The sequence below is a fragment of the Bos mutus genome, chromosome 4, assembly GCF_027580195.1.
Source record: "Bos mutus isolate GX-2022 chromosome 4, NWIPB_WYAK_1.1, whole genome shotgun sequence".
In the NCBI taxonomy this organism is placed as follows: Eukaryota; Metazoa; Chordata; class Mammalia; order Artiodactyla; family Bovidae; genus Bos; species Bos mutus.
Genome location: NC_091620.1, coordinates 107,809,630 through 108,097,987, shown reverse-complemented (window position 1 = coordinate 108,097,987; position 288,358 = coordinate 107,809,630). Strand labels below are relative to the sequence as shown.

Here is a 288,358-nt window from a genome sequence, read left to right as displayed (position 1 = left end):
CTGAACATCACTGGGATCCCTTATATCGATGACATCATGCTAATCAAGTCAGATGAGCAGGCCAGCGCACTAGAACACTTGGTAAGAAACAAGCATTCTAGGGGATGCGAGATAAACACCCTGAAGACTTGGGGACTGGTCACATTGGTGTCTGAGTCTGTTTTCAGGAGAACATGAACTGCAACAGATTTTCTCATTAATTCTGAAGATCCTGAACTATTGATGTCATATTTAATGAGACTAAAAGAACATGCTACCTTTTCATTTGTCATTTTCTTATTGCTGATTTTGTGTTTGGAGCCAGTGAAATCCTAAAGCCTCCCTTCAGACTGCAGAATATAATACTGCATGAAACACGCTAAATGAATGAGCAGCCCATTTCTGTGAAATGGCTCCTTTTCCTTATTTTATATGATCCCTGTTACCCTATATCTGGCTTCCCTGGTAGCTCAGTTGGTAAAGAATCCGCCTGCAATGCAGGAGATCCTGGTTCGATTCCTGGGTCGGGAAGATCTGCTGGAGAAGGGACAGGCTACCCATTCCAGTATTCTTGGGCTTCTTTAATGGCTCAGCTGGCAAAGAATCTTCCTGCAGTGTGGGAGACCTGGGTTCGATCCCTGGGTCGGGAGGATCTCCTGGAGAAGGGAACAGCTACCCACGCCAGTGTTCTGGTCTGGAGAATTCCATGGATTGTGTCGTCCACGGGGTCCCAAAGAGTTGGACTGACTGAGCGGCTTTCACCTTCACCCTGTGTCTAGCCATTACCATGGACCAGTGAATCTGAACTACCTTCAGATCAAGTTCTTCTATCTACTTGTTTTTTTGGCTGCACTGGGTCTTTGTTGCTTTGCACAGGCTTTCTCTAGTTGCAGCAAGTGGGAGCTCCCTTCATTGTGGTGTGTGGGCTTCTCATCATGGTGGCTTCTCTTACTGTGGAACACAGGCTCTAGGCATACAGCTTCAGTAGTTGCCACAAATTGCAGCTTGTGGGATCTAGAGCATGGGCTCAGTTGTGGTGCATGGGTTAGTGGCTCCATGGCATGTGGGATCTTCCTGTACCAGTGATCGAAATTGTGTCCTCTGCACTGACAGGCGGATTCTTATCCACTGCACCACCAGGGAAATTCTCAACTTCTTTCTTAACCAATAAACTAGCTATCATGTCTTTTTGTTCCTGTATCATGATTCTGAATTAATGCTAAATTATTCTTAAACACTTAGCTCACTTGGAGCTTTCTATAGAGATATTTATAGAGACATCTTTTTGTGTAGACATTCAGAAATCAGATTGTCTTAGTTTACCAAATGTAATCCATTTTTGTCTAGGACTTGGAACTACTTTAATTTTGTTTTATTTGAGCTTGGTGTTTGTGATAGCCATGAAAATGCACTTTAAAGATCTCTAACTGTAGGGAGCTTAATTGACCAAGTGCCTTTGTTGCTGGACTCTGAAATTCATTCCTGCATTTGCATCAAGGCAAATTCCATGGACCTCTCACAGCCAGTGACTGATCAAAGCAAGGATACTAAGGCTGGTTTCTGGATGATCTGAGACTCCTGATGGCTAATTTTTGGTTTAAGGGTGGTGACAGTTCTCCAGAGAAACAGAATCAATAGGATGTGTACATATATGTGTGTGTGTGTGTATATGTATATATATAAAGAGAGAGAGAGAGAGAGGTGAGTGTGTGTGGGGGGGTGGTTTCCCCGGGCTTCAGTGGTGAAGAATCTGCCTGCCAAGCAGGAGACATGAGTTCGATCCCTAGGTAGGGAAGATCCCCCGGAGGAGGACATGACAATCCACTCCAGTATTCTTGCCTGGAGAACCCCATGGACAGAGGAGCTGGTGGGCTATAGTCCATGGGGTCACGAAGAGTAGGACAGGACTTAGTGACTAAACAACAACAACAATACAGAGAGAGATGTATACACACACACAAAATCCACACTCACAGGTAGTGTGTATATGTGTGTGGTGTGTGTATGTTTTGTAGCTGGAGTTTGGAGGCACTCTCTCTAGAACTTCTTCCTTGGAAGACTTCAGTCCTTTTTCTCTTATGGCCTTCAACTGATTGGATGAGGCTCACCCATATTATGGAGGATAAACTGCTTCACTCACAATCTATGATTTAAATGCTAATATTATCTTAAAAATATCTTCACCACAACATCTAGATGGATGTTTGATATAACATGTGGGTGACCAAATATCTAGCCAAGTGACATAAAGTAAATCACTAAAATACAGGCTTTACCTATATTTTCAACAAATAGGATGAGATGTTGATAGCATTTAACTAAAGGGTAAATTTCTGGATTTCAAACTGAACAATTTTCTCCTTCCACTAATGAAAGAAAATACAATTTAAATTTTTACTTCCTTTAAATGCATTCAGTGGAGACACAGGACTCTCAGGCTACAAAGCCTGCCCTAGAATTAGAAACTGGTCTACAATGTTATGATGATGGTGTACATACATATTTAAGTTTTAAAAGTACAGAAAGGAACAGAGAATAATAGTACACATGCTTTAATTGGTGCTGGGCTTCCTGACAGTAGGAAAAGAGAAGGTGAAAATCTATAGACATTTCAGTGCACAGGAGCTCTTTTTTTAGTATTTTCCAAGTTTCCAACAGAAAGACCTTTGGAGGAGCAAGAAATATAAAAACAAGTGAGGAAATAAAGTACAAATTTTTAAGAGAAATAACTTAGTCCATTTGAAAAGTGATCTTCCCTTTGATGTTACTGAGATTTCTTTGCTAATCTACATTCCAAATAACCAGAAGCAGAATGCCATTAAATTTCCAAAGTTCATTTGTGCCAGCCACCATTTGTTTGAGAGAGTTGATTAATATTTCTTTCTGAATGCTGAGTTGGGAAACTTCTTTATTTTTCAGTGGGGAAGTTGTACCAGATGGCTTGTGGGATATGAGTTCCCCGACCAGGGATTGAAACCAGGCCCAGGCAGTGAAAGCACTGAGTCTCAGATACTGAACTGCCAGGGGATTCCTGGGAAACGTGTATTACAATGACCTGATCAGCGATTTTCAAGTTAAAAAAATATATCTGATGCCTTCTCAGTCTAGGTTGACTCTGTCCGAATTGGGAGATAGAATAGGCAATTTGGAAACACCTTTCAGGAGATTCTGTTCAACTGAAAGTGCTGTCTTATGGAATAGTAAATAATTAATATTTAAATCTTACATTCCACATTTCTGTTTTTCAAGACCAGATTCCATGGACCTAGGGAAAATATAAAGCTAAATAGGTAAAGAGAATGATAGATCAATGTACTTGTCAAATTTGTCCAGCATAATTCAACTATTGTTTTAATTTGCAAAAAAGAAAAACAGACACACATTTATTACTCTGCTGTTCCTTGGCGAAGTGGCCTGGATGCTGATGATGATTATAATTATTATTATTATTTTGAGCAAGATAAGAAAGTGATCATGATCTTCTTGAGTTATAATGAAGGCCAATAATGAAGGTTGCTCAGTTGTGTCCGACTCTTTGCGACCCCATGGACTGTAGCCTACCAGGCTCCTCTGTCCATGGGATTTTCCAGGCAAGAATACTGGAATGGGTTGTCATTTCCTTCTCCAGGAGATTTTCCTGGCCCAGGGATTGAACCCGGGTCTCCCACAGTGTAGGCAAACACTTTACCATCTGAGCCACCAGGGAAGTCCCTCTTGAATTATACTATCATCTAAATTCCAAAGCTCTCACAAAATTGAGCACACAGAGCCTGTACTTGCATACTAGGAAAATGAAACATATTGCTGCTGGAAGCCACAGGCCAGGTCAAAAATAAATGTTTTATATCACATGGTAAAATAAAAGAGGGATTCTACCCCAAGACCACCTTGATAAAGACCCACAGTTATTGCAGCTGCAAGGGAGAGTCCAGTCAAGGCAGCTCAGAATAAACAGCAGCCTAAAAAGCAAATGTGTTAGCACATTATTTCAAACCCCGCCCCACCTCATAGCCATCTGCTCGCCAGAGATGGTCTAGAATTTCTTGAAAGGGAGAGATACACTAGCAGGGCTGCCGGTCCCCCTCCCCTACAGATCCCCAAAAAGGGAGGGGCAGCGGCATGGGCCAGACTGGGACTCTGGCCTTCTTAGGATGAACAAGGCATACAGACAGAGTCCTCAAATAATGCATAATTAGATTTATCTGTGGAAAATGGATTTTGTGAGATAAAATTGTTCTTACATTTTAACTTTGGCCCTAAAATGACAGAACTCAGATACCAAAGTTAGATGATACACCAAGATGTGTATTTTCAAGGTAAATGTCCAAGAACCAATTAGACAACTGACCTACAATAAAGATATAAAGAGTTGATAGCATGGAGCAGGGCTTGGCAACATTTTCCTGTAAAGAGCCAGATGGCTGTGCAAATATTTTAGGTTTGTGGGCTATATGGTCTCTGTTGCAACTATTCAACTCTGTTGCAACACAAAAGCAGCCAAAGCCAGTATTTAAACAAGTGAATGTGGCTGTGTTCCAATAAAACTTTATTTAAAAGTAAAAGACAGGCTGGATTCAGCCCACGAGCTGTAGTTTGTCCACTGCTGGCATTGAGGAAGAGAGGGTTTATGAAGAGGTTCTTTTGGTGACAATTCTCCCAAGCACCATGAGAATCTCATCCTGAGCCTGGGAGGTGGGGAGGAGGCTTCAGGAGGACTATGTGGAGTGCTTGATGCATCCCTTGACTGTATGGGGCATGTTGTTCTCAAGACTGGACATTAGATGCACTCTATACCATCGGTAGAACAAACATCCATAAGTACTTCTCACGTACCTGCCTAAGCTGGTCTGAGTTCAAAAGGATCACCTGGGAAGGTAAGAGGACTCCAACCGAGACTATTTCTCTTAGAGCAGAACAAAACCTGGAACAGTATGGGAAGTGGCCCCAGAGAAATTATTGTGACTTGACATTCTCATCTCTAAATTGAGACTGAAACAGAGGACGATTTTATGCCAAGAGTGAGCCAATAAGTTATGAAGCTGAAATTTCATGCAGTGGCAAAGGAAAAAACCTCCTCCAGTGGGGAAAAAAAAATTGAATGGGATTGTTGAGGCAAAAACAGACAGCATTTCTTATTTGTTTTACAAATATTTTATAACAGAAAACTTCAAAAGCACAGTCCAAAGAGAAGAGCAGAGTCTGATGACCTCTCAGGCCCTCATAATACAGCACTTGTTAACTCTGGTTCAATCTTGTTGCAGCTATAATGCCCATCTACTCTCTTTAATCCATCTCCGTATCCCATACACAGAATTACTTAGAAAAACATCCAATGTCTGTATTTCCTTTAAATTGAAATTAAGATCCAGAGGTTTGATTTGATTCAGGTCCATTTATTTGGTGAGACTGTCTCCGGGTTACAGTGAGCACTCCTATAGCGCTTCCAGGACAGTAATGTCTGCTTCTCTCTCAGCAATGTTAATATTGATCAGAATTTAGGACAGTTTGACTCATCTATTATAGTTCTTTATCAGCTTTTAAAAAAAATCAGTTTTAGCAACCATTGATGATTTCCCAGAGCCATAATTCTATTAGGGAAAATGACATTTTGAGTACCTCTCATTGGTTGTGCATTGGTTATATGTATACTTGCTAGAACAATGGGATCCCCTGGATTGGAGACTCATTAGTCTTTTCACAAGAGTCCTTTTTATTCCTTAGCTTTGGAATTTTGCTGTATTTTTGTTTGTTTGGAGGCCTATGAGCTTCTTAGCTATAGAAACAAAATTCACTTCTGCTCAATTGTCACCTACTTCATGAAAAGGAAGCCTGCTTCTCTAATCTACTTTGGTAAGATCTGCATACTTCTATAGGTATAACCTTCAGAGAACTGGTTGGTCCTCTGCTTTGAAAGATCCTTCAGTGCCAAGTACAGAGTACCTTCCCAGTCTGCCCGGTAAGATTACATGTTGTTGTTGAGAGGTTTTCACCTTTTTTGTGAAATGGTTTTGCAGATAATGTAATGTCTTGGTACCATAACCACTGTCTTTTGATTCTGAAAAATTTTCACATTTGAGAAGAAAGTAGACAATCTTCCTCAATCCGTGCCTTGGTTGTTAATTGAGGGAATGGTGGGTTTCTGTGCATCTGAATGAGTGCATTCACTGCTTCTCATTCCTTCCGTGTTGTTGAGTCATTAAGTCGTGTCCTGCTCTTCTGTGACCCCATGGGATGTAGCCCGCCAGGTTCCTCTGTCCATGGGATTTCCCAGGCAAGAATATTGGGGTGGGTTGCTGTTTCTTTCTCCAGGGGATCTTCCTGACCCAGGGATTGAATGCGTGTCTCTTGTGTCCCTTGCTTGGCAGGCAGATTCTATACCACTGAGCCATCTGGGAAGCCCAATTCCATCCGGCTCCTTCTTATTCTGCCCTCAGTGGTGGTGTCCAAACCACGGAAGATATTTGATAGTTTTCACATCTCTTTTTCATCACAATCTATGTGGGACTTACAACATGCTTACGAGGAAATATAAGTACTGTATGCACAGGGCCAAAAAACTAGAGGCTGTATCTATAAATTTGCCAACTTAAAGTATGGTGGGAGGAGAGGGTAGGACAAACAGAGAGTAGCAATGACATATATACAGTATCATGTGTGAAACAGGAGACTGGGGGAAACTGCTGTATAATAGAGGGAGTCCAGTTTGGTGCTCTGCGATGACCAAATGGATAAAATGGGTGGGGGCGGGGAAGAGGGAGACTGAAAAGGGAAGGGATAATTATGACTGATTCACAGAAGAGACCACCACAACACTGCAAAGCAATTATCCGCCAATAAAAAAAAATAAGTATACATCTTGGGTCTAAAAAATTAAGTGGTATTTTGTCCATATTCCTGGAGGGAGAAGGCCAAACTCTTAAATAATCTCAATGTCGTAAGCAAGTGGGCCTCCAATGGAAAATCCCAGGTAAAAAGACACTTTTTCTATGCTTCTACCACTTCTGAGTTGACCCAGAAAAGCAGGTGTGATGGGTATTGTGATTTTTTCATTGATTCCATATTCTATGTGTAAACAATTATTTCCAACTCGTCCCTTTAACCGAAGCAAAAGCTTTTGGACTTTTTTCTCCTTCCATACATCTCCACTCTGCCACAAGAAATTAATATCAGCTGTCTTTTCAAAACATTGATCAATTTTTCCTTTGTGAACAAGTCTGTTCATATTGTTACCTTTCCCAAGAAAGAAATAGGCAATTGGTTGCTTTGTACGATACATATGCTTATATTGTCCCCGAAAAGAATTTTCCAGTGACGAAGCATACTTTTCCATTAGTCTAGAATCTTGATCTAGTTGTTGGTTTTCCGGCCAGAATAAGAGGGAAGCTAGGAAATAAGGTTCTGGATACCGATACGACATTCCTGTTTGTTGTAAGAGTTCTCGAAGCTGATCTTTCAGTTTTTTAATTGGCTTCACTATTTTGGAGGTCGGTTTAATACAGTAGAGAATGATGTTGGCCAGGATGAAATTTTGCTTTTCCTTTATCAGGATTTTGACAGTGCATTGTTCAAAGAGAAAAGTATATTTGTCCATTATATCTTCCATGGTGTGTACAGCATCTTCTTGAGCTTTGATAAGATATTCCAAGAGTCCAGAAAACTTGTCTGCTTTTAAAACTTCCAGGCTTCTCCGATACAGCTCTACCTGAAGCGGTACACTAAGCTTTGAACCAAAATCTTTGTTCTGTAATTCTTCTGAGGGGCCGAATATATCTGCATACTTCTTAAAATACCCAGCCACCTTTCTCCGAGTTTTGGCCTCTTCATTTTGTTTAATGTTGTTCCTAGGTTTTAGAAGGACAAAGTATTCATCAAAAAAATCAAAGGACTTTTTCAAAGAAAATTTCAAATTGGTTAGGTAAGAAATAAAGTTCTTGAGGACTAATTTAAATTCATTGTTTGCTTCTCCAGGAATATCTTTACTTCCTGATATAAAATTGATCATATCTCTTTTAGACAGTTCATTTTTATTGTCAAAAAAAGGAATGAACTGGAGAATCTGGATTGTGTAGAGCCCAACTTCTATCTCCCCTAGATAGCCAGCTGTATTGTAAGTATCATACCGCCTTTTTGACTTCTGATAAAATCTTTCCTTACCTTCATACTCTCTATCCTCACTTTGCTGTTGAGATTCCTTGAATGCATTTGAGGCCTGTACTGCTAAATCCAAAAGGTCAGATAGCTCCCCAACAGAAATGCTCCTGTTTCTTTCATTATCGTCCATCCACCATCTTATTTTACTTTTGAAGACTTGACCCAGTGTATCTGAGATATACGAATTGTCAGGTTCTATCTTTTTTGCTTGATTTGCCCAGTGTAGAGCACTGTCAAAGTCCTTCTCTTTAATGTAGAAATGTCTTGTCAAGGCTTGGCAAATGAATGCATTTGGGTTGAACCGACGAATACCTCCACGTAATACATTTTTAACTGCCACGTTCCCTTCTTCTTTATGTAATGCTTCAATGAACGGGGAGAACAAAGTTCCCATTTCACCTTCATTTTCATTGCGCTGTCTTGTCAGCAGCAGTGTTTGCACATCTTCTAAAAATTTGCTTCTTCCTATTCCAGTATCATAGAACAAATTTTCTGTTAGCATGTCCAGCGTAATTTGACTCTTATCCAAGTCATAGCTTATCTTCAATTCTTCCAGTGAACGAATGGCAATCAAAGGGTGAATAATGCGTACTCCACAGTAGTTCCCACATTCTACCACCTCTGTTTTTATTAGAATTGTAGAGTAGGTGCCCATTTTGTCTTCAAATTTTTCTGTTCCCCAGAAAGCTTTCTTGCTTGTGATTCCTAGGAACTTTTCACACTGTGATAGTGAAATGGTGGTATCTGGCACATATGAGTTAAGAAGGGCCAGAAAGGAAAAAAGCTTTGCTTCCTTGGTGGAAATATTTTGTTCTTTCAGGATATTCCTGACCACATCTTCTATGTACTTTTTATTAAAGTTGGTTTTCATAATCATGAAGGAATAAAAATCTTGAAAGTTTTTATGTTGGTCTTCAATTTCTTTCAATTTAAGCTCAAAAGCTCTCTGTTCTTTGGGAGACAGTTGTTGTATTAGGGCAATACTGTCTGAGATCTTTGCACTTTTTTCAGGATTCTGTGATCTCCTGCAATTTAGAATGATCACTAGAGGTTTCTCATATCGAATATACCTATTAGCTACAGCTGTATGAATAGAAGCTTGCAGAAGATAGACATTATCCTGTTCTTCAAAATCATCAACAAGCAGTAATATAGGTAAGTATTCCTGATTATTTGTTGTCCCATAGGTTATTAAATTAGTCACTTGTTCTCCAATTTCAGAAAAATCCACTGTCTTGTTTTTTAGCACAGCACATCTGAATTTCTTCCTTAGTTCCCAGAGAATATGCATAGCCAACGTAGTCCCACCACAGCCTGGATGATGATACAGATGAATAATTTTGACACATGTCGACTTAGAAGAATCTGCCCCTCTTTGAATCATTTCTTCAAGTTTTTCATATTTATCCCTTTTCACAAAAGGGGAAGAATAGTTTTCAGAAGAAAAGTAGAAATTCCACCATGTTACTTTGCCTCCTCGATAAAAATCTTCCTCTTTCAATGCTTTGAATTCAAGTAATTTTTTTTTGTCCTTCTCTAATATTGTATCTTCACATTCATTTTCACAGAGAATTTCCAGAGCAGTCATGATATCTTCTTCTTTTTTCAGAAGGACAGTAGATGAACCGATAGATGGTAAAAATCTCTTGGAAGACTGAGTCACAGATTTTAGCTTAAGAATAGTTCCATTTATCTCTTCAAGACTTAAAGAAGAAACACATTGGTTTGATAATTCATCTTGCTGTGTTGTTAATCTTGCTTCAAGTAGATCTTTCCATCCCTGACATATGCGTGAATCTACACAAATACACAATATATTTTCCATTCCTTTGAGATCTTGGTAGAAAGCACAGAAAGTCTCAATGAGGGGGTCTCTTGGGTCATCAACGGAGGAGAGTAATAGAAATACCACCAAAAACTTCCCTCTTGGCATTATGTCTTCTTGGGTAAGAAATGAAATCAGTTTCCTGACTTCAGATGCTTTTTCTCTTTGCCAGGAACTTGCATCTAAGGGTTTATACTCTTCACTGTCAAGATCTAACCGGCCATTGCAGAAAATCCAGCTGAGTTGTTGATAAAGATTCAGACTAGTAATCTTCTCAGTTGTGGTTTTCCCCTCCACATACAAACTTGGGAAGTGAAGATTTACTACTCGGGTTTCTTTGTATGCTTTGACCACACCCTTGCTCACAGATTCAGGATCAAACTCCAACACAGCAAACCATTTAATTTCCTTTAGGAAATCTAAGTGTTTGATTTGTGTAGGGTGGCATTTATTTATTACAAGAATGTACCAGTCGTAGTATGAATTATCTAACAAATCCTGATTTCCTGTCAACAATTTAACAAGCTTTGGCCCCTCGCTCTCTTTTTTATTTGTTTTCACTCTGCATTTCTCTTCTGCCTCTTTCCTAGATTCTGCAAGTCTTTTCAAATCTAATTTAAATGCTTTGAAATCCATATTACTTTTCATGATGTCCTTAGAACTGGCCCCATCTCGCACAAAGACTGAGAAGTTTGGACTTTGTTTCCATATTGTGTTGCTGCAATTTTGCATTTTAATCTGGAAATAATCAACTTCACATTCAGAATATTTTGGAACAACATCCACTTCAATAACAAATCTGTCAGATAGAGTACTGTTTGGCAGTAAAACTTCTACAAATCTTGGCTCTCGAATGCAGTTCTTTGCTTTTTGGACCTGATGGTCTTCAAAATATTGGTGGATCATCAGATTGAAGTGGTCAATGAGGGCTTCCTTGGTGATGGTGGTAAATTCCACGCCAACAATTGTTCCATGAGGTTTGTCCTTGACTCCAAAATGAATGGTGCCATTGGTACGTGAGTTCATACAAGCAGAAGCAAATCGGAACACCTCATTGCTAAATTTCATTTTAGCATCCTCTTCCGTGCCTGTTTCTGTGTTTGTGAAGGCTTTGAATTCATGTATTGGATCAATGAGATTGAGTGGTCCTGTTTCAGGCTGTAGTTTAAAATTCAATTTGTAACGATATGGATCACTGAATTCATCAAAAGGGTATGCCATGCATGTCGGTTCTGTGGATGGCTGCTTTTTCTTTGTGTCATCTATTTCATCTTCCATGAACTCATTTTTCAGTGACTTAGAACCTTTAGTAACTGTACTCACCGTAGAGTCATTAACCTTATCTGATTTCTTTTTATTCTTTTGTTTTGAAGTCCCTCCATCTTTCTGCTGTGTTTTAGGAACACTTTTACTGCCTTTTCCGCTCTTACATGTCTGGAAAGGATCTCCAGAGGATGTCTCCAGCAACTCTTTGAAGAGCTGTTCTATTTGGATAGCTGGTCCAAATGTTATGCCCATAGCAACAAGGTGATCTTTAGTTAAGTACTTCAAGATTGCACCACTCACATCTTGTGCAGTCAAAATTGCTCTGTGTTTTTGTTCAATTTTATGACTTTCTAACCACTGATTTACATCCTCTTTTGTCCAGTCATCTGTATTTTCTGGTAAGTTAAGTTGTGCTGCCATTCTGATACCTATGTATAGAAAAAGAAAAATTATTTAGTATTTTATAAAGAAATTTAAAAAATAATCAGTTTTTCAATTGACAATATGTGTGTGTCCTAGAAAATTGAAAATGGTGCAAAAGGATATACATGCCCTCTAATGACCCTATTGAGAGGAAATTACCATTATCAGTTTCTTCTATATCCTTCCAGAGAAATACTACCAAATAGAAATGCGTGAGCACTTTTTTCCATTCAAATGGCAACATACCCACAATTGTCTTTGCCTTGCCTTATTCATTAACTGCATCTTGGGGATACATATATACATACACACACATATATGTGTGTGTGTGTGTATATATATATATATAGAGAGAGAGAGAGAGAGAAGTTTCATCCTCCTTAATGGTTATTTTCTATAATGCATGTTAGCTCTATTGTTTATAAATATTCAATTCTGCTGTAGGAAATAAGAGAAACAAAAAAGGCTATATAAAACTAAAGAGAGATGGACATGTAAAATGAGAAGTATTTATGAAGCAAGGTATAGAAGCAAGTAGTTTGTGAAACATGTTATAATAGACATAGATAAAGTAAATAGAGCTGCTGCTGCTGCTAAGTTGCTTTAGGCATGTCCGACTCTGTCCGACCCACAGACGGCAGCCCATGTGAGTGTTAAACATAGTTAGGAAGAGACTGAAGGGCCAAATAGGTATTAAATATTCATGAAGCACTCTTGAAGCACTTTATATGTTTAAAATTTTAATTGGGTCACCTACTGTTGACACCCATTCTGATCTTTTGTGTCCTGTAATTAAGAAACATAAACAAAATCCTGAGTGGCTTATCAGGCTGGTTGATGAGTTAGAGCTGCAGTCAGGCATACAGGCCCCTCTGCAGCTCTCTGATTGGTGCAAGTGGATGTCACTGACAAGATATCTTGTATTTGTTGATTTCCCTTGGAAAGACCTTAACTTTCATTCTCAAAACCACACAGTGGAGAATGCTGACACTGCAGAGAGGGAGAGAGAGGATATATGAACTTGTATAACTCAGGTCATAAGACCCTTCCACTCTTCTTATATTGTATCCCAAGTGTGTTACCCATCTCTTCCCCCCTGCTTTTTGTTGTGTATTTAATTGATTTAATAAAGATGTGCCTCAAACACCTTAGATTGATCTGTGAGCCATTCAGTTTCATGACTTCTGGGATAGCTTGCTGGGCAGTGAATTTAGAGGTTACTATTACATTCATGTAAATTTTCACATAATAGTTGGTAATAGCTGATTCCTGGGCAGTAGCAAATGGCATTACTATTAGGTGGCATTACTATTTGGTATACAAATGGCAAGCTGCTATTTGGAAAACCATTGGCAATCCGGGTCACAGAAATATAGCAATGGTTAGGGAAAAAAACAATTAGGCAATAGTAGTTAGCTTTAAGTACAACCCCAAAGGGCTCAAAAATGTGAGCTTTAAGTACAGCTTAAATAGTCAGCTTTAAGTACAATCCAAAAATGGCTCCAAAAATGTGAGCCATTCCTATAAAATCACTATGGGAGAATCAAATCAACAAAGAAGAAAAGCCTGGGGGATAGTGGAAAATAGACTATATAGGTACACTTCCATGAAATAATTAGTACACAGGCATATTGCCTACAAGAGGCAGATACAAACTCAGGTTAGTATTTACTTTCCCTTCCAGACATAAAGCTGCCAGACCAATGGCCCAAGGTTAAAGATATTATTCTCTGGTTAGCAATTCCTGTATTCGTATTAAGTGAATAAAAGATACACCTTATCTTTTGCTATATCAACACAAAAACTGGCAAAGATATGCACAATTGATGGAAATTCTTACAATATTATGACAACCAGAAACCACAGAGATGTAATGCCTTGTAAAAAAGGTTAATTAGGTGAAATTTCTTTCAGTAATTTGGCCTGCAGATACTGAGTAGCTCAAATTTAAAATAAGCTGGGGAAAGAGAGAAAGAGAAGAGGTGGGAAATTGTTTTAAGTGCACTAATTTTTAAAGTAAGCCCTTTTGTGGGACTATATCAAACTCAAAAACTATGCATCGAAGGACACAATGAATAGAATGAAAAAGTGACTTATGGAGTGGGAGAAAATATTTGTAAAGCATAGAGCTGATGAGGGGTTAATCTAGAATACGTTAAAAAAAATCTCCTACAACTCAACAACAACAAAACAAATAACCCAATTAAAAGTGAGCAAAAGACTGAAACATTTCTCCAAAGATGATATACAAATGACCAACAAGCACATGAAAAGATGTTCAACATCACTAATCATTCATTTCATTTCAGTTCAGTTCAGTCACTCAGTAATGAATCCCATGAATCGCAGCACGCCAGGCCTCTCTGTCCATCACCAACTCCTGGAGTTCACTCAAACTCATGTCCATTGAGTCAGTGATGCCATCCAACCATCTCATCCTCTGTCGTCCCTTTCTCCTCCTGCCCCCAATCCCTCCCAGCATCAGAGTCTTTGCCAATGAGTCAACTCTTCACGTGAGTTGGCCAAAGTACTGGAGTTTCAGCTTTAGCATCATTAGAGAAATACGAACCTAAAACACAATACTGTATCATTTGACATCTATTATGATGCTGCTGCTGCTGTTGCTAAGTTGCTTCAGTCGTGTCCGACTCTGTGCAACCCTATTATGATGACTACTATTAAAAACCTCCAGAAAATAACATGAATTAGTGAGGACAAGGTGGAGAAATTAAAGGAAACTTTGTGCACTACTGGTGGGAATATGAAAAGATGCAACCTATACAACCTACCTTAAGAGAATGGTGAAGGAAGTTCTCTAAACAGAAAGAAAATAATACGAGAAGGAACCTTGGTATATTAGGAAGGAGAAAAGAACATAGTAAGCAAAAAAGCTAGTAAATATAATAGACTTCTCTTTGGTTTTTAAAACTTATGTTTGATTTTTAAACCACTGTCTGATATGGTTCTAAATGTATTTAGTGAAAATATTTAAGATCATTATACATGACAGGGTTAGGGGATACGAAGATTTCTATGCTTCACTCAAACTGGGAAAAAAAACCCCACTATTGAACTATCATAAGTTATGTATACATAATGTAACATCTACAGAAACCAATAAAAAAGTTATATCAAGTTTCCGTCACACATACGAATTTGACAACTCAAATGAAATGGAACAATTCCTCAAAAAACAAACTTCTGTAGTCCATTTAATATGAAACAGATTATTTGAATGGTCCCATAACTTAAAAGAAAGCTAGATTTTTAATTTTAAAGATCTCCCTACAAAGAAAAATTTCCAGGTCTATATAGATTTACTGAAGAATTCTACCAAACATTTAAAGAATTAACACTGATTTTATATAATCTCTTCTAGAACACAGTAAAAGAGGGAATTCTCAATTCAGTTTGTGAAGCTGGTAGTACCCTACTAGCTAAGCCTCTGCAAACCCAGCCTTGAGGTGAGCTTCAGTAAACCAAGACTCCTGCCTCACCCTAGTAACAAGAAGGTTACCGGAGACCCCAGGCTCAAGGTAGTCTCCTGCAGAATCAGGTTCCTGCCTTACTCCAGGACTGGGCCTGCTCCTATGAACCTAGGCTCTCTGTTTGCCCAGGTGCTGGGCTGGGCTCTATGAACACAGACTCCAGACTGGTTCCTTTGGAGTCAGGCTCCTGGCCTGCCCCAATTCCAGACTGGCTCCTGAGGACCTAGGCACATGGCCAGCCCCAGTGTCAGGCTGCACCTCATGGACCCAACCTTCAGGCCAGTGTCAGCGGCCCCAGGCTATAGGCCAAATTCTCTTGCATCAGTCCATCACCAGGACTTCAGGGGCCAGGGTTACCCCATGGACCCAAATGCCAGCCCACCCTTATAAACCCAAGCACTAGTCTAGCCCAGCCACTGACCCGGGCACCAGGCCTGCCCACTTGAGGATGCCAGCATCAAGCTCATCTTCAGAATCTACCAGACAATTCACCTACAGTCTCTGGACAAGGTGACTGGAGAAGGCCTTTTCCTGCCTAAGCCCAATCTGTGAAGACTGGAAGAGGTGCTTACTTCTTCAAATGTGTAGACAATAATGCAAGGCCACAAGAATTAGGAATAATCAATGAAGCATGACACCATCAAAGGAAATTAATAAAGCTCCAATAAATGACCCTAAAGAAATGAAACTCAATGAACTACCTGATAAATACTTTCAAATAATCTTCATACAAAATCCTGTCAACTACAATAAAACACAGACAAACAAAATTAGTAAAACAATGAATGAACAAAATGAGAGGTTCAACAAAGAAACAGTGACCATTAAAAACAAACAGAAATCCTAGCATTGCAGAACACAATGATTAAATTGAAGAATTCAATAGAAAGCTTCAATAGCGGACTCATCCAAGCAAAAGAATCAGTGAACCTGTGAAGACAATACATTTGAAATTTTCCATTCAGAAGAGCAAAAAAAAAAAAAGAAAAAGAAAAAAGAATGATAAAGTGAAAAAAAAGCCTATGTGCATTATCGGATACCATCAAATGTAACAATCCATTCATTGTTGGAATCCAAAGAGAAGAGAGGAAGAAAAAGGCAGAAGGTTTATTTAATGAAATCATGGCTGATATGACCCAGCAATCCCACTGCTGGGCATACACACTGAGGAAACCAGAATTGAAATAGACATGTGTACCCCAATGTTCATTGCAGCACTGTTTACAATAAGCTAGGACATGGAAGCAACCTAGATGTCCACTGGCAGATGAATGGATAAGAAACTTGTGCTACATATACACAATGGAGTATTACTCAACTATAAAAAAGAACGCATTTGAGTCAGTTCTAATGAGGTGGATGGAACTGGAGCCTACTACACAGAGTGAAGTAAGACAGAAAGAAAAACACCAATACAGAATATTAACACATATATATGGAATTTAGAAAGATGGTAATGACAACCCTATATGCAAGACAGCAAAAGAGACACAGATGTAAAGAACAGACTTTTGGACTCTGTGGGACTCTGAGGGTGGGATGATTTGAGAAAATAGCATTGAAACATGTATATTACCATATGTGAAATAGATTGCCAGTCCAATTTCAATGCATGAAACAGGGCACTGAAAGCCAGAGCACTGGGACAACCCGGAGGGATGGAGTGGGGAGAGAGACATTAGGGGGGGTTTGAGAAGGGGGGACACGTGTACATCCATGGCTGATTCATGTCAATGTATGGCAAAAACCACCACAATATTGTAAAGTAATTAGCCTCCAATTAAAATTAAAAAAAAAAAAAAAAAAAGTCTGTGAACTTCCCAATTGTTTGTGGGGGTGGGGGGGAGGGGTAGAGATTTGGACATTGAAGTTCCTGAAGCTCATAGATTTCCCCAAGAGTTCTGATACAAAAAGATCTTCTCTAAAACACATAATAAGACTAAAATCAAAGACAAAGAATTTTAAATGCAGCAAGAGAAAAAAAATCCCACCTACATGGGAACTCACATAAGACTATCAACAGATTTCTCAGCAGAAATCTTACAGGCCAGTAGAGAGTGGGATGACATATTCAAAGTGCTAAAAGACAAGCGTTAACCATGAATACTTACGAAACTTTCAAGTTGTCCTTCAGAAATGAAGGAGAGATAAGGACTTTCCCAGACCAAAACAAACAAACTGTAGAGTTAGTCACCACTAAACCTATCTTACAAGAAATGCTAAAGGGAGGCCTTTGAGTTGTAACAAAAATACGCTGACAAATGAAAAGAATATGGAAGTATGACACTTACTGTAATGGTGAAAATATAGTCAAATCCAGAACATGCTAGTACTGTAATGGTGGCAGATAAATCACTTTTAACTCTGATGTAAAAGTAAAAGACAAAAGTACTAAGAAATAACTGTGAGTAAAATAATGTGTTTATGGATACAATATGAATAAAAGATGTAAACCGTGGCATTAATAACACAAAATGTGGAGGGAGAAGTTAAAGTGTAGAGTTTTTGTATGTGGGTGAAGTTGTTATAAACTTAAAATAGACTGTTATATCTATAGGATAAATAATGTAAAGCTTCATGATTACTACAAGTTAAAAACCTGTAGTAGATATACAAAGGGCTTCCCAGGTGGTACTAGTGGTAAAGAACCTGTCTGCCAATGCAGGAGACTTAAGAGACTTGGGTTTGGTCCCTGGGTCAGGAAGATCCCTTGGAGGAGGGCATGGCAACCCACTCCAGTACTCTTGCCTGGAGAATCCCAGGGATGGGGGAACCTGGCAGGCTACAGTCCATAGGGTTGCAGAGTTGGACATGACTGAAGCAACTTAGCACACAAGCATGCACAGATATACAAAACATAAAAAGAAAGGGGTCAAAGCATACCTCTACAAAAAGTCATCAAATCACACAGGAAGACAGCAAGAGAGGAAGGAAGGAAGAAACAAAGGAATTACAAAACAGCCAGAAAACAACAAACAGAACGGCAACAGCAAATCCTGTGTGCATGTGTGCACAGTCACTCAGTCGTGTCTGACTCTTTGCAACCCCATGGGCTGTAGACACTAGGCTCCTCTGTCCATGAGATATTCCAGGCAAGAATATTGGAGTAGGTTACCATTGCCTGCTCCAGGAGATCTTCCTGACCCTGGGATCAAATCCATGTCTCTTGCATCTCCTGGAGAGATTCTTTACCTCTTTACCTATCAATAATTACTTTTAAATATGAAAGAATTAAATTATCCAATCAAAAGATAGAGTGTGTCTGAATGGATTAAAAAAAAAATCAGATCTGACAGTGATATGCTATCTTTTCAAGAGACTCATTTTAGACTTAAGGACATACATGCAGTGAAAGTGAAGGGATAGAAAGACATATTCCAGGCAAATAGCAACGAGAAGAAGACAGGAGTTGTTACAATTAGACAAGATGGACTTTAAGTCAAAATAGTCAAAAGAGACAAAGAAAGTTACTATATAATGATAAAGCAGTCAATTCATCAAGATGATAATATATAATGCACCAAAATTTAGGTACTTCAGTGTACCTAAAAATAAAGCAAGTATTAGTAAAACTAAATGGGAGGAACAGACATATACAATAATAGTAGGTGACTTCAATATCCCAGTTTTAACAATGGATAGATCATTCAGACAAAATATCTATCAGGAAACAGCATACCTAAACAACACCATAGGTCAGATGGATCTAACAGACATATTCAGTACATTCCATCCAAGAGCAACAGCATACACATTCTTTCAACGTACACATGGAACATTTTCCAGGATAGATCTTACATTAGTTCACATGAGAAGTCTTAACAAATTTAAGAAGCTTGAAGTCCACATCAAGTGTCTTTTCTGACCACAATGAAATGAAACTAGAAATCAATAATAGAAGGAAAGTTGTATAATTCATAAATATGTGGAAGTTAAATAACATACTTCTGACCAACCATTTGGTCAAAGAATAAGTCAAAAGGGATATCAAAAAATATCTCAAGACAAATAAAAGTGGAAACACAACACACCAAAACTTATGAGATGCAGCACAAACAGTTCTAAGAGAATAGTTAATAGTGACAAAGGCCTACATTACGAAAGATCGCAAATAAGCAGCCCAATGTTATACCTCAAGGACAAACTCAACCTAAAGTTCACAGAAGGAATGAAATAATAAAATCAGAGAAGGAATAAGTGAAATAGAAACTAGAAGAACCATGGAAAAAGTCATATTTTCCCACTGCCAGACCTCTGGACTGGAAGGACTGATGTGGGGCTCAGAATCTCACTCCCATGAGAAAACCTGTGTAATATAATTATTCTCTTATCTGTGTGTCACCCACCTGGGGGGATAGGCTTTAGTTGTTATATCTTTAGTTGTAGAGGATCTTCTCTCGTAGGTTTCAGTGTTTTTCAATGACAGTTGTTCTGCAGATAGTTCTTCAGATGGTGATTTGGGTGTGTTCAGGAGGTGAGCTTAGGGTCCTTCTACTCCACTATATTCAAAAGAAGATCTTTGCGTCAATACCAAGTTTCTTAAAAGTAGTTTGTATCTCGAAGCAGCAGGGCATGAAGGAAATAACACTGCAAAGAGAAAAGAAGACCAGCCAAATCAGTGACGGAGCCATCAATCTTCTCTTGCTACTAAGAGCTATTGTTTTGTAACATAAACAAAATTGACAAACCTTGAGCTAGATTCAGAAACAAGTAGAGAAAACTCAAATATATAAAGTTACAAATGAAAGAGAGATGTTACAACTGATATCACAGAAATGCAGAGAATATTAAGAGACCACTGTGAACATTTATATGCCCCAAATTGGACAATGTAGAATAAACAAATAAATTCTTAGAAACATACAAACCATCAAGACTGAATCATGAATAAAGAATCTGAACAGACCAATGAGTAAGGAGTTTGAATTAGTAACTGAAACCTCCCAGACCAATAATGAGTAAGCAGTTTGGACTGGTAATTGAAACCTCACCAAAAAGGAAAAATCTCACACCTCATGGCTTCACCAGTGAATTCTGCCAAATATTTAAAGAAGAATTAATGTTAATTCTTCTTAAATTCTTCCAGAAAACAGAAAAGGAGGGAACAGTTATAAGTACGTTTTATGAGGCCAGCCTAATGATGATACCAAGGCCACTTAAGGACAATACAAGAAAAAGGAAATTACAGACCAATATCACTGATGAACATACATGTTAAGAATCATCAACAAAATACAAACAAATGTAACTCAACAGAACATTATAAGCATTATAAAGATCATATACCATAATCAAATGGGATTTATCTCTGGGATGGAAGAATGGTTCAAGATATGCAAATCAATAAATGCAACATACCACATTAAAAGAATGAAGGATAAAAACCATATGATCATCTCAATAGATCCAGAAAGAGTATTTGATGAAATTCTTTACTTGTACTATATGATAAAAATTCAACAAATTTGGTATAGAAGGGTTGGGGGTTATTACCTAAATGCAACAAAGGCCATATATGACAAGCGCATGGCTAACATCATACTCAGTAGTGAAAAACTGAATGCTTTTCCTCTAAGATCAAGACAAGAATTCCCACTCCCAGCACTTTCCTTCTATATAAAACTAAAAGTCCTAGCCAGAGCAATTAGCAGAAAAATAAATAAAGGCCTCCAAACAGGAAAAGGAAGCAGCAAAATTGTTTCTGTTTGCAAAGATATTATACACAGAAAACCTTGTGTGTGTGCTGAGTTGCTCAGCTGTGACTCTTTGAGACCCCATGGACTATAGGCCGCCAGAATCCTTTGTCTGTGGGGATTCTCCAAGCAAGAATAATGGAGTGGGTTGCCATGCTCTCCTCTAGGGGGCTTCCTAACCCAGTGATTGGACCCAGGTCTCCTGCATTGGAGACAGATTCTTTACCATCTAAGCCTCCAGGGAAGCCCATAAAACCTTCAGTTCAGTTCAGTCACTCAGTCATGTCCGACTCTTTGCGACCCCATGAATCGCAGCATGCCAGGCCTCCCTGTCCATCCCCAACTCCTGGAGTTCACTCAGACTCACATCCATCGAGTCAGTGATGGCGTCCAGCCATCTCATCCTCTGTCGTCCCCTTCTCCTCCTGCCCCCAATCCCTCCCAGCATCAGAGTCTTTTCCAATGAGTCAACTCTTCGCATGAGGTGGCCAAAGTACTGGAGCTTCAGCTTTAGCATCATTCCTTCCAAAGAACACTCAGGACTGATCTCCTTCAGAATGGACTGGTTGGATCTCCTTGCAGTCCAAGGGACTCTCAAGAGTCTTCTCCAACACCACAGTTCAAAAGCATCAATTCTTTGGTGCTCAGCTTTCTTCACAGTCCAACTCTCACATCCATACATGACCACTGGAAAAACCATAGCCTTGACTACACAGACCTTTGTTGGCAAAGTAATGTCTCTGCTTTTCAATATGCTGTCTAGGTTGGTCATAACTTTCCTTCCAAGGAGTAAGTAAAACCTTAGAAACTACCACCAAAAAAAAAGAGAAAGCCTTTAGAACAAACAAACAAAAAAAAACAAATTAGGAAAAGGTACAGGATACAAAATCAGTATTAAAAAGCTACATTTCTATACACTAACACTAACTATAAACTATCTGAAAAAAATTAAAATGAGCTCACTTACAGTAGCACAAAAATTACTCAGGGATACATTTAAATAAGGAGGTGAAAGATCCATACACTGAACACTGTGAAACACTGATGAAAGAAACTGAAGAAGACACAAATAAATGGAAAGGTATCCTGTGTTACGAATTAGAAGAATATTATTAAAATGTTTATACTACCCAAATCAATTAGAGATTCAATGCAATAGTTCTAAAATTTCCAATGAAATTTTTCACAAAAAAACAAAACAAAAAAAGCCTAAAATTCATATGGAACTACAAAAGACCCATGAAAAAGTGATCTTGAGTAGAAAACACAAATTGCTTAAAGACTTAACTCTAAGACCTGAAACCAAAAAACTATAGATGAAAATAGAGGAAAATCTTCTTGACATCAGTCTGAGCAACAAGCTTTGGATATGACCCCAAAAACACAAACAATAAAAGCGGACATAGACAAATGGGCTGCAAACTAAAAACTTCTGCACAGCAAAAGGAACAATGCACAGAATGAAAAGGCCCCTATGGAATGAGAGAAAATACTGGCAAACCCTATCTCTTCAGTTCAGTTCAGTCGCTCAGTCATGTCCAGGTCTTTGCGATTCCATGGACTGCAGCACTTCAGGCTTCCCTGTCCTTCACCAACTCCTGGAGTTTGCTCAAACTCATGTCCATTGAGTCGGTGATGTCATCCAACCATCTCATTCTCTGTCGCCCCCTTCTCCTCCAAAATACATAAGGAACTCAAACTACTCAATAGCAAGAAAACAAACAGTCTAATTTGAAAAATAAACTAAGAACCCAAACAGACATTTCTCAAACGAAGACACGCAAATGGCCAACAGATATAGGAAAAAAGTGTTTAACATCACTAATCATCAGGGAAATCAAAATCACAATGAGGTAACCCCGTCACACTTATTAGATGGCTATTATTCAAAACAAAACTGATAGCGAGAGCTGGTGAGGATGTGAAGAAAACACTTGTACATTGCTAGTGGCGATGTAAACTGGTACAGCCATTATGGAAAACAGTATGGAGATTCCTCAAAAAATTAAAAACAGAATTACTCTGTGATCCAGCAATCTCACTTCTGACTATATGTCAGAAAGAAATGAAATAAATATTTTGAAGGGACAGTTGCATGCCCACATGCACTGTAGCAAATAAACATATTTACAATAGCTATGAGAAAGAAGGAAATCCTTCTATTTGTGACAATATAGATGAAACTGAAGGACATTATGCTAAGCGAAATAAGACAGAAAGAGAAAGACAATTACTGTATGAGCTCACTTATATGTGGAATCTAAGAAAACAACCACTTCCCCTTCAAAGTTGAACTCAGACAACAGAGGTTACCAGGTGCTGGAGTGGGGAAGGGGATGGAAAAACTGAAAGTGAGGGGAAGGAAAACCATATTCTGCACAAATTGAAACAAGAAAAGCTGGAGTAGCAATACTTTTATCAGATAAAATATACTTTAAAAGAAAGACTATAACAAATGACAAGAAATAAAGAACAGTGCATAAAGATAAATCAATACAACAAGAAGAGGTAACAATTGAAAATATAGATACACCCAACATGAAAACAAAGTGTTAGTCGCTCAGTCATGTCTGACTCTTTGCGACTCCATGGACTGTAGCCTGCCATGGTCCTCTGTCCGTGGAATTCTCCAGGCAAGAATACTGGAGTGGGTAGCCATTCCCTTTTCCAGGGCATCTTCCTGACCCAAGGATCGAACCTGGGTCTCCTACATTGTAGGTGGATTCTTTACGCCTGAGTCACTAGGGAAGCCCAACATAGGAACGAACACCTAAATACATGCAGCAAATATTAACAAACATAAAGCAAGAAATTGAAACTAATACAACAGTATTATGGGACTTTGGCATTCCACTTATATCAGTGGACAGATTATCCAGACAGAATATCAATAAAGAAACACTGGCCTTAAACAATACACTAGATGGGAAAGGATCATAAATATGATCAAGTGGGATTTATCCCAGCAATGCAGGAATGGTTCAAAATCTGTAAATCAATCAATGTGAAAGATCATATTAACAAGTTGAATAATAAAAATGATCTGATCAACTCAAAAGATTCAATAAAAGTTTTTGACAATCCATTTATGATTAAAAAAACTCTCAATATAGCGGGTGTGGATGGAAGGTGTGCCGTGCTTAGTCGCTCAGTCGTGTCCGACTGTCTGCGACCCCGTGGACTGTAGCCCACCAGGCTGCTCTGTCCATGGAAATCTCTAGGCAAAAGTACTGGAGTGGGTTGCCATGCCCTCCTCCAGGGGATCTTCCCGACCCAGGGAACATATATCAACATAATAAGAACCATATATAACAAACCTACAGTCAACATCAAACTAGTGGTGAAAAGCTGAAAGCATTCCCTCTAAGATCAGGAATAAGACAAGGATGGCTACTCTTGCTACTTTTATTTAACATAGCATTGGAAATACTAGTGACGGCAATTAAACAAGAAAAAGAAATAAAAGTCATCCAAACTGGATATGAAGAAGTAAGACTGTCCTTGGAATTCTACCCACATAACACTATGTATAGAAGATAACATAACACTATGTATAGAAGATAACATAACACTATGTATAGAAGATAACATAACACTATGTATGCTGCTGCTGCTAAGTCACTTCAGTCGTGTCCAACTCTGTGTGACCCCATAGACGGCAGCCCATCAGGCTCCCCCGTCCCTGGGATTCTCCAGGCAAGAACACTGGAGTGGGTTGCCATTTCCTTCTCCAATGCAGGAAAGTGAGAAGTGAAAATGAAGTCGCTCAGTCGTGTCCGACTCTTAGCAACCCCATGGACTGCAGCCCACCAGGCTCCTCCGTCCATGGGATTTTCCAGGCAAGAGTGCTGGAGTGGGGTGCCATTGCTTTCTCCAATACTATGTATAGAAGAACCTAAAATGCCACCAAAAAAACTATTAGAACTAATAAATGAATTCAGTAAAATTGCAGGATGTAAAATTAATATACGGAAATCTGTTGTGTTTCTATATATTAACAACAGACTATCAGAAGAGAAATAAAACAATCGCATTTATACTTGCATCAAAAATAATAAATGGGTAGGAATAAATCTAAGGAGGTAAAAGACCTGTACTCTGGGAACCACGTGACACTGATCCAACAAAACGGATGGAGAGATAGAGCGTGTCCATGTGCTGGAAGAATTTGTTGTTAAAATGGCCATACGACCCAAGGCAATCGACAGATTCAATGCAATCCTTATCAAAATAGCAAAGGCATTTTTCACAGAGCTAGAACAAATAGTTCTAAAATTTGTATGGAACCATAAAAGACCCTGAAGTATTTTTCTCTAATATAGTAAGTAGGAAGAAGAAAACACAGACATTTGAATGTTTCCTACACCGAAATACATGATTTTCCCATTGCATATGCAGATGAAATTTGCAAAAATAATTTTTCAATTCTATATACTTTACTAAAACTGTCCCTAAAATTTGGTTCTGAGCTTTTTAGCAACTAGTATTTAAAAAAGGAACTTGTTAATTGATTGTTAGTTGATTGATCAAACACATATATATTTATCAGCTGTAGGGTTAACTTTAGGGCTGGTTCGTGTTTCTAAAGGAAAAGGGAATTGAAGAGTAGGGTTTTAATCAGAACTGTATTTCCCTCACCCTCTGGTACTACCTTGTTCCTTATTTTGGAGAAAATCAGACATGAACCCAAGATTTCTATCAGGAAAGAGGAAGGCTGTTATAATTTCAAGTAGTTTGTCTTCCTGTAGTCTGTCTACAACTCGAGCACTATTTCTGTCTCTGTTTATAATACATATCATCTGACACTAATATCTGAAGATTTATCAGGGAGTTTTATTTTCTGGCAACTCCTTAGAGTAGATTTGTAGAAAGTACATTTTTAAAATTTCATTATAGGTTCTTTTTGAAGATGCTGCTAACGCCATGGGGGAGTTAATCAATAAAAATACCTCTAAAGGAAAAGTGCCTTTAGTTTTCAACTGCATCTTTTATGGAATGTTGTGACTCCTTTTCAATTAATATAAAGCACACAGTGTCACAACAGTGAACAGTCTAGGCTAAAAAAAAATTAGGCTTAAAATATTATTTTTTGGAATACATTTCAATTTTCTAATTGAGAAGTAGATTCCTTCCTACTCAATAAAATGATGCTATAGATAGTAATAATACAGTTAATAAGCCCAATAGATATTGTACTCACCCAGATTTTTCTTGCAAAGTTCTTCTACATAAATGACAGGAAAAACATGTATTTCGGTGTAGGAGGCATTCAAATGTCTGTGTTTTCTTCTTACTGCTAGGTTACAGAAAAATACTTTTTTTTTCTAGTCAGGTTTTTTTGCACTTTTCTCCTCTGCTTCCACTTCAGTCTGAGCTCTAATTGGCTCAGAAATGGCAGTATTTCTCAGTATGGGTGTGCCGAAACTGGAAGGTGGGGAGAAGGAAGTCTGCAGATTTGATTTCAGTTTCGTTTCTTGAGATCTGCAGTTACTGTGACTTTTTTCTCTCTCTGAAAGGAGTCCTTCAGTAAACCATTACTCATCCACCTTTCTGGTGTGTGTGGTTAGAATTCAAAGGTTAAAATCTACTCTTTGCTTGAGACTTTTGAGGGCTGCCAAGAGCCCAGAGCTTGAGTAGGACTTTAAGCTGGCATTTCACTGGTTTTCTTGGGTGCACTATCCACCTGTCTCTGTTTTCCCAAAGAGAATGTAAAGGAGTGGCTTCCACGGCCTTTTTGGAGCTCCTAGGGACTTCCCAGGTGGTACTAGTGGTAAAGAACCCACCTACAAAGCAGGAGACAAGAGATGTGGTTAGATCCCTAAGCGGAGAAGATCCCTTGGAGGAGGAAATGGCAGCCCACTCCAGTATTCTTGCCTGGAGAAGCTCATGGACGGAAGAGCCTGGTCAGTTACAGTCCATGGGGTCGCAAAGAGCTGGACGTGAATAAGCGACTCAGCACGTTCATGTTCACATGAATGCCAAAGCCCTCCAGGTTAGTTCTGCAGAGCGGACCAGGGTAGGGCAGGGCCCCCAGTGGCCACCCTGCTGGGATTCATCTTTTCTAACGTCTGACTCAGTGACAGGCACAGAACTGCCTGAGAGTGGCAAAGATAGTTAGCCTTTAAAAAATTAAAAGCAAGTGGCACGGCTTTCTTGGAGGCTCAGTGGTAAAGAATCCACCTGTCAATGCAGGAGACACAGTTTTGACCCCTGGTCTGGGAAGATTCCCCACACTGCAGAGCAACTAAGCCCGTGAGCTACAACTACTGAGCCCACATTCTGCAACCGCTGAAGCCCGCGTGCCCCAGAGCCTGCGCTCCGCAACAAGAGAGGCCACCACAATGAGAAGCCGGAGAGCCTCAACTAGAGAGAGTAGCCCCGGCTCATGGTGACTAGAGAACAGGTGCACAGCAATGAAGACCCAGTGTAACTAAAGACAAATAAAAATTCTAAAAAGAAAAAAAAAAAATTAATAGCAAGTGTTAACATGTATTATGTGAACTCAATTAGCTCTTGGCTTCCACAGACTGGCTTCATATGTTTTTTAAGCATTTATTGGGCATAATGTATGTACGGACACTGTTGTGCTTTCTACCACTTATTTCCTCTTCACCACAATCCTCTGAGGTAGATGCTATTATTATTTCCATTTTACAGCCAAAGAAACTGAGGCACAAACTGTTACATAATCTCTCTCTCCCCTCTTGCCTCCCTCCTCCTTTCTCTCCAATATGTGCTACTGGTTTTGCTTCTCTAGAGAACCTTGCCTAACACAAAGAGGTTGCAAAAATTAACTGATGCTCTGCTCTCCATACTCAGTTTTATTCCCCTGGCTTGTCTCATTGCTCAGATTCCCTGTGAGGCCAGGTTTCAGTCTTCAGCAATCCTTCTCATCTATCCTGTGTCTCTCTCCGCATGCTGCCTCTCTGACTACCCAGACAGTGCTTCTCCAATTCTTTCTTAGACCGTTTCCCCCTTAAGGAGGAGGATTTCAAAATAGTTGTCCTCACCCTTGAAATTGTACTATTACAGATATACTGCATGAATGTATCTATATCTGTGCCCTATACATAAACAAGGGCATCAAAGGTCATCAGGGAACTGAAAATTCAAACAATGAAATACACACCTATTAGAATGGCTGAAATCCGCTAACACCACCAAAGGCTAGTGAGGATGTTAGAGCAATAGGAACTCTCGTTTATTGCTAGTGGGAATGCAAAATGGTGCAGCCATTTTGGAAGACAGCTTAATGGTCTCTTACAAAACTAAACCTTCCTTTACCATATGATCCAGCAATCACATTCCTTGGTATTTGCCCAGAGGAGTTGAAAACTTGTGTCTACAAAAACACCTGTACACAAAAGCTTATAGCAGCTTTGTGTATAAATGCCAAAGCTTGGAAGCAACCAAGATATCCTTTAGTATGGTGAATGGATAAATAAACTGGTACAACCAGACAATGGAATCTTCATTCAGTGCTGAAAAGAAGTGAGCTGTCAAGCAATAAAAAGATATGAAGGAAACTTAAATGCATATTACTTAGTGAAAGTAGTTAATCTGAACAGGCTACATACTATATGATTCCAACTATATTGTATTCTGGAAAAGGCAAAACTTTGGAGACAGCAAAAAGATCAGTGTTTGCCAGGAGTTTGGGAGGAGTGAGGAATAAATTGGTGGAGCATAGGGGATTTTTATGACAACTAAATTATTCTATATGACACTATAATGGTTGATATATGCCATTACATACGTATTTGCCAAAACCCATGGAAGATACAACAGCAAGACTGAACCATAAGCTGAACTACGGAGTGTGGGTGATGATGTGTTAATGTAAGTTCATCAATTGTAACAAATGGGCTACCCCGGTGAGGGATGTTGATAGTGGGGGAGGTTGTATTAATATATATGTGAGGGCAGAGGGTAGTTGGGAAATCTCTGTATCTTCTCAATTTTGCTATGAACCAAAAACTGCTCTAAAAATGTGGTCTATTTTAAAGAAAGGCCTGATTTTTTTAAATTTCTTTTTTTTTTTTTTTTGCTTCTAAGAAGCAGTTTTTACTCCTTGGAGGTAAGTTGAGAATGCATGACCTAGATGTGCATGTACTGTTTGCCTGGATTCCTCCTTACTTCACCCACCCTGTTGGTTCAGTCCTGCTATTGCATATGAATTTCTTGGGCCAACTGTTTCCTCAAGCAGTCCTGTAGAAAACGGAACCAGTTATGTCTGTCCACCTGAGGGGGTAGACTCTGCCAGTGAATTCTGATGTTTTCCAGCTCCTCCTCTTCTTCTGAGCTTTAAGATCTCAGTCTGGTTCTTCAACCATCAGCCCTATTCCTCTGAATAATTCTGGGATGTGACCTGTCTCACTGGTGGTCATGATCTATATTTGAGAGGAATTCTTTGCTATAGATTGAGGGAAGTTCCTTCTCCCTTCCAGGCCTTCTTTTAAACTCTGTTGGAGTGAGATTTTGTTATCTTTAAAAAATTATTTCAATAATTCAAAGACTGAGGATCCCTTTAAGAGTGTTCAAAGTTAAGCTCCCTGGATACTATCTGATCAGGGTTTCTCTTTTAACTCATTTGGGGTCCTTATGCACTAATAAAATTATTATAATTGAGCAAGCACAGAAAAATTGGTCATGATCTAGAAATGCTCTATAGAATAGCTCATGCTTTAATTCCATGCTCTTGTTTTTATATAAAATTTCTCTTAGGAACAAAACCTCCAAAAGTTTTACATTTGATCATGTTCCTCTTTCTCTCAGATGAAGGAAGTATTACAATACCAAGAAGCCTCTTAGCTCATGAGACAGGATTTTTGCAAGCATCCGGAATACATTACCCTTGTTGTCACTGATTCAGAGTAATTAGGACTGAGAGTCATTTGGGGGTGGGGAGTGTTTTTTGTTATTGTTTAAAAACTTTTAGGGCTTCCCTTGTGGCTCAGTTGGTAAAGAATCAGCCTGCAGTGCAGGAGACCTGGGTTCAATCCTTGGGTTGGGAAGATCCCCTGGAGAGGGGAACAGTTACTCACTCTAGTATTCTGGCCTGGAGAATTCCATGGACTAAGCAAGAGAGTTCCAGAAAAACATCTACTTCTGCTTTATTGACTATGCCAAAGCCTTTGATTGTGTGGGTCACAATAAACTGTGGAAAATTCTGAAAGAGATGGGAATACCAGACCACCTGACCTGCCTCTTGAGAAACCTATATGCAGGTCAGGAAGCAACAGTTAGAACTGGACATGAAACAACAGACTGGTTCTAAATAGGAAAAGGAGTATGTCAAGGCTGTATGTTGTCACACTGCTGATTTAACTTCTATGCAGAGTACATCATGAGAAACGCTGGGCTGGAAGAAGCACAAGCTGGAATCAAGATTGCTGGGAGAAATATCAATAACCTCAGATATGCAGATGACACCATCCTTATGGAAGAAAGTGAAGAGGAACTAAAAAGCCTCTTGATGAAAGTGAAAGAGGAGAGTGAAAAAGTTGGCTTAAAGCTCAACACTCAGAAAACTAAGATCATGGCATCTGGTCCCATCACTTCATGGGACATAGATGGGGCAACAGTGGAAACAGTGCCTGACTTTATTTTTTTGGGCTCCAAAATCACTGCAGATGGTGACTGTAGCCATGAAATTAAAAGATGCTTACTCCTTGGAAGGAAAGTTATGACCAACCTAGATAGCATATTCAAAAGCAGAGACATTACTTTGCCAACAAAGGTCCATCTAGTCAAAGCTATGGTTTTTCCTGTGGTCATGTATGGGTGTGAGAGTTGGATTGTGAAGAAAGCTGAGTGCTGAAGAATTGATGCTTTTGAACTGTGGTGTTGAGAAGACTCTTGAGAGTCCCTTGGACTGCAAGGAGATCCAACCAGTCCATTCTGAAGGAGATCAGCCCTGGGATTTCTTTGGAGGGAATGATGCTAAAGCTGAAGCTCCAGTACTTTGGCCACCTCATGTGAAGAGTTGACTCATTGGCAAAGACTCTGATGCTGGGAGGGATTGGGGGCAGGAGGAGAAGGGGACGACAGAGGATGAGATGGCTGGATGGCATCACCGACTCAATGGACGTGAGTTTGGGTGAACTCCGGGAGTTGGTGATGGACAGGGAGGCCTGGCGTGCTGCGATTCATGGGGTCACAAAGAGTCGGACACGACTGAGTGACTGAACTGAACTGAAAAACTTTTAAAAACATGTATTCATTTGTTCTTGGCCGTGCTGAGTCTTTGCTGCGGCGCGTGGGCTTTCTTAGTCCTGGTGTGCAGGTTTCTCACTGCGTGGCTTCTCTTGTTGCGGAGCACGGTCTCTAGGGCACGAGGGCCTAGCAGCTGTGTCTCGCCGGCTCTAGAGTGTGGGCTCAGTAGTTGCAGCGCACGGGCTTAGTTACCCCACGGCATGTGGAGTCTCCCTGGACCAGGGATCAAACCCGTGTTCCCTGCATTGGCAGGTAGATTCTTAACCACTGGACCACCAGGGAAGTCCTAGTATTTTTAAGACAGTAATATTTATGGTATATTTTTCTAATTAAAAGACTAATATGTGTCCAATTAAAAAATCAGAAACATCTAGGAAAAAAAAGATCTACTTGACTTCTATCCCTTGTTCACAGTTATTAACATTTTGGGTATACAAGCTCACTCTTTTATAATCTCTCAGCAAAATATTTGCCAACAGAAGCATGTCATAATATTTTGTTCTCCCACTCATCAAACTATAGCTTCTGTTTCCTCACATCATGAACTAGAGTTTCACAGCACAATTTCTTTGGAAAATTTTAAATACAAAGTCAACAGGACAGCATAATGAACACTGTATCCACACTCAGCTTCAGAGCGATTGACTTTCTGCTATTCTCCCTCTCTTTTTTTACATTCAGTTACTCTTATTTCAGCTATACTTGGTGAGTGAAGTCGCTCAGTCGTGTCCGACTCTTTGCGACCCCGTGGACTGTAGCCCACCAGGCTCCTCCGTCCATGGGATTCTCCAGGCAAGAATACTGGAGTGGGTTGCCATTTGCCCTGAGATAAAACTGGAGTGCACATATATTAAATGTAAAATTTTACCAAACCACCCCAATCTAGACACAGAACATTTCTGTCACTCCCTGTCCCTTCTCAGTCACTACTAACCCCCTCCAGAGGAAACCATTCTTAGGTGGCGCTAGTGGTAAAGAACCCTCTTGCCAATGCAGAAGATATAAGAGACATGGGTTTGATCCCTGGGTCGGGAAGATCCCCTGGAGGAGGGCATGGCAACCCACTCTAGTTCTCTTGCCTGGAGAGTCCCGTGGGCAGAGGAGCCTGGCAGGCTACAGTCCACAGGTCACAAAGAGTCAGACACTACTGAAGTGACTTGGCACACTCACACTCACACACACACACACACACACACACACACACACACACGGATTAGCTTAACCTTATCTGAGAATTGAAATACTAGAATCATATAGAATATACTCCTCTGTGACTGGCTTCTTTATTCAGTATAATGTCATTGAGATTGGTCTGAATGTTGCCTGCCTCCATAGCTTCTTTCTTTTTATTGTTGAATAGTATTCTGTTTTATTAACATGCCACATTTTGTTTATCCAATTTTCTTTTAATAGACATTTGAGCTATTTCCATTTTTGGCAGTCACACAGAAAGCTGCTATGACTATTTCTGCACAAGTCTTATGCAGACATGTATGTTCACTTCTCTTAGGTTAACAGCCCTGGCAAGGAATTGCTCGATCAAATATCAATAGCTGCGTGTTTAACTTTTTAAGAAACTATCAAGCCTTCATCCAAACTCGTACCAGAAGCAATACTCTTTAAGGCATGGTGAGTCTTCACATCAGATCCCTCTCTCAGTCAAAGTGAAATCAGGAACTGGTGTAATCTCACCCGGTAAGTTTAGGAATAAAGAAATAATGATACTCAGCATATCTGTATCAAGAGTCTGAGACTGCCAAATATCACAATTTTACCCTACCACATCTGTGAGTAAAAAGTGTTTTAGTTTAACTGGTACCCAAACTATATGTACCCAACTATATATAACTGCCTAATATGTTCTCACTGTCTTGCTGCTGCTGCTGCTGCTATTGCTAAGTCGCTTCAGTCGTGTCCGACACTGTGTGACCCCATAGATGGCAGCCCACCAGGCTCACCATCCCTGGGATTCTTCAGGCAAGAACACTGGAGTGGGTTGCCATTTCCTTCTCCAATGCGTGAAAGTGAAGTCGCTCAATCATGTCTGACTCTTTGCGACCCCATGGACTGCAGCCTACCAGGCTCCTATGTCCATGGGGTTTTCCAGGCAAGAGTACTGGAGTGGGGTGCCATCGCCTTCTCCATCTCACTGTCTTAGGAAGGGTCAAATGTGACACTCAATGTTTATATTTTTACAATAGCTACAAGAAGCATCATTTCAGAACTTATAAGATGAGCCAGAAAAGTCAATCTGCTTTATATATATTGAGTGGACAGATGGAAAGTTAATACAAGTAGTTGAAAGAACAAAATAAAATGACATTATGGATATTATGTCCTACCAGGCAGCTCTTGTTCCTTTGCACACCATGAATATCTTTTAAATAATAGGAGACCATGTGGATATTTCCTATTAACTCTTTATTTCTTACTAATTTCTTCTTTGTGGATGGACTTATAAATTGTGTGCTTGTGTGCCATGACTCATGTGAATGCCGCTTTCCATCTTTCTAAGACTGTAAGAACAAAATTAATCTTCCCATGGCTATTTATATCCAATGCATGTGTTCAGTCTTTTGGACACATGAGGCTCCTTGAAGAGTCGACCGCATTTAAGAACTGGCTTATATCCTATGAGCAATAGATAATCATTGTCAACTGTCCACTGGAAATGCCCGTTTTCCCACAGAGACTAGGTATGTTTGGACAACATACCTAGTTGTTGGAATAGAGACTGTTCCACATATTGTTTAAAATAAAAAAAAAGAAAAGATTGGTTAAACTCAGAGCGCACAGGTACACTTTATTTACTCAAGAGGCTTCCCTGGTGGCTCAGATGGTAAAGCATCTGCCTGCGATGCAGGAGACTCGGGTTCGATCCCTGGGTTGGGAAGATCCCCTGGAGAAGGAAATGGCAACCCACTCCAGTACTCTTGCCTGGAAAATTCCATGGACTGAGGAGCCTGGTAGGCTACAGTCCATGGGGTCGCAAAGAGTCGGACACGACTGAGCGACTTCACTTCACTCAGCTTTAAGCAGAGACCTCTGATGTCTCTTAAAAAATACCTCCCTGGCGGTCCGGTGGTTAGAACTCTGCACTTTCACTGGTGGGGTCTGGGTTCTATCCCTGGTCAGGGAGCTAAGATCTCCAAAGCTGCACGGTGCAGCCAAAAAAATTTTTTCTTCCCCTTTGTTCCATGTCTCTTTTTGGTAACTTAAAATACTATTCACATGATTTAAAATCCCACATTGGGTGTGCATTTCTTATCATAGTTATTTCCACACTAATATACCAGTTATTCCTTCAGAGTGATATCAAACTTACTGTAAGTTTTTGTCTAAGCCAGTCTGTGTTTATTTAGTCAAGTGTTTTGAGGAAATATTGAGAGTATTGTTAATGCTGGAAAATAGAATGATTGTTCGCTAAAGAATTTGCTGATCCAAATAGTCTGTATTTACCTATCCTTCAGAGGTATTGTGATGTGGTTTCACAGTGATTAGTAGAAGCCAACCATGTTTAAAGATATTCTGGCTCTTAGATAGCTCATGCATATTTGGTATTCAGGAATGATATTTATTTTCTCAAATAAAAATGAAAAAAAAAAACATTCAAATGGTTTGAAGAAACATTCTGGGGTATAATTTTTTTTTCAATTTATATTTAACTTAGGTATGAGTAATGAACTAAAAAAAAAAAAAAAAAAAAAAACTATTTATCCAGTTGTTCATTTCCTTGTTTCCAGTGTGATAATTAGTTTTCCAACTATTGGAAAAATATTGTTTCTACTTGAAATCATATAAACTGATGTACCTATAACATATCTAAATGTGAAGGTGAGTATTGGAAAAGGGGTAAACAATAGGGTTTGAGAAAACTAAGGTTAAATGTTTAGGAGAAGGAGATTGAAATAGACTATTAGTGAATAAAGGGCTTTAAACAAAGACTGAAATGGAGTGATACAGATAGTAACTTAAATTCAAGAAGGTCTTGGCAAACTTGGTAAAACACACCCATCTTAGATCAACAAAGCAATATCCATTTAGTGCTTAACAAAAATAAATTGCCTTCATGACTGAATAAACAAAATGTGGTATATTCATACAATGGAATTTATTTGACAATAAAGAAATGAAATCATGATAACGTAACATGGATGAACCTCGAAAACATTATGCAAAACGAAAGGAGCCATTTACAAATGAACATACATTGTGTGATTCCAGTTATATGAAATGTCCAAAATGGGCAAATCCATAGAGACAGAGAGTAGATTGGTGGTTGCCAAGGGCTAGAGGATAGGGGAAATGGTGACTGACTGCTAACGGGTACAGGATTTTTAAGGGTGTGATGAGAATGTTCTAAAACTGTGCACAACTCTATGGATATACCAAAAACCACTGACTTGTATAACTTAAAAATAATTTTATAGTATGTGAATGATCTCATTCTAATAAGAGCCTACTAAGTGCCAGATATGTATCAATAACTTATACTATTCAATTTAATCCTTACCAGATGCTTGCAAACAAAGTTTATTCTCACTTAACAAATGAGAAGACAGAGTTCTAACTCACCTGGGTCACTCGCTCAGTGGAGGACTGGCACTGCTGGGCTTGCATGCTAAGCCTGTCTTCTAAGGACAAGCCTTTTCCATTGGCTGTCCTGCTTCACCCTATTTCCAGAGTTTTCTACTTTAGATCCTCAGTGAGCTCAACTCAGGGGGTCTCTGCATTGTCCTCTGCTCTTTTAACTGCTCTGGCTGTTCCAGCCAGACAGACCTTACTCTGGAGATGCTCCTATCATTCTCCGCAGACCTGCCCTGCCCAGGCCTGAGGCACTATCTTCTCTTAGCCAGTGTCTCACAGTAAGCTCCTCTGGGTGCCCCCAAAGACTGTAAAGAAAAGTTCTAGGTTTTCTCTCCTGTTTGAGCCAATGATTATAGCATTTGCCTCTGGCCCAGAACACTACAAGAAACAGCCCATGAAGGATTTCCTGCTTACAGGCTATTACTTGCCCGGAGAACCGTGTATGCGCACACTGGCATGTGTACATGTGTGTGTAACGTGGGGATGGTGGGAGTGATCTTTTTTTTTTTTCGTCACCTAACAGGGAGACAGGCTCTTTCTTGCTTTCTCCTTCATTGTTTGAATTCTCCCAGGAATTCTATCCAGGGAGATGGGATAGAGTGACTGACATCTGTTCTTCCCAAGCCAGTTTTGTTTTGTTTTTTTAATTCTTTGAGTTATCTCAAAGCTTCCCCCATTATTCAAAAATGAAGACCCTTTATAACATCAACAAATTTCTCAACTGCCCACTCTTATGATGGGAGCTGAGAAGATACATACTGATTTGAAGCTACTGTATATTTGGTAATGCTTTCACATGAATTTTGCACTCTGTCAATTATATGAGCAACTTATATCACTGATCCATATTTGGTCTGGAGTGATATATTGTACTTAATTCAAGGTGACAATAATTTGAGCAAAAAGGTCTTACAGTGCTTTGATATAACTCCTTGGCCCATCACTGTCTTCAACCTTTTTTTCAGCGATGGTTTGTTAATGTTTATACAGAACTTTAGTCTAGTTCACTGTTCTGAGGCTTACAAAGTCTTTTCATGAACATTACCCGATCAGATTTACATTCTGGAGTGTTGGCATATTTTTTAAACATGAGAGAGCTTTATGTTTGGCAAGACCACACAGTGTAAGTAAAGGGGGTGGGGGGAGTTGTGATCAGGAAAACTATTTCATAATTGAATTATGTCTTCTCTCAGCTAATCTGTTTCACCGTTCATTGTGCGTATAGGGCAATCGGACCAGAACCAGTGTTGTCTTGTTTGTTGCTTGCTTTTGCTTTGCTTCTTCAAAAGAAATGCACTTGAAACACCCCTGTCTAAAGTGGGTCAAGGGGGAGCTGCTCCTGGAGCTGCGGAGAGAAATTACAGTTTACCTTCTTTATTCTGTTCTGGGAAAGTTTTGAATCCAGAGTTCTCTTTATGAGTACTTACTCTCAGGATCCATTGCCTAAAGTCTTTTATTTTTTCTCTTGGGGAGTGGTGAGCAGGAAGGATTAAACTAGCAGCTTCAGTGGTGAGAACCAGTGCCCACCCCCACCTTTAGGACACTGGGCCTCAGCAGCCTGAAGGTACTCATGCCTCCAGGAAAGGATGCTCCCAGGCTTGGCTGAGCCCAGCAGGCATATGCTTTGCTTTGATGTTCTTTCAGACTGAAACTACAAAGCTAGCTAGTATCATTTCCTAGGACTGTGTTTAACTACATTAAAATTATGTAATTCTTCTCATAGTCTTTATATAAGCTAATTGTAAAGGAAAGCCTTGAGTAAAATGTTGATTAAACTTTGGAGGTTTTCATCTTTAACCAGATGTAAACTTTTGATAGGGCTTCCCTGGCTCAACGGTAAAAAATCCAGGAGATTCGGGTTGATCCCTGGGTTGTGAAGATCCTCTGGAGAAGGAAACGGCAACCCACTCCAGCATTCTTGGCCTGGGAAATCCCATGGACAGAGGAGCCTGGGGAGTTACAGTCCATGGGGTCGCAAAAGAGTTGGACATGACTTAGCGACTAAACAACAGCAACAACAGAAATTTTGATACCATCTTGAGTTACATCGGACAGAATTTTGCATAGCTGCATGAGTCACAATTTTCTAAACAGTTTGGATCTTTGATCTAAATTTTACTTAGGTCTTCCAGCCTCATCTCCAGAGCCTTCCACCATCAGAAACATTCTGCACCTTGCTTGCTGGAAGGTTTCTTTTTTTTTTTTTTAAAAAACAGTGGCATCTGGTGATGTGTATATGAAAACAATGAGATTTCTCAATAGTTTTCGAATCATTTTGTTAGAAATGGCTTATGTACACTTCAAAGTATATTCATTTCCAAAGTTATGCTTTAGTTTTTAGAATTAGTTTTTAAAGATAGCTTTTAAAGAAAGTTGATGAAACAGATATCTCTAATTCTTAGAAACTTACCAGGGCTTATCTGAAAACTCCTCCTTTTCATATCAGCAACTTGAAATAGGTCTTGAAGAGATTCTTTGATCTCTCACTATTCGATGAGCTGCATTTTCTTGTGAATTTACAGGAGTTACATCCCAGAAGGCATCTATGAGGAAGCAGAGGTATCATAAAAGATCTGGTCATTGCCCAACTTTACCTGGGATATATTTGTTGAGAATCTATTACATTAAAAAATCACAGCAAAATTAAAATGCAATTGATTGGACTGTTACTAGAAACTGTTTGTGGGACAGATTTTCCCCTTAACTTTTTACTAGAAAATTTTTCAAGTGTAGAAAATTTAAAAGCACATGCTTTTTTTAAAAAATTAATTAATTTATTTTAAGAAGGCTAATTACTTTACAATATTGTGGTGGTTTTTGCCTTACATTGACATGAATCACACATACATGTGTCCCCATCCTGAACCCCTCTCCCACCTCCCTCCCCATCCCATCTCTTGGGGTCATCCCAGTGCACCAGCCCTGAGAACCCTGTCTCAGGCATCAAACCTGGACTGATGATCTATTTCACATATGATAATATACATGTTTCAATGCTATTCTCTCAAATCATCCCACCCTCGCCTTCTCCCACAGAGTCCAAAAGTCTGTTCTTTACATCTGTGTCTCTTTTGCTGTCTGGCATATAGGGTCATCGTTACCATCTTTCTAAATTCCATATATATGTGTTAATATACTGTATTGGTGTTTTTCTTTCTGACTTACTTCACTCTGTATAATAGGCTCCAGTTTTATCTACCTCATTAGAACTGATTCAAATGCATTCTTTTTAATAGCTGAGTAATATTCCATTGTGTATATATACTACAACTTTCTTATCCATTCGTTTGCCGATGGACATCTAGGTTGCTTCCATGTCCTGGCTATTGTAAACAGTGCTGCGATGAACTTTGGGGTACACGTGTCTCTTTCAATTCTGGTTTCCTCGGTGTGTATGCCCAGCAGTGGGATTGCTGGGTTGTATGGCAGTTCTGCATGGCATCTCTTTCTATATGTAAATACTTTTAATTAAATAAACATTCAAAATATGTTGCAGGCATACTTTCTCTTTCTCTTCTCCCACACCCTACATTCAGTGTGGAGCAAATGCTATAGGTCGCATCTTCAAAACAGGCATCTGATTACCAGCTACCGGTTCCATTCCTGGTCCAGGTCCCATCATCTCTCTCCTAAATTAAGCAGTGGCTCTCTCACGAGTTTCACTCTTGCTGTAATTGATCCCTTTGGGGACATCTAAAAATCTCAGCTAGAGTGACCCTTTCCAAATGTAAATAACGTACTAATATTCTGTTCAGTTCCTCCAGTGGCTTCCCATTTGACTTGCAGTGAACGCCGAGCTCCTTATTATGAACTTTATGTGTGTGTGTTAGTTGCTCAGTCGTGTCTGAGTCTTTGTGGCCTCACGGACTGTAGACCACCAGCTTCCTCTGTCCATGCTATTTCCCCGGCTAGAATATTGGAGTAAGGGATCTTCTTGACCCAGGGATTGAACCCATGTCTCTTGGGTTTCCTGCATTGGCAGGTAGATTCTTTACCACTATGCTGCATGGGAAGCCCAGGCCTCAGATGACCAGGCACCCTATTGCTGCTGCTGCTACTGCTACTGCTACTCACTTGAGTGGTGTCCGACTCTGTGCGACCCCATAGACAGCCTCCCACCAGGCTCCCCCCTCTGATATAACATCTTAGCTTTGTTTTTCTGTCTCTAAATCTGGTACAGCTCTCTGTTGCTCCTCACAGGTGGCATCTGCTCCTGCTTCCAGCACTTCACTTGTTTCCGCTCCCTGGAATATCCTTGGACACCAGTAGGGCTCACTCCTTCACTTCCTTCAGGTCATTATCAAACATCACCTTCTTACAGAGACACTGCTCTGGTAGCCTACTGAATACGATCCCATCTCCCGATGTCTCCTTTCCCTCATCTGGCTTTTAAAACAAGCTAGATCGGACTTATCACAATCCAGTATTCCATTCCATGTATTTTTACTTATTTACCTTTTTTGTTTTCTGTTCTCTCCATTATTCTGTGTCAAGAATTTTTGTGCGTTTTGTTCACTGTTTTCCAGTGCCTGGCATGTGGTAGCTTCTTAACAAAAATTTGTTGAACGAATAACATATTTTCTAAGAGTAGTTAAAAATAATGAATTTTTGAAAATCATTGAGTTAGCAATGTCTGGTCAAGGAATTTTTGCTCATTATACTTGGGCACTTATTTTACTTGGCTTGAATCCCAGACTGAAATCTGGGGAACTTTCTTTACTCTGCTGCCTGTTAGGCCAGACCTAACTCTAGCTTCAATCATCTGGTCACAAAAGAAGAAAAAAAAAAAGTTTTATCAAAAGGAAAAGAAAGTTAGTGTGTTTTCTCCCCCAGTCCTTCTAGGTACCCCAGTTCCATAATACCCCATAAAACTTTTCTGCTGTGTCACTCCCAGTCCTCAAATGAGGCCATTTCCCAAACCAGACTTCCCCCCGCACGGGTCCCTTTTTCTCCTCGGCCCTCAGGGTTGGCACCTCAGCACGTCTGCTATTTTCCCCTGCTGCCTCTGCTCGGGGAAGCTGATCTCCAGGGGAGGCACCTGGCTCTTTCCACAGACGTACTCTGTTAGGGTCTGATGCAATACCTTCTCTTAGCCCAGGTCTGCTTTCAGTAATTTAAACCATCTCCCCTCTCTCTGCATATCCTAAGGACTCAGAGGACAGACTCCAAATTTTCTCTTTTGATTTAGCCAGTGACTACAATATTCCAATAAGGCCCAACATTCTGGAAATGAAGTAGCACATCAAGAATTTCCCTCTGGAGCTCAGCCCAGTGCTCTGTGGCAACCTGGATGGGCTGGATGGGTGGGGTGGGTGGGAGCTCAAGATGGAGGAGACATGTGTACACTTATGGCTGATTCATGTTATATGGCAGAAACCAACACAACATTGTAAAGCAATTATCCTCCGATTAAAAATAAATTTAAAAAAAGAAAGAATTTCCTTGATTTCCTTGTGTAATCCGTCCCTTATTTTGACAGTTCTCTCTTTGGCTTCTAAGCCGCCAGTGGCTCCCTGGGTGTGGTGTCTAACATCGGGGATGCTGCAAAGGGAACTTTGTGCCATTTAACAGGCGACAGTTTTCTGTTTCATCTTTTTGTTCAGATTCAGCCTATAGATACCAGGGAAACAGAAATACTTTTCTCACATAAGGTCACTGACATTTAATGCTCAAGTATGGAGTCTTTTCTCCTGTTAAATGTAAACATCAACAATACCTGGTCTCAATCAAATATGCTAAACTCTTTAAAAATATCCGTGGACTGATTATAATTTCAAAAGTTTCTCAACTCCTCTCTCCCACATGACAGGAGTGGGGAAAAATAATGATTCTAACCTATTATATTCAGTAATGCTTTTAAAGTAGTTTATAGTTCATCAATTTTAAGACCATATGTATGCATGTGTACATATATAGTTGGAAATATATAAAGGTCAAAATGACTGGTGTGAACAAATTTTGAGAATGCCTTGACACACTCTTGGTTTCCTAGGGGCCCTCATCTTCCTGTTTTGAAATAATCATGAACACAAATCTTATTAATAGTAATCATTGACAAAGGAGCTACAGGATGCCATTCTCAAGTGACTCCTCCAGTTACCTCTCTTGAGGATTAAGAGGTACCAAATCAGCAGAGCTCTTCAGGATGAGAACTGGGGCTCACCCACCTTCATCTCAAGGGATTCTCTGTTGTTGTTAGTTGCTCAGTCGTGTCCTATCTTTGGGACCCCATCGACTGTAGCCCTCCAGGCTCCTCTGAACATGGAATTCTCCAGGCAAGAATACTGGAGTGGGTGCCATTCCCTTCTCCAGGGGATCTTTCTGACCCAGGGATTGAACCCGAGTCTCCTGCATCGCAGGTGGATTCTTTTCCACTGAGCCACCAGGGAAGACTAAGGTCCTCAGTAGCATCCCAGATATCATGCCCTGAGGAGTTGTTCTGCTTCACATGACTGAGAGCTGATTGGGGGAAAGACCATTCAGAATCCTGGCTGCTGCCCAGGAAGGCTACTCACACTGTCTTTTGATGGTCTGACAAACTGAAACCACACACAAGCCAAGCTCAGTTTTATTTTCCTAAGCATAAGTTTAAGTTTTCATTTTAATTTTTAAACCAAATTGCTGTATGAGATGGATGTGAAGGAAGCACTTAACCTAAAAAATAGCCTCTGGGGGATGTTATCTTTGATTAAATATTCTGTTGGACTTCTAATAACATCTTAAGTTCTGGAAGGCAGAATTGCACATGACCACAAATTCCTTTACAGTCTTTTATGTTAAACTTTCCAAAGGTCTTTGCATTGTTTCTGTATCATTTTTCCCCACTGCCCTACATGACCAGAAACCCGCTCACCACCTTAAGTACACTTAATGATCCATTTCTTTTTAGAAGAACATTTATAAAGATAGTCTTAGTTAAATATACCAATATAGAATTAAAACACTCATATTTCTACTTTCAATAGTTTTACAAGTAATGGCTTAGGTACAAACACATGTTTTTTTAATTAAAAACTACAGCTGGAGTTTATAAAAATAGCAGTTTCCTCATAAGCATAAAAAAATAAAAGTGTAATGATTGGGAAACTTACCAGCATTTTTCTGAAAACTTCTTCTTACATCAGAAACTTTAAATGGTTGATTTTAAATTTTGGCTTTCTTATTCTTCTTCTAATGGGAGGAGATACGTGGTTGTAAGAATCCTTTTTAAAAAATAAGGCTTTAACTTGTGAAGTTTACTTGTCTCCTGAAGCCCTGACCCTGTGCAGAAGCAGAGCGAGGAAGTAGAAATGCAAACAGTTTCAGTTTTGCTTCTGAACATATTTCTTTAGGTTTCTAAAATATTAAATGTATATAAATATATGTTGCTGCTGCTGCTGCTGCTAAGTCACTTCAGTTGTGTCCGACTCTGTGCGACCCCATGGACGGCTGCCCTTGACATTACAGAAAATCAACAAAGCTGAACCATTGCTGAGAAACTGTTCACCAGACAGAGTTTCAAGTCACCCAGAGTTAAGAAATCGAGGTGGGAAAAAAAAAAAAAAAAAACCTACAGAAAAAAAAAAAAAAAAATACTGGGAAAACACTGAAAGCTCAGAGTAATCCAAATGTCTGTTACAGGCTGAATTGTTTCCCCAGATTCATAGGTTGAAGCCCTAACCCTCCTTATCTCAGAATGTGACTGTATTTGCAGAGAAGGTCTTTAAAGAGTTAATTAAGCTAAAATGAGGTCATAGGGTGGATCCTAATTCAGATATGACTGGTGTCCTTATAAGAAGAGATTGGTGTTACATGCTCACACAAACACACACACACGCACACACGACATGACCCTGTGAAGACATAGGGAGAAGACAGCCATCTACAAGTCAGAGATAGAGGCCTTAAAAGAAACCAACTCTGACAAATCCCTGATCTTGGACTTTAAGCCTCTGTGAGCAAATACATTTCTGATTTTTAACTCATCTTATCTGTAGAAATTTGTTATGGCAGTCCCAGTAAACTAATACTTATGTACATTGGGTCATCATGAATTTCATTATTTTTTAAAAACTAGAACATTAGTTTTTAAAATTATGAATATAATTGAAGTTCATTTTCAAACTTAAGAAATACAGAATATAGAAAGAAGGGGAGGAACCATATTCAAACATATCTGAATGTAATCTTTGTTTTCCATTATACTTTTTTCTATCCATATATTTTAAAAATATAAATTTAATATTTGAGAAATTTTACCAGATAATCATGTACGGAAACATATAATTTCAAATAGGGAGTGAACAGTGAATCACATTTTATTTCCTGAATTATTCTGATATGAATATAAAAATTCAGAACCACTGGAATATGACAACTTTGGGGGTTGTGTATATAGTTTTTGTTCATTTGTTTGCATTTTAAAATTGGAGGAAAATTGCTTTGCAATGTTGCATTAGCTTCTGCTATTGCTTTTTAAAGAAACTGAAACTGCTACATCTGCTGGTAGAAGTGCTTTGTTTTGCTTTGAAGTTTTGAGATTGTTCAGGTATATCATGGTTCAAGGGCTTCCCAGCTGGCTCAGATGGTAAAGAATCTGCCTGCAGTATGGGGGAACCGGGTCAGTCCCTGGGTTGGGAAGATCCTCTGGAGACGGGCATGGCAATCCACTCTAGTATTATTGCCTGGAGAATCCCATGGACAGAGGAGCCTGGCAGGCCACAGTCCCTAAGGTCACAAAGAGTTGGACACAGCGACTAACACACACACATGGTGTTCATAGACTTATAAAGAATGCCACGAACTATATTTATTCTTACATGAAATCTACAAATTTGGGGAATGATAGTGGAAGTGGTGCCTCTTGCTATCTTCTGTAACACATTTGAATGTTTTCATCAATATTACCATCATCTGTTTAAATCTCCCAGTGTATTTTCTCAAAGTCTGTTTACTTAAAATTGTATGGAATGATATAATTAATAAACAATAAAATCTCAATAACACATACACCCCCACAACCTTGGTAAGCTTGTTAAGCAAAATTCTCTAAGGATATCATGAACATTTTTTCATTAGGTGAAGATCATTTTTATAGTTGTTTGAGCTATAATGTCTACTGATACTCCCAGGTGTTTTCCCAAACTGGCGGGCTATACTAAAACCCAAGTGAGTGTGGACTTTCAGAATGCACACGTTCCTGTGTTCCACAATATTCTAAAGATGAACAATCCACCCCAGTAGGACTCTTGCTACAGTTTTTGTTAAGTTCAGCATTATGTCCACAGTCTTTTGTTCTTTATTATACTTTGTCTCCCTCTCTGAATAAGTATAGTTTCCTAGATTCTCCACTTCCCATCTCCTGAAAATTCTGACCCCCTCATTCTCACCTGGTGACATCTCTTTCTACCTAATGGACAAAATTGAAGGCTTCAGGTGGGCTTTCTCATACACTTCATTCTCCAGATCCCTAAACCCACCTGTGCCCCATCTACCCCTTCTTTGTACCTAATGGTGCAGTTCTGAACCCAGACTCCACAATAATATCATCTGGAGTTTTCAGTAAAAGCAGAAAATGCCCAGGACTGCTTTTGGGCAACCATATATCTCTAGGGACAAGTACATTTTTAAAAGCTGCCTAAGCAGTTCTAATATATAGACAGGGCAAGAATGTCTGGAATAAAATGAAGTCTTCATCTTCCCCTTTCTTTCCCTGACCTTCTTTTTATTTCTTTTCCATTTTCAAACAGTTCAGTCCTTAAATCATTATACGTGCAGAGAAAAGTAGATGTCTATGGTGGGAGAGTGGGAAGTCAGGGCCTAGGAAGGCGGCTGACCTGGCAGGGTGGGGGTGCGGTCGAGGTGGGGCGGGTCAGAACCTGCATAGTGTGAAGGGAGTATCCATCTGTAGGAGTGACTCGGTGCTGGGAATCCGAGCCTGAGGGAGGTGTGGAGGTGTGGACTTTCAGGGGGCGGGGGCAGCTAGCACAGTGAGCAGAGTGTCTAAATGGAGGATTGATCTGGTGTGGGCTATTAGAGCCCGAGCAGAAAAGACAGTGTTCTTCTGGGAGAAGATGCTAAAATGAAGAGTGTCAAAAATTGCACTGAGGAAAGTTAAACAGGCAAGGAAGGCTTTATTCGAGAACTCATAGCTTAGTCAGTAAAGAATTAGCCTGCAATGCAGGAAACCAGGATTTGATTTCTGGTCAGGAAAATCCCTTGGAGAAGGAAGTGGCAACCCATTCCAGTGTTCTTGCTTGGGAAATCCCATGGACAGAGGAGTCCATGGGGTCACAAGAGTCAGACAAGACATACGAACTGAACCACCACTGTGGTAATAGAGGGGAGAGAAAGAGACCGAGTTCAGCTCTTCTGAAGTAAAACATGGGAAGGTTTTTAAACCCTGGAATGAACTAGTGAAAAAAGCTGGACCACTGTGTGGTAGGTTGGTCAATGGGGTGCCTGAAGCGCACTGTGTGGCTTAGTTTGCAAATGTTTTTCTCTGTGATTAGGCCCCTGGGATAGCTGGTTGACATGCATCCAAGTCAGGTTTCCACCTTCTCACAGATACTGGGAAACAGGGGTGCTATCTCCTTTGATGTTTACATTTCAAATACCTCGTTCCTTGGTGCTTGAGAAGGACAACCCTGGGTTATAAAACTGGAACCAGGCTGGGAGAATATTTGCATACATTTTAAAGGGGCAGAGAAATAATTTGCAACTACAAATTTTCTAAAGTAAATGCTTTAAGGGAAGGGAGGCCTTTAGTCAGGGACCTATAATCTAGAAGATACCTGTCCCAAGTTTAGTAAAGCTTGCACGCTCAGTTGCTAAGTTGTATCTGACTCTTTGTGACCCCGTGGACTGTAGCCCACCAGGCTGCTATGTCCATGGGATTTCCCAGGTAAGAATACTGGAGTGGGTTGCCATATCCTTCTCCAGGGGATCTTCCTGACCCAGGGATTGAACTCACATCTCCTGCATTGGCAGGAGGATTCTTTACTACTGAGCCACCTGGGAAGATTAGAAATCATTAAAGTTCATTTTGGTTAAGAGCCAGAGCTGAGTTGAGAGAGGAGGGCACTTCTTCTGGGCAGGAGATAGCAGCATTGAGATAGAAGATTGATTACACAGAGGGATTATTCAAATAAGAAAATATATAAGGAAGTGAAAGCCATATTTTTCACTATTGGAGAAGTGGGTTACAGACATGAGAAGAGAATAATTTGCAGTATGGAACTACAGTTGGAGATATCTGTGTGAATTCATGTTTTTAAAGTATATTTAGATATGGAAATAAATATAGCTGTGAATATATTATCATCTCTCTGACTGAGAGTGAGGAGAGACACCTCCATAGCAATAAGCACAACTAGCACTCAAATGGTGCCTTCTAATTGCCATTTTTCTCTCTAAAAACCAGGGCCCCTTGGAAAGATAGCAGATTCCAGAGATGGGACAGGGAAGGTATAAGATAAGCTTGAATTTTTTTTTTTTTTTGGTTCAGAAAGCAAGGAAGAGATCAAAGAAAGATACAGAAAGTACTAAAAGTTTAGTCAACTTGAATAGGTTCCTGATACTCAAATCTAGGACAACTGAAGGATCAAAATAAACAGTGTAGTAACAGATTATCCACTGAATAATCAGATAATTCACTGAATGATATAGAGAACCATGAGTTCAAATAGATATAAATAAGTAAATGAATAAGTGGAAAATTTGATGAGAAATAGTGTACTGACAGTTTCAATTTACCTTCCCACCAAATACTAATGACAATGAGAAAGACTAACTTTTCAGTGGAGAAGCCTGCAGGCCGTTTTGTTCAGTGGTATCTTCGAGTCCTCGAGGTGAATGACATCAATATGGGACAAATGAGAATGATGGACCCTAGTAGGACGGCGAGTACACAGCACCACTCCTGTGATATTCCTGCCAAGATGCATAACTTAAATCTACTAACCCTGAAACATCATGCAAATGTAAACTGATGGATGTTCTACAAAATAGCTGGCCTCTCATCTTGAAAATTGTCAAGGTCATAAATATGTAGAGGTTAAGGAAATGTTTCAGATTGGAGGAAATAAATGCAACTTATGCTGGGTCTTTTTGTTATAAAACACATTATTGAGATAATTGGTGAAACTTGAATGAAGTGTGAGGATTAAATAAAGGTAATCAACATCCAAGTAATCAACATCAGTGTCCACCCCAAGTTAGCCGTCCCGATTTGGATGGTTGTGTTGTGATTAGGTTTCCTTGTACTGTGGCTAGAATTTCCTTGTTTGTTGAAATTCACACTCAAGTATTGGAGGGTGATTCAATTTCTTACTCAAACTGCTCATTAAAAACTTTTGTCCTTGTACTTCCTATCAATCTGTAAGTTTTTGGTTGGTGGATTACAGGTTAGTAATTACTGAAAATAAAAAAGGAATCATACAATTACCACCTGTATAATATCACTCCTAACCATAATAAGAGAAAGAAGTAAAGTGACGTTCATTCTCTCCTTCATTCTCACGGACTTCAAATTAAAATTTCCCTCTTTAAATGGCATCTTTCTCAGCCGTACGCAAATAAGTTTAGGATTCCTGGATTTTCGCCAGAGATTCTACCACCCATAAAAATATTCACAGGAAACACTGCTTGGTTTTGTCTACTGGAACTGGATTGTTACATATACATGCACTCGGCATTCATCCACATTGATGTAGCTGGAGTTATTTTTCATTGCTATTTAATATCCTACTGAGTTACTTTGCTATATCTGACTTATCCATGCTTCTGTTGATGAATATTAGAGTGGCATAATGTAGTTTTGGACATTCTTGTGTGTGTCTTCTGATGCACATGAACAAGGGCTATTCTAGAAAATGTTGCCTGCAGGGGAATCTTGGTTGATGTACATGATCAACATTCTTAAATAATACTTAAATGTTTCCCGAAGTTGTAGCAGTTTACATTCCTATTGTTGTTTTAATCACGAAGTCATGTTTGACTCTTTTGTGACCTCCATGGACTATAGCCCACCAGGCTCCTTTCTAGGGATCTTCCTGACCCAGGGATCCAACTCTGGCTCCTACCTTGGAGTCAGATTCTTTACCACTGAGCCATTAGGGAAGCCCCACATTACTATAAGCAACAGATTAAGGGGTTTCCCTTAAACTCTACATCCGTGATAACGCTTGCTATTATGAGACTTTCTTTTATCATTCAAGTGGATGTGAAACTGCATCTTGCTGCAATTTTAATTTCCATTTGCCTCATTAGTAGTAGATTGAAAATCTTTTCATATGTTTAGTACTATTTATGCTTCCTCAGCTGTGAAATTCCTTTTTATTTAATTTGCATGTTTTAAAATCAGTTTGGTCATAATTTTTGTCGCTTGCTTTTGGATGTTTTAAGTCCTAATCCTTTATTTCCTGTGGGTATTGCAAATTTAATTCTAGCTCTTAGTTTCGATTCTCACTTACTTCGTGGTGTTAAACAGAAGCTCTTAATTTCAATGTGGTTAAATTCATGAGCTTTTTCCTGTGGTTTATGCTTTTTGTGTCTTATTTAGAACATCTTCCCTACTTTGAGATCATATTTTCTCATGTCATTCTGTAAATGCTTTCTAGTTTTGCCTTCTACTAGATATAAGGTAAGGGGCTCTAACCACATATAGACAAACCTCTAATCACATATAGACAAAGAAAAGGGTACACACTTATTCCATAAACTTAAAGTGTTAATAATGAATAGAAAGAGACAATTATGTAAGAATTAACATGTGGTATCTACTTTTAAAATTCAAAATGAGGGAAGAATGACTAAAAAAAAAAATCTGGACAATTTCATTAGCCTATGGAGTAACCCACCAAATGTGTCAGTAGGCAACCAAGAGAAAGGATGCAAAACAGCCACTTCCTATCATCTCAACGTCTTCATCCTCACCCCAACTAGAGAGCAGAAATACGGCAGAAAAATCAGATTTTCCTTCAGCGAAATATCTCCAGCAATCAAAAGTTGAAAAAGGAAAGAAATAAGTAAGACCAGTAGAGAGCATGACAGGCTGAAAAAAAGTGTGGTACTCGGAGGGCTTCCATTAAGTCTATCTTTTCACATTCAGTTCAGATCAGCAATTATAATGTATAGATTTCACCTCTTTTTCTCTCTTTGTCTGTGAAGAGAATGAAAACAGTTCCTGAAGAGACAAGTGAAAAAAATGGTACTTAAAAGATGAGCCAATTCTTTGGAAAAAATTTAAAAAGAGAAAGAAATGTATATAAACTCAGAATACAGTAACCATGGGACCTATCTCAAGGTAGATGGGAGGCTTGTGGTCTCTCTTGGAATCAATGTTTTGGGGCTTAACCTGACTAAGAGAATGATGCTAAGGTACCCTGTCCACATGGTGTCCATTACAGAGCATACTCCCTGATACAAGACCAAGTAAAATTAGATAACTTCAATCATCTTACATTAAATTATATTGCAGATGGCTCAATGATTTAAACATAATAAATTCAATAATACACTCTCAGAAAACATGACCAAGTTTTAAAAGTATTAAAGTGGGGAAAGGTATAGTAAAGGCCCTAAAAAACATACAGAGAAAAAGTTAATACATTTGAGTTGCATAAATATGTAATCACTTTGTAAAATATTTCATAAAGTAAGCCAAAAGAGCACCAATCAACCAGGAAAATTTTAACACTTATAATACTGTTAAAGAGCTAACGTTGTAATTTATAAAGAATCTGTACAAATCAGTATGGAAAAAACGAAGACTTCAATTTAAAAAAATAAGCAGGTTTTAAAGTCTATCCATGTCTCTACAAATAAGCCAATTCCATTCCTGCAGAGACTAACACACATTGTAAAGCAATTATACCCTAATTAAAAACAATAAGCAAAGGATATGAAGAGGATTTTCAAGAAAATAAAAGATGAATAAATACAGTATTTTCAACCTCACTCATAAAAAAAGTATTAAAAACTACAAAATATCATCTCATATCACGTTGCCAACATGAAAAATTTAATAATACCTGGTGTTGGGGATGATATGGGGAAATAAGCTAGCTCATAATACTAAAGATAGAAATGTAAATGAGAATAATCGAGAGAAATTCAGCAGTATCTATGAAAACTATAAACATTCAAAAACAAAAGAAAAGTTTGAAGACAAAACACAGGAGAATATGAAAGTAGGCAAAAATTTCTTAAGCAGGATATGAAAAGGGCTAATGATAAAGAAAAAACTGATAAATTAAACTATATATATTACATACATATTATAAAAATTAAGATTAAGCAACTGGAATGCTCATATACTGATTATGGGAGTGTAAATGTATATATCCACCTTGGAAAACTGTTGGATTTTGTCTACTCAACCCGAACATTCTAGGTACATCCAAGAAAGAAGAATGCATGTGTCCAGCAAAACACACGTACAAGAATGTTTGCAGCAGCTTTATTTATACGTGTCCACTATGCTGATAACATCTTGCCAATTGGACTCAGGGTGCAGGAAATACTCTGGATTCCTTAGTAAGAGAAACACATACCAGACAGCAAAGATACATGGTACAAATTCAGGGGTCTGTCACACAGATGAAGTTTTTAGGGATCTCATGGTCTGGGAAGGAAGAAAGAGCTCTGTAGGAGATGGTGCAAGCTGCTCTGCTTTTCAGCCCATGTGGCCTGGCAGAGCCCAAGATACTGGGGTGTCCTCTGTGGATGGAGTCTCTCAAAAGGCCTAATATTAGAGGCACGTTGCAGATTTTCCAGGATTCTTGTAACAGCAGGACTTTCTGGCGGAGAACTACTTATGTTTGAAAAAAAGGAAGCCCTAGAAGAGACTGAGTGCCTGACCACAGGATATCAAGTAACTGACTATGTGGCTGAGTTTCACAACACAAGCTACATGTGATCAGATTCGATGAGTCTTGAGGTCAAGCTGGGCAACACACAAATGCTAGACTGGCCCCTTCAGATCCCATCTCAGTAGGTCCAGAGGTCACACAAGCAACCACATAAAAGGTGTATCAGTCTCAGAACAGGACTAGAATTCCACATCATCTGTCTCAGTTGCACTGTTGCCTCTCCCTGAAATTATACTTATGATATCAAGGGAATTCCTCATGACTGATAGAGAGAAAAGCAGGAATTAAGGTTTGGTTCACAGATGAGTCAGCTCGGAATATCAGCGCTAACTGAAAATGGACTTTGCTGTGCTACAGCCACACTCAACAGTAACCTTGAGTGAAGGGAAATCTGTCCAGTGGGTCATTCTGTGGAGGGGAAATGATCTGAAGTATGGACATTTGTGGATCCTTTGAACAGTGGCAGGTGGTTTAGACAGCTGTTCAGGATTTTGAGGAAGAGGCATATGGACAAATCTTCGGGAGTGCTCACAAGCTGTGTGCACCCTTTCGTCTTCTGTTATGCCTAGACAGCACCCACTGAAGGGGGGGCAGTAGACAACCGCCCTGTCTGGCCAGATGGGCGACTCATCCTGTAGACGCTACTGCCTCTGTTCCCAACCACCTCAGTGCTTGCACAACAGCTCCTCAGACGAGCTGGCCATAACGGCTTTCGAGACTATTCAGGTATCAAATAGCAAGGACTCCCTCTCACAAAACTGGACCTAGTTCTTGTCCCTGCATGTTGACCTGACTGCCCGCAGCATGGGCCAGTGCTGAACCTTCAGTGTGACGCCATCCTTCAAGGGTACTAGCCAGGCACTAGTGGTAGGTTGATTATATCAGATCCCTTCCACCCTCTACCAGTTTCTTCTTACTGGGGTTGATACCCACTCTGTGTTGTGTTTGTCTTCCTTCCTAGAGCGTCTCTGGAATCCAGACCATCTGAGCGATTAGAGAATGTATGGTTTACTTGCATGGGATTTCACATGAAAATACATCACACTCAGCGGATCCATTTTATAGCAAATGAAGATTTATTGTCCTGGAAGGATCTGGTAAGTCCTGACTCAACAATATCTTAGCCTAGTGATCTTGGCCAAGTCATTCAATCTCTTTGTCTCAGTTTCTCCATCTCTTAAGATGAGGATGACAGGGATCCTGTTAAGATCATGTGAGATGAAACAATATGTGATAAAGCCTTTTAGATGCCATCTGGTGTAGCGTTAAGAAGGAATTCTGGATGTGCAGCTGTAGCTTTCAGGTATATCTTTAGAGAGAAGGGGTATTACTTGTTACAGGGTTTCCCATCTGGTAAGGGAAAGAAATGTGCCTCCAGCAGCAACTGTGGCCCTGAGACTCTGGGGTTGCTTCTAGTGTTTGGGAGCAGATTCCAGATGGAGGCAGCTTTTTGCTTTCTTTTCTCAGGCAACTTTCATGTATAGTAATCATTCCAAGCTGGTGTGTTCCTTTCATTTTTTTCCAAACACTTGGACCCTGTTCAGTTTGTGGTTTTTTTTTCCCCCCCAAAAGCACTATGTTGGAGGTTGTCTCTTTCTGGTATAAACTTTCCTAGAGATTCAAGACTTTTCAAGCTTGAAACTGATTGCCCAGGTCATAAGCCCATGAGAATCAGTGTTCCTAGTTGAAGTTCTGCTTAATCCAGGATGCACAGCAAGTGGGATTTCTGAGGGACCTGTCTTGTAAAGGGTAGAGTCTGTGAGCACCAGGGGTTTCTGAGTGACCTAAGAGTTGTGTTTCTCAGAGTCTGGAAGCTCTTTAAATATTCAAACATCGACCCATTTTTCTTGAGTTTTCCTTGAACATATTGAGCCAGAAAGTGTTTGGTTAGGTATGTACTTTGGGCTTCTCTGGTGGTTCAGAGGTTAAAAAAAATCTGCCTGGAAAGCGGGAGACACAGGAGACATGGGTTCAATCCCTGGGTCAGGAAGATCCCATGGAGGAGGAAATGGCAACCCATTCCTGTATTCTTGTTGGGGAAATCACATGGACAGAGGAGCCTGGCAGGCTACAGTCCATGGGGTCACAAAAGAGTTGAACACGACTTAGTGACTAAACAACAACAGCCACCAAAAGTACCAGCCATTTTAGCTTTAATATTCCGAAAAGTTCCATTTTCCTGTGTCAGACTTCAAAGGACAGTGCAGACTATTCAGAATTTAAAGCTAGATGGCATCAGGTCAAATCATTAAAAAAAATTACCCTGCTGTGGACTCAAGGATTTCTAGGAGTTGGATGGGAGAAGATAGAGAGGGTTTGGAGGAAAGCGCCTCCTGAGATAATCTCAGGAGGGAGAGTGAAGGACACAGGAAAGCTCCCTCCTACTCTCTGGGACAGTGTGAGTAGGGCTCAGGGCATGAGGGCTGATAGCCAGGAAAGAATAGGCTGTGGCCCCCTAAGGATCGTAATTTCAAGAGTTGTGAAGTGAGCAGGCAAAGAGTTCCACTGTGCCAGCACTGAGGTGACTTGGTAAAGTAAGAGGTGACGTTGGGGGATCAGTTTATATTGCCCACTCTTCAAGACCATTCCCTCCAGTGAGCTATGAGGAAATCCCACGGACCCTTCTCCAGCTAACCTAGAGTCACCCGTGCAAAGAGCAGGCCACAGGTAATCGCCCAGTCACAGTGCATAAGGCAGGGGCAGGATCAGTCTCTCTGGGAGGCTGGGCCTGCTCAGGGGACTGGGGGGACACTGTCTCATAAGCAGGAAGCCACCAGGAATCGAACTAAGACAACTAGCCCAGGACTCCATCAGCGACAACTTCATCACCAGGTGGGAGTCCGGACGCGGGTGGGATCAACTGAAAGTCTGCCAAAGTGCTAATGGTAAGCTGGTGAAGAAACAGATGGAGAGAATAAATTCACTTAAAAAATTCACAAACTGAGATTACAAAACAAACAAAGCAGCTAATGTCAAACAGACAACAAAATTAATTATAAATTCATTCCCCCCCAAATAATTAGACTTCTGATAAACATGTTTAGGGTTATCAAAGAGACATGAAGAGATATTATCCACAAATAAAATAAGAAACTATGAAAAATTTAGAAGTTAAATAAGAAAATATAGAGAAGAGTGAACTGAAAATCTTAGAAATTATACATATACACACACATATATATACATATAAATATATACATAAATATTATACATATATACTTTTGTTTTATGTGTATGTTGCATATATTATATACAATACATGTTATACATGTAATATATTACATATGTATATTCATCTTATATGTCTATATGCATATAGTCAATAAGAATGGTAAAATCTGATTATAGTAAAATAAGTTGTGTGTTGAAAGATACTTCTGAGGAATGTACCTACATTAAGCATAAAGAAAAAAATAAAAATATATGAAAGAACAATTAAAATATATAGTGAAGAGTTTGAGAGACTTCAACAAATGTCTGATGGCTGTTTCAAAAAAAGTGAAGAGAGAAAATAATATTTACTGTGATAATGACAGATAGTTTTCAGAACTGAAAAAAGCTTGAATTCTTTGATTTAAAAAAGAGAAAAATAACAAATAAAAACAAAAGAAATAAAAATAAATCTATAGCTAGGTATGGAGAAGGCAATGGCACCCCACTCCAGTACTCTTGCCTGGAGAATCCCAGGGACGGGGGAGCCTGGTGGGCGGCCGTCTATGGGGTGGCACAGAGTCGGACACGACTGAAGCGACTTAGCAGCAGCAGCAGTATAGCTAGGTATAGCATGTGTGCATGCATGCTCAGCTGCTTCTGTCTTGTCTCATCATTTCTTAAACATGGATTACTGATTTTGTTGTTGTTCAGTCACTAAGTCATGTCTCACTCTTTGTGACCCCATGGACTTCAGGATGCCAGGCTCCTCTCTTCCACTATTTCCCTGAGTTTGCTCAGATTCATTCCACCGAGTCCGTGATGCTATCTAACCATCTCATCCTCTGTTGTCCCCTTACCCTTTTGCCTTCAATCTTTCCCAGCATCAGTGTCTTTTCCAACGAGCTAGCTCTTCAGGTAGCCAAAAGTATTGGAGCTTCACTTTCAGCATCAGTCTTTCCAATATTCAGGGTTGATTTCCTTTAGGATTGACTGGTTTAAAGAGTCTAAACTGGATTAAAGAGTATAAACATTTTAAAATCTCCTAATGAATATTGGGAGATTTGCCCTCCAGAAAGATATTCTATTCATTTAGTGAAACCCAGAGGGCAAAATATAGTAGAATGATAAATACTCTAATTTAAAATCAGATTACTGTTCATAATGCATAGGTTTTATACTTTAACCTAACACTTCTAATTTGGAACCATAGGTGGCACTAACAGATCAAGGAATGGAGCCACTTTCAGAATCCCAGGTTGGAAAGGATTTGTATGGACATCTCAGCCACCCACAAGCTATAAACAATTCTAGAAAAATAATCCTTCCTGTTCTTAACTTACCTATAAATCAACTTGTTTGGACATTCTAACTTATAGTATTAACTGTCATATTTGAGACTGTGTAACAATGCAAGCCTCTTGGCATTTATCTTGTCTAGTCTGTGGACTAGGCCTCAGCATGCCATTTGCAAACTGTTCCTAAAAAGACCAATTGTCTCTGCAGAAGCTTTCATTCTTCTGTTACCATAGCTTTGTTTTCTCCAAAAAGAAAACATATAGTAAAGTGAAAGAAAGTCAAAGTATTAGTTGCTCTGTCATGTCTCTTTGTAAACCCCATGCACTGTAGACCACCAGGCTCCTTTGTTCATTGAATTCTCCAGGCAAGAATACTGGAGTGGGTTGCCATTTCCTTCTCCAGGGGATCTTCCCAACACAGGGATTGAACCCACGTCTTCTGCATTATAGGTGGATTCTTTACCACCTGAGCCACCCAGGAAGTCATAAACTGGGAAAAGAAATAGGCACCCAAGTCCAGGAAGCAAGGAAAAATGACTCTCCAATGTTGTCAAGAGTTCTGAGCTTCAGTCTCAAAGGATTGGATTATTATTGGAAACAGTTGCCTCCTAACCATGGTGTCTTCATTAAATATACAGAGCATGCTGCTGCTGCTAAGTCACTTCAGTCGTGTCCAACTCTGTGAGACCCCGTAGACAGCAGCCCACCAGGCTCCACCGTCTCTGGGATTCTCCAGGGAAGAACAGTAGAGTGGGTTGCCATTTCCTTCTCCAATACATGAAAGTGAAAATTGAAAGTGAAGTCGCTCAGTCCTGTCCGACTCTTAGTGACCCCATGGACTGCAGCCTACCAGGCTCCTCCATCCATGGGATTTTCCAGGCAAGAGTACTGGAGTGGGGAGCCATTGCCTTCTCCATACAAAGCATAGGTAATCCTATTCATTACAATTTGAAACCATGTATTGTATGTCTTTTAAAGTGCATATAATGGAATGGATGCCACAGGGGACACTCAGCAGAACTGGTTATCATGGGGGTGTGGTCTCTGAAGTTGCCACCACCTATGACAACTGATTTTTGTAGAATTTAAGGGATTGACTGTTTTGAAGCTTCAGAAAGCCTCTGCCATAAACCTAAAGTGGAATTCTGCTTCAGGGAAGAAACAATCTGCCGGTTTACGCCCATTGTGTGGCGAGCAAAAGAGCTGTCATCTCCCCTAGGAGTATATTCAAATGAGAAAGTTCTCAGACACAAACAAAAACCAAATGAATACTGTCAGCTATCCATATATGAGGGTTCTGCATCCTGAATCCAACCAATCATAGATTTAAAACACTAAAGAAAAAAATTCCAGAAAGTTCCCCAAAGCAAAACTTCAATTTGCCTTGCAGACAACTATTTACACAGCACTAACATTGCATTTACAACTATTTACAAACATTTATGTTTTGTTAGGTATTATAAGTCATCTAAAGAAGATTTACAGTATAGGGGAGGAACTGAGGTGGATGAACCTAAGCCTGGCATACACAGTGAAGTAAATCAGAAGGAGAAAAACAAATATCGTGTATTAACACATGTATATACAGTCGCAGAGTCGGACATGACTGAGCGATTGAACTGAACTGAACTGATACGGAATCAAGACTGCTAGGAGAAAAATCAATAACCTCGGATATGCAGATGACACCACCCTTATGGCAGAAAGTGATGAGGAACGAAAGAGCCTCTTGAACAAAGTGGAGTAAAAAAGCTGGTTTAAAACTCAACATTCAAAAAACGAAGAGCATGGCATCTGGTCCAATCACTTCATGGCAAATAGATGGGGAAACAATGGAAACAGTGACAGACTGTATTTTCTTTTTTATTTTATTTTTTAACTTTACAATATTGTATTGGTTTTGCCATATATCGACATGAATCTACCACAGGTATACACGTGTTCCTCATCCTGAACCCTCCTCCCTCCTCCCTCCCCATACCATCCCTCTGGGCCGTCCCAGTGCACCAGCCCCAAGCATCCAGTATCATGCATCAAACCTGGACTGGTGACTCGTTTCATGTATGATATTATACATGTTTCAATGCCATTCTCCAAAATCATCCCACCTTCTCCCTCTCCCACAGAGTCCAAAAGACTGTTCTATACATCTGTGTCTCTTTTGCTGTCTTGTATACAGGGTTATTGTTACCATCTTTCTAAATTCCATATATATGCATTATTATACTGTATTGGTGTTTTTCTATCTGGCTTACTTCACTCTGTATAATAGGCTCCAGTTTCATCCACCTCATTAGAACTAATTCAAATGTATTCTTTTTAATGGCTGAGTAATACTCCATTGTGTATATGTACCACAGCTTTCTTATCCATTCACCTGCTGATGGACATCTAGGTTGCTTCCATGTCCTGGCTATTATAAACAGTGCTGCGATGAATATTGGGGTACACGTGTCTCTTTCCCTTCTGGTTTCCTCAGTGTGTATGCCCAGCAGTGGGATTGCTGGATCATAAGGCAGTTCTATTTCCAGTTTTTTAAGGAATCTCCACACTGTTCTCCATAGTGGCTGTACTAGTTTGCATTCCCACCAACAATTGTAAGAGGGTTCCCTTTTCTCCACACCCTCTCCAGCATTTATTGCTTGTAGACTTTTGGATCGCAGCTATTCTGACTGGCGTGAAATGGTACCTCATTGTGGTTTTGATCTGCATTTCTCTGATAATGAGTGATGTTGAGCATCTTTTCATGTGTTTGTTAGCCATCTGGATGTCTTCTTAGGAGAAATGTCTATTTAGTTCTTTGGCCCATTTTTTGATTGGGTCATTTATTTTTCTGGAATTGAGCTGTAGGAGTTGCTTGTATATTTTTGAGATTAGTTGTCAGTTGCTTCATTTGCTATTATTTTCTCCCATTCTGAAGGCTGTCTTTTCACCTTGCTTATAGTTTCCTTTGTTGTGCAGAAGCTTTTAAGTTTAATTAGGTCCCATTTGTTTATTTTTGCTTTTATTTCCAATATTCTGGGAGGTGGGTCATAGAGGATCCTGCTGTGATATATGTTGGAGACTGTTTTGCCTATGTTCTCCTCTAGGAGTTCTCCTCTAGTTTCTGGTCTTACATTTAGATCTTTAATCCATTTTGAGTTTATTTTTGTGTATGGTGTTAGCAAGTGTTCTAGTTTCATTCTTTTACAAGTGGTTGACCAGTTTTCCCAGCACCACTTGTTAAAGAGATTGTCTTTTCTCCATTGTATATTCTTGCCTCCTTTGTCAAAGATAAGGTTTCCATAGGTGCATGGATTTATCTCTGGGCTTTCTATTTTGTTCCATTGAATGTTATACTTTAATTTAGTAATTTAACTGAATTAACTGTTACTGAATAGGTTACCATAATACCTATTTTAACATTGAACAAATCTAACCACCTATTGGACATTAATGTAAAATCCTGACATAGAATTTGATTTAAAACTTCTCAAAATAAATTCATTAAAGCAAGTTCCCTGTGAAAATATGTAAGAATGAAAGCTAGCATAATAGCAGGTGCAGTCTTTACATTTTATTAACCATAGAAGATACTTTTTTTAATGAGTCTAATAGAGACATTAACTGTGCAAAAGCTGATGAGATTTACAGTCTTAAATACAAGCACCAATACAGAAACATATGTGTCAGTTCAGTTCAGTTCAGTCGCTCAGTCGTGTCCGACTCTTTGTGACCCCATGAATAGCAGCACGCCAGGCCCCTCTGTCCATCACCAACTCTCGGAGTTCAACCAAACTCATGTCCACTGAGTCGGTGATGCCATCCAGCCATCTCATCCTCTGTCGTCCCCTTCTCCTCCTGCCCCCAATCCCTCCCAGCATCAGAGTCTTTTCCAATGAGTCAACTCTTCACTTGAAGTGGCCAAAGTACTGGAGTTTCAGCTTTAGCATCAGTCCTTCAAATGAACACCCAGGACTGATCTCCTTTAGGATGGACTGGTTGGATCTCCTTGCAGTCCAAGGGACTCACTCACTCTCAAGAGTCTTCTCTAACACCACAGCTCAAAAGCATCGATTCTTCTGCACTCAGCTTTCTTCACAGTCCAACTTTCATATCCATACATGACAACTGAAAAAACCATAGCCTTGACTAGATGGACCTTTGTTGGCAAAGTAATGTCTCTGCTTTTGAATATGCTATCTAGGTTGGTCATAACTTTCCTTCTAAGGAATAAGTGTCTTTTAATTTCATGGCTGCAATCACAATCTGCAGTGATTTTGGAGCCCAAAAAAATAAAGTATAACACTGTTTCCCCATCTATTTCCCATGAATTGATGGGACCAGATGCCATGATCTTAGTTTTCTGAATGGTGAGCTTTAAGCCAACTTTTTCACTCTCCTCTTTCACTTTCATCAAGAGGCTTTCTAGTTCCTCTTCACTTTCTGCTATAAGGGTGGTGTCATCTGCATATCTAAAAGTCCGTTAATTCTACACTTAAGAGGATAATTTCTTTATGTAAGCACAATCTCATTTATGAATTACCATGATAGGTAGTTTAGGATCCATCTACATTATGCTTATAACTGCGTGCTGCTGCTGCTAAGTCGCTTCAGTCGTGTCTGACTCTATGCGACCCCATGGACTGCAGCCTACCGGGTTCCTCTGTCCATGGGATTTTCCAGGCAAGAGTACTAAGACTGTATTTTCTTGGGCTCCAAAATCACTGCAGAGGGTGACTGAAGCCATGAAATTAAAAGACACCTGCTCCTTGCAAGAAAAGCTATGTCCAACCTAGATGGCATATGAAAAAGCAGAGACATTACTTTGCCAACAAAGGTCCATCTAGTCAAGGCTATGGTTTTTCCAGTGGTCATGTATGGATGTGAGAGTGGACCATAAAGAAAGCTGAGTGCTAAAGAATTGATGCTTTTGAACTGTAGTGTTGGAGAAGACTTTTGAGAGTCCCCTGGACTACAAGAGCTCAAACCAGTCAATTGTAAAGGAAATCAGTCCTGAATAATCACTGCAAGGACTGATGCTGAAGCTGAAGCCGCAATACTTTGGCCACCTGATGTGAAGAAGTGACTCATTGGAAAAGACCCTGATGCTGGGAAAGATTGAAGGCAGGAGGAGAAGGGGACGACAGAAGATGAGATGGTTGGATGGCATCACTGACTTGATGACATGAGCCTAAGCAAGCTCCGGGAGTTGGTGATGGAGAGGGAAGCCTGGCATGCTGCAGTCCATGGGGTCACAGAGTCGGACATGACTGAGTGACTGAACTGAACTGATATGGAACCTAGAAAAATGGTGCCGATGAACCTATTTGCAGGGCATGAATAGAGATATAGACGTAGAGACTGGGCTTGAGGACGCAGTGGGGGAAGGAGAGGGTGGGACGAACAGAGAGTAGCAGATACCTCGTGGGAAGCTGCTATGTTACACAGGGAGCCCAGCCTGGCGCTCTGTGACGACCTAGAGGGGTAGGAAGGGGGCGGGGTGAGAGGGAGGTTCAAGAGGGAAGGGATATATGTACCTGTAAAGCTGATTCATGTTGTTGTACAGCAGAAATGAACACGACATTGTAAAGCACTTATCCTCCAATTAAAAAAAAATTTAATGCAATTCTGTAAAGCAATAATCCTTCAATTAAAAAATAAATAAAAAATGTATAGGGGAATATTGTGTAGGCTATGCACAAAACACATTTTATATAAGTGACTTGAGCAAGTCTTTTAACTTTCTTAGTATTTGTTCTTTCATCTATAAAGCAGCCATGCTTTTTTCTAGCCCACAAGGTTCTTGGGAAGATCTATGTGGGTAATAGCTGTAAAAGTATTTGTAAACTTCAAGGTTAACATGATAATTCCATTAAGAAGTGTATCTGGTAAATGAGAAGAAAGGAGAGCATCACTGTTACATCCAAGTGCTGTGTCTTATTTCCGTGTACTCATTAGAAAGAAATCTCTGTTTTCTTACTGCCTTATGAAACTAAAACAAACACATTCATATATATTTGAACATGAACTTTAGAAGAATATATAAAAATGACATATAAGTTCACAGGGATGATAGAAGCATACAGAAGCAGAAAAATTACAAGTTTCTGAAAATCAGTTAAATCTTTAATAACATATAGTGAACTATATGCCATGCACTGTGCTATCAGACAATTTTATTAAACAGAGCTTTCTAGGGCGTGTGGTTTTGTAAAATTCAGGCATCACATGAACCTTCTTGGAGTGTATGTGTGCAGTTCACGTTAACTGAAATTGTCTTATTAATATGGAAGTTCTCAAATGTCAGAAAAACAAGGAAAATTGTTTTATTCATAAGGTTTTAATTTTTTTGCTTAAAAGAGTATCAGTAGGATATACTCTTTCAAAATAATAAGCAGGAGGAATATGATTCTCTTCCAAGTTAGAAGCAGGAATATAAAGTTAAAAATTTTAACAACAGCCATGATTATGTTTAGTAATAAGGAAAGAACTTTAGGCTGTTTTCTAAAGATTAATTTGTTAATTAGGTGAACATCTGGGTTGGTTCATCACTTCCCTTGATTAATTTATGAGATTTCATCCCCATTAACTGAAAAAGCAGTGAGTCATCCGATGTTACACACCAGTGACAGCAAAAGTTAATTGGATTCTAGATCCTTTCACATTTCTCCCTTTAGCAATTCCTTGTCGCTTTGAGTGGAACCACGCGCTCAGAGGGTCTGTGTGTTTTTGCGTGTGTGAGAGATACAAAAGTGAGAAGAATTACAAGTGATTGAAAAGTGAGTTTCAAAAAGATAAGAATATGTGCTTATATTTCCCTTGGTTGTGGCAAGAAAATCTGGAGGGATACACAGAAACAGCCAAACCAAAACCCAAAACCAAACACTAATAAAAAAAGTTTTCTTAATGCATACTGTTTATAGGATTTTGATTTGTGAATCATGGAAATGTATAATTACCTATTTAAGAAAAGGCTGTTTAATGTTATATTTAAAATTCATAACCAATAAGGACCTACTGTATAGCACAGGAATTCTGCTCAATGTTATGTGGCAACCTGGATGGGAGAGGAGTTTGGGGACAAATCGATACATGTATAGGTATGGCTGAGTCCCTTCACTGCTCACTTGGAACCATCACAACATTGTTAATCAGCTATTAAAAAATAAAAAATAAAAATGAAATAAGCTACAAGATATATTGTACATCACAGGGAATATAGCCAATATTTTATAACTATCAGTGGAATACAATCTTTAAAATTGTGAATCACTCTGTTGTACACCTAGAACTTACAATATTGTACATCCATTATACCTCAATAAAAAATTGTCATTTTGAAGCAAAAAAGAAAAAGGCTGTTTAAGACTGTCTATGTTTTAAAGTGTCCCAAAGTTTGATCTATGAACAGGAACACAGAGATGCAGCAGTAGCTTATTGTAGTTAGAATCTTGGTGTTGGAGAAGACTCTTGAGAGTCCCTTGGACTACAAGAGATCAAACCAGTCAATTGTAAAGGAAATCAGTCTTGAATATTCATTGGAAGGACGAATGTTCAAGCTGAAGCTCCAATACTTCAGCCACCTGATGAGAAGAACTGACTCATTGGAAAAGACCCTGATGCTGGGAAAGACTGAAGGCAGGGGGAGAAGGGAACAACGGAGGATGAGATGGTGGTTGGATGGCATCACCGACTCGATGGACATGAGCTTGAGCAAACTCTGGGAGATGCTGATGGACAGGGAGGCCTGGCGTGCTGCAGTCCATGGGGTCGCAAAGAGCCAGACTTGATTGAGTGACAGAACTGAATTCCAAGTGAGAAGAAACATGGTCTCAGGAAGGAAGAGCATTCAAGCTTGAGAAAGGAGGAGAGAGGCGGATGGACCTGGGGTGACTGGGTGGCTGGGAAAGCTGATCTGCTCTCTCCTAGCCCTACAATAAGACTGCAACCTTTCTTCAGCTCTGACAACTACAGATTGCATTTGGTTTAGAGGCCCCTCCTTAGACGTCGTCCTGTATATGCCACATGATCTCAGGGATATAAAACTATTCTCAGATGAAGGGGAATTCATCATACTAGTTATTAACCTCATTTCTTTTTTCACATTGCCTTTGTAAACTCTCATTTTTCTTTCATCCTGTTTTCTTTATCACCTTTATTTTGAGGGGTATATTTTATCGTTATATTATGCATTTATATGAGCTACCATAAATCCTTTCTGGAACTGGAGGGAGTAGGAATAAATGTGTGCATGACTAACCTGAGAAAATTCTAACAGGTTATTTTTCTGGGAGTGAAATTAGAAGTGTTTTCATATTTATTTTTTCCAGATTTATTGAGATATAATTGACATATAACATCGTGTACGTCTAAGGTGTGGTGATTTGGTACATGTATATATTGTAAAATAATTACCACAATAAGGTTAGTTAACAAACACATCCACCACCTCACATAATTACATTTTTTTCTTTTGTCATGAGAACGTTTCTGGTCTACTCTCTACAGGTGATTTTAATTGCTTTATGGTTAGCCTTCTGCATTTCCAAGTCTAGATACACTTTTAACAATGGGCATAGATTCCTTTTTTAATTACATAATACTTTTTTTAACCAAATGTAGAAGAAAATATTTGTGGTAGAACTGATGGACTTTTCTAGCAGAAAAATATATAAGGCTGGTAGAGAAAAAAGAGCAGGAAAGAATGAGTAAGTTGTAGGACTTAGTTTTCCTTTCACCATGTGCTTCTACAAAAATATAAGAGGTATAGTATAAATACAGTGGTTTATTCGAAATGCATTTTAAAAAGAAATGCTATTGTTTTTATTCTTCTTAAAATTTTTGTTTTTTATTGCAGTTAATTTACAATATTGTTAGTTTGAGGTGTACAACGAAGTGATTTTTTTTCAGTTTCTTTTCCCTTTTAGGTTATTACAAAATATTGAGTAGAGTTCCCTGTGCTATATAGTAGGTCCTTGTTGGTTATCTATTTTATATATAGTAGTATATATATGGAGAAGGCAATGGCACCCCACTACAGTACTCTTGCCTGGAAAATCCCATGGATGGAGGAGCCTGGTGGGCTGCAGTCCATGGGGTCGCTAAGAGTCGGACACGACTGAGCGACTTCATTTCCACTTTTCACTTTCATGCATTGGAGAAGGAAATGGCAACCCACTCCAGTGTTCTTGCCTGGAGAATCCCAGGGACGGGGGAACCTGGTGGGCTGCCGTCTATGGGATCGCACAGAGTCAGACCCGACTGAAGCGACTTAGTAGCAGCAGCAGCAGCAGCAGCAGAGTATATATGTTACTCCCAAACTCTTAATTTAGTCCTCCCCTCCCTTTCCTTTTAGGTAACCATAAGTTTGTTCTCTATGCCTGTAGGTCTATTTATGTTTTGTAAATTAGTTCATTTATATCATTTTTTTGATTCTATGTATAAGCAATATCGAATGATATTTGTCTTTCTCTGGCTTACTTCACTTAGAATGATAATCTCTAGGTTCATCCATGTTGCTGCAAATGACATTATTTCATTCTTTTTTCGTGGTCATCTAATATTCCATTGTATATAACTACTCCATCTTCTCTATCCATTCATCTGCTGATGGACATTCAGGTGCTTCTGTGTCTTGCCTATTGTATACGGTACTGCAATGAACATTGGGGTGCATGTATCTTTCAGAATTAGCATTTTCTCCAGATATAAGCCCAAGTGTGGTTATGCTGGGTCATACTGTAGCTCTATTTTTAGTTTTTTATGGAACCTCCATATTGTTCTTCATAATGGCTACAGCAATTTTCACTCCCACCAACAGCGTAGGAGTGTTCCTTTTTCTCCACATCCTCTCCAACATTTATTATTTATATATGTTTTAATGATGGCCATTCTGATCTTTGTGAGGTAATACTTCATCATAGTTTTGATTTGCAGGAAATGCTCTTCTTTTCTTTCTTTTGTATAAAATAATAGGCCATGAGACATAGCTTGAAGTCGGAAAATTTTGTCATAGTTCTTTTTTAATAGTTGGAAGGTGAATCACTGCATGGACTTCATGTCACTGATGTCATTTTAAATTCCCCAGTGCTGTATATTTAGACTGCTTCTGCCTTTATTTAGCCAGAATGAAATCCTAAAGAGTGGCACTGGCAGGTCAGAGTATCTGTAGCCAAAGTCAATGGATATAAACATTTGTCTTTCATCTTCAAGATCTACAAGGCTTGGATGACTGCTCCGACCCCACTCCCCAGGCCTCACTGTGCCCTGCAGCTATCTGTGCTGCTCTGCAGACCTGCTTCTCTCTGGGCCGCGACCACCTTTCCTAAGCAGGGTTTCTACAACAGAACTCTTGGTAGTTTTATCTGGTAACTTTTATCTAGCAGTCTTGCCTAGTGCTAACTGGTATCTGAATCAGTTGTTTCATTTGGGAGTTATAAAACGGTGTTTTTAAATTCTACCATTTGGTTTATGTTTTGTTTTTTTTTAATACAGCAATATACAAGGAGAATTCACAATGCAATAAAGTAAAAATTTCAAGCCTGAAAAGTAAATAGCCATGTGAGAGCAAGAGTCTTTTTTGGGTAGCTCTCCATGATGCACAGTGGGGAAAAGGGATCAAAAAAATCTAATTCTATAATGTGAATTTATGTAAGATTTTTACTCTACAAGACAAAGAATCAAGGCTATATACAAGCAAAAGCATAATAATTTATTTGAATCCACTGTTCCTTGAACAAAAGTAAAAATCAGACTTTAATAAGTCATTTCCTTCAGTGTTTTACAAGTCTTTTAAAAAACGCCATTGGTGACTGACAACCTAGGAGAAGGCACACTCTTGCTTTTGTGACAATCATCTTTATTATTCCATGGTACAAATAGCAAGAAGGAAATTTGGGAATGAAAATTTGAAAGTGTAGTAATTTAAAATTTAATAAAGCCTGCTTAAGATTTTACAAATAAAAGTTTCCACACTTGTAGGTTAGATATGATACTGTCGGTGCTGAGGAAAGGGAAAGTATAGATTAGAACTAATTGAGCTTTGTAGGAAACATGATACAAAAAAGGTAATTGGAAAGTCCCGTCCTTTTCTGTCTTCTGTCGGCACGATAAAGAATGTCCAGTGGGAACTCCTGCCCCACCACGCTCCTCTGCAGCACAGTGCATTGTGGGTATGCCGGAAAACCTGCAGTCAGACTCTTATAAATGCCTTTATTCTGTGTTAAAAGGACCAGCGAGTAAGAGGCATCTGGCTTGATTTCTCCACTGATTCCAGATGAATATACATTTCCACCGCTTTCCTCAAAACGTGCGTTCCTTATTTCGCTTAAATGCACTGCTTTGCCCGTGAATGCTTACCTAGTGAAGAGACATGCAAAATGTTCTACAGATTTCCAGGTCTACAGGTTGAAGAACCCTAAATTCGTTCATTCCCTTCTACAACTGCAAATAATGAGAGCTTTGAAGTAGTTCAAGAAAATTACATTTATAAGTCAATAAGTATAAAGAGTAAGCCATCACTCAATTCTGTAGATAATTTCTTTTTGAAACTAAAAGGTTGACTTACGTGAATGTCCTATGAGCAAGTTGGGTTTAAAGCAAACTGTGCCAAGAGTGTTTAATGAGGTCGACAGACAGCATTTAAATAAATGCAGCCATGAATTCAATAAACAAATGACCGAGTACTAGAATATGAACACAGGCCAACTTACCAATTTGTTAAACACCAGTTCAGTTAGGTGATAGACACGTGTAGTAATGAAAACAACACTGCTAGAATAATAGTCCAAGAGCCAAAGGAAAAGTATTTTGGCTGTGTTTCTATCTCAGAACCAACTGTCAAACAGAGGTAAAGAAAGCAGTAAATTACAGTTCTTTACTCCAAGCTGGGAATGCTGGAGATTCACTACCTGTAATACTGCATTATTCATGAAATGGATCTCTGAATTTAATTGGATCTAGAGAATAAAACCATAGATCATAAGGAAAGAAAAATGATTTATTCATTTCCTTTCCCTAAACATAGGGAATGTTTATTCTATTGAGGAATACTTGTTCTACTAAGGATTACTGATCTTCAGTTAAAACAAGCGAAGAGGAGCCCACTAAGCTATGAAACCTTTAAAAGACTATGTCTTATATTTAATCTCTATCCCTAGTACATAGTTAATGACCTGGAAATGTTTGTGGTTTGACTATAAAAAAATACAAGTGAAAAACAGTTTCTGATGAAATAAAAAAAATTCTACCTGCTTGTTTTTTAAAATTTAGAATAGGTAGCCACATCTGTATTCAAGGAAAACAACAGTTTAAAAAAAATGTTGGCTCCCCTTTAGGATGAGCTGGAAGAGAAAAAGAGGAGAAAATATTTAAAAGCGATACTAGAGAGGAGGGAGACAGCCTTACAGAGAAGGAGATAGAAAGAGAAGGCAGATTCAGAGAGGGAAGACATCTCAGGATGGAGGTCAAGACAAAGACACACAAAGGGAACGTCCTCAGAAGACGGGGAGGAATTAAAAAAAATAAATAAATAAAATAAAATCACTAAAAAGAAAAAAAAAAAAAAAAAGAAGACGGGGAGGAATGAGGTGAGAAGAGAAAGGCCAAGGAGACGGGGAGTGGGTGAAGAGGAAAAGTTAAAATTTTACATAACCTCCTTCTCCTTCGGCCTCTGTAACTCAGCTTGCCCCTTGCAAAGTCGAGATCAGTAGGTCACTTAGTCTCAGAAAGTGGGAACTTGAAATACTAGGAACTGGAGTTTATCTCACTCACCCTTGTCCTGCTCTTTGCAACGGCCCAGCTCCTGCAGACCTGCTTCATCAGGCCTGTCCAGGCAGGCATCCTCCTCCCCATCTTGGCTGCTGCTCCTGTGCACAAAACCCCTTCGTTTAAACCACCTATTAGCGGCTAGTGTTGCCCACTACAGTCTGTCTATAAAAACTCTGTAATCCCTTTGTTCAGGGCTCGGAGCTTAGAGTGTTACCTCCTCTGGGCCTGCTGGTGTGATAAACCTGAGTTCTCTAGCTCTCCAAGCCTGGTGCTTGGTTTCTCGAGTACTGGTTTCTGCAACATTGGAAGCACTGGGGCTGGGAGTGTGTGTGTGTGTGTGGGAGTCTTGAGTGCACTGCCCCTGCAAGGAGCATGTCCTCAACAGCAGTTAAATAGTCCTTGATGAGCTTGAAAAAGAGCTTTTCTGCTGTATTTTCAACCTTCAAAGTGTATTTCTGAAATAAAATTTTATACTCTCAAGAAATTCTAGCGATATTGTTCATGTCTGAAAGCAGTCTAATTTCAGAGGATGATTTTTTTTTAATTTGAGGAGTCATTTTTTTTTTCAGTGAATCATTTTATTTGGTGTTCTGATATGACAGCTGCCACACTCCACAGTTGAAAATCAATATTTATTTCATTATTTAGAGACTTAAAAGATAAATCTCAAGTCTTCCTTTGGTTTGTTTGCAGGCTAACTGTCAAAATATAGAATAAAGGACATATAGAAAAACAAATGAATTTAAATAGGGCAAAATTTTTGCTTGGAAACCATTTTAAAATTAGGAAGCAGATAAAATCTTAAAATTAGGAGGAAGATCATACTCTCAAAATTCTATATATTCCTTATTTTTAACAAAGAAAAATATCCCTTCATTTTCTATTCCAGACAGTAAAGAGGGTTAGGTATCATTTTAGAGAGGTTTTGTTTAACTGTCCTGGAATAACATTCCACTATGGTGTCCTACCGGAGAAGGCAATGGCACCCCACTCCAGTACTCTTGCCTGGAAAATTCCATGGACGGAGGAGCCTGGTGGGCTGCAGTCCATGGGGTCGCTAAGAGTCGGACATGACTGAGAGACTTCCCTTTCACTTTTCTCTTTCATGTGTTGGAGAAGGAAATGGCAACCTACTCCAGTGTTCTTGCCTGGAGAATCCCAGGGACGGGGGAGCCTGGTGGGCTGCCGTCTATGGGGTCACACAGAGTGGAACACGACTGAGGCGACTTAGCAGCAGCAGCAGCATGGTGTCCTGTAAGATTAATAACATAATGCTACAAAGCAATTTTCTTTTCTTTCCAAACTCGAAGCTCCCAGCTCTGTCAGGGTCTGCTCCTGGTCACCTGACTCCCTTTTCTCCAGGCTCCTTGAGACAAGAAGGATGCACTGATGGGGTCCTCTGAGGTGCACCTGTCACTTCTTCAGCCCTTAACTGAATGCACAGGCCCCCCGGGCTGGGTCTCCTCCCTGGAAGACCGTTTCCCAGGCATTCATCTGCTGCTGCTGCTGCTGCTGCTGCTAAGTCACGTCAGTCGTGTCCGACTCTGTGAGACACCATGGACAGCAGCCCGCCAGGCTCCCCCATCCCTGGGATTCTCCAGGCAAGAACACTGGAGTGGGTTGCCATTTCCTTCTCCAGTGCATGAAACTGAAGAGTGAAAGTGAAGTCACTCAGTTGTGTCCGACTCTTAGCGACCCCATGGTCTGCAGCTCACCAGGCTCCTCTGTCCATGGGATTTTCCAGGCAAGAGTACTGGAGTGGGGTCATCCACTGCTGGCTGCTATTTTTGGTATTTACCCAGAGGTGTGCACGAATTACTTTGCTAGAACTGTTTTCTTTTGCCAAAGGGGAAGTTCCTGTGTATGGTTATTGATGTTCTTTTCAAAGTCAATAAATGACAAATAAAGAAATGATGGACGATGATTCGTGGCAGTTATGCCTGAAGGCAGTTACAGCCCTCAAAAAAAGGAAGTTCATTTCATTATTCCAAAAGGCTGTTGGCATTAGTTTTTCCACCTATGGGAAGGGAAGGTGACTGCCTGGTGCCAGCCCCCAGGTTAACTGGATGAGCAGTTTCCGGGCTTTTCTTGGAGTGAGCCCAGTCCTTCACATGGTGGTTCCGTTCACTTGAGAGTAGACTGCTTTGAATCTGTGAGAGGTGGGCATTTGATGGGGACAGTGTTGGGCACATTTTGCAGGGTTTTTTTTTTTTCCCCTGGTCCTATTTGTAGTGATCCGCCTAACAATGTAGGAGATGCAAGAGACATGGGTTCGATCCCTGGGTCAGGAAGATCCCCTGGAGGGTGAAATGGTACCCCACTCCAGTATTCTTGCCTGGAAAATTCCATGGACAGAGGAGCCTGGTGGGCTACAGTCCACGGAGTCACAGAGTCGGACACGGCTGAGCGACTGAACATGAACACACCCTTTGTAGTGATACTGCCTCTAAAACCACTACGTGTGTGCTTAGTCGCTGAAGTCGTGTCTGACTCTCTGCGGCCCCCATGGACTGTATGTAGCCTGCAATTCTCTGTGCATGGGATTATCCAGGCAAGAATACTGGAGTGGGTTGCCATTTCCTCTTCTAAAAACCCTACAGCCACTGGAAAATCAGCAAGATAACCAAGATGGCTTGAGAACTGGCCTAACGACCTCTTTCTTCTCCAGAAGTGGATTCATTTGGGGAAATGTTAGATTCTAGAGCTCTGGGTCTGGTCCACTGGCCCAAGTACTTGGCCCCAGAAGATACTTGTATGTTTGCCTGTTTTATTTCTTAGAGCTATTTTCAGGTGGGACAGTGTGTCCACATGTACGGGAGCCATAATTTCTGTTTTTAATGTATTTTTTCTTCTGAACCTTTCAGTAAACTCTGGGGACAGCAGGGGCTGAATCCTGAGCCCTCTCAATGTAGCATCATCAAAAGCAAGTTCGTACTTACTCTGGATGATCTTGCTGTTGGGCAGGGATGTGCTGAATAACTTCATAAATTGTGCTGTGCAAATCTTGCCCTGGTACACCATCAGAGGCTGGAACAGATCTCGCTGGCATCTAGAAAAATAGGGCACATTAAAAAAATTGGCAGACTAGCAAATGGAATTTCCACTATGCTACACGGCTGGAAACAACTGGAAGAGGTGATGACGAGAGAATTGGAACTGTTTAACTTCCCTTCATGGCCTTGCCGGTGGCTCAGTGCTAAAGAATCCACCTGCCAATGCAGAAGATGTGAGTTTGATCCCTGGGTAGGGAGGATCCCCTGGAGGAGGGCATGGCAATGCATTCCAGTATTCTTGTCTGGGAAAACCCATAAACAGAGAAGCCTGATGGGCTACAGTCCATGGGGTGGCAAAAGAGTCGGATACGGCTTAGCGACTAAAGAATAACAACTTTCCTTCAATATCTGTTTCCTCCTTGCTAAAGTTCCTTGCACTTACCCTATGGTAGTTTGTGCAGTGGCACAGAAGAGGAATAGCTGGGCAAACTATCACTTTTTCCCTCCATTTAAGCAAAAAGCTGGCAGTACTGTAAAGGAAGTGTAATAGAAAGAAAAGAAAACAACAAAAGGGAAGATATCAGGATAGCTTAGAATTAAAGAGCATATATCACTATCCTTTATATTATACCTCAGTCTTAGCTTTTTGATACTAATTGAAAATCATGTGTGCAAAGGTGGTTTAGGAAAAAGAATAATGAATAGCCGGAAGCCCTTATCATGTGGCAAGTTAGTAAAGACAGTACCAAGAAATACAGAACATACAAGGGAAGATGGTTTGGTTTGAATGCAGTAATGGGCTTTAAAAGTAAAGACATAAAATGGAATACTGGATGCTTTTATACAATAAAATAAAACATACTATAAAAGCTTGTTAATTTAAAAAAATAAAGGCTTGGATGAATGTGGAAAGTATAATAGCATATGCTTGGTTAAGATCAACATGCATTTTATTATTGCAAGTGGCATTTTTGTTTCATTAACTCGTTTCTTATACTTGATGCTGTTATTCTTATAAATACTGCTTTCTTAGTCCTTAGCTAAAGTCTGGCTCCCCTCCTCGTCCCAACTCACCCTATGTTCATTGTACTTGTGGTCGCTTTCAGTCCTTTGTATTTATATAGTCCTACCTGTAGAGGACTCTGCACTATACAGATGATCTGAAGAGTCCTTTATTTCATCCCCATTTGACTTGCCAGATCACTTTGGAACGTCTTAGCTTCAGGTTTTTCTGGAAACTTCCTATTTCCATTCTACTTGTTACAGCTTTCACAACAGTCCTAGGCTATGTGATTCGATTCATACCATCAATTTTGTGTCTAGGGAACTTTGGTTCAGAGTCTGGACTTAAGATCAACTCTTGATTTTCTTTGGTATAGGGGTTTTCAGGGGCTATGAGAAAAGCAATCTACAGGACTCTCTGCTGTTGGGCGGTTAAGACTTTGCCTACCAATACAGTGAGTGCAGGTTCTATTCCTGGTGAGGGGCTAAGATCACACATGCCTCCTGGCCAAAAATCCAAAATGTAAAACAGAAGCAATATTGTAACAAATTCAATAAACACTTTAAAAATGGTCCACATCAAAAAAAAGTCTTTAAAAAATTTTTTAAAAAGCAATCTATATAGAAAATGACTAACTTACTTACCTAACCTAATACTAGAGCTGTTAGCAAGTAATAAATTTGTTCATTCCATGCCATTGCTTTCTGTACAACTCCCCAAAAGAAGTGCTAAATGGACAATGAAAGGTATAGCAAATAGACAGAGAAGGAGTATTCATCATTTCATGTATCACGAGAAACTAAAAGATGGATTCTGATTTTTGAAAACTCATAAAGTTAGTAATTCATTCCCCTTCTTAACTTCAGTTTTGAGATCTTGGTAATGTTATTATTATTCCTTTCTCAAAGCCATTGCACTCAGCTGCTAATCTTCACACGATTCTGGCTGCTTCTAACATGGATCCTTTTCCCCCTCCTTCTTGGGTTGTTCGTGTTGGTTTCTCACTTCTTCCCAAAGCACCTGGAACTGCCAATGAAAGCCTCCAGCTGATTCCTCAGGAGTTTTCATCTCTGAAGATGGGTATGGTTCCAAATCGAGTTATTCCACTTACGACAGATTCCCCGGTGGCTCAGATGGTAAAAAATCTGCTTGCAATGCCGGAGACCTGGGTTTGATCCCTGAGTTGGGAACATCCCCTGGAGAAGGGAATGGCTACCCACTCCAGTATTCCTGCCTGGAGAATCCCATGGACAGAGGAGCCTGGTGGGCTACAGTCCATGGGGTCACAAAGAGTTGGACATGCCTAGGTGGCTAACACTTTCACTTTTCTCGTATGTAATCAAGCATTCATTTCTTGGCCTTAGGTTCTTTAGAACTGTAGCATTTTGAGTAGAGATCCTCTCAATACAATCTTAAAACTGAGTAGTGGTTAATTGCAAGAATAAATTTAAAGTTTCTTACATAGAACTCACCCCTTTCCAATGCATCCCTAGGAATAAAATATAACTTCAAAATTCATTTCCCGGTCTTATCAGGCTTCAGTTTCCTGCTTCTCCATTTAAAAGACATGCCTGAGAGGGGTGCTTGCTGTCATGATGAGGAGCTGTCTCTGAAATAACTGATCCACCAAATTATTTATTTTTGTCTTTTTGGTTGTAGAAGTGAATGGTGAGCCTATCCTGCCTGAGATGGAACAGGACACACAGACTTTGCAATGCCGTTTTGCCCTTTACCAGTGATGACGTGGATGCTGGTGCTATGACTCACCCACAAGAGGATGAAATTCCATCATTCCCCTGCCATTACTCACTGGCATTTGAGAAATAAAGCCTGTGGCCAGGTAACTTGCTGGATGAACCTCAGAACCTTAGAATTCTCCGAACAAGTGAGACAACCAATCCCAAATGGCAAATAGTTTTTAAAAATGGAAATGAAAATGCCCAAGAGGCAAGTAGTTCATTTCAGGGGCCCCTTTCTTAGGTGAACTATCACAGGGGAATAAGGAAACAGGAAAGATCAATTGTATATAAATCTATAAAAATGTTAATGAGCCGATTAGCTCAGAGAAACATTCTATTTGTCTCTTAAACAAAATTGATTGCTTCAAAGACCTTGTCTGTGCAGACTGAAAAAAAAAGCTTCAACTGTATAAAAGTTCTCTTGCACCTTCAGAAAAAAATAAAAATATGTACCTGCATATTTTGGGTTTCTACACTACCTTTCTTCTGAAGAACATAAAGTACCTGTATAATCAATTGTCTCTGCAATGTCCTCAGGAGATATGAGGGGGAATTAAAGGGGAAACTAAATGACAGAGAGAGTCAGTGAAGAGACAGTCCACTTATCAAAGTGATGCAGAATGATTTAAACCAGGGTCTCTCCGTCCCTCTTTTATTCAATTCTTTTGACCTTCAACCGAGCTAATTCTCTCTCCACTGAGCTTACCAGGTAAAGAATGCTTATGAATTCGTGTAATTTCCTTATTTGTGTTAGCCTTTTTGATAGAGGCTTAGAAAGACACTTTAGCTCCCCAGATTCGGCACCGTCATTCCTTATAGAGTGAGTCAATACGGCTGAGGGTAGCGCAGCCATTGGACTGCAGCGCCCCCATGTTCAAAGGAAGGCTGCTTACACCTCTGCTGAAGCAGAATGCTACTGCTAGGATAAGCAGCCTCTAGAAAACCAACCCTGGCAACACCAGAAGCATCTGGAAAAGCAACAAATTCGTATATTCCAAAGTCATCCAGCGCATCCTCGTGGCCTGAAATGGAAAACAAATACTCCTTACAAACCAAATGCCTTGAACTGCGATCGTTATACTTTTTTTTTTTTTAAAGAAACCTTTATAAAGTGATCTTTATGGTTTGCTTCAAGTGGTATGTGTATAAAACCAATTTAACATTTCCCATTGACTCAATGGACATGAAGTTGAGCAAACTCTGGGAGAGAGTGAAGGACAGGGAAGCCTGGCTTGCTGCAGTCCATGGGGTTACAAAGAGCTGGACACGACTGAGTGACTGAACAACAACAACAATCCTCTACAGTCATGCTGCCACCAAGTAGTACTGGAAATCACTCCTTTTGAAGCTCAGAACTGAAACTGAATTGGGACAATTATTCTTAAAGTCTGATGTAGGAACAGTGGTGTATCATATATATTCAAGTAAACACATGTGGGCAGCCTTGCCCTTTGTAACTTTCAGTTACCGGAGACTTATAGCCACCAAGGCCTCAATCTGTCGATCACAGCAGCTCTTAATCCACCCATAATATTGCTGTATCCTGGTAGATCTAACAGAGTCCACCAGGACTAATAATAAAAAAATAAGCGACTAAGAGCTTCCCTTGTGGCTCAGCTGGTAAAGAATCCACCTGCAATGTGAGAGACCTGGGTTTGATCCCTGGGTTGGGAAGATCCCCTGGAGAAGAGAAAGGCTACCCACTCCAGTATTCTGGCCTGGAGAATGCCATGGACTGTATAGACCATAGGGTCACAAAGAGTTGAACGTGACTGAGCAACTTTCACTTCACTTCATGGCTGCCTATGCATACAATAGAATACACAAGTCCAGTATCACCTAAACTATCATCTGTACAATTGTAGGGTGGCTCTTCCAGATAGTCTCTGGGAGCTTTCAGAACTCCGACACTTTATTATTTGTGAGAAAGGACTAGATACGGGGAAGAAGACCCATGTTTACTAAGAATCCAGGCATTGTATTAGGCACTTATTACACTGTATTTAATTCTCAGAGCAATCCTGAGAGGGCGTTATGAGCTCTATTGTAGAGATGAGTTGAGGTCAGGAAAAATAATTTTCCCAAGGCGACACTGGGGAGAAGAGGCACATATGGGACAGAAATCCAGCTCCTTTGACTCTAAGGCCTGAGCAAAAACCCCACTGTTAACATAACAACTCAGGCGGGAGTCAGAAGTGATGGCAGTGAGGGGCACCCCTAGGGTCGGAGAAGCTGCAACCCGGGGGACCTCCCTTTCCTCTTCTCCCTGGACAGGAGCTGCCAGCACTGTGTCTGCTTTACAAACTGACACAGCGAGAGAACACTTGGGCAGTTCCAAAGTTGTAAGAGGATCAATGGAATATGGGTCAATGATGGTGGGCGAACGGTAGTCTCTCTGAGCCTGAGTTCTCTTGCCTGTAGAATGATGTTGAAAGTGTCTTTTGGGGCTTATCTTACAAATCTATGTGACCTACAGAAAACTAATACAAGGGATAGCACTTCGTGAAGTGAGGGCAGTCACCCTAGGAGGGGATGAATTCTGTTATCTCAATAGTACATTGTATAGAATAGTTAATATTAACAATATATATTAATAATGATAATACACAACCCCTCTCAGCCTGGCCATTACCTGAAAATGTTCGTGCTTTCCTGTATTCTGTTTCTGGCCTGAAAAGACAAATTGGTGTTTCTGTCAGTCTTAATCATTGAGGAGAAAGCATTCAAGAGAAAAATTATTTTCATAGAAACATATGCATTACCTGCCTTCTAGCTTTTGTTTTATAACTAAAAACCAAGAAAGAAAAAAACACAGTAAGATACTTTTTAGTATACATATAAACCATTCATATATATATTTAAAAATTTAACCTACCTTTGTAGGGTTGAAATTTTTTCCATAAGAAAAGAAGACACATGGATATAATCAAAAAGAGTGATATTCCAGTTATACTTGCTAAAGGGGACAATGATTTCCCTTTCTGTGCAAGCTTCTCTATTCCTAAATAAAAAGACAAGTATATTTTAATATTTTTATTAAAGATCAATAATAAATTATTATATAGCTTGGCTTTATGCTTTATTCTAAATGAAACAGTATTGCAAATGTATATATATTACACTACACACTCACACACACATATATACACACATACAGAGTCTGAGCAAGACCTAACAGAAGGAATACATTTATTTGAGAATACACACTAAACTTTCTAAGGATATTTATGATTGGAAATGTGGTGAGCTGTTCAGGATAATACCCTTGTGTTATACTAGATGTAGAAAATAGCTCATGTCATATTTTTCAATAGTGTTTGCTAGCATGTAAGTTGGATCTGTTTGAGCTCATTGTATGAACATCCCCAGATGCTAGGCTGCTCTCTCTCTCTCTTCCCATCTCACTCTTTTTAACACCATTCATGTATGTGGATTTTCTAGAGTGGTGGTGAGCAATGAAGTAATGAAGCAAGAGTAATGAAGCAAGAGGAGAGGTGTTAAGTTTAAATCATTACTAATTTTTGACCAATAAAGAGATTTTAATCTCTAAAATAAAATATGTGTGATTGTCAATAGAATATTTTAAATCCTACTTTCGACTACAATTTACTTTGGTTTGCAAGTCATTCCTTTTGTTAATATTCCTATATAAAATATAGTGCTAATAGCTAACACCTGTTGAGTGCTTACAATACATCAGGCTCCATTCTAAGAGTTCACGATACATATTAACCCCTGGATGTCACAACAATGCTATTAGGGCGGCCTCAGAGGGTAAAGAATCTGCCTGCAATGCAGGCAGACCCAGGTTTGCAGTGCAGACCTGGGTTCCATCCCTGGGTTGGGAAGATCCCCTGGGGGAGGGCATGGAAACCCATTCCAGTATTCTTGCCTGGAGAGTCCCCATGGACAGAGGAGCCTGGTGGGCTACAGACCATGGGGTCGCAAAGAATTGGACACGACTGAGTGACTAAGCACAGCACAGCACATTATTAGTATTATGCCCTCTTAGAGATGGGGAATCCGAGGCTTCCCTGGGGTCACTCAGGAAGTAAGTGGCAGAGTCCAGATGAGACCCCAGACTCTTGACACTCTGTGCTTCATTTTGATGCTGTTTTGACAATGTTTTGACAAAATTTACTATGTATGGCAAAGTTGACACTAGTTTCAGACTACAACATGCTTAGTCAGAGAGTTAATCTATGAAGTGGAAATTGTTGTGACCTTCAACAAAAGCAAGTAACAGATGTCTTCCATATTACATGTGAATCAGGTATTGATGTGGACTTGAATGGTGGTAGCTGCCCATCTCAGTCCAGTTGAATGTGGGGGTGACAGCCATGGGATGTCACTTCCCTTCTGCCATGGTGGAGAACAGCTTGGGCATCTGGGTGTGGTGAAGAACACGGTGGAGACTCAACTCTGCAATAAATATCCAGCCTGCATCCTGTCGACTTCTACCACAAAGACTTGGCTGAGGCCTCCAGCAGCCAAGATAAGAATGAAAACTTAATCTTTCCTTTCTTTTACTGTGGACCTATATATACTCTCTCAGCTTTTCTACCTACATCACTTGCACTTTTTAATCTTCCCTGAATCTTGTTATAATGTAGTGTATATCATATATGTTAAACTCCAGTTAAAAAGTCAGGGGAATCATGATATCTCCTTGAATTGCTCTTGTTGGAGAAGACTCTTGAGAGTCCCTTGGACTGCAAGGAGATCCAACCAGTCCATCCTAAAGGAGATCAGTCCTGGGTGTTCATTGGAAGGACTGATGCTGAAGCTGAAACTCCAATACTTTGGCCACCTGATGCGAAGAGTTGACTCATTTGGAAAAGACCCTGATGCTGGGAAAGATTGAAGGCAGGAGGAGAAGGGGATGACAGAGGATGAGATGGCTGGATGGCATCACCAACTCAATGGACATCGGTTTGGGTGAACTCCAGGAGTTGGTGATGGACAGGGAGGCCTGGCGTGCTGCGGTTCATGAGATCACAAAGAGTCAGACACAACTGAGCAACTGAACTGAACTGATATTCACTTTAAGTCCTTAAGAGTTTAAGCAAGTTGCTTTTCATCACCAAAATCTTTACTATTTTAGATGGTATGTTTATATGTTTCTGGTAGGTATCCAGAGAACTGTGTTCTTAAAATGTTCCTTTTTTTTTCTTTACATGTTTAAAAAATCTGTTTATTTGTTTAGGCTATGTTGGGTCTTTGTTGCTGTGTGAGGCTTTCTCTAGTTGCAGTGAGTGGAGGCTACGCTCCAGTTGTGGTGTGCAGGCTTCTCCTTGCAGTGGCTTCTCTGGTTGCAGAGCGTGGGCTCGACGGTGCAGGGCTTCAGTCGTTGTGGCACGTGGGCTCAGTAGCTGTGGCACACGGACTCTGGAGTGCGCAGGCTGCAGTGGTTGGGGTCTGTGGGCTTAGATGCGCTGAGGCGTGTGTGTTATTCCCACAGCAGGGATCAAACCTGTGTCTCCTGCCTTGGCAGGTGGATTCCCAACCACTGGACCACCAGAGAAGTCCTCAAAATGTTATTTTTATGGCATTACAATAGATATGTAATATTTACTGCTTTTAAACAGGTTGTAAATTAAACTTTTTTCAATTTTGGGTAGAAGAAATAAAATCAAGGTAGTATAAAATGAACTAGAATTGCAACTTATTGGTTTTGATCTAGACCAAAACATCACAAAGCTTATTAGAAATTTTTCTTCCTTTTCTCTCGGTTAATAATTTGTAGAAAAAGTTACACTCTCCCACTGTTAGAATGCTGGCCTTTTAGTTGGTAACTGTTGTAGCCTTTGGGTGATCACTGCTTGAGGTCTAGGCCTTTCTTCAGATACCATGCTCCTACTTCACAGGTTTGTTTTCTCTAAAGAGCTGGGCAGTGCTGAATGCGCTGCTTACCTCTAAGGGCCTGGATTTTCATAGCAGTAAAATGAGGAGGCTGGAGTGACTGGCTTTTAAGTTTTCTTGTTGCTTGGATATTATATGATTTGAGGCAGCCAAGAGGTTTTACATGAAGTTTACGCAAATAGGACACTATATGCAATGGTATGGAGAAGACTCTTGAGAGTCCCTTGGACTGCAAGGAGATCAAATCGGTCCATTCTAAAGGAAATCAATCCTGAATATTCACTGGAAGGACTGACGCTGAAGCTGAAGCTCCAATACTTTGGCCACCTCATTTGAAAAGACCCTGATGCTGGGAAAGATTGAAGGCAGGAGGAGAAGGGGACGACAGAGAATGAGATGGTTGGATGGCATTACAGACTCAATGGATGCAAGTTTGAGCAAACTCCAGGAGATGGTGAAGGACAGGGAAGCCTGGAGTGTTGCAGTCCATGGGGTTGCAAAGAGTTGGACATGACTGAGCGACTGAACAACAACAAGAACAACAATGCAGTGGTAAGCTAATAACTGAGTATCAAAAAAGCTATATGCGCATATCCACATACAAAAGTTATAAATTTTACTGATGTGAAGGATGTGTGGCCTAATTTAGAATTAATAATAAAGTATGCAATACTCTTTATTGCTAATTCCAGATATCTAACTGATTCTTATGGCTTGTTTTTGTTGATTTTTGCTGAACTTGTGTATTTTCAACCATATTTTGAAACAATTAGATTTCAAATAAATGCTTGGTTATTATCCAATTCAGCAAAGAAATAGTTTACATCAAAGATAAACAAGTGTAACTTCACCATGAATGTTGGTTGACATTTATGAAGATGAACCTGAAACAATGGTGACATTTGTTGGAACTTCATTTAACGGTAATTTGAATAACTGCTTTGTTAAACTGGATAATAGTTTTCGAATACTGGAAGAACTCAGATATTTTTTGGCCATATATAATGTAATGGCTATGGAAACAATGCACTTTCAAATTTTCTCTGTATTATCATTTCATCACTTAAGTGTAACAATCAACAATTTTTCCATCACTCTCATATATGGCAACAATCTTATTAATTGAATAATATCCCCTGAGTTCTGTAGTTGTTGTGTGCAATATTCATATTATTTCATTTAGGTCAAATTGTTTTTCTTTATTATTGTTAGGTTTTTGACTGCTTGTTCCATCAGTCACTGACAGGAATATGTTAAAATCTCCCACTCTGTGGATTTTTCTATTTCTCTTGTCAATTTTTGCTATTTATTAGATGTACTTGGATGCTATTCTAGTAGATGCATATAAATTCAGAATTTTTATATCTTCCTGCTGAACAGATCACTTCATTTTTATGAAATGTCCATTTTTAACCTGAAGTAATATTTCTTAAGAAATATATCTAATTCTTATCTAATTTCTTTGGTATTAGTGTGGCCACACCAGCTTTCTTTGGACCATTTGCATGGCTTTTTTGTTCACTCATTTACTTTCAGCATCCTTTATATAATTTATATCTCTTGTAAGTATTAAATAGTATTTTAATACCTAGCTTTACAATACTTGTCTTTTAGTTGGAATATTTAGTCCATTAATATATAATGTAATTATTAATATATTTTGGTTTCTAACTATAATCTGATTTTTTTCTACATATCCTACATTTTTGCTGTCTCCTTTTTTGTCTTAATTTGGTTTTATTAGGAGTTTATTTTATTCCTCTTTTCCTCTCTGTTTGTTATACACTTTTTGTCTCTTAGATTTTAGAGATGAAAAAATAATCTAACCAGAATTAATACTTTTAGGCAAAATATTCTATGACATAAATCACAGCAATATTTTCCTATATTAGTCTGCCAGGGCAAAAGAAATAAAAGCAAAAAAACACAGTGAGACCCAATAAAACTTGTAAGTTTTTGCACACTCAGCAAAGGAAACCATAAACAAAATAAAGAAGCAACTTAAGAACTGGGGAAAAATATTTGCAGATGATGCAACCAACAAAGACTTAATTCCAAAATATATAGACAGCTCATACAGCTCATTATCAAAAAACCAAAAAACTCAATCAAAATATGGACAAAAGACATAAATATTTCTTCAAAGAAGACATACAAATGGCCAACAGTCACATGAAAAGATGCTCAACATCACTGATTATTAGAGAAATGCAAATCAAAACAATGCAGTAATAACAACTTTCGTATTAAAGATGTTCAAGCTAAAATTCCAATATAGGTCTCAAATTTAATTTAGTAGTGCTGACTACAATTCTCTGCTCTTTCTACCACTTTTGCCTGACCATTATATGAGAAATAGAAATTCTTTAAATCATTGCACCCAAATCTACTTGGTTCTACCAACTGGAACTACAACAAATAAATCAGACCCTGCATGATGCCACATCGATTGTTTGATGAAGCTCTTACTTCTCCCCTGAGAAGTCTCTTCTTCAGATCCAGTATCTCCAGATGATATTCTTTATGTGACTGATTTTCACATTCTCTACCATTTCAGAAGTACAATTTTAGAAGCTCAACAAAGCTATTCAATTTTACTTCTCAAGTATAAATTCAGAAGGACCCGTACTCTGGTGTGGCTATCAATAAGACAGAGGCAAACAGAATGGTCTGAGACACCAGCAGTGATACAAAAGCAAAGTAACAGCAGAAAAAAATTGATAAGAAATGCTAAATAATAAAGTGGCATGATTTAAGATACAGCATATTACTTGGGCACCACTTTTAGCAAGTGAATTCTCTTATTTGTTCATTTTAGATCCAATTACTGAAATAAAAATTAGCCAATTTTCAGATATACACAATCAAATTTAGGTGCATTATATATGTATAAAACCAAATGTACATTTGTTTCCCATTTATTTGGTATGGGTATGTCATATCAGTAATAATGAAAATAATAAAAGGAATTAAAAGATGAAGAAACAGTTTCAGAGAAATGAAAATACACGTCATAGTCAGTCCTAGAACGGAGACTGGAGAAATACATTTTTTCCCTGATTGCAAAAAATTTAATGGTTTTAACAATTGGCAGGTAGGCTCAATATATTCACTTTTTCCTCTAACCTTTTCTAACACCAGGTTTGATGTACTCCAACTCTCTCACTTCTTGATAACCAGACTGCCTTCACTAAAATTCAATATCCCCTAGTCCCTAGAAATAAATTCAATGCTAATTTATTTGGGTCAACTGTTTACAATACACTTTACAATGAAAAATATTTTAATATAGTCTCAGCTGTTTTTCCCCTTCATCTTGAAAACATGCTAATAATTATTATTTCAGAGTGTTTCTCGTAATGCTGAAGTTACACTCTGGCATACACTGGCTCTGCCAGGCGCTCCTATGATTCTGATGCCTTGTAGTAGGTTCAACAACAAGGACTGGATGTTTAAATGAGATAAGACACATCTCCTCCCCTCTCCTGCATTTTTAAATTTTTGTCTCTTTTACTTTGTGTTTCCCGGAATGACAGAATTTGTACATTCTGTCCTAGAGGGGATCCAACGCATTCTCTTTAGCATTACTTCCTTATTTCTTCAGGCTCCTTCCTTATTGCCCTCTAGCCTCTCTCCCCTTTGGCTTCTGTTAGCCCTCCATCAGAAAGTATCCTGAGGTGACTAGCACCTGTCAGCTCTAAACCTTGGCCATGGCTAAGGCCAAGTATCCTCTCCCTGGAGACTGAAGAAGAGAGGCAATCCTTTTCTCAGAACTAATGATCTTCCCTGTTTAGGCCCCCTTCTCCTCTAGAGCACCCTGATTCTCTCAACACACTTCTCATACATGGAATCTAGAAAAACGGTACTGATGGACCTATCTGCAGGGCAGGAATAGAGACGCAGACGTAGAGAATGGCCGTGTGGGCACAGTGGGGGAGGAGAGGGCGGGACGAACTGAGAGCGTAGCACTGTGTCAGTCTATCTCTACGCTACCATGTGTAAAATGCACAGCTAGTGGGAAGCTGCTGTATAAAACAGGGAGCCCAGCCCAGTGCTCTGTGCTGACCTAAAGGGCTGGGGTGGGGGTGGGGTGGCTGGGAGGCTCAAGAGGGAGGGGTGTATATATATATATATATGTATGTATGTATGTATATATGCTTGTGAGTGATTTGTGTTGTTGTATGGCAGAAACCATACAATCCTAAAGAAAATCCAGTCCATCCTAAAGGAAATCAGTCCTGAATATTCACTGGAAGGACTGATGCTGAAGCTGAAACTCCAATATTTTGGCCACCTGATGCGAAGAAGTGACTCATTGGAAAAGATCCTGATGCTGGGAAAGGTTGAAGGCAGGAGAAGAAGGGGATGATGGAGGATGAGATGGTTGGATGGCGTCACCAACTCAATGGACGTGAGTGTGAGCAAGCTCTGGGAGTTGGTGGTGGATAGGGAAGCCTGGTGTGCTGCAGTCCATGGGGTCACAAAGAGTCAGACACAACTGAGTGACTGAAATGAACTGATGGCAGAAACCAACACCAATTGTAAAGCAATTATCCTCCAATTAAAAACAAAACAAAACAAAGCAAAACACTGCTTCTCTCTACCAGAATACACAAAACTTACCAGGTTCAGTATTTGACATTTACAAAATGAAAAATGCCAGATTTGTCCAGGATGAAATCAAGTGGCACAATTGCTGTGGCATCAGCTCCCAGGCGAGTGTGCTGAGGAGAGATGGATTTCTAGAACCCAGACTGCAACTAAGACGACAGGGGAATTCTGACCTCACTGCCACAGAGAACATACAGGAATCCCAAATGTGGTTCTGGACATTTGCAGCAGCTCCCCTCTTCCTTCTTTCAGAGAATTCTGTACTCTTTAGCACATAGCATGCCATTCTCCCCCTTATTTAAACACGATTGACTCATTTACTAAAGCCCTAGTGCAAATGCTATTTGCCCCCTCCTTAGGCAAACAAATAAAATGAAATAACATATTAAGTGCAAATATAGGCAAGAGGTGTGGTATCCATGGTATCGCAGCCCTGCTGTTTGAGAGACTGCACCTAAAACAAGACAGCCATATGCCACCAGTCAGCTTGTCTATTTCTAGATCAGAATGGAGTCCTGAGGTCGCTCCCATCCAGTCTGTAAGCTGATTATGGCCAGTGATTCATGTTCCTATGGCAATGAAGATGGCCTCCTGGAGGCATGCTATTTCCACACCCTACCACAGCCCCACCCGACAGACACAGTTGTTCTGTGATAGATGCTCAGGGGATGTCACCTAAGGCTCCAGGGTCTGGATGTAAGGGTTGCAGCTCATCTCAGTTGTTATCCTCCATGATCTAAAGTGAAATACATCTCCTGGAAATCTTAACCAGAGAAATTTCTAGGTAGTTAACAGAAATCAGTAAATTCATTTTCCTGCCTAGGAGTAGGGTCATTTTGCCATTCTCTTCTTTAGGAAAAGTTGTGCAATTAGAAATAGATACTAAAAAATTAGAGATTTTGCTGGATCACATACAAAAATATTTCTACTGTGGCTAAATCTCAAATTGTGGCCATGTGACTCTTGAGAACTCTAATAACTTGTACATTGGAATGTTGTCATGAAATGTGAACATTTGAATTCTGATTATAAACATTTTAATTTTATGTATATTGCATGTCACAATAGTGATTTAGACCCAGTTAAATTTTAAAGTAGGGATACTTGGATTCAAGAAAGTCTTTAATTATGGTAATAAAATCATTGTTCTTCCAAAATATGAATGCTAAGTTATTACTTTAATTGCTATTCTTTTCTTGAAAGTTACATACTAGGTATTACTTTTAGTTACAAATATTTCATTATTTCTCACTAATATGAAAGTACACATGTCTGGATAAACCAGAGTATCTATTTGTTTATAGCATAAAGTTAGTTAAGGTGATAAAATACATACTATCTTGTACAAATATGTGACATATCCTGTATATATGTGACGTATTTTTTAGACATTGATACTCTCAGTCAACGTCAAGGGAGACAGTTTACTCAGTGGTTTAAAAAAGGGGTTTTGAATTCAGATATTACTTTATCACTGACTAGCTGGGTGACTTTGCCTATTTCCCCTGTTTTCTTTAGGATATCTCTACTAAGATACAGAGAGGTCCATTGATAACTTAGATGTGAATCATAGTCCAAAGAGGGGGGAGGCACCATCTGGTTTAGTCTTAAACGGGCAGGAAAACATAGAGCTAATAGCCACATTCTCTAGTCTTCCTCTCCTGAACTGAAAGTCCCTATCAAATAATCAAAACCTTTGATTATTTCTAGTGCTTGTTGTTTTCTTTCCAAATTTATGACTACATAGTTATCTTTGACTCCTTCTTCCTTTGCCTCTCGTGTCTTATTGCTGAGTTTTTTTGATCGGCCACATTCTTTGCCTCATTACAAACAAAGATGTTCTGTTTCTTACAACTGCTGCTGCTGCTGCTAAGTCGCTTCAGTCGTGTCTGAAGCCCACCAGGCTCCCCCGTCCCTGGGATTCTCCAGGCAAGAACACTGGAGTGGGTTGCCATTTCCTTCTCCAATGCATGAAAGTGAGAAGTGAAAGTGAAGTCGCTCAGTCGTGTCCGACTCTTAGCGACCCCATGGACTGCAGCCCACCAGGCTCCTCCATCCGTGGGATTTTCCAGGCAAGAGTACTGGAGTGGGGTGCCATTGCCTTCTCCGGTTTCTTACAACTAGACTCTGGTTATGTCAAACGTAACTTGGTTTTAAAAATATCTCAAAGGCAGACATCTCACCATTCTAAATTATTTTGCATTTTCCACAGATATTAATATAGGTAGCTCATCAGAATGGATGGTCAGTAAGTGTTCAGCTGACAGTTACAAATGATGTCCAATGTTTTCATGTAGGTTGTTGTTGTTGATTCCCTAAGTCATGACCCACTCTTTTGCGGCCCCATGGATGTAGCCCGCCAGGCTCCTCTGTCCACGGGATTTCCCAGGCAAGAATACTAGAGTGGGTTGCCCTGTCCTTCTCCAGGGGATCTTCCTGACCCAGATCAAAACTGCAACTCCTGTTTAGCAGGTGGATTTGGACTCTTTACCACTGAGCCACCTGGTTTGTTTGTACCTTTAATTTGCATTGTAGAGATTCATTGATTTGGAAAAGTTTCTAAAAATCAAATACTTAAAACACATTAATACTACTCATTTTCTTTGCCATTTGCTACTGTTTAAGTTCTGTGGACATTTGGGGATTGGAAAACAGCTCTACAAACCACAAAGAGGTCATGAATGTTGACAGCACTGAATCACTCTGAAAAATAAGCACCTGCTCTTCTTATTTACAATAATAACAAATGTCTGCTCTCTGTACAGGTCAAACAGGTTTTTTAGATTTTGCAAAAGGTGATTATTTGATATTAAGACTGTAGCTGTCTTTGGACTTTGGTAAAAAGATCTGAATCAAATATTGGGGGATTCTGATACTATGATGATAGCTTGGCTGAATATTATGGAAAAAGTTTAGGTAGTAAGAAAGGTTTCAGTGCAGTACACACCTACATATCATAGACATGTTCTCACTTGCAGTGAGTATGAGGAACAAGTCTAAGACAACATCCAGATTGCCACAAAATTACATACTTAATTATGCTGTTTTTAAAAATTATGTTTCAGTTAACCATTGAGGTAAAAAGCTGGTTAAATATATTAAAAACTTGGTAAAATAGAAAGTAAAGTATGCTGGCTGTTTACTTACATGCCTGCCACCCCCCCGTATCAGGCTGTGAGCATCTTGTTAGCAGGAATTATTTTTTTCAGATGGCATTTACCCTAGTATTTGGTCCATAACAGGTGTCAAATAATGAAAGATTGATTGCCTGGTTTATATAACCCTAAACACCCTGGTGGCTCAGACGGTAAAGAATCTGTCTGCAGTGCAAGAGACCTGGGTTTGATCTCTGGGTCAAGAAGATCCCCTGGAGAAGGGAATGGCAACCCACTCCAGTATTCTTGCCTGGAGAATTCCATGGATAGAGGAGACTGGTGGACTACAGTTCATGGGGTCGCAAAGAGTCAGACGTGACAGAGAGACTAACACAAACACATATATGTTTTTGAGACCTATAAGGAAAATATGTTATTAACTACTGCCCAAATGAAGCATAATTCAGGCACTGCATTGTCCAATATGATAGTCACTAGATATATGTTAGCTACTAGAAATACTTAAATTAAAATTAATAGGGACAAAATAAAAGCTTCAGTTCTTCAGTGGCATAACCATATTTTAAGTGCTCAAAAGCCAAATGAGCTATGGGAACTTGAATAGGATTTGCATACTACTGTTGTGTAAAAATTGTATAAATCTTAATTATGTTGCATTGGCTCATAGTGCTTTCCAGGTCTACTATATCCTTCTACTTTTCTGTCTATTCATTCCATTAATTTTTGAGAGTTTGATATTGAAACTCCAACTAAAACTCTTAATTTATCTACTTTAAAATAACTGCAATATATAGAGAAACTATATGTAGCTTTGTTCTGTGTTTTCCAAGTCTCCTGTAAATTGCTTTTGTAATTTAAAAAAGAAAGAGGAAAAAAAGAAAAATATCCAAATGAGGCTAGGAAGTACTATATTATACTAGGAAGTACAATATAAAGAGAAACTATATGTAACTTTGTTCTGTGTTTTCCAAGTCTCCTGTAAATTGCTTTCGTAATTTAAAAAAGAAAGAGGAAAAAATAAAAAAAATCCAAATGAAGCTAGGAAGTACTTATATTGGATAGAGCAGATATCAAACATTTCCTTCAAAGCAAAAGTTCCACTGGATAGCACTCTTCTATGAAGCATTTTATTCATAAGAGTAAAAACAAAATCTTACCATGTTTGTATGTAAGTTCCAGTGTACACAGATGATTTTTGCAAATATGAATACCCTCGATTTTAGGGAGTCTTGGGAAGACCCCACCTACCATATATTTATCAATCTGTATATTTATAATAGTCTTACAACTCTTAATGGCTCATAATGGGTGTCTCGCTTGCGCTTGCTGGATATTCAGATCCCATTTATGAGCTGCCGGGTCCTGATCCGAAAGGTCTGAGGTATCTTAATGAAAATACATTATTAGATATCCCCATGTGATTCTGATGCACATGGCCTAAGGGTCAAGTACTGAAAATTCTAAGGATTATATTCTTGTTTTACTTATTAAAAAAAATACACATTGACTTTCTATGTAATGGGTCCTATCCTAGGCACCAGGGCTATAAAGACAAAGAAAGAGAAGGTACAAATGGAGAAGATATTTAGGAGGAGAAGGGGAAGGAAAAAGAGAAGAAGGAAAGAAAGAAGGAGGAAAGAGGAGAGAGGAGAATGGACTTGAGAGATAGGAAGAAAGGAAAATCGACAAACTTGATTGGATGTTGGGCCGGGCAATAAGCAAGAGAAAAGAGTCTGGGATGGCATTTAGCTTTCTGGCTAAGGTTGGTAGCTACTGCTGCTAAGTCGCTTCAGTTGTGTCTGACTCTGTGCGACCCCATAGACGGCAGCCCACCAGGCTCCCCCGTCCCTGGGATTTTCCAGGCAAGAACACTGGAGTGGGTTGCCATTTCCTTCTCCAATGCATGAAAGTGAAAAGTGAAAGTGAAGTTGCTCGGTCGTGTCCAACTCTTGCGACCCCATGGACTGCAGCCTACAAGGCTCCTCTGTCCATGGGATTTTCCAGGCAAGAGACCATTCATTTAAATAGGGAAACAGAAAGAACAGCAATTTGAGGGTAAAGAAGATGTTTCACTTTTGATATATTGGACCTGTATGCTGCCTCTGGCACGTCAAAGTGGAGACATTTAGAAGGTAATTGTGTATACAGTTTTAGAGCCTTACAAATTTTGGATGTACCAGTGTCACATGGAACTATGGGAGTGAATGAAATCATACTGTAGACAGAAGAGAAGGCTCAGAAAGCTGGGAATTTGGTGGACATAAGTATTTTAGGCAATGATTCTTAACTCTTTGGATTTATGACCGTTCTAAAAATTAGATGACTTCTAGAAAATGCCCAATTTCACAAGTTTACAAAATTCTGTCGTTTCCAAGGTATTGAGACCCCTGTTGCTAAATCTCACAGATTTCAGGTTTCAAATGGTGAAAGAAGAAGGGAAGCCCATGAAGGATGGTGAGAAGGAAACCAGATGGTAGGGAAACCGCATTTCTAATTCATGGAGGTGTGTTCATCTGACTTAATGCAACTGTATATATAAACTTTTATAAATGAGTAATCTGATTCTCTTTTATTCCTGTTTATAAAATCAGGAAAGCAAGAATGCACATTTAGAAGGATTGTACTGAATTCTCTCTTTTTTTTTTATAGCCCCTCAGAGCTAGCAACTGATTTCTCTCTCCACTCTTCTTTGGGTTTTTTTTCTTTGACTGTTAGAAACCATGGCTTAGTTAGCTCAAAAAAGAGTTTCCTAGAATATATGATACACACAATGATATTTTCTTCCACACAAGTATAAAATAGGAGCAGAGCAAGGCTAACAGGCATTTGGGTTTCATCGGATCCCTGCGTTTTACGTTCCACTTACCTACAGAAGTGATGATGACGGTGAAGTGAGTTTCATCTCGCCTTCCAGTTATGTTGTTGTAAGCACAGCACATATAGTCAGTTGTCTTCTGGGCTATTTTCTCGGATGCAACTTCCAAGCGAGGCCCATGCTTAATGACATATGTGGCATTGTTTGTCCTCTGGATCCAGGAGTAGGTGTTGGGAGGATAAGAGTCAGCAGAACAATCAAACAAGATGGCTTCTCCAATATCCACAGTGAACACTTCCCCTACTTTTAGTCCTCTATCAGAATTAACTCGAAGTCCATAAGGTCCATCTGCATTAATTGAAAAGAGAAATAAAGGGGTGACATAAATAATCACTACACAGTTATTGAGTTTGGGAGAGTTTAGCACCATTTTATTTTCATGAAAGTCTTCATGTTAAACTTGGGCAATTAGGTTCTCATTTAGACTCTCAAAGAGTCAGACACGACTGAGCGACTTCACTTCACTTCACTTTAGACTCCCAGTAACGATAAGGACCTAAAAGTGTTTTATTCTGATATCCATGGAAAAGGAAGTCATTTGAGATGTGATTGAACTTGTCTGAAACAGTGAAAGCCTTGAAACTTAGGATATAATTTTACAGACACTGTTATCATAATTGTGGTGCTAAGCTTTTGAGTCATGTATGCTGCTGCTGCTGCTGCTAAGTTGCTTCAGTCGTGTCTGACTCTGTGCGACCCCATAGACGGCGGCCCACCAGGCTCCCCTGTCCCTGGGATTCTCCAGGCAAGAACACTGGAGTGGCTTGCCATTTCCTTCTCCAATGCATGAAAGTGAAAAGTGAAAGTGAAGTCACTCAGTCATGTCCGACTCTTCGCGACCCCATGGTCTTCAGCCTACCAGGCTCCTCTGTCCATGGGATTTTCCAGGCAAGAGTACTGGAGTTGGGTGCCATTGCCTTCTCCATGAGTCATGTATAGATAAATCTATAAGCTTGTTAGACAAATTCCATTTTTCTGAAACTGCAGCTGTACTTAAAAGTAATTTTAAAATAGATTACGGCTACTACTTTCTCTTTGACAACTTTTCTGATTTTATCTATTTTTCTTCTAAGTGCTGGGACAGTTGATGCAAATATTTAAAAGTTACATAGTTTTACATGGAGCACAAATTTATGCAAAAAAGTACAGGAGTATTCCATATTTTCATGACATTTTAAGAGTTTAAAAAAACTTAAAAATTCCTCCCCACAAGCTAAGTTTAGATTCCATTTGGAAAAAAATACATCTTCATTATCATCAATAAACTACTTAATCATGGCTATCCCATGGTGTTTTTTCCTTACATAGCAATATTCCTGGAGCAGGTTGCTATTTCTATGGCACCAGATTATCTGCAGATTAAGACACATTTTCCATTGATTTCTTCAGAGAACAAATAAGAAAGATTAAAAAAAAACATTCCCCAGCTAGACAGGTTTTTCTCATTCAGTTATATCCTGACTTATATTCTAAAAACTTTAAGGTTTAGGTATTACTGTGCTCATAATTTAGCTGATCATGACCAGTATTTGTTGGCTATTTGCCATCTGAAAGCACTTTAAGTACTTATGCAGACAACCACATTTAATCTTTAAAGCAACTATATGAGGTAATTGTTACTCCCATTATAAGGTGAAGGAAGAGGTATTTAAAAAAGTAATTTTCCCATGGTCACAAAGCTATTAAATAGCAGACCTAGGATTCTAAAATATATGTATTTAGTTATTCATATTATCTCTCCAAAAAAACCTGCCAAGTTGTGTAACTTTCTTTTTCAAAACAGTGTCTGTTTTCCTAACTGTATTATTTGTTGTACAACAAATTATTGTCTAATTACATATTAATTCTGTACTCAGTTAATCAAGTAGTCAAAAAATACTTATTTGAGAGATACTAAGTGCTCCATAATATATTTAATATGTGAGTGATAAAAAATGTATAAGACACAGTTCCTACTCTCAAGGAATTTATAAACTGGATAAGGCTATTGATGGTTTGCCCAGAAATAACCTAATCTCAAACATGCTTATTTAAAAAAAAGGTAACACCTGTTCATCTCTCATTGTGTGGAATAATACAATGTGATGATCAGAGAGTAGGATATCTAGATTAAATTCTAACTTTTTCAACGATTAGCAAAATGTTCTTCAAAAGCCACTTAAGCTTTTAGGGTCTCACTTTCCTCACCTTTGCTATAAAAAGATTGACTAGATGACTGGTTGCCAGTCTTGCTATCTTTGAAACGCCATGATTCATGCCAGGCTTGTTACTTTGGATACTGGCAAGTCAACCTCAAATGTGCCGATTCCCAGAGTGGTTCTCCATTATATCAGCATTTTCCGACCAACCTACCAACTGGGGAGATTCCTAAGATACAACAGAAACTGAAGGTACATAGCAATAAATTATATTAACTGGAGGACATACACTTTACACATATCTGCTTCCTAAAGACACAGAGGCATCCGAAGGAAACCTATAGATTTATATTAATATATATACATGAGGTGATCCTGCTTTTAGAAAGCAAACATAGAAGTACCTTCAAATTCAAAGTAATCAGGAACTGGAGATGGAGGGTTCAAGTGCAGAGAAATGAATGCTCTGTTCCTGGGACTGTACTAGAGCTCATACTGTTTTCTCGTTTCATGCTGTGATACAGTCTCAGGGGAAAATCTCTGTTTTAGAATTGTGTGTTGCAAAACCACTGAATAGTTAGTTGTGTAATGGGGATGAAAAGTCGTTTTCATTCATTCAACCAAAATCAATACCGAGATGCTATTGCATGCATGATACTGTTCCAGGCACTGTGAGGAGAACTGAGGTGTTAGGTGCTGTATACATGGTTCCTGCTGCTATTATCTCAGCTCCAGTGCAGCAGCAGGGTCCCCCCCAAGTTGACAGCACTGATAGAACATTAGGGAAGCAAAGGTCACTGTCTGGTGGACACTGGTTATGGTTCACATCATAGGAAATCAATGAGAGGAATCAACAGAGGTTTGGAGTAGCAGAAGACCCCAGTCTGTCACAAAGACTGAAGCCTGAGAGCATTTCTGAGAGCAGAGCAAGGCAGGCTTGAAAAAGAGAAGTGTGGTCACTCACTACAAGTTTCTGTCTTTCTACTTGTTTTCAGGGTTTATAGAATATGAGTATAAAAACAAATTGAGAACACACATGATGATAAATATTGCTTTCAAAGTTTGCTGATATTACTCAAAACTTCTATGGGAACTTTCCCATTTGGAATCACTTTAGGACTGCTTCCCTGGTGGTTCATGTAGCAAAGAGTCCACCTGCAATGCAGGAGACCTGAGTTCAATCCTGGGATCGGGAAGATCCCTTGGAGAAGGGAATGGCAACCCTCTCCAGTATTCTTGCCTGGAGAATTCCATGGACAGAGGAGCCTGGCGGGTTACAGTTCATGGACACGACTGAACGACTAATACTTTCACTTTCTCACAACATAATGGCGTATTCTTAAAAGCAGTAATTCTTCCATTTTGGAGAATGGGTTTGATTTGCAGAGGAAGCCCACAGTAATTTAAAGTGAAGGCTGGTGAATAAGGTTGATTATCTAATTTAATAATTACTCTAGTTTCAAGTAAAACATGTTTCTAAATAAGGGAATCTGATTGTCATTCATCTTCCCTATACTAATTTTTATTTTGATTTTGCTACTTCCTCATTTATTGGATTTCATGATTAGCATAATCTTTTCTCTTCTGTCTGTCTTAATTATCTGCTATATCTGGCTCCTCAGAGTTAGCATCAACTATCTCAAACTTCATCAGTCCCCACACAAGCACCTCTTTCAGTTCTCGGAACCTAACACTTTGATGAATTTAAGTTCCTTGCTTCTGATATGATTCATTAGAATTCAGCATATTTTACCTGATTTTATAAGAAATACATTTGTTCAATGGAACAAAATAGAAAGCCCAGAGATAAATCCACGCACATATGGACACCTTATCTTTGACAAAGGAGGCAAGAATATACAATGGATTAAAGACAATCTCTTTAACAAGTGGTGCTGGGAAATCTGGTCAACCACTTGTAAAAGAATGAAACTAGAACACTTTCTAACACCATATACAAAAATAAACTCAAAATGGATTAAAGATCTCAACGTAAGACCAGAAACTATAAAACTCCTAGAGGAGAACATAGGCAAAACACTCTCTGACATACATCACAGCAGGATCCTCCATGACCCACCTCCCAGAATATTGGAAATAAAAGCAAAAATAAACAAATGGGACCTAATTAACCTTAAAAGCTTCTGCACATCAAAGGAAACTATTAGCAAGGTGAAAAGACAGCCTTCAGAATGGGAGAAAATCATAGCAAATGAAGCAACCGACAAACAACTAATCTCAAAAATATACAAGCAACTCCTCCAGCTCAACTCCAGAAAAATAAATGACCCAATCAAAAAATGGGCCAAAGATCTAAATAGACATTTCTCCAAAGAAGACATACAGATGGCTAACAAACACATGAAAAGATGCTCAACATCACTCATTATCAGAGAAATGCAAATCAAAACCACTATGAGATACCATTTCACACCAGTCAGAATGGCTGCGATCCAAAAGTCTACAAATAATAAATGCTGGAGAGGGTGTGGAGAAAAGGGAACCCTCTTACACTGTTGGTGGGAATGCAAACTAGTACAGCCACTATGGAGAACAGTGTGGAGATTCCTTAAAAAACTGGAAATAGAACTGCCGTATGATCCAGCAATCCCACTGCTGGGCATACACACTGAGGAAACCAGAAGGGAAGAGACACGTGTACCCCAATGTTCATCGCAGCACTGTTTATAATAGCCAGGACATGGAAGCAACCTAGATGTCCATCAGCAGATGAATGGATAAGAAAGCAGTGGTACATATACACAATGGAGTATTACTCAGCCATTAAAAAGAATACATTTGAATCAGTTCTAATGAGGTGGATGAAACTGGAGCCTATTATACAGAGTGAAGTAAGCCAGAAGGACAAACACCAATACAGTATACTAACGCATATATATGGAATTTAGAAAGATGGTAACGATAACCCTGTATACGAGACAGCAAAAGAGACACTGATGTATAGAACAGGCTTATGGACTCTGTGGGAGAGGGAGAGGGTGGGAAGATTTGGGAGAATGGCATTGAAACATGTGAAATGTCACGTATGAAACGAGATGCCAGTCCAGGTTCAATGCAAGATGCTGGATGCTTGGGACTGGTGCACTGGGACGACCCAGAGGGATGGTATGGGGACGGAGGAGGGAGGAGGGTTCAGGATGGATTTTCTTTTAAAAATAAATTAAAAAAAAAAAAAAAAAAGAAATACATTTCACTGCAGAAAATCCTAAAATTCCAGAGAGGCATGAAGATGAAAACTCATTTGTTTTCATCTCAGAGAACGAACATCCATATTTCAGGGTATGATATTTACGTCTTTTTCCTTTCTTTTTTAAAAAATTATTTATTTACTCTTTTTGGCCCCAGTGGGTCTTTGCTGCTGCACACAGGTTTTCTTTAGTTGTGATGAGTGGGAGCTACTCTCCAGCTGCGGTGCACAGGCTTCTCATTTCGGTGGCTTCTCTTGTAGCGGAGCTCGGGCTCAAGGGAGTGGGCTTCAGTAGTTGTGGCAAACGGGCTTAGTTGCTCCGTGGCATGTGGGATCTTCCTGGACCAGGGATCAAACCTGTGTCTCCTGCATTGGCAGACAGATTCTTAAGCAGGAAAGTCTTAAGTCTTCTTTCTTTACCCACCGTCTCTCTCTCTCACGCACACAGATGGACTGATCTATCTATCACATTCTACATACTGCTTACAATCTACTTTCTTCTGACTACTTGATGATGCTATTTCCTTCTTCATTACCACGTCAAGCTGACCATCATTTACTTTGAAATGCAGCTTAGCATATTATTCATGGCATGAGCAATCCAACTGAGGATATTTGGAGTGATTCAACCAGTGTGGCCTCTGACATTGAAGATGAAAACAGATGGATAGTTCTATTTTGACTGTGGTTCAGTTTCTTGCCCTTGGCAGAGAACTCTCAATAGAAATGAACCCTTTGCCTCAGGCATGGGTGTTTACTAAGTGACTTGTAAAATCATATATCATCTGTTCTGTTTAACAATTTATGGCTGGGTGGGAACAGAACCTAAATTTCCATCTTGATGCTGCTTGCCATCCTGTTCGGGAGCAGATGGTAAGTATTTACTGTGAATGACCCTTTTTTCTTTCGTATTTATCACTTAGAGCACTTCCCCATGAGCAGTGCCATATGTTGTACACAAAATGCAGTGGTTACTGGGTTATAATTTACAGCACAGATGGGCATGCACATTTCGTGAACTGCAAGTAGATACCTGCCTGTATTACTGGCTTGACACTGTATTCCACCGAGGCCAACACCAGGTTATGACATCATAACCTCAACGATACACTGTCACTCCTGACTTTGTTATACTTTTTTTTTTCTGCCAAAATAAAAAGCAATTCCTGTTTTTGTGAAGGAAATTGTCACAGAAACAGCACCTCAAGAAAACAGAAGAGGTGATTCATCCTGAAATTCTAAATTATGATGTGGGCCTCTACGGGGGAATACTGAAATATTACACTTACTACATTATTGAGGAACTTTTCTAAAGGTCAGAAAAAACAAACAAAAGCAAATGGAGGGCAGCGTGAGGGCCCTGTTGAGAGGAAGGGCCCAGCCGTGCGGCGCTGCTGAACGGCCGGAGCAGGCAAGGGGTGAGACCAGAGCTACTCCGGATGAGTCGGGGGCTGGTGGCTCTTTAGACGACATCAAAGGCTCCCCTAGAGGATGCAGAGGTATCCCCAAATAGATGAAGTCCTTTACTGGATGCTGGGTGTCTGAGTTGGGGGAGGAGCCTTGGGGATGTCCGTTTGGCCCTGACTTCAGAGAAGCCCCTGAGGAAGAATGAGAGAAAGAAACAGGATCCTGAGGGGTGACTGAGAGATGCCCCACTGGTTAAGGGGTCCGTTGTGATTTCTGCATAGATCTTAGAGGGTAGAACTGTGAAAAACCCACCAGAATCTTCAGGATGCTCGTATTATGACAGGTTACTTCCTCCTGCCTTGGCCAGGATTGCAGGGCCTCAAAGAGTAGCCCTTGGCAGCCAGATCTTCTGATCCAGCATCCCACAGGCTACCCTGACAGTTAACCAAAAATGGAGTGCCAGAAGAGTAAGCCCGTTACATTTTAAATCCACATATGTTGGAGCAGCCTCATACACACAGTCCTCTCATGAACATTTCACCATGTGGGTGGTGGAGGTTACTGTCTTCCGTTGCATTCAAGAGTGTTCCCCAGAAAGAGCTGGAGCTCCAGATGAGAACCTGGAGCCTCTTAGCTGGTCTCATTCCTGTGTGTCTCACCGTGTGAGCATCTTGTTCTGGTTGTAGGTTCTGTCACCAGCCCTGGTTTAGTCATCACTTCACGGGTAACAAACCACGTGCCCCTTCCTTCTGGTTGTGCTCGTCAATACAGATAGTTTTGTAAGCAGCAAGCTTGAGGTACGACAACTTACAGCAGTTTTTTGCATGAGGAAAAAGTCCCTTGCAATTTCTGACTGTTGGAAGAACTCGAAGAAGGCCAGAAAGGAGTAGGAGATGGCCCAGTTAGCTGGGGTCTATAAGATGATGCAGACAGGACACAAGATGGACAGGGATGATAACTGGGCCTCCAAGAACAATTTATGAAAACCGAATATACAAACTTAAAATAGAATGTGTACCTAAATACCCAGAAGCACCCCCTCTCTTTGTAAGATTTGTAACAAAAATTAATATGAATGGAGTTAATAGTTCTAATGGAGTGGTGGACCCAAGAGCCATATCAGTGTTAGCAAAATGGCAGAATTTTATAGCGTCAAAGTTCTCCTGCAAGAACTTCAGTGTCTAATGATGTCTAAAGAAAATATGAAACTCCCTCAGCTGCCTGAAGGACAGTGTTACAGCAATTAATCAAAAAGAAAACCACAGGCCCTCCCCTGCCCCCCATTCGATTTAAGCAGTCTTCATTTTCCACAGTAGTAAATTTTCTAGATACATCTTGCAGACTTCAAAGTACTGGAAAGAAAGCTCCCATTCAAAGGCAGTTTATCTTAAGATACTGTTCAGTTCAGTCACTCAGTCATGTCCAACTCTTTGTGACCCCATGGACTGCAGCATGCCAGGCCTCCCCATCCATCACCAACTCCCAGAGCTTACTCAAACTCATGTCCATCGAGTCAGTGATGCCATCGAACCATCTCATCCTCTGTCATCCCCTTCTCCTCCTGCCTTCAATCTTTCCCCAGCATCAGGGTCTTTTCCAACAAGTGAGTTCTTTGCATCAGATGGCCAAAGTATTGGAGTTTCAGCTTCAGCATCAATCCTTCCAATGAATATTCAGGACTGATTTCCTTTAGGATGGGCTGGTTGAATCTTCTTGCTGTCCATGGGACTCTCAAGAGTCTTCTCCAACACCACAGTTCAAAAGCATCAATTCTTTGGTGCTCAGCTTTCTTTATGGTCCATCTCTCACATCCATACATAATAACTGGAAAAACTGTAGCTTTGACTAGATCGATCTTTGTTGGCAAAGTAATGTCTCTGCTTTTGAATATTCTATCTAGGTTGGTCATAACTTTTCTTCCAAGGAACATCTTTTAATTTCATGGCTGCAATCACCATCTGCAGTAATTTTGGAGCCCCCCCCCCCCAAAAAAAAATAAAGTCTGTCACTGCTTCCATTGTTTCCCCATCTATTTGCCATGAAGTGATGGGACCAGATGCCACGATCTTAATTTTCTGAATGTTGAGTTTTAAGACAACTTTTTCACTCTCCTCTTTCACTGTCATCAAGAGGCTCTGTAGTTCCTCTTCCCTTTCTGCCATAAGGGTGGTGTCATCTGCATATCGGAGGTTATTGATATTTCTCCCAGAAATCTTGATTCCAGCTTGTGCTTCATCCAGGCCAACATTTCTCATGATGTACTCTGCATATAAGTTAAATAAGCAGGGTGACAATATACAGCCTTGACATACTCCTTTCCCGATTTGGAACCAGTCTGTTGTTCCATGTCCAGTTCTAACTGTTGCTTCCTGACCCACATGTAGGTTTCTCAAGAGGCAGGTCAGGTGGTCTGGTATTCCCATCTCTTTCAGAATTTTCCACAGTTTATTGTGATCCACACAGTCAAAGGCTTTGGCATAGTCAATAAAGCAGAAGTAGATGTTTTTCTGGAACTCTCTCACTTTTTCGATGATCCAGCGGATAGTGGCAATTTGATCTCTGGTTCCTCTGCCGTTTCTAAATCCAGCTTGAACATCTGGAAATTCATGGTTCACATACTGTCGAAGCCTAGCCTGAAGGATTTTGAGCATAACCTGGCTAGCCTGTGAAATAAGCGCAGATGTATGGTAGTTTGGACAACCTTTGGCCTCTGTTGAGTTTTTAATCTGTGCCAAGTATTGCCTTAGGGATACAAAGGTGAATAACACAGAACTCCTACTTTTTCCGGAGATGCTTATGAGTGGAAGGGGCTCATGGAAAGTGAGTTCTGGGGAGAGATGGGAATGGGGTGCTGAAGGTGTATAGCAAACCTCTTAGGGATGCTAAGGAGGTGAGACAAGATGGGGGGCAGGTGAGCCTTTCTGAAGAAGATGATATTGTGATGGTATAAATAGGTGAAGGAAGGAAAGTGAGAACAGTTTCCATTAAATGATAAAGATTATAAGCATGTTGATGCCATATCAGTAAGATAAATGACAGATCTTCACCCTATATATTTTATTTAATTCTTAAAGACCCAAACCAAAAGGAAAACAAAAAGAAACAAGAAAATATGGCTAACGTAGTGATTTTATGGAAAAAATAATGAACATGTGTTGTGTTTCTATATATTATATGATAGGTTGTTTTTCAGTCACTAAGTCTGACTGCAGCATGCCAGTCTCCTCTGTCCTTCACTATCTCCCAGCTGCTGCTGCTGCTGCTGCTGCTAAGTCACTTCAGTTGGGTCCGACTCTGTGCGACCCCATAGATGGCAGCCCACCAGGCTCCTCTGTCCCTGGGATTCTCCAGGCAAGAACACTGGAGTGGGTTGCCATTTCCTTCTCCAATGCATGAAAGTGAAAAGGGAAAGTGAAGTCACTCAGTTGTGTCCGACTCTTCATGACCCCATGGACTGTAGCCTACCAGGCTCGTCTGTCCATGGGATTTTCCAGGCAAGAGTACTGGAGTGGGCTGCCATTGCCTTCTCCGCTATCTCCCGGAGTTTGCTCAAATTCATATCCACTGAATCAGTGATGCTATCCAACCATCTCATCCTCTGCTGCTCCCTTCTCCTTTTGCCTTCAATCTTTCCAAGCAACAAGGTCTTTTCTAATGAGTTGGATCTTCGAGTCAGGTGGCCATGGTATTGGAGCTTCACCTCTAGCATCAGTCCTTCCAAGGAATATTCAGGGTTAATTTCCTTTAGGATTGACTAGTTTGATCTCCTTGTTGTGAAGAGACTCTCCAGAGTCTTCTCCAGGACCACAACTTGAAAGCATCAACTCTTCTGGGTCAGCCTTCTTTATGGTCCAACTCTCACATCCATACATGATTTACTAGAAAAACCATAGCTTTGACTATATGGACCTTTGTTGGAAAAGTGATGACTCTGCCTTTTAGTATGTTGTCTAGGTTTGTCATAGTTTTCCTTCCAAGAAGCAAGCATCTTTGGATTTCATGGCTGCAATCACTGTCTGAAATAATGTTGGAGCCCAAGGGAAAAAAAAAATTGTCACTGCTTCTACCTTTTCCCCTTCTATTTGCCATGACGTAATGGGACCAGATGCCGCTATCTTAGTTTTTTTTAATGTTGATTTTCAAGCCAGTTTTTTCACTTTCTGCTTTCACTCTAATCAAGAGGCTCTTTAGTACCTCTTCATTTTCTGCCTTTAGAGTGGTATAATCTGCATATCTGAGGTTGTTTGTATTTCTCCCAGCAATCTTGATTCCAGCTTGAGAGTCATCCAGCCTGGCATTTTGCATGATGTATACTGCATAGAAGTTAAATGAGCAGGGTGACAATATACAGCTTTGATGTATTCCTTTCCCAATTTTGAACCAGTCTGTTGTTACATGTCCAGTTCTAATTGCTGTTTCTTCACCCACATATAGGTTTCACAGAAGACAGGTAAGGTGGTCTGGTATTCCCATCTCTTCAAGAATTTTCCACAGGTTTTCCTGGGTTCTGCGCAGACCACTGACGCGCGGACCCGGAGGCGGAAGAAAAGAGCAACTCTTTCTAGGCTTTTCTAGGCCGCCAGCCTAGAAATATTTAAAAAAAAAAAAAAAAAAAAAGAATTTTCCACAGTTTGTTGTGATTCACACACTCAGAGGCTTTAGTATAGTCAATGAAGCAGAAGTAGATGTTTTTCAGGAATTCCCTTGCTTTCTCTGTGATTCAGCAAATGTTGGCAATTTGGTCTCTGGTTCCTCTGCCTTTTCTAAACCCAGCTTATACATCTGGAACTTCTCAGTTCATGTACTGCTGAAGCCTAGCCTGAAGGATTTTGAGCATAAACTGGCTAGCCTGTGAAATAAACACAGTTGTATGGTAATTTGAACAATCTTTGGCACTTCACTTCTTTGGAATTGGAATGAAAACTGACCTTTTCTAGTCCACTGGTTACTACTGAATTTTTCAAATTTGCTGACATATTGTGTGCAGAACTTTAATATCATCATCTTTTAGAATTTTAAACAACTCAGCTGGAATTCCATTACCTCAACTAACTTTGTTTGCAGTATTGCTGCCTAAGGTCCACTTGACTTCACATTCCAGGATGTCTGGATCTAGGTGAGTGACCACATTATCGTGGTTATCTGGGTCATTAAGACCTTTTTCATACAGTTCTTCTGTGTATTCTCACCACTTCTTCTTAATCTCTTCTGCTTCTGTTAGGTTCTTAACATTTCTGTCCTTTATCGTGCCCATCTTTGCATGATATATTCCCTTGGTACCTCTAGTTTTCTTGAAGAGATCTCTAGTCTTTCCTATTTTACTGTTTCTTTGCATTGTTCATTTAAGAAGGCCTTCTTATCTCTCCTTGCTATTCTCTGGAACTCTGCATTCAGTTGGGTATATCTTTTTTTTTTTTTTTTAATTGTATAAATTTTTTAATTTATTGCAGTTGGGTATATCTTTCCCTTTCTTCCTGGCCTTTTGCTTTGCTTCTTCCCTCAGCTATTTGTAAAGCTTCAGACAACCACTTTGTCTTCTTGCATTTCTTTTCTTTGGGATGGTCTTGGTCACTGCCTCCTGTATAATGTTATGAACCTCCATGCATGGTTCTTCAGGCACTCTATCTATCAGATCTAACCCCTTGAATCTATTAGTCACCTCCAGTGTATAATAATAAGGGACTTGATTTAGGTCATACTTGAATGGCCTATTGGTTTTCCCTACTTTCTTCAATTTAAGCCTCAATTTTGCAATAAAGAGCTCATATCTGAGCCACAGTCAGTTCCTGGTCTTGTTTTTGCTAACTGTATAGAGCTTCTCCATCTTCGGCTGCAAAGAATATAATCAATCTGATTTCAGTATTGACCATCTAGTGATGTCCACGCACAGAGTCATGTCTTCTGTTGTTGGAAGAGGGTGTTTGCTATGACTAGTGTGTTCTCTTGGAAAAATTCTTCTTAGCCTTTGTTCTGCTTCCTTTTGTACTCCAAGGTCAAACTTGTCTGTTACTTCAGGTATCTCTTGACTTCCTACTTTTGCATTGCTATCCCCTATGGTGAAAAGCACATCTTTTTTTGGTGCTAGTTCTAGATGTTGTAGGTCTTCATAGAACCATTAAACTCCAGCTTTTTTAGCATCAGTGGTTGGGGCATTGGATTACTTGGATTACATTTGATGACTTGAATTACTGTAATACTGAATGGTTTGCCTTGGAAACAAACCAAGGTCATTGTGTCATTTTTGAGATTGCACCCAAGTACTGCATTTCAGACTCTTTTGCTGACTATGAAGGCTACTCCATTTCTTCTAAGGGATTCTTGCCCGCAGTAGTAGATATAATGGTCATCTGAATTAAATTCACTCATTCCTGTCCATTTTAGTTCACTGATTCCTAAGATGTCTGTGCTCAATCCTGCCATCCCCAGCTTGACCACATCCAGTTTACCTTGATTCATGCACCTACCATTCCAGGTTCCTATGCAATATTGTTCTTTATAGCATTGGAGTTTACTTTCACCACCAGACACGTCCACAACTGAGTGTTGTTTCTGCTTTGGCCCAGCTGCTTCATTTTTTTCTGGAGTTATTAGTAATTGCCTTCCACTCTTTCCCTAATAGCATATTGGACACCTTCCAACCTGGGGAGCTCATCCCCAGGGTCATATCTTTTTGCCTTTTCATATTGTTCATAGGGTTCTCCCAACAAGAATGGCTGAATGGTTTCCCATTTCCTCCTCCATTGGACCACATTTTGTCAAAACTCTTCACTATGATCCATCCATCTTGGGTGGCCCTGCACAGCATGGCTCATAGGTTCAGTGAGTTATACATGCCCCTTTGCCATGACAAGGCTGTGAATTATGAAGGGGTATATGATAGGTAGTAAATTGCTTAGCACAAAGAAGACCATGATATTTGATTTTTTTAATCAAATCAAACCATGAGTGAATGAGTGAATAAATGAATGAATGAGTGAATAAGTGAAGGTCAAGAAGATGAGATGTTGACCCAGTGAAAATTTCTGCATTCGAATGCAAAAATAATCAAGAAGATGTTAACACTATTCACAATTACTACATAGTAAGAGTAAAAATAAAATCTTTCTTAAATCATCTAGTAATTCGTCCTCACAATGTATAAGTGGAACTCATGGCAAAATTTTCTAAACATTCTTCTTTCAACTACCCACCATTAGTCTTTACTCAAGACAGGCATTTCTCTGTGAGGTTTGCATAGATTATGTCTAAAAAGAATGCAAGGAAGAAAGTTCAGTCTATAAATAAAAGATATGTTCTATAAAATCTGAACTTATTCACATGGGGATATACTAATTCTTTCAAATAACACAGGAAAGGAAAGGAAATTTAGGAGTTTAAAGCCTTTATCAGTGATTATGGTTTTCCTTCCACTTAAATACTTTATACACTGTGTAACACCATTTTCTGTGATAATTATAAGATTAGGGCATGAACATGTACATGTTGAAAGAAAGATCTTATTCGATATTTTTACTATGTCAGATTAAACTATATAGCAAAACAAAAGTGTATTTCAAGATCATGCAAATGACATTTTTATGTATCTGTAATTGCTTATGAAATTTTCCCCAGAAATTTTTCATTTAAATTTATGGCTAAAGTTCAGAGATAGGTAAATAGATGGCAAGATAAAAAGGATTCATGTGAAGGAAATATTTTCATGTAGAAAAATGAAATGTGTTAAATAATGGTAATTTCTGGGGAAGAAAGTTCTTTCCAAAGTATTCTTTCAGTATTCTCTTTGAAGGTATCTTCTAAATTACCCAAGTTTCCCATGATTTCTTGATGTCATGTTGCCAATTACATCAGCGTAGTTTGGGCTCCAAATGAAAAAAAAAAGAGGAAAAGCAAAATAGCTAATATTATTGAGTTTTTCCTATGTGCCACTCACTGCCTTCTTTACACATAAAATCTCACATAATCCCCATTCCACTAGAGATACACTTTAGTCTTACACTGGGACAGTGTTGATAAGGAGAGGAGGAAACTGACGCATAGAGTAATGACAGCAGAACCAGAGGTTTAATGCAGGCAGTTTGAACTGACAGCTTAGACTCATAACACTGTGCTAAATGCTATACTCTCCAGAGGACACAGAACTTATTGGAGTCTGCGTCCAAACAAAATATGATCAGGTTTTCTTCAGTGGACAAAGAACGCTCCAACCCAATTTTCTGCTGTCTCTTAGTACACTGAGTGATTGTTTCTTTGTATTAATTTTTAGTTGATGATATCTGGCTGGTTTAATATCTTGTTTTCCATTTTGTACCTTTTCTATGTTAATGTAAATCATTTAGACTAAATAATAAGGAACATCCTAAATAATGTACGGATGTCTCCATATAGCCCTAGATTTGATTTCATTTGTCTCCTCCCATTTTCTTTCACTATGTTCAGGTAACTTGAATGCTTAGGTCTGTGCCCCCTGGAGTTGAATGGAAGTTTACATTTATGTCAGAATAACCTTATTCAGTCAAGAATATGACTACATGTACTAACAGATAGTGCCAAATCTAAATTTTTGACTCTAATTCAATGCTGGTCGTGCAGATAGTCACAGTTTATTCTTTGTAAGTCCATTTCTCTGTGTTTTAAGGCAGACAGAATATTTTCACACTGTTATCTGAATATAAGGCTATGTAAAACTACTATAAAAATATAGCTAAAAATTTAGCTATAAAAACAATGTCATTGTTTAACACAATATAACTAGTGATTGCAATAAATCTTATATAATTTGTTTGAAGAGTGGTGTTTTGGTTTTTTTTTTTGGTGAAGAACTGTAATTTCCTTCTTCCTTTATGCTCTTTAATAAACTGATAATTTCTCCTCTTTCTGCATGAAGGGACTGGCTCATCTTTGAGACACTGAATTCTGAACTAGGTTGGACTAGCAGATAATCCTCTTTGGGTTCCCCTACACTAATGCTGAATTATACAATGTATGAAGTTTTTTCTATTTCTATGTGAACAATACTTTTTTGGAAAAAATGCTGAGAGTCCCTTGGACTGCAAGGAGATCCAACCAGTCCATTCTGAAGGAGATCAGCCCTGGGATTTCTTTGGAAGGAATGATGCTAAAGCTGAAACGCCAGTACTTTGGCCACCTCATGCGAAGAGTTGACTCATTGGAAAAGACTCTGATGCTGGGAGGGATTGGGGGCAGGAGGAGAAGGGGATGACAGAGGATGAGATAGATGGCTGGATGGCATCACTGACTCGATGGATGTGAGTCTGAGTGAACTCCGGGAGTTGGTGATGGACAGGGAGGCCTGGCATGCTGCAATTCATAGGGTCGCAAAGAGTCGGACACGACTGAGCGACTGATCTGATCTGATCTAGATGTGTTTAATTACAGAATGTAGCTCAAAATTGGTGACTTTTTTCTCTGTATGATAGGTTTTTTTAATATAAATTTATTTATTTTAATTGGAGGCTATGATAGGTTAATAAAATACATCCTACCTCCCTTTTTTCCTTTCCTATATATATTCTTTCTATAATTGTATGACATTTGTGATCTATTTTGAAAACATGCTCTCTAAACAAACATTTCTTGATTTACTCTATGTTTGTGTATTTATTTATAAAATATTCTGTAAAATTTTTATAAAATATTTTATATTTTATATATTTATTATATATATTTATATATATTTATTATATATTATATTTATTTTATAAAATATTTTATAAATTTATTTATATTATATAAATAAATAAATTTATAAATTTATTTATATTATATAAATAAATAAATATAAAATATTTATTTATAAAATATTCTTTTAAAAAATTGGGAGTTTTGCTTAAAAAATAATTTTCCTCATTGTTTACCAAATGATGCCTAGTGTTCAAAGCTCCCTGCAATCTGACTCTGCTTTTCAAAGCTCTGCTTATGCTACTTAGCTTTTATGAAAGACCTGGATTAATACCTGTTTTAGCTGACTGAGAGAAGTCTGGAGAGGACTTTTGCTTTCTTGAGAAAAAGATGAAAAATAGCATTCAGAGTTTGTTTTTCAGGAACTGTTTTAGAGGTAGTGGGCTCCCCAGCAGCAAAAGTGGTGCCACCAAGCTCCTTCCCAGGGAACTACACTCAGCATCTCAGCATCAAGCCTCCATAGCTTTGAACTTTGCAGGGATCTGTGTTTTCTTTTGACTCACTTTTTGCAGGTCATAAGGTAATGCTTGTTTACTTTGCACCATTTTGATTCATACAAGGTTTCAAAGGAACATTCCATTTTCTGACAGAGGGGAGTGGGGAAGCTGTATCTATTCCTTGTTGTATCCTATACTCCAGTCAAACTGGACCATTTGCCAAATACTCTGCCCTCTGCCTAGTGTCTGTGTCTACTATCCCTAGTGCCTGAAATGTTTTTCAAAAAATTTGCCCTTGCCTCCTTCAAATCCATCGTTCAAGGTCCATCTCAAATGTTACTTCCTACAACAAGCCTTCTCTCCAGCTAGAAGTAATGTTTTCCTCCTCTGAATTCCCAAAGACGCATAATATTGTACTAATAATAGTAGCCAACAGTTATATACTGTTTACTATGGGCCTGTCACTGTGGGGCTTTCTTAGTGACTCAGATGGTAAAGAATCTGCCTGCAATGCAGGAGACCTGGGTTCGATCCCTGGGTGGGGGAGATCCCCTGGAGAAGGGAATGGCAACCCACTCCAGTATTTTTGCCTAGAGAATTCCATGGACAGAGCCACCTGGCAGGCTACAGTCCAAAGGGTAGCAAAGAGTCGGACACAACTGAGCAACTCACACTGAGTCACTGTTCTAAGCGAGTTACATACAGTAACAGATTTAATCCGAATAATAACAGTACCTACGAAGTAGGTACATTATCACCATTACATAGACGAGGAAACTAAGGCACAGAGAGCTAAGGCAGTAGGAGCAGGATTTGAACCCAGGCCTTCCGTTCCAGAGTTCTGTGCCTACGCTATGCTCCTTTGTGGGCACTCCTACAGTATCTATGACGTTCTCACACATTTCACTGTCACATTATCTCACTTCTGCTAAAATACTGGCTAGCTTCTAGTTTTAAGAATCAGCGTCCCACGTTCCTGCCTGTGCAGTGTTCCCATTCCCTCTGATTTCTGGGTGAATTTGGCCACTGGGGATTCCTGGCAGAAGATTAGAATGAGGGAGGAAAATGAGGCTGAAATATTTGTTCTCCTTGTTCCTTTCCTCATTCTGGCTGTTTCTTTCCACCAGAGGCCCCTGCTTTATGGAATTTTACTTTTCAAGGTTCCCAGTAACCTCTCCTTGCTCCTGTCCTTCTGGATCTAGGTGCAGAAACAGGTTTTATTGGTAACAGTCTGGGTTTTTCCTACATCCCATTTACATCTTTGTACTTAGTCCCTTTGATTATCCTAACCTGTCATTATCCTAACCTGTCATTTGTTCACTGTTGAAATTCAGATACAGCCAATAAACACATTAAAAGATTTTTTTAAAGAATCAATGGTTCCATTTTTCTTATCTTAATTTTGCTTAATGAAGCAGATCGTATTGTATACCTGTATCATACCACTGTATTACACTTCCCTGAAGTTGCTTTTCCGACCACATTTCTGGAGCTCAGTTTTATTGTTAAGCTTGATCTAGCAGAAAAAAAACCTACGTATGCTGGTGCTTTTCCCCAAAGAATCAATAACACACATTCTCAAGAAAGACTATCAATTTTCTATTGAAGAAAACAGAAGACAGATGTATTGATAACACAAACAGCCTCCACTTACTGGATGCCTGCTTGGTGTCAGTCACTGGCTACTTTTCAGACAGGATTTCATTTATTGTAGGGAAGTAGTTTTAACCATCTCCATTTTATAAATGAGGCCCAGAAAGGTCTAGGGACTTCTTAAGGTCACATATGTAGTGACGGAACCCATTGCCTACTTAGGTCTGTCTACCTCCTAAGCACTTAAACAATAGTCTTTAGGGCCTTTCTGAGCATTATGGAGATATGTTTGATGAGGGAGTAGATATATTTACCAGGCTTAATTCTATCCTTGTGGTTCAACCAACTGAACCCTCCACCCTCACGCCACAGGGTGAGAAGTTTTCCTTTGCCATGCCTTGTTTGTTTTGTTATACTGCTATTGTGGCCGTGCACTAAGTAAGCTACGACAGTAACCAATCAGATGGCTTCCCAATGTGATAAGCCATTGGTTCAACTTGGGGAGTTTTTGCACAAACCACTCCCTCTCTCCTGCACTCAGGGGACATATGGCAATGTCTAGAGACACTTTCAGTTGTCACAACTGGAGGGAAGGGTGCTACTGGTATGTAGCAGGTAGGGGCTAGGCAGCTGTTAGACATCCTATAATGCAAAGGACAAGTACCCACAACAAAGAGTTGTCCAGTCAAAACGTCATTAGGGTGAAGGCTGAGAAACCTTGCGAGAGGCTGAAAGCAGGATACAATGCTAGACATACTAGAGGTGGTGCTGCGGAGTAGAGGGGATGCGGGAAAGTAATACGATCAAGAGAGATCTTGCACGGGTTGATGATGATCATACGACATGAACTAAAAAGTCTGGTGAACTTAACTTTGTACATGAGATTAAAGTCACAATGATAACAATAGCAACTACAGCAACTGAAAAAAGAACCAAAGAAAAGTGAAACCTGAAATCATTACAGATTCGCTGGGAAGCTGAATAACTTGCTGCAGAATAATTATGTCTTCTCTGTGATACTCTCTGCACCCTGCCTCTAAAAATGGGGCTGAGAAAACGGGCAGAGAGACTAGCCAGACCCTGGGCCGTATTACCCACATATAACCTGGGAACATTCTTTCTCCCAGTGGTCAGCTCCAGAGCACATCCCTGTCCCATTTTATGATGAACAACTCTCCCTCCTTGTGGGTGAATAAATCAGTGCCTTCTGCATGGTTCTGGGTTCTTGAAATTGAGGTTTCTATGTTTCATTGGCAATAAGGTCACAGAATGCACTGAGTTAGAGAATATAGTCAAAAGACCAGTATCTCAACTGGATCTTCAATAAACTGGGTTGTGCAAGTAACTATACTTCATGACAAGACAGTGCCTAGGAAGTGTAACTGCAGCTAGCACTGCATTACAATAATGGTCAAAACCAAATGACATCTGGTATTGATGTTCTCTGTGACTACTCTGGTGAAAACTTTCCAGAAGAAAACTCAGTTGATCAGACATGTCTGACTTTTGTGACCCCAAAGACTGGGGCCCATCAACTCCTCAGTCCATAGAATTTTCCAGGCAAGAATACTGGAGTGGGTTGCCATTTCCTTCTCCAGGGGTATATAAATATATATACATTTTAAAAAACTTACAGTATATGGTAGGCATAATGATGTCGCTTTCCATCTTACTGACAGGGTTCTTCACCAGGCAACTGTAATTCCCAATGTCTTCTTTGGTCACTGGAGCAATATGAAGCCTGCTGTTTTGAAGAGAGAAGGAGTTGGTGGAGCTGGTGTGGACAGGCCTGCCATTCTTCAGCCACTGGTAAACCCGCCGGCTGCCCCCTTCCACGAGGCATGTCAGGGTCATGTTTCCCACGTACTCCACAGCCCCAGAGGAAGGCTGAATCTGCACCACTGGTTTTGTGACAGGATCTGCAACATCAGAACGAAAGAAATGATCTTTGTCACCCCAGGGTTATAATTAAAGTCTAGGAGATCTTTCACATGTTTTAAATCCTAGGAAAATGATTCCAAAATTTTGTACTTTTTAAATGTAGACAGCTCAGGAAGTAAAGAAGAGGATAAAAAAAGTCATTACAAATAGAAAATAATGATATAAAAATATCATTTATAGCAGAGATAACCAATTCTAGAACTTCATCTTCAAGAATTTTGTAATGAAAACCTTTAGTTTATAGATAATGCAGTTAGTGGTGAAGGACATCAGCTCCCTTATTTCCTGTTCATTGTGCTCCCCCGACACCATAAAGGTTTACTCTCACAGGCAAAGTTCACATGGTTATTCCCCTCTCTTGATTTGTCCTGCTATCCCAAGAGCGATTGGTTGGGATAGATGTAGTGAACACAAATTCCTATCCACTATCTGCAAAATACAAAGCTTAGACATACTATACTTTGGGAGTATCAAGTGAAAGTTTTAAAGAATCATATTTTCACCATTTACTTTTCCTCCTATGTAAGTAAGCTAATTATATGTTTTAATTGCTGTGCATTTGTATTGCAGCATTATTTCAGTCACTACCGTGTTAGTCTCTTTAACAAACCAAAGCCTATTATCAACTTTCCTTCTATGCAAAATTACAGGTCACACACAGAGAGTAAGATGATCAGTAAGTAACAGACAACTGGTTCCAGTGTTTAGCTTTGAATTCCTATCAGACTTTTAATTGGGGTTGATGCATCTTCTCAGGTAAATTTGTTTTGAGTCATGTTCACTTTCATTTTACACTGGCAAATGTGCATTAGAGTGTATGCAGATTCACTCCATCCACCCAGAGAAGACAGGAGAAAATGAAAGATAAAGGGAAAGGAGTTTGAAAAGTAAACTGCAGGAAAGCTGGGTAGCCCTGAAGGCTCCAGCCTTTCTCAAGATGGAGGAAATCAAGATGGCCACTCAATTTAACCCTTTATATTCCCTGGCAAGAGCAAATGGTTTGGAGTAGCTTTTGCTTACAGTATTATGATTTAAAAAGAAAGATTGTTTGGTATATTTATTAGGTAGAAACAGCTTTTGTTTCAAAAATGCCGGTGCATGGAAATGTTATATGTGATATGGAAAAAGTCAAATAGGTAACGTGTAAAGTCTTGTACGGGGAGAACCAATCATTAGAAAAGATATTGGTACTGTGATCATGCACTTGGATTTAACAGGGTCACGCAGACGTGGAAGTTTCCCAAGAAGATTTTTTTACACAGGTCCTGTGCATGTGTGCTAAGTCACTTCAGTCGTGCCCAAATATTTGTGATCCCATGGACTGTAGCCCGCCAGGGTCTTCTGTCCATGGGATTCTCCAGGCAAGAATACTGGAGTGGGTTGCCATTTCCTTCTCCAACACAGGTCCTAAACCCCTACTAAGACCTTTTGGTTGAAGGTGGAAAGGGCAAGATAGGAGTAGGTTACTAAGAGGTATAAACTAGCACTGTAAAATAAGTAAGCTACAAGGATATGTTGCACAGCACAGGGAATATAGCCGCTATTTTATAGTAACTGTAAACAGTATAATCTATAAAAATTTTGAATTATTATATTGTATACCATGAAACTAATATAACATTGTAAATCAGTCACTGATGTGGCTCAGTGGTAAAGAACCTGCCTGCAATGCAGGCGATGCGGGTTCAATCCCTGGGTTGGGATGATCCCTTGGAGAAGGAAATGGTAACCCAGTCCAGTATTCTTGCCTGGAGAATCCCAGGGACTGAGGAGTCTGGCAGGCTACAGTCCATGAGGTTGCAAAAGAGTAGGACATGACTTAGTGACTACAAAAACAAGTAAGAGGTACAAACTAATATGTATAAAACAAGTCAACTACAAGGATATATCATACAGCACAGCGAATATAGTCAATATTTTACAATAACTATAAGTGGAGTATAAGCTATAAAAATTCTGAATTATTATATTGTACACCTGAAACTAATATAATATTGTAAATCAACTATGCCTAAAAATTTTTTTCTATAAAGAACTTTTGGCTCCATTTTCCTCAACAAATCCAATTGTACTATACATTAACAAGGAATGGATGTTCTATTAAAAGTTTGGGGGGAAGAGATAGTATACTACCCAGGAGAATTTTATGAAACTGTAAAAAATGTCCTCCTTTTCTCTCCCAGAGTTCCTCTCTAGGCATCTGCTGCCACATCCTGTGTCTTTGTTCCCCTGCAATGTCTCCAGTTTCCACTCATTTACTGGGCACATATTTACTGAGTGCCTAAGAACGGCCAGCATCAGGGTTTAGGCAGCGGAAACAAAAGAGCAAACAATATAAAGCCTACTCCCATGGATCTTGTATTCTAGACCAGGAAGAGAGACAATAAAAGAAACAAAAATATGTACTATGTCCAGTGTTATGAAAAGAATAAAGCGGAACTCAAGGTAAACAGTAACTCTCTTTCTCACTCTCTCTCTCAGTTTGGGGGAATGAGGTTATACTTTACATAAGGTGGTCACGGAAGCCTTCACAGGTAAAGTGACACTCTGGCTGAGACCGTAAAGAAACAGGGGAGGGAACCAGGGCAGTATGCGAGACAAGAGTAATCTATGTACAGTGAGCAGCCAAGCGCACAGACACTGAGGTGTGAGAGGGTTTGGCTTGTTCCAGGAATGGCAAGGAGGCCAGAGTGGTGAGGGAAAGAGAGGTAGGAAGGCTTCAGAGGGGGACTGGGTATGTAAGGGAATCACACGGGCCTTGAGGGACGCTGTTGGCACTTTGGCTTTGATTGTGAGTGAGACAGGAAGCCACAGGAGGATTCTGAGCTGCAGGAGGCAGGGGTGGAAGCAGGGAGAGTGGGCACAGGCTGTTTGGAGAGTCCAGGCCAGAGCAGATGGCGGGCTTGAATAGGGCAGCAGTGGGTGCAGCGAGGATTGACTGACTCACCTCTGTCCATATTCTGAAGGTAAAGCTGAGAGGGCTAATTTGTGGACTGGATAAGGATGTGAGAGAAAGAGAGTCAAGGGTGATGGCAGAGTGCAACTGATGGAATGAAGTTTGCATTTGCCAAAACAGAGGAATATTGTTAGACAGGTTTGGGGGAAAAAATCAAAAGTTGTGCGTTGCATAGTATAGTATCTTTAAGGTACACTACTTACATATATCACTAAGGAAAATAAATGTCTGAAAGTTAGCTGAAGCCCACTCTCCCTTCAGGGACATTCCCAGCACCTTCTACTGTTCCTCAAGTGTGGTCACTGAGCAAGTCTCATCCTCTCCCAGTGTACCAAAATTAAAAAAAAAAAAAATGTATGTGACAAAAAATAGGGTTCTTCCCAGGGTGCATTCTGCTAATGAAAAATAAAATTTTCTCCATCTCATCACATCAGCAACTTTATACTTGATAGTTTCCAGGCAAACAAACAATAACTCCTACTTACTGCTTGATTACCTTTAGCTGGGCACTGTGCATACCCTTTCTACGTATGTTCTTATTTAATCCCCAGGAAGCCTCATGAGGTGGATAGTGCCATTCATGCCATGAGACACTGAGGCTTTGAGGGTCAATGTGCCCAAAGTTGCAGACCAGACCTAAAGCCCTGGTAGCCTAGTCTCCTAAGCTATTGCTTGCTGCCATGCTACTCAGCTGCCCATGTCGCTCACAGTGGACTTACCATCAACTGTGACTTGAATCTTCTGACTAGCTGACAGAGTTCCGTTTCCCTGGATGTTGACCTTCACAATGTAATTGCCTTCGTCGGTGAACTGCAGTGGGTTGATGAGCAGGGAGGCGTTGGGTGGCATCATGGTGAATTTGTGCTGGTATTCCAAGTCGGGAACCACAGACTTGTTCACGGAGCCCAGCAAGTACTTGGGCATCGTATGGGGTCTCTCAAAAAGCCATATGACCTGGATGTCTGATGCTGGAGTGTGGAATCCATAGTGCACGGGGAGATAGAGAGCCTGACCCCTGATGCCATGGACGGTGTGCGATGGCACAGCCACCTTCAGCCCCGAGCAAGCACCTGCTGTGAAGGAAAGGAAAGCTGTAAAGACCCTGAGCCACATTTCACAATCTAAAGGCACAAAAACAGAACCTGATCGGGCGATAGTCTTTTACAAAGAAGAGAGGCTTCTAGGTACTGACTCTTCTAGTACTGGTTACCTGTAGAGGTAAATATTTGTCTCTGAAATGAGCATTTTAAAAACTCCACCCAAAGACTGTGTGGATCGCTTGACCTCTTTAAATGCACGATGAAAGGAAAAGCAGAAGTTATTATCTCTGACTGTTAAAGAATAATGGGAAAAGGAGAACTGGGATAGATGATTAGTTCTGAAGTCCAATGGAAACCTTTAAAAAAATTGAAATTGCGACTGTATTAATGTCTGAGTCATATCATATCCTAATCAAGCTATGTGATTGAGGGGCTACTTCCTCTTGAGAATCTTCCCTCACAGTCTTCTGACGTGACTTGGTAGTCCTTAACTGGAAGTTTTTCCCTTTAGCCAAAGCCTTGCCAAATGCAAATATTCTAAGGACAATGGTAGCAAACCATTACCAGTTGTGATCGATTATTACTGCTTAGAAGCGGGGATCTGGTTTGTGCGTTTGAGCAACAGTAAGAGAAGGCAGTGGCACCCCACTCCAGTACTCTTGCCTGGAAAATCCCATGGACGGAGGAGCCTGGTGTGCTGCAGTCCATGGGGTCGCTAAGAGTCGGACACGACTGAGCGACTTCACTTTCACTTTTGACTTTCATGCATTGGAGAAGGAAATGGCAACCCACTCCAGTGTTCTTGCCTGGAGAATCCCAGGGACGGGGGAGCCTGGTGGGCTGCCGTCTATGGGGTCGCACAGAGTCAGACACGACTGAAGCGACTTAGCAGCAGCAGCAGCAGCAGCAAGAGACGGGAACTAATGGAGCAGAGTGGAGCCCGAGGAGCCTGGTGAGACAGGAGACCAGCAAGACAGCTGGGTCAGAACAGGAAGTGCCTTAGGGTCATGGCAAACACTTAGGCAATTTTACTGTGAGTGAGACGGGAATACAACCAGAGTTTTGTGAGCAGGAGGGGTAGGGGTTTTCTTCTTATTTTTTTTTTTTAAGGTGTACCCTAGCTGCTGTGAGAACAGACTGAAACAGGGGAAAGAGCAAGAGAAGGGAGCCCACTTAGAAGGTGCCTGCAATAAAGTAGGCAAGAGATGGTTGTGCTCTAGATAAGGGCAGTAGTAAAAGATACTGTGAGAAAAGACTGGGGGTGCTAACAACATTTGATGGCACGTTGGGAGTGGGATAAACAAAGATGAGTCAAGAATGATTCTAAGGTTGATGGTTTGATCAACTGGAAGAATAGAGCTGTCATTTATTAATAAGCAGCTAAGGAGACATTTTTGGAAGACATTTTGTCCTATGGACAGAAGGGCCTGGCGGGCTACAGTCCATAGGGCTGCAGAGTCACGACTGAAGCGACTTATCATGCATGGAGAGACATCTCACAATTTCAATTCCGTCTTCTACAAAGTTTTTATCTTCTTTCATTGCTTCTCCCTTTTTTACTCTACTAGTAAGGGGATCTTTAAGATTTATCTGATTCCTACTATGAAAAGCCATCAATATTAGGAAGGGAATGGTAGAAAGATCTGTTTGTACAATAATTTTCTTTGGAGAAACTGAAAGATGCTGGTTTGCCCCCGTGAGGAATAAAAATCCACCAACAGGAAATTTTCTTCTTTCCTTCCCAGGGTGAAGGTCAGAGCAAAGATTTCCATGGTTTTAGTTTTTGGATAGCTGTTAGTGAAGAGTGAGACCCTGCGGCCAGCAGGGAAGTCAGAGCAAAGAACTGAAGAGAAAAAGAACAAAGAGGAAGAATGCAAGAGGTTACAGGGAGAAGATACACAGTCGAAACCGACTATATGGACTGAAGACTAGGTGACTGTCTGGGAAAAATAAATATGTGTTTAACAGTCTCCTTGACTTCTGTGTATATTTGTGATTGACTTGTAATTTTTTTTTTCCTGACAATGGGTTGTATCTGCACATTTCAATGATTTGGTCCATTACAAAGGAGTTACAAAGGTATGAGCATTTACTTCTACTTTCTTTTCTGACAAGTACAAGACTGTTGCATTTGTAGTTGTTCTTAATTTGAATCATTAGAAAAAGAAGGAACTGGTTGCTGAGAGCTATAAAGAGGAGATACACTGGATTGCAGGAAAGGAAATCATAAGAGAAATAAATGAAGTTGAGAGAGTAAACCTAGGACTTAACACTAGTGATGTCTGAGATTTGTGAAGCAGCGATGGTGAGAAGGGAGTGAAGCTCTTGAAGCCAGAGATATAGAAAGACATTGGGCATCTGGGTGGGGGTCCTGCACAGGAAATTATTCCTCTTAGTACCTGGATATCTGCACCAAACAGCATGGATTTTCATGACTTTCATTGTAATTGGCGATAGGAAGTGCCTGACAAGTTCCTGGCAAGCAATAAATAAAAACTAGTTTACCCATTATTACTAACTTAAGATACGCAAAATGTAATTTTCACTGTATTTATTGTGTTGCTGTTTCTTTTCTTTTCGTTTTTTTTTTTTTTACTTCAGTGAATACAGAAATATTCCTGTGGGTTTCACAGTTCATTCTTGATCTTGGACTCCCCTGTCCACACAGTCTTAAATTAATCACTTGTAAACTGCCTAGAAATAAGAGCTTTTAGAAACCTATTCTCTAAGCTTTCAGAGAGATTTTTGAATTTGCTACTTTAATAAATTTAAAAGTCCACGGAAATTTGAGGTGTTGAAAACATACTTGGGATAAAATGGTGGTTAGTTAGATGACTTACCTTAGATAAGTCATTTTAATTCCCTGTGACTCAGTTTTCTTTTGTGTGAAGAGGGTTATATTAGATGAGGTCCAAGGCCTCTCTCTGCTCTATGTTTATGTTCTCAGCATCCTAAGGTGCCTTTCTCATGGTAGCAGCTACCCTACATTTGAAGGGGAAGGGCCCATATTTAAGTAAGAGAGGGCCCAAAGAATTCTGAAGTATTGAATCTCAGATTTAAGTCTACTTAATAAGTTGTCAATCCCTTTGTTTAGTCACTAAGTCATGTCAGACTCTTCGTGACTCCACGCACTGTTCCTGCCACACTCCTCTGTCCATGGGGTTTCCCAGGTAAGAATACTAGAGTGATTTGCCATTTCCTCCTCCAGGGGACATTCCTGCCCCAGGGATTGAACCCGCAACTCTTGCATTGGCAGGTGGGTTCTTTACCACTGAGTCACCAAAGGTATCTTTTAATAAAGTGGCAGTTCTGTGTTTTTTTGCCAAGGAATCATGGGGGATGATGGGAATCCACATCACTGCCTTGTGAACACACTGGAAAAAGCGGCATGGCTGCTGATAAAAAGCTTGCCTCTGACAGTGAGCAATTTGGTCACTGATTTATTGGTCTATTTAATACATTTCACACCTCAACTTAGAAACTGCTGGTAGACTGAGCTGTAGCTAGAGACGGCCTGAGTGCAATTCTGGCCAATCTGCTCTTAGCATTTGGGGAAGTCATTGCAGAAGCCCTTGTTTACTTTTTTTTTTTTTTTGAAAAGAGGAAGAACCTTTTTTAATCTACTTTTTTGTGTGGCTTGAGTTGAAAAAAGATTAACTGAGATTGTAATGTTCTGAAAATGACTGGGAAACACTTTATTACCATGGCATGACTGGAACAGAAACGTAGGTGGATCTTGACTCAGGAAGCTGAATCTTAAGCGGACTGGAAAGTCTATGACTAAAGTTACAGAAGTAAATTTTATTTATTAAAATACTGAATATGACACAAACATTACAGCCTAGGAAAATATGGAACTAGTAGAAAATGTTATATGGCATGTACAGTAATCATTAAGGGAGTGAACTGGTTCTTTGGTCTATTTTGGAAATAACAGACATCATGTAATAGTATCTTAAATAATACATTACCATCAATAATATCTCTGAATATATTCAATGCTTATCATACCAAATGATGTGAAGTCATGTCATTTAACTTTTTTCATGATATGAAATCATGAGTGCTTTTTCAAGTATATGTATGACAGTGAGAGAGAACGTAGCTGTTACAATTGCTGTTTGCTTAGATTGCCTACACCATTTTCATCAGATAAATTATAGGTAGAAAGTTATGAGTATCAGTGAGGGATGAAATTTTCTTTATAAACTTTTCATATCAGCCACTAAAATCTTTTTAATTTGCAGGAAATACAGGAGCCTATTGATATGATGCAATCCTCTCTTGTAATGAATGTTGCAGAATAAACAGATAATTGTATGCTTCTGCTCCCCTTTAGGAGCACGTACTCTTTAGCCATTGCTGAACGTCCCCCTGTAGATGTGATGAGCTTATGCTGTCCAAACAGTAGTTTACTGACTTAAAAAATTTAGCTTCATCCTCAGAAGTTTTCAATGGTTCTTTTCTCATCGTATAAGGAAACGTAAATGACTGAACTATGAATTTTAGAAAGTCAACCTCTGTAAGAACAAATAAACTTTTTGAAAATAAATGATATGAAAATTGATGAAATTTTAATTTGATATTCCAAACATTTGTACTTAAATGAACATTCAATTTTATTACTAGGTTAATACTTTTGAGTTCTAGAAAAGAAAACTCTTGATTTTTTATATTTGAGGCACTATACTGCTTTGAAGAACATTGATAATATCATTAATGATCTGACATACAAAATTATAGCAAAACTCTCCCCTTCAGAGATTCCCTTAAACTATAAAACAAAGGCATGATAAAGGAACGTCCAGTGTTAAAGAACATGACCTCATATTGTGAAATTATCTATAGTCCAGCAACAAAAGACTCCCTAGACCAGTTCACTGTATTGAACATAAACATCAGACTCCACAAAGTGACCTCTACTGTAGCTCAAAACAGTTGGCATTTACTTCCCCATTGCCAAGTCTGATATTAGCAAGCACAACACAGCTATTGTTGACTGTAAATAAACTCTTGTTATCTTTAGAGAAAATAGAAATTATGATGATGTACTTTGAATAGACTTTACAAACTACATTTGGGGCTTCAAATAGCTACAATTTTTTAAAAAGAAAAAACAAACTGATACTCAGTATTTCAAAATACAAAAAAATTTCCAAATTACCCAAGGTCTTTACAACTCACTACCAATGGAGATGAGTAAATTTGTGAAAGTCTTAAGGGATAATAACTGCTTTAGCTACTTATGGACATGCTATCTATTTCTCAAAATTATGTTTAATTTTAGTTTGGTAGAATCCTTCAAATGAATTGGCCCTCAGTGCTTTGTAAAGCCAGTTGCAAAAAATTACTTAGGAAATGACAGCAATCCTGTTGTAAAAAATTAAGCATGGACTGCCACAAAGGACACTTTTGAAGCCCAGAAAAATGCACAAAGATAAAAAGTCAGTTATGGTAATTGCTTACTTTTCCTAAAAATTCCTAAACATCTGTATAGGCTTGAATTTGACAACATAATGGAAAAAGAATCACAATTATGGGAAACTCATTTAAAAAATTAACAAACTGTACATTTCAAATATGTGGAATATGAACAACATTAGGTATAAATGTAAATAATCACAGGTACTATGAAAACTAAGCCATAAAGTACCAGTAACTGCGAGCTCTAAACACCGAAGAAGGTTAAAAACTTAAGTGGTTATTTAGCTAATTTGTTCTTAAAATTTAAGGAATAAAAGGTTTTTTGATTTACTATCTGTTGGATATGAACAAAACAAGGAACTGACTTGTTCTTTTAACTTGACTTTTAAAGCTGATATAGAAAGAACGGAAGAAGAATGTCTGGGGAAATTCTGACATAGAAACAGTGGACTCCTCTAAATTCTAATGATAAAGAGGAGAATGAGGGAGAAACAAAGTAGAGGGGAAAAATTAATTGAATTAACTATTGGACAAAGAGAAAGACTAAAGCTATTTTGGAGAAATAATACTTTTAAACACATTTCTCCCTATTGAGTACATTTTTTTTATCAGCTTGGAATCTAACTTTTTTCCCACATTTCATAAATTAGGTAAAAAACAGGTAGAGCTAACAGTTTGCCACAATATCTTTAATTAAAACAGCCACAAACTATGTTCATAAATTGCTCTAAGTTTCACAGTAAGTGGTAACAAATTCATGACCTATAAGAATATTTGCCAAAGTAGAATGCATTAAAGAGTGTTGGACCTATATATAAACTCTATAAAAAGAAGAAACACATTAAGTTTTTAGAATGTCTTAATATTCTTAATGAGTGCTATTGACAATAATTGTTGTCTTCAGAAAACAATAACCATCGATTGATTGAACTTCCTTTCCCCTAAATGATCCTGTTTCTTTGCTGGAACAAACTGTGTTATTGTTAAAAGGTTCTGTGCTGTCCTTCAATTATCTGAGTGAATCTACAACCAAGAGCAAATATTTACCTTATGCTCACAATTTTTAAAAAAAGTAGTTAAAACGCACTTTATGCAGTGCCTTACCTAAGAGAAGAAGGTATATTTTGCACCGAAGGACCCCAACCCTGCTGCTGAAGGGTTCCATGAATGCATCCTGTTCCATGCACGCAGTGCCCTGTTCCTGGTGGTAACGTGGTTCATGGACCAGCAGCTGCTGGTTTATTTGCCAGGGAAATTAGCAGTCAGGTAACAGACCCTAGCCTGCCTCTTGCTTCTGCGATTTGAATACAGAATGAATGTGTATACAAAGGACACAGGTACTGGGAACACCTGTTATGGGCTCTGCAAGAAGACAGGCTTGTGACTTTCAGAGCCATTTCTTAGCGATTTTCAGTAATCATCAGCATGTTTCATGAATTATTCTTAGTTGTTAATCATCACATGAAGGAAAACATCCTTTTGGGTGACTCTAATAAAAAGCAGTATGTTTTAATAACCAAGAGCATATTGTGAAATTTTCTGAAAAAACAGAAGCTAGTACCCTATCATGGAAAACGATGCTGCTATTTTGAAATTAAATTTTTTCTATGAAAATCACAGTATTTCATATATCTGCTAAAATAGTTATAAATCACCATGAAGTAATAGGTATAAAACACCAAGAAGTAATACATCTTTACATATGTATTTTTCTGTGTATATTTCCTGTTAGAAATGTCCACCATGGGTTTATTGAGTCTATGGATTCATGTTATTTTTAAAAGCAAACCACAGGTGTGTTTCCGAGTAACACTGAATCATGGACTGCACATAATTATAACAGATAATATCTGAGGCCACATTTTCACAGCTGAAGCACAGAGTAAGTGAACCAACAGCTCAGAGACCATCTTGCCTCTACAGTGGTGTCTGCGCTACGGATTTTCTGCCTGGCCGTTCACTGCCAGGCAGTGCACTTCTGCTTAATTTACCTAGCTATAACAACCCATATTTCATTTCAAGTCATCTACTGCAAGAAGTTTCCAGTCCAAGCCTCTACTATATAAAACAAAAATCTGCCTCAAATCATGCAAAATTCCTTGCATAAATCATTTTTGAAAAGTAAAGGCCCACTGAAGAAGTTTGATGATAAAATAGGCAAAAAAAGAATATTCCTCAATTGTAATTAAAGGTAAAAAAAAAAAAAAACACAAGTGATAGATATTTTGGAATTTAAGTTTGGAAACATTTTTTGGATTAGGGCTAACAGACCTGTGTGTGTGTTCATGCTTAGTCGCGCAGTCGTGTCTAACTCTGCAACACCATGGTCTGTAGCCTGCCAGGCTCCTCTGTCCATGGGATTCTCCAGGCCAGAATACTGGAGTGGTTTGCCGTTTCCTCTTACAGGGGATCTTCTTGACCCAGGATACCAAACTCTAGAGTCTTCCTGCATGCAGTCGGATTTTTCACAGTCTGAGCCACCAGGGAAACCCAGTTCAGACCTGCTCTTACTAGCAAAGTGACAGCTGGAAAACCCTGAGGCCTCTTCAGAGGTCACTTAATGATCTCTCCAAGCTTCAGAAGGAAAAAAAATTACCCCCAGGTAATTGTTACACCACAACTTTCTCTGTGCTATTTCTAAATCTTGTTTGTGCCATCTAGAGATTGCAGCACTTATCTCACTAACCTCAACTGATTTTCTTGCATGTTTATTTTCCCTCTGGGTCCTAGAACACAAAGACTGGTCTTATTCACTTATGGATCTAGCATAGTGATTAACTAGTATTTTTCTTAAGTTGTTCCCCCAGAAATAAACCCAAAAGTTCCTTAGTCCGTGTCTTCTGATTCCCACTTGGTGCTTGAGAAATGCCTACAAATATTAATATTGGATTTTACAGAACACAATATGGAAAGTAATATTGAAATTCTACAGATAGCAGATAGACTCCCCTTCACATCTTTTACAGAGAAGGCAATGGCACCCCACTCCAGTACTCTTGCCTGGAAAATCCCATGGATGGAGGACCCTGGTAGGCTGTAGTCCATGGGGTTACTAAGAGTCGGACATGACTGAGTGATTTCACTTTTCACTTTCATGCATTGGAGAAGGAAATGGCAACCCACTCCAGTGTTCTTGCCTGGAGAATCCCAGGGACGGGGGAGCCCAGTGGGCTGCCGTCTATGGGGTCGCACAGAGTTGAACACGACTGAAGCGACTTAGCAGCAGCAGTAGCAGTCACATCTTTTAAATCAATATCCATCTCAAATTGTGTTTTATTAAATAAGCTCTTTCTAGTGCTTTTCAAACCCAGTGCTGGTTCATGATGAACTTTTTTGGGTCCTAAGCAAAGTGAGAGAAATAAAGATGATGCAGTGAGTTTTTCCTAATGTTAAATTCACTCAATTTAAAGGACTGATTTTTATTCTGCATTTTTTTTTGGTTTCTTTTGTTATATTAAAATATCCTTTATTTTATGATACAGTGATAATAGATGTTACATACATAAACAAAATGTCAATATGACTTAGATGATCTTTTCATGTCAAGACACATATTAAAGGGCTTCTCAGGTGGCACAAGTGGTAAAGAACCTGCCTGCCAGTGCAGGAGACTTAAGAGACATGGGTTCTGTCCCTGGGCTGGGAAGGTCCCACGAAGGAGGGCATGGCAACCCACTCCAGTATTCTTGCCTGAAGAATCCCAAGGACAAAGGAGCCTGGCGGGTTACAGTCCAGAGGGTCACAGAGAGTAGGACACGACTGAAGTGACTTGGCATGCAAGCACATATTTAAAAATGACAATGACAGGCTCATCTTGGGAAAGTGCTGAGACAAAAATCATGACAGTGCGCCCTCTAGTGGCAGGTAGTACGAATAAAAATCTTAACCTGCTAGAGTAACTTCAGAATTCAGAATGTTTACACAGGAAGCCAAACAAGATAACGTTAAATATAACTTCAATTGTTTTCAGTTTTTAAGTGCTATCACAGATAGTTTAAAGTGTTTTATCGTTATAAGAAACTTCCCATCATCTACATCTCACATCTCACCTGTAACCCACAGAGGAGCTCTGTTCAGGAGCCTATGGATTTCAAACATCCACACTCATTATTCACTAGTAGCATAGGAATGCTTTGGAATGATAGGAAGAATTGGGAAGGAGAGGTGGTGACATGCCAATGCCAAGGCGAACAGAGAACAGTGGCTTGCCAGATGGCTCAATGGTAAAGAATCTGCCTGCCAATGCAAAAGAAGTAAGAGACAGAGGTTTGATCCCGGGGTCGGGGAATATCGCCTAGAGAAGGGAATTGCATCCCACTCTGGTATTTTTGCCTGGAGAATCTCATGGACAGAGGAGCTTGGCGGGCTACAGTCCATGGGATTGTAAGAGTGAGACATGACTGAGCATGCATGCACGCAAGAAGAACTGAGGAAAGAAAACCCTGTTCTAATTCGATAGATCTCAGGAAAGATCAGAGTTTACAGGGAAGAGGTGGCTGCTAGAGAAGGCCATCACAACCACCCATGCCTGTGCTAACTCCTACAGAGTTAGGTCTATAGTAACCCTGATCAATTCATATGGCCATTAAATGATTATCAGCAATGTCTTCCTTCCAGGGCCCCTCTCCAGGTCACTGCTTTACCTTCAGCAAGTGTCCTGTTTTTCTACTACTGCTTGCTCAGGAAATGTCTTTACATTTTGTTGGGGAGGCCACATCTTTCTGCTGCTTTGATATTTACAGGATGACTAGAAATTTATCCTGGTCCTAATCAAACCAGGATCGCCGCTTTTAAGCTTCAGAGGCTCCTTCTATTTGGGCCATCAGAAATAAGCCCTTATGGGGTGTGTGTGTGTGTGTGTGTCGCTCAGTCATGTCCGACTCTTTGCAAACCTGTGGACTGTAGCCCGCCAGGTTCCTCTGTCCATGGAGATTCTCCAGGCAAGAATACTGGAGTGGGTTGCCATTCCCTTCCCTAGAGGATCTTCCCAACCCAGCGATCCCAGGTCTCCCGCACTGCAGGCAGATTCTTTACTGTCTGAGCCACCAGGGAAGCCCTATCCTACTTTACAGCTAATGCGACTGCCCTGAATCAGATCTACTTACTTCTTAGCCTGGATATTCCAATCTACAAAAACAGGCCTGGCATTCCTTCACAAAGGGACTACTATCCTAAAAACTTTTGTCAAGATTTGCTGGGAGGCCATCCACACTTTCCACTAGTTTGTTCTGGCCTACCACTAATGACCCTCGGACAACTGTGTGAGCACTAATGCATTTATTTACTTTTGGATCTTTAGTCGCGGCATGCAAATTCTTAGTTGCAGCCTGAGGGATCTTGTTCCCTGACCAGGGATTGAATCTGGGTCCCCTGCATTGGGAATGTGGAGTCAGCCACCGGACCACCAGGGAAGTCCTCTAATAAGTTTTATATATGTAGTTTTGAAAAATGGAAATGAAATAACATGCTTCACCTTTTTAAAAAAGTGCGCTTTAGGGCTCTAGGTTTTTGTTTTTATTTTTTAGCTTAGGGAGTCAAAAAACCCATCATGTTTAGTTCAACTATTTTCTATAGTGTTAGGGTATGCTGAATTAGGGCATATATTTTATTTAGACAATAGCACTGATTTACTTTCCATGCTTCTACTATTATAGCTACAGTCTTTGAACTTTTATAGGCCTGGGTTGTCCATTTCCTTTTAGTTAAAAAGAAACATACTAAAATGTAGAGTATTAAGAGTTAAATAGAATTTTAATGCTTTCTTGCCTTTTCAGATCAAGCAGATACAGAAACCACTCTTTTCCCCAATTTGGCTGACAGGAAAAAACCAAATGAATGAAAAAAAAAAAAAGCTTCTCTTTGTCACCTGCAACCTTGTGTATGAGGGAAAAAATTCTGGGTCTGGATCTGGGTTCATTCTAAACAGTGTATTTTAAATTCTTCAGCTGGCTGCCTATAAAAATCACTGAAGGTCTCAAAGAACTCCCACAAAAATGGTAACAACAACCGTACCCTCCTTAGGTGAATCTGAACCAAGTTTGAGAACTACTGGACTTAGATCCCCTCCAATACATACTGTTTAACTAAATTGTAAACTCCTTAAGGATCACGATTGTATTTTATCAATCTGAAGTGCTCAGAATCGGGTTGACTAGTGCCCAGAAATCAACAAATGTTTAGTGAGTGAATTGGGTTTCATTTCATATGCTAATATGGCAAGCAGTTTCTCTTTCAGAGACTTCCAATCAATAAGAACTGTCTGGCAATTAAGATTATAACAGGTAATCCGCTATACTAAACTACACTAAGGTTGCCCAAAAGGCACTGGAATTTCTTCACGGGATTAGATGTAGTAGAGTCAGAAAAGCATATAGGTGAGCATATATTTCAAAAGGAACTGTCAGGCACAGTGATAAAACTATGCACAGGGTGTTTCTGTTGGAGTAGAAAACTGTGTAGAATTACGCCTGTAATCCTTCATAATTATGAAGTGCCTTACAATTTATAAATTGCATTCACTTACTTGTGTGGATAAGTGAGATACCACGTGTAAAGCTATTAGCAAGGTTTCTGACAGTAAGTTTCTGACAGGTAACAAGCTCTCAATACACGTGTGCTATCATTAATTGTTAGCTCTGGGTCACTTTTCCTTTTATTCTTATAATTGGAAAGTTCTTTCTTAAATTGAGCCCCCAAAGACTCCCCTATTGCTTTCCTCAATGTAACTAAACTGCTCTAAGTTGAAAAGAGGACATTAAAGTGACATGCCTACTTATTACTATTGTTATATTAATATTTTCTACCTTGATTTTCCTTAGATTACACAGGTGGTAAAATGATAAGTGGGGAATTAAACCCTTTGGTGTTAGTTTTCTGCTATGAATACCAAGACTGAGGAAGAAGAGCTCTAACCTGGACAGCCAGCACTGGACAACCTGGACCACACTTTTCCTCAGGCCAAGCCCAGCGCCACCTGGGGAATGCCAAGTTCTCTTGGAGCGTCCAGCCCCTTCGCGTCAGTCTGTCGTCCTTTCACTTCGCCCCGGACACCAGGTGGGGTTTCCTCCACCACATCCCTAGGGGTCCTCATGTCAGTCAGGTTTATATACTGTCTCCTCAGTATTTGTTCCTGGTCACCTAAGAATTAAGTTTTTGCCGCCTCCCCGAAGCAGAGTTACCGATACCTAGTACCTCTTTAAAGACCGGCGACTGCCTTGGTCTCTCAGAGCAACAAGTTTTGTGCATTTATCTGAAGCGTCAGCTGTTTTGCTTGCTGGGAAATGTAGTACCTGGACCGTTCTCTCGCCTCCATTGCAGGGGCGATGGCAGCCGGGGGACTACAATTCCCAGCATGCTAGGGGAAAGGAAGGGAAACCCAGGTCAGCAGTTCCACGTGACTACTCACTATGGCTTCCCTGTGTCGGGGCCAGCAGTTTGGTGGTTGTGAGTGATTTGTTAGTTCTTTGCTGCAGGATACCGCCTCACGAATTCGACATGCAAAAAATCAAATCTCTTATGACCCGGCAGGTAAGTTGCAGAGGCTGAAGCAAAGGTCTCCTTCATCTCTGCTGGGAGACGAGCCGAGATATTCTGTCCCTGGGCCGCAGGCAAGCAGATACCCAAGTTATAGGTGGTGGCAAGTGTCAGGGGCACTATAAATTCCAGGCACACCCTGGAAAATTCACCTGACCCGCGGGGTTCGGAGCCTTGTTCAGGTGGGACCCGGTGACCCAAGAACATTCCTTTAGATAAGACCAATGAGGGAGCCGGAGGCTGTCTTTGTCTCCCCCTCCCCGCTTTTGCCAGTTTTCCAGTGATCGCCTTAGCTATACTGCCGGGTTCCCTTTTCCCCCAAGCTGTCTGGTTGTCTGAGGGTGGCCTGGGTGAAAGTGAGGTCTCTGCAATAGAGATGACTAGAAAGAGTCGGGGGGCGGGGGGAAGCAGTAATTTGAAGGCAGAATTGATATTGATAGCTTTATGACTTTGGGCAAGTCCCTAAATCTAGTAGCATAAATTTCCTTATGTGAAATTGAGAATAATAATTATTTTTGTTCATCCTGTTTCACAGTTCTGTTATGAAAGTCATCAGTGTCTGTGAAATGATACTTTAAAAAAGTCATTGTCATGGCAAAATAATGATCTTTTATTTTTTGCCAGAATGTTAAATCTTGAATAAAAACTTTGGCTGTTTTCTGTCATAAATTATAGGGATATCCTAATAACGTGTCAGCTTCTTTCAAATCAGAAATGGCAGAAATCTACTTTTATATACTTATTGATTATGGTTTGGTTTTAGATACCTTTGTTTCAGCTCTAATATTTTACTATAATTGATCATTCTTTATTGTTTTTATATTAGAGAGGGTAATTTAGATTAGAATTTTAAATCAGTGTCATTTTGAGAACTTTGGAGAATGTGGAGGCAAAGCATTTAGTGAAAGATTCATTTGTGAATATTTTTGTTCATGGAAAAAAGACTACAAATTCCACATTAAATTCTTATTTGATAGTTTAGAATTTGAGAGACATCTGAGTGAATTACACATTGTAGGTCTCTGGTGAATAATACACAAATTCTATGTGATTATTTTCCTCTGTCAAATTATGTTGTTATTGTCATGAAGATAAAGTTTTAAAGTTCTGTGAATTATAGAATATTTAATTAAGTGGATAGTAAGATTTGACAGTTCGTTACATTTGTTGAGTCCTGGTCTTATGCTTCATAACACTTCTTTCTTGAGGATGGGTTTGAATCCTGGTCCATCCTGTAGCTGTGTGACCTTGAGCAACTTTACTTAACTGAAAAAAATTTTTTTTTAGTTTTTAATTGAGGGATAATTGATTTACAGAATTTTGTTGGTTTCTGCCAAACATCAACATGAATCAGCCATAGGTATACATATGTCTCCTCCCCCTTAAACCTCTCTCCCATCTCCCACTCCATCCCACCCCTCTAGGTTGATACAGAGCCCCTGTTTGAGTTCCCTAAGTCATACAGCAAATTCCCATTGGCTGTCTATTTTGCATATGATAATGTAAGTGTCCATGTTACTCTCTGCATACATCTCACCCTCCCCACCCCTGCCCGCTGTGTCCACAGGTCTGTTCCATGTCTTTGTCTCCATTGCTGCCCTGCAGATAATTTCATCAGTGCCATCTTTCTAGATCCCATATATATGTGTTAGTATACGGTATTTATCGTTCTCTTTCTGACTTACTTCACTGTATAATAGGCTCTAGGTTCACCCACCTCATTAGAACTGACTCAAACGCGTTCCTTTTTATGGCTGAGTCATATTCCATTGTGTATATGTACCACAGCTTCTTTATTCATTCATCTGTCAGTGGACATCTAGGTTGCTTCCACGTTCTATCTATTGTAAATAGTGCTGCAATGAACATTGGGGTACATGTGTCTTTTTCAATTTTGGTTTTCTCAGCGTAAATGCTTAGTAGTGGGATTGCTGGGTCATATGGTGGTTTTATTCCTAGTTTTTTAAGGAATCTCCATACTCTTTTCCATAGTGGCTATATCAATTTACATTCCCACCAGCAGTGTGAGAGGGTTCTTTTTTCTTCACACCCTCTCCAGCATTTATTATTTATAGACTTTTTGATGATGGCCATTCTGACTGGTGTGAGGTGATACCTCATTGTAGTTTTGATTTGCATTTCTCTAATAATGAGCGATGTTGAGCATCTTTTCATGTGTTTGTTAGCCATTTGGAGAAATATCTGTTTAGGTCTTTTTCCCACTTTTTGATTGGGTTTTTGTTTTTCTGGTATTGAGTTGTATGAGCTGCTTGTATATTTTAGAAATTACTCCTTTATCAGTTGTTTCATTTGCTATCATTTTGTCCCATTCTGAGGGTTGCCTTTTCACCTTGTTTATAGTTTCTTTTGCTGTGCAAAAGCCTTTGAATTTAACTGGGTCCAGCTTGTTTATTTTTGTTTTTATTTTCATTACTTCAGGAGGAGGGTCATAGAGGATCTTGCTTTGATCTATGTCATTGAGTGTTCTGCCTATGTTTTCCTCTAAGAGTTTTATAGTTTCTGGTCTTACACTTAGGTCTTTAATTCATTTTGTGTTTATCTTTTTGTATGGTGTTAGGAAGTGTTCTGATTTCATTCTTTTACACATAGCTGTCCAGTTTCCCCAGCTCCATTTCATGAAGAGGCTATCCTTGCCCCATTATTACCTTTTTTGAACATCTGTTTTCACATCTTTCTAACAGGAATGATTGCATGTATCACATGGGGCTTTCCTAGCAGTGTTTATATTAGATCAAAGTAAAGAGATAAAGGAGTTAACAGTTCCTAGGGCTAACAAAGAAATGCATAACCACAGAGATTATCTCAGTGGCTGCATTGATGGTGGAAAAGTGGGAAAACTGGAAGCTGGCCATTGCAGAAACTCAAGCAACTGTTGATTTCAGGCTAGCTTTGGTAGCCATTTGACTTTTAAAACAATATACACTTCTGTACATTATCCCACTGATGCCCCCAAACTGCCTCTGGCATGCTGAATTTGGACTTCTGTGCAGCAGCTAAGTTTGGTGCCGTCTCCTGTTGCTTGCTGGTGGTTCCGCGTAGTCAACATTGCCATCATTGTACTTTGGTTGGTTTGTTTTCTAACCCTGCTTTGTAAGAGTGAGTGAGAGAGAAAAAATACAGAAGCCCAGATAACCAGTGATAATAACCTTATGTCTCCCGAATGTAGTGAAATTGTTCTGAAAATGGTGACTCTTCAGCCTCAGTCATTTGTTTATCAGATTGAGCAGGTAAAATCTGTGCTTAGTTGGGATAAAAAAAAAAAAAAAAAGCTAAAGAACACATACAAAAAGTTGGAACTGTATTATATAGGAGGTGAGGTAAAATTAGGAGTTTCACACAGATTTTTAAGGTCATCCTAATTATATTTGTTTATGGCTTGACTTCCACATATTTGTGTGTGTTAGTTGCTCAGTCATGTCTGATGCTTTGCAGCTCCATGGACTGTAGCCCACCAGGCTCCTTTGTCCTTGGGATTCTCCAGGCAAGAATACTGGAGTGGTTTGTGATTCCTTTCAGTACAGGATCTTCCTGACTCAGGGATCAAACTTGGGTCTCCTGCATTGCAGGCAGATTCTTTACTGTCTGAACCATCAGAGAAGCCTCATATTTAATCATTATTCATACACTTTTTATGAATCTACGAGGTACGAAAGTAGGGTGCTGCCTAGCATTGGGAATTTTATTTATACTGTTTATTGTTAGGTTAAATATAGCAGTATTACAAATAAATACAAATAAAGATGTTTCTTTTTGGAGGGGCTAAAGAATATGCTGATAATATATTGCTGTTAATGTGAAGAGGTAGGAAATTAAGGTCTCTGACACTTTTTGGCATTTCAGCTCTCCAAGGATCTTGGTTTGGAGGAGAGTGTAGAGCAGCCTTTGTTAGCTCTCTCTCTTTACATGAGTTCCTTTGTTCTGCTTTCTCCATGATGCTGGCCTCTGTTCTTTCAGTTTGTTCAACATGTGCTTACCAAACTCTATGTACCAGGCACCATTCTAAGTGTGGGGAATGCAGCAGTAACAGAACAGACGTGTGAAGGCAGTCATGGTGATACACATTTCAGAGGAATAGAGGATAGAGAGTTCTGGGAGTTGTTGGCGATTTAGAGTCATGTATAACTTTTAGATGGGGCTTTCCAGGTGGCTCAGTGGTAAAGAATCCTCCTGCCAATGCAGGAGATGAGGGATGTAGGTTTGATCCCTGAGTCTGGAAGATCCCCTGCAGGAGGAAATGGCACCTTACTCCAATATTCTTGCCTGGGAAATCCCATGGACAGAGAAGCCACCAGGCTACAGTCCACGGGGTCGCAAAGAGTCGGACATGACTGAGCAACTGAGCGCACGCGGCACGTGCTTTTTAGATACGGTGGCCACAGAAGGCCTCTCTGAGAAGGTGACACTTGAGGTAAAACCTGAAGGAGGTGAGGGAGCGAGCTCTGGGGTTGTCTGGGAAGGAGAATTCTGGGTGGAAGGAAAAGCAGATGCAGAGGCCTTGAGGCAGGAGTGTCTTTGAAGGGCAGCAAGAGGCCAGTGTGGGAGGCGTGAAGTGAGTGACGAGAGAAATGGTAGGAGATGAGGTCAGAGAGTGAGGGCAGGAAGCCAGATCACATAGAGTCTCATCTCCATCTCATCTTCGCTACTTCTCTTCTCACTCATGGTAAGGCCAGGGCGGCCAGTAAGGATGCTAATACAGTAATGCAAGTGAGACAGGACGTGGGCCTGTCTCAGGATGCTAGCAGTGGAGGTGTTGAGAAAAGGTCAGATCGTGGGTATATTGTGAATGTGGAGTTGACAGAATTTCTTAATAGATCGGATTTGGGCTGTGAAAGAAAGAGAAACTTCAAGGGTGACTCCAAATGTTTTGGCCCCAGCAGCTGGAAGAATTGAATTGAGCTGGGTAAGACTGAGGGAGGAACAGATTGAAGGAAGGAAGCAAGATTTTAAACTTGTTCATTTGAAAGCCTCTTGGCTTTTGGAGGAAGAAAGTAGGCAGTTGGCTGAAAGAGCTTGAATTTTTGAGGCGAAATCCAGGGTATAGGTAAACATGCAGGAGTCACGAGTATAAGGAGGGTGTGTTTGCTGGCTAAGATCACCAATGGCATAAGTGTAGAAATAAAACAAGAGTCCACAGTTGGAGCTTTTGAGGACTCCGTGTTCTGAGCTCCGGGATTTAGGAAAGCAGATTGAGAAGGAGCAGTGAGGTGAGCAGCATCCCCCTGGAAGTGTTCTCCTGCATCCCAAGGAGCATCCCAAAGAGCGCCTCTCCTGTAGCAGATGCTCAGTACATATCTGTTGGATAAAGAGACCATCCCAACCAGTTAGGTCCAAGTAAAGAACCGAAAAGAAGAGGGAGTGATCAGCTGTATTAAATGCTGCACGTGGGCCATGGAGGGTGAGAATGGGAGTGCGCCTCTGCCCTGAGCAGCAGTAAGGTCACTGGTGACCTCACAGCAGTGCTGCGGTAAGGTGGTGAGGAGGAATGCCCGATGCGGGTGGGTTTGGGAGAAACCGAGGGCTTAGTGTAAACACTCTGAGTTTTGCCGAAACTTTTGCTTGAAAAGAGAAGGAATCACAAACCACATTACATGCTTCTTTTGACCATTGGGACCTACGTTGCTGGTCTCATCAATGGAAGCTGAAGATTCACGTAGACGAAACAGAAGTAAATCTGAAGTGTAATCTGATTCGGCAAAGAAAGTTGCAGAGGCAGGTATTATGTATGATGGATTTTGTATAGGGAAATTATGAAAACAAAAACCAGATACAAAAGAAAATCCAACAATGGCTAATGATTAGAGGGAAAGTTTCAATTTAATAAAGGCAGAGCGCTATAGTTATAGAACCTGAAGCTCCTATACTTTGGCCACCTGATGTGAAGAGCCGACTCGTTGGAAAAGACCCTGATGCTGGGAAAGATTGAAGGCAAAAAGGAGAAGACGGCAGCAGAGGATGAGATGGTTAGATAGCATCACCAACTCACTGGACATGATCTTGAGCAAACTCCGGGAGATAGTGGAGGACTGAGGAGTCTGGCGTGCGGCAGTCCATGGGGTCACAAAAAGTCAGACACGACTTAGCGATTGAACAGCAGCAGCAGCATAGCTATAACCATGACTTCCTGCTTTAAAGAGGTGCTTTAAAGAGGTGAAGATAAAATAAAAATGATGACTTCATATTTGTTAATAGAGATTTATAAAATTGCTAATCAGATCTATAATCCTAAAATACGGATGAGTGTCAGATATTATGCTTTGAGGCATTTACCTAACTCTTGGTTTCTGTCTTGATGAGATAAAAGCATTTCTCTGTGATGTTCAGAATAATGGTGAACACTTAAAGGGTGTTTACCATGTACCAGACTCTGTTTGTGGCCTCTTGTGTATGTTACCTCCTTTATCCCTTATAAGAGCCTCTGAGTTATTGTTACTGTCATTAGACTATGAGGATAGGCAGGTTGTTCAAGATGGCAGAAGCCATTCTTTGAATCCCTTGCTTCCTAACATGGATATAGGGTTTCCAGTTTTTATTACTTTTATTTTGTACGTTTGGTGGAAAATTGCCACATATTCATATTAGTAGCAAATTATTGTGTGATAACTAACTTGGAGGCAAGGTGTTTTTCTAGATGCTGGTATATACCACTTGTTTGCTTGTTTTAGACATTGGGTTCTTTCCTCATAACTCTGGGGAAAGAGAAAATGACACCTGATATATTCTTCCAAGAATTTCTATTAGGTTGGTTAAACAAATGGTTTGTTTAAAAAGCATGAACATTATATTTTAAAAAGATACTTTAGGATTGGTTGTGGTTTTGAATCAAATTATGAAGTTTTATTTATGTGTATATGAATGCATATAAGTGTGTGTATATAAAATGTATTTTGTTGTTCAGTTGCTAATTCGGGTCTGACTCCTAGAAATCCCATGCACTATAGCATGCGGGGCTCCTCTTTCCACCACTCTTTCCCTGAGTTTGCTTAAATTCATATCCATTGAGTCAGTGATGCTCTCTAACCATCTCATCCTCCGTCACCCCCTTTTCCTTTTGCATCAGGGTTATTTCATCTTTTCCAGCCTCACGGTTTTTTCCAGTGAGTCAGATGTTCGCATCACGTGGCCAAAGTGTTGGAGCTTCACCTTCAGCATCAGTCCTTCCAATGGGTGTTCAGGGTTGGTTTCCTTTAGGATGGACTGGTTTGATCTGCTTGCAGTCCAAGGGGTAATTCTGTAATCCAGCCTTGCCCTCTTCACCACTTTTGGTGCCATGCCCTTAATGATGACTATTGGTGAGAAACTGGGACAAGGAAGAAAACACACATGCACCAGTAGTTTCACACTTTAATTTTCTCACTCGTTGTAAGACTTTAAGCCTCAGTGTGTGCACGCATGCTCAGTCCTGGCTGACTCTTTGCGGCCCTATGGTCTGTAGCCCACCAGGTTCCTCTGTCCATGAAATTTTCCAAGCAAGAATACTGGAGTGGATTGTCATTTCCTACTCCAAGGGAATCTTCCCAACCCATGGATTGAACCCATGTCTCTTGCGTCTCCTGTATTGGCAGGCAGATTCTTTACTACTGTGCCACCTGGGAAGCCCTTAAGCTTCCATATGCTTTTCTTATTCCTGCAGATTTCCCTAGGAACTTCATTTTAAGGTCAGTTTCATGTTCTCATGGGAACGGGGTTTTAATTAGCTGGAGGTTGGAGCTTAACCGAGGCTCCAAAGAAGTTACTAATTGCTTTGGTGTTTACTCTGTTCTGAAATTGTGCTAGCCCTAGGCTAGAGAGGCAAACAGAACTTGGTCTTTCCCTTCTCCTGGGTCCAGAGAGAGAGGTGTGTTTACTATTTAAAACTTTGCTACTTTGGCAGAGGTGTGGGGAAATGTTAGCAGGGTTTCCAAAACATTAGCAATGATAGCAGTCACCTGGGTTGCTTGTTAAAATGCAATTCCTTGTCCTAATTCAGAAATACCTATTTATTAGATCTGTGGTGGGACTTAGGAAAAAACTTCCTAGGTGATGGAGCTGGTCCGTAGGTGATGCTGAGAAATAGTGTTTCTTTGAAACATATGATTTAGGAAAATTTCATAGAGGAGCTCTGAAAGTGGGGTGTTGGTTTGGTGGGGTGGAATGAGAGAGCGAGAAGGGTGCGGGGAGAGGAAGACGGGGAGAATGAGAGAGGACGAGAGAGGGAGAGAGTATGGATGGAGAAGAGAGAGAGAAGAGGGAGAGAAGGTGGGTGGAGGGGGGCATTTTCTGGGGAAAATGGAAGATTGGGGATGAAGCAGAGCACCTTGTCATAAAAAAATTATAGCTATGATTAGCAATATTTTATATTAGGGAAGATAAAATATACACCTCTATAATTTAAAGATGAGTAAGTTCTACTCTAAGTCTCAAATAAATGTGCCATATATTTTGGTTGCTATGGACACCAGAAGACCAGTATAGGATAGCTAAAGGACAAAAACTCAACAGCATAAATCTCTCCTTAAGTTCATGTACGGGCTGATTTTGCTTCCAGACTATTATTACAGGGATTTTAGGGGTCTGCTTTGAATAGCCTATGTTAAAAAGAGGCTTTAAAAGAAAATTTAAATTGCGCACTTCTTTCTGTCTTGATAACTTTCTTTGGTGCACAAATGAGCCTTTCAGAATCCCTGAATTCTTGAATCAGAATCCCTGAATGCAGAAAGTTGTTGTATAGTCACTCAGTCGCGTCCGACTCTTTGCTACGTCATCCATGAACCATAGCCCGCGAGGCTCCTCTGTCCATTGGATGCCCCAGGCAAGAATCCTGGAGTGGGTTGCCATTTCCTTCCCCAGGGGATCTTCCCGGCCCAGGGATCGAGCCTGGGTCTCCGGCTTGGCAGGCAGATTATTGATCACTGAGCCCCAAGGGAACCTGGAAGAGACAAAGCACCAAAGAGCTAAAGCAGTGAGACGTGAGGTTTAACTCTCAGTTATATAGTATGAATTGGGTACATTGATGAGAGTGATAAGGTAAATCCTAAGGATTACTTATGTATTAATTAAGCCTTTATCATTTAAAAATGTATCATTATTTAAAAATCTTTTTAGCTCAGTCATAATGCTGGGACCTTTTTGCCAAGGTCCAATTTGGCAAATGAATTTGGTCCTGACTCATAGATAAGTGCTTTTATGGAATGCTTTTGTCACCACGTTTCTTCTCTTTTGGTTGTTTTTGAATAATGGTTAACTCAGACTTCAGCCGTTAGGTATGAAGTTGCCATATAGTGATTTTATCTTGAATTTCCAAAAGTACATCTTTCCTTGATTTAATAATAGGACTGTATGTATTGTGACAGCTATTTTTAGAAACATATTCTATATATTGTACAACAGGAGCATGTCTTTTTAAAATGGTGATTTTTATTTCAGTAAGTATAGTCTAACTTAGGGTTGAGAAATATGAATGGAAAGTCTTTTGCTATCAGCTGATGGTCTCGGTGAAAGAAGGGGAAGGCTTTGCAGCTTATTTTTGACTCCTCCTGCAGTTCTCTTTATACAATAAAATGTTAAAAAGCAACTGTTCAAGGAGATAAACAAATCGCACATATCTGCACATCAAAATCATTAAACTTGGTGGTAATATAACAAGACAAGCAAAAAAGTATTTTCTCTCATGTTACAGTTCTGCAGCACAGTTGAAATTCTTCTCTTTTTTATCTTTTTTTCTTTTTTGAAGGGTCTGAAAAGTCCTCCAGAGAGCTTCAGTGATCTTGGTGCCATTGAGAGTCTCCGGGTCCCTGGAAAGGTATTGATCTACATGAGTGAGCGTGACTTTTTGCTTCCTGAAGAAAATAGTATTGCCTTCGGATACTAATTGATTCACAGAAGCTTTTCCCTCCCACAGGCATATGGTTGTTGTGATGAGCTGGGTAAAGTTTTATAATGCAATAGGCTTGGGGCTTGTTTTTGCTCTCATCCTCATTGGGATGCAGTATGATTCATTATTGTGAAGCAGAAAATGCGAAATTGATAAATTTAGAGTTGATTACTACATCAAATTCTTTGCCCGAAAGCAGTGATATATATATATATATGTATATAAATGAAACGTATTGATTCATCTGCTGTAATTCAGATAAATAAAATGAAATGATTTACTTTTTATGCTGTAACACTGAGCTCCAAATCATAGTAAATTATGTTTTCGTGATGAAGCAGAGATATTTGAATAAGTAGCTAAAGCATAGCTTATACTAAATTGTAGATATCTTGGATTTTAATCCCCTGATATTCATGTGAACTTGGCCATCTACAAATTTAATAGGTGTTATTTGAAAGCTAGCTGGCTCCCCCCCAGGAGGAGTATTAGCCATTGTTAAATAAACCAGTCCCTGCTGTGCCTCACTCTGGGGCCCCACTGCTTGGAGCTGCCTCGGTCTGCAGTAGCTCCGGCACAGATCAAAGCCAGTTTTGAATGTCTGCTCTTGTGGTTTTCAATTTGGGGATCATATCTGAAACTGTTTGTTTTCTGTGCCTGGCAGCTTAGTACAAGGGCTTGTTTCTCTTGACTGGCCGTCACAGGGCCCCTCATCACACCTCTGTGTCAGCTGCTTAGGAGGAGGATTTCCCACCTCTTTGAGGCACCTTACCCCCTAAAGTGAATTTTGTATTTACTGCTTAGCTTTTTTACTGCTTTTTTAATATTAGGTCAGATCCAAATATGATGAAATTCTGACCAACCCTTTTGCATGAAATGGCTCAGACAGAAGCCTTATAGAGGCATTTTGAACCGTTATACATAGTGTTATAAAAGACTGTTGGATGTGATAAAATTGGGAATTGAGAGATAACCATTAATCCTAATTGACAGGTCATTTTCTATTTCTTTGACTTAAAAAAAAGTGTATCAGGCATTATGAACATGCCTTGAATTAGATGGCATTAGATGTTTCAGAACCACAGTGAAACTGATGAGTGAGCCCCTTTAAAAAAAAATACAATAATGTATTGCATAGAATTTTCTGTTGTCTTTAAACCATGAGCTCATGATGTCTTTCCAGTAGTGGTAGGTAGTGAATTTATAATGATCTTATTTTACAGTCTTCTTACTGACTCCCAACTCTCTCCCTGTCAGTGATCAGCAGTGTATATTTTCTTATTAAAATTTTTTTTAAGAATTTTTATGTTTTACATTGGAGTATAAACTTCCCTGGTGGCTCAGATGGTAAAGCGTCTGCCTGCAATGCGGGAGACTTGAGTTTGATCCCTGGGTCGGGAAGATCCCCTGGAGAAGGAAATGGCAACCCACTCTAGTACTCTTGCCTGGAAAATTCCATGGACAGAGGAGCCTTGTAGGCTACAGTCCATGGGGTTGCAAAGAGTCGGACACGACTGAGCGACTTCACCCACTCACATAGTTGATTAGTGCACAGGGAACTCTACTCAATATTCTGTAATAACCTAATGGAAAAAGAATTTGAAAAAGAATAGATACATGTATATGTTTGGCAGTGTGTACTTTTGAGATGGTGGGCTCTGGGAGAACAGTCTGAAATCACAGGGTCAACAGGTGTAAATGATTCGAGTGATGGTTAAGCCTGGGGCAGTAGTCTGATAGACACACACTAAGAAGGCAATTTAGGTAAACTGTAGTATCTCTGCTTTAATTTAGCCTTTAGCCTAGAGAAACTTTTAAGCATTAATTCATTTAATAGCTTTCCCTTACTCAAGTATGGGTAGACCATTAAAAAGAAAAAAGCACCTTTTATCTCCAGGACTGGACCCATTTCTTTTGCCTATTCATGTCATCGTGTCTTTCTAAGTTATAACAGGGAATTGAGATTTCATTGGGGTTTTCAAGAAAGAAAGAAAGTTTAGCTTGGGTATGTTTTGTATAAAGGGAAAGCAGGAGGTGTTATTAAGACGGAGCATATGAAATGGCTGTGTTTTAGGTTAGAAATGGTTTAATATTGGCTGATTTCATATGGTTCAACGCAGAAAAAGGAGGGTAGTTAAGGAGAACTGAGGAAGGGCGCCAGGGGAGCTTGATAACCTAGAAAGTACTGTTGATTTTTTTTTTTTTTCTTTTGAGTACTATATAAATTCTGAATGGAAGAAACCTTAGAAATCATCTGGTACAGTTTCTGTATTTTATAGACAAGATGACACTGTATCCAATCTTTAGAGGAGATGCAAGTCAATAATAATCCATATACTGGAAATTTAGGATTTGGGTGGAGAAAATAGTATAGAAGGTAAAAAAGAAAAAAGGATTACTTTTCAGAATTTGCCATAGGAAAGGAAAACTTTGAGGTAGATTAAAAAAAACCAATACAATATTGTAAAGTATAATAATAATAAAAATCATAGCTGAAGTACTTCAGAGCCGAGGTCAGTGGTGCACACATGTTGCACATTAGAATTGCTAGTACCCAGGCCATTGTTGTTGCTTAGTCGCTCAGTCATGTCTGACTCCTGTGACTCCATGGACTGTAGCCCGCCAGCCTCCTCTGTCCATGGCATTCTCCAGGCAAGAATACTGGAATGGGTTGCAATTTCCTTCTCCAGGGGATCTTCCCAACCCAGGGATTGAACCTCTCCTGCGTTGCTGGTAGATTCTTTACCGCTGAGGTACCCCATTCTCATTACTGCGTGGGGGGTGGGGCTAGGCATCCGTAGTGTTTAATGATCCCCAGCCGAGTCCAGTGAGGAGCTGTGTTTGGGCACCATTGGCCAAGCTGCGCGTGCAATGTGGAGAAAGAGAGGGGGACCACAGAAACTGTTGTAGATAAAAATTTGGTAGTATTCCTGACAGTTTTTGTGGGGAAGAAAGTAGAATAAAGAGTTAGTAATGATCTAAAATTTTATTTTTGGGAAATGGATACTGTTTTTTTCAAATTAATGGGATTTTTTTGGTGTAGCAGATAAGGCTATAAGAAATTAATCTATACTGTATCTATTGACTGAATATTCATTTAAGGAAATATATACTGTTTGAATCATGTGAAAGATTTTTAGATAATTGGTTATAAGAATTCTGAAAAATTAAGACCAAAACTTATTATAGTATGTAATAATTGTAATAGCCACGTGTTTAGTAGTTACAGAAGTTATTAGGACTATTTGAAAGGACTTGCTGAATCATGGTTTAAAAATACCTGAACTTTATAAATCTACATCTAGGCTTTAGGTAAACTTCCCATCGGTTTGGTTCAGTCACTCAGTCGTGTCCGACTCTTTGCGACCCCATGAATCTCAGCACGCCAGGCCTCCCTGTCCATCACCAACTCCCAGAGTTCACTCAGACTCATGTCCATCGAGTCAGTGATGCCATCCAGCCATCTCATCCTCTGTCATCCCCTTCTCCTCCTGCCCCCAATCCCTCCCAGCATCAAAGTCTTTTCCAATGAGTCAAGTCTTCGCATGAGGCGGCCAGAGTACTGGAGTTTCAGCTTCAGCATCATTCCCTCCAAAGAAATCCCAGGGCTGATTTCCTTCAGAATGGACTGGTTGGAATAGTTACATGTCATAAACCTGAAAAAGAGAGCTAATACTAATATTATTTATGAATTTTTACTGAAATACTGCCTCCTTAACAATAAGGATTTTTGGGGGATGGGGTTAGTTTCATTTTTTTTCAGGCCTTGATCTTACTGACTCATGAATACAAATAGGATTCTGCTGCATCTACTCTTGCATCGTTGGTTTAGCTATGCCTTTGATTTTTTTCATTAAAGGAAAATATAGGGTGTGGAGCCAAAAGAAATCTGTTTCTGTCAAAACCTGAAAATATATTTGTCTAAATATAAGAAAATATTTTTTGTATGCCTAATTTAGTCCACAAATATTTATTGAGTACCTACCTATTCTGTGGCATTTCTACTATATAACATTCTGGGATTTCGGGTAGAGTGTATGCTAGCTTTTAGACTACCTCTGTGAAGTAAGAGAAATGGATTGACTGACTTCTTAGTATCCATGAAAAGACTCCTAAAATGACCCTAATTACAGAGCTTTATTTTCAGAACTTTACCAAGACATGAGGAAAGTGCTGGAATAAGAGCCAGGAGAGCTGGTTCAAGTATTGACTTAAACGTTTAGCTTATTATTAAAGGGAAGTCATTTTAATAGCTTTATACCTCAGCTTCCTCATCTGTGAAAATGTGATTAAACTAGAGCCCTTTTAGCACTGATGTTTTTTAGTATCTCTATTGTAATATTTGTAGGAGAGATATGACATAAAAATACAATCAAAAGAATAAACTGAGCAGTTTTTTTTTTTTTTTAAAGAAGATGAGTATATTACTGTCTGATATAGACAGAATTAGTTTTAACACTTTTGACTAGGAGACTTTTTTAGCTTTAGTGATTGGGATAAAAACTTTGAATTTATGATTATGTTTCATTTAAGACAGGTATCTTCTGCAGGTGGTTCCGAGAGGGATTGTGACTGTGGATCTGCAAAATTATTTAGAATTTTTCTTAGGCACTCATGGATAAAAATGTTTATCTGTGTTCTTTTTAATCATTAATGAAATTCTGCTTCTCTTGGCTTTAGATGCTTTGGGATTCTTAACCACTCTTTCTAGCAGATCATAAAAGATCTGGCAATGATTTATTGTGCTTTTGGCAATGATTCATTGACCCAGGCAGTTACTAAGTTATGAAGATGCAAAGAAGTACAAGACTCTGTTCCTACCTCAACCTGAGTAAAAGAGACAAGCAAAAATAGACAACGTGGGAGGATACAGTAGAGGTCTCTAGTAAGGATGCATAGTGGTAGCACAGCTAGGAAATGATGGGGGTAGGCAGATGTGGGTGCTGGGTCTTCTAGAGTTGGCGATGAATTTGTTTTTGAAGGATAACTAGTGTACAGATAGAGTTTTGAGTGGCAGTCCTGTGCCAGGATACTGATTAAAAAGATGATATGAGGTTTAGGAAATGAAGAAAAGTTAAAATTTGAGAGACATTTAAGAAACAGGATTTAGGACTGAGGATTTTATTGGCTGTCGAAGGTGAAGGAATTGGAAGGTCATTAGACACTGGGATTGAAGGTGCTATGATATCTTTTCTCAGAATAGGTAGAAATCTCAATTTAAAAGAAATTCTTGTAAAGAGAGGGTCTGATCAGGTGTTTGAAAACTAAAACCGGAAGCCCTAACCTAAGGCTTAGACACTGGACTTGTCTCTGTGCTTCAGTTTATGTGTCTTGTAGTCAGCTTTAGCTTGACAGGCATGTGGCAAATAGCTTGATAGTTTTCACTGAAGTTGAGACATTTTTAAAGATAGCTTTTAAAAATAGATGTATATTTGATGCCTCCCTCCAAAGCAGTTAGCTTTAATGGTTTCTTTATCATAGGAATAAACTTGGGGTAAAATAGCATAGCTATTGAATAAGAGAAATAAGTAAAAATATTTGGCAGCGTATCAAATATGAAAGTTTGGCTTGATCGTTTTGTGATTTTTATTACATGTTAATAATTCAGTGTATTTCTATGAATAAAATCAGTTTTTCTTCAATATATCTTTCTTTAAAGACAAATATGTGTACATTTGGGTTGTTACTTTGAGGAAAGAATTAAAATGCTACTTTAATAATAACCTTTTTATAAAAATCTATAAATCATGTTGCTAAAACCTTTCAAATTGTAGTGCTAATAATATTCCACTAGATGGCACTGACAGCCTGAAGAAAACAGAGTTGGCTTGAAAAGCTATGTTTTATTTAAAACACACAGAAGATGATAAACCAGCTGCTTTGATAGATTATTGTTGTTCTAATAATAATTTTAAGAAAATATGCCATTTTCCCAACGTAATCAGACATCTGTCAATTCATTATAAACTTACATTGGTAGATGTATAGTTTTAGGGTATTTGTGATCTTGAATCCTATTTCATTTGGAAACAGAAAATTTCAGTGATTTATGATTTTTATAATACTGACTGCATATTGAAAACTCTGTTTTTGTTCTTCCTTTAAGCTCTGTATAGTTTTTGATAATCCTGTTTTGTTCTCAATTAGAACTCTAATGTGATGTTAACTTTAGTAAGACTGTGATTTCTGTTTTTAGTATTTATTATAACAGAATAGCTTTTTGTTGTTGTTGTTGACTCATGAAAAATGCAAGCAGACAAATAAACCTTTTGTCCTGGCAAACCTAAATTCATGCTGTGTAAGAGCAAACTTTCTTTACTCCCTCACTTGTGCCCAATACAATGCATTCTATATTTATTCTGGTATAGAATGTGAACTATGGTCTGGTAAACTATGTACAGAAATGGAAGTTGGTTTGCATTTCTTTTTTTATTCTACTTTACATTTTTCTGCAGGATTTTGAAAGCTGACCTGTGAAATGAAGATTTTTGCATTCACCTTTTTATTTGAATAAAAACCTACTACCGAAGATGATAAGTTTCCAGGCTGTTCTGTGGGTTTAAAAATTAAATTACTTTTCAAAGAGAATATTGAACCGAATAATGTTAAGGAGAACTGTTAAGCTGTCATAACTAACTTTTTACACTTACAAAAGTGAATAGGATTGAAAGCCTGAGCCTGGGTTGATATTTTTAATTAGTGTGGTATTTTGGATAATCTGAAAGTAGTGATTCAATATAAAATTTGTAGTTTTTCTTTTCCCTCCTGGACTTGAATATGTCCTCCCCTTAAGAGGTGAACCCTTAAGCAGGAGATAGTTTTGTAAAGTTATAGCCTGGTTTCTTTGGAAACCATAGATATATTGGAAATGTTCTATAACACCTTTACACTTGAGGGCTCCAATTGTTTTATAGACTTGAATCCCCAGTTCTCATATGACCTTTTGTTGTAATGTTGAGAGGAAACATGGCTTGGCCAAAATCAAAGATGTTGACTTAAATTTCTATTCTGATTTTCTTTCTTTTTCAAAAAGTTACATTTGCAATATGCATTTTTATATGTATTAATACGTTCATGTAGCTTTATCCCAGAGATGATCAGAATAGAAGAACAGGCTAGGTAGTATATATTATATACAACCTTATGGTGTACTGTGACTGCTGGAAGAGACAGCCTCTAAAACTCTGAATGACTTCTGCATTATCTACCACTTTCCCAAAATATTCCTGCTTGGTGTATTATGTTAAGAAAATGTTGAATGTTTATGCTTGTTTTTGGATATAGCATCTGGCACCATGGTAATGTGTTAAGATATTTTTAGTAAAGGAAGAATGTGGTCCTAGTTTATATGAAAGTGTGTTGAATTTTAACAGCATCACGGTTGTTCCGTTTTCTTGGCTCTTGGTGTCCAGGTCGTCTCTCCCCCATGACATTTTCCTGCCCTGCGGAAAGTCATCCACTGTTACTTAACCTGTTGTATGCCTTCCCACTCTGCTGCTTTTACTTCTGCTTCGCTTTATTTTTTCACCCTTATTCCCCCAATCTCTAATATTTTAAATTTTACCGTTTCTCATGTTCTGTAAATGCCACCACTTCCATCAGATGGTAGCTTACAATCCCTTAATGCCCTTCATTTTGTTTGTATTTCCTTTTTGTTCTGCCTTGCATTGTCATTTGTTCATCTATTACTTCAGCAGCTATTTGAGCAAAGAGCCGTATTTTACTCATCTTTGTTTCTTTATGACCTAGCATAGAGGATTTTTACATAGTAGGACTTTAATTAAAAAAGTTCTAAAATGGGGATGTGTGACTTGACTGGGAAATAAGAGATAATGGAGCTTTGCTAGTCGGCAGGTTATTTCCTGATGATAATGTGGGAGAGAGGTTTGATTTGTTCTTTTTTGACATTTGTATTTTTGTTTCTATGTCCTTTACAATTAAGCTCATTAATTGTAGTTTTTCTCCGGCTTTAATTCTGGGGTGACATTTGTGTACTTATTTGAGGTGTAGTTGATTACCCACCCTTAGTAGGCAAGTTGTGACATGTTTGATGGATAGTTTGTAGTTGCTGATGAATTATTTTTGGATTTTCAAAGTTTGCAGAGCATTCCTACCACTATTATTAATATTAATAATATTAATATTAATAATAATGTTATATGTGTCATAAACTTTACTATAAAAATTCTCTAAAAAACTGTACTCTTAATAGCAGTCCATAAGACTAAAATACTTTATTACCAAACATAGTTAAGGCATCTAATCTTCTTGTAACTTTTAAGAACATTGCATAGTTTAATATTGGCTTGAGGAGTTTCATTTATTATTCTACTCCCCTGATTATACCTTTAAATTTGTTTTGTAGGGAATCTTTTGTTTGTTTATGTAAAGTTTTGCCGCATGCATATATATGCGGCAAAACTGGTTTGGCTTGCAAAACTGGTTCTGTTTTAGGTGAAGAATTAATACTTTTGTACATTTCCAATCCTAGGGAACCAGTTTACATAATGGTAAAATTATGGAGTGATTGTTTTAGGACTATACTGTCTAGCTGTTTTTTTTATTTTTCTACTTTATATGCATAAAATATTCCTACAATCATTTTACATTTATTGTTACTTCTATTTAGAAGAAAGAAGCCTTTCCTTAGGAGTTTGTGGATAATTTTGACTATCAAAACAAGAAGATACAGTCTCTTCCTTTCCCTTTGTTCTTATATTCCTTTTTTTTTTAAATACGATTCACTGTGTAAATTAGTTTTAGTTTGATCCATGATTTTTATCTACAGTGTGCCTTGGCACTTGGGAGCAAATGATGGAGAATAAAGAAAAGCCTCCATCCTCAAGAAGTGTGTAATCTGATGGAGCCGCCGGCACTGACAGCAATGAGACGTTTAGAGAGAGATTGGGTAGTGGCTGAGTCTTACAGACAGCAGTGCAGCGGGATTAAAGGGAACACGGTGATCATGCTTCCAGGCAGAACGGAGCGTGTTCTGACTGAGGTCAGACGTGTGTGTTCAAACAGGAGCCCCTGAAAGGAGAGGGTGTTTTATAGGGACATGGCGTCAGGCATTTGTTTTGGTTGAATTCTGCTTTGTGTGCTGTGTTTCTTTTTCTATCTTTCTTGATTTTTCTCTCTCCCTCACTTCCAGGTTACTTAGTCCAGTGTTTAAGTGTTGCATGTCACTTCTTTGAAATTCTTTTTAGTCTCTCTGCTCTCAGTGATATAATTGCTTAGTGTTCTACGAAGGAATGGCATTTGACCTTTTATATACATATATAGACTGTGCATTTTGTTTTTACACATATATCACCTTTGTGAAATGAGCATTTGTGAGATATTTATAAATCATGTTTTCCCTCTGACATTCTTAATAACTTTGGATATTTGTTTCACTGTCATTTGGAGTGTGTGTGTATGTCCTTTACAGGTGGAAAAAAAATAGGCATGAGGAGACTAAGTTGATATTAACTAAGGTTAATAGCCGAGTTGCAGCTAAAACCTGTGTCTTTCCCTTTGATTAGTCAGTAGGTAGTATATATAGGGAGAACCTCAGCATGGAGTTAATGCCATTTACACATTTGAGATGACAGTGCTCATTCACTGCAGTCTGTTTGAATTTCCAACTTGTTTCACATCTGATAGTTTTCATTCTTAGGCATTTTTGTAATCTTCAGTTTTTTTGGTGTTTGAATAGTCCCAAGTACATTTATTTGCCAGTGGTGCTGTGGAATTACTAGGGAGGCATACCCTCGCTCGGGCTTTATTCCTTCCCTCAGCTTGCGGTGTCTGAAGCTGGTATTTCAAATGCCTGCGCACCTTTAGGGAGGGAGAGTGCCAGGAATTTCTGATCTCTTTTTCTATTTCATGTCTCACTGTCAATTCAGATTTCCACTGTATTCAGGGAGGTGGCCTGTGGCTACGCTAACTAGTTGGAACCCTTCCGCAAATATTGTGGGTTTAACACAAGTCTGTTGGAACGCTTCTGTGCCGTTGTCCAAGGTGCTGCACAACTGAGTGTGCTGTAGATAAACCCCCACCGGAATACAGCTCCCACTGTTACCATGATGGATTTCTTACTGCACTCATTGTATCTAATCGCAGCAAAATCAGTGATGGCGGTCTCTTTAACCTGTTTATGTTTTTGGTTAGTATATTTTTATAAGTTGAGTTTTGGTACTGAAGAAGCATATTCTTTTTCATGCACTTTTAATTCGGCAGGTTTAGTTTTTATGATTTTACCTTCTGTTTTCAATTTATCAGAATTTTAAATGTAAACAGTTAACTATTAAATTTCAGGTTTATTGCTCTAATGCTTTCTTTTAGCTTGGATCTACTGAGAGGAAATAATTTTATAGTAATTGTATAAATTTAAGATATAAATTAAAATCCTAAAGATATATAAGCTAGGCTCTTCCTTTTTTTCTTTTCTACAAATGAAAACTATGCCCTGCAATAAAGTAATCTAGAGTGCCTCTACTTGGAAAGTTTGGTCCTCAAATTAACCATATAATTTTTGTATATTTAATTAGTGGTGATTCATTAAGAATTCTTGTTAAATATTATTTTGACTGTAAAATGATTTTAAATACTGATTTCTTTTTGTGTACTTAAATGTTTGAGATTAATTTGAATAAAGCCAAATAATTAAATTATATGTCTGTAATAATGTTTTGATTAATTACTGTGGCAGAAAGTGGGTATCTGTATTACTGAAATTTCCCAGTTAACTGAAGTTTTATCCGATTATGCAGTGAACCTACATAGGATAAGGATGCAAGGATAAGGACTTGTCTATTAAGCTCTTTTTGGTTGCATATCCACAGAAGCCCCATAATGTATCTTTAGAAAGCAAGCAGTTTGTCAGAGCTTTAGGTTCATAATCGGTTCATTAATTATAGTATCAGTACACTTTGAAGGAAGCCTCATGGGAGTACAGAAGTAACCTTGTGAGCCTTTTTTTTTTTTTTTTTTTTAGTATTTATTTGTTTTTGACTGTATTGGGTCTTAGTTGTGATACTCAGGATCTTTCATTGCGACCTGCAGGCTCTCTAGTTACAGCTCCTGGGCTCAGTTGCCCCACCCTTGGTATATGGGATCTTAGTTCTCCAACCAGGGATTGAACCTGAATCTCCTGCCTTGAAAGGCGGATTGTTAACCTCTGGACCACTAGGGAAGTCCCTTGTGAACCTTTTGTGGAACAAGTTTTTCTTAGCCAAGCAGTGAGATTTTCAGCAGAAAATCTGTTCAGGGTTCCAATACTGATTGTGACCCGAAAGTCACTGAAATGTTGTCCACTGGTTATCTGTGGTGGGACAGATTCTAGAGCATTGTTAGACGAAGAGAGGGCTTCCCTGGAGGCTCAGACAGTAAAGAATCTGCCTGCAGTGCGAAAGACCTGAGTTCAGTCCCCGGGTTGGGAAGATCCCCTGGAGAGGGGAATGGCTATCCACTCCAGTATTCTTGCCTGGAGAATTCCATGGGCAGAGGAGCCAGGTGGGGCTCCATGGGGAACCCCATGGATCCCTACAGTCCATGGGGTCGCAAAGAGTTGGACACGACTGAGCGACTAACACACTTGAGATGAAGAAACTGTGTGTATATATGATAGGTATTAGGTAGTCACTTTTTTTTCTTTTTGTTTAACATCTGAATTTTCTCAACTACTAGTTGATACACCAGGAATTGAAAATAAAATCTGAATCTTAGAACTGGCTAGTATTTTCCTCCAATAGATGGGTGATTTTTAGTGTTTGACTTTTTCCTAACTTTTCACAAACTTTCTTCTTGTTTTCTGTCAGTTTGTCTCCTTGGTCAGTGTTTCCCAGGAGATTGGTCAGGCTTAAGACAGATGATTATTTCTGTGCAGATAGAATTATAGCAACTACAAGTGCTATAATTTTTTTTTGTTTGTTTGTTTTCCCTTAAAGGAGGAATTCCGAGAACTTCGAGAACAGCCTAGTGACCCTCAAGCTGAACAAGAACTAATTAATAGTATTGAACAAGTGTATTTTTCTACAGATTCATTTGATATTGTTAAATATGAACTGGAGGTAAAAAAATTCATTAAAACCTATCTAAAGCCAGTTTTGTTCAGTGATTTAAATTTGTGAGTGAAATATGAATGGTTTTTAGGGTCATTGTATTTATTTTTGATACTAGGACCTATCTGTGATAACCACATTGTGATTAAATGAACTTTCAGCATTGTTTAAAGATGAGATTATTTTTTTAAATGTAAGGTTAATTTTTGTATTTTTCATTTTTAACTCTCAGCACACAATTATGTTAGTGTACTGCCTCTATCTTATTTTACGTTGGCTAAATATGTTTAGGAAAGCTCTGAGACTTTTAATCATGAAAGTGTATTTACATCATTATTTAGTTGTGAAAAATACCCCTGTGCCATAATGTTTATAACTTTGGCATTTTAAATTTATAAGAATTAAAAAAAGTCAGAATAGTAAAATTTGGGTTTTAGATGAAACCAAATGCTGTATGCATACATGCTTCATATGTAGTACCTAGAGCTAGTACCCAGCTTATTCGGAAATTTCGTCATCATTTGACTGAGACTGGAGGTCTAACCTGGTATTTTCCCATCTTCACCATGGCATGCATTTTTGTTAGTTCCCATATTGCCCTCTGGGTTTCCCTGGTGGCTCAGATGGTAAAGAATCTGCCTGGAATGCGGGAGACCTGGGTTTGATCACTGGGTCAGAAAGATCCCCTGGAGAAGGGAATGGTAACCCACTCCAGTATTCTGGCCTGGAGAATCCCATGGACAGAGGAGCCTGGCGGGCTGCAGTCCATGGAGTTGCAAAGAGTCAGACACAGCTGAGCGACTACACTTTCACTTTCATACTGTCCTCCGGAGTATGTATAATCTGTGTCTTCAAATAACCATCACTATCGCACTACACGTGTAGGCGTTAATTTCCATTCGTATTTCAGAGGGGAAGTAGGTTTTGAGTTCTGTCGTGGACGACTAGGGAGATACCAGTGGCTGGTAGACTGGGGAATTAGGGTTAGGAACTTTCTCACATTTTCCTGTTACAGGTATTGGAAGCAGAGTTTCCCAGCTTAGGGGCCAGGAGTCCCCACAGGAGTGGGATTTCCAGGAGGTTGGAGGTGGCGGCAGTGGAGATAGCAGAGGGAGGGTGGAGCTTGAACCCCAGAGGGTTAGTACCAGATATACAGGCTGGTGTCTGGGGTCTAGTGCGGAGGTTGGAAGGACAGGAGGTGTGAGGTGTGACACTTTTGTATGTGCAGATTGTAATCCCTTACTTAGGTGTGCAGGGAAGTGAAACTAAACAATTGATTTTTTTCACTCTTTGTTTATGGATTTTTCCTTTTAGAAGCTCCCTCCTGTTCTCAATTTGCAAGAATTAGAGGAGTACAGAGACAAATTGAAACAACAGCAAGCTGCAGTAAGTAAAAGACACATTTCTGACAAAACTGTAAAGGAAACAACAGAGCAGTGTAATGTTTACAGGTTTTATGGTTTCAGTAATACACTAACATTTTAAACAAATCTTATTATTTGACATGCCTTTGACTCAAATGATACATTTATATGTATTCAAATTTACTATTCAGTTCCCCTCATATTACTTTGATAGATTTGCTTCTAGAACTTGGTGTTCTTTCTCTGGAATCCTAAACATGATGAAAGAATTTTGAATTTATTTTTTTCAAATTACTAAGTACCTGCTTAGATTGCTCCTTGTCACATGGTGTGTGACTTTCCTATCCATAGTTTTTTTTTTCCTAACCCACAGTTTTATGATAGAATGTTCTTATATCAGAGTAAAGGCTCCCACTTCTAGTTGAAAGGTCCAAAGAGAATACAGGGTTAAGATTCAGAAAGTCTGAACTGCTGTCACTATTAATCGTGTGACATTGGGCAAGTCACTTTGCCTTGCTAAATCTCTTGTGTCATTTGTGAAGTAGTGGGCTGGGCCTGCATTTTACCTAATGATGTAAAATTCTGTGATTTTCTGTTTTTTGTGTGTTAGGCTGAATTCCTTTTATAAAACTCAGTACTGTAGGAGATTAAATAATGGTAGTAAGTAGTCTTGTTAATTTTTTAATACTAAAAGCAGTAATAATACGTTCAGCCATTTTAATTTAACATACAATCTTTAATAATACATGAGACAAAGGAAGATATACTTCTGTATCTTTTGGGTTATACCCAGAGGCCTCAGTGGGTGCTGAGATCTCCTAGAGGCTGGTAGCAGTAGCGTGGGGAAGAGCCCTCAGCACTTGTATAGTAAAAGCATGTTGCGGTTCTGGAGAATTTGAGTTCAGCGGATGGTGGCACCTTTTGCCTTTTGGTCTCAGCGTGTTTTAATATGTACTCCCCCCTCTTCTGTAACTCATGTGGTAGTAGTATTTTGGGAATGAATCCCACCACAAGGGCCATGTAGCATAGTGGCCTTTGGAATCTGATCAACCTGGCCTTGAACCGTGACCTTGCAACTTACTGCGGGTGAATTATTACTGTGTCTAAGATTACACCCCCTGGAAAATAAGGAAACATGTCACCCATTTCAGTAGATTGTCCTAATTACTAATTGAGGTAATGCAAGAAAAGCACTCAGCACACTGCCTGGTGCCGTGGAAGCTAAAATAGCCACATGGTCTATTTAAAACAAGAAAAATGGAAAAACCTGTAACAATAAACAAAAAGCAATGAACACACACAAATGAACGAATGACTCAGAAAACAGTTTGGTAAGATTCAGTGGGTTTCTGTCTGTGCACATCCCTACAAGTTCCTGTCTATACAGATCTACACAAATTCAGAGCAGATTAAGAAAACATGAAAGAATTAATGTAGTAGTCGAACGCGTGTGTAACGTTTTGTCCTCAGCTGCGTTGGGGCAGGGGATACGATTGTATTTCTTGAGCAGATGGTCACTAAGTGCCTTCTGTGCCCCTCAGCATGGTCATGGTCATTGCTGGTCATGGTGCCCCTTCAGTGCAGGGCTGCAGAGGTCCCTGAGATTGTGAAATAAGAAACTTGTGTTCCAGATCATTAGAGTTCTACATTGCATACACTAACATTATTCATGAAACTGACCAAGAAACCTTCAGTATCTTCATAGCGCTCCAAAAAAGCATATTTTCAGGTTTTCAGAAGTAGTGGACCAAATTGCTATTTGTCTTCTTATGCAGTACAAAGAGTTTAAAGGGGACAAGGATATTTTCTGTTTCCCAGATGGTATTTCCGTAACTTGAGTAGATTAAATATTTTTTTATCTTAAGTCTGTCTTTTGAAAGCAACTCCAGTACCCTTAAAGATAGATAGACTTTTGCACATGTTAGTGAAATCAAATAATGATACTCATGTTATTAACAGTAATAATGACCATTTATTGAGTTTCTATTAAGGACCAGGTATTATGCTACGTGCTATACCTCTTTTACTAAATTCGTGAACAGAGACATGTGTGTGGCCATAGCATGCCAGAATCTGCTGTAGGAGTGATTGAGAAGCCCTGTTGAATGTTCTTGCTAAAACTTTAAATGTAAAATGTAATAGGAAGCATGAGGCTTTTTCTTTTATTTCCTTTATTTGATGGCATGTTCTTCTAGGTCTCAAAAAAAGTAGCAGATTTAATCCTTGAAAAACAGCCTGCTTATGTCAAGGTAGGATAATATTTGTTATTTGTAAAGTAAAATATTAAAAATTTGTGAGTGACTTATACTTGGAATTTGAAATATTTATTCTTTTGTCTGTAGTTTATAGCAACATATTAATTTTATTTGGGTTGTGTTTGTATATGGTTTTTTCTCTCATGTGGGGAATTTACCAAACTATGGGAAATGAAAGAGTTTTTATATCTGACTCTAATCTGTTTGGTTTTCCTAACTTAAGAACAGCCAATGAAAATTGCTTCTGTGTATTTTGCAACTCAGATCATCAACACTGATTGCTCAGTCTGCCTTTAAAATATGATAAAATTGGAACTGTCTCTTTGAATCTGCCTTTTCATCAGAAAAACAGAGACTTCAGAATGCACTGAAATATCTATGTTCAAACAAAGCCATTCACTGTAAAAGCATCTTAGCAAACAAATCATGTTTGTCATATTTGTCATTATCTTATGAAGTTCTCTTGGATAGAAACATTTAAACGAATATATTATTAGTATTTATTTACACCCATCTAAAAGAGGATGGTGATGGACAGGGAGGCCTGGCGTGCTGTGATTCATGGGGTCGCAAAGAGTCGGACACGACTGAGCGACTGAACTGAACTGAAAAGAGGATGGGTCTACATTTCCTTACAAGCAATACTGCCTAAATATTTTGTGACATGCCATGATGAAAATCAATTCAAAGTAGTTATCTAAAATGATTTTATGAGAAATATACCAACAGTGTACAAGTTCAGGTATCTTTGTTGTTACTTTGTTTATCAAGCAGGCTTCTCTTTGAAACCCACTAAAGTTTTTGTTAGAGAACCATATCAATAAGAAAGAAAGATAAAATGCCTTGCACAGTAACCTACACCTCGTCTTTCCATAGGAACTTGAAAGAGTTACCTCATTACAAACAGGTCTTCAGTTAGCTGCTGTAATCTGCACCAATGGGAGGAGGTATTGTGTTTGATGATGCTTTGTTCTTTAAGCTAAATAACATTTAAGAGAAACTGTCTTGGAAAATTGAGTTTTTAAATTACGATTGTGGTTTCTAGAATGCTATTCATTAACTGAACATACATCATGATTTATAAACTGCAGTAAGAAGGTGTGTGGAAAATGTTTTAAAATCTAGTTAAGGATTAAAAATATTAGTTTTCTTAAGTTTTTTTTTTTTTTTTAATGTGGGCCATTTTAAAAATCTTTATCAAATTTGTTATAATGTTGCTTCTGTTGTTTATGTTCTGGTTTTTTGGCCCTGAGGTATATGGGATTTTAGTTCCCTGACCAGGGATCAAACCTACACCCCCTGCTTTGGAAGGTGAAGTCTTTAACCACTGGATTGCCAGGAAAGTCCCCAAATATTAGTGTTTTTGTATTGCTTAAATCAGTGCTTCTCAAACTGTCTTTGGTGAAGGACCAGCCTTTTTTTTTTCCTTTAATTTCCAACATGTTACAGATTGTTGTTTTTATAAAATGCAATAAAAACAAATTGCTAGAATAAATTAAAAAAAAGACAAACACATATAAAATACAGTCTCATTTTTTCTATTATCAGATTCATTAAGCATAAAATTACCATGTCAACTTTTGCTCTGTGTGTTTAAAATTTTTTTGGTTAGAGTCATCAAGCATAAAATTGTTGCCTCAACTTTTGCTCTACATGTTTCTAAATGCTTGCTCTCAATTTCTGCACTTTTTTTGTGATGAACTAGTAACAGTTTAAAGTCTGGTAGAAGACCACCTACCACTCTGGTAATGCTGGTTTATTTTGAGCCATTGAACAGATCGGTCAATCTGTTCAGTCGGTCAGAGGGCTCACAATCCCCAAATTTAAGAGCAGTCCAGGATACTGTCTCATTAACTGCCTAATTGTTCTGTGTGTATAGGGTTCTTATACTAGAAAAACTGAACTATTTATTGCTCATTTTTACAGACACTTGAATATTGCAAAGGAAGGTTTTACTCAAGCTAGTTTAGGCCTCCTTGCAAATCAGAGGAAACGTCAGTTGCTGATTGGACTTCTGAAATCTCTGAGAACGATAAAAACATTGGTATATACCAGTTCCTTTTTAAAAATTAAAATTTAATTTTATGGTTGAAACAGGTTTTACCTTTGCATTTCTGTTATTTTTCAGCAAAGAACAGATGTCCGCCTAAGTGAAATGCTGGAGGTAAGTTTGTACAAGGCTTGGAAGTTTGGTGCTCCTCATAATATTAGAGAATTATTGTGAAAAAAACCTCAGATGTGCATTTTTCTCAAATTGGTGTATGGTATAAAGAGCATTTTTAAACAGTAAAGGACCTTACTGTTTCTACTCTTGTGCATCTTTTACTATTGTCATGATAGACTTCATTCAGAAAAATTTATTGGGGGGAATGTTCAGTGTGTGGGAATGTTCAGTGTGTAGCAACGTAGGAATGTTAATTTCAGTATGTTTCCATTATATCTGGGCCCAAATAACAATGAAATTACCTTTTTCATGTAACATGAAGTAGTAATTTGATGAAGATGGCATGTATTAGTTATTTTGGTGTCTTACATATATATACACACACACACACATATATTTTTTTAATTACTAATTTTTAAAATTTTTGGCTGTGCTGGGTCTTTGTTGCTGCACGAGGGCTTTCCCTAGTAACGGCAGACGGGAGCTCCTCTTCGTTGTGGTGACTTCTCTTGTTGCAGGGCACGGTCTCTAGATGCATGGGCTTTGGTAGTTCTGGCATGCAAGCTCAGTATTTCTGGCATGCAGGCTTTGCTGCCCTGCCCGTCCCAGACCAGGGGCTGAACCTGTGTCCCCTGCATTGGCAGGCAGATTCCTTTCCACTGGACTGCTAGGGAAGCCCTCATATATGTATTGATTTTCTGAGTGAGCCATCTGTTTTCTCTTCAATGGCTTTCTTAGCATTTCGTATATACTTCTGTTATAAGGTTCACCAAGGCCTAATGTATTATGTGTGTTTCCCCATAATTCTCAAGCACCTTTAGGTAGGTACTTTGTCATGATCTCTGCATCCCCTATGGTTTGAATTGCCTTTGTTGAATTTAGATATGAACTTAAGGAACATTTTTTTTTAATGGTTTTCTGTTTAAACACTGTGTTACTTCTAAACTATTACCGCTGAACTATGGTTTAAGAAATCCATATGAAAAATTAATTCGGCAGTAAATTACTCTGTTCAGGTGTTAAAAATATCCTGAGGCCATTAATGAATATTTCACTTTATTTTCCAAATTTATTTAAGGATATTTATGGATTCATTGATGGTAAAACTGTTGAATGTTGCTTGCAAGTAGAATAAAATTGGAACGTTTTTTATATAAACACGACTGAAGATATGTTAACAGTTAAAGAACTCCTTCTCTCTGAAGCAGCTTATACTTCTGTGTATGCTTTGTCATGGTCATGGTCTCAGAGGGCTATTACTGTGTATTTATGGGCACAACATATTTTTTCCATGCTACATTTTAGATCTGGAGCTAGTTCCTTTGTTATATTTTACTATTTATCTGTTGTTCATATTATAATCTTTGAGAAGAATTAAAACTTCCTGGTAGTGTAACTTTTAGATAGAGTATGAACAGAGGTTTATCCTTTTCAGAGACTTTTAAAAATGATTTTTATTTTTGCCTGCACTGGGTCTTCATTGTTGTGCGTGGGCTTTCTCTAGTTGGGACAAGTGGGGTGCACAGGCTTCTCACTGCCTTGGCTTCTCTTGTTGCGGAGCACAGGTTCTAGGCACTGGCTTTAGTACTGTGCGCTCAGTAGTTGTGGCTCAAGGGCCCTAGAGAACAGGTTCAGTAGCTGTGGTGCACGGACTTAGTTGCCCAGCATATGTGGATCTTCCCGGACCAGGGATGTAACCCGTGTCCCTTGCACTGCAAGGCGGAGTCTTAACCACTGGACCACCAGGGAGGCCCCCTTTCAGAGTCTTTTAAGAAAAATGTTTCCGTCCTAATGACTTCTGTTGTTGCTCTCTCCAGGAGGAAGACTATCCAGGAGCTATTCAGCTGTGCCTGGAATGTCAGAAAGCTGCCAGCACTTTTAAACATTACAGTTGCATAAGGTAAGCTAACATCAAATTTTTAAAGCTGACTCTGCCATCAGTTTTAATATAGGAGTTGTGTAATATACAATGTTAATAAACATTGAGAATTACTAAGTGCTGTATCCTAGTTTAGCTTTCTTGTTTATAAATGGACAGTACAGTAAAATAGGACTTCCTTGGTGGCGCAGACGGTAAAGTGTCTGCCTACAATGCGGGAGACCTGGGTTCAGTCCCTGGGTTGGGAAGATCTCCTGGAGAAGGAAATGGTAACCCACTCCTGTACTCTTGCCTGGAAAAGACCATGGACAGAGGAGTCTGGTAGGCTACAGTCCATGGGGTCGAAGAGTCAGACACGACTGAGCGACTTCCCTTTCACTTTTCACTTTCACAGTAAAATAACAATTCTTAAGGCTTGAAAGATCAGATAGATACTTTTGAATCCTGTTTCCTGTGACATCATTGTTAACTCTTCTTTTCATATTTTTTCCAATCTTACTGATTTCCTTTTTCTGCAGTAGTAGAGAATAAATTCATCTGTTCTTGTCTTCATTGCACCTCTTGGGAATTCTTCCTCCTTAGCTTTGCCCAGCTTATAAATATTGTGAGTGTTGTCACAGTTTGTTTTTCAGATCCAGATGGTTCAACTGTTGGCTCATCATGATAAGAATTCTTTTGGAAAATTTAAAAGCGATTTCACCTTATGTAATTGTCATCTTTGTAATATTTAAGTGATTATGTAATTAACGTTTTATATCTCCTGTTTGTTAATGTATTACATCTTCTGTTTGTTCGTGAAATGTGCTGTCTGAAGATAGCTGCTGCATCTTCTGCTCTGAGTGCTAACTTTTTAAATAGATTTTGATCTGTTTAAAATGAAGCTTTTGCATTAGCTGTGACAGTACCTTGCAGGGGTGGGGGTGAGCTCTAATCCTCATGTGTCATTTCTGTCATTCCTCTGAAACCATCGAAAATAAACATACAGTCTAAGGAAAATAGTGAGGTTTCCAGGCAAACCCAGTTTCAAATTAACTTCATACTAACCTTAGAATGTAGCCTGTTAGTCTCTCATGTATGGAGATTCCAGCTGTCAGTGAGCAGGATGCCCTGATGTCCTAGGTGTTGATTCCTTGTATCTGAAAAGATGAAAGGATTGTGAGAGAGTGAAACATTAGCACAGCTTTGAATTAATTTTTTTTTAATATACTTGCACGTAGGTCTCTACTGGGTATGGAATAACTGGGTATTTCCCCCTAGAGATGGTATTTTTTATGGCTTTTGTTTCTCTAGGATTATGCATTTCGAAGCAACATACTTTTTATTTGATTAGGAAACACGTAGTTGAGTGGTACCAGTGATATTTGGATTTTGTCCATTTTGACAGTGATTAACTGTTACTATTAAAAACGTGATTATGTCATTTATATTTATTAGGTTGGATGAATAGAGTATTAGCTCTAGTACGTGAATATACTTGAACCATTTCTAGCAGGGCCTTCTGGCTCCCGAAGAAGCATAACAACCATTTGCTTCATTTCGTGATGATATGTCTGTTAGAATTTCTCATTCTAAGTTTATTTCAGGTTGGTTTAAAATAATTCAGGCAGCTATATATCTGTTGAGTGCTTATTATATGCCAGGTGCTTTGTTTTGGAATTGGTTGTATAGTGATGAATCACATAAAATATAATGAGTATAATCCTTGGTCTTCAAGATGGACTTGGATTGAGGTAGGCACAAGTAAGATGGGGCTTTAGAGAGAAGGAAGTTGAGCATGTGGTGGAAGCATTGGGATCTGATTCTCCTTAGGAGTCAAGACTAAGGAGGATCTGAAGGAGATGCAGGAGGGTTTAGCTAAGTGAGAGGATGCGGGGTGGTGGATATGAGATTATGGGTATTGTGATGAAGTTCTTTGTTGCAGAGATGTCAGGCAAAATGAGGACTGAAATTATCTATTGTATTTATAGCAACAAAGAAATCAAAGTTGACCTTGTTGGGGACAGATTTGGTTGAAGTGTAAGTATGAAAGTGAAAGTAAAGTCACTCAGTCGTGTCCGACTCTGTGACCCCATGGACTGTAGCCTACCAGGATCCTCCGTCCATCGGATATTCCAGGCAATAGAACTGGAGTGGGTTGGCATTTCCTTCTCCAGGGGATCTTCGCAACCCAGGGATCGAACCTGGGTCTCCCACATTGTAGGCAGACGCTTTATCGTCTGAGTCAGTACAGGATGAGGAAATTTTATAAAGAAGAAAGATGTGGAATTGAGAGGGAGAAACTTGAGTGTTTGAAAATCAGTGGGAAAGAGTGAGAGATTGAAAAGAAGAGAGAACATCCTCCTAATAAGGCTTTGTAGGGATTATAGGAGAGATTGACTTTGAAAAGGTCCACTGTTCTTTTATAATAGGAAAGGATGAATGTGGAAATCTGGTGGCAAGAGACTGAGATGACATGTTGATACTTTATTTTTTCCATCAGTTGCAGTGTTTAGCTTTGTTAAAGTAAATATCTTGATGAGAGTTAGCTATAAAAAATGTTTTTGAAAGAAACCCTTACTTGGGTTTTTTTTCAGGTTGGCATGAAGCAGCCTCTAAGCACTTTTTCACTTTTAGGTATATAGTGATGTGTGGAGGAGGTGTGAGTACAGTTACCTCACCTGGTGAAAAGTTTTGAAATTGAAAAATCTGTAATGATGATTTAAGTTGGTCATTGTTTTATTTTAGATGTACAGAATGTAAGAGGCATGCTGTGTTTACATGTATGAGTCATGCGTGCAGTAATAAAAGGTCGACATATTCTGGAAATAGATAAAAATGGATGCATAGACTCATTGAAATGTTGTAAGGAATTCATTGTAGTGGGATTTTTACCTTAGGTTTCCTGGAAATTTGTTAGAATTGTGTTTTCAACTTGGCAATTTAGTGACAATGAATTGCTTGGTGGTGATGACAGGCCCTCCAACGACGATTCTTCTCTTCCACACACAGCAGTGTTTCCTTGTCCTGCCTAACCCAGTCCCCTTCTCGAAGCTTCACCTCTTAGGTCACCCATTTGCTCCTAGTTGGGAGAACCTAAGCTTGTTCACCTCTTATAGATCATACAATTTAGGATATAGCTACAGAGTTAATTGATATATAGGATAGACTGAGTCCACAAAAATAAAAGGAATTTTATTATATTAATAATTTCCTTTTAATTTTGTGTTTATTAATTAATGTACCTTTCTTATTCTATGCATTTTCTTCCTTTTCCTCTTTTTCTGCTGGCCTTATGAATGCAGTCAATATTGAACCTGTTCTTGAGCTCTCTCATTGGTTCAGACGTAATTCACAAGCACTTTAAATGTTCCTTCCATTTACCTGGAGCTGTGAATTTAGCCAAAGGCAAGATTTAATCTTTTGCTTAGATCTGAGTGATTCAAAAGTGAAAAATCATTTGACACTCTGGTAACCATAGAATAGTAATTAATTTCCAACTGAATTCACACTCATTTTCTTTAACATTTAAATTTATTTTGTATTCCTATTGATGATTAGAAAATCAAGAAATATTTTTCTTAGCAGTGTCCTTTAAGAGAACCATTCCATGATTCTAAGTGTTTCGGCATTATTGGATGATAATTGGTGTTTTTGTTTTTATGTTGGAGGCAGATTCATACACTTCTTAATTTTTCCTTAGTGGATTATATGTTCCTCTCTTCTTTCCTAGTCACATCGTTCCTTTATTGGAAATAAAGTGTTTGGTAGAAGACAGAGACTCTGTGGCCTTAGGAGTAGATTACATGGAACAAGTGAGGGTGAGCTCTTACGATTCTGAAAGTGGAAAAAAAGAGAATTCACAACTTTGCTTCTGCACAAAAAGGCACTGACTGTATGCCTAATAAATTCGGGTTCTATGACGGTGTAGTTTAATACATGAAGTACCAAGTAATTTGGTATCTTGCTTGATGGGACAGAGTTATATGGTTGGGATTTATCAGGAATAAGAATCAGAGTGTTTATCTTAAAGTATGCCTAAATAAAGCATTAATTTCTTTATCACTTGACATTTATCTAAATTAATTTCATGAAAAGTTATTAAAAGTCAAAACTTCTTCATTGCTTTTTAAAATTTCCTTTGAAAGAAACTACCTGAATGAATCTTAGCACACGCTAGATTATGCACCAAAAAGTTCACGCACCACCTAAACTGGTTTTGGCTACTGCACTTTAACGTAGACAGCAGTATTTCATTTCTGATCATCTTAAAATACCCTTTTTTCCCCCCTCAGATGATGATCTTGGCAGTTGAAAGAAAATTGTAGGTTGTAGACCCTTAAGTCATCGAATAATGAGTATAGCCTTTAGTACAAGTACAGCAGTACTTGGGCTCCCCAGGTGGCTCAGTGGTAAAGAATCCACCTGCCAAGCAGGAGGCTTGGGTTTGATTCCTTGGATCGGGAGGATCCCCTGGAGAAGGAAATGTTGGCAACCCACTCCACTATCGTGCCTGAGAAATCCCATGGAGAGAGGAGCCTGGCGGGCTGTAGTCCATGGGGTCCCGTGGAGTCAGACATGACGTCGTGACTAAACAACAGACAGCAGCAGTACTGGGCGCTGATCTTCTCCGTCTTAGCAAGCAGTGTCTGCTCTCTCTTTCTTTACACTCAGGCGAGGGGAACCCAGGAGCCTCACCTGCAGTGATGAACAGTGAGTGTGTCTACAGGATCACCAGGCCTGCTCAGCTAGACTCACATGCAGGTCTGGAGTCCCTGTTGCTTGATTTGCTTGGGCTGAGTTATTGACACCATGCTATTCTGACACCACCTCCTTTCTTATCTTTTACCTTGTTTTCCTGTGCCTTCCTCCTCCAGGCAGTGCCATTTAAAGTTAATGTAAAGTGAAATCTACATAAAACATGACACTTGAACAAAATGGTCTTAAAAGGTGAAAGTTTTTCATTCTGCCCACCCATCCTTCCCTTTGCTACTCCCTAGAGTAAACTATCGGAGAAGGCAATGGCACCCCACTCCAGTACTCTTGCCTGGAAAATCCCATGGACGGAGGAGCCTGGAAGGCTGCAGTCCATGGGGTCGCTAAGAGTTGGACACGACTGAGTGACTCCACTTTCACTCTTCACTTTCATGCACTGGAGAAGGAAATGGCAACCCACTCCAGTGTTCTTGCCTGGAGAATCCCAGGGACGGGGGAGCCTGGTGGGCTGCTGTCTATGGGGTCTCACAGAGTCGGACACGACTGAAGCGACTTAGCAGCAGCAGCAGAGTAAACTATTTTTACAGCTTAATTTTCATCCTACCAGATTTCATTGTAATTTAAAAGATTACATTATAATAATAACCTTTTCCTGATTTATTGATGTAGATAGTTCTCGATAACTGTTTACTCCCCGTAATAAAAAGCAATAAGAGATAGGCACGTGGTATACTTCCTTTCACTTCTTTTCACTTCTCCATCTTCTAGGTTTTGTTAGTGAAACTGTTATTTTTACTTGGTCAAGTTTAGAACATTTATATTCTTTTCACAACTATAATTAAATCTCTGTTTTTTCTAATAGATTACTTCTAAAAAATTAATAGAAGTCATGTTTACTATATTATGGATATTTAAATATTATTATCTGCAGAACTAAGTGATTGGATGTATGAAAAAGAAAAAGTCATCCTTTGTCTCTAAATGAAAATCCAAATCCATAGTGTTTTTCTGTTGAACATTTTTCACTTTTGTAGGTCCTGCTCGGCTTCTGTCATCTTTGTAATACTCCATTTTTGTGCATTTCTTTGTTGTGTGTTGTTAGTTACCTCTTGGAAAATTTTTTTAATACAGGATACTTAGGGGGTAAATTTTCAGATTTTGAAATGACCTTAATTTAGCCCATGCATACAGGAGGAGAAGGGGACGTCAGAGGATGAGATGGTCGTATGGTATCACCGACTCGATGGACATGAGCCTGAGTAAACTCCAGGAGTTGGTGGTGGACACGGAAGGCTGGTGTGCTGCAGTCCATGCAGTCGCAAAGAGGCGGACACAGCTTAGCAACTGAACGACAAATGATTGAAAGAAAAGTTATTTTTTTTCCTTGAAAAATGGAAGGCATTGCTTAGTTGTCTATTCAAGCCTCCTTTTTCGAAGGAGAGTCAGATACTACTCTCCTTCTCATTTTACCAAAGAAATGGTGTCTGTCTTTTAGAAATTTTAAGGATTTTTCTTTTTTTCACTTGATCTAAAATTTCACCAGTCTAGAAAAGTCCTGTCTTAGATTCTTTACTCTAAGATGATGAGACAAGAATGAAGTATTATTTAGTGCTTAACTACATGAGATGCTGTGTTTACTTGTTATACCAAGAGGTTGTGAAATGTATTTGTTCTGTGAGGAGTTGGTAAAACAGGCAGTTAACAGGCAGGACTGTGGGGTGATATGCCAGTTAAGTCCACAGCATACATAAACAAAAGCCATCAGAGATGCTCAAGCTGTGAATGGCTCACTTCCCATACCCCCATGGGAATAGGAAATACTGACATTTATAGGAGTGGGAGTAGGAGCTTGGCACCATTATCCAAGGCAGCACTGACAATACAGTAATTCTAAATCAGATTTTAATGAGGCTTTCTCACTAAAGCTTTATTCTTCAGTTTTAAAAACTGAATCATGATAATAGTGATAATGATGATGATACAATTTTTGAAAAATTTTGGACTTTAATATATATCAAACACTGTACTTATTTTTTATCTTTTAAAGATATTTAAACATCTTTTATTTAAAGATAATGTTCCTTATTTTTTCCTATTTAGCATTAACAAAATATTCCTCAGGTGGTGGTGTTTTCTCTTTTGTAGATGAGGACATTGATGCTCTGTAAAATGAGTGGCAAAGGCAAGATTTAAGTTTATATCTGCTGGGATACACATCTTGTTGTTCTTGACCACAACTATGGTAGGCCGTCTACCAATGTAATAGCTGTTATGTGCAGTGGAAGCTCCTGGCCAGTAGGCCAATTTGTATTATTTTGCTCCAATCTCTGAAGTATATCCTGACTAGAGTTAACTGTGTTTTTCCTAAACCTGTTTCTGCCAGTTGTGTTTGTTCCTGTCTTTATGTTGCTTGAGTAAATAAACTAATGAGGTGAAACAACTTTTTGAAAGTAAGTTGGATGCATTGGAAAAATAGAACTTACTGTTAAAAATAAATTTCCTTTTGAATCTTTTGTAAGCGAGACAACTCATAAAAAACTGGGGGATATAAGATAACTGTGATTTGACATTCAGGTTGTTTTGCATTTGTTTTTAGGTTCCTGCTTCCATTTTGAGAATCTGAAACTTGAAATGACAGTCAGTTTATTTGTGATCTGGTTCATATGAGACTTAAGAAGTTAAAACTCCAGTCAAATGAAAAGACCTTGGCTCTAAGTCAGAAATGGATGAGTGAAGTACACTATACAATTTTGGTTAAAATATTACGTGCCCATGCCAAGTCACTTCTGTTGTGCCTGACTCTTTGTGACCCCATGGACTGTAGCCCACCAGGCTCCTCTTGTCTGTGGGATTCTCCAGGCAAGAATACTGGAGTGGGTAGCCATTCCCTTCTCCAGGGGATCCTCCTGACCCAGGGATGGAACCTGGGTCCTCCCACACTACAGGCACATTCTTTACTATCTGAGCCACCATCGAAGCCCTAAAATATTCAGTGCACATGAATATTTCTGTTTTAACTTTGATCAGTTGACCAACTAAAAGGTCTTCTGCCGAACTGTAGCACAGGGCTGCCAGAGGGCCTTTGTGTTTAAAGGGCCAGATAATAAATATTTTAAATTTTGCAGACCATAAGGTCTTGGTTGCAGTTATTCAGCTCTGCTCTTGAAGACCAAGAGTGGCATTAGACAATATGTAAACAAATGCATGTGGCTGTGTTTCAATAAAACTTTATTTAGAAACACAGCCTCTTGGCTAGATTTGACTCCTGAGCCTGGCTTCTGCTCTGGAATTATAATTCATAGAGCTTGGAAATATTTTGAACATTTTTAGTGTCCTTTTAATGAATTCTGAACTTTCTATGTGGTGAATGGTTGTGTTGTGAGTTAGGTCTGGGATTTCTGAACAGTGTGTGGTCAGAGATCTCGGTTGATTCAAAGTGATCTTAGAGTTCTTTTACAGTTTTTCTGTGGTTTGAAGGATCCTGTGACACTTGATGGTACCTCAAGGTTGTTTGTTTAGCTTCAGTGTGTTTGAAAATCATGTTTTCTCTGAGGTCTGTTGATAAAACTCGGCAGCAGTGAGTAGATTGAAATCCTTGGAATTATATAATACCTCTGATCTAAACAGACTGGAGTTTCTGGGGGCCGTGGGCACACAGTATAAATTTGGAAGGATAAATTTTACTTACGTGTGTTCCAGAGGTTTTAGCGTTCTGCTGAATCATATACAAAGATGTGCTGATTGGTTAGCTGGTGTTCAGCATATAATAAAACCTAGAAACTTTAGAGCTTGAAGCAGCCCTTTGGATCCAGCCCACTTTTGTATAGGAAACTGGTGCCCAGAGTTATTAAGAGACTTGTCTTAAATCACCTGACTTAATAACAAACCAGGGAAAGATCATTAAGAGGGTGATACCTCCATACCATCTTGTCTTTCAGTACAGTCAAATTGCAGTTTTCTTTCCTGCACTGGAGAAGGAAATGGCAACCCACTCCAGTGTTCTTGCCTGGAGAATCCCAGGGACGGGGGAGCCTGGTGGGCTGCCGTCTATGGTGTCACACAGAGTCGGAAGCGACTTAGCAGCAGCAGCAGCAGGACACATTTTGTGAGTTTGTGTCCCAGAGCAGCTACTTAAAAGGAAAGTTAATTATTTATGAAAGTTATTTTTAATATTTTCTGTAGTGATTATAAAAATGCCCTGCAAATTGTTTGAGTCATTCCACTCACTTGCAAATAGCTTTTAATAGCTTTTAGTCTTTCATCTTAAAACTAGTAATTTTTTTGACCATAATATAGCTTTTATTTATCCAAATGTTCATGACTAGGTCCTTTTTAAATACTCTGATTAACTGACCCAAATAACTGAAATTCATATTTCTAAATGATGGCTGAGGATTTCTTTAAAGACCACATTTAATATGCCCACTCCTTAATCATATTTTTATGTGTATATCTTTAATTAGTAGCCAACTGTTATCAAACTACAGTTGTAGATTTTGAAAGCATTTTTTAAAATTTATTTTTAATTGGTGGATAATTGCTGTACGATGTGTTGGTTTCTGCCATACAGCAACAAGAATCAGCCATACCTATACATACATCCCTTCCCTCTTGAAAGCATTTTTAATAAAACCAAGATGGTTGATTTATAGATTTATTTTAAAATTTCTGCATACCATATACATTGCCATGCTTGCATTGTTAACTCTTAATATATAGGCTACAAAATCATTTTAACCACGAGTAATAGAAGGAATAAAAGCCCCTAGATTTATGATAATATTGTGAATAAACTCTAAAGCCCATTTTTTTCAGTTGAGAAGCTGAATAAGTTGTTACTATCACCTCTGAATTAGTTTAGATATATTCCTTTTTTCTCCAAACTCAATATTCCCTGAAAGAATATGTTTACGAATTCTGATACTTATTATTCTAGGTGTTTTTGCCTCTCCATGTCTGTGTCTTCAGCCTTAGTGAACTTCTGAGCATTGTGTGATAGAGGAGTAGAACCAACTTCTCTGCTTCTCTCTCTCTCTCTTGCTCTTTTTTTTTTTTTTCCCCTTTACTAAGACCCCTGTAGACCAGAGTCCAGTCTGACTCTTATTCTTGTAAAATGTTCTCCTTTCTTTTTTTAAAATTGAAGTAGAAAAAAGAAAAAATAAATAAATAAAATTGAAGTAGATATGGCGGCTAAAGGAATGATGGTTAAAGTTTGCTGTTTTTTGTTTGCATTGCAAATTTGACTCAGCAGATGTTTATTTCCTGCTCTGAGTCAGGCAGTGAATTTAGTTAGTCCTGGGGAATCCCTGGGGAATAAGCCACAGTCTGCTCTGATAAATAGTCACAGATACTTCTTTACTCTAATTCAGGGTGCTGTAAACATAGCATTGTGTAACTTAAGGAAACAGTGAGAAGAGAGAGACTTCCCAGAAAAAAAGACATTTGGGAGTGAGAAAAAAGGAATGTACTTTCTAGCTATTGTGAACATTATATGCAAGAATAGAGAATGGAAAAGCCTGGGGTTTGTTTGGGGAATTGCACCTCGTCCATCTGACTAAAATATAGTTGCCCTTGAACAACCTAGGGGTTAGTGGTGCTCACCCTTGGCTCATTCGAAAATCTACATATAACTTACCTACTTGGACCTCTGAATAGGTGAATCCGCATCTATGGATTCAACCAACTGAGGATCAGGAAGTACTGTAGGATTTACTATTGAAAAACATCCACTTATAAGTCGACCAGTGCAATTCAAATGCCTGTTGTTCAAGGGTCAACTGTAGAGGCACTGAAAAGTGAATGGGAAGTTAATTTTTTGTCAATTATGAAGAGTCTTAAGTGCCATGCTAATTTAGGGCTTTATCCTTTGTTTCACGGGGAATCGCCAAAAGTGTTAAAGCAGTGGATTAATACGATTTTTATTTCTGCTTCACTTAGGAACTGCAAACTCAGCTGTCTTTAGGGACCAGGCAGGGTAGCATCCATATGAAGCTGCCAGATGATAGCAGGAAATGGCCAGGTGCACAGGACTGTTGTCTTTTTTGTTGAGGTGCTCAGTTGAGTCCGATTCTTTGTAACCCCATGGACAGTAGCCCTCCAGGCTCCTCTGTCCATGGGGTTCTCCAGGCAGGAATCCTGGAGTGGGTAGCCATTTACTTCTCCAGATTGCTACACTGTTGATTGTCAAATGATGAAGGCTTGTTCATTTCAGTTTTTACTTGAGAGCATAATCTTCCATTCTCAACCTTAATTAAAAGCATGCTTATGGTACACAGTATTTGTTGAAAATGGCCTAATTCCTCCATGGGTTTTAATGTTTATCTGTGAGACCTTCAAAACTGGGTACTTGTGTTATTGTTGGTTTCACTTTCCTGACAGATTGCTTTGCATTTGTATATGTCTGTATCTTTCTCTCTATCAGACCACTTTGTTGTTATCTTCTCAGTTTTCATTAAAAGGCTCTCTAAGGGAAGCCATGAATCATATTGTATATTCTATAAGGCTGTTGCTCAGGGTGTTGTGCCATAGGAGATAAAATATTGCTGTTCTCTTTATCAAGACTGGCAAAATTTTCTCTCTGAATTTAATGCCAGCGAAAGTGAGTTTTGTCTCTTTGTTTTTGCTCTTTCTCTTAAATTACTGGTTTGTTTTGATATTCTGGACACCGAATTGTGTACTGTGGCCTTCCCTATTTGTTTTGGCTGCTAGGACTTTGAGAATCACATTGATAATCAGATGACAGTTGTAAGGAAAAAAACAAACAAAAAAAAACCCTTGTATAATTTTGCTGTGAAACTGCATCTTTCTCTTGTTCTTACTATTTTATTTTACTTTTACCTTAATCCCTTTTGTCAAAACATTTTCTCTAAAATTATATTTACTTTTTTAGATAACAGCAGATATTTTTTAGTAATGAGGTATTATAATTCAAATAATATCAGTTGTTTTTAAACTGACCTCTTGAGAATTAGGGGTTCCCTGATGGCTCAGGTGGTAGAGTCAACTTGCAATGTGGGAGACCCCATTCAATCCCTGGGGTCAGAAGATCGCTTGGAGAAGGGAGTGGCAACACACTTCAGTATCTTGCCTTTAAAATCCCATGGACGGAGGAGGCTGGCAGGCTACAGCCCATAGGATTGCAAAGAGTTGAGCATGACTGAGCAACTAACACTAACGCTGGAGGATTAAAGGGGAAAAAAATCAGATTCAATCACATACCCTAAATGTATAACTCAATTCATTTTACAAAGGGAACATAATTGTATAGTTACTTCCCAGAAATAAAAACAGAACTAGAACATTTCTAGGACCCTAGAAACTTCCTTCATGCCTCATTCCAGTCATTATATTGCCAGGGTAACCACTGTTCTGGTTTCTGTCACTAACGTTATTTTTGCCTGTTTTGAACTTTATGTAAATGGAATCATGCAGTATGTATTTTTTAAACTGACATCTTTTGTATTATGTTTTTGAGATTCAGGTGACACATTTTCACTGCTATAGTATTTTATCATATAAATAAATATATCCCTTTAATTTTTCATAGACAGTTGAGCTGCTTCAAGTTTTTGCCTGTTACGGATAATGTTGTGAGGATTGTGTATGCATTTCTGATAGATACACCTGGAGTAAGTGTATGTTGAGTTTCAGGAGTATTAATGGTTCCAGAGAGGTGGTATCACTTTTCCCTTTTCCAGCACTGAGTTGAGGGTTTTATTCTACATTCTTCCCAACATTTGTTGACATTGTTTTTAATTTTTTAAAAATATTTTTAGCCATTCTAGTCATTTGTTATAGTCTTTTTGTAGTTTTAATTTGCATTTCCTGAATGCCTGAAAGAGTACATATTTATATGTTCATTGGCCAGTTGAATATCTTCTTTGTCAAGTATTTAAGGCTTTTACCGTTTGTTTTTATTCTGTTCTGTTGACCTGTTAATGTGTTCTTATGATAAGTGCCACACCGCCTTACTGCTGTGACTTTAGAGTAAGTCAGCCTGTTTTTAGTGTGTCTTACGGCATTATTCTTTGGGGTTTGCTTAACTAGTCTTGGCCCTTTGAGTTTCCACATAATTTTTAGAAGCAGTTTGTCAATTCCTCCATTAAAAAGCACACTGGCTTAATATTAATAAGATATCAGTTATTTTATGATATCAGTTTTGTGAGAATTGGTATCAGTTGTATTAAAGATTTTAGTCTGTTTGTATGGTATATACCTCTGTACAGTGGTCTTCTGTATTTTGGCTCTGTTTTGTATTGTATATTCTTTATTTGGTTTATTCCCAGGTATTTGGTTTTTTGAAACGTATCTTTAAAAATTTCATTGTCTAATTCCTTGTTTCTATATATAGAGATTAGTTTTATCTTTGTTTTACTTTTCATCTATATTACACATATTATCTTTAAAACTTGCTGCTGCTGCTGCTGCTAAGACGCTTCAGTCGTGTCCAACTCTGTGTGACCCCATAGACGGCAGCCCATCAGGCTCCTCCGTCCCTGGGATTCTCCAGGCAAGAACACTGGAGTGGGTTGCCATTTCCTTCTCCAATGCATGAAAGTGAAAAGTGAAAGTGAAAGTGAAGTCGCTCAGTGTCCAACTCCCAGCGACCCCATGGACTGCAGCCCAACAGGCTCCGCCATCCATGGGACACTTAAATTCTTAGTTTTATCTATAAATTCTTCAGGATTTTCTGTGATGACTCTTATTTCTTCCTTTCTAATTTTTTTCCTTTTGTTTATTTTTCTTGCCTTATCATACTGTCTGTAGAATCAGCACAAATTAACTGCTCATAGTATTGATTTGTCAATTTTAAGTGTTTATTCATCTAGTTTGTCTCTTTTAAAGATTGACACACCTAATTCTGTTTTATTTAATAGTGAACTGAATTCAAAGTTGCAAGATACTTTAGAACAAATTGAGGTAAGACGGATTATATCTTAAGTTAAACGACTTTCTTTCTAGAGGTTTCTGAATAGCATAGATGTATCTTATGTTTTGACTTCCATATTCTTACCAGTGTTTCTAGATCTCTAGTCTTTGTGGTTTTCATTAGGAATGTCTGTTAATGTTAACAGACTTGGTCAAGTTAATGTTAATTTACTCGTCCTCTCAAAGATAATTTAGGAATTATAGGGTCTGGAAAGAGTATTTGAAAATATTACCATATCTACAAAGATTCCTAAACTCTTAGTTATAGGTGTGTGCTCACATAAACTATAGGCAGAGTATTTACCACGTATTAAGTATTTTTGATTATCAGCTATTTCTCCTTTTTAGTTTACTGAGTTTAAGAATGATTATTGATTGATGATAACCTTCCTAAATTTAGGAACTTCCTAAATTCCTAAACCTCAAAATAATATCTCACACAGTTCCTCAAATGTGTAGAAACTGGACATGAAAAGCTTTCTGAGCATAAAGTCTTCCTCAGCAATCTTTGTAAAGCAGAGGGTTCATTTAAATACATTTAATAAGAATTATTTAGTTTCTTCTGAGATTTTATTTTGTTTGCCTGATGAGAGCTCTTACAAAGGTTGAGGCTAGACTTTCAAATGTCCATTGTGAAAGTAGTTTTTGATCATAAATGCAATTGTTTCCATAGTAAGAATAAGTTATTTGGTAAGCATAAATGGAATTATTTTGAAAATCCCTTAAGTAAATAATCACCTGATTTTTTTTCTTTTATTTCTTTTTTCTTTTTTTTGATCACCTGAATATTTTAATGAAGACTTTCTTTTGAAAACTCAGTTTTCTTCATTCTTATAATTTAAATGAAATCATTGAGATAGAATCCCATAAACAAAGTGGATACACTTAGATATAAAAAGGCAATACCTTGAGGTGTATACTTTTAAGTCAATGTAGTTTTGTTGAGAATTACTTTTCAGCGATTAAGAAGGGTTTTATTTTTCAGTAGTCCTACAAACTCATTTCATATAATTACACGATTTTAGCTGATGCTTGATGAAACATAAAGCTCAGTAAAAATAAAAACTAGAATTCCTTTAGAGACTATTATAATTATTTTGTGTCCCTTGAAACAGTTGGAAATTTTTTTTTTAAATTCACATATTAATAACATCTCAATAAACTTGAGTATAGTTGGTAATAAGAATTATAGTTTATTCCCTGGTGGTTAAGACCTGGTGCTTCATTGCCATGTCCTGGGTGTGACCCCTGCTTGGGGAACTGCGAGCCTGCCAGCGTTTGGTGCAGCCAAACAAAAGGACAACTTATATTTTTCATTAAATTTGTTTTTGACTCTTAAATCCAGTGTGATCGTAATGTGTTTAGATATTAATTAAAAGTGAGGAATTAGTCTAATATTTTCTTATTACCTTGAAAACATGATACCTTAACCACCTCTCACCTTCTCTTTTGTTTACATAGGAACAGTTGGATGTTGCTCTGTCCAAAATATGCAAGAATTTTGACGTTAACCACTACACCAAAGTTCAACAAGCTTATCGACTTCTTGGAAAAACACAGGTAAGTTTTGAAAGGATTTTTTTTTCTTAATCAGTAATCTGTTGCTCTTCCTGATCGCTTAAGTTTGAATGTTAGTAATGTAGTGAGCTTAAACAGTTTCATTGAAGAAAGTAAATTTTTATGATGTGTTAGCAATGGTAGCAGGATCACATAAGCTCAGAGTGTGGGTAGTGTGGTTAACACATTACTGAGGTCTGTTTTAAACTATGAAGTGTGTCTCAAGTTTAATATTTTCATCATTTCCTGTAGGTTTTTAAAAAAGTATACTATAATTCAGTGGGTGAGGATATGTAGTCTCTTGTACCTCAGTTCTTGGTCCTGAATAAGAACTTTTAAGGTTGGAATCTCATGGTTCCTAGACGGGCCAGCGTGATTCCCTCACAGTGGTCTGTAAACTTTTGTGTATTGTGTACATTTGTTGTAAAGTGGGTCTGTTTCTTTTATCAGCTTTTTCAAAGGATTTTGTTATCCCCAGAATGTCCTCACATTCCCATTCATGTCTTTACCTGTTCTTACTACTCAGGGGCTTCCTTGAAAAGCCTGAAGTGGAGGCCATAGTTTGAAAGTTAATTACATCTTCTACATGTAGGAGTATACATTTTTCTTGAGAACATCAAAACATTGATGTAAATTTTTTTCCCCTTAAATATAAGTCTCTTTTATTAGAAGGAAATGTAAGACTTTACCAGGCTGTTTACATTGTGTAATGTGAATAAAGAAATGTGGTTATTTATTGTACTTAATTAGTTTTGATATCTTAAGATATACCTAGGGAAAATACAAGAAGGAAGGCATTTGGTAATTTTGAGGGATGTGTATTTTTAAAGGTCTTGAAGCACCTATAATTTCTAATTTCCCCCATTAGATGAATTCTTTCTCTCATTAAATATTTATTGTTGCCAACTGTGTGCATTGCTCCAGGCATCTGGATATAAGCCCTTGTGTATCTTACCTTCTAGTTCGGGAGACAGAAATTGAAAGAAAATCTGTGTAGGGGTACAGAGTGATGCAAAGTACTGGTTTGTATGGGATAGTCAGGAAAGGCTTCTCTGAGAAGGTGACCACTGAGAATCCTGAAAATGAAAGGATGGCAGAGGGAATTCAAAGGTGTGATTAGACATGACATGTTTGGCAAACTGGGTACCAGTCTTAAATATGACTGGTACCATAAACATAAACTGGTACCATAAACACAGCAGAGCCTTGTTTATGATTCAGGTTTATCTGTAGTGGTATGATGTTGTGGTTGTTTGAAGGGTTAGCTGCAAATAATCAACATTTATAATTCTGTGAATAATAGTTATTTGTGCTGCAGGTAAACTTGGGAAAGATTGTTTCCTATGTTTTTCAAATCTGTTTTTTTATCTTAGTAGTTTATTTTAGTAATAGGCGATTATGTGCTTTATTTCCATAGACAGCAATGGATCAACTTCATATGCACTTCACCCAAGCCATTCATAACACCGTGTTTCAAGTTGTTCTTGGCTATGTGGAACTATGTGCAGGAAACACAGATACAAAATTCCAAAAGCTGCAATATAAGGATCTCTGTACGGTATGTTATAACTTAATTACTGTTCATATGAATCTCTTTTAGTTTTTAAATTCATATTCCATTTTTCCCAGAGCCTACTATCAGAAGATGTCACTAAAATAAAAACAAATATGTTTGCCAAAAGTTTTTTTTTATTCCTTTCCTCATAGAGAAACTGGAAGATTCAGTCACATAAATAGTAAAGGTGGATGAGATGGTACCTGTTTGTGGAGTACAGTTGCTTCTAAATGGACTTTCTACCCATTTAAAGCTCTTTTTACCATTCTGTCTCAGACTGTGAATTCTATTCTACAGTGGCATGTAGGGTGCTTTTAAAGTCATCTTTGCTGATTTTCCTTACATATGTTCAATCAGTCTTTTCATGTGTATAAATGCTGTTTCTGTCAGCATCTGTAACCAATTTTTCTTTTTCACTCTTAAAGAAGCATAGATCTGTAGGTAATATAATCCACAGGTGGGAAGTGAACCAAGTTGGGTTCCATTTTCAAATTGTTCCTTCTGATGGATTGATGTACGTATGGGAGGAAAAGAGAATGATGAACATCTAGGAGAATGGTGGTGTTACTTGCTTTTACAAGGAAACCTGGTTTGCAGTGGAAAATCATGATTTCTATTTGATACATATCAACATTCAAGCAGACTTATTGAGGCAGTTGAGTATAAAAAGATCAGTGCTGAAGTTATAGGCTGGGGACCATCAGCATTTAACTGTATTTTAAGCCATGGTGCTGGATAAGAAGATTGGGGAAAAGGGTGGAGAGAAAGACGACACGAGGGCCTTGGGCCTGTGACGTTCAGAGATTGGGTGAGGGAGGAGGGCCCAGTAGAAAAGCCGGAGAAGGAGCAGCTGGCTGGGGAGGAGGAAGTCTAGGAAATTGTGTTGTCACATTAGCTTACAGAAGGAAGTGTTTATGGAACAATCAGCTGTAAACCTAAGTCAGGTGCTTCTAAAGAGTCTGAATAAGTGGTCATAGAACTGATTCCTTGACTTGACAATATGGAAGTCATTGTTGACCTTGGTCTCTTTAAGTCTAGCCCAAGAATATCTTATGTCTCTGACTGGAGAATTTCTAGAGTTTTTTTCCCTAATGTCCCCTAGAAAATAACAGTTCTTAGGAAGTAGCTCTCTATTCTGTACTGTAATTATGTCTGGGAATTAGTGTGAAGTTAATGTTCATAATGAGTTTGTCAAAAGTACAGGTTATATGTCCATTGGGAACTGGGGAAATACTCTTACTTAAGCTCCAACAAATATTCCAGAAGGTTGTGATTATAATGATAGCTTAAGGATTAAGTTAATAAGGACAGTGGATGTTTGTTAATATAGGTTAAAATGTCTTTTTAAAATCACTTCATAAATCACAGGCACTGTTTCACAAATTTTACAATCAGTTGTGCCATATAGTTACATAATTCTATTTTAAATACCCAGTTTTAAGAACAGCCATTTTTTGATAACTTTCAATGATTTTGAAATATATCATTTATTTTCTTAGGTTGATAATATACATTTTTAAATTAAATATCCAAAAAGTCAGTTTTACTTTTTGATTCTGTTAGTGTTGCTATTACTAATAGATGGCTTAAATGGTAAAGCAATTTATTGCAAGTTAGTGATTTTTCTGTTAAAGCAGAAAATAACTTTTAATAATTTAAAATAAATATTTTTAAACAAATTAGGCTTTTGTTCTTCAGTCTTCTTTACTTTGGTTAAATCTGGCATGTCTGTATGCCTGGACGGAGGAGCCTGGTGGGCTGCAGTCCATGGGGTCGTGAAGAGTCAGACAAGACTCAGTGACTTCACTTTCACTTTTCACTTTCATGCATTGGAGAAGTAAATGGCAACCCACTCCAGTGTTCTTGCTTGGAAAATCCCAGGGACGGGGGAGCCTGGTGGGCTGCCGTCTATGGGGTCGCATAGAGTTGGACGTGACTGAAGCGACTTAGCGGTAGCATGCTATTAAAAGTCAAACACATATTTGTACTTATGCTTCTTAAGAATATCCTCTATGCTTCTATATAACACAAAGATGAAAGTTGTATTTAGCTTATACATTTTTATGAACAAAATTTTGTTCTTAAGATGTTTACCATAGCTTTTAAAAATAATTTCTTTTGCTTTTTCCTAAAAGGCTATGAAATAACCTTTTGAGGTATCTGTGTATATTTAAATTATCAGATAACATGGTGTATGATCTTTTTAATGTGTTGTTGGATTCTGATTGCTAGAATTTTGTTAAGGATTTTTGCATCTATGTTCATCAGTGATATTGGCCTGTAGTTTTCTTTTTTTGTGGCCAGTCATCAAGACAGTATGGTACTGGCACAAAGACAGAAATATAGATCAATGGAACAAAATAGAAAGCCCAGAGATAAATCCACGCACATATGGACACGTTATCTTTGACAAAGGAGGCAAGAATATACAATGGATTAAAGACAATCTCTTTAACAAGTGGTGCTGGGAAATCTGGTCAACCACTTGTAAAAGAATGAAACCAGAACACTTTCTAACACCATACACAAAAATAAACTCAAAATGGATTAAAGATCTAAACGTAAGACCAGAAACTATAAAACTCCTAGAGGAGAACATAGGCAAAACACTCTCTGACATACATCACAGCAGGATCCTCTATGACCCACCTCCCAGAATATTGGAAATAAAAACAAAAATAAACAAATGGGACCTAATTAACCTTAAAAGCTTGTGCACATCAAAGGAAACTATAGCAAGGTGAAAAGACAGCCTTCAGAATGGGAGAAAATAATAGCAAATGAAGCAACTGACAAACAACTAATCTCAAAAATATACAAGCAACTCCTACAGCTCAACTCCAGAAAAATAAATGACCCAATCAAAAAATGGGCCAAAGAACTAAATAGACATTTCTCCAAAGAAGGCATACAGATGGCTAACAAACACATGAAAAGATGCTCAACATCACTCATTATCAGAGAAATGTAAATCAAAACCACAATGAGGTACCATTTCACACCAGTCAGAATGGCTGCGATCCAAAAGTCTACAAGTAATAAATGCTGGAGAGGGTGTGGAGAAAAGGGGAACCCTCTTACACTGTTGGTGGGAATGCAACCTAGTACAGCCACTATGGAGAACAGTGTGGAGATTCCTTAAAAAACTGGAAATAGAACTGCCTTATGATCCAGCAATCCCACTGCTGGGCATACACACTGAGGAAACCAGAAGGGAAAGAGACACGTGTACCCCAATGTTCATCGCAGCACTGTTTATAATAGCCAGGACATGGAAGCAACCTAGATGTCCATCAGCAGATGAATGGAAAAGAAAGCAGTGGTACATATACACAATGGAGTATTACTCAGCCATTAAAAAGAATACATTTGAATCAGTTCTAATGAGGTGGATGAAACTGGAGCCTATTATACAGAGTGAAGTAAGCCAGAAGGACAAACACCAATACAGTATACTAACGCATATATATGGAATTTAGAAAGATGGTAACAATAACCCTGTATACGAGACAGCAAAAGAGACACAGATGTATAGAACAGTCTTATGGACTCTGTGGGAGAGGGAGAGGGTGGGAAGATTTGGGAGAATGGCATTGAAACATGTAAAATATCATGTATGAAACGAGTTGCCAGTCCAGGTTCAATGCATGATACTGGATGCTTGGGGCTAGTGCACTGGGATGACCCAGAGGGATGGTATGGGGAGGGAGGGGGAGGAGGGTTCAGGATGGGGAACACATGTATACCTGTGGCGGATTCATTTTGATATTTGGCAAAACTAATACAATTTTGTAAAGTTTGAAAATAAAATTGTAGTTGGAAAAAAAATTATCAGATAACAAAGGGCTTATCTTTCTTGAGTAAGTGCTTATTAAAATTACTCCAGAAACATTTGATACTTCTTTATAAAGTTATCCATATTTGTGTGATAGTAGGTGAGATATCTATAATTAAATTAGGGAAACAACTAAATTAAGGAAACATCTGATTTATTGGTACATTAGTGCTTAGTCATAGAAAACAGCCCCCCTGCACCCACACACATACAGAGAGCAGCTGGCATGTACATTATTATTCATCTAACATAGTTGTACATTTCTGGTTCATATTCAGACTGTTCTGAAAACATTAGTTGAAGTAGTTTTTGGTGTAAAGTGGCGAGAATAGTATTGAATGTTAACGATGCATTCATGGAGGCATTTCTTTTGAGGAATGGATTTAACAGAATTAGGTATGATAGGGTCTTTAATGTTGAAAGAACAGACGTAGAAGAACTGAATAATGAGATGAAGAATATGATGCATTTTAAGGTGGCCCACTTTCTCTGGCACTATTCTTGATAAAAAATTAAGGAAGTTTAGAAATTACCTAAGGCCTCTTGCAAATATGTAAGTCAGTGTTATTGCAGGCAGACAGGAATGTGAACATGTCTTATAAGCCTAAGTTTTAATTTTTTCTATAATATTGAGTGATATTTGACCTTTTTAAACCAGGTAAGTTAGGAAGAAATTATCTCATATCAGATTTATTTATTTAGTTTGATGGAAAGATGTGTAGTTTTAGTTATATAAATAAAAGTGGTTTACTCGGGAGAGGAAAAATAGAAGGAACTCTTAGAAGTTCAGTAAGCTGATGAAACTTAAATATGTTTTCCTGGTGAGAACAATATCAATGATCTTGAATGGTGTAACTCAGGCAGGGGAGGGGATTTGTGAAGGAGCCTTATATTAGAATGTATGGTTCTTAAATTTTTCAACATATGGCACTTGGACATCATTTTTGCCCTGATAAAATGAGCTGATCATAATTATTGAGGATATACCAGTTCAGGAGCATATGTGGCAATGAGTGCCCAGCTAAGAAAGAAGCAACAGAGTCCTCAGGGCATATATGCAGGGTGTTGACTAGAAGCGAGAAGGAAGATCCCAGGCATTTGGGCAGCGGTTGGTTTTCTCTGTAGAGCAGCAGTATTTTCAAGGAAGGCTTTACTAGTAGATAAACATTTAAATATAAGAATAAAAAAATAAAAAATGGTACACTGATCAAGTTGAGAGAGGGATAGAGTTCCTGTAAACAGGGAACCATTTTGTTTCCTTTAAATGGAAAGAGATCAGAGATGAAAAGAGAATCATTTGCTTGTGCTCATTCACAGTATTATTTTAAACCACTCACAGATGTCTTTCTATTACTAAAATGGGCTAGAATGAAATTGAACTCTTTTTTTTTTTTCTTTCTGGATATTCCTTTACAAAGAAACCTGGGGCAAAACTCATGTTCTGTTTTTATTTTCTTTGGTAAACAGAGAACCAGCATTCTTCAGGGCAGCAGCATACTGTCCCGTTATGAAGTGTCTGCCCTGTGTCCTGTTACCATTGCTCTATGTTTAAAAGTTGAGTTGACTTTGAACTTTTTGAAGTCATTTTGCAATTGAATGTACTTTCTTTACTAAACTGTGTTTTCTAAATGACTGAAAGTACAGTTTTTGTTCATATAGTTTATCTTTCAGTCTTGTTTTGCTATTAGTCTTGAACGTCTCGACTTAAGAGTTTTAAATCAGTAGTTTTGGCTCTTTTAAAAAATACTTACATTATCTTGCAGCACAAATGATGGAGTACTACTTACAAGGAGAAGTTTGAAATGAGAATTACATCATGTTCATTTCTGGCAAGGGCCAATGTAAAAGGGATAGTAGTCATTTTATTTGATTAAAAAGCCTTTTTGTGATTGCATTTATCAATGCATTGATGTACCTTGCATATTTACACCAGTTTGTGGAGAGATTTAAAAACATCAAGTGGAAGAAGCTCTTTATTTCATGACTTTGTAGGGAAACCCTGTGTAGATTTTTTTGAAAGTTTATGAAGTATGCATCAGTTTTTAGTGTTTTTAAAACTTTTTTTTTTTTTGGCAGCTCATGAGTTTCCATGGGGAGCTTATTTCAAGATATTAATTAGGGTGTTATTGATTAATTTTATAATAATAGAGCTGGCTAAGCTGACTGCATTTTCTCAGCCATTTTTCAGTTGTTCATTTCCAAATGATTTTAATGAATTTTGTTTTTGAAATGAACTTGGCAATGTAATAATACTTGGGGGAAAATGTACTGTTTTTTTAGAAAAAGCTTTCTGAAATAATTTCAGTATTTATTTTCACTATCTGGCACATTGGAGGTGTTTAGTAAATGTTTATTTAGTATATTGGATTGAACTCTTTGTCTCTAACTCGTGTAGTGTTGACTTAGTCTTCGGATTTGATTGAGGGGAAAGAAAACCAACACTGAGTGCTTTCTCAGTGCCATGTACTTTTTAAAAAACTTTTTATTTTATACTGGGGTATAGCCAATTAACAATGGTGTGACAGTTTCAGGTGAAGAGCAGAGGGACTCAGCCACACACACACATGTGTCCATTCCTCCCAGACTCCCCTCCCGTCCAGGCTGCCACGTAGCACTGAGTAGAGTTCCGTGCTATGTAGTAGGGATGCGTGTGGACTTTACAAGTTCCTTCAGGTGCGTACTTTATAGAGAGACCAACGAAAGGCTTGTCCAGTGTTCCATTCTTCTAGGTTTTAAAATTTCATTCTCATAAGTAATACCTCTTGGTACTGAATTGTAATGATGATAGGCTGCTGGGAATTATCATCATATTGACTGTAGGCAAGTACAGAAAAGTGAAAAAAGAAAGTAAAAATTAGTATTTCTGCATTCAAAGCTGGTTCTTTTAATGTATATTATATAAGCAAATAGCTTTTTAAAGTAGGATTATGCTGTACATGCAGATTTATAACATTTTTTCCCACTTGCTATGTTATAAACAATTTTCTCTGTGGGAGAGGGAGAGGGTGGGAAGATTTGGGAGAATGGCATTGAAACATGTAAAATATCATGTATGAAACGAGATGCCAGTCCAGGTTCAATGCACGGTACTGGATGCTTGGGGCTAGTGCACTGGGATGACCCAGAGGGATGGTATGGGGAGGGAGGAGGGAGGAGGGTTCAGGATGGGGAGCACATGTATACCTGTGATGGATTCATTTTGATATTTGGCAAAGCTAATACAATTATGTAAAGTTTAAAAATAAAATTTATAAACAAACAAACAAAAACCAATTTCTGTTTCAGTAAGTATACTACTCACGTACCTTTTAGGGCTTGACAGTACTTCAGTGTAAGAGATCCTGTGGATTAATTAACCAGTTTCTTATTCGTCAATATTTATATTATTTCCAGCTTTTATCATGATGAACAGCACTGTAGTAAGTATTTTTAAAGCTAAATCTTTGCATAGATCATTATTTCTTTAGGATAGAAGATGAAGATTAAAATTGCATTGTCAAAGGCTTTGCATTTTTAAAACTTTGGTTTATATTTCCAAAATTGCCTTGCAGAAAGCATGTTTCAACTTAGGCTTCTCATCAGTAGTGTCTGCTCTTACCCTTTTCCCTGTGCATAAGAATGCTGATTATTTTATATTTAATAGCTTAATTGTCAAATTCCAGAAGATAGCATATCAATAACAGTTTATGTTGTTTTTCACTCAGGATGTGAAGGAAATTAAATGGGGGCATTTCATTGATTGTTGAGGTTAATTTGGTTGATTTGGTTGGATAAATGAGTGAACCTTTCCTTTCTTACTAGAGAAACCTTTCCAGTTAGAGGAATAATACTATTTACTTGAGTGCTTTATCAGATTAGCTTTAAAATACTCCAAGAATTCAGCTGTCAGATTTATTCATATCAAGTGTATGTAGCACCCAGTCAGTTTTTTAATATGAGTTATATATTGGTTTCTAAATATTTAAGGTAAAATAAAAAATAAATTTTGGTAATTTTAAATATTTAAAACTTAATGACCAAAAGATAAGTAAGGGAAGTTTATCCATGTCTTCTTTTTTCCCTGCCATTTCCTCTTTGGATTGTCAGAACTGTGAAAGATTGAAATTTTATCCTGCTTGCAGACTAACAAGGTAGTCTATTAACTGTTTCATGGGTGCTGGTAGAAGATAAAAGATCCTGCTGTCTTAGCACTCTGACTTAGTATAAACCAGTTCCCTTGTCATTGGTGGTGGTTTAGTCACTAAGTCATGCCTGACAAATTGCAACCCCATGAACCATAGCCCACCCGGCCCCTCTGTCCATGGGATTTCCCAGGCAAGAATACTAGAGCGGGTTGCCATTTCCTTCTCCAGAGGATCTTCCCAACCCAGGGACTGAAGCCATGTCTCCTCCATTGGCAAGCACATTCTTTACTGCTGAGCCACCAGGAAAACCCTCCCTTGTCATGACCCAGCTCTTGTTCATCAAGTCATCAGTTCAGCTCAGCAAGGGGCAATAAGCTTATAAGTAGTTTGTTACCTAGGATGGTTGTATTCATTATGATCAAGAGTAGGTAAGAAAAGTTCCAACAACATATACATGTGTCAGATGGGATCAACACAATTCTTGAGGGGTTGAAGGAGACCGAGAAGCAGGCTATGACCTCTGAGTGGGTTTGTATTTCAGCAAGCACAGTGTATGTGGCTGGGTCCAGAGATACAGAGGCAATATTCTGTGCAGTGACCTGAAAGGAGAGCGTGGGCAGAGGAAAGAAGCAGTGGGATGTCTGGCTTGGTTTAACAGGATTACACCAAATACAGTGATTTGATTTCTACGATACCCTGGGACTAATGAGTGCCTGTAGAGAGCATGATGTTATTTGGGTAGCCACCTTTCTCTCCCTTGCCTGGAAATGAAGGTGTTTTCTGGTCACTTGAAATGGACGCAGGTGTACTGAGGCCTCTCTTAGCTGCCCAAGACTACAGACAGTTAAAACTATCAACGTAGTTTAGACTGCTGGGTGATTTTTGCCAGGTTGGGGGGAAAGATAGGGGTAAATATTAAAGAGCCAACCTATTTTTTCTAATATTTATTTTTATTTATTTGGTTGCATGAGATCTTAATTGTGGCACATGGGCTCAGTTGCCCCATGGCATACGGTATCTTAGTTCCCTGACCAGGGATCGAACCCATGTCCCCTGCATTGCAAGGCACTTTCTTAATCTCTGGACCACCAGGAAAGTCCCCAAGCCAACCTGTGTTCAAGGTGTGGTACACAGCTGCCAGCCAGAACAGTCATTTACTGGTAAAAGCCATTCTTGAAACCTGCCAAGTTCTTATTTTTAAATACTGTCCATTTAGAGTGATGATCTTAGCATGGGAGTTCATAGCACTTCATCATTTGAAATTTTGAAAGGTAAATTGTATATTCTGATTCTTCAAGTTTTGCTTGTTTTGCAGTATTAAGCTTTGCATTTGATGAAGGCCACTTAGCAGCAATTAGCCAAACCTGGAGCTTCCCGGGGGGTGCAGGTGGTAAAGAACCCTCCTGTTAGTGCAGGGGACATAAGAGACACGGATTCGATCCCTGGTTCCAGAAGATCCCCTAGAGTAGGAAATGGTACCCCACTCCCGTTCTTGCATGGGAAATCCCATGGACAGAGGAACCTGGCGGGCTATAGTCCATGGGGTTGCAAAGAGTCAGACACAGCTGAGTACATAACATCACATCAGGCAAACCTGAGGATTGTAGAGAAGGAATGCCTTCTGTGTATTTCACTATTTAGAGGGTGCTGGTTACTTAGTTCCAAGTTGGTATTGTTTATACCATATGTGTTACATACATATGTCTTCATGTGTACATACATATTTAGTATTAATGATAAAATGCCTAGAAGATGAGAATGACTGATTTTTCACCATGATATGTTTGTGTGTTGAAATCACAAATGAATCTAGTTTAGTGTAAGGAAATTCTTGCTACAGCATATGCATGTTTTACCTATGGAGAATCATAGTCTTTAAAGCTTCAGAGAAACTCGAGGTTATCTGCTTTATCCCTTGAGGTTTGGATACATAAAGTGATATGTTGGAGTTATGCATGACCGAGTAAGTCACAAATTTGGGCCCCAGGCCCAAACACGTGCCATCCAGTCCACTATACAGAGCAGCGTTCTGGTGTTCAGTGATTCGAAAGGTCTTAGAGTATTCCTGTTTTGTACAGGTTGGTCCTAACAGAAGTCATCAATGGTTGAGAAAATCTTTAAATTGATTGGCCCAGCCACTGATTTAGTTCAGCCTCCCCAGAAATGTTTTTAGTTCCCTGGAGCTTAATGCTGTTTTGATCTCCAACATGTTTCCAGAAACCTCTCAGCTAAGTAGTCAGTTTTCTCCAGCTGCTTCTGGTGATGTGAGTTCCCTATGCTAACAGGATTCATCTAGAGATGTTGATAAGTCTCTGCTGCCCTTGGAAATCATCTGTGAGTGTGTTTGTGTGTTCGAATGAGGGTAGGGATGGCAGTGCTAGGAGTTTTAAATCTCTATGCGGATGCCAAAACATCTGCTCCCTCTCTGTTTGGTGGGATGTGATTAGAGTGCTAAGTCAGAGTGAAACAAGATGATAATACTTCAGGGATGCTCCTAAGAATTTTTGTTGTGATGTTTTAACATAAAAGATCATCTTGCTGAAATTTTTGTTGGCAACTTGTAATAGAGATTTCTGATGGGTAAAAAGTAAATTAATAAGAATCAAAAGACTAAATTTAGTGGCCTCTTTTTTTTCATATTTACCACTTGGCACCGAAGCAGGTTTCAAAGGTGAATTTTTTATCACCGTGTGGTTCAGGTATGAAAGGCTGCCTATATTCATTTCTGGCTTTTCTCTGTTCTATGAAAATGATGTCTAGAGTCTTACTAAATTGTTGCTTGTAGGTAAGGCTGAGACGTTGCTGCTTTTAACAAGTTAATTTCATCATTTTAACTTTGACCAGGTGGGCTGGTTGGGATGGTTAATAGTAGAGCTGGAAGGTACAAAGTTTTACTCTTAACTGATAATGATAAGAAATCAGATCTGTGGATTCTGTGAAAGTGTTCATCAGGACTTGATTAAATAATGAATTTTCACAAAGATAAACTCAAAATGGATTGAAGACCTAAATGTAAGACCAGAAACTACAAAACTCTTAGAGGAAAACATAGGCAGAACACTCAACAACATAAATCAAAGCGAGATCCTTTATGACCCACCTTCTAGAGTAATGAAAATAAAAACAAAAGAAAACAAGTGGGGCCTGATTAAACTTAAAAGCGCTTGGACTTGTAAGCTTTTGCTTACAGCAAAAGAAGCTGTAAGAAGGTGAAAAGACAACCCTCAAAATGGGAGAAAATAATAGCAAATAAAACAACTAATTGATAAAGGATTAATTTCCAAAATACACAAGCAGCTCGTACAGCTCAATACCAAGAAAACAAACAACCCAATCAAAAGTGGGGAAAAAAACCTAAACAGACATTGCTCCAAAAAAGACATACAGATGTCTAACAAACACATGAAAAGATGCCCAGCATTGCTTATTATTAGAGAAACGCAAATCAAAACTACAATGAGATATCACCTTACACCGGTCAGAATGGCCCTCATCAAAAAGTGTACAAACAATAAATGCTGGAGAGGGTGTGAAGACAAGGGAACCCTCTTGTGCTGTTGGTGGGGATGTAAACTGATACATCCACTATGGAAGAGAGTATGGAGATTGCTTAAAAAACTAGGAATAAAACCACCATATGACCCAGCAATCCCACTCCTGGGCATATACCCTGAGGAAACCAAAATTGAAAGAGACACATGTATCCCATTGTTCATTGCAGCACTATTTACAACAGCTAGAACATGGAAGCAACCTAGATGTCCGACAGATGAATGGATAAAGAAGCTGTGGTAGATATACACAATGGAATATGACTAAGCCATAAAAAGGAACACCTTTGAGTCAGTTCTAATGAAGTGGATGAACCTAGAACCTATTATACAGAGTAAAGTAAGTCAGAAAGAGAAAGATAAATACCATATTCTAATGCATGTATACGGAATCTAGAAAAATGGTTCTGAAGAATTTATTTACAGGGCAACAGTGGAGAAACAGACATAGAGAATAGACATATGGGCATAGGGAGAGGGGAGGAGAGGGTGAGATGTATGCAGAGAGTAGCGTGGAAACTTACATTACCATATGTAAAATAGATAGCCAATGGGAATTTGGCTGAAAAAAAAAAAAAAGAATGAATTTTGACACTTGAGTAGTGAAGCTTGGTAATAACGCTGTGTTGAGCACTCTTGCATTATAACATCTGGATTTGTGAGTCTTCTCCAAATCCTGCACATAGGATATTTGTTTCTATTTGTGATCACTGGTTACTAGACATGTATGTTATCTGTATGGAGTTTATGAGTTGCAAACAAAATTTAGGTTACTTAAAATGTTCCTCCTTTTCTGCATGATTTTTGAGACAGTTCTAAAATACTATACCTTTTTCTCTTCTCACCTGTCAACCTTCCCTGAATACATTAGTACTCATAGCTTTACGATGGCAGTGGAAAGTCGCTCTGGAACACAGAAAAATGTTTGATAAGTAAATTTCTATTTCCCATACTTAGACATGCTGTTTCGTGCAAGTGTTTTCTAGATTGATTAATTCAAGGCTTTTGTTGCTATTATTGATATGCGATCGGAGCATTGGACTGAAACTGTTATATGGCACTACTCTCTCCTGGTACGCCTGATTTTATACTGAACGAATCACCCATTAATTGGAAGTTGAACTGAATTGCAGTGTTGGGTATTTAGTAATCAGTGAATGGATTAAACCCTTGATGAAGTAGCAGATCTAAGAATCTCTAACATTGATTTGTGGAATGTGAATGTGAGATATCCAGAGTGGTTTACCATCTAAGGGCCTGTGACCGGTAAGCTGTGAAACAGGTGCTGGTTGGGACCCAGGGCTTCCCGTTCCTTGTTTAGTCCTCTTTCTGTTACGCTCTGCTGGCGTGAAGAAGAATTGATGTCCGAGCGGAAGTAGTAAGTCAGAAACCCAGATTCTCTTCTTGGCCTGCCTTTTATTTACCGAGTACTTGTACAGTTATTTGCATATTTGTTGGTTTTTTTGATTCTCTCATTATAGTCATGGTTCACACATGTCGGAAATAAGAGTTTTTATTTGAAATTTGGTGGTGATTGTGTAAATCAGTTGGAGAGCATCAGTTGTGAATGATTTTAGTAGTAAGGTGTTAAAAGCATCAAAAGCATTTGTTGCTATGAGAGTTGACCCTGGTTGATTGCACAGTATAGTGGAAAGTGGTTTCTGGAGTCCAATTTTAAAATGAAATGACTTCTCGCCAGCATGGGCTTCCAAGTACAGAGATGAACACGTTTCACTTAAGTCTATTAAAAACAATATATATCTGTTGCACCTTGTCTTTTTTTCTTAAACTGTTTACTGTCTATTTTGTATGATGAATCTATACATTTGTTTCTATTTTAGAATATAAATTGAGGTAAGAAGCATCTTGCTCAGTACATCACAGTCTTATGTTTGCACATACGACATTTTTGAAGATAAGTTTGGGCAACTTTCACGTGTGGGCTTTGGCTAGATCTTTGAATTCTTTACACTTGAATAAGTTAGGTGAGAAAAAGCTTCTATAGTTTCACTAAATAATTTCAACTTTCTCTGAAAAACATTTCACATAAACATTTCTGTGTATATAATCTCATCCAAACCCATTAAGTTTTAGCAAATCGTCAAGAGGTAACGTAGTAAAGAACCTCCTTTTCCTTGAACAAATAGGCAACTAATGTATCTAGACAGTGATCTAGCGGAGAACAGAAGGTAGTAGCTCCAAGTTCCAATTTTCTAATTTGTTAAACTGTGACAATTATAATAAAAGGTGATTGGTGGACAATGGCACCCCACTCCAGTACTTTGCCTGGAAAATCCCATGGACGGAGGAGCCTGGTAGGCTGCAGTCCATGGGGTCGCTAATGAGTCGGACACGACTGAGCGACTTCACTTTCACTTTTCACTTTCATGCATTGGAGAAGGAAATGGCAACCCACTCCAGTGTTCTTGCCTGGTGAATCCCAGGGACGGGGGAGCCTGGTGGGCTGCCGTCTATGGGGTCGCACAGAGTGGGACACGACTGAAGTGACTTAGCAGCAGCAGCAGCAGCACAATTATTTGTATAGTCATACTTTTCCTTTGGGAAAAATAAGGCTAACACTGCTTTCATCTATCAGAAAGATACGTTGGGATATAATTAGGTTAAATTTATTTGCATAGTATAAACACAAACTTAGGCAAAGTTGAGTTTATGAAAGTTTGTAGAGGAGTACCTTTATTCCAGTGAATGATTGTTAAGCTGCAATTCAGAACCTTTTTGTGATTTTTGCCTTTTCTTTGTCGTCTGCTTTTAGCTCTTTCCTGAACTCATACATCAGTATTAATTTTAGTTACATGTTTGTGGTATGAGAGATATGTCAATTGTAATGATGTGGTAAAAATAAACCAAGGAAAAATGCAAGACTGGTTCATTGTAAAAGTAGTAATTATAAAAGTAAACAGGGAAAGTCAACATAAAAAATTACCACAAATTATAGCGTAAGTATGCAAAAATATTTGTGTTTATCTCTGCAAGCCATGTGTAAATCTGGATAGCCATCCTAATTTCATTTCCTCCTGTGTTCCTTCTGTCTCATCCCCCATGCCATCTCTTCAGTCAGTCAGTCAGTTCAGTCGCTCAGTCGTGTCCAACTCTTTGTGACCCCATGAATCGCAGCACGCCAGGCCTCCCTGTCCATCACCAACTCCCGGAGTTCACTCAAACTCATGTGCATCGAGTCGGTGATGCCGTCCAGCCATCTCATCGTCTGTCGTCCCCTTCTCCTACTGTCCCCAATCCCTCCCCGCGTCAGGGTCTTTTCCAATGAGTGAACTCTTCGCATGAGATGGCCAAAATATTGGAGTTTCAGCTTCAGCATCAGTCCTTCCAATGAATACCCAGGACTGATCTCCTTTAGAATGGACTGGTTGGATCTCCTTGCAGTCCAAAGGACTCTCAAGAGTCTTCTCCAACACCACAGTTCAAAAGCGTCAATTCTTTGGCGCTCAGCTTTCTTCACAGTCCAACTCTCACATCCATACATGACCACTGGAAAAACCACAGCCTTGACTAGATAGACCTTTGTTGGCAAAGTAATATCTCTGCTTTTGAATATGCTATCTAGATTGGTCATAACCTTTCCTTCCAAGGAGTAAGCGTCTTTTAATTTCATGGCTGCAGTCACCATCTGCAGTGATTTTGGAGCCCCCCAAAATAAGGTCTGACACTGTTTCCACTGTTTCCCCATCTATTTCCCATGAAGTGATAGGACCAGATGCCATGATCTTCGTTTTCTGAATGTCGAGCTTTAAGCCAACTTTTTCACTCTCCTCTTTCACTTTCATCAAGAGGCTTTTTAGTTCCTCTTCACTTTCTGCCATAAGGGTGGTGTCATCTGCATATCTGAGGTTATTGATATTTCTCCCAGCAACCTTGATTCCAGCCTGTGCTTCTTCCAGCCCAGCGTTTCTCATGATGTACTCTGCATATAAGTTAAATAAGCAGGGTGACAATATACAGCCTTGATGTACTCCTTTTCTTATTTGGAACCAGTCTGTTGTTCCATGCCATCTCTTTCAGTGTTTTCTTCTTTATATTCACTATGTTTATTCTTTTGATGATAGGCAGATAGATGCATTAATTTTTTCTATTTATTATGACATACATATGTATAATAAAAATGTTTCTCTTCCTCACATGTATATATATCATATGAAAGGGAAAATTTTTTATTAAACTTTTGTTAAAGTATATGCTTATTATTTTTCATAGTTGCACAGTGCTCTTTTGTGTGTGTAAAGATAGTTTATTCAACGGATCTCCTGTGTTTGGACATTTAGATAGATTCCAGTATTTTGCAGTTAACAGATTATCCTTCAGCAAACAACCTTGTGCATATGTATTTTCACATTGATTGAAGTACACCTTCTGTATAAATTCCTAGAAGTGGAATTGCTGGGTCCAGGGGAAATACAAACGATGGAGCAAATGCTCCATTGTGACAGACAGAAAACCTGATTAATAGAATCGAGGCATTACCCTACCTATGAAATAAGAGGAGCAGAATGACAAACTGATAGTGTTTTACTAAGGATAGAGGGAGAAAAATCCACGCATTTTCATTAGGGAGAAGATTTGGGACCACATACTTTTTCATAGCCATATACAACATATTTTAAAATAGTATTGTCAAATATGAAATAGCTGTATCCCTGTAATTTAAAGAATTTACAGATTGTCAAAGGTGCTAGCTTAATTTACGTAAATATGACTATCTTTTTGCAAATTGTAACTTGTCTAAGAATGAGAATAAAGCTGCGTTTGTATGCTAAGAACATGGCTTTGAAAACATGTGTTTGGGGAAGTTTGCACTCTTATTCGTAACACTTAGCAATTCAGTAGTGTATGGATTCATAGAATGAGAATTGATACTGCCCATGAATACTAAAAAGCCATGTTGAAATAGGAATTACTAATTGTAATTGTTACTGTTAATTACTAAAAGTGTGCTTACTAACTCATACAAGTTAGTATTTCTATTAATGGCTTGATAAATATTTTACTAACTGGGGAATTTAGAGGAGGGGGGAAATCATTATGGAGAGAAATTACCATTTGTTCCACGTTGAAACATGGGACATGTTGAACAAATTACTGTTTGCTCTGTGTTGAAATAAGAACACACTTTTCTTGCTGTTGGGCTTTCTTTTTAGACATATCAGTGGAAGAAATTTTCTTATCTAATTCTTTATTGCATTTGATTGACACCATAACATTTTATTTCGATTAACTTTGTGTTAAACACGACAGTTTGAAAGTTGGCTTTTGTCATTTCCTTCAGCATGTTACACCAGACAGCTATATTCCATGCCTTGCTGACCTGTGCAAAGCCCTGTGGGAAGTTATGCTCAGCTATTACAGGACTATGGAATGGCATGAAAAGCATGATAATGAGGATACTACTTCTGCTTCTGGTAGGAAATAATTTTCATTTTATTATAAAAACTGAATTATAAATACGCCATATTTCTGGAGTAAGGAGAAAGAAAAGAGATAGCTGTAGTTTTAGAGTTTCAGGGACCGTGATGACCTGAATGGGTTAAATGGGTTAAATGTTCAGCAGAGAAAGCAATTTAGCTACTATAAAGACTCCATTACCTTTGGGGATTTACCAGGCTGAAGAACTTCGTATGTGATAGGTATTACCAATTTCCAGGAAAATGTGGTGATGGTCTTAGCACTAAATTATTAAGAGAGCACTTAAAAAAAAAAAGAATTGAAAACTAAGTAAGACATTGGTCTGTCCAAATTTACTATAAAATTAATGCTATTTTTTAATATTAGCATTAATTCAATATTGTCTTTTTTTTCTTATTTTCAAATTGTACTAATAATAATGCTGCTGCTGCTGCTGCTAAGTTGCTTCAGTCATGTCCAACTCTGTGCAAATTAGTAATTCTACTGATGCTTTTCTCCATGAACATAGTGGGACATTAAATTTAAAAAAGATGTTTTAAATTCTATCTTTGAAAGCGAAATACACTTTAAATGTCTATAGTATACTCATAAAGAGCAAACCTTTGAGAAATTATATTAACTAGGCATTACTTCATAATATAATTATATATCTTAAGTGATTATCCTTGAACAATAGCTAAGAGTAAGTATTCAGAAGTACTTTTAAAAGAGTATATCAGTATTTAGGATGGGCAAAATAAATTATACGATACATATTTTTCTGTATTACATACAGTTTAGTATAGCTAGTTAATCAAGTTATTTTAGTAACCTCTAATTTCCGAAGCATTTGGTTTTTGTGATTGGGAAGGAATGCTCAAACCTTACTAATTTATAAAATGTAGGATATTGGTAGTATAGAAGACGTATGTTTAATATTAATCTTGACTTGTAAGAAGCTCATAAATATAGATAGCAAAAAATAAGAAAGATAAATTGTATGGAAGGATTTCCCTCCTTTTGGAAATATTGTTGGGGAGGAAGAGGTTTAGAGAAAGAAAGAGAAAGGAGAAAGTGGGGAAGAGAGGAGAGCATTGAGCCAGGATCCTAGACCAGACATTTCACCCACCTCCTCTACTGCGTCTGCGAGTATGGGGACACCTGGCTTCAAGTGAAGAAGTCACTTTCATCCTCTCCAGGCTCCAGTCTTGCTCCGTAAAATGGTAGATTAAGAATAAACAAAAGAAACAAAATGTTTCATCAGGTAGTAACACATTTACCTGTAGGATCTCTATAAAGTTTAGAGACAATGTAAAAAGTGCTAACACTAGTTGTTATTAATATCATCCAAAGAAATGAATCAAGAGAGGTAATTATATTAATAATGAAATATCTGTAGGCCTTTTTTTTTCTTCTTCTAATTTCATTTTATTTAGGGAGTTTGTGAGCTTAGGGGATTTTTTTTCCCCCACAAAGTTTATGCTGTTTTGGCAACCTTAATTTTTTTCTAGATGTGGTAACTGTTTAGACATCTCAGGACCTTTTTTCCCTTTTCTGGTCCATTATTTAAGAAGAAACCAAAGCAAAAGTTTGGAACAAAATTAACACATACTTTAGATATAAGACAAGAGTGTAGAAGATAATATATTCTCATCATGGTGAAACTTGCTTTCTGCTCCAGGCAAATAGTTTCATGTATTATGTACGGATGTATATATTTATGTATACACATTTTCATGATGCTTTCAAATTGTGGTGATGGAGAAGACTCCTGAGAATCCTGGACTTCAAGATCAAACCAGTCAATCCTAAAGGAAATCAACCCTGAATTTTCACCGGAAGGGCTGTTGTTGCTCCAATATTTTGGCCCCCTGATGCAAAGAGCTAACTCATTAGAAAAGATCCTGATGATGGGAAAGACTGAAGGCAAAAGGAGAAAGGGGTGGTAGAGGATGAGATGGTTTAGAGTGTCACCCACTCTAGAGACATGAATTTGAGCAAACTCCAGGAGATAGTAGAGGACAGAAAAGCCTATCATGCTACAATCCATGAGCTCTCAAAGAGTTGGACACAATTTAGCGACCCAACAACAACAAATAGATTCAAACTGAAAACTCTTTGATCCTTCTACATTTAGTCCTCTTTGCTAAAATTCTTTCTCTCTAATCTGTATAATTTAAGAATGCTGTAGACCCTGGTTAATCTGATCATCAGTTGACAATATCGAGGACTGTAAAAAGTCATTTGTTCACCATAGAGTCTTCCTTTTGTATTCACATTAAGGCTTAAATTGTAGGAACCAGTAATTTAAAAATTATTCTTCGCAAACTTGATAAGCCTGAAAGGGCCTCTAGAGTTCACTTGTCGTTCTCTCCTTCGTTGCAGGCAGATTCTTTACTGCTGAGCCGTGGGGAAGTCCTCTAGTTTATACTATTGGTATCTTAACACTTTACCATTTTAAATAAATCTCTAAAGCTATAGTGTAGTGTAGGTACATTGCTCTGAGCTGCTGGGTTCATAATAGCCAGACCATACAGATGGTATGAGGATTCCTTTGTAGCTCAGTTGTTAAAGAATCTGCCTGCAACGCAGGAGACCAGGGTTCAATTCCGCAGTCAGGAAGATCCCCTGGAGAAGGAAATGGCAACCCACTCTAGTGTTCTTGCCTGGGAAATTCCATGAACAGAAGAGCCTGGAAGGTGACAGTCCATAGGGTCGCAAGAGTTGGACACGACTTAGCAACTAAACCACTGACCCACCACCACAGATGGTATGGCTTAAACTGTAGGAGTGGTTACCGGTACACCAGGCATGCATCTGGGCTTCCCAGGTGGCTTGGTGATAAAGAACCCACTGCCAAGGAAGGAGACGTGGGTTCCATCCCTGGGTCAGGAAGATCCTCTGGAGAAGGAAATGGCAACCCTCTTCAGTCCAGGGGGTCGCAAAGAGTCGGACATGACTGAGCAACTAAACAACACAAAGGCATGTATCCAGGGCCTGGATATGAAGGGGCCTTTTGCTGATCACCAGTGGACGGACACCCTGCCAGCCTGAGATGAGAACAATCGATATTCTCAGTTTATTCACACAGAGGCATAATTTTTAAAATATAATATATTTATGTATTTTTCAGTTGCTTTTAGGGAGAGAATTATTTTTGAGGCCAGTCGTTGATCTTAACCTCTTGAAGTGGACATTGTTAGATTATTTACCTGGATTGGATAAAAGTATTCTGGATCATGAAAAATACAAATTGTATGCATCATTGCCTCACTGCATGAGAAGTTTTGCACTCCATACTCCTGTTAACATGTGTATTAATTGATAATTCGGTTAATCAGTCCTGTAATGCCCTGGCAGCAGGCAGTATATGGGTCATTGAGAACCTGGTTTCTGGGATTACACTGCCCAAGTTGGAATCCTACCTCCAATCACACAAGACCTGAGTAGTCTTAGGTGTAAAGTATTATACTTAACATTTCAGAGTCTTGAGTTTGTCTCATCAAATGCATTTAATCCCAGTTCTTATTTTTGACATTGTTTTGATTATGTAAATATCGAGAATATTTTCTGTATTTTACATATGCTTACAGTATATTAGAGTTCACTTTTTTTTCTGGAGAACGAAATGTGAAGCAAGTTTAAAAGTGTATACCATCTTTTATTTTCAGAAGGGAGTAATATGATGGGTGCTGAAGAGACAAGTTTTGATCGTGGCTACATAAAAAAGAAATTAGAACATGGACTTACACGAATATGGCAGGTTTGGTTTTTTTAAACTATTTTTTTTTTCTGTGAAAACAGTAGAAACCTTCATGTCAAAAGTGTTTTACAGATTCATTGTTTAGGTTTTCTGTATTTGTTTTTCCTTGTAGATCTAGTCATATGTTATTTCTTTGGAATAAGTCTGTTACTTGAGTTCTATAATTTATTAATAGTTGTGAATTATATTTGACTGTAACTGGCAGTAGAAAAGGTGTTTTAATTTGAAATTCTCCATTGAAAATATTCCTGGATTACATTTTACTTTTAGTATTGTAGCAGATCTGTGCTTTTCTAAAGAAGTTGTTTTCTTATTGAGATACTGTTTCTTTTATGTGTGTTTTTTTTTCCTTTTCTGTTAATTTTAGGAAAAGGATAACTGTGTAATAGATGACATACTTGGGTTGGAGTCTAGAATAGAGTGAAGGATTTTTTCCAACTCAATGATTTTTGTGCCTTCAGTGAACCTTATGTGTCTATTGATTGTGTATTCCTAGGCTTTTCTTTTGCATTTCAGTAGCTCAGTTGTTGTTATCAGATAATTTAATTTATTAAAATTTTTCATTTCCTAGATAAAATGTAATTTCTTTGATAACTTTTTTGTTCTTTTTGGACTTCCTCAAAATTTAGAAGACCATAGAAACTTTGATATTATGTTCTTTTAAAATGTATTTTTGATTTTTCTAATGAAGCTGATATTTAGTTTGAAAATCTTTACAGAATTTCTTTTAAAAAAATTGTCTAGCTAAATATATACTGCAAACATAAATTTCCTTAAGAATCACTTAGTAGTTATAATTTAGTGTTCTTCTGACTTTTTATTACTTGCTATTGGATATGCTATTTGAACTTATACTTTAATATTTAAATATGTGATAGTCTTTTATAATTTCTATTATGACCATATTAAGGTAATTTTTACCTTTCCACTTATTACAGGTTTAGGCTGACTTTTTTCCTGAATATTATATACAGAAAGGAAAATCTTATATCTAGGGTCAGATATGAATTGTTTCTGCTTAGGTCTTCTAATAGACTCTTAATTATACTTTGCTGAAATTGCAGAATCTATTATAAAATTTTTGGTAATTCAGCATACTTTGAAATATTGACCTGGTATTTTATATAGCTAGTTACTATTCAGTCTGGCAGCCTGATGTCATTCCTGCTATAGGAATATCTATTAAATGTAAGATTTAGTGAAGCTATTCTCATTTAAACATTTGGCCAATTTAATGAAAGTCATCATGCTTTTGAATACAGATAATTGTATATTTCAGGTTTTAGAATATCTTCATCTCTACCAAGTCCCTTTTGCCCCTCCAATCCCAGTTCTCAACCAGTTGTACACAAGACTTTGTGTACATTAGGAACTCATTGCTGTTGCATTGCTTCAGTCGTGTCCGACTGTGTGTGACTCCATAGACGACAGCCCACCAGGCTCCCCCGTCCCTGGGATTCTTCAGGCAAGAACACTGGAGTGGGTTGCCATTTCCTTCTCCAATGCATGAAAGTGAAAAGTGAAAGTGAAGTCGCTCAGTCGTATCCGACTCTTAGCGACCCCATGGACTGCAGCCTACCAGGCTCCTCTGTCCATGGGATTTTCCAGGCAAGAGTACTGGAGTGGGGTGCCATTGCCTTCTCCGTAAGAACTCATTAGTGTTTGTTAAATTGAAATTACAAAGCTCGATGCAATTGCAAAAAGGCAAAGTCTCTGAAAAATAAGTATTTTTTAATAACACATCTAGCAGACAAAACCTGACAGGAGTTGAATTCATTTGATAGCACAACCTGACCACTGTTATCATTGGCTTTTTATAGTATTTATTTTTCCCATTAAAGTGAAAGTGCATATGTTACAGGGATATTCATGTGTTTTATTTTGGGATGCTGCCCTTGACCCCACTGGGGGTTATATATAATATATGCTGTACAGGCTATAATATATTTCTGATACATGAAGTGCTAAATTTCAAAGCAGAAATGAGCATGTGACAATTTACAGACATACATTTATCATAAATTTATTGTGGAGATAATGATAAGTGATGATTGAGAAGCGTAAGATAGTTAACATTTCTGACATAAAACTAGATTCAGAATCATAATCACCTTGATTTTTGATGTGAAAAGTTTTTAGAATTTTATGGCAAATTTTTCCTGCATTTTGACTCAGTTAGAACCTTTCAGGGAAAAAGGTTGTATCAATCATAATATATGTATCACACTGTTTGTGGGTTTACAAACATGGTAATTGAACGCATGGTCCTTGACCTCATGGAGCTTACATATTTAACCATATGAAATTCTTGGTCTTCCAAAATTTTCTTTTTAGTCTTTAACTATGTGAGAAATGGCAGTTTTAAAATGCTTACTGATTTCTCTTTGTTATAGGAAATTAGAGTTGGCATATTTCTACTTTTTTTGAATTGGAAGTTATCTTTACAATCTAATATACTTCCTACCTTTAAATTCTTCTAGGGGCATTTGAAAAATAACCACGTATTTCTTCTTTGTGTTGGGAATTAGGCTGTGTGTGTATTAAAGCAGCTAACTATGTATTACTCTCATCTATATCCTTATTTGGTTTTGGTTTTCTTGGTCTGTGCTGCTCTGAGGGAGCAGTTTTAATCTTCTGGTGTGATTGTAATTTTGTCAGGTTTTTTTTATTTCTAACAGCTTTGGCTTTTTATATTTGGATACTATGTTGACTGATGCTGCAATGCTAATAACCACTTACCTTGTTTGTACATAATTCTCTTTATTAATTTTAAAGAAATAGCTCTTTTCCTCTTAGGCATTTTGCAATGAATTCTAGTTTGCTCTATTATTACCATTACTGTTCATATTTTCCTAATAAATACTTGACAGTTCCCTTATTTTAAATGTTTTTGTATCATGTTTTGATTTTGTCTCCTATTGATATAGAAAAAAATTTTTTTCCAAGAGTGGCTTTATCTTATAATAGAGCAATTGAATATGATGTTTATATTTTCATTAGTGTTTTACTTTATACTTCTTTAATTATTTGAGAACTTGAACATTTAAAAATCTATTAGTTATTTGTGAATTATTTTCTCATATTTTTTGCTCATTCGTTTTAAAATACTTATTTGATAAAGGATAATCCTTTGTATATCATTTGTGTATTTTAACTTACATTTTTGATGTGCAGATGGTTTTTTATGAGGTCAAACTGTTGACATTTGTCCTTTATGACATGTTGCATTTATTCTTAAAGTATGCTTTTTTATGTAAAGCTCTGGTCAGTATTCATTTGGTAATTACAAATACTTATCGAAAGTTTGTATTAATTGCTATATCCCTAATACCTAGAATACTGCTTAGAAAACTTAATAGGTAGTTAGAAAATATTTTTGCCTTTTTATTGAATTTTTTATCTTTTGAAAGCGTACAAAAACATTTACTTAATCTGTTTTATATTTCTTTTGATACGTGATGTAAAGAGAGGATGTCTTCCCCCACATACAACCCCCCCCACCACCAGTTATTCAGGTTTCCCTTCTCTACTTCTTGGATAATCTTTGTTCTTCTCTCTTTTTTTGGGATACCTCCTTGTAGCAAGAGTCAGTGAAAAGAGGAGACTCTGAAGGCAGATAGACCTGGGTTAAATCTTTGCTTTCTCTTTCACTGGCATGTGGATTTAGGCAATTAGTTGACCTCTTTCAAAGAATGCCCCTGCAATGAGGGAGACCTGGGTTCTGTCCCTGGGTTGGGAACATCTCCTGGAGAAGGGAAAGGATACCCACTCCAGCATTCTGGTCTGGAGAATTCCATGGACTGTATGGTCCATGGGGTTACAAAGAGTTGGACGTAACTGAGATGTATGGTGTTGGAGAAGACTCTTGAGAGTCCCTTGGACTGCAAGGAGATCCAACCAGCCCATCCTAAAGGAGATCAGTCCTGGGTGTTCATTGGAAGGACTGATGTTGAAACTGAAACTTCAATACTTTGGCCACCTGATGCGAAGAGCTGACTCATTTGAAAATACCCTGATGCTGGGAAAGACTGAGGGCAGGAGGAGAAGGGGATGACAAAGGATGAGATGGTTGGATGGCATCACTGACTCAATGGACATGGTTTTGGGTAGACTCCAGGAGTTGGTGATGAACAGGGAGGCCTGGCATGCTGCGGTTCATGGGGTCACAAAGAGTTGGACACGACTGAGTGACTGAACTGAACTGAGCAACTTTTACTTTCACTTTGACCTCTTTCAGTTTCTCTTTGCCTAGGGGGATAATGAAGGCTTGCTTAACAACCCTGTTTTAGAATTAAAGATAATATGTAAAGTTCTTAGTATAATGCTGGAGAAAAGTAAATACTCAGAAAACAGTAGTTTTTATTGCTGTTTGTTAAGCACTTACATGTGTATTAGCACTGTTTGATTTATCTTTCCTATTCCATTGATTTTTCTGTATATTGCTAGCATTTTTTGGATAGTTTTTAATATCTTAATGTAGGTGGTACAAGTCCTCTGATATCACTCATAACTTTTACTCCCTCTTTTCAAAGCACTATTTTTTTAAAAAAGGTTATTGTCTATTTCTTATTTCTGGTGAATATTAGAATAATTGTTCAGAAGAAAATTTTTTTGTGTATGTGATTTTGGTTAGAATCTCCCTGTATCTCTACATTAACTTGGAAAAATGGACATATTTATAATATTTAGTCACCTATTCAGTCCCTTAACTCAATTTATGGACATTCTTTTGTATCCCCTTAGAGTTGCTATTAATAGTTCTTTCTTATAGATCTGATAGCCCTTATTAAAGTTATTCCTAAGTGTACTGTATTTTTAATAATTTTTTTTGAATGAAATCTCTCCATTTTCAGGTGCCACAACAGGTATACATGGAAATATTAATTTTTATATGTTGTACATAAATACCTCACATAATTATCTTATTCTGATTATTTTGAATCAATTATTTTGGGGTTTCTAGCGTACCAAGTAGTGATTGGTGATTTTTACCTATACACCTAGTTCAGTTCAGTTGCTCAGTCGTGTCCAACTCTTTGCAACCCCATGGACTGTAGCACTCCAGGCTTCCCTGTCCGTCACCAACTCCTGGAGCTTACTCAAACTCACGTCCATTGCGTTAGTGATGCCATCCAACCATCTCATCCTCTGATGTCTCCTTCTCCTCTCGCCTTCAGTCTTCCCCAGCATCAGGGTCTTTTCAGAGTCAGCTCTTCGCATCAGGTGGCCAAAGTATTGGAGTTTCAGCTTCAGCATCAGTCCTTCCAATGATCACCCAGGACTGATCTCCTTTAGGATGAACTGGTTGGATCTCCTTGCAGCCCAAGGGACTCTCAAGAGTCTTCTCCAACACCACAGTTCAAAAGCATCAATTCTTTGGCGCTCAGCTTTCTTTATAGTTCAGCTCTCACATCCATACATGACTACTGGAAAAACCATAGCCTTGACTAGATGGACCTTTGTTGGCAAAGTAATGTCTCTGCTTTTTAATATGCTGTCTAGGTTTGTCATAGCTTTTCTTCCAAGGAGCAAGCGTCTTTTAATTTCATGGCTGCAGTCACCATCTGCAGGGATTTTGGAGCCCCAAAATAAAGTCTGTCAGTTTCCATTGTTTCCCCATCTATTTGCCATGAAGTGATGGGACCAGATGCCATGATCTTAGTTTTCTGAGTGTTGAGTTCTAAGCCAACTTTTTCACTCTCCTCTTTCACTTTCATCAAGAGGCTCTTAGTTCTTCACTTTCTGCCATAAGGGTGGTGTCATCTGCAAATCTGATGTTATTGATATTTCTCTCAGCAATCTTGATTCCAGCTTCATCCAGCCTGGCATTTCACACGATGTACTCTGCATATAGGTTAAATAAACAGAGTGACAATATACAGCCTTGACGCACTCCTTTCTTGATTTGGAACCAGTCTGTTATTCCATGTCCATTTCTAACTGTTGCTTCTTGACCTGCATACAGATTTAAGGTGATTACTTAAATCTGTATGCAGATTTAAGTGATTACTGCATACAGTATAAGGTGATTATACTAGATATACACAAATAGTGGTGATCTTTACCTGTGTATCTAGTATAAGAATATAATTCTTATCTTGCATGTGTATGTGTATATTAATAGTGATGACTGTGGCCTATACTATTTTTATATTTGATTATGGAACTGTTTCTGATATCACCCTTTGTTGGGTATTGGCCTAAATAGATATTTTTTTTTATCAAGTTAATCTATTCCTGTCTCATTTTAATGTGTAGCTATACAAAAACATGGTTCTTAGAACTTACCTTCTTTATTTTGGATTTACTTGAAACATTTTTTGTTTTGTTTTATAGGATGTTCAGCTAAAAGTTAAAACCTACTTGCTTGGAACTGATTTGTCTATATTCAAATATGATGATTTCATCTTTGTTTTGGATATAATCAGCAGGTAGTATTTGAGATCTTGTCTTATTCTTTATCTTGTTTCATTGAACCATGATAATTAATGAAATCTCGAATCAGTGAGTTACAAGCTGTAACTTCGTGGAAGTGAAGATAATTGAGCATTCACAGTCTAATTTCTGCTGGTTTATTTGTGAATGTGTTTAAATATTTCTGCCCTATTGATGTTTGTAAACTGTAATGCATTTGTAATCTTTAGAATTTCTTCAAGCATCCAAATTTTTATGATTTGTTATCTTTGAATAAAGATGACCTGGACTTCTTTTATTTCCCTATAATAAACATGTTGCTGAAATTGTTATAAATCTTTCTGTCCACCTAGGTTGATGCAAGTTGGAGAAGAATTTTGTGGTAGCAAGTCTGAAGTTTTGCAAGAATCTATTAGAAAACAAAGTGTCAATTATTTTAAGAACTACCATAGGTAAGAACTCTAATAAACATGTATAGACTTATTTAGCTAGTAAGAATAGCTTTTTCTCATGTTTATTAATCTTACAGCATTGATTGGTTTAAAAGAATTACTTTTGAATTTGAAAGACTGTCTTCTTTGTAGCTCTTTGTATTTCTTTTCTACCAAAAATAACATAAGTTATTCTCATTACTTTTTGTAAATTTCAATATGTACTTTGTCTTAAGGGGTTTAAAATGTTGAACTGACTTCTTTGTGGGTATAAGATGATTCTTACGTGGAGGATCCCTAGAAACATTTGACCACTATTCTCTACCTGCATATATGGTGTGAGTTTAGTAAGGAAGTTAAATCAATAGAGGCAGCACTCAGCGAGGCGGACGTGCTTGAAACTACGTGCCTTTTAGGAGTAAAAAGGCTTTTAGAGAAGGGGGCATGATATTCAGAATCTAGCTACAAGGCCAAGACTATGTACTATGTTGCTTTGACAAACAGTGACTACCAGTTTAAAAAGGGTGCTGTGGAGTAGTTTTGGGAGTGGACAAAGGTGGGAAAGAATGTTCATGTAGCAGTGTGATGGTACGCTTAAAGTAGCATTAAACTGAGAGAGTGAACAGGTATTAGACCTTTCTCCATGTAAGCTGGACCCGGTACTGTATCTCTTACATATATTTTATCATTTGCATTGAGGTATATTTCACTTGTTAGTCTGCTTTTTAAAATGTTTTGATTTTGTTGTTACTTGGTACCAGGGAGAGTTGGGATTTGAAATTCTTTTTCTCCTTGTTCAGAGTCAACCCCTGGTCACAGTGATATGTGCTGAGTCAGAAGAGAGATTACTGCATGTGAAACCATTGACTATTATTCAATATTTTTAAGTACACATTTTCTGTCTTAATAGTAAACTCTTAAAATTAAATATGGGCTTTCCTGATAGCTCAGTTGGTCAAGAATCGGCCTAAAAGGCAGGAGACCCCGGTTCAATTCCTAGATCTGGAAGATCCACCGGAGAATGGAAAGGCTACCCACTCTAGTATTCTGGCCTAGAGAATTCCATGGACTGTGTAGTCCCTGGGGTCACAAAGAGTCAGACACGACTGAGTGACTTTCACTCACTCACTCATTAAATATTTATTTTTAAAAATATATATATATATATATTTTTGAAATCTTAAAAGGTTTATTTGACAGCTATTTTCCTAAAAGTGTATGTGGAAGGAAAAGAAACCAAAGAGATGAAATTTACACTTTTGTACAAATGCACAAGTCTATTTGATGTAGAATAATTACTGACGTCTAAATCTATTCCTAATATTGCTATCTGATCTGTGCTTTGCCATGTTTCTTTTCTTTCTTTTTTTTTTTAAGATGCTTGCTTTCTTTTTTTTTATTTTTTTTTCCAACTACAATTTTATTTTATTTTTAAACTTTACAAAATTGTATTAGTTTTGCCAAATATCAAAATGAATCCTCCACAGGTATAATTTAAATTGATTATTTACCAAAGTGGGCTTCCGTGGTGGCTCAGATTCTCAAAAAGAATTTGCCTGCAGTGCAGGAGACCCAGATTTGATCCCTGAGTTGGGAAGATCCCCTTGAGAAGGAAATTGTTACCCACTCCCGTATTCTTGCCTGGAGAATTCCATGGACAGAAGAGCCTGCTGGGCTACAGTCCGTGGGGTCACAAAGAGTCGGACATGACTGAAGTGACTTAGCACGCATGCACAGGAAGACAGTGGTAAGGGAACAACATAAAACCCTAACACTACCTTTGTTTACAGCTTCCTTTTCTGTTAAAACTTAAGCCCTACTAAAGTAGAAGTCCCAGCCTGTACACATTGCTTTCCAAAATGAGAGTGGCCTTGTAATCACAGATGGGAAATGGAAAAGAATCAAGAATTGTGAAGAAAGGAGAAACCTAACTTACCCGTTAGAATGAAGGCATGCTGCTTGTCCATTTCCCAAAGATTGCTTTGTATCCTACAATACCACTGGAGGGTCTTCTGTTCATTGTGACTGCAAGATGTATGCAGTGCAGAAATGTGGGTTCATTTAATGGTTTCCATTCTGCATTCCACTTTATTATCAAAAGGTGTCTGTCATCTGTTGCCACCAGGTATAATAGGCATTTCTAGATGCTAATGGAGATTCCTCACAAAAGTTCACCTTGATGAACTTAGAAAATGTAGATATTAATGTTTGTTTTCAAAACACTCAACATTTTAATTGACTTTTCTCAGAAACACTTGTGAAACTTGTTTCACAGTGAGGAGGCTATATTGTATCGTTAGAAGGAGAGGAGGACTGGGAAATAGTAAATTGGGTTCTTATCCCGTTTTTGCCTCTCACTTCACTGACATTGACCAAATTACTTAACCCTCTGGGATATGGTTCTATCTATCAATTGTAAAATGAGGTGGTTGGACTAAATGGTCTCCCTAAGTATTACCTGCAGATCTTTCCCTTTTTTTATGCTGCTCTGTATATTATAAAAGTAGGTTAAAACATAAAGATTTAATTTTTTTTTTTTGTAGTATACTTCCCTTTCCGCAGTGTTTAAACCAGTCTTGCTTATATACTGCCAGTAATCATTCTCTCTCCAACAGCTGCCATTTGGGAAATTATAATGAAAATTACTTGGCAAAGTGGGTGCCAACCATCACTCTGTTCTAAAGCAAGATGAACTTAACAGGCAGTTTAGAAACGATGCCAGTGGACAAATATTGAGTTGATGAAAGTCATTACATTAGCCAGTGATGAATCTAAATCTACTAAATTCTGATTTAATACCTCCTTCACCAAATCATACTACATAAATACCAAAAAATACCGTGAAACACGGTGAACTAGCATCATCTGTTTCGATTTTATTAAAGTGTTTAAACATGCTTACAGTTTGTTTCATGGTCTTCTGCCAAATAGAGCTCTTGAGAATGAAGAAATTCCTGAACCGAATTATCCTGACTTTGAGTCCATTTAGGCTGTTGGTTTGAAGACATAGACTTAACAACAGGGTGAACGTAGAAGCATTTTACTCTTTGGCAGAACAGCTGTTTACAGAATGCACTGGTGTTTTTTTGTGGAAGTATTAAAGTTTGCCTGCTGTTATGTTTTTCTTGGGCAAAGTTGGATGAGCATGTGAGGAAGCACAGTCTCTGTCATCATCTGTCAGTGTAACTTCACATCTTTCAAGGTGTGTTTTATTTCCCCAAGTTTCTTTATGTTCAGGCTCTAAGTTTGTATATACCGAAAGCTGTCAGTCTTCTGGCAGATGTTGCAGAATTCCCCAAAGCACAAATAATCTAAAACAGTAATGACGTAGAGACTGTGCAGTAGTGTACTGTTGTCAAGACATTTAACAAGTACAGTTTGTTTTTAATTGCTTTAATAATCAAAGTTTATAAATGTGTTCAGTGACCTTAAAGGTGCATTGACTGATGTCAGAAGAAGAGAAAGATCACCTATCCTTGTAGGGAGAAACGTCTTTGCTTGCCTGAGTAAGAAAGGCTTGGTTTATTCCTTAAAGTGTATTTAAAATGTGTGCTTCTAGAGTTAGTTTTATTATCCATATACTTATCTTTGTTTTCTCTCTTGGTCAAGTGATTGAATCATGTCTTCTGGTTTGAATATTGGACCTGATATCTTCTAAAACCAACTTGCCTGCTCATGTCACACTGCTCCTCCCTCCCCTGCCCATATATCTTCTGCCAAGTACACTGTTTTGGTTAAGGCTTCAGAGAGAGTAGAAAATAAGTTATCAGTAATTTTAGTTGTATAAGATACCTGAGAGATTTTTTTTTTAAGGAAAAGGTTAACCAGTATAATAACTTCAATGTACATTGAAGTTATTTGTTATATATACATTGAAGTTATTTGTTATATATACATTGAAGTATAAGTGTCCATGGATACATTTACCTAGTATTGCATTATAACAAACTATCCTGAAACTTACAGGCTTAAAACAACCACCATCTTATTGTTATTTCATGTATTCTGTGAGTCAGGAATAATTTAAGCAGGGATCAAGATCCTTCTGCTCCTCATAGCATTGACTGGGGTGACTCAGCGCTCAGCTTTGTGTGGCGGGTTCAGGATGGCTTCACTTGGTGGAGGTGGCTGGAAGGCTGTACAGCTGGCTTGGTTTCAGCGGCCCACATGTGGCCTCCCTCGTGTGGCGCTCTCAGTGTGGTTGGACTTCTTCTATGGCAGCTGGCTTCCCTTGGAACTAGCATTCCAAGAGAACCACGTGGAGGGTGCTTGGCCTTTTCAGACACGCTTGGGACTCATGCAGTCCTTCTACCACATTCCATCGAATGTAGACTTCTCATAACGCTGGTTCAGATTGAACGGGAGGGAAATCAGACTTTCTCTGTTGACAGGGGAGTGGTTAGGTCATGTAGAAGAGCTGTGTGTGGAATAGGAGATACTGTTGCAGCCCTGTTTGCTGTATTCCTTGGGAAAATGGAGAAATGTTTTCAGAAACCAGGTTTTGGGGGGATTTGGTGAAAATGGTACCAATAAATTAGTTTATTTTTAGTACATGACATGTTCTTCTAAAAATTCAATTATGTAAAATATGACTATTTTCCATGTCTAAACTATACAAGAGGGCTTAAATTTTGAACTTAAAATGAGAGCAAAAGGGACAGTGTCTTCATAATATATACCTCTTATATCAGACTAGTTTCTCTTCTGTATATATGTACATTCACATTATATACACACACATATATATACATGTGTGTATATATAATGTGAATGTACATATATACAGAACAGAAATATGTACATACACATAAATATACCATAATAGTGAGTGAACAACTATCAAATTCCACTTTTCCTCCTGCTGGTAAAACGTTTGGGGCCGTGCGGTGTTATCAGTGGCCTTGGGTTCCAACCTTTACTGTGTTCCTCACTAGCTTTACCACCCATGTGATTTTAACCAATCTTTAATTTTCTGAGCATCAGGTTCCTTCTCTACAAAGTGTATAAAGCTTATGTTGGGTATTCTACCTTCTTTAAACTCTGTGCTTTTATCATTTGCTTTTGGAGCCTAACTCCTATTGCTTTAATCTTTTATTAGGTTAAGTAAAAGATCTGTATTTCACACACTTGTAATTCATTGATATTTTCCCTTTAACTTGGCGGTCAACATATTTGAGACAGTTTGTAGATTGGTTATTATCTTCTTCACAATGTTTGCACTTTAAAATCTCTTTAATTTTATTTTAGTTGCACCTGTTCTTTAGTTTGCCAAAAAAATTCTTTGTATCCTGCTGATATTCTGGTTTCTTGAAGATGCAAGTGACACCCACTTCGCTTAAAGTAATGACCGAGATTGCTTTTCACTTAACTTTATGATTACAGTCAATTTTGTTATTCAGCATCTGATCTCAGTTTGTACTTTACATACTTAACTGCTTTTTTACCATAGCTGCTATCTTGTGTGTGTTAGTCCAGTAAATTAGAAAAAAGGATATAAAATATAGATCCTTCCATTTGTATAAAATGTTCTTGGGGAAAGCGTTGCAGAGGAAGTTTTCCTTGGCTTTATTGAATCCATTTGGATAATATTAACCAATGTATGGTTTCCAGTAAAAAGGGATATTTTTCCTTTTTGCTGTTGTTGCTGACCATGTTGCAGTGAAAAGAACGTGACTTGGAAATCAGGCCAGGCCCCTGTCTCTGCTGTCTGCTAGTTGTGAGCCTGTGACCCCTCACAAGTGGATGAATGCTTGCTTGAGCCACCTGTGGCTTTACCTTTAAAATGGGCCTGCCTTTTATTGCAGACAGTTTGGGAGGATAGTGATAGATTAATAGTTTTTTCCTTTGAAAAAATTTTATTAAAACTTAACTCACATGCTGCTATTGCTGCTAAGTCGCTTCAATCACGTCCGACTCTGTGCGACCCCATAGACGGCAGCCCACCAGGCTCCCCCGTCCCTGGGATTCTCCAGGCAAGAACACTGGAGTGCGTTGCCACTTCCTTCTCCAATGCAGGAAAGTGAAAAGTGAAAGGGAAGTCGCTCAGTCATGTCTGACTCTTCGTGACCCCATGGACTGCAGCCTACCAGTCTCCTCCGTCCATGGATTTTCCAGGCAAGAGTACTCGAGTGGGGTGCCATTGCCTTCTCCAAACTCACATAAATGTATGCATATCTTATTGTACAACTCTGTGAATTTTTAATATATGTATACTGCATAAGGGGCTTCCCAGGTGGCGCTAGTGGTAAAGAACCTGCCTTACAGTGCAGGAGACCCAAGAGTTGTGGATTCCATTCCTTGGTTGGGAAGATCTCTTGGAGGAGCGTGTGGCAACCCACTCCACTATTCTTGTCTGGAAAATCCCCGTGGACAGAGTCGAACACGACTGACGTGACTTAGCCCGCAGGCACACACACTGCATAAACTTCCCAGGTTAATATATGTAACTTTTCCAGTATCCCCGAAGAATCTCTTGTACTTTTCTCAGTCAGTAGCCTCAGTCAGAGTTAACTGCTGTTCTTAACTTGTGTCACCACTGACTAGTCATGGCTGAACATTATGTAAATATTGTGGTTTTATAAATATTATTCTGAATTGTGTTGCTTTTGTTGTTTCTCACACACATAGACATGTGAGTTGATTTAGTGTGTTGACCCAGAATTCCTATGATCTGGGGGTTAAATTAGCATTTTAGTAAATTTAATTGGAAATTCTTTTGAATTGCCCATGTATATAATATGTCATGTGTGAATAGTGATGGTTTTATATATTACTTTCTAACATTTGTATTGGTTAGGACTTCTGGTACAGTTTTGAATAGAAGTGCCAACAAGGGACATTCTTTCACTCAGTACTTTACCAGTAAGTATGATATTTGTGGTAGGTTTTTGTAGACACTCTATATCAGATGAAAGAAATTCCTAAGAGATAGTCAACTTTAAGTCAAAAGGTATTACTAAAAGTAAAGGAGATACTTCATAATGATAAATAGATTTTCGTTAGGAAGGTATGACAGTCGTAAATTTGTAAGCTCTTACTAAGATAAAATCAAAATATATAAAGCAAAAATATTCAGATTAGAAGAAGAAATAGACAATTTATAATCATAGTTGAGAATTTTTACGTGCCACTTTTAGTAATTGGTAATATAAACAGACAAAAAAATCAGTCCGGATATATGTTAGACCAGATGTTAATAAAATTTACCTAATTTATGTAGATATATTGATATATATATATATATATGTTTACACATATATGTATGTATACATTATAATATTTAATAGCTGAAGAGTTCATATTTTTTTTCAGAGCAGAAGGACAGTTAATCAAAGTCAATCAATTGCTGGGACTCAAAGCAAGTCTTTGAAAAAGTCTTTCAAAAGATTGAAATCAGAGCATATTCTGACCACAGTGGAATTAAACTAGAAATAAATAAGAGAGAACTAGAAAATCTGCCAGTTTTTGGATATTAAGCAACCTATTTTCCATGTTAAAGAAGGAACCATATTGAGAATTAGAAAATATTTAAAAATGAATGTTAATAAACATATAATATAAAACTGTGAGGTGTAACTAAAGCAGAGGGGGAGATTTTTAGTTTTAAATGCATTTTTTGGTTAAAGAAGAAAGTTTGAAAATCAGTGCCCTAAGCTTACATTTCAAAAAGTTTAGAAAATGACAGCAAATTAAACCTAAAGAAATAGTGGGAAGATAAATTATAAGAGTAGAAGTCACTATACGTGAAGGAGGCGAGTGAAAAAGTTGGCTTAAAGCTCAACATTCAAAAAACGAAGATCATGGCATCTGGTCCCATCACTTCATGGCAAATAGATGGGGAAACAGTAGAAACAGTAAACAGCTGTAGAAAAAGTAAACAGCTGACTTTATTTTTTTGGGCTCCAAAATCACTGCAGATGGTGACTGTAGCCATGAAATTAAAAGACACTTGTTCTTTGGAAGGAAAGTTACGAACAACCTGCTGCTGCTGCTGCTGCTGCTAAGTGGCTTCAGTCGTGTCCGACTCTGTGTGACCCCATAGACGCCAGCCCACCAGGCTCCCCCGTCCCTGGGATTCTCCAGGCAAGAACACTGGAGTGGGTTGCCATAAGTTCCTTCTCCAGTGCATGAAAGTGAAAAGTGAAAGTGAAGTCGCACAGTCGTGTCCGACTCTTCGCGACCCCATGGACTGCAGCCTACCAGGCTCCTCCATCCATGGGATTTTCCAGGCAAGAGTACTGGAGTGGGGTGCCATCGCCTTAGCATATTAAAAAGCAGACATTACTTTGCCAACAATGGTCCATCTAGTCAAGGCTATGGTTTTTCCAGTAGTCCTGTATGGATGTGAGAGTTGGACTATAAAGAAAGCAGAGCACCGAAGATTTGATGCTTTTGGACTGTGGTGTTGGAGAAGACTCTTGAGAGTCCCTTGGACTGCAGGGAGATCCAACCAATCCATGCTAAAGGAAATCAGTCCTGGGTGTTCATTGGAAGGACTTATGTTGAAGCTGAAACTCCAGTACTCTGGTCACCTGATGCGAAGAGCTGACTCTGAAAAGACCCTGATGCTGGGAAAGACTGAAGGTGGGAGGAGAAGGGGATGACAGAGGATGAGCTGGTTGGATGGAATCACAGACTCAATGGACATGAGTCTGGGTAAACTTCAGGAGTTGGTGATGGACAGGGAGGCCTGGCGTGCTGCAGTCCATGGGGTCGCAAATAGTCAGACACAACTGAGCAACTGAACTGAGAAGTCAATGAAAGAGAAAGTAAATGTATAATAGAAGGAAATCTACAATACTACTTAGCAAAACTGGGCAAGAAGAAGAAAGAGATTATATCATCAGTTAAAGGGATATCTATAGATCTTAAGGGGCTTCCCTGGTGTCTCAGTGGTAAAGAAACAGCCTGCAATGCAGAAATCACTGGAGACACGCATTTGATTCCTGGGTCAAGAAGATCCCCTGGAGGAGGGAATGGCAACTCACTCCAGTATTCTTGCCTGGAGAATCCCATAGACGGGAAGCCTGGTGGGCTGCCGTCTATGGGTCGCACAGAGTCAGACACAAACTCCTTCAGAGAGTAGAAGAGAACTTCCGTGGTAGTCCAGGTGTTAAGGATCTGCCTTCCAATGCAGAGAATAGAAAAGGAGGGAATGCTTTATAACTTATTTTATGAGGCCATCATAGCACTAATGCCAAAACATTACAAACAAGAAAAATGACAGGTTAGTAGCGCGAAAGAACTTAAGGGCAAAAGTCCTGAACAAAAGATGGGCAAGTTATATCCAGTGTATCTAAAAAAGGACAATACTTCAAGAACAGGCAGAGTTGAATACAGGAATACACGGTTGACTAGACTTTTTAAAAATTAATAAATTTAATTTACTATTGCACAGCTATAGGAAAAATACAATATTGATCATTTTAATAGATGAAGAAAGAATTTCAATAAGATTTCCTTTGTAGTTCATAATTTTAAGATATCATGTCTGTAATTTTTACTTTCAATCTAGTTTTGCTTCCAGTCTAATTTTAACTTCAACCTTATAGTTCAAGTATGCTTCTTATAAATAGCATATATGGTTTTTTAATTTTAACCTTCAATTGCACAATTTTTGTGTTTCGATTGGACCTTTATTTCATTTTCATGTAATTTATTATTGGCATAGTTGGGTTTAAGCCCATCATATTGCTGTTTGATTTCTAGAAGTGTAGATAACTGTTTTTTCATTCATTTTTTTCTCTCTCTGCTTTCTTTTGGATTGACTGTGTCTTTTCAATTTTCAAATTACTTTTTTGTCAGCCTAAAATTTGTATTCTGGTAGTGGCTACCATCAACATTCCAATATGCATTCCTGTTCTGTTACAGTTGACCTTAGGTTAATATGCTTCCAAAATAATGCAGGAACCAACTTTATAACTCATTTACCTTCTCTTTTAATGTTATTGTCATATATTTTACTTTCTATATTATTTTCTATACTTTTTATATGTAGGTATAACTAAGCTTCAGTCTGTGAGTTGGTATCTTTCGTCACCATAATAGTTTTATATTATTGTGTAATAGAATACCATGAATTTTAGCAACTTAAAACAATGCCCTTTTGCTTTCTCACAGTTCTGTGAAAGTCTGGATGTCTTGTCTAGGTTCCCAGCTTAGGTTCTCATAGGGCCTAAATCCAGGTGTTAGCTGATCTTTCATCTGAAGACTTTGAGGAAGAATCTGCATCTGAGCACATTCAAGACATTGGCCCAGTTCCGTGCCCTGTGGGTTTAGGACTGAGGTTTCTGTTTTCATGCTACCCGTCAGCTAAAAAGCCTTCAGCTTCTTATGTCTCTGGTCCTTGCACTTGACCCCTTTGGTTTCAAAAGCCAGAAATTCTGTCTGACTTCCCCATCTTTTGTCAGGAGAAGAATAAAGATCTACTTTAAAAGGGCTTGTTCAATTAGGGTGTTCCACCTGGATAATTTCTGTTTTGATTAACTCAAGGCAGTTCAAGTAATCTTACTTATATCAGTAGAATCCCTTTTTTCCATATTTGGTGATGTAATCACAGGGTGGTCTTCATCATATTTAGTCCTGGGCAATAGTGCAGACAATCTTTAGGGATTTTAGAGTGCCTTTTAGAGTCCTGCCTATCTCAATAATTGTTCTATAGTAATAGCTTCATCGAGATATAAGTCACATACCAAAAATGCCAAAAATTCACTCCTATAAAGTATATATTAATAATTCAGCAACAGCATCACCACTGTCTAATTTCAGAATATTTTTATCACTTCAAAAAGTAACCCTTTACCAGTTAATTGGCACTTTTCTCCTCCTGTAGCATCTGACAATCACTTACTTATTTTTTGTCTCTGTGTATTTGCCCATTGTGTTTGCCTGCATATAAACATTTCATAAAAATGAAATCATACATTATATGGCCTTTTGTGTTTGGCTCTAACTTAGAATATTTCTAACAGTTCATCCATGTTGGAGCATGTAACAGAACTTCTTTCTTTTTCATTGGTAAATAATATTCCATTGTATGGGTAGACCATAATTTGATTATCCTTTCCTCAGTTAATGGACATTTGGGTTGTTTTCACTTTTTCAGTTCAGTTCAGTTGCTCAGTCATGTCTGACTCTTTGCGACCCCATGGACTGCAGCACGCCAGGCCTCTCTGTCCATCGCCAATTCCCAGAGTTTACCCAGACCCATGTCCATTGAGTCTGTGATGCCATCCAACCATCTCATCCTCTGTCGTCCCCTTCTCCTCCTGCCTTCAGTCTTTCCCAGCATCAGGGTCTTTTCAGAGTCAGCTCTTCGCACGAGGTGGCCAAAGTATTGGAGTTTCAGCTTCAACATCAGTCTTTCCAATGAACACTCAGGACTGATCTCCTTTAGCATGGACTGGTTGGATCTCCTTGAGAGTCTCCAAGGGACTCTCAAGAGTCTTCTCCAACACCACAGTTCAAAAGCATCAATTCTTTGGTGCTCAGCTTTCTTTATAGTCCAACTCTCACATCCATACATGACTATTGAAAAACCATAGCCTTGACTAGATGTACCTTTGTTGGCAAAGTAATGTCTCTGCTTTTTAATATGCTGTCTAGGTTGTTCATAACTTTCCTTCCAAGAAGCAAGCATCTTTTAATTTCATGGCTGCAGTCACCATCTGCAGTGATTTTGGAGCCCCCCAAAATAAAGTCTGACACTGTTTCCATTGTTTCCCCATCTATTTGCCATAAAGTGATGGGACCAGATGCCATGATCTTAGTTTTCTGAATGTTGAGCTTTAAGCCAACTTTTTCACTCTCCACTTTCACTTTCATCAAGAGGCTTTTTAGTTCCTCTTTACTTTCTGCCATAAGGGTGGTGTCATCTGCATATCTGAGGTTACTGATATTTCTCCCGGCAATCTTGATTCCAGCTTGTGCTTCATCCAGCCCAGTGTTTCTCATGATGTACTTTGCATATAAGTTAAATATGAAGGATTGTCGGGGAATGTTTAACAGGAGGATTCCTACCTGCTGTTTCTCACAGGTCCTTTGTTTCTTTTCAAGTGGAGCAGAATGCTGCTCCCAGGAACCAGGGTCATTGTGTGAGACAGGCTTGAGTCTCCTTTAGTAAACATTCTCTTTACAACAAAACTACTTAGTCTCGATCCCCTTTCTTGAGATATGGATGGTCTTCTGACCTTGTGGCAATTATTAATCCCTTGTTCCCTTGGTAACAGTTGTTACACGCTTGGTTTTCTGATCTTTATCATAGTTGTAAGAAACTTCTTGTACCACAGCTTATATATACTCACAGAAAATTCATTAATGCACCTTTGCTCCATCAGAGCTTGGGTCTCCATCTCTTTCTTTCTCTCTCTCTCTCTCTCTGGCTGATTCCTTGGAACGCAGAGACCAGTCTTGCTTACTCTTCTGCCTGGGCTTCTAAGACTCTCTCAAGAAGGTGCCCTGTGCCTTCACCCCTCCTCGAGAGGGCGCCTGGTGCCTTTGTGAGAGACGCAAGTCCTGTGTCAAGGACTTTTTGGTTTTCTGCGTAAACCAGGGAGTATCAGCCTCTTTCTCTCTTTTACTTTCTTATCGTCGCCTCCCGACCGCCAGGTCCCGGTCCATTAAAGGACCCCAACAAAGGATGACAGTATACAGCATTGACGTACTCCTTTTCCTATTTGGAACCAGTCTTTTGTTCCATGTGCAGTTCTAACTGTTGCTTCCTGACTGCATATAGGTTTCTCGGGAGGCAGGTAAGGTGGTCTGGTATTCCCATCTCTTTAAGAATGTTCCACAGTTTATTGTGATCTGCAGAGTCTAAGGCTTTGGCATAGTCAATAAAGCAGAAATAGACGTTTTTTTCTGGAACTCTCTTGCTAATGATGCTGCTGTAAACATTTCTGTATAAGTTTTTGCATAGACATATATCATCAGTTCTTTGGGTATGTATCTAGGAATGTGTAGTAAGATGACAAATGTTTTGTCTATTTCCCTCTGTCCCCCTTCCCCCACCCCCCAACATAAATTAGGTCCTAATATTTGGCAGCTGTAAATGTTAATTTATTTGGAAAAAGTATTTTGTAGATATGACTAAGTTAATGACTTTGTGGTGAGATTATCTTGGATTATCTGGGTGGGCCCTAATGCCATCACAGTTAAAGAGAGATAGAAGGGAACTTGATACAGATATAGAGACACATAGAGGAGAAAGTTATGTGAAGACAGGTAGAAGATGGGGTGCTGTGGCTACTAGCCAAGGAATGGTAGCAATTAGCATAAATCAGAAGACTCAAGGAACAGATTCTCCTCTAGAGCTTCTGGAGAGAGTGTATTCCTGCTGACATCTTGATTTCCACTTTGTGATTTCAGACTTCTGGCCTCCAGAACTGTGAGATTATAAATTTCTGTTGTCTTAAGTCACCTGTGTGTGCGCATGCTAAGTCACTTTAGTCGTGTCAGACACTTTGCGACCCTATGAACTGTAGCCCACCAGGCTCCTCTGTCTTGGGATTGAACCCAAGTCTCCTGCATTGGCAGATGGGTTCTTTACCACTAGCACCACCTTAAGCCTTAAGTCACCCAGTTTTGTTAATTTATTATAGTAGCCACAGAAAACCAACACAGAGCGAAGTTTCTGGGTCATATGGTAACTCTATATATGACATTTTGAGGAACTACCAAACTTTTCCAAAGTGGTGTACCATTTTGCATTTCCACCAGCACTATATAAGGGTTCTAACTTCTCCAAACCCTTGCTAGCTCTTGTTGTCTCTTTGATTTAGCTATCCTGGTGGTTGTGAAGCAGTACCTCCTTACGGTTTGGATTTATATTTGCCTGATGAATGACACTTTTTGCATGTTTACTGGTCATTCATATATCTTCTTTACAAAAAATATCTGTTCAAAGCATTTGCCCATTTTAAAATTGATTTATCTTTTCTTTGTAGAATTGTAAGAGTTGTAAGCTTCATAGTTTTAGTTCTTACATTTGATCTGTGATTCATTTTAGTTAATTTTTGTAAATGGTGACAGGTATGGGCACAACCACTTCTGCCAAATTCTCAGCCGTGACCTACCATTTCAGACGTTTCTTTTGCGCTTCTCTCTGTCCTCTCCATCCAGTTGTATGCATGCTAGATGTTTTGACAGCCTCACCTATCTCTTATGATCTTTTCTGTTTCTTCCCTTTTTTCCTTTTTTTTCCCCATTTGTGCTTCAGGTTTGCTATTTCCTATCAAACTGTCTTCAAGTTCATTAATTCTGTGATCTGGTGTTTTGCTTGAATGTGAACGTGAAGTCGCTCAGTCGTGTCCGACTCTTTGCAACCCCTGTAGCCTACCAGGCTCCTCTGTCCATGGGATTTTCCTGGCAATAGTACTGGAGTGGATTGCCATTTCCTTCTCCAGGGGATCTTCCCAACCCAGGGATCAAACCTGGGTCTCCCACATCATAGACAGACGCTTTACCGTCTGAGCCACCAGGGAAGTAAAAATCGGGTGTTTTACTTACCCAATTTTAATTTGAAGTATTGTATTTTTTCAGTTATAGAATGTTTGATTCTTTTTTGTTTTTATTATTGCAGTTCTTAAAAAAATTTTCTCTCCATTTTGTGCATCTTTTTTTCTGTATTTTGTTTAACTTGTTTACAGTAGGTACTTTAAAGCCCTTGTCTATTAAACTCACTAATATTTTGAACAGTTTCTGCTTTTCACAGATTTTACCATTTATTCCATCTTTAATTTAGAACCTGTGGGTTTTTGTTTTAAAAATCTAGATTTTGTTTTTAGCATGATTTTAGTAACAGCAGTGAGGTTTGTTGTAGGAAGAGGACAGGCACTGGCCTTTTTATTCCTGCATTAACAAGAAAGAAGTATTTGTTTCTCTGGAATTGCTTGTATATATACTGATTACTGAAGATACAGGGCTTCCCAGGCGGTGCTTCTGGTAAACGATTTGCCTGCCAGTGCTGGGGACACAAGAGATGGGAGTTCGATCCCTGGGTCAGAAAAATCCCCTGGAGAAGGAAATGGCAACCCACTCCAGTATTCCTGCCTGAATATTCCATGGACAGAAGACCCTAGCAGGCTACAGTCCATGAATCACAAAGAGTTGGACACTACTGAACGTACATACACTCACATGCACACACTCAGAAAACAGTAAGCAGTATAATGTGTGACTACTTGTTAATTTAAGTGCCATACTTACTAATTTGTCTTGTAAATGTTGTGTAGAGATAGGCGCTGAGCTAAAATATATTTAGAGAGTGATAATCACCTTGATATTGTGGTTTAGTAAGAATGATTAAGATCTATGCTTTTTAACATAACATTAAATTAAACATAACAATAACATAACATTTAACATTTGTCAGTATTTATGGTTTCATAAACCCTGTAAATTATTTCTTGTTTTTTTCTTTTGGCAATGATGTCATTAGCTAAAGGATATCTTATGTACATGAGTTGGTGAGTCGCTTAGTTTAGTCCCTTAATAAAAATGTCATTTTCCCTGCATTTATTATTTTTGCAATATAGTAGAAATATTATTGGGTTTGGTAAATACTTGAGGTTTTTTTCTCTTACAGATAAGTACATAAAAGCAAATGTTTGTGTTTACTACATTGGTCTGAATGGATTTTCAAAATTGATTATGATCACAGTGATAACTGTAATAGTTTTTGTTACATTAATTCTTGCGTGCAGTGTGCTTTTCTTCTTACTTTTGGGATTATTCGTTATTTGTTTTTAAGAACAAGGCTTGATGAACTGAGAATGTTTCTAGAGAATGAGACCTGGGAGCTTTGTCCTGTGAAGTCAAATTTCAGCATCTTGCAACTTCATGTAAGTTTTAAGAACAGATAAATCAGTTTTTTATTTAGTAATCTTTAAAAGCAAACCAGATACATGAAAGCATTTATAAAATAATTAAATTAGGGAAGAGTGCCTTTCCTTTCTTCCTTAAAAGTAATTAATAATAAGCCTGTTTTTACAAGGATGACACTTTTATGGATGTCACAGTCTGTCACTTTTTACTAATTTCAGTTTATACAGTTTAGAAAAACTCTTTTGCCTGCAAAGAGTCACAATTAAAGTAATTTGTTTTCTTTAGATTTCAGAAGAGGGTCCCTGCTTTATTTAAATCTTGCAGAAAAATAATCAGTTATATTTTGATGGTCTTCAGTGAAAATGCTTATATTTGAAGAATATTTGTCATTTCTTAAAGGGTCCAGTAGGTTCTTAATTTCTGCTGCAACTCATAAATTTGTCTGTAATGAGAAAATGGCTCAGGGATAAAAGAGGCATTTACTAAAAAATACCACTAGTTTTTATTAGTTAATTGATTCCTTGAATCCTGTAATGCAATCTGTGAAAATATCTTTAATTGATTTGTTTTTTCTCTTGATTGAAACACAGTGTAGATAAATATTTCTTGTGTGTTAGACAATGTCCTACAAATATCCAGTGTCAGAATATAGTATATAAATTTAGATTCCTTTTTAGAAGGTCTCCTGCAGTTAGTTTTTGCCTCTGGAAGAAATATCTTTCTAGAAGGAATTTTCTTATTCTGGATAAATGTAAAGAATACATGATTAAAAGGATTTTTTTAATGGAATAGTGTTTACACTCATATTGTATAATAGCTTACTTCTTATCCAAGTTTATCATATTGCTTTCCTAAAATGGTGATATTAAATGCAATGAAACATGTTGATTAATAAATGCTTTAAAGATAACAAAATTAATATTAATTTTAACATTATTTTAGAGTTATTAAGAGAGAAGGCAATGGCACCCCACTCCAGTGCTCTTGCCTGGAAAATTCCATGGATGGAGGAGCCTGGTAGTGATGCATGGGATCACTGAGAGTCGGACACGACTGAGTGACTTCACTTTCACTTTTCACTTTCATGCATTGGAGAAGGAAATGGCAACCCACTCCAGTGTTCTTGCCTGGAGAATCCCAAGGGTGGCGGAGCCTGGTGGGCTGCCGCCTATGGGGTCGCACAGAGTCGGACACAACTGAAGCGACTTAGCAGCAGCAGCAGCAGAGTTATTAAATTAAGATGATTCCTTATATTACTTCAAATTCCAGCATTGACTTCAGCATCTCTATGTAAATAATTTTATTTGAATTTGTATTTAGCCATGAATTGTGTGTGTGGTACAGGCACACACACATTCTCAGTCGGTAAAGAATGTGCCAGCAGTGCAGGAAACCTGGGTTTGATTCCTGGGTTGGGAATATCCCCTGGAGAAGGAAATGGCAACCCACTTCAGTATTCTTGCCCATTGGCAGAGAAGCCTGGCAGGCTACAATCCATGGGGTCACAAGAGTCGGACGTGACTGAGTGACTAAACCACCACCACCACCACCTTAACAGAGAAAGATATATGTTGCATGCTTGGTTTTCATTGTATTCACATAGAATATCTTAAATGGTGTAAGCTATTTGACCTGACAACAATTAGCTTTTATAAATGACTCTGTTGATTAAAAGTACCCTACTGGGACTTTTGCTGTTGGGTAAAAAGTTTTAGAATTATCATTTGAATTGAAGCTATTAAAAATTCTGTGCCATTCCATAAAGTAAGCCAAAAATATCTGGATGCACATAGCTCTGTTTTAAGTGATGTCAGTTTACTGAATTGTCTTTAGGAAAACGTTTGAACATGTGTGTGCAAGTTTGTGCTTCAAAAACTTATGAGATTTAAAATGAATAACATAAAGAATCAGGATGGTTTTCTTCACTAACTCTCCGTTTGCACTGATGGAATATGTTTATGTTGCTGTTGTTCAGTCACTAAGTTGTGCCCAGTACTTTGCGACCCCATGAACTGCAGCAGGCCAGGCTTCCCTGTCCTTCACTATCTCCTGGAGTTTGGTCAAATTCATGTTTATATAATTGAATTGTATTGTTGTTGCAAAAAGGAATCTGGCTCATTTCTTTTTTTAATGTCTAGGAATTTAAATTCATGGAACAGTCTCGTTCCCCATCGGTTTCACCCAGTAAGCAGTCATCTGCAACTTCCTCAAAAACGGTAACCTTGTTTGAGCAGTACTGCAGTGGTGGGAATCCATTTGAAATTCAGGCGGACCACAAAGATGAAGAAACAGAAGATGTCCTGGCTTCTAATGGGGTATGTGGTGTTTTTAAAACATACTGTGGAATGTAAGTGGGGTTTTCTTATCGAGAGTGTTGTAGCCAGTGAGCAAGGTAATTGGCTAGATTTGTTCATACATTTCCTGCCCTCCTTTCGTACCTATGGGGCTTCCCATGTGATGCAGTGATAAAGAATCCACCTGCCAGTACAGGAAACACAGGAGACACAGGTTCGATCCCTGGGTTGGGAAGACTCCCTAGAGGAGGAAATGGCAACCCACTCCAGTATTCTTGCCTGGCAAATACATGGACGGAGGAACCTAGAGGCTACAACCCATGGGATCGCAAAGAGTCAGACAAGACTAGGCACACACGCATAGGTTCATATATTTACCACCCACTTTCCTACCTTTATACTTAGGCACCCATGTTACTGTTTGCACTGGAAATGAATGGCTTTCGAGTACATTTTGTTGACGTTGACCTTTTGAATGATGAGCTTTGTCTTTATGTTTACTTATGTTGTTATTAGATTGCTTTATATTCTTATCAGATTATTGATGGAATAGGAGTATAGTTTCTTCACTGCACAGTTAACACGATTTGTTGGATAGATGGGTGTATGTGAGAATAGATCATCTGCACTTTTCTCTCAGCTCTACTCTTGGGCAGCTAAGTGAGTCATTTTGTTCCATATCCCCTTTACTGAGAAAGGGTAATGTCTTATTTGGTTACTGGCTAGGAATATTTTGAGCATTTAGGAGTATGATGTTTTTGTTTTGTACATTTATTTATTTTTAATTGGTATATAATTGCTTTATAATGTTGTGTTGGTTTCTGCCATACATCAATGCAAATCAGTCATGACTATGTATATAAATATATCACCCCCCTTCCTGAATCTCCACCCCACCCTTCTAGGTCATCACAGTGTCACGTTGGGCTCCTTGTGTTATATAGGAGTAGTGTTTTAACAACACTCTGAGCAGTTCAAAAAATGTAAACCCGAAGTAGTGTGAGTTGATGGCAAGATTTGCAGGCAGCTGATGATTATGACTTTTATTGATTAACTGTGTGGCTCTTGGCAAGTCCCTGTGACTCTGTGACCCTCAGTGTTCCCGTATTTACAGTGTGGGAATGCTGGCCTCACCGTTACCCACAGGCTGTTTTCACAGTTTTTAGTTTGGATGTGTCCTTCCGCTCTGCAGAATTTCCAGAGGGACTGGGTACGATTTTTATTTTGGATTTGATGAAGATGTGGTGCAAACTGTGCACATTTGACAAAAAGCTGTTGAATTTGTCTCCATGGTTTTGGGTTTTGTTAGTAAGTGAAACTATCCTTTAAAAAACATGGTCATGAAAATATACCAATATCATGTTTCATCGTGAAGTAGAAATTATTTCATAGTAAACCTTATGTAAAATGATAATTTAGTGATTCTTTGTGACATTTTGTCTCAGTTAATATAGATTAAATGGAAAGGAATTAAGCCAGTCCAATATTTTTGAAATAATGTATCCCTCTGTACTAGTGATTTGTTCATTTTAATCTCCCATTGCCTTTGATTTTTTCTTTGTGGCAGTTGTATTCTATATAAGGTAACCAGGAACACTAAATCTGCAATAGAAAACTGTTACTTTTAGGCAACGTATGGGATTAAGTATCTGCAAGCCTCTGGTCACAGCATTTTCACCAGCTGGTCAGTATACAGCCTTTGTTTTCTGTGTGTTTTAATATACAGTGTCGACTTCTTAACATAGAGCTCACAACTGGCAGCACTATAACCCCTGCCTGAGTGAAGCTTATCTAACACACTTACTCTTGCCATACGGCACCTTACAGTCTTCTTGCACTTGGAAACACTGGACGACACCAGTCCTGGGCTTGGGGGACATTCTGACGGTGAAATCACCGGCGAAATGCACAGAAACGTTAAGAATGTGGCACTAAGTCACCTGTGAAAAGGGCGTTTGTTTACAGCCGAAATAAGAAGGGAGAGGGTGGTTGCCTTGTTGGCTCTCAGTTGGGAGTATGCAGGTGAGGTGACTCAAAAGGCTTCGCTACTCCACACAGAGCACGCATCCGTGCACGACCGTGGAAGTGTTGTGAAGTCTTGATGTTGGGGTTACAAGTTTTATCAGGTAGGGAAACTTGCAAACACAGAATCCTTGAAAATGATCTATGGTGCTGGGCAGCTGACCCTAGTTTATAGAGAACAGTTTTCTGAGTGTCAGCAGAATCACGTTGTGTACAAGTAGAGGAGAATGTCTTCAATGTTTATTTGTATCCATTAACGTGTGAGCTGACCTTCCCAGGTACAGCATAGGTCCTTGAGGGTCAGAGTCCACGTCTTAGAAACAACCTGTCAGAATGCTTTGTTGGTGTTGTTCAGTCGCTAAGTCGTGTGTGACTCTTTTGGGAGCCCATGGACTGTAGCCCACCAGGCTCCTCAGTCCATGGGATTCTCCAGGCAAGAATACTGGAGTGGGTTGCCATTTCCTCCTCCAGGGGATCTTCCTGACCCAGGGATCAAACCCTCGTCTCCGGCTTGGCAGGCGGACTCTTTACCACTGAGCCATCTGGGAAGCCTGTCATAATGCTTTAGACTCAAAAGGTAGTCATTGAATTAGAGGACTAATTTCTTTGCATGTTGTCATCATACTGGTCTTCTCAACTGGCATATGGGGATAAAACTCCTTCATAGAATTGTTTTGAAGAGTCAGTGGGGCAGTTTATGAAAGCACTTAGCCCGGTACTTGGTTAAAACGAAATACATGTTAGCCGTTGTTCAGTCATATTAATTTATAATGCTCATCGGCAGTGATGTGGTGATACTACCGTGCTTCCTTTCTTGCGCGTGGACTCCTCTTCCTCTCCCACACTGCACTGGGCCACGATGCCAAAAAGATGATGAAAAGTCACTGCCTCCCAAGAGCAAATCTGCCGTTTTTGTCCTTGCTCTCAGTAGTCCCTGGACGCTTAGCCTGTTTCTAAGCTGCCCTTGGAATTAAATAATGAATTAGATAGAATGTTAGCATGTGTGTTGTATGTGTTTATTAAGCTGAATTAATACTTCTAGACTGTCAGAATTTTATCCTTCAGCTTTTTATAATAAATTAGCAAAATGGAAATAAGTATGGTGAAACTACTTGAAGAGTTTTTTTTAATCAAACATACACTCTTTTCCTCTTCTAGGGTGTGTGTTGTTTTTTATTTGTTTGTTCATAGGGAAACTTTTTTTTCTTTGGGGCATTTATAAGCTTTTGAACGTATGTTTGTATTTTTCTTTTTTCCTTTGAGCTGGTTAAGGTAGCATGATGATAAAGAAAAGGGAAGGTTAACAAGGTTTTGATGGCAAAATTAAAGCTTCTAAGATTGGGTATTATCTTATTGTGTTGAAAGACTCCAAGAAAGGTTGGTTCTACATTCACACTGTTGAATATACTGTTTTGTTGGGTTTTTCCAGTACGAATCTGATGAACAGGAAAAAAGTGCCTATCAGGAATACGACAGTGACAGTGATGTTCCTGAGGAACTGAAACGAGATTTCGTTGATGAGCAGACAGGCGATGCTCCTGTGAAAAGGTAATTATTCTTAGGTTGTATGGTATTTCACATTTTATGTTACATGCTTAACACATAGGATTTACTTGCAAGGTTAAGAAAAAACAAACCTCAAAAATTAAATTTTCTTTTGGTTATAATGTCACATGACAAGTTAATATATTTTAAAAATGATTCCTGAAAGGCTGAAAATGTAGTTTTTTTTTTTTTTTTTTTATATAATGGGCATAACCTAAGAGCTCTTAATTTAGAGATCAGTAGCTTTTTCAGAAAAACAGACTTGCAATTTATAGAATCAGTACCACCGTGGAAGGCAGTTTATGCCTCACATAGATCAGTTTGTTTCACATTGATTTCCTTTTCCTCAAGGAGGAAAATAGTCATTTGTTTTGTATGTGGAGTTCCTGCCTCAGTCTAGTGAATAGAGAAAAATCTTCCCAGTGTCATTGATATTTGCTATTGGAGCCTTTTATTAATGTTCCTTTTTTTGTACTTGAGTTTTTGTTTTATGATTAACTGTCTTCTTCAAAAACTATGATAACCATATAAGAATTTTTGTCACCTTCTTTAAATTGGGCCTGATTCTGATTTGTGAGTAATGTCATGACTATCAGACACTGAATGACCACAAATATATTTTTAAGGACAGATTTACATACCCTCTTTCCTACCCTTTACCCTCTAAGTACCTAGTTAATACTTGGTTGATTTGACACCTTGACTGATATAATCTCTCACCTCAAAAATGAGCAACTCATATAATTGGGAAAATTTATTTCCATTGGTTTGCACAAATGTATGATATATACATCTGTGATCCATTTTGAACTGAGTAGAACTGTTTTGTTGGACTTCTTCATCAGATGTTTTGAGTATGTTTTTGCTGAAAAGAAAACTAATTAAATTGAACAAACAGCTTCCATTTACATGTGTACATATGTACTCCCATTCTTGGTGGGTTTTACAGCCCCTTAAACTTTGACCCTTAAGAAATATACACAATGTAAACTCCTAATTGCAGCCAGCCAACCAGTTGACAGTTACTGTCAATTTCAACTTCTCAGTGTCTCTTGAATTTATTAAAATTCTTGTATTTCACTGCCACCATCCTAGTTCAAGGAAAAGTGTCTATGCAGATCATTGAATCAATCCCCTTCCCTTGGCTTCCCATCTCTAGTCTTAACCCTTTCTAATCCATTCTTGGATACAAATTTAGATTTTTCTTTCATATACAAATTTGACTGTGCCTTTTTCCTGGCTAAAATGCTTAATGGCTCACCACTGCAATTAAGATAAGGTTCATGCTCTTTGTCATCATGACGTTCCGTTGTTTTCGATGGTCTGGCCTTTACTTTTCCTTCTGCCCATGCATTCTCCAGGCTGCCACTGTCAACTCCTTATGCCTCTCTGAGTATATTGCTTTCTCACCTCTAGCCTTGTTACATGTTGTCCCCTTTTCTTCTGTACTTACCATATATCTTCTGCTTTTCCTTTGAATTTACTACTGTCACCCCAACCCTGCTGCTGCTGCTGCTAAGTCGCTTCAGTCGTGTCTGACTCTGTGCGACCCCATAGACGGCAGCCCACCAGGCTCCCCCGTCCTTAGGATTCTCCAGGCAAGAGCACTGGAGTGGGTTGCCATTTCCTTCTCCAATCACCGCAACCCTAGACTTTACCATTATACTTTATACCTATTTCAGATTCTAAGTGAAGTGTCTTTCATATCTGTAGGTCTGAAATCAGGATGCTTGATACAGTTGATGTGTAATTTCCCTAGAACACTTTTTTGTTTTTTAAATGACGTATCTTCTTTTTTGTTTTTTATTTATTTAATGACATATAGTTGATTTATAATTTTGTGTTAGTTGTCAGTGTACAGCAAAGTGATTCAGTTATGCATATATATGTGTATATATATATACATTCTTTTTAAAAATTCTTTTCCATTATCATTTATCATGAGGTATTGAATAAAATTCCCTGTGCTATACAATAAATCCTTGTTTTTTTATCTATTTTATATGTGGTGGTGTGCATCTGTTAATCCCATATACCCAGTTAAACTCCCCACCACTTCCCCTTTGATAACCATAAGTTTTTTTTCCAATGTCTGTGAGTCTGTTTTTGTTTCATAAATGAGTTCATTTGTATTGTTTTTTAGATTCCACATATAAGTGATATCCTATAGTATTTGTCTTTCTTCGTGTGACTTACTTAACTTAGTGTAATAATCTGTAGGTTCATCCATGTTGCTCCAAATAATATTATTTCATTCTTTTTATGGCTGAATAGTATTCCATTGTATGGGTGTGTTTGTCTGTGTATGTGTGTGTGCATATGTGGGGGTGTGGGTTTACACACACACACACACACACACACACACTTTTATCTGTTCATCTGTAGATGGATACTTAGGTTGCTTCCACATCTTGGCTGTTGTAAATAGTGCCACTGTGAGAATTGGGCTTCATGTATCTTTTCAAATTAGAGCTTTCATCTTTTCTAGATATATGCCTAGAAGTGGGATTGCTGGGTCATGTAACTCTATTTTTAGATTTTTAAGGAACCTCCATATAGTTCTCTATAGTGGCTGCGCTAATTTACATTCCTACCAACAGTGTAGGAGGGTTCCCTTCTCTTCACTGTCTCTCCAGCATTTATTATTTGTAGACTTTTGATGATGGCCATTCCATCTGGTTTGAGGTGATAGCCTCACTGTAGTTTTGATTTGCCTTTCTCGAATAATTGGCAGTGTTGAATATCGTTTCATGTGCCTGTTGGCATCTGTATATCTTCCTTGGAGAAATGTCTGTTTAGGTCTTCTGCTTATTTTTTGATTGGGGTGTTGTTTTTTTGTTATTGATTTCTATGTGCTGTTTGTATATTTTGAAAGGTTAGCCCTTGTCAGTCCCATCATTTGCAAATATGTTCTCCCAATTCATGGGTTGTCTTTTAATTTTGTTTACGGTTTCCTTTACTGTGCAAGATTGTAAGTTTGATTAGGTCCCATCTGTTTATTTTTGCTTTTATTTCTATCGGCTTGGGAGACCTAAGAAAACATTGCTCTGATTCAGTGACACAGCTTCTTTTAGTGGTTGATAATGTGTGAGAACTGAAGAAATACATTATAGTCCTTTATTTCTTGGCTTAATGATTTCTCTTCCCCTCTGTAAGGACCGGAGGATCATCTCTGTATCGCCAACTGATACATGGTAAGATTTTCAATAGCTAATTAGTGAAGGTAGGCTATATCCTAAGCTGAATAACTTATTGACTTACTACTTGCCAACCCTAATTTGAAATCTGTTTTGTTTTCTCATATCAAGTGTTTCTCGAGAGACCCTAAAAAGCAGGAAGAAATCAGATTACAGTCTAAATAAAGTGAATGCACCCATCTTAACAAATACAACATTGAATGTAATAAGGCTTGTTGGTAAGTAGCTATTCCTTTTTTAAAAAAATTATTATAGCAGTTAGATTAGTCTACATTTATTACCAAATGGGTTTTCAATGTGCAGTCCAGTACCCACCACAGTGAAGAATTTAAGATTGTCTTATGTCAGTGCTTTCTCATCTTAATTGTTCCAAATAGTAATACTAATGTCAGCTTTTCTTTTTTAGTTAACTACTAATATTTGTGTCTTCCACTTTTTGTAAAATATTCCAATTAATAGAAATCTAGTGGAAAACTTCTCTGTGTGAGTTAGAGGTCCATATGAGATGATGGTATTTATACAGTTTCGTATTTATACAGTATTTTGTATTTTATTGTTTCACTGATATTCACAGTCTTGTCAGATAGGCAGAGTGAACAGTGATTGTTCTGGCATTTTTCAGACACAAGAGTTCTACAAGCCAAATGTTCACACCATGGGAAGTGTTATTCATATTACAGATAAGACCCTTATTGATGATTTTGTAGAAGGCAAATAACCTAGAAATGCCATATGAAATATTTAAGTTTGAAGATGATAGGGATATTTAATATCGGTACTTCAGCATTTTATATGCTATCTCAACCTTTGTGTCTCACAAATAAGTCTGTACGTTTGACAAATAAGTTATAGAGATGTCTTCTCATGTTAATTAAGTTACCTATACCAGTCAGGAATCTTAGTGACTTCTGTAAAAATCTCTGTGTTCTATTTATGGAGATGATAATTTCCTGTTGCCTAGTTTAATGACTCTTAGCTCTAATAAAAAAAGTTTGTGTTCCCAAAGATAATTTCTAAATTTCATTAATGAATGGGATAAAGATGGAAGTTTCTTTTTTTAGAAGTCTGACTTTCTTTAGGAAAAATAGTGTGGAAAAGTAATAATGAATTGAGCAGAAAAGAAAAAGTTTATATTTTTATGACACAGAAAAATGGCAGATTCTAAAAAGCTATTATATGGCTGGTTATTGCCAGGGAATTAGCTTTTCTTCCTTATCCAAGAGAGCTAACTGAACCTACAATCATGAGTTATTCTCTAGAATTTATAGTCAGAATTGGAAGAATTCTGAGGAGATGATCTTGTATGCTGCTGCTGCTGCTAAGTCGCTTCAGTCATGTCAGACTCTGTGCGACCCCATAGACGGCAAGCCCACCAGGCTCCTCTGTCCCTGGGATTCTCCAGGCAAGAACACTGGAGTGGGTTGCCATTTCCTTCTCCAATGCATGAAAGTGAAAAGTGAAAGTGAAGTCGCTCAGTCGTGTCCGACTCAGCGATCCCATGGACTGCAGCCTACCAGGCTCCTCCGTCCATGGGATCTTGTATAATTTCCCATAAAATGAGGATTTCTTTCTCTACTGCATCTAATATATGTTGGCCATCTAGTAGTCTCTGTTTCATGTCTTGCTATTGCTGAAACCATTATTAGTTTGCAAGACTCCTCATTCTGGTCTTAGACTGATATAATTGGTAGAAATCTCTCCTTCATAGTAAACCAAAGTAACTGTCTAATTCTACCTCTTGGTCTTAGATATGCCCTTAAAAGAAAAAAGAGTTTAAGTCTATACTTTTTTTCTCCTTTTTTCCCATGTGGTCACTTTTCTGATATGTGGTGGTAGCTATAGTGTCCTTCCTTTCCTTTTGCTTCCCTTTCCCCAGTTCATTCTTCAGAGTCAGTGTGCTTAGTTCCTCGGAGAAGGCGATGGCACCCCACTCCAGTACTCTTGCCTGGAAAATCCCATGGGTAGAGGAGCCTGGTAGGCTGCAGTCCATGGGGTTGGGAAGAGTCGGACATGACTGAGCGACTTCCCTTTCACTTTTCACTTTCCTGCATTGGAGAAGGAAATGGCAGCCCACTCCAGTGTTCTTCCCTGAGAATCCCAGGGATGGGGGAGCCTGTTGGGCTGCCATCTTTGGGGTTGCACAGAGTCAGACATGACTGACGTGACTTAGCAATAGCAGCAGTAGCAGTGCTTAGTTCCCTTATATGGTCCTCATTGTTGGATATTCCAAAGTCCTTGTCATCCTTATCAGTCCTCTGTACTCACTGTAGATTACAGTGTCTGGACCACTGCTTGAGATGTAGTTGAATGAAGTCAGTTTGTGCTCAGTTATGTGGAAGTAACAAAACACCCTAAAACATCAGTGGCCTTATGATTTATCACGATGCATATTGACTCCTGAGCCTCTTAGTTCTGCCCCATGTGTGTCTTCATTCTGCGATGCAGGCTGAAAAAGTAGCACTGATCTGGGATATGGGGAGAACAAGAGCTGAGCCATATTATGACTCTTAAAGCTGCCACTCTGATGTGCTGCCCTGACTTCCTGTAACATGTCACTGGTCGTAGCAAGTCAGGCTTGACCCGTGGTAGAGAAGTGAACTTCTGTCGCAGGAAGGAACTGCCAGTCCAGGGCGGTGGACAAGGATGCATAATCCTCTTCCAGGGAGTGGAGGTGGGAAAGAACAGATAGTTGGGGAAAATAATACAGTCAACCACATTAAATGGTAACTTAACCACATTTAAGGTAAGTTATCTCCTTACCTAGTTCACAAAGGACTAGCGGTCATCATTGTTGCCTTCTACCCTAAAAGACATATATTCAGTCAAAGCAAATAGGAAGCCACAACAAAATTGAGGAGGGGAAAATCATGTTTTATTCAACTGTGTTCATGTTAAGTCGCTTCAGTCATGTCCGATTCTGCGACCCTATGGACCCCACCAGGCTCCTCGGTCCATGGGATTCTCCAGGCAAGAATACTGGAGTGGGTTGCCAGGCCTTCCTCCAGGGGATCTTCCTCACCCAGGGATTGAGCTTGAGTCTCTTACATCTCCTGCATTGGCAGGCAGGTTCTTTACCACTAGCACCACCTGGAATGCAGACAAATCAGAAGGAACAACACATTCTGTTTTTCTCATTATTCTAAGAAAGGGATATGATAATGATAGAAGTGTGCTGCTGGAACTAAATTCAGAAGACAATAACAACAAATTCTTCCATAAGGATCACTGACCAACACAGTGGACATTGTTTTTGAACAGTGGCTTTATAGAAACAGAAAAACTTCATTCTGTGGCTCTTTAGTATAGCAGGTGTGTTAAACCCAAGCAGTCCTGAATAGGACTTATTCAGGGAATCTGACCATCGTAATTTCAGTCTTCTTCCCATTGGATCTTTTACTAGAGTTGTCATTAGGGCACAGTGCATAGGATGACCATCTGACTCTCATGTCTTTTCATTTAGGGCTGGGATTAGGTGCTGCCGCTATTCCTCAGTAGACTCATGCCTACCACTTTCTCTCTGCCTGGGGCGTCTATATCTTCATTTTGTACATATTCATAAAGTAGACGGAGAAGGCAATGGTACCCCACTCTGATACTCTTGCCTGGAAAATCCCATGGCAGTCCATGGGGTCGCTAGGAGTTGGACACAACTGAGCGACTTCACTTTGACTTTTCACTTTCATGCATTGGAGGAGGAAATGGCAACCCACTCCACTGTTCTTGCCTGGAGAATCCCAGGGATGGGGAAGCCTGGTGGGCTGCTGTCTATGGGGTCGCACAGAGTCGGACACAACTGAAGCGACTTAGCAGCAGCAGCAGCAGCATAAAGTAGAACTTTAAGGGAACCACTCACTGAGGGGTCTCCGACTAGTAAATAACAGTACTCCATCCCCTGTTGTTATTGCATAGAAATACTTGAAGGTAATACTGGCAAAGCTAATGTCTCTTCTTACAAAGCCAGTACAGTTGTGTAAATAAGCTAGATTAATTTTTGGTGCCTGGGAAGATGAAGGAAGTCATTCTCAGTGGTTGGGAAGCACATTTGAGAACATTAAAGGCGTATACAAAGTGTCCTTTTTAAGTAGTGTTTATTTGGCAGATATTTAGGAGAGATTAGACAAAAAGAGTGTAACGGGGCTCCCCAGTCCTACACACACACACATGCGGGTGGTGCCTAAATCTATTGGAAAGGCTTGGAGTCCTTCACAAGTACAGGGGACCAACCAGAATGCTTGCTTGTGAAAAGAGAAAATCCTGTCAGGCTGAGAATTTCTTGCAGACAGGCAGAGAAATTTTAAGGTGTTTATCTCATCACTGAAGTAGCTTTGTTATCCACCATTTTCTCTACTGGAGGCAACTCTCATGTGAGCAGCTATGGTTAAGTCTGAGGGGCAGAGGATAGGGTGCCAAAACCTATGCTTATAAAACCTGCAGACCTTACAACAAAATTATTACCTTAGCAGCTGGAAAGAATACACACCAACCCATGCACAGGATTTAACATTACCGGCATACATACACAAGGGACGTTTAGTCAGACTGTGGCAGAGTATATGACGGAGGAAACACAGACTTCAGAGGGAAAAAATCTCTTTTCACTGGTATATTCTTATAGGTGGGACATTGATATTTTCATTTTATCACAGAGTGTTTTAAATTGAAAAAGTAATGTGTGAAAATGGTTAAAAATTAAAATACCCCAAGGTAGAAACAAAGCCCTGACCTCCAATTCACCTTTCTCATTTGTAGCATTTCCAGTTGGCCTATATGTGCTATTTATACCCATTGAGGATCTCTCAACTCAGTGCACTGTTCTAAGGAGAACAAACATCCTTCCAGCTCAGATCCTGTTCTTGCTTTTGCCCCATCAGATTGTTAGCTCCTATACAAGAAGAAGAAAGTTTGCCATCTTTGCAGCATATAGAGCACCCAGCCAAATGCTTTTTGCTTCTGTAGCTACTCAATAAATTTTACACTGAGAACTCTTTAATTTTTTAACACACACACACACACTGTCAGCATTTCTTTTTCTTTTTACCTCAAATTCACTTCTCTGCACAGGGGCTGTGTCTCACTGACTAAATCCCCCAGGTCCCCTTCCCTGTGGTCCTCACACTCCTCTCTCTGCATTCCCTACGATGAGCTCGTAAGGCAGGCCCAGTCTTGTTCCTCTGGATTGTAGTCCTTGTCCACTCTTCTGCTTGGTTTCTTCTCCAGCCCCTCTGTGTGCCTCCTTCCCTTGAGTATACAGGACTCAGGGTCTAGATTTAAGGTGAGAGGGTTTTTGTTTTTTTGCTTTTTAAAAAAATTTAAGTATAGTTGATTTACAGTGTTTCAGATGTATAGGAAATGATTCAGTTTCATATACGTATATATAGCACATATATGCACATATGCACATACATATATATGTATATATTTCTTTTTCAGATTGTTTTCCATTTTATAGACTGTTACAAGATATCGAATATAGTTCCCAGTGCTGTACAGTGGGTCCTTGTTGTTTATTTTATATATAATAGTGTGTTTCCATTAAACCCAAATTCTCAATTTATTCTCTCTTACCCTTTGGTAACAATAAGTTTGTTTTCTATGTCTGTGAGTCTGTTTTGTAAATTAGTTCATTTGTATCGTTTTTTAGATTCCACATATAAGTGATATCATGTGGTTTTTGTCTTTGTCTGACTTGACTTAGAATGATCATCTCTAGACCCATCCGTGTTGCTGCAAAGGGTGAGAGAGTTTAAACAGTGCTTCCCGTGTGAAGCTTTTCCTCATCTCCAGATTAGGTTAGATTCTCTTCATGTAATACCCTAAATATATATATGTCTCCCATTTTGCCTTCCTCATGAGTATATTTATTTTATTTAGCAGAGGTAGCTAAGACATTTTGCTCTCTTATTATACGCTATGTAAACATTTGACAAGCATTTTCTCATGAGTTCTTCAGAGTACCTTTTTAATATACAGTCAATTGAAGCCTGGTGATAAATAACATGCCTTATATGTCACACAGGTTGTCTGATCCTAGAGCCGGTAAGCTCTTGACTCCATGCTTCATAGCCCTAGTAGAGGATGTCAGGAGTGTCAGTTCCTGGACAGAGGTCAACACGGTGATAGTAGAGGTTGGAGGCAGGAGTAGGAACTTCATGAAGTTTGTTATTTGGGAGACATCTTTCTTGGTTATCTGGGCTACCTATTAGGTGACTTTCCTCTGTGTTCCTAAAGCATGCTGCCTCTGCGCTTCTGTTGCGAACTCTGGAGAGGAAGAGAGGGTGCCGTGTATCTGAACTACAGACCACATTTTCTCAGCTCAGCTGACTAACTTCGGAACCGTGCTTCTGTATTTTTATCAAGGTGGCTCCTCTCACGGTAACACGGGCGTGTGTACATGCATGCTCAGTCGTGTCCGACTCTTTGTGACCCCGTGGACGGTAGCCCGCCAAGCTGCTCTGTCCATGGGATTCTCCAGGCAAGAGTACTGGAGTGGGCTGCCATGCCTTCCTCCAGGGGATCTTCCCAACCCAGGGATCAAACCCGCATCTCCTGCACTGCAGGCAGGTTCTTTACCACTGAGCCACCGGGGAAGCCTTCACAGTAACACATTAATTAGTAAAGAAGAACCTGTGGTAAAAAGCAAATGTCTCCCACCCACCTACTGCTCCCTCTCAATAGTATGGAGGCAATTTCTTGGTTTGTTTCTGATTGTCTTTCTACTAATTGTAATTTCTCAGAAAAAGGTACTAAGAAGTACATGTTTTGAATCCTTGTCAGTCTAAATATGTCTTTATTCTGCTCTTCATGGAATGACAGTTTAGTTGTGTATAGAATTGTCGACTGAGAATTACTTTTCCTTAGAAAGTTGAAATGTCTGGTGTTCTATTATTCATTTTATTGCAGGTGAATTTCTTCTGTCTGAAAGCTTTTATGGTTTTTCCTCCTGATGTTTCAGAATCCTCTCTGGTGTCTCTGTGAGTTCTTTTTCATTAAGCGTGTTGGGTAGTTTGTTGCCCTTTCAGTCTAATGGTTCATGTGTTTCTCAGCTGTGACTGTTTCTTTGATTTCTGCCTCCCCATTTTCTTTAATCTCTTTTTCTTGGATTTCCCCTCACTCAAGTGTTCAGTCCCTTAAGTTCGCCCTTTACGTCTCTCATATTTCTCTAATATCAATATTTTTCTGTATTCTTGTCTTTTTGCTATACCTTCTGGTAGACTTCCTTTTCCCATTTCTTTAATTTAAAAAAAAATCACATTTTTAGTAACTTTAAATACTTAAGAACCCTTCTATACTCTTTTTCTTCCTGCCATGTTTGCCTATTATATGGCTTTACATAATTACTGTATTTCCTCTTCTTTAGCTTCAGTTGTTTTCTTTTCTCTAGCATCAGCTTTTCTTTTTACTGTCATTCTGAATTTTCCTCATGAGCCTGGTGACTTTCAGTTATTTATCCCTAAAATAGAAGGCCTGGATAGCCATTGTGGGTGTCCTCTGCTGACTAATTAGAACTGTGTAGGAGCTGGCTCTTTCTCCTTAGTAGGTATTCTAACTGGGAACTTTGTATAGAGTAGGGCAGGTCTGGGTAGATGGCAACCCACTCCAGTATTCTTGCCTGGAGAATCCCATGGACAGAGGAGCCTGGTGGGCTACAGTCCACAGAGTCGTAAAGAGTCGGACACAACTGAGCAACTTCATTCACTCACTCACTCACTTTACATTATGGGGACAGATCTCCAGATTCCCAGAATGAGAAAGATTTTAATCTGTAGTGCCAATAGCCACACTAGAAACCTTAGCTTTTCTTTTATTTTTTTAAGTTTGTTCAGTTAAGTGAATTTGCCAGTGTTGGGGGTGGGGGTGTGTTGTTTATTCTTTACTTCTTTTAGAAAGAACTCCTAGGGGGCTTTATTTCGCTTTTGTCTGGGAAGTTCTGGCAGCCTATATAGTAGTCCCCCCTTATGTGTTGAGATATGTTCAAAGATCCCCAGTAGATGCCTAAAACCATAGGTCATGGCAAACCCTACATAGATGATGTTTTTTCTTCTGTACACATACCTGTGGTAAAAAGTTTATAAATTAGGCTAGGCACAGGAAAAGATTAACAAGCCATACGAATAATAAAATAGAAAAATTATAACATATGCTATAATAAACGTTATATAAGTGTAGTCTTTCTCACACAGTACCTTACTGTACAGATTCAGTGCCTTTACCATCTTAGCTAAGCACTTATTGCTTTGGTTGAAACTTTTGCAGTCCAAGGTGTGACAACGAAAACTAGCACAAATTTCTTTTTCCTTCTTCATGGTTTCACAGAAGATTCAATCTTACCACAGATCTTAGCATCCTCAGCATATGATTTTTTTTTCTTTCATTATTAAGTTGTGAACGTCCACCTTTTCACTCAAAGGAGGTACTGTACAGCTTCTCTTTGGCAGATCCGAATTGCCAGCATCACTTCTCTTGCATTTGGGGGCCATTTTAAAGTAAAATCAGAATTCCTTAAACACAGGCACAGAGATACCACAACAGCTGATCTGATAACTGAGATGGCTACTAAGTGACTAGCAGGCAGGATGTGCTGGTCAAAGGGATGGTGCCAGACAGCGTGAGGTTTCAGCATGCTGCTCAGAGCAACACTCGACTTAAAAGTTATGACTTGTTTATTCCCAGAATTTTCTATTTACTGTTCTAGGAGTGAGGTTGACTGTGGGTAACTGAAACCACAGATAAGGGTAGGGGAGGCTACAGTACTGTAACTGCTGATGAGGAACAGTAACTAGGGCGTGTGGACAGGTACTTTGTTCCATATGTAGACCTTCAGTCCATCCATCCTTTCTCAGCCCCATGTCTTGTTCCTGTTCCTTTGCAGTACCTGTTGCTTCTAAGCAGTCACGTCTTACCAGACAGCTTCCACATCCTTTGTGGTTCTCTTTGTCCATCGTCTTGCTCCCATCTACTCTCTGTCACCTAGTACAGACAGGGATTGGGAAACTGTAGCCTGCAGGCCAAATCAGTCTGACTACCTGTTTTTGTAAATAAAGTTTTATTGGAATACACCCATGCTCATTTGTTTACATGTCATCCATGGCTGCTTGTGTGCTGTGAGGGGAGAGTTGAATAGTTGAAACCAAGACTAGCAGAGCTGAGTATCTGCCCCAGAGACTGAATGACATACAAAGCCTAAGCTATCTAGTCTTTGGTCCTCTACTGGAAAGGTTTGCCAACCCCTGGTCTAGGAATGTTTTGAGATTTATCATTTTCTGGTGAGCATACGTACCTGCCTTTACTTTCTCAGCCACTTCTCTTTATAGGAATTTAAATGATTGTAAAATTCTTTTTTAGTTCAATAATACTGAGGGAGTGCATACATTCCCTCAGGCCTCTAAAGCCCTACTCGACCCTGTAGAACTGGAAAGACAGATTTCTTACTCTTCTCTGTGTTAGTATACTGGCAGCCTGCTTCTCAGTGACTGCCTTCCGTGTCTGGCCCTGTGAAGTCATGGAGGGGCTCTGTGAGAGAGCAGGGACTCTGTGTAGTTCCTTGTGTCTTAACACAAGACCGTGAACATAGTCAGCTTTCAAAAAGTGTTTGTTGAATGTACTGAATGATTATGTTTCCTTTTTTTTCAGACTGGTTGGGATCATCTGTTTTTTTTTTTTTTCTGAATGCATATTTAAAATAGCTTTTACCTATTAATTCATTTTTATATCCTTTCTTAAGATGACTTATATGAAGAATGGTTAATCTTATTAGGAATGGAGAGGAGCTTTGTATTCTGGATATGTGTCAATCCAGATGTTGTCTACTATTCACCTTCTAGAAATGTTCTTTTACAGACTAAAGTAATATTATCTACTTTTTCATTTTTTTTTCTTTACAGTATCACATTATTTAATGGGTAAATAGTTGCAGTTTAAATAGTGATGTGTTTGCAGTCGATGAAATGTCTTCATAGTGATCCAGAATGTTCTATGAGTGTATTTTCAAAATATTTTTCAATTGAGATTTAAAAAAATCTCGATTATGTGAAATTATTACAAAAAATAATTCTGAAACAAAAGACTTGTAAACAGGAGTAAGAATAGAATCTAAATTGATGGGTTTTTTTTTTACTCTGATATGTGTGTGTGCTTGTCTTTCTGACCGTCCCATTATTTAAACTCATTTCTTGTGTAAATTAAGACAGATACACTGAGTTCTTAGATAATAAAGAAATGATGTAGATATTTCCATTAGAGTAAATTTGTCATTTTTTTTCTGCTGCAGTTAATATGTTTTCTCTTGAATTCTGGTGTCCTCAATAGTACCGGTTTAAAATGCATAGCAGTTCCATAAAGTAGAGATGGCTCCTGAATGCTCATTTGGAAATAAAGCAAATAGCCTGTTTTAACAACTTCTGCAGAAAAGCATTTTTTATAGATCTGCTTCTTTCCCTGTTATTTCCTTTAAAAAACACAATTCAGTACTCATTATTGGGTGTTATTTGATTCAGCCCATCTCCCATGCACCTTTCAAACACATGAACAAGTTTATAAATGCAGAAATTTGAGGTTTTAAATGTTTTTATGTAACTGTATCATACGTGTAGAGGAAAAAGAAAGGAACACTGGCATCTCCCAAAGGAAGGAATGAGGAGGACGTGTTCTTGGCACTTTGAGACTGTTGAGCTCTGATGTGGTGATAAAGAAATGTTCTTGGCCTCCGATGGCAGATTTCACAGGGCTAGGATCCGGGGGAACGGGGAGTGTCTTCCACATTTTCTTCTTGTTTGTTTGTTTTTTACTTTTGCTACATGTGTATAATATGCTTATGAAAAGAACCCCACTTTTTCTCAGAATACATTGTCTTTTGTCTTATTACACCTAAACATTTTTGAAGAAATTGTTTTAAATGGAATCTCCAAGAGATGAGGAGCTATGTTGGCTTTGTATACAGTGTCATTGTAGAAGAGTTCAGGAGTTCCATAAATGTAAGGCAAACAGTAAAATATAATGACATGAGAAGTTTATATAGGTATTTTTTTTTTCCTTTTTTAATCAGTGCCATCCTGTAGTACTTTCCAAGATGGTATAACTCTTCTATATCAGCACTGTCCAGTATAGTAGTCATTAACTAGAAATAAATGAGCTACAAATAAATGTTGAGTACTTGAGGCATGGCCGATATGACTAAGGAATGTAATATTTCATTAAAAGTATTTTGGTAAAGTATTTTTATGGTTTCTTAATTGGAGACTAACAGATTTTAATTTTGTGCTATTTGTTTTTTTTTTTTTCTTTTCAGGTAAATATATGCAGATGATGAACATTCTTAAGCCAATTGCTTTCGATGTTATCCATTTCATGTCTCAGCTCTTTGATTATTACTTGTATGCAATATATACCTTTTTTGGTCGGAATGATTCAGTAAGTCAGTCTTTTGGGGGAGGAGTCTGTTTCTTTTAAAATTTGTTTTTGTAAATGTAAAGTTCATTCTCTCTGTATAAAATACACAAATAACATTATTTTGAAAATTATCCATCCAAAATGCAACAGAATTATTGATACTAGCTTTTTGTGTGCCCAGTTGCCTTGTGTAAAATATATTAGTTTTAAGCTTTGATATAATAGACATATTGTATGTTATTCACATTTTTGGCAGAAAAAGTGCAGCATCTCTGTCTAACTTTGATGTATTTTGGCAGTGAAAATGTGCAGGTTGCTTTGTTTAAATCTGTCTTGGTGTATATTTATTACAATAAATGAAACATTTTAAATACTGGCTAACAACCATAGCAGGCACTGTACCTTCAGAAGATAATGGCAAATATTTTTAAAAATAATATGAAAATCTTTGAACTGAACCATCTGCCTGCCATAGAATTAATATTTCTTGTACCTCCTTTATGTGCTTACAAAGATCTTGTTGAATTTTATTTTTTTCTACTCCTAAGGAGAACAGCACAGTATTAAGCAGGTAACTGATCTGATATTTGGGAATTCCTAGGTTTTTGACAGATTTTTTTTTTTTTATAAAAGCATAGCATTGGATTTTATGAACATATCCTAATACTAATTTTTCACATACAATATTTTATACCTTTTCAAAAACTTGTGAGTTTTAATGGATGACTATATTCATCATACAAAATACTCATATTTTCACCGTGATCACAAGTATATCAAAGACAGGATCTTTTAATATAGGATCTGCAATCATGGAAATGTTCTATATTTGTACTGCCCAATATGGTAACCACAAGCCACAGTGTCTTTTGAGTACTTAAATGTGACTGGTATGATTGGGTACTGATTTTTCATTGTACTTGATTTTAGCTGGTTTATATTTAAATTAGTCACATGTGACTTGTGACTCTCATATTGGTTAAAACAGTTCTGTTCCGGCTTGAACATTTGTCAGGATAGACCATATTTCTGGGCCATGAAACATGTTCTAATGAGTTTAAAAACCATAGAAATCATATAGGATATATTTTCTGATGTCAATATAATTAAATTAGAAAGAAATAACAAAATGGGAAAACTGAAATATTTCAAAATTAACACACATCTAAATAAAGATTGGGTTAAATAAGAAACCACTAGAGAAATTAGAAACTATTTCAAAGTGAATGATAATGGAAACACAACATACCAAAATTCGTGGAGTGGAGTTAAATCAGTGCTTAAAGGGAAGTGTCTGATACTCAGCTTTACCTCTTCTTTTCCAGTCTGTTTGCCTTATATTTTTTATTCTGTAGGCCTCATACAGCATATATATCTGTATGCTGGAGAAAAATTACAAAAACTTGACCTCCAGCACAACGTGAAATAAAAGTGGTGCGAGCTGACGTCCTGTTCCCTCCTCCCTCATCTCTCCAGGATAGAAAGTGTTGAGCCTTTCACCATTGATTATGATGCCAGCTATTTTATAGAGTCCTATGATCAATGTTGACAAAATTCTCTTCTGTTACTGGTTTTCTGGATTGTGATTATGAAAGGGTAAATTCAGTCATGAAAGGATAAATTCGTGTTATCATGAAAGGATAAAGTTTCTGAATCTAAGCAATCATAACTTTTTCCCCTAAAGAAATGTATTAATATGATGAATTATGTTGGTTAATTTCAAAGTCGTATTTTAGGCTATTAAACCAGTCTTATATTCCCAAGACAAATGCCACTTGGTCATGAAGGAATTTGGTAATATTTTCTTGTTGTTGTTGTTTGTTAAGTTGTGTCCAGCTCTTTGCAATTTCATGAGCTTAGCATGCCAGGCTTCCCTGTCCTTCACTGTGTTCTGGAATTTGCTCAGACTCATGTCCATTGAGTTGCCGATGCCACCCATCCATCTCATCCTCTGTCATCCCCTTCTCTTTCCTCAATATTTTCTTAAGAAAAAAAAAAAAAATTCTGCCCATAAAGTTTATGAGTCTGTAGTTAGGTTTTCTGTGATATCTTTGGCTTAGAAATCAGTGTAATATTAGTCTCATTAAACAATTGGGAAACATTCTTTTTTGTATTTTCTGAGAGTCTATGTAGGGCTAGTACTTTTTGAAGGTTTTTATTAAATTTAACAATTACTTCTAAATATTCTGTTTCTTCTAAGGTCAATTTTTATGAGTTTGTCAAGGAATTTGTCCATTTTATCTGGTTTGGTAAATTTATTGGCATAAAATTATTCATAAAATTCTCTTATTATCCTTTTAATGTTGAAGAATCTGTAGTGTTTTCCATACTCTCATTCTTGATACTGAAAATATGTGTCATCTCTGTTTTTGTTTTTTCTGTGTCAGTGTGACCTTTCCCATCCTTGGGTTCTTTAAGTATATGAAAATCTTTAGGCTTTGCAGTTGAAAGTAGTAATCTGTGGGAAAGAAATTCTGGTGAATTCTCTCCTGATAAATTCATTAGATTGATTGATGTTAGTGTGACACATGTGTCAATAGCTCTCTTGTTCCCTTGAGGGTGAAGATTTGACTTCTTTCCCTAATATTTTGGTAATTTGGTGTTTGGAAACCCTCTGAATGCTAAGAATTTGAGTAAAAACTCAACACATACTTTTCACTACTTTGAAGTTAAAACATTTGCAGGGTTCTCTCCAAAGTGATTTAACGTGCTTTTCGTCGTCTTTTTCAGTTGGAATCAACAGGACTAGGTCTTAGTAGTAGTAGACTAAGAACAACTCTAAACAGGATACAAGAAAGCCTCATTGATCTGGTAAGTAATCAATTGGAATCCATTCTTTTGGGTTATTTAAGATAGAAATTGGCATCTAATCAACTACATGTAAATGTATTTCTATACATATGTTAATTCCTAGTCCACTAATTGTTCCTAGTCCACTAATTGCCTGTAGGAAGTGAGATGGAGGTTTCTTATAGCCAGATGGAGAGAGAAAGCTAGTATACCCCAAAGAATATGATACTGGTTCTGTGTGCAGTGCAGGTTCAAAGAGAACAAAGGTTTATCTTCAGAATTAATGTCTGAGAATGACTAGAGGAGGATGCTCGACTTTGAAGAGCAGGCATGGGGTCAGTGAGGAAAAGGAGAAGGAATGGTATTCACATTAAGGTTCTGAGGCTGAGCAAGGGCCTGGTGGTGGGAGCAAGCCCAGCCCAAACTGACAGGTTTTTGTGATGGGGCATCTGTTTATGACAGAGAGTTGTGTTGCAAAGATTGTTTAAGGACCACTTTGTAAATGTCTTTAACATTTGAGACATTTGGGTTTAATTGGCTACATAGTAGGGAGTCTTGATTCTTAACTGTCATGTGATGAAATAAATGCATGTTTTAAAATGCTGTGTTAGCGAAACTGGGACTGATGCTGTATAGTATTTAAGCCAAGACAAGCATTTAATATAAGAAAAAAATTTTTTTCTTATGCTTGGTCACTGTAGGCAGAGACGTGTGTTCTTCAGTGCTTTTCTCTGCATCCATGAATTTTCATCTTTATTCCTTCACTTACCCAAATAAGCAATCACTTTTGCATAAGCTCTATATTATGAGTATACTTCTTATTGAAGTTTTTGTAATCATTCATTCTTTTAAGCAGTACTTATTTGGAATAATTATTATATATCATGCATTACTATAATAGTGGAAAGGTCATCAGTACACAGAGGTAATTCTCATCTTCTTGAAACTTGCATTTTACTGGGGCAGCGAGACAGATAAATATGTAAGAGTGGCAGGTCCTGATAAGTGCCGAGAAGAAAATGAAGCAGGGTGATGGGACAGTGCTCTTCAGACAGAGATATGAATAAAGTGAGAGAGCTGTGTGTGGATATTTCGTGTGAGCACTGTTTATGCAGAGGAAATAACCTGTATCTGTCTCATCCACTCCCCTTTACATTTGGAGATCTTTTTGCCCAGCACTTATTTTTAAAATACACATTCATGTTCATAGCACTTACTTTTGTACACAGCATCTCTTCAATATATGTATATAAAGTAAATGAATAAACTTGAATCCTTGAGTTTGGTGTCACCTGGATTAACCTGGCTTGTTATCTTGGTCTTGTTGTCCACTTAATCCTGGTCTTCATTTGCAGAGTCAAAGCTTGTTTGACACAGTCATCAATTTCTTTTTTTTTGGTTTTGTGTAAAATCCATCGTTGACTTTCAGCCCCATTGGCATTTATCCGTTTCGATTTTGCTTCTCCTTGTTTGACACTGAGTATAACCTTGACCTGAAGATCTTGTTTTCCAAATCTTAGCCTACAGCTGAATTATTTCGTGTCTTTGGCTGAATGCCTGATGATAGATGGGCCAAGATATACCACTAGAGTCATTCACGCTGGTGGTTCTCTGGTAGCTCTGCTAGTTACTAGCTTATGATTGTCAAGCCACAGTTCCAGACCTGACCCTTGAGGTGTGGATTTAATGCTGTCGTACAGCGTGTAATGAAATAGCCTGGTCCAGTAAACAGTGGCCAGACTAGCTGTTCTTTAAGACAAGCGGTCACCCATCTACTGGTAACAGTGTATCTGTAGCACCTGTCAGACCAGTTCTTGATGCACTGGAGACGTTTTTTCCTAAATTGGTGTAATAGTCAATTTTATGAATGCATTTTTTTGTTAAACCAGAGACAAACCCCTCCCTAATAAATAGATTTTTCCTTTGGTACCTTGTCTTTTAAAGATATTTATTTGTTTGTTTTTGGCTGCACTCTGGGTCTTTATTGCTGTGCACGGGCTTCTCTGCTTGCGGCCCAGCGGGGCTGCTCTTCGCTGTGGTGTGCGGGCTTCTCATTGCGGTGGCTTCTCTTATCGCAGAGCACAGGCTCTAGGCTCACGGGCTTCCGTAGTTGTGGAATGTGGAATCTTCCCAGACCAGGGATCAAACCCGTGTCCCCTGCATTGGCAGGCGGATTCTCAACCACTGGGGAGGTCCCTAAACATAACTTTTTTTAAGACCTTATTCTTCCCATCTCTTAAATCAAAGACTGCACCTTGGACCAGAAGCTTGTGCAGGCTGGCGTTCCCCTTCACTGACTTTGACAGAGTCTCTCCAGAGTCCTGACTCCTCTGATGGATAAGACTCTATAGCAGTACACCAGAAGTTTTTCTGAAAATTTCCATTAGTTTCCAATGATTTACATGTTAAATTGTTATTCATACTGACAAGCATTGTTTTATTATTTTAAAAAATATATTTGTCGTTTACTAGACCTTGATCTCAGGTTTCCATAAGCTGGTATATAAATCATCTTCATTAATTTGTATCTACAATGGCAGAGAACATTAATTGGTTTCTTGCTATTCGATATATTGTCTATTAAAACAAATTATAGCCTAATCAATCTGAAACCACTGAATGGAAATAGTATTTTTTCCTCATATTTCTCCTGTGTGTTCCTTAAAACTTTAATAAGCACTTTTTGGGTAATTTTCTCCATATATATATTTTTAAGTTTTGCTTGTCTTCAAGCTGTAAAAGGCAGAATCACATCATCATGTTCTTTAAAATGCCACCTGAAACTGCTTATCATGTAAATTCACTGTAAACTAAGAAAATTTGTTAGACACATCAAATAAAAGTCTAAAAAAAGATGGTGTAATAGTGAACAAGTAGGAAAGAGGGCTGGTGTAGGTGTTGGTGGTATCAGAAATGTGAATTTTTAGTTATCTACCTGGTGATGCTCAATTGTTTGCTTTAAGACCTTTGGCCAACTTTGGATCTTTGATGAGAAAAGTATTCTAAATTGATCCAGAAAAGTCCATAAATATGAATTTTCTTTGCGTTAGTACATTAGTGGCAGAAAAAGCTATAAATGTAACTTTCACTGTGAGAATAAAGATGACGGTTTCATTTCTTAAAGTCTTCAAAAGGCTGTATGTCCTTTCCTTACTCTCCTGGTATGAGCTGAAACATGGGTCCTGTTTAGAAGCTTTTCCGTTTAAGTGCGCAGTACGCACATACCATTTGCCTACGTCATGTTGACATTTTGGTGACTTTCTTGCTCTTCTTGAGCATATTTCCCCAGATGGGTCTGTTTTGAAGGTAGACCCATCAAGATTTGTTGATGGATTACAAGAGGAGTGTGACGCTGAGAGGAGTCAAGGATGGCAGCTGACTTCGGGAGCCTGTGCCATTAGTGGGTGGCTAAGTCTCAAGGAGCTGCATGTTTTAGGAGGACATCGGGAGTTCAGTTTCAGATATGTTAAATCCGCTAAAGATGAGAGACCAGTCAGGGCTTAAATTTTGAGCTGTTGGCATGTGGATGGCATTTAACTCTGTGAGACTGGATGAAATTGTGTAGGGAGTAGAATGTCAGTAAGAGAAGTGTCAGGAATAAAAACTGGAGCACTGCTGGGTTCAAAGGTCAGGAGGAATATTCAGAGATGGATATTCAGAGTTGACTCTTGGACTTGGCCCTAAGGAGGCCAGTGGGTACTTGGCTAACTCCTTCTTCGTGCAGTGAAGCCGACAAACGCCTAGTGGGAATGAATGGGCTTGAAAGAGAATAATAGAGTAAGAGAAGGTTCTTACCATCCTCTCCATGAGTGAAACTGAGGAGGGTCTGCTTATGCCAAGAGGCATGCCACGAACTTAAGGTACAGAGAGGGCGAAATTGGTCCCTGCCTCGGGAACTCAACGCTGTAAGGGAGAACAGCCACTGACAGACTGTGCTGTACACCACCTACGGGCATGCATGTAGATGATGGTAACACAAGTACATTTCTTGGGAGAGTGAGAAATTTACAGGAAGGAGGTGAATATGAGTTCACACTTAAAAAGTGAAGTAAGAGCTAGGAAGACAAGGAGAAAAGAGCTCTAAGACAAGAGCGTCAGTAAGGCGGGTGTAACAAGCAGTCCAGTGTGACCAGATCTTAGGGGTGCAGAGATCATCTGGAAACGAGACTGGCAAGGTGGTAAAGGAGTGATGTCGTGGCAACAAAATTTAGGCTTTTTCTCCATGAGGAAGGGATTGTCAGTTGAGATTTTTAAGTTACAGACTGGTGTGATCACATGTCCATTTTAGAAAAATCACCTAGGTATTATTGAAAAGTAAACCAGTGTGGAGAGTGGAGTAGAAACAGGAGAAGCTAGAGGGACTACTAGGGGACTTTTAGAATGGGTCCGGTCAGGAATGTTGTGGGGCCCTGGTCCTGATGAAGTAATGACATGAGGAAGAAACAGGCAAGAGAGTTGTCTGTTTAGGCATGATGGAGGTGAGAAGGAAGAGGGGTCAAGAGTGATTCTAAGGCTTTTTACTTGGACACTCAGGTAGGTGGTGATTAAATAGCCACCAGAATTAAATTATTAAATATAATAGTCTAGGCAACCAGTTGGTATGAAACAGTATGAAATTTTGTGATTTTTTGTTTTTTTTGACAGTAGTGGGGTGATTTTTGTTCCTTTTTAGTAGAAGGAAATAAATAATGGAGCCATGACACTGATTAACTTGCATGGTTCCCTTATCCTGATCGTCCTGAGAGAAAACACAGTTGTTCACAAAATAACTTTTAAATGCTAATTGAGTAATTATAGATTGAAGAGTGACAGTACCTTTACTGGAAGACAGGCTATAAAAAAAAACTAAAGAATAAAACCATTTTCTAACTTGAAAGGTTTTATAATGTATTATTTCCATTTTGCTAAATTTACAAACCTGTTACGCTCCCAGAGTAACATCAGCATTTGATGTCTCCTTTTTTTCCATAAGGCAAATGTTAAGAGATTTGTGATTATAAAATTGATTTAAAAAGTAATCTAGATTTACATTTTGTACACTTCTAGCTTTGTTTATATTCAATTTTTGTGCTGTAATTTTCTTCAAGGATCTTTTAAGGCTCAGCCCACTCGTCTCTTTGGACATCCGTTTCTTTTATTTCCATCTGCCATCTTCCTGCAGATCAGTAGTCTATGTGTAGACATATATAATACAGTTGATTCTATTTCAATTCAGAACTACATTTTAGTCCTACCGTCTTGTGAATACACCAAGGTTACCTTGGTTAAAACTTCGATGTGAAAGGGTTGATCACACCACAGGTTTTTTGGATTTTAACAGCTTGATCCTGGTGGGGCAGTCTCTTTTCCAACATTTACAAGTTCTTAAAAGACTTCTCACTATTGTCTCTATGAAATATTTGTCCCTTCATAAGGATTTCTTGTTTGACCACGTTTAGAAAAATAGTATATGGAGCTGGGTCATTTTCCTTTAGTATAAAAAGGAAAGTTCTAGTAGTTAGGAACTATAAAGGAGGGGGGAAGAACTGAAATCAAGTGTAATTAACATTACATTTTAATTGTAGTCCCAGGTTTGTAACGTCGTGTGGTCTGTTGCTGTTAGAGTTGCTGTTCCAGGCTGTGTGCGTGTGCTGTCTTTTCAGGAGGTTTCGGCTGATTCGGCTGCCACGCTCACAGCAGCAGAAGAGAGGAAGGAGAAGGTGCCGAGCCCTCATCTGAGTCACCTAGTGGTTTTGACCTCTGGGGACACACTGTATGGGTTGGCAGAAAGAGTGGTCGCCACAGAATCCTTGTAAGTTATTAAAAACAGTTGCTTTGCCATTAAATATTCAAGAAAGATGATAAAAGTAAGCATCGTAGTCTATATTACTTAAAATACTCAGTATTTCTGAGAAACATGTCCTAAGATAGAGTGCCAGTTGATTTTTAAAATGGCATGGTTGATTTTTAGGTGTATAAATGGAAGACGGGAAATCTTGTAAGGTTTGTTCTTTGGCAGTATGATCCTTGCTTTAAGTGAGACTTCAGAGAAACAAGTTAGAGTATGCTGCTGCTGTCGTTCAGTCGCTAAGTCGTGTCCGGACTCTTTGTGACCGCATGGACTGTAGCCCACCAGGCTCCTCTGGCCAGGGGACTCTCCAGGCAAGAATGCTGGAGTGGATTGCCATTTCCTTCTCCAGGGGATCTTCCTAACCCAGTGATCGAACCTGTGTCTCATGCTTTGGCAGGTGGATTCTTTGTGCTGAGCCACCAGGGAAGCTCGTTTTATAGTATAGTTCTTTATATTTTTCCATTGAATTATGACTCTAGAGAAACTGTAGCTACACTCAGTTTAGTATTAAATGTAGTCGATCCTTGACCTTGTAAATCACCAAGTTCTTTAGTAAAATTAAAGCGTATAACTTCTTCCTTAACATGTGGGCATGACTGAGCAACTGATCACACAGTCAGACAGAATACTGAGTTTCTGTGTATGTAACAAAAGGTAAGGAAAAGCAGAATGACTGCCAGCAGTCTTCCGGCTGAGTGACTTCCATTCATGCACATCAGCCTCCTGCCCTGAAGTTCATGTGTATACTTTAGCCAAGTTCCAATTTATTTCATGTTATGAATGTTTGGGTTATTTTTGAAAAGCACCAGGCATTAAATCTGTGAATTCATGGGTTGTGTGTAATTTACATGGGACCTTTGAAAGAAATCCTTTCAAAAAGTACCATTGTATTCTTTTTTCTGTCTTTTCCATTGTGAGTGCGCTTATCTTACATGCAAAGCAGCATAACTGTATACCTTGTAGTAACCAGCTTAGCTCCCTTGAAGTCACGCTTCTTTCACATCAGCTCACGTTCAGAGATAACTCAGCATTAATTTTTGTGTGAATTGTAAATGAGTGTGTCAAGTGGCCATGCATGGTCGTTCTTTAAAATGGAAAATAATTTTGTTAAACTTTTGGTCAGAGATCTTAAAGATTAGTTACACAGAAATATTGACAGGCTCTAAATCCTGTGTTTTGTTTACATGGTGTGTTATTCATTCCCTTTAGGGTATTCTTGGCTGAACAGTTTGAGTTCCTTCAGCCTCATCTGGATGCTGTGATGCCTGCAGTCAAAAAACCCTTTCTTCAGCAGTTTTATTCTCAGGTCAGACATGTCTGGTATATCCTTTCAACTGTGAGCAAGATAAGACTGTCACATGTTGTTTATTTTATTTTTTTATTTTTTGCTAACGATCAGTGTCTCAACTTCAGGAAAGCTGGATTAGAGTATTTGTTTATTCATTCATGAATTCCTGTATTAACTAGATACTTACTGAACTCCTCATATAACTTTTAGTCTCGTGAGAGAGCCAGTTAAAACTGTATTACACACTAACATATGGAAAATAGATAGCCAGTGGGAATTTGCTATATGACTCAGGGAACTCAAACCAGGGCTCTGTGACCCCCCCTAGATGGATGGGGGTGGGAGGTGGGAGGGAGAATCAATAGGGAGGGGACATATGTATACCTGTGGCTGATATTTGCAGATGTATGGCAGAAACCAACACAATATTATAATTATCCTTCAATTAAAAATAAAGGGAAAAAACCTATTACAATAAAGTATATAGTTCTGGTAAAGAAACAGTGGCTGGGTATTTAACCTTGACTAGAGTTGGGGCGGGTATAATTGGCAGAGAAGTGCTGTCTTGAGGAAGTGATGTTTAAACTGGACCGAAGAGAAAGAATCAGGAGTATATATATATTTTTTAATCTGTGTTTTTGATATACTTTCATTGTAGGTTTATATAATTTAATCTTTATTTTTAAAAATTTTACAATTCTTTTTTTTTTATATTGGAGCATAATTGCTTTACAATGTTGCATTGGTTTCTGCCATACCACAACACAAATCACCCATAAGGGGTATATTTCGACTGAGGCAGTGGCCTATATGAAGACCCGCAGGTGAGAGGGAGGCATGGTGGAGCTGAGGCAGATTCAGATTCTTAGACAAGGGAAAAGGGATGGTGATGAGAAAGATGGCTGAAGTGAGTAAGCTGAAGTTACGTGACATCCAGCGCTCCCAGCTGAGAGTTGGACTTTGTTCCAAGGGTACTGAGAAGCTGCTGGAGTATTTGAAAGAGGAGATGAGTAGCACAGTGAGGTGTGTGTTTTGGAAAGAGAGCTTTGGGAGTGGTGTGAGGAATGGACTTTAGATGGCAAACCTAGAGACAGGAGACCAGCTTGAAGAGTTTTGGACTACTTCAGGTGAGAGATGATCGGATCTTGAGTTGCAGTGTGGGAATGGGAATGGAAATGGAGAAAAGCAAAAGAATTTGAAAAATATTTGCCATGAAAATCTGTAGTTTTACTGTTGTATTTTCAGTGGACTGAAGCATATTGAATGTCTCAAAATTATATTTTGAGTAAGATCTTTGCCCACAAGTTAAAAGTATTTTCATAATTTATATCTCCAAATGTAGTGTTTTATTTTCAGATACGATGTGTACTAGAAATGGGGGCAAAATAGTTTTTATAAATTTGATACTTTGAGAAAAAGTTTGGTTTTCTGTGAAATTTATTTCAGACGGTCTCAACGGCCAGTGAACTACGCAAACCAATTTACTGGATTGTAGCTGGTAAAGCCATTGATTATGAACAGATGCTGCTGCTGATGGCTAATGTGAAATGGGATGTAAAAGAAATTATGTCACAGCACAACATATATGTAGATACGCTGTTAAAGGCAAGTATTCTGGGAAACACCTTTGTTAAAGATGCTTATAGTATGGAACTATTCCTGTAATTGCAGTCACTCTGAAGTCGTGAGATTATGGTTTTTACCATATTCGAGCATTCTTGTGATGCTAAAGCTCCTGAGTTGGATTTGGATTTCCTTCCAAATTTTGTGTTCTTTTAGACCCAAGAATACTTCGTAGATTTTGTCTTTGCTCACAAGTTTCCCATTTTGAGTTAGAGTTTGATATGTGTCTTGGCTGCCTTTCATGTTGCATGATCTCAATAGCCATGGCTGGAGTGACAAGAAGACCTTTCTATAGTTGTATTTATATTCATTGGCGAGAGGTTATACTCCTGGCTATTCTAGTTGGTTTTCCCCAGAAATCACGTTAATTTTGCTATGTGTCATGCAAACACTGTTGTGTTTAATGACTTAAAGTTATAAGTTTTCTGAAAAGAAGTGTAGTTTTGTTTTTTCATTTATGTATCAACAGATATTTATAAATCGTCTGACATGTGTCGAACACTGATCTAGCTGCTAGCAATATAGTTAGTTGTGAATTAAGGAGCTTAATGTGCCATCAGGGTATTTATATGCTAGAGCAGGGACAACAGTAAAGAGATACATAATGTGTCAGGTGGTGACTAGTCTTGTGAAAGAATAACCAGCAGAAGAGGGATAGAGAGTGGCAGAGTGTGGGTTGGGGGAGGAATACCATGTATTTCCTTGTGGTCAAAGAAGGACTCACAGTGGTAATGAGAGGCCTGAAGAAAGTGAGACAGTGAACCATGAGCATGTCTGAGGTGAGGAAAGAGCAACTGAGAAAATGAAAACAGCTTTCAGAAAAGTGTTGCTTTTCATATTTGTCAGTGAAAAGAAAAGTTGGCCCTTCCTGGCTCCCTATTTATATCATTTACACAAACATTCTTACCTGCTTCATCTAAGATGTAAATAATAGCCTAGAATATTTGAGAACCAGTCAACAAACCCAGAGATCAAAGCAGAGATAGCAGCCGGATTCATCTGGGGTGCCAACTCCCAGTGCGTCTAGGACCGTTCTGGAGGGCTGGGTTGAGGACTTTGAGACTGTCCTCAGAGTCAAGGAACTAAGGGAGCCAAGATCAGTTAAAAGTGTCCAGGTGTTAGCACGAGATCTGCACATGCTTGATAGTTGCCACCCTGGAAGGACTTTGATTTCTCAAGCACCCGGGAGACTTCAGCTGGGAATTTTAATTTGGAATATAAAAGATACATGTCATTTATAATCACACTTTTTTGAACAGTTCTATTTTTGGAAAGTTGATTCTGTTTTTTATGACCTGCTAATTATAGTACTTGGGCTTCCTTAAGGTGGCTTAGCAGTAAAGAATCCACCTGTCAATGCAGGAGACTTGGGTTCCCTGGGTGGGAAGATCCCCTGGAGGAGGAAATTGGCAACCCACTCCAGGATTCTTACCTGGAGAATCCTATTTACAGAGGAGCCTGGTGGGCTATAGTCCATTGGGTTGCAAAGAGTTGGACACAACTTAGCACTAAACAACAATTACAGTACTTAAGGAGATGCAAGAAAAAAGAGACTTCTGCCCTCAGTGAATAGAGGGCAGAAAAGTAGAAAGAGGCTGCTGCTTCTAGTGAAAAGTGAAAGGGAAGTCGCTCAGTCATGTCTGACTCTGCGACCCCATGGACTGCAGCCCACCAGGCTCCTCCATCCATGGGATTTTCCAGGCAAGAGTACTGGAGTGGGGTGCCATTGCCTGCTTGCTTCAGTTAGTCTTAATTTCAAGAAATATTATAAGAAAGAGCCAGTGTTACTCAGATTATTAACCTGAACTCAAGTTTCAGCAGCTTAAGACTTTCTCTCTTAAGGGAACTTTTATGTTGAATTTTGTTCTTTTTGTTACTTTCCCAAGTCCAAACCTTTAGGTAAAAGCAGTCTGCATTTGTTGTCCCAAATGGATCATAAGTAAAATGAAATAATTTTATTATTCATTTAACAATAAGCATTCTTAAAGATTGTATTTAGCAATGAGTAGAATGGCATTTTACACAATAAGCATATAAATTTATCTTTAAAATATTAATAAAATGTATTGAGACTTTTAAAATCTAAAGCAGCTTTTACTGTAGTGAAGCATAAATCTGGTAGCAAATACTACTGGTTCTGCTAGATTCATGAAATGAAAAAAGAGGAAGAGCAATTATTATTTACTTTGATTTTCAAAAGTAAGCTTAATGGATTGAAGACCCACTTCTTTCTCGTAAATAATTAAAAGCTGTTAACTGTCAAAGAATAAATCATCAAAAAAAATTGTGATCTAGGAAGTAGCGAAGGATAACACAACCATCATGTAATAGTAGCTTCACTGGTGATGAACAGTTTAGATTTTTTTCCAACCTGTGTGTTATTTGAACACACTGTCAGTCTTGGCTTATTACGTATTGCATAGCTTCTTTATTGAGGAAACTAAAGAGAAAAATACTGTTGTAAGGACTGTTAAATTTATTTGAACTGTATTATCAAGAAAGAATCAACAGCATTTACTTTTGTTAATCAACATATTTAGATGATAATAGTCTCAAGAAATCAGAAATATAAATTTATTGAAGGATGAGCCATCTGCTGTTTTCATGTTGTTGGAATTGTCTAAATTATGTATGTTTTTATTTTTAGGAGAGTAGTACCATAAAAGGTACTGATGAGTAATAAAAATGTTCAGTTTTTCTATAGGTCATGAGATAATATGGAGCTTTTTTGGTGCTGAAAATTTACAGCTATTATATGATTTGAATCTTTCAGTATGTAATCATTTATTGATACTTTAAAGGAATGTTTAGGAAAGAGAATAATTTATCAGACTGCTCTCTAAGGATTACAGCTACAAATTGCATATAGTTTACTCTGAGTTGAAAGCTCATTAAAACATTTTTAAAAAATCTGGGTCTCTTGAAGATATTTTTAAAGACATATTAGTTATTAAGCCTTTTTAATCCATACTGACAGTCATAGAAAATTTGAGATGTAGAAACATTGGAATATTGTTTAATCAGTTAATGGCACTTACTTCCTTTGAGAGGAAATGTAGTGTACTCTATATTACAACATGATTAGTCAATTTCATATACTTCACAGTAAGTCCAAATTATCTTGGGCATTATCTCTTTTTGTTTTACTTGATTTCATTCTGAGTCTTTTAGTCTTTTTTTGCCTCTAAGATGGGAAAGCATTATAATTGAATTCACATATGGCTATGATTTTTCTTAGGAATTTGAGCAGTTTAACATGCGGTTGAATGAAGTTTCTAAGAGAGTTCGGATACCCTTGCCTGTGTCTAATATACTTTGGGAACATTGTATACGCCTCGCTAATAGAACTATTGTGGAAGGGTAAGTTTTCCATGAAAGCATATCTGATTCCTCAGTCATAATATATGAGTAACATTATGTATTATCACCAGCAGATGCAGAGAACAGATAAGAGATACTGATAAATGGCAGACAGTCTCATAATAATTCAGAGACATTAAATCCTACTGTGTCCCTTTTTTTCTTTCTGATGACTTAGAATCAACTGGTCGGAGTGAGGAATGTAGCATCTAATGGTTATCTGAAAGTTAAACTATTATTATCAAATATAATTATGCTGATGATTATTATACATCCTGTTCATTGATTACTATTTGGCATTTATTGGACCAAGCCCTTCACAGGATTCTGTCACTAAATCCTAACATAAACTCTCTTTGATAGTGCTGTTCTCTGTTTTGTCAACAGAAAGATAGCCTCGCCTCAGAAAATCAAGGCTACAGAGGTTAAATAACTTGTCCAGGTTCACGCAGTCTTTGAAATCCAGAGAAGGCTTAATATCTCCTAATTTTCTCATGGCAAAATCAGTCCTCAAAACCACAATATCACTGCTTATAATATCATTATTATATCCTTGTAGACCATATAAATCTTTCATATGTTGAGTTTACAGATCAAAAGTAATTTTCCCACTTACTCAGAGGTCATGTTTATACTCTGTCCATAACATCGGGAACACAAGTAAGAATTAGTAATACATTTAAAATATACCTGGAAGGCAAGCTTCTATTTCAAAGACCATTCGCAGTGATCTAGAATGGCACATCAGTTGAATTTTCACACTGTCGTTCATCTGATTTCTCTTCAGTTCTTATTTGTTACAGAAAAGAATGTGTCAGAAAGTGGAAGGTGACAATGACAAGCTGACAGCAGCCTTGGCATTTTGTATTGAAGTCAGCAGTGCTGTAAATCCCAAGATGTCTCTGTGTCAGCAGTCATGACTGGATTTTACTGTTAATAAATTTGTTCAATAGTAGAATAGTGACAGACAAATATATGTTTCAATATAAACACTATTTAAAAAAAGCTTTATCACTTTAAATAATATAAAATAGTCTTCTTGCAGATTTTCTTAGGGAAAGTACCTCATCTCCTCAGATTGAATTCTCCACATTTTGTGTGATTGAAGGAATGAGACTCTGACTTAATGAATAATAAAATTGTACTGTTAGGGTTAACAAATATATTCTTATTACTAGTCCACCTTAGAACATGCAGTTTTTTAGTAGTGTGGGGTCTCAGAAATAAGTCTATAAAAGTGTTTTATTATGAGAAATATGTATATACTTTCTATGCTTCTGTTTCTTAGGTTTGCTGAATGTTTATGGGAGAGTTATTTCATTTGTTTTCTTTGCATTGAGTAGTTATATTGAACAGTTTTATGAAGCTAAGATTACTGGGGAATATTCATAGCTTAATTTTATAAATAATTCTTGGCAGCCAGATTAACTTGAATGTCAGTTTAACTTTCTTATAGATGAGTATGTTAATTGATTTTGCAGAACTCTGGCCTGTAGAACAGCAAAGAATCTTAGAAGTTGCTTGATCTCTTGGCTTTGCAAATGAGAAAACTGAGACCCAGATAAGGAATATGATTGCTGAGTGACAGGGCCCAAACACAACACAGTCCTTCTGGCTCAACACTTATGTCCTCTTTTACTTACAGCATCTCAGCAAATGTGGGTTAGAGGAAAGTTTAATAAGTGCCTGAAGGTTTCTTTTCCTAGCCATCCCATCCCTTGTGCTTTTTTATTATTGTGTATCTTAGATACGCCAACGTCAAGAAGTGTAGTAATGAGGGTCGTGCCTTGATGCAATTGGATTTTCAACAGTTTTTAATGAAACTTGAAAAGCTAACTGATATCAGACCCATTCCGGATAAAGAATTTGTGGAAACCTATATTAAAGCGTACTACCTAACTGAGAATGACATGGAACGCTGGATCAAAGAGCACAGGGTGAGAGCTGAGAAGCAGTTAATTAAATTTTTATTCTTCCTCTTTTGTGTTGTGCTTGTGTGGTATGTTAGATAATTCAAAATCATATGGGTGAAACAAACTTTTTTTTTTTTTTTAGCATGAATTACTTAGGCCAGTTCTTTACCATATTCATATTGTGTGTGTGCAACACTCTTTGCCTCATCAGATCCTTTTGAGACTTTGTGAACTGTAACAGTAATTATCTGGAAAAACAGAGTCTGAACTTTAGCTGTGTTTGTCCTGCAACTGTGTTGTAGGAAAAGAGCTGAAATTGGTAACCTTCACGACAAATACAGGAGCACTGAAATGATTGTCAAGCTAAAGTCTATATATAACTTTTAGAAAGCTGGAGTGGAGTGCCATTAGAATACTGGCTGGATTGCCATTTCCTTCTCCAGAGGATCTTCTGACCGAGGGATTGAACCATGTCTTTTGCATCTCCTGCATTGGCGGCAGATTCTTTACCACTGCCGCCACCCGGGATGGCATCACCAACTCGATGGACATGAATTTGAGCAAGCTTCAGGAGTTGGTGATGGACAGGGAAGCCTGGCGTGCTGCAGTCCATGGGCTCTCAAAGAGTCAGGCATGACTGAGCAGCTGAACTGAACTGAATTGATATACAATTTAAACCTTCTTGTAGCCATCAACAGTGATGTTCTGAACACACTGACATGTAGTAGTGATGACTGGATATTTGTTGTTTAGTTACTAAGTCGTGTCCAACTCTGTGACCCCATGGACTGTAGCCCACCAGCCTCTTCTGTCCATGGGATTCTCCAGGCAAGAATACTGGAGTGGGTTGCCATTTCCTTCTCCAGGGGATCTTCCCAACGCAGGGATCGAACCCACTTCTCTTGCATTGGCAAGCAGATTCTTTACCATTGAGCCACCAATGAAGCCTAATGATTGAATATGCAAATATTTATTACCTAAATAGCTCAATTTAATTTCATCCTACATTAGATTTCACCTTAAGTATAGATAAAATTGTTTTTCTTTTGTGTGAGTATATAGATATGTAGAGAAAAATACTACATGTAATAAGTGTTATTTAAAATTCTGAATTTTTGACACAGTTCAATCAACATTTATCACCAGGGAATGCTCAATACAAGGAGCTTTTTGATATGATTGTTATATCATTTGTCTAGTTAGGCAGTATGTGAAGATGGATTTAATGAAAATATGGGAAGTGTTAAAATCTTCACTGAATCTTATTCCATCAATAACTCTAGCACTCACATGCTATAAACATCATAGGTAAAAGTTATGTAAGTGTTTATTTCATCTGACTGGATAAGGAAGTAAGGAATTGTTTATATTTATCAGGCACATCCTTTCTAGTTTCAACACTTTAGAAAAAGAAAATGAAGTTTAGTCTGGACCATTAACCTGAATTTTGTGTTAATGTTTCAGATCTCTGACAGTAGTTTCAGATCTCTGACATCTTTTCAGTGGTTTTGATCAGCACACCAGAACTGAGAAATGTCAGCACTTTTTATCTCATTGACCTCTGTCATTTGAGGAACAAGATAGCTAGATCAGATGCAGATCAACTGCTGAATGTGGCTAGAATCCATTTCATAACTTAAGCAATTAGCACTTTGGAGTTGGTATTGAGGAAGGGATTTGGGACAAGTAGTTGAGGAGAAGGCGATGGCATCCCACTCCAGTATTCTTGCCTGGAAAAGCCCATGGATGGAGGAGCCTGGTGGGCTGCAGTCCATGGAGTTGTGAAGAGTCGGACACGACTGAGAGACTTCACTTTCACTTTTCACTTTCATGCATTGGAGAAGGAAATGGCAGCCCACTCCAGTGCTCTTGCTTTGAGAATCCCAGGAACGGTGGAGCCTGGTGGGCTGCCATCTATGGGGTCGCACAGAGTCGGACACGACTGAATCGAGTTAGCAGCAGCAGCTGAGGAGAAAAAGCCCAACTCATAGAGATTCATTATTTGATGTAAGACAGATGCCCATTTTAGGGTTTCTTCTTTTGATTCAGTGGACTAAAGTTTTTTATTGTTGTTGTTCAGTCTCTGAGTCGTGTTCAACTCTTTGTGACCCCATGAACTGCAGCACGCTAGATAGTCCTTCAGTGTCTCCCAGAGTTTGCTCAGAGTCACGTCCATTGAGTCGGTGATGCCATCCAGCCGTCTCATCCTCTGTCGTCCCCTTCTCCTACTACCTTAAATCTTTCCCAGCATCAGGGTCTTTTCCAATGAGTCAGTTCTTCACATCAGGTGGCCAAAGTGTTGGAGCTTCAGCTTCAGCGTCAGTCCTTCCAGTGGGTATTCAGGACTGATTTCCTTTAGGATTAACTGGTGTGATCTCCTTGCAGTCCAAGGGACTCTCAAGAGTCCTCTCCAGCACCACAGTTTGAAAGCTTCAATTTTTTAGTGCTCAGCCTTCATTATGGTCCAACTCTCACATCCGTTTGTGACTACTGGCAAAACCACAGCTTTGACCATACGGACTTTTGTCAGCAAAGTGATGTCTCTGCTTTTTAATATGCTGTCATAGCTTAGTGTTTCGGAAGAGCTTTATTCACTGATATCTGTAATACAGTGAAATTTTCCTTGCAGCAAGATTGCCCTGTTTTCTAGAGCTCTTTCCACAATGCCTGTATGGTGCCTGGATGGTACTTCCTAAGTGTTGAGTGATCACTTGAGAGAATTCACCAGGTGTTGATGGGTGCTCTCAGAGATCAGACACACACACTGAGCAGTTTGCTGAATTATTAGAATGAACTCTTCCCTGTATTTTGAAATTTTACTGTCTTTAATGTTGTCTCCAGTGAAGACATGTTCTTTTCTCGTTAGATAATAGAACACAGCTCTTTCCCTTGCTGAGCTCTTGGTCTTAATTCTCCAAAACCAAATCAAGATGCAGAACTTTCTGATGAGTCCTGTTCATCATGTGCATCCTGACAACTTATCTGAAAGCCAGGAACTTTGTACAGTTTGAACAGCAAAAAAATACTTAGATAGTTGAGCGTCAGACAACATGGATTTGAACTGTACAGGTCCACTTACGTGCGGTTTTCTTCAGTAGTGGATACCTACATTATCCTCAGTTGGTTAAATTCTTTAATATGGAGGGACATCGGATGAGGAGGACCAACTATAAACTCGGTGCAAGTTTTCCACTGTGTGGAAAGCGCCCCTACTCCCCGAGCTGTTCACAGGTCAACTGTGGCTTCAATTTTACTTTCTAGCTACCATGAAGATACAAGGGTTTAAGAACCAATAATTTTCTGATCTTTGTTATTAACCTTATTCATTTGTTATGCCTCAGAAGAGTTATTCTGTGTTTGGAGATTTTTTTTCTTTTATCTAAAATGTGCAAAATGTGCAGTGCTAGAAGCTACTTACTTAGTAGCCCTTTATTATATGTATATAAATTTTTGAGATGTCAGCGTATTTTGATAACTTGATGACAAAGACCATCGCAGAAAGAAGCGTAGTGTGTGATCTTAAAAATATTAAGCATTAGCATGTTATGTGCCATGTGAAGGGCTTCCCTGGCTCAGCGGTAAAGAACCTGCCTGACAGTGCAGAGATGCAGGTTCATTCCCTGGTTCGGGAAGACACCCTGGAGAAGGAGATGGCAACCCACTCCAGTGTTCTTGCCTGGAGAATTCCATGGACGGCGGAGCCTGGTGGGCTACAGTCCATGGGGTTGCAAAGAGTCAGACACGACTAGTGACTGAGCATGAATGCATGCACGTGCCATAAAAAAAAGATGCTGGTGGTTCCTCTTTCAAATTCATGCTGTAGATGCTTTTATTCCCTTATTACAGTTCTGTAACCAGTTTGTTTTCCATGTCTCAATTATAATTTCCACTGCTTTTCACTGGTTGGTAGTGCTTAGTAATTACCCACTGAGTCCTGATTATCTATGTCTGTTCTTTTTCTGCATTGATCACACACATGTGTATCAGTGTACTAAATTTGAATCTTCTTTTTTTGAGCAGGAGTATTCAACAAAGCAGCTGACCAACCTGGTAAATGTTTGCCTGGGATCCCATATCAATAAGAAAGCAAGACAAAAACTTCTCTCAGCTATAGATGATATAGACAGACCCAAAAGATAATGAACACAGTCCTTTTTCCTCAGTGGTATTGATGGTCTCTCAGCGCACATGACATGAAAGCCAGTTTTTCATGCACTGCTGACAGCTGTCCTAAGAAAACTTTGTGCATGCTCTTTACAGCTGGAAAGTGGAAAACACTGAAGTTTACGTGGTGTTCGCAAATGATTTTTATATGCCGTGATCTCAGCTCTTCAATTTTTGGTCTCGTTTGTTGTATTCCTTCCTTGAAATGATATTGCCTCATCATAACTATTGTTACATGACTACAGTTATCCATTTTACTGAAGAATGTACTCTAAGTGTATGATCAGACGGAACAGTGACAGTACACTCACGGGCAGTTTCGGAGAATGAATTTATGTTGGTATTTTTCTACCCTCTAAAAATTTAGTTCTTAATAAGTGTAATATGAGAGGGTTAATGTGTAATGTCTCCTAATTATGAACACTGCATGACAATTGAAAAGTACATGTAAGCTAAATAGTTGAAGAATCAGTATGCTTTCTGTGTTTTTAAATGTCAGTATTTGTGTTAGGGTTAATGACACAGTGGTTATAAATGATGAAATTTAATAAATACTATAACATGATCAAATGAGACTGCATTTTGGTATTTTTTCATAGCAGACAGATTGGATACAGCTATAATGGAATTTCTTCTTTTTTTTTTTTTTTTTTAAACCGTGTTCTAATTTTAATGGTCTTTTTTCCTGAAATTGGTGTGAGAAGTAATTTCATTGGGTAAACCTCTTCAGTGCCTGAGTGGTGATTGTGGGACTTCCTTCTTCCCTCCCTCCCTTTTTTTCTTTTTTTTTTTTTTTTCCTTTTTTTCTTTTTAAATACTGATTTTTTTTTTTTTTTCTGTAAGCTTTGTTCTCTTTGAATTTAACTTTTGTCTTAGAACAGCAAAACCTGGCTTAGGTGATTCAGGGAAAGACTTGCCAGTTAGTCAGGCATAGGTGTAGGATCATATGTTCGCCATTCTTAAGCATCGGCTTTGTATCACAGATACAATGTCAGTTAGCCAGTGATAAGCTTTGGAACTAAGTTAGTTTTTAGTAACTGTACTGTTAACTCTGAAATCTTCTTTGAAGCTAAGGATCTTCTACCATCATAAATGACATAAAAGTCAATTGCCTGTGCACTCCTGCCAGCTGTCTGCTAAGAAATTTTTTGCATGTTCTTTCTGACTGGGGAGTAGAAGCAGCTTGTTGGTGTTGGTCCAGGATTACTCGACATGACCTGTAACATTGCCAGCTCCCAGAATCCTGAAGCGTCTCAAGAGAAAAGGGCCTTGTGTCCTGTGAGTCTTTGAGAACTGAGTTGCTGAAGTAAAGGGCACAGCGTGGCATGTGATCAACACAGAGGTGACAAAGGAGTGATTGCCACTCAGCGTTCGTTGGTCCCTGCAGATGCCTGTAACTGGCAGAAGATGGCACGAAACACTGAGAATATGTCGGCGTGAGGGGAATTAGTGTGAATCTGTGTCATGCATTTTTCGTTTTCCATCTCTCACTTCCCTGTTCATTTGCTGTCAATTTAGTATTGACAGTAAATCTTCCCTCGTGAAAAGGTGTGAACCTGGCGCCATTCATACATTGCACAATGATCTCCTTGTGGAACTAGACTGTGTACTTATAAGGTGGGTCCTGCAGGTAACCATTATCTATATGCAGCCGCTTGTAGAAAGCAAACATGAGATAAGCTTAGTCCTTGGTTTAAATGCCATATTCAGCTGGGCATGTAAAGAGCTAATCAGTCTCATTTCTCAATTGATTAGGCCCTGCTTACTTCTTAGTTTTCACACTGGTTTTCTTGCATTTCTACTTTGCTTCACTCTAGATTGTATGATGAGCAGTTATCTGCCTGGTAGGGTGTTTTCCTGGGTGATAACAGTAGATACAGGAGAATTATTTATCTTGTTGGATACAGCCGTATCAGTTGGAGAGTCCTTGTAGCTCACCTGTATTTTGCTTTCCTCATCTTCAAAATAAAAGTGCTACATCTTTTTTTGATAGTTTTTAAGAAAAATATTTTGTTTTTTCATTAAAAGCTTAATAAGTGTAAATGACTTTAAAATAATACGGTATTTGAATCTTTAAATTACTTTAAATTATAAAAGAATTACCAGACATTTCTCAAGTATTGTATTGTAATGATACTGAATTATAACCATATGACATTTTATGAAACTAATTTTTTTCTTGATATTTTAAAAACTTTGTATTTTGCATTGGGGTATAGCTGGTTAACAATGTTGAGACAGTTTCAGGTGAACAGCGAAGGCACTCAGCCATACACATACATGTATCCATTCTCCCCCAAACTCCCCTCCCATCCAGTCTTATGAAACTGATTTTAAGATAAATAGAATTGAAAAGCTGAGAATGTAAATGGAATTATACATGTTTTAGAAACTTTACTTTTATAAAACATTTAGTGTCTAAGTATTCCTTAACTGGTATTTTGTATGAATGTGTGCTGTAGGATTCAAGATTTTAAATTGATACGAGAGCCTGGTATATTATTCCCTGAGAAAGAATGATGATTTCTACAAATACATTGTCTCCCATTAAAAAATACCAGGGAGATACATAGCAATTCAAGTGAACTAGTTTGCTTCCGTTTATAAAACCTATAGAGATCTTATAAGATCTCTTTGACTAATAAGCTCATTTGCTCAACTTACAAAATGAAATAGAATTTTCTTGAAGTCAGGACCAGATGGTATTTTATCATATCCTTAAGTAGAATTTCCTTTGAAATTTCCTATTCAGCTGAGTGCTAAAGTGAAACTTTAAGTTTAGATTGAACAGCTTTTTTCTTTACCCACTCGCTGAAATAAAACGTCTTGTAATTCAATTCACTTTGAAAACATAGTTATCTTTTCAAATGAAAAAGTATGCCTGAAGGTAAAATATAAGTTGTGCTCAGAGCAAAAAGAAGTGGTCCAGGGGAAAAAAAATTTTCTATTTTATATTTACTCTTTGGGATAATTTTAATACAGACTTAGTGGTTAACAAAGTGATATTTAACGCTGGACACAATGATTAATGACAAGAAAATTATTAATACTCTGGTGTATTCTTTGAAAATGTTAAGACTGGTGCAACTTTTTACAGATTTTTTTTTTTATTATGGAAAATATTTGCTTGATAAGAGGCCGTCAAAAAATTTAGTCTGTGCCACTCTCCCAAGGACAAAGCTGTGTCAGACTATACATGAGAATTTGTAACTCATCCAAAATGATGGAGGGAAGTAGTTCACTAGTTCTGATACTTTTCTTGATTGGCATATCCTTTTGTGAATGTTGCTAAGTGTTACACCTGCATCATTTTTTTCAGTGCTGCCTTACAGCTGGGCTCAGGACAACTCCCACATTACATACACTGGGTTAAGGAATAGGCTTTCTTGGGGACACTTACAAGCCTGAGACAACAAGAAAAAGAGTAGGCTTTGTCCCTTACTCCCTTGCCATTGTCATCAGAGAGATGAGATGGGAGGGTTGTTTAATGGCAAGTAGAGCAACTTACCAGGCTTCCCTGGTGGCTCTGATTGGTAAAGAATCTGCCTGCAATGCAGGGAGACCCTGGTTCAGTCCCTGGGTTGGGAAGATCCCCTGGAGAAAGGAGTGGCTACCCACTCCAGTATTATTTTCTGGAGAACTCCATGGACAGAGGAGTCTGGCAGGCTATATTCCATGGGGTCACAAAGAGACATGACCGAGTGACTAACACTTTGAGTTTCAGAGCAACTCACCACCTAGTGACCTGGGGCCTGTGGATGTTGTTGTTCCTTTGTCTGGGAGGAGAAAGCCATTTTCTTTGGGAAGATGAATTCCAGTACAATCCCTCCTCTAGTTAGCTCATCATACAGGCAACCTGAGTGAGCTCCAGGGTCAGCCCAGTGTCTGCCTGGTACTGGCAAGGTTCTGGTGGATTGGACAGATAACAGCTGCCCTCAGGGAGCCACCAGGGAAGATCTAAATAGATGCAAGCCAAAAACATTTCATAATGGGGAGTACTCCAAAGGAAACCTCGGGAGTAGATGTCAGGAAAGATTCCACTGAGGAAGAGATGTGCACCTGGAGACTGAGGGTGAGGAGGAGTTTGGTGAGAAGACGGGGAAGAGTGTGCTTGAAGATGAGAAAGGCCAGGGTGGTTGGCACACAGAAGGGAGGGAGAAAGGGGGAAACTGGAAATATGGCAGACTCAGGCGTCTTAAGCACCCAAGAAAGAGCCGCAAATGAATAAGCTGCTGCTGCTGTTGCTAAATTGCTTCAGTCGTGTCCGACTCTGTGCAACCCCACAGATGGCAGCCCACCAGGCTCCCCCGTCCCTGGGATTCTCCAGGCAAGAACACTGGAGTGGGTTGCCATGTCCTCAAATGCATGAAAGTGAAAAGTGAAAGTGAAGTCGCTCAGTCGTGTCTGACTTGTAGTGACCCCATGGACTGCAGCCCACCAGGCTCCTCCATCCATGGGATTTTCCAGGCAAGAGTACTGGAGTGGGGTGCCATTGCCTTCTCTGAAATGAATAAGAGCAGATGTTATTCGATAACGAGTGAGATGTGGGCAGGGCAGGCGAGGCTATATCTATAGGTATTTGAATTATACTTTTAATCTCTGCATTTAAATGAATGAATTGCCTTCACTGGCCCCATCAGCTAAAGGGAGAAGGGGGTCTTTGTACAGAAGACAACTCAGGAGCATCCATCTGTGGGTTTCCTTGTGCATCTTGATACCAGAGAATCTTACTTTGCTCAAAATGACACAATGGATGGCGTGGTCGAATAGATGAGATGCAAGTACTTGGAGTCCTCCAACTAGAGTTCCTCCCTAACCTGTCCTGAGCGGCTGGACAGTTTTGTTTGGGCAGGACTCTCACGAATTCACTTATTTACACTCCAGAGCTCCTCACCCCGTATCAGACATAATTGATGTTTGTTAATTGACTTCTTGGTACTGAGAAAAGCATTAATTACACAGTGATTGTTGAAGAGAGGTGCCCACTGGCATTGGAAGCTGAAATCATAACAGTTTAAAAAGAAGCTAATACTGAACTTCTATTCCTTAATTTTTTTTCTTCATACCTGCAGGCTGCCTGAGACAAAAATTGACTTGTTTTAATAGACTGCCCTAGACCAGTGGTTCTCAAAATGTGCTTCCCAGTCAGCAGCCTCAGTATCACCTGAGAACCTGCTTGTGGAGCAGCTTCTCAGGCTGTGCCAGGGACTTTTGGAATCAGAAATTCAGGGTAGGACATCATAGTGTTTTAACAAAACTCTGGTGTTTAGTCGCTCAGTTGTGTCCAACTCTGTGACCCCATGAACTGTAGCCTGCCAGGCTCCTCTATCCATGAGATTCTCCAGGCAAGAATAATGGAGTGGGTTGCCATGCCCCTTCCAGGGGATCTTTCTGACCCAGGGATCTTCCTGACTCAGGGATTGAACTCGAGTCTCCTGCATTGGCAGGTGGCTTCGTTACCACTGAGCCCTCAGGGAAGTGAACCACTGCCTTCACACACACACACATAAAGTGACCCAGAGAAGTTGTTCACTTGGAACTTTTTCCTCACAGGACGGTAGACTAGCTATTCCAAGACAGACTGTTGAGGGGGCCTTTTTTCCCTCCATATTTGGACAGTTTTTTTCTTTTTCCCTTCCACTTGAGGATAAGAATTTATACTTTTTTGTGAAAGAAGTGTTAGCTCATTGCCTTCCCCATATGAGCCTCTATAGTGTTTGAACAGGCCACCAAGTGTGTGTGTGTCCTTCACTCTGATTTGAGTGGAATCAGAAAGATTCTCCCGAGAGAGTTTTAAGTGCCCAAGTCACAAGCAGTGAGACAAGTGGAGCTGCAGGAATAAAATATAATGTATTATGTTTTACAGAAATTTTGTCTTTGATTCTCTCAGCAATTAACTGAATCAGATGGAGAGAACGGCCAATTGATTTGGTAAAAGGAGCTTGGCATGAGCTGGGTGTGTGTTGGTAATCGGGCTTCTGATGGGTTCATATTGTTTCATTCTTGCCCAGTCTCCAGTTACCCTTCTGTGTCAATAATTTTAAATTTGTTTATCTAAGATGGGATAATCATAGTACCTACTTCATTGAGCTGTTGTAAGAATAAAAGAAATGTGAAAAGAAGTTCTTTACGGTGCCCAGCATTTAGGAAGAGTTCAATAGATGGTGGTGGTTGTATGAACTCTGTTTGGTGGAGATGGAGATTGTGGCCCAGAAGGCTGGAGCCTTCTTCCCAAAGTCCCATTGTAAGGCATGGAAGTAGCTCTTGAACCCAGTGCTCTTGCCCTTGCAGCTTCCAGCAGCGGCGTGGTCTTGGGCTTCGGTACTGGTGGACCTCATCACGTTCCGTTAGATCACCGGTCTGCCTGAATCACGTCCCGGGGCTGGCCCTTGGCTGTGCTCGTGCCTCCTTCCCGAAGGGCTGGCTGGCGCACTGCAGAACACCTTTTGGTCCTCAGTGGAGCGCCTTCTGTTTTTAGTGCCTCCAGATTTAATGCAGAGCCTGCTGAAGGTGAGAGATGTGTCTTGACTTGGGGAAGTGAGAATCAGTGCTTATGCCGTCATCACAGGCACATGCTCAAGAGTCTTTTCCTTCATGGATTCTGTTGGTAAACGACCCAAGGGACCCTCTTCTGACTCATAAGAAATTCAGGTATGATTCACGTGGCAGTGCTAGTGTTTCCCGGCCGTATCAGCTTCTAAGGAAATGCCAAGTGTTAGGCTCAGTTCCATCTGAGGTGTGCGGAAGGCTTTCTCTTTTGCCTCCCAGTCCTCCCAGTCTCTATTCAGGGCTTAAGTCTGGGGCCATGGAGTGGCAGGTAGCCCACAGGTAACAGCAATCTCCACACTCCAGGCTGCTCAGCACTGTGTCCCTTCTCTGATCTCTTGTCCATGTGACAGAATTGCCTTCCTTTTTCTCTGTTTTACTTTCTCCATTTCTTTATTTTTTATCCCAGACACCCCACTGGGAAACCCAGTACCTTTCTCTAGCCTCAGTCTTACCATGTTTGGGGGAAAAAGTAGTTCTGCCAGTGAGCATGCTCTTGTTCACACCGTGTCAGCTTTGGTAATTCAGCCTCTTTGAGGGATGAAGGAGGAAAAATGGCACTTGGATGTTAGTGAGAAGCAAAGAAAAGGGAAATAGCCCAGAAAACCAACAGAGGCATCAACAGGGGTATTTGTTTTTCTTGTTAAGTCACTCAGTTGTGTCCAACTCTTTTTTGATCCCAAGGACTGTAACCCTCCAGGCTCCTCTGTCCCTGGGATTTCCTAGGGAAGAGTACTGGAGTGGGTTGCCATTTTCTCCTTCAGGGGATCTTCCTGACCCAGGGATCAAACCCGAGTCTCCTGCATTGCAGGCAAATTCTTTACTGCTGAGCAATCAGGGAAGCTAATCCTGCCATTTATTAACATCTTAAGAGTGTCAGGAGAGAATTCTCAACCCGTTTAGTAGATTCTTTGTAATCTGTAAATAAATAATTTTCAAAATTTAGAAATACGAGGACTTGGTATTTTCCTCTCCAGGTTTATATGTCCACCCACGTCTCCTGGAGCTCCCAGTTTCATTGACAAAACAAACAAATGTCCTACCTGGTATCTGTTTCTTCAGATAACAGAATAGTTATTTTAAAATTTATTTGGTCTGAGGTTCATTGGTTACTTCTTCTGAGTCATTAATCTTTGAGACAGGCTTGTTGCAAGCAAAGAATTACACTTTTGTCCCTGAGATTTCAGTGTGTGTCAATAAAATTCTAAATGGGATCATAATTAGCACACACTAAGGGGCTGAGAGTTGGCAGTACCTGATACACTCAGTAAGTACTTCGTGTTTATCTTTCAAATCTCACTTGTTGGAAGCAGGTTTAAACACTTTCCTAGGCATCTTATAGAAAAAAGCCAAGGTGATCTTCATAAGTGAAATCCCATTGACCACTATGAACCTAATAAAGCAGTTTTTAACATGCTGGCAATTTGCAGTATTGTTTGACTGGAATTTAAGCATGGTACAAAGCACTTGGCTTTTATGGTTTAAGGCATCTTGTTTTTGTTTTTAATTTAGGCTAAAACAGATTTTTGTTCTTGTTATGGGTCAAACTCCTCTTTTTTTTTCTTTGACTCTTGCTCTTTCACGTCTTAGATTTCATCTTCAGGAGAATATGAAGAGGAACTTTGGAAGGAGTTCACAATTTAATAAAAATGATGGTGGCATAGAAGGCTTTGTGCAGAGGTTGGGATGAGCAGGTATTAACCCATTGATGCTATGAATTATTGTTCCCTAAGCTTCAGGGACACTGTGTAAATACATAATTGTAGCATTTGAAATAGAATTTTAGCAGTGACAGTATCACACCAAAATCGCCCATCTGGTGATGTAGAGTTAGGGAGTAAAAAATATTTTAGTGACAACAAATAAAAATTGAGCATGAAAAAAAAAAAGATGGGCAATTATCTCTTTAGCATAACTTGGGGAGTCTACCATGAGTCTATGTGGAGGTGGGGGAGTGACTAGTAGGCAGGAATGTCAGGAATCTTCTGTGAACCCAAAGTCCAGGGGCATCCTGCTTACATAGGGTCCATGAATTTGTTTTGTTTTATTTATCTGAGGCTGTGCTGAGCCTTCATTGCTGCCAGGCTTTTCTCTAGCGGCGAGCGGGGGGCTGCACTTCGCTGCAGTGCACAGGCTTCTCACTGTGGTGGCTTCTCTTGCTGTAGAGCACGGCTCTAGGGTGCACGGGTTTCAGTAGCTGTGTGTGGGCTCAGCAGTTACGGTTTCCAGGCTCTAGACCACAGGCTCAATAGTTGTGGTGCACGAGCTCCGTTGCTCCAGAGCATGTGCGATCTTCCTGACCCAGGGATAGAACCCCTGTCTCCTGCTTCGGCAGGTGGTTTCTTTACCACTGAGCCACCAGGGAAGCCCTGGGTCCAATGACTTTCTTTGGAAGGCAGCACATGGGTCTGGCAGCAGGGATACATATCAATACAATAGCCCCAGGGGACAAACAGATAAGGTGCTGAGAAGCTTCCAGAGTAACATCTAACAGTTTTGAAGCTGGTAGGAAGCTTCACTCTCCTCTGGGAAATGCTGGCAAAGATCGAAGGCGGGAAGAGAAGGGGATGACAGAGGATGAGATGGTTGGATGGCATCACCAACTCAACAGACATGAGTTGGAGTAAACTCTGAGAGTTGGTGGTGGACAGGGAGGCCTGGTGTGCTGCAGTCCATGGGGTCGCAAAGAGTCAGACACGACTGAGCGACTGATCTGAACTGAGGAAGCTTCAAGTTACCTGATACAACTTTCTACCAGGAAAGACATGTGTTCCATAACCTCTGAGTATCCACAAGGCAGGATATCCTATACTTACCAGCCTAATCCTAGATGCTTTCTGAGAATTTCCAGCAGCAGGAAAGTGGCTTCCTCTCAAGCTCTCATCATCAGTGATCTCTCTGGATCTGAAACTGTACGCTTTGGGGCCTGTATTCACTGTCCTGTGTTCTGCCTTCTAATCAGGGAGAATGCTTCTATTTCCTTTCTATTAATGGAAGGAATGGCAGCCCACTCCAGTACTCTTGCCTGGGAAATGCCATGGACAGAGGAGCCTGGTAGGCTACAGTCCATGGGGTCACAAAGAGTCGGACACGACTGAGCAACAAAACCACCACCGCCAATGCTACCTGCAGCTGCATTAACTAATGAGAACCTGATCGTATGCAGGATATTAACTGATTTTGAGCTGTAGTCAACTAAAGTTCTTAAGTTTATTCAGGGCTGTTAAAATCTATCCTCTTCAGCCTTGGTACGGTGACTTTTTTCCAATATCGATACAAGATCTTATGCAATTTTCATCTGTATGTTATTTTATTATGTTTGGCCTTATTGTAGCCTGTCTAGAATTTTTTGGTTCCAGATTCTGTCATTCAGAATAGGAAGCATGCCATACTTTGCTGCCCAAGTGAAAAGGCAGTATTTCTTGTAGTTCCTTCAGTTCAGTTCAGTCGCTCAGTCGTGTCCAACTCTTTGCAACCCCATGAATCGCAGCACGCCAGGCCTCCCTTTCCATCACCAACTCCCGGAGTTCACCAAACTCATGTCCATCGAGTCGGTGATGCCATCCAGCCATCTCATCCTCTGTCGTCCCCTTCTCCTCCTGCCCCCAATCTCTCCCAGCATCAGAGTATTTTCCAATGAGTCAACTCTTCGCATGAGGTGGCCAAAGTACTGGAGTTTCAGCTTTAGCATCAGTCCTTCCAATGAACACCCAGGACTGATCTCCTTTAGAATGGACTGGTTGCATCTCCTTGCAGTCCAAGGGACTCTCAAGAGTCTTCTCCAACACCACAGTTCAAAAGCATCAATTCTTCAGTGCTCAGCTGTAGTTCTTTGGTCAAGTGAATAAAAATATGAGGACAGAGCCAAGGACAGAGTTCTCAGACCTAGCACAAGCCAATCCAGTCATGAGAACTCTTTGAACAGGTATGTTAGAGCTATGAGTGTACTACCTTTGATCATTTTCCCCATGTTTTTCCAGTTTGACCACAAAGGTAATAGGAAATTTTGTGAAATTCTTTGCTGGGAATAAAGTAAACCATCAAAATGGAAAGTGGAAATATTTTAGTATTCTTGTCCTTGCTTGATTCTATGCTGGCTTTTGATGACCTTTTACAAGGGCTCACAAACTATAATTTTTAGTACCTTACTTGTGAAATCTGCCAAGTATTCCACGGTCAGCTCGCTAGATGGTTTTGTGGAAAGCTTAATCCCTCTCAGTGTTAAAATGTTATTCGCTGAATTCCAGACTTCAGACACCCTGTGTGCGTTTGTGTAATGGTGCAGAAATTTCTGCCAGATCTCACTTCTAGTTTCTCTGAAGCCGCAGGAGGAAGACTTGAACTCAAGTAAAGTTTCTGGGTGTTCGTTTCTTTATTGGAGTACTATCTATCTCTGACTCCCACGTATCTGAGTAGTGCGTTCTCTTCCCTTTCCAACTGTAATGAACATTCTTCCTTTTTAATTTTAAGTCTAACTACTATTACTTTTATACCTCGAGCAGCGATGTGTTTTCCTCCTCCTTTGGGCTTGGAACATGTGTGTCAACACGGTGAGAAGCTCCTTGCATCTCAGGTCACACAGTGCTCTAACCTCCTGAAAGGCCACTTGTCCCTCGTTTGTATTGGACTCTGGTCACGCATCCACCTCTGTCTTGTTCCTTTGTACTTTTCACAGTGACATGAACATGCTACTCCCTGAGCAAGTACCCAGTCAGCTTCAGGGGACTCTCTGTCCTCCTCGGAATGATTGCTTGGAACTCGTTAGTCAGAATCTCTTTCTCTCTCTCTTTCTCTTTAATGTTATTCGAGAGTTAAATTTCCTTTCAGTCTGGACACAGGATGTGATATCTTTTCCTGACCATTTTCTGAACTCTGCTTTCTCTCGGGGAAGACTATATGGCAGTTAGGCACTCACCGCCAGGGTCCAACAGGCTCATCCTCAGTGAACATGGGCCAGTTACTTAATCTCCTTCTGCCTCGGTTTCCTCATCTATAAAATTGGAATAAGAGAATAATATGTGGAAGACAGAAGATAAAATTATGTAAAATTCTTAGCAAAGTGCCCAGTGCAATACAATATGTATTAATTATTTTTATGGTGTAGGGACCATTTTTTGACCAGGCTACTGTGAGTCCTAGGGATTTAGTTCCATTTGTCCAATAGTCACATCTTCCTGACTTTATTAATGAGTTCTCCCTTATTTGAAGAATGAAGTCTCAGAATCTGCGTCCAGGGCTGCGTGTTGTGCCCTGTGTAACTGCAGGGGGCGACATTCACAGACTTCAGACGGAGCCGTGCCTCCTGCAGTTGTGGGGTGCGCACACACTGGCCCTGTGCCTCCCACTACCTCCTGAATGATGAAACCATCAGTAAGGCACAGCCAGAATTCCTTAGATGACCCTGCCTTGAGCAGAGTTAGCCTTACAGAAGATGTCTTCAAGGAATTCCCCAGTGGTCCAGTGATTAGGACTCTGATCTTCCAATGAAGGGGGCATGAGTTCTACCCATGGTTAGGGAACTAAGATCCCACATGCTATGCAGCGTGGCCAAGAAACAGAAATTAATTAATTATTAAAGATGTCTTCAGATTGCTTTTTGCTTCTCTTCTTTTCACAGCTATTTGTAAGGCCTCCTCAGACAGCCATTTTGCTTTTTTGTATTTCTTTTTCTTGGGGAAGGTCTTGATCCCTGTCTCCTGTACAATGTCATGAACCTCCGTCCATAGTTCATCAGGCACTCTGTCTATCAGATCTAGTCCCTTAAATCTATTTCTCACTTCCACTGTATAGTCATAAAAGATTAGATTTAGGCCATGTGAAGGGAAGCGAAAAGCAAAGGAGAAAAGGAAAGAAGTACCCATTTGAAAGCAGAGTTCCAAAGAATAGCAAGGAGAGATAAGAAAGCCTTCCTCAGTGATCAATGCAAGAAAATAGAGGAAAGCAATCGAATGGATAAGACTGGAGATCTCTTCAAGAAAATTAGAGATACCAAGGGAACTTCATGCAAAGATGGGCTCAATAAAGGACAGAAATGGTATGGACCTAACAGAAGCAGAAGATATTAAGAACAGGTGGCAAGAACACACAGAAGAACTGCATAAAAAAGATCTTCACAACCCAGATAATAACGATGGTGTGATCACTCACACTCACCTAGAGCCAGACATCCTGGAATGTGAAGTCAAGTGGGCCTTAGGAAGCATCACTATGAACAAAGCTAGTGGAGGTGATGGAATTCCAACTGAGCTATTTAAAATCCTAAAAGACGATGCTATGAAAGTGCTGCACTCAATATGCCAGCAAATTTGGAAAACTCAGCAGTGGCCACAGGACTGGAAAAGGTCCGTTTTCATTCCAATCCCAAAGAAAGGCAATGCCAAAGAATACTCAAACTATCGCACAATTGCACTCATCTCACATACTAGTAAAGTAATGCTAAAAATTCTCCAAGCCAGGCTTCAGCAATACGCGAACCGTGAACTTTCAGATGTTCAAGCTGGTTTTAGAAAAGGCAGAGGAACCAGAGATCAAATTGCCAACATCCACTGGATCATGGAAAAAGCAAGAGAGTTCCAGAAAAACATCTATTTCTGCTTTATTGACTATGCCAAAGCCTTTGACTGTGTGGGTCACAATAAACTGTGAAAAATTCTGAAAGAGGTGGGAATACCAAACCATTTGAGCTTCCTCTTGAGAAACCTGTATGCAGGTCAGGAAGCAACAGAACTGGGCATGGAACAACAGACTGGTTCCATATAGGAAGAGGAGTACGTCAAGGCTGTATATTGTCACCCTGCTTATTTAACTTATATGCAGAGTACATCATGAGAAACGCTGGGCTGGAAGAAGCACAAGCTGGAATCAAGATTGCTGGGAGAAATATCGATAACATCAGATATGCAGCTGACACCACCCTTATGGCAGAAAGTGAAGAAGAACTAAAGAGCCTCTTGATGAAAGTGAAAGAGGCAAGTGAAAAAGTTGGCTTAAAGCTCAACGTTCAGAAAACTAAGATCATGGCATCTGGTCCCATCACTTCATGGCAAATAGATAGGGAAACAGTGGTTGACTTTCGTCTAGTCAAGGCTACGGTTTTTCCAGTGGTCATGTATGGATGTGAGAGTTGGACTGTGAAGAAAGCTGAGCACCGAAGAATTGATGCTTTTGAACTGTGGTGTTGGAGAAGACTCTTGAGAGTCCCTTGGACTGCAAGGAGATCCAACCAGTCCATCCTAAAGGGGATCAGTCCTGGGTGTTCACTGGAAGGACTGATGCTGAAGCTGAAACTCCAGTGCTTTGGCCACTCATTTGAAGAGCTGACTCATTGAAAAAGACCCTGATGCTGGGAAAGATTGAGGGCAGGAGGAGAAGGGGCAACAGAGGATGAGGTGGTTGGATGCATCACCACCTCATGGACATGGGTTTGGGTAGACTTCGGCAGTTGGTGATGGACAGGGAGGCCTGGCATGCTGCTGTCCATGGGGTCCCAAAGAGTCAGACAGGACTGAGCTGGACTGAACTGAACTTAGCTGTCTTCAGATTTGAAGTCCAGTGGCTTAGATGGTAAAGAATCCACTTGCCATGGAGGAGACCTGGGTTCAATCCCTGGGTTGGGAAGATCCCCTGGAGAAGGGAAAGGCTATACACTCCAGTATTCTGGCTTGGAGAATTCCATGGACAGAGGAGCCTCCAGGCTACAGTCCATGGGGTTGCAAGAGTCGGGCACGACTGACTTTCACTTCACTTCTGTAGCGTAGTTTCACTGAAGGAAAGGGAAGCCCCGTTGGAAAGAGGCCCCGAAGGAGGGAGGGAGGTGATGAATCGCAGAGTGGGATGTGGTGAACAACATGTGTATGTAAGTAGCACCTAGAGTTGGCTTTAGGTACTTCAATTCCTAGTTCCCAAGTGTACTTAGTTACCACTTGGTCACCCCAACCTCTCACCCTCAGGCTGTGCAACCAAAGACTAATGTGTGTTCCACAGTCCTGCAGATGGATAGCTGTGAGTTTAGCTGCCTCTGCTTCCGTTTCTTAGAATCCTCTAAAAACAATGTATCTTTGTAGGATGTAAGTAAATCCCCATGATGTATCTAAGATAGATTATATTTTTCTGAGTCACATAATAAGCACTTGTACCATTAAGCCTGTGTAGGCCTTCTGTTTGTGTTTGGCAGTCTCTACATTTTCCACTGGCACAGGAATGCGGACGGTACCACTGAGGGCAAGGGGTTCCTGATGCGCTCGGTGCATCAGTTCAGAGAGATGAGAGGACACCCCACATTTGTTTTACAGATGTTGCTGGACCATTGCTTTAGGATTTCTTTTGAAAGCAAGTCTTAACCAGCCAATGAGCTAGTAGTATTTTTATTAACTCTTAACTGAGTGTTGGTTTTTCTGTTTTCCATTTACCCTGGTCCTGTGTCTGTAAATTGGAAAATGAACTTAGTCATTGTATGACTTGTGAACTTTAACCTAGAATAGACTAAGTAGATAGCACATGTCTCAATACATTGACCACTGTTTGACAATTTAAGAACCCAGTTTTACAAAGACTCTTGGCCCTAAAGTGCTTGGGTTGACATGTTCTGAGAGCCTGTCTGTAGGTAGTTGCATCTCTGGCCAGTGAGCGGAATATAATCCACATATCCTTTCTTCTTTAGCCTATTGACGTGTGGATTACATTGCTTTATATTTTAAATATTGAACCAATCTTGTGTCCCTGGCGTAAGCCCTGCTCGTTTGTGGTATATAATTCTTTTTATATTTGATTGAATTCTATTTGTTGACATATTTTGAGGATTTTTGTGTCTATATTCATAAGGAATACTGGTCTGTAATTTTCTTTTTTGAACTACCTTTGTGAAATTTTGATATCAGGGTGATAATAACTTTATAGGATGAATTGGGAAGTATTTCCTCCTTTTCTATTTTCTGGAAAAGATTGTTTTGAATTGATATTAATTCTTCAGGGAAATAATCTGGGTCTAGGGATTTCCTTTTTGTTGGGAGATTTTTAATTATGAGTACATATTTCTTAACAGATAAAGGGCTATTTAGATGATGTTTCATAGAGTGAATTGTAGTTGTGTTTTTTGAGTCTATGTTTCATATCATGTAAGCTGTCAAATTCATTTGTATAGAATTCTTTGTAATATTTCTTTCTTATTTCTTTGTAGTATTTTAATACTATCCCTTTGGTATTTGTAGGATCTGTGATGATATCTACAAATTCATTCCTGATGTTGATAATTTGTATCTTTTATCTTTTTTTTTGCTTTTAAGTTTTGCTAGAGGTTTGTCCATATTATTGATCTTTGCAAAGAAGCAGTTCTTTATTTTATTGACTTTCTCTGTTTTTCTGTCTTCAATTTCATCAATTTCTGCTCTTATTTTATTATTTCTTCTTTCTGTTTGCTTTCAGTTCCTTCCGTCTTCTATTTTTGGTGTGCGTTTAGTTGGCTTCTTTGAAACTTTTCCTCTTTTCTAATGTAAGCATTTAATGTTTTAGGTTTTACTCTCAACACTGATTTAGCTCCTTTCCACAAGTTTTGATATAATGTGTTTTCATTCAGTTCACTTTATCTTTTGATTTTTCTTTAGGCTTCCTCTTTGATCGTTATATTACTTAGAAGTATGTTGCTTAGTTTTCAAGTGTTTAGAGTTTTCTCTATCAAAATTTGACATACATATTCTAGTGGTAAAATAGAATGAACAATGGACTTATTTCTAACTTTACTTGATATAGAAGGACTCCTGAAGGGTCTTCTAACTTGTGCTGTAATGGGAATGATTGTAGTATGTGGGATCTAGAGAAAGAAGATTTTCTGGATTGACAATTATAAATATTGAAAATATCTTATTTATTTTGTTCTAAAATGTGCCCCATTGCACTTCCAAAAGTAATTTGAAGAAGTCTATACATAAAAAAACATATGTATATGTTCAGTTCAGTTCAGTCACTCAGTTGTGTCCGACTCTTTGCGACCCCATGAATCACAGCACGCCAGGCCTCCCTGTCCATCACCAACTCCAGGAGTTCACTCAAACTCATGTCCATCGAGTCAGTGATGCCATCCATCCGTCTCATCCTCTGTTGTCCCCTTCTCCTCCTACCCCAAATCCCTCCCAGCATCAGAGTCTTTTCCAATGAGTGAACTCTTTGCATGAGGTGGCCAAAGTATTGGAGTTTCGGCTTTAGCATCATTCCTTCCAATGAGCACCCAGGACTGATTTTCTTTAGAATGGACTGGTTGAATCTCCTTGCAGTCCAAGCGACTCTCAAGAGTCTTCTTCAACACCACAGTTCAAAAGCATCAATTCTTTGGCACTCAGCTTTCTTCACAGTCCAACTCTCACATCCATACATGACCACTGGAAAAACCACAGCCTTGACTAGATGGACCTTTGTTGGCAAAGTAATGTCTGTGCTTTTCAATGTGCTATCTAGGTTGGTTATAACTTTCCTTTCAAGGAATAAGCATCTTTTAATTTCATGGCTGCAATCACCATCTGCAGTGATTTTGGAGCCCCCCAAAATAAAGTCTGACACTATTTCCACTGTTTTCCCCATCTATTTCCCATGAAGTGATGGGACTGTATGCCATGATCTTAGTTTTCTAAATGTTGAGCTTTAAGCCAACTTTTTCACTCGCTTCTTTCACTTTTATCAAGAGGCTTTTTAGTTCCTCTTCACTTTCTGCCATAAAGGTAGTGTCATCTGCATATCTGAGGTTACTGATATTTTTCCTGGCAATCTTGATTCCAGCTTGCGTTTCTTCCAGTCCAGCATTTCTCATGACGTACTCTGCATATAAGTTAAATAAGCAGGGTGACAATATACAGCCTTGACGTACTCCTTTTCCTGTTTGGAACCAGTCTGTTGTTTCCATGTCCAGTTCTAATTGTTGCTTCCTGACCTGCATACAGATTTCTCAAGAGGCAGGTCAGGTGGTCTGGTATTCCCATCTCTTTTACACACACACACACACACATATATATATATACATATACATACAAACATGTTCACGTGCTAAGGTATGTATGATTCTTTTGCAACCCTTAGAATATAGCATGCTATGCTCCATGGGATTCTCCATGGAGAAGAGTGGAGTAGAGTGAGTTGCCATTTCCTTCTCCAGAGGATCTTCCCATACCAGAGATTGAACCTACATCTCCTCCATTGGCAGGCGGATTCTTTACCACTGAGCCACCAGGGAAACCCACATAAGCCCACATAAAGCACTGCTGCTGCTGCTAAGCCACTTCAGTCATGTCCGACTCTGTGCAACCCCATAGATGGCAGTCCACCAGACTCCCCCGTCCCTGGGATTCTCCAGGCAAGAACACTGGAGTGGGTTGCCATTTCCTTCTCCAATGCATGAAAGTGAAAAGTGAAAAGTGAAAGTGAAGTTGCTCAGTTGTCTGACCTTTAGCGACTCCATGGGCCACAGCCTACCAGGCTCCTCCATCCATGGGATTTTTAGGCAAGAGTACTGGAGTGGGTTGCCATTGCCTTCTCTGACATAAAGCACTACATACATATAAAAAAAATAAGTCGATATCATATGAGGAGGAAAAAGAACTGTACAGTTTCACTTAGCAGAGAATTACTGAAACAATATAGAATTTGTGTCTGTCTTTCTGGCGGTCAAAGAAAAGAGGAAAAGGAAAGGGCCTGCCAATGAACAAAGTCAATATGGAGGAAAGTAAAACTCAGGATAAAAAGAGACTGAATCCACATGATACCTTGAACTTCTGGATCTTAGTGTGTGCCTAAATGCAGTTCAGCCTTGGCTTTTTCACCAGCATGAACCATGAGCCATTCTTCTTTCCTCATTTTTTTGGTTTGAATTGCCTTTCTGTTGTCTGTGGCTAACACCCTTGTTTGGTAACAATGAATGAAATTGGCCTTATGTTGAGTATTACAGTCCATTCTGAAGGAGATCAGCCCTGGGATTTCTTTGGAAGGAATGATGCTAAAGCTGAAACTCCAGTACTTTGGCCACCTCATGCGAAGAGTTGACTCATTGGAAAAGACTGATGCTGGGAGGGATTGGGGGCAAGAGGAGAAGGGGACGACAGAGGATGAGATGGCTGGATGGCATCACTGACTCGATGGATGTGAGTCTGAGGGAACTCCTGGAGTTGGTGATGGACAGGGAGGCCTGGTGTGCTGCGATTTATGGGGTCGTGAAGAGTCGGACACGACTGAGCGACTGATCTGATCTGATCTGATCTGAGTATTAAGTATTGGGAGGGAAGCCTCAAAGTATCTTTTATCTCTACACAAATTTAGGAACTTTCCTATGCCAATTTGGTCTCAAGTCAAGTATTCTTGCTTGGGAAATCCCATGGACAGAGGAACCTGGCAGGCTATAGTCTGTGGGGTGGCAAAAGAGTCAGATACAACTTAGTGACTAAACAACAATAAGATGAGTCACCCAAAGGTGGAAAACCAGATTTAAATAGATTGCTGTCTATCAGCATTGGAGTATTATTGATATTTTCCATCAACCATTATTTTATCAGACCAGTGCTTACCCCCAAAATACTTTTAAACTTCATTAGAAAGTATGCCAACAGTAAACCACTTAAAATCAGATGGCATTATTTACACTGACTATGAGAAGAAAAACTAATTGCCATGTATGTCTTTTGTGTCAAAGATGTAAGAGATATGTTACTTTCTACTGAAATCTCTCCTAGGAGGATGATTAGTATTAATGTACTTTGATTATATTGATCTACCACTTGTAATGAACTTAGAATATTCTGAAATCTTTTAGGTAAAAAATAAGGCAGTGCTTCAGTTCAGTGGAATGAGTCTATTTTGCTCTTTGGCAGGGACTGACCTGTACTTTATTTGTTTAAAAAAAGAGGAAATCATTCCCTGCCAGGTATATTTAGAAGAGCATTTGTCTTATACAGTCTCTCCTTCATGGATAATTTCTTTGTTCTCATTTATTGTTGATAACTATGATGCTTAGGATCCCAAAACCACAATTTACAAATGTTTTCAGTTCAGTTGCTCAGTTCTATCTGATTCTTTGTGACCCCATGGACTGCAGTACGCCAGTCTTCCCTGTCCATCACCAACTCCTGGAGCATACTCAAATTCATGTCCATCGAGTCAGTGACACCATCCAACCATCTCATCCTCTGTCATCCCCTTCTCCTCCTGCCTTCAATCTTTCCCAGCATCAGGGGCTTTTCCAGTGAGTCAGTTCTTCACATCAGGTGGCCAAAGTATTGGAGTTTCAGCTTCAGCATCTGTCGTCAGGACTGATTTCCTTTAGGATGGACTGGTTGGATCTCCTTGCTGTCCAAGGTACTCTCAAAAGTCTTCTCCAACACCACAGTTCAAAACCAGCAATTTTGGGGTGCTTAGCTTTCTTTATAGTCCAACTCTCACATCTGTACATGACTATTGGAAAAACCATAGCTTTGACTAGGCAGACCTTTGTTGACAGATGTTTTAAGGCCCAGCAATTACAATTTTTCCTTGTCACATCACAGCTTCTTGTTTCTGATAGCTCTTGTTGTGGTTATAAGATCTTTCTTAATGACTGCATGTTTTCTTTTGGTAAAACATTTGATCTTAGGTGGACTGGTTTAACCCTGGCTCCTCTGCTGCCTGGATAGATAAGAAGGTATTTCTTCATTTCTTTATTTTGTGTTGTGTTTTTTTGATAGAATCAGTGTTTTTTTTTTGTTTTTTTCTTCTCATAGGTACTACTACATGTAGAATGCATTCTTATTCTTAATCACTAAGAACATATCCTTTTCAAAGTAACGATATTCTTTGAAAGACTATTTTTATTTATTCACATTGTCTAAAAGTTCTAAAGTTATATGAACTTCCATAATTCAAATTGTCAGAAATAGAATAACTCTTACATCTGATAGACTGGAGAACATTTTTCCACTTACAAAGAAATTAATGACTATGTAAACTGCAAAGCACTTTGTTAATTTTGATGATGTGTCAAAACAAAAGGTTAATTATAATGCCTTTTAATCCTATTTTTAAAAATCAATCTATAGGAATTTGTTGCGTACATAGATTTAGTTTGACACTCTGAACAAACTGATTTTGAATAGGTTCCCTGGTGGCTCAGACAGTAGAGAATCTGCCTGCAATGCAGGAGACCCTGGTTCGATCCCTGGGTTGGGAAGATCTGGATAAGGGAATGGCTACCCACTCCAGTATTCTTGTCTGAGAAATTCCATGGATAGAGGAGCTTGCTAGGCTACAATCCATGGGGTTGCAAAGAGTCAGGACTGAGTGACTAACACTTTCATTTTTTACTTTTCCTTCCTAAAAGATGTTATGCTTTTTAAAAGTAGTTTTTCAGTTCACTTACACAAAATTTTGGTTGTATTCAGACTGAAAGGTACTTTTTAGTTTTTTAAATATATATTTATTTATTTTAATTGGAGGCTAATTACTTTATAATATTGTATTGGTTTTGCCATACATCAACATGAATCTGCCACAGGTGTACACATGTTCTCCATCCTGAACCCCCTCCCACCTCTCTCCCCATACCATCCCTCTGGGTCATCCCAGTGCACCAGCCCCAAACATCCTGTATCATGCATCAAACCTGGACAGACAATTCATTTCACATATGATATTATACATGTTTCAATGCCATTCTCCCAAATCATCCCATCCTCGCCCTCTGCCACAGAGTCCAAAAGACTGTTCTATACATCTGTGTCTCTTTTGCTGTCTTGCATACAGGGTTATCATTACCATCTTTCTAAATTCCATATATATGCGTTAGTATACTGTGTTGGTGTTTTTCTTTCTGGCTTACTTCACTCTGTATAATAGGCTCCAGTTTCATCCACCTCATTAGAACTGATTCAAATGTATCCTTTTTAATGGCTGAGTAATATTCCATTGTGTATATGTACCACAGCTTTCTTATCCATTCATCTGCTGATGGACATCTAGGTTGCTTCCATGTCCTGGCTATAATAAATAGTGCTGCAATGAACATTGGGGTACACATGTCTCTTTCAATTCTGGTTTCCTCAGTGTGTATGCCCAGCAGTGGGATTGCTGGATCATAAGGCAGTTCTATTTACAGTTTTTTAAGGAATCTCCACACTGTTCTCCATAGTGGCTGTACTAGGTTGCATTCCCACCAACAGTGTAAGAGGGTTCCCTTTTCTCCACACCCTCTCCAGCATTTATTGCTTGTAGATTTTTGGATTGCAGCCATTCTGACTGGTGTGAAATGATACCTCATTGTGGTTTTGATTTGCATTTCTCTGATAATGAGTGATGTTGAGCATCTTTTCATGTGTTTGTTAGCCATCTGTATGTCTTCTTTGGAGAAATGTCTATTTAGTTCTTTGGCCCATTTTTTGATTGGGTCGTTTATTTTTCTGGAATTGAGCTGTAGGAGTTGCTTGTATATTTTTGAGAGTAGTTGTTTGTCAGTTGCTTCATTTACTATTATTTTCTCCCATTCTGAAGGCTGTCTTTTCACCTTGCTTATAGTTTCCTGTGATGTGCAGGCGCTCTTAATTTTAATTAGGTTCCATTTGTTTATTTTTGCTTTTATTTCCAATATTCTGGGAGGTGGGTCATAGAGGATCCTGCTGTGATGTATGTTGGAGAGTGTTTTGCCTATGTTCTCCTCTAGGAGTCTTATAGTTTCTGGTCTTATGTTTAGATCTTTAATCCATTTTGAGTTTATTTTTTGTGTATGGTGTTAGAAAGTGTTCTAGTTTCATTCTTTTACAAGTGGTTGACCAGATTTCCCAGCACCACTTGTTAAAGAGATTGTCTTTTCTCCATTGTATATTCTTGCCTCCTTTGTCAAAGATAAGGTGTTTATAGGTGTGTGGATTTATCTCTGGGCTTTCTATTTTGTTCCATTGATCTATATTTCTGTCTTTGTGCCAGTACCATACTGTCTTGATGACTGTGGCTTTCAGCCTGAAGTCAAGCAGGTTGATTCCTCCAGTTCCATTCTTCTTTCTCAAGATTGCTTTGGCTATTCGAGGTTTTTTGTATTTCCATACAAATTGTGAAATTATTGTTCTAGCTCTGTGAAAAATACCATTGGTAGCTTGATAGGGATTGCATTGAATCTATAGATTGCTTTGGGTAGTATACTCATTTTCACTATATTGATTCTTGCAGTCCGTGAACATGGTATATTTCTCCATCTATTAAGTGTCCTCTTTGATTTCTTTCACCAGTGTTTTATAGTTTTCTATATATAGGTCTTTATTTTCTTTAGGTAGATATATTCCTAAGTATTTTATTCTTTCCGTTGCAATGGTGAATGGAATTGTTTCCTTAATTTCTCTTTCTATTTTGTCATTTTAGTGTATAGGAATGCAAGGGATTTCTGTGTGTGGATTTTATATCCTGCAACTTTACTATATTCACTGATTAGGTCTAGTAATTTTCTGGTGGAGTCTTTAGGGTTTTCTATGCAGAGGATCATGTCATCTGCAAACAGTGAGAGTTTTACTTCTTCTTTTCCAATTTGGATTCCTTTTATTTCTTTATCTGCTCTGATTGCTGTGGCCAAAACTTCCTTAACTATGTTGAATAGTAATGGTGAAAGTGGGCACCCTTGTCTTGTTCCTGACTTTAGTGGAAATGGTTTCAATTTTTCACCATTGAGGATAATGTTTGCTGTGGGTTTATCATACATAGCTTTTATTATGTTGAGGTATGTTCCTTCTATTCCTGCTTTCTGGAGAGTTTTTATCATAAATGGATGTTGAATTTTGTCAAAGGCTTTCTCTGCATCTATTGAGATAATCATATGGCTTTTATTTTTCAGTTTGTTAATGTGGTTATTACATTGATTGATTTGTGGATATTGAAGAATCCTTGCATCCCTGGGATAAAGCCCACTTGGTCATGGTGTATGATCTTTTTAATGTGTTGTTGGATTCTGATTGCTAGAATTTTGTTAAGGATTTTTGCATCTATGTTCATCAGTGATATTGGCCTGTAGTTTTCTTTTTTTGTGGCATCTTTGTCAGGTTTTGGTATTAGGGTGATGGTGACCTCATAGAATGAGTTTGGAAGTTTACCTTCCTCTGCAATTTTCTGGAAGAGTTTGAGCAGGATAGGTGTTAGCTCTTCTCCAAATTTTTGGTAGAATTCAGCTGTGAAGCCGTCTGGACCTGGGCTTTTGTTTGCTGGAAGATTTCTGATTACAGTTTCAATTTCCGTGCTTGTGATGGGTCTGTTAAGATTTTCTATTTCTTCCTGGTCCAGTTTTGGAAAGTTGCACTTTTCTAAGAATTTGTCCATTTCTTCCTCGTTGTCCATTTTATTGGCATATAATCGTTGATAGTAGTCTCTTATGATCCTTTGTATTTGTGTGTTGTCTGTTGTGATCTCTCCATTTTCATTTCTAATTTTGTTGATTTGATTTTTCTCCCTTTGTTTCTTGATGAGTGTGGCTAATGGTTTGTCAATTTTATTTATCCTCTCAAAGAACCAGCTTTTGGCTTTGTTGATTTTTGTTATGGTCTCCTTTGTTTCTTTTGCATTTATTTCTGCCCTAATTTTTAAGATTTCTTTCCTTCTACTAACCCTGGGGTTCTTCATTTCTTCCTTTTCTAGTTGCTTTAGGTATAGAGTTATGTTATTTATTTGACTTTTTTCTTGTTTCTTGAGGTATGCCTGTATTGCTATGAATGTTCCCCTTAGCACTGCTTTTACAGTGTCCCATAGGTTTTGGGTTGTTGTGTTTTCATTTTCATTCATTTCTATGCATATTTTGATTTCTTTTTTGATTTCTTCTGTGATGTGTTGGTTATTCAGCAGCATGTTGTTCAGCCTCCATATGTTGGAATTTTTAATAGTTTTCTCCTGTAATTAAGATCTAATCTTACTGAGTTGTGGTCAGAAAAGATGCTTGGAATGATTTCAAATGTTTGAATTTACCAAGGCTAGATTTATGGACCAGGATGTGATCTATCCTGGAGAAGTTTCCATGTGCACTTGAGAAAAAGGTGAAATTCGTTGTTTTGGGGTGAAATGTCCTACAGATATCAATTAGATCTAACTGGTCTATTGTATCATTTAAAGTTTGTGTTTTCTTGTTAATTTTCTGTTTAGCTGATCTATCCATAGGTGTGAGTGGGATATTAAAGTCTCCCACTATTATTGTGTTAATATTATTATATTAACATAATATAAGCATTAACACAAGATAAGCATTTGTCTTATATATTGCAGTGCTCCTATGTTGAGTGCATATGTATTTATAATTGTTATATCTTCTTCTTGGATTGATCCTTTGATCATTATGTAGTGTCCTTCTTTGTGTCTTTCAACAGCCTTTGTTTTAAGTCTATTTTATCTGATGTGAGTATTGCTACTCCTGCTTTCTTTTGGTCTCTGTTTGCGTGGAATATTTTTTCCCAGCCCTTCACTTTCAGTGTGTATGTGTCCCTTGTTTTGAGGTGGGTGTCTTGTAGACAACATATATAGGGGTCTTGTTTTTGTATCCATTCAGCCAGTCTTTGTCTTTTGGTTGGAGCATTCAACCCATTTACATTTAAGGTAATTATTGATAAATAGGATCCTGTTGCCATTTACTTTATTGTTTTGGGTTCGAGTTTATACACCCTTTTTGTGTTTTCTGTCTAGAGAAAATCCTTTAGCATTTTTGGGAGCTGGTTTGGTGGTGCTGAATTCTCTCAGCTTTTGCTTGTCGGTAAAGCTTTTGATTTCTCCTTCATATTTGAATGAGATCCTTGCTGGGTACATTAATCTGGGCTGTAGGTTATTTTCTTTTATCACTTTAAGTATGTCCTGCCATTCCATCCTGACCTGAAGAGTTTCTATTGAAAGATCAGCTGTTATCCTTATGGGAATCCCCTTGTGTGTTATTTGTTGTTTTTCCCTTGCTGCTTTTAATATTTGTTCTTTGTGTTTGATCTTTGTTAATTTGATTAATATGTGTCTTGGGGTGTTTTGCCTTGGGTTTATCCTGTTTGGGACTCTCTGCGTCTCTTGGACTTGGGTGATAATTTCCTTCCCCATTTTAGGGAAGTTTTCAATTATTATCTCCTCAAGTATTGTCTCATGGTCTTTCTTTTTGTCTTCTTCTTCTGGGACTCCTATGATTCGAATGTTGGGGTGTTTAACATTGTCCCAGAGGTCTCTGAGATTGTCCTCATTTCTTTTACTTCATTTTTCTTTTTTCCTCTCTGATTCATTTATTTCTACCATTCTATCTTCTACCTCACTAATCCTATCTTTTGCCTCCGTTATTCTACTATTTGTGTTTTTGTAGTAGTTTTATTCTACTATTCTACTATTGAGTGTTTTTGATCTCATTTATTGCATTATTCATTATATATTGACTCTTTTTTTTTTTCTTCTAGGTCCTTGTTAAACCTTTCTTGAATCTTCTCAGTCCTTTTCTCCAGGCTATTTATCTGTGATTCCATTTTGATTTCAAGATTTTGGATCATTTTCACTATCATTATTCAGAATTCTTTATCAGGTAGATTCCCTATCTCTTTCTCTTTGGTTTGGTGGGCATTGATCCTATTCTTTTACCTGCTGGATATTCCTCTGTCTCTTCATCTTCTTTATATTGCTGTGTTTGGGGTGTCCTTTCTGTATTCTGGCAGTTTGTGGAGTTCTCTTTATTGTGGAGTTTCCTCACTGTGGGTGGGGTTGTACGGGTGGCTTATCAAGGTTTCCAGGTTAGGGAAGCTTGTGTCCATGTTCTGGTGGGTGGGGCTGGACTTCTTCTCTCTGGAGTGCAATGAAGTATCCAGAAATGAGTTATGAGATGTCAGTGGATTCCAAGTGACTTTGGGCAGCCTGTATATTGAAGCTCAGGGCTATGTTCCTGTGTTGCTGGAGAAATTGTATGATATGTCTTGCTTTGGAACTCGTTGGCCCTTGGGTGGGGCTTGGTTTCAGTGTTGGTGTGGAGGCGTTTGGTGAGCTCCTGTTGATTAATGTTCCCTGGAGTCAGGAGTTCTCTGGTGTTCTCAGGATTTGGACTTAAGCCTCCTGCTTCTTGTTTTCAGTCTTATTTTTACAGTAGCCTCAAGACTTCTCCATCTAAACAGCACTGTTGATAAAACATCTAGGTTAAAGATGAAAAGTTTCTCCACAGTGAGGGACACCCAGAGAGGTTCACAGAGTTACATAGAGAAGAGAAGAGGGAGGAGGGAGATAGAGGTGATCAGGATGAGATGAGGTGGAATCAAAAGAAGAGAGAGCAAGCTAGCCAGTAATCCCTTCCTTATATGCGCTCCACAGTCTGGACCACTCAGAGATGTTCATGGAGTTATACAGAGAAGAGGAGAAGGAGGAAGGAGACAGAGGTGGCCAGGAGGATAAAGGGGGGAATCAAAAGGAGAGAGACAGATCCAGCCAGTAATCAGTTCCCTAAGTGTTCTCCACCGTCTGGAACACACAAAGAGATTCACAGAGTTGGGTAGATAAGAGAAGGGGGAAGGAGGAGATAGAGGTGACCTGGTGGAGAAAAAGGAGAGTCCAAAGGAGGAGAGAGCTGTCAAGCCAGTAATATCGCTCCCAGGTAAAAATGTATACTGAAGATTGGATTCTTAAAGGTACAAAATTGATAATAAATACCAAAAAGCAAAGATTAAAAATCAAGAGTAGAGGTTGGATTTTTAAAAACACAATATTAAAGAAAAACAGAAAAAAAAGTCACAAAAAAATTATTATATATATATATATATATGACGTTTGCTTTAAAAAAGTAGGGTGTTTCTTTTTTCTTTTTGCAAAGTAATGGTAGGTTATAGAAATTAAAATTAAAGGAGTAATAGAGGACTTAAAAGGAGAAGGCAATGGCAACCCACTCCAGTACTCTTGCCTGGAAAATCTCATGGACGGAGGAGCCTGGTAGGCTGCAGTCCATGGGGCCGCTGAGAGTCAGAGACACCTGGGTGACTTCACTTTCACTTTTCACTTTCATGCATTGGAGAAGGAAATGGCAACCCACTCCAGTGTTCTTGCCTGGAGAATCCCAGGGACGGAGGAGCCTGGTGGGCTGCCATCTATGGGGTTGCACAGAGTCGGACATGACTGAAGCGACTTAGCAGCAGCAGCAGAGGACTTACAAAAAAAATTTTTTTTTTAATTTAAAAAAAAATTAAAGAATGATAGTAAAAATAGTAAAAATATATCTAGGACTTTCTCTCATGTTGTGGGCAGTGTGGGGTCAGTTCGTTTTCAGATATTTCCTTGATCCGGCTTATATTTCTCAAGATCTATAGACCCCTTCCTATGTAGTCAGTACTATCTACAGGGTTTTAATCTATTGCACTTGTCACTTCCAAGGAGGGTCCCTCTGTTTTAGCTTTTTCTCTTTGCTGGTCTCTTCAGTGTCTGATTTCCACCCTGACACAAGGGGGCGGTGGTGGACACTTTTTTAGGCTCACTTTTTCAGTTGTGCTGTGGGGAGGGAGGGACACTGCAAACAAATAACACTGGCGTGTGCTCGCAGTGTCTTGGCCACCCTGGGTTTGCCCCTGCTCACGGCGTGTGTGCTTTCCGAGTCTACACTGCTTAGGCTCTAGGTTGCTCTGCTGGGAACTGTCTGAGGCCCACCCTGGGTTGTATGCACTTCCCAGATCTAAGCCGCTCAGGTTCAGATACTCGGGTAGTCCTCAGAGGCTCAGACTTGGTTGGACCTGCGTTTTGTCCCCTTCCCGGGTCCGAGCAGCTCAGTTGACCAGGTGTTTGGCGAGCGCGGTCGCTGCGACTTATTGCCTCCCCTGTCCCTGCCGCTTGGTTTTCTGGGTATACAACTGGCGCACCTTCTCAGGTGGATGTCACTGTCCAGAATCCCAAGAGGTCTTGGTTAGCAACAAAGCCTGCTTGCAGTTTGGTAGACAATGCCTTTCTGGGGCTGCGATTGCCCTCTTCCGGCTCTGGCTGCCCTCACCTGCCTATCTCTGGAGGGGGATGGGCCGGCCAGCAGCCAGCTAGCTCTGCTCAGTCCTTTGTTCTGTGACCTGGCCTGGTGGTGTCTTAAGTTAGGTCTTTTCGCGTGGTACCTGTCCCACAGTCTGGTTTGCTATCCCAAGTTAGTTCTCTCAGATTGCCCTTGGGGCATTCAGGCCTGGTCCTTACTCTACGCAATGCAGCCCCTGCCTCCCAACCCAACCCCCGCTTGCTAGTGGCGGGTGCAGGCACCTGCGCTGCTTCTCCACTGGGGGAGTTACCATTGGGCTCGTAATCTGTGGGGTTTAATTATTTATTTATTTTTCCTCCCGGTTATGTTGCCCTGTGGGTTTCTTGGTGTTTGGAAACTTCTCTCTTTTTTATGACTCCCTTCCCAGGATGGAGCTCCATCCCTACCTCTTTTGTCTCTCTTTTTATCTTTTATATTTTTTACTACCTCCTTTCAAAGACAATGGGGTGCTTTTCTGGGTGCCTAATGTCCTCTGCCAGCATTCAGTTGTTTTCTGGAATTTTCTCAGCGTACAAATGTTCT

The 288,358-nt window shown here is 38.9% G+C and overlaps 3 protein-coding genes, 1 long non-coding RNA gene and 1 pseudogene across 8 annotated transcripts; 3 read left to right on the top strand and 2 right to left on the bottom strand.

Moving 5' to 3' along the window:
- Window positions 1-6,714: 6,714 nt before the first annotated feature.
- SAMD9 (sterile alpha motif domain containing 9) lies at window positions 6,715-43,085 on the bottom strand. Of its 2 annotated transcripts, XM_070369848.1 has the most exons (4): window positions 42,719-43,085; window positions 38,038-38,170; window positions 19,479-19,719; window positions 6,715-11,649 (listed from the first exon to the last, which is right to left on the bottom strand). In XM_070369848.1, exon 4 carries the CDS (start codon window positions 11,639-11,641, stop codon window positions 6,896-6,898), a length of 4,746 nt encoding a protein of 1,581 aa, XP_070225949.1. In that variant the 5' UTR covers window positions 11,642-11,649; window positions 19,479-19,719; window positions 38,038-38,170; window positions 42,719-43,085; the 3' UTR covers window positions 6,715-6,895. The 2 variants fall into 2 exon arrangements, with proteins under 2 accessions (XP_070225949.1, XP_005902867.1); XM_005902805.3 differs by lacking the exons at window positions 38,038-38,170; window positions 42,719-43,085 and adding an exon at window positions 26,026-26,421.
- Window positions 43,086-52,190: 9,105 nt separating this feature from the next.
- LOC138987647 (uncharacterized) lies at window positions 52,191-75,351 on the top strand. The gene is made up of 3 exons (XR_011464042.1): window positions 52,191-52,345; window positions 52,440-52,575; window positions 74,332-75,351. It is a non-coding gene; the product is annotated as an uncharacterized lncRNA (long non-coding RNA).
- On the bottom strand, window positions 66,634-127,932 carry HEPACAM2 (HEPACAM family member 2). Of its 4 annotated transcripts, none has more exons than XM_070369847.1 (11): window positions 127,631-127,932; window positions 114,974-115,327; window positions 110,992-111,276; window positions 90,867-91,163; window positions 77,287-77,412; window positions 77,174-77,198; window positions 77,044-77,081; window positions 75,360-75,433; window positions 71,616-71,725; window positions 68,680-68,774; window positions 66,634-67,266 (listed from the first exon to the last, which is right to left on the bottom strand). In XM_070369847.1, the coding sequence occupies exons 2-11, from the start codon at window positions 115,176-115,178 to the stop codon at window positions 67,235-67,237; spliced, it is 1,287 nt and encodes a 428-aa protein (XP_070225948.1). In that variant the 5' UTR covers window positions 115,179-115,327; window positions 127,631-127,932; the 3' UTR covers window positions 66,634-67,234. The 4 variants fall into 4 exon arrangements, with proteins under 4 accessions (XP_070225948.1, XP_070225945.1, XP_005902868.2 ...); XM_070369844.1 differs by lacking the exon at window positions 127,631-127,932 and adding an exon at window positions 121,823-121,907; XM_005902806.3 differs by lacking the exon at window positions 127,631-127,932 and having other exon boundaries at window positions 114,974-115,367.
- LOC102276107 (ubiquitin-conjugating enzyme E2 variant 1 pseudogene) lies at window positions 98,571-98,875 on the top strand (annotated as a pseudogene).
- Window positions 127,933-128,116: 184 nt separating the features above from the next.
- Window positions 128,117-259,896, top strand: VPS50 (VPS50 subunit of EARP/GARPII complex). The gene is made up of 28 exons (XM_070369843.1): window positions 128,117-128,245; window positions 137,982-138,050; window positions 150,053-150,175; window positions 151,481-151,552; window positions 153,726-153,779; window positions 154,662-154,732; window positions 155,712-155,829; window positions 155,914-155,949; window positions 157,767-157,849; window positions 171,397-171,439; window positions 172,910-173,008; window positions 174,423-174,563; window positions 191,370-191,502; window positions 195,157-195,248; window positions 201,585-201,679; window positions 202,016-202,114; window positions 217,842-217,932; window positions 220,054-220,230; window positions 223,661-223,779; window positions 227,085-227,191; window positions 238,258-238,379; window positions 241,089-241,169; window positions 246,791-246,939; window positions 248,188-248,284; window positions 249,713-249,871; window positions 253,128-253,249; window positions 254,997-255,186; window positions 259,183-259,896. Exons 1-28 carry the CDS (start codon window positions 128,213-128,215, stop codon window positions 259,300-259,302), a joined length of 2,895 nt encoding a protein of 964 aa, XP_070225944.1. The 5' UTR covers window positions 128,117-128,212; the 3' UTR covers window positions 259,303-259,896.
- The last annotated feature ends 28,462 nt before the right edge of the window (window positions 259,897-288,358 follow it).

Excerpts from the sequence above, each read along its gene's own strand:
- HEPACAM2 (XM_070369844.1), bottom strand. The coding sequence starts at position 121,901 with ATGGAACAGGATGCATTCATGGAACCCTTCAGCAGCAGGGTTGGGGTC. Across the intron at positions 111,277-114,973 it reads GATTCAAGTCACAGTTGATG|ATCCTGTCACAAAACCAGTG; the intron begins GTAAGTCCACTG and ends CTGATGTTGCAG. Across the intron at positions 77,413-90,866 it reads CGTCATCATCACTTCTGTAG|GAATAGAGAAGCTTGCACAG; the intron begins GTAAGTGGAACG and ends CTTTTTATTTAG.
- SAMD9 (XM_070369848.1), bottom strand. The coding sequence starts at position 11,641 with ATGGCAGCACAACTTAACTTACCAGAAAATACAGATGACTGGACAAAA.
- VPS50 (XM_070369843.1), top strand. The coding sequence starts at position 128,213 with ATGCAAAAAATCAAATCTCTTATGACCCGGCAG. Across the intron at positions 217,933-220,053 it reads TCAGCATCTTGCAACTTCAT|GAATTTAAATTCATGGAACA; the intron begins GTAAGTTTTAAG and ends TTTAATGTCTAG. Across the intron at positions 248,285-249,712 it reads TTCAGCAGTTTTATTCTCAG|ACGGTCTCAACGGCCAGTGA; the intron begins GTCAGACATGTC and ends AATTTATTTCAG.